This window comes from Cuculus canorus, chromosome 14 (genome assembly GCF_017976375.1).
Source record: "Cuculus canorus isolate bCucCan1 chromosome 14, bCucCan1.pri, whole genome shotgun sequence".
In the NCBI taxonomy this organism is placed as follows: Eukaryota; Metazoa; Chordata; class Aves; order Cuculiformes; family Cuculidae; genus Cuculus; species Cuculus canorus.
This window is the reverse complement of record NC_071414.1, coordinates 928,473-1,177,584: the sequence shown is the minus strand read 5'-3', so window position 1 is coordinate 1,177,584 and position 249,112 is coordinate 928,473. Positions and strand designations below refer to the sequence as shown.

At 52.2% G+C, this 249,112-nt stretch overlaps 11 protein-coding genes across 18 annotated transcripts; 6 read left to right on the top strand and 5 right to left on the bottom strand.

Moving 5' to 3' along the window:
• Positions 1-23,587: 23,587 nt before the first annotated feature.
• LOC104054833 (protocadherin-10-like) lies at positions 23,588-30,054 on the bottom strand. Its single transcript, XM_009555894.2, has 4 exons — positions 27,022-30,054; positions 25,429-25,487; positions 25,240-25,328; positions 23,588-25,013 (listed from the first exon to the last, which is right to left on the bottom strand). Exons 1-4 carry the CDS (start codon positions 29,488-29,490, stop codon positions 24,754-24,756), a joined length of 2,877 nt encoding a protein of 958 aa, XP_009554189.2. The 5' UTR covers positions 29,491-30,054; the 3' UTR covers positions 23,588-24,753.
• A 9,913-nt stretch (positions 30,055-39,967) lies between these two features.
• Positions 39,968-52,914, bottom strand: ZMAT2 (zinc finger matrin-type 2). Its single transcript, XM_054079316.1, has 6 exons — positions 52,777-52,914; positions 49,110-49,203; positions 48,493-48,616; positions 47,692-47,765; positions 43,589-43,734; positions 39,968-40,840 (listed from the first exon to the last, which is right to left on the bottom strand). The coding sequence occupies exons 1-6, from the start codon at positions 52,792-52,794 to the stop codon at positions 40,697-40,699; spliced, it is 600 nt and encodes a 199-aa protein (XP_053935291.1). The 5' UTR covers positions 52,795-52,914; the 3' UTR covers positions 39,968-40,696.
• LOC104054836 (histidine--tRNA ligase, cytoplasmic) lies at positions 52,899-57,574 on the top strand. The gene is made up of 12 exons (XM_054079308.1): positions 52,899-53,142; positions 53,228-53,347; positions 53,876-53,971; positions 54,562-54,687; positions 54,806-54,913; positions 55,073-55,171; positions 55,468-55,561; positions 55,640-55,767; positions 55,851-56,093; positions 56,757-56,873; positions 57,047-57,193; positions 57,438-57,574. Exons 1-12 carry the CDS (start codon positions 53,029-53,031, stop codon positions 57,492-57,494), a joined length of 1,449 nt encoding a protein of 482 aa, XP_053935283.1. The 5' UTR covers positions 52,899-53,028; the 3' UTR covers positions 57,495-57,574.
• A 125-nt stretch (positions 57,575-57,699) lies between these two features.
• HARS1 (histidyl-tRNA synthetase 1) lies at positions 57,700-72,212 on the top strand. Of its 2 annotated transcripts, none has more exons than XM_054079307.1 (13): positions 57,700-57,838; positions 59,591-59,680; positions 61,301-61,420; positions 61,938-62,033; positions 63,460-63,585; positions 66,047-66,154; positions 66,593-66,691; positions 67,654-67,747; positions 67,893-68,020; positions 68,104-68,346; positions 69,203-69,319; positions 70,715-70,861; positions 71,824-72,208. In XM_054079307.1, the coding sequence occupies exons 2-13, from the start codon at positions 59,621-59,623 to the stop codon at positions 71,881-71,883; spliced, it is 1,398 nt and encodes a 465-aa protein (XP_053935282.1). In that variant the 5' UTR covers positions 57,700-57,838; positions 59,591-59,620; the 3' UTR covers positions 71,884-72,208. The 2 variants fall into 2 exon arrangements, with proteins under 2 accessions (XP_053935282.1, XP_009554181.2); XM_009555886.2 differs by lacking the exon at positions 57,700-57,838 and adding an exon at positions 58,461-58,577 and having other exon boundaries at positions 71,824-72,212.
• Positions 72,042-77,436, top strand: DND1 (DND microRNA-mediated repression inhibitor 1). Of its 7 annotated transcripts, none has more exons than XM_054079313.1 (6): positions 72,042-72,212; positions 74,071-74,188; positions 74,273-74,734; positions 75,452-75,690; positions 75,781-75,850; positions 76,363-77,435. In XM_054079313.1, exons 1-6 carry the CDS (start codon positions 72,042-72,044, stop codon positions 76,488-76,490), a joined length of 1,188 nt encoding a protein of 395 aa, XP_053935288.1. In that variant the 3' UTR covers positions 76,491-77,435. The 7 variants fall into 7 exon arrangements, with proteins under 7 accessions (XP_053935288.1, XP_053935284.1, XP_053935290.1 ...); XM_054079309.1 differs by having other exon boundaries at positions 75,452-75,850; positions 76,363-76,460; positions 76,829-77,434; XM_054079315.1 differs by having other exon boundaries at positions 76,829-77,432.
• Positions 77,437-79,262: 1,826 nt separating this feature from the next.
• Positions 79,263-82,973, bottom strand: WDR55 (WD repeat domain 55). The gene is made up of 7 exons (XM_054079595.1): positions 82,759-82,973; positions 81,907-82,007; positions 81,550-81,637; positions 81,242-81,421; positions 81,041-81,140; positions 80,312-80,481; positions 79,263-79,646 (listed from the first exon to the last, which is right to left on the bottom strand). The coding sequence occupies exons 1-7, from the start codon at positions 82,962-82,964 to the stop codon at positions 79,313-79,315; spliced, it is 1,179 nt and encodes a 392-aa protein (XP_053935570.1). The 5' UTR covers positions 82,965-82,973; the 3' UTR covers positions 79,263-79,312.
• Positions 82,974-89,839: 6,866 nt separating this feature from the next.
• On the top strand, positions 89,840-94,650 carry APBB3 (amyloid beta precursor protein binding family B member 3). The gene is made up of 14 exons (XM_054079219.1): positions 89,840-89,951; positions 90,950-91,140; positions 91,447-91,523; positions 91,722-91,779; positions 91,938-92,078; positions 92,480-92,607; positions 92,720-92,725; positions 92,813-92,927; positions 93,015-93,102; positions 93,238-93,321; positions 93,453-93,568; positions 93,656-93,838; positions 93,924-94,202; positions 94,529-94,650. The coding sequence occupies exons 1-13, from the start codon at positions 89,903-89,905 to the stop codon at positions 94,062-94,064; spliced, it is 1,377 nt and encodes a 458-aa protein (XP_053935194.1). The 5' UTR covers positions 89,840-89,902; the 3' UTR covers positions 94,065-94,202; positions 94,529-94,650.
• On the top strand, positions 94,178-95,580 carry SRA1 (steroid receptor RNA activator 1). Its single transcript, XM_054079704.1, has 5 exons — positions 94,178-94,202; positions 94,529-94,655; positions 94,999-95,119; positions 95,205-95,313; positions 95,396-95,580. The coding sequence occupies exons 1-5, from the start codon at positions 94,178-94,180 to the stop codon at positions 95,578-95,580; spliced, it is 567 nt and encodes a 188-aa protein (XP_053935679.1).
• A 1,057-nt stretch (positions 95,581-96,637) lies between these two features.
• On the bottom strand, positions 96,638-221,102 carry ANKHD1 (ankyrin repeat and KH domain containing 1). The gene is made up of 40 exons (XM_054079703.1): positions 220,904-221,102; positions 220,238-220,608; positions 205,208-205,361; positions 178,427-178,583; positions 170,299-170,446; positions 169,235-169,382; positions 167,983-168,216; positions 166,358-166,452; positions 162,831-163,068; positions 162,426-162,617; positions 160,354-160,463; positions 154,003-154,062; positions 149,469-149,556; positions 148,745-148,872; positions 148,430-148,573; positions 147,677-147,779; positions 137,958-138,701; positions 130,289-130,434; positions 130,025-130,136; positions 128,541-128,686; positions 126,911-127,053; positions 125,316-125,529; positions 123,933-124,108; positions 123,138-123,300; positions 122,033-122,128; positions 121,367-121,483; positions 120,095-120,269; positions 119,322-119,778; positions 118,819-118,896; positions 115,451-115,597; positions 113,989-114,099; positions 112,384-112,533; positions 110,481-112,090; positions 104,938-105,132; positions 103,609-103,863; positions 102,003-102,178; positions 100,747-100,911; positions 100,275-100,321; positions 96,927-97,100; positions 96,638-96,774 (listed from the first exon to the last, which is right to left on the bottom strand). Exons 1-39 carry the CDS (start codon positions 221,100-221,102, stop codon positions 96,947-96,949), a joined length of 8,346 nt encoding a protein of 2,781 aa, XP_053935678.1. The 3' UTR covers positions 96,638-96,774; positions 96,927-96,946.
• A 706-nt stretch (positions 221,103-221,808) lies between these two features.
• Positions 221,809-236,070, bottom strand: SLC4A9 (solute carrier family 4 member 9). The gene is given in 22 exon segments (XM_054079747.1): positions 221,809-221,874; positions 222,036-222,188; positions 223,018-223,192; positions 224,067-224,094; positions 224,097-224,133; positions 226,485-226,557; positions 226,805-226,983; positions 227,174-227,335; positions 228,036-228,149; positions 228,287-228,469; positions 228,559-228,614; positions 229,210-229,481; positions 229,596-229,729; positions 230,025-230,199; positions 230,411-230,500; positions 231,116-231,264; positions 231,558-231,645; positions 233,140-233,297; positions 233,374-233,429; positions 233,565-233,714; positions 233,864-234,024; positions 235,769-236,070. Coding segments are annotated over 22 exon segments (2,913 nt in total). The 5' UTR covers positions 236,038-236,070; the 3' UTR covers positions 221,809-221,823.
• Positions 236,071-239,235: 3,165 nt separating this feature from the next.
• Positions 239,236-246,377, top strand: HBEGF (heparin binding EGF like growth factor). The gene is made up of 6 exons (XM_054079746.1): positions 239,236-239,358; positions 239,909-240,049; positions 241,781-241,958; positions 244,529-244,684; positions 244,791-244,883; positions 245,943-246,377. The coding sequence occupies exons 1-5, from the start codon at positions 239,316-239,318 to the stop codon at positions 244,861-244,863; spliced, it is 591 nt and encodes a 196-aa protein (XP_053935721.1). The 5' UTR covers positions 239,236-239,315; the 3' UTR covers positions 244,864-244,883; positions 245,943-246,377.
• Positions 246,378-249,112: the final 2,735 nt, after the last annotated feature.

Below are 249,112 nucleotides of genomic sequence, written 5' to 3'. Positions count from 1 at the left end.
AATCGCCAGCAGCGGGTTTTTTTTCTACAAGAGGACGAATCACCAGAACGGCAAAACTCAGCTCGAGGCAGTAACTCCTGCTGCGTAAGGCAAGACCAATATTCCCTACGCCATAAAGCAACACCCGGGGGCTCCGGGAGAGACGCAGATGCCAAAGTCCCATTCACCCTCTGAAGCACCCAACAAGCGCACACGGCTCCCATGGCCCAGGAGCCCAGCACGGCTCCTGCCAGCGCCTGACCAGCAGGTGGGACACAAGGGCAGGGGGCGTCAGGGGCCGGGGCGAGGGGCCGGAAAGGGCCTTTCCCCCCCCCCCCCCCCCCCTTTCCTTCTTCCTCTTTCTTCCTTTTATTTTATTCTCTTGTCTCCCTTTTTTCTTTTTATTCTCTGTTTCTTCCATTCACTTTTCTACACTCTTCTTCTCCTACTCTCTTCTTTCTTCTGTCCTCTACACTCTTCTGTTCCTTCTTGCCCTGCAGTCCCCGAGTCTTCTTCTCTCCCTGTTTCTTGCCATTCCATTTCCTGCCTTCTCTCTTCTTTATCTGCATTGACCGCTCGACAGTCGCCTCCGGCGCTGCGGTGATGATCAAAGACAGAGCCATCAGCGACAATTACTGGGCACCATCGCTAATTACTGGGCGTGGAACTCTGACCTAGAGCGAGGCTGTCAGGAATCATCTCCGTTCACAGGATAAAGTTGACACACGTCGGTGAATCCCAGTAATCCCCTTTATCGTTTCTTTCTTCTCCCAAGCCTTGCACGCTCCACGCCACCGGCCTCGCGCTCCTTTTCTTTCCATACATTCCTTTATTTCCTTTCCCCTTTTTCTGCGACGTTTTCGTCTTCTACTTTCTTGTCTTCTTTCCTCTCTCTCCGCATTCTCTCTTCCTCTTTTTCTTTTCTCCTCCTTCTCCTGTTCCTTCTTGCCCTGCCGTCCACGAGTCTTCACTCCCCTTTCCCTTCTCCTTCCATTCTTCTCCCTCTTTCACCCCCGCTGGCAGCTCCCCGGTCGCCTCCGGCGCCGCGGCAGAGACCGTCAAAGTCGGAGCTCTAGGTGCCAATTACTAAGCAGCAGCGCTAATTACGGGTACTCTGACCAAGGGGGAGGCTGTTAAGGACTTTCCGTAATGACCCCGTTAATCATTCCTGCCTCGCTTTTTGCGGTTTTCGTTTGATTGGTTGTTGGGTTTGGGTTTTATTTTTCCCCTTTATCTTTTCCCGTTACCTTCTTTCTTCCTTTCTCAACCGAACCACCTCTCTGTTTCCATACCATGGTAGTAAAATCGTTTATCCCTCCATCTTTCTTTTTCTTTCTCCCCATCCCTTGCTTCGTTCGGATTTGCTTTTCTTTCTCTCTATTCTTCCTTCCTTATGTTCTTTCCCTTCCTTCGCCTCCTCTTCTCTTCCTTTCCCTCTTCTGTCTCAACACTTCTCCTTCTGCCCTCTTTGCCTCTGCTTTCGCTCCTTTCCCATCATGCTTTCCCTAGGATTCCATCACACCCCCATGCAGCACTGCCGTGCTCTCCAACAAAAGCTCCTTCCTCTTACTGAACACTTTCCGTCAAGCCTTGCACAGCGTCCCAGAGCGCCGAGGGTGACGAGATCCTCAACTCCATTCAAGGTATAAAGAGAAAGTCAATGACGCTGAGAATTTTCTTTACCAGCTCTGCCTTCTCTCCGTTCTCTTTTTTTTTTATCTTTTTTTTAATCATTTTCTGACTCTTCCTTTTTTTTTTCATGCTCCACCCTTCTCGACTTTTGCTTTCCTTCACTTCTGCTTCCACACTTGTTTCTTTTCTTTTTTTGCCTTCACCAGTCTATTTTACATGTCTACAGGTCGCTCGATATGAAGCACGGACAAGCCCATTGGCAAGAGCTTTCATTTCTCTTCCTTACAGCCTTCCATCTCTCCAGATAGGAAACAACCTTCCTGCTGTCCTCCAGTCTATGCAAGACAAACTCCTCCTGCACCACTCCTTCCTTTTTGGAAGAAAGCCAAGCTCTTCAGCCTCTGGGCCTTTCAAGGATGCAGCAAATAAGACATCAAGGCCATCATACTGCAAAGAACAGCACTACTACAGCAGAACCCACCACCCTTGGAAACACAAACCAAAGCTCCAGGTACTTGGACGTCCCTTCAAACAGAATCCACAGAGTCCAAACAGCACAGAGAAATCTCTTATTTATTGAGATATCACAGATCAGCCAAGAAGGCTGAAAACACACGGGGCACCCACAACTCCCAACCACTCTTCATTCACCTTGAGGAAGAGCCTGTTCTTTCCATCCACATGCCAAATATCAAGCTCTTGTTTCCTTTTGCAGTCCGGCAGGCATGGCCAGCACCACACAGCCAGAACCTCCAAACACAGAGGCATTAGTGCCACATGGAACACCTCTCCATTGTTACTGCGACCCACATTTCACACAGCCCAATGTAAGCCATGGCATATTGGATTAGAACAACACATCCACTTCGAGAAAGTCGCTGGTGTCCCTACCCCATCTGTCCTCCTCCACCACCTCATGCTATCCCTGGAAGCAGCAGGAATGGAATTACAGCAGACAGTGGTGCACTGCTGGTCCACACCTGCTGGCATGACAAGCAAGGCAACATTCCATTGATCCTACATGAAGACATCACGAAAAAAAAACAGGAACAAAAGTACAACTGCCTCTCAAACTTATCCTCTTTCGGTATTATCAACTTCCCTATAACATCAGTGATTGCTTCTTCAGAAAAAGAAGCATTTTCAGAACAGCAGAACTAGTTCTAACAAGCATTTCCCTTTAATGTTATCAGTGATTTTTGGTGTAACTGGACAGAAAAAAAATTACTCTTGTTCTCCAAAAGCTCTGAAATCACTGAACAGTGTGCCATGCTTCCTTATGCACTTCTATCACAAGGGGAGCAAGAGACAGACCTGAAAGCTAAAGACATTCTCTCAACAGCAACCGCACCTCCAGAGAGTGGAAAGCCATCTCCTGCACTATGGCCAGATTACCAAACCTCTGCAACCAGACAGCTGCCAAAATTCTGCCCCCTGCATCTCATCCCCTATTACCAATGCATTGCCAGGCAGAGAGGGAGGAGGGACATTTCACTAACAGGAGCTATGACAGAACAACCCAAATGCTGACAAGCATCCACTGTAATGGATGATATCCTATGGGTAGGGCAAATTAGGGGAGCGTTTTTTTTGCAGGGGTTGAAATGAAAGTTTACATGGATTCTTTAAGGCTGTTGCTGCTGGCAGTGTTGTGAGTTTGGGGATCGTAGAATGAACTTTCTTCACCTTTTCATACTGGCCGGCCAAGGAGAAGGCAGGGAGTTCACAAGAAGCTGGGAGGGGACAGAGCCAGGACAGAAGATCCAAACTGGCCAAATGTATCTTCAATACCATATGACGTCATGCTCAACTGGGGGAGTGGGCTGGGGGTAATTAGGGTCATTGCTCAGGAATGGGCTGGATATTGCTCTCTGAGTGATGAAAATTGCACTGTGCATTACTCACTTTGTGTATTCTTTTATCAGTATTATTGTTATTAATCATCTCTTCCCTTCCTGCTCTGTAAAACTGTCTTTATTCCAATCCATGAGTTATAAATTATTCTTTCTGATTCTCTTTCCCGTCCTACAGCGGGGAGCAGCCCCATGGTACTTATTTCCTGGCTTGGACCAAACTATGACAGACACACCATGGGAAATGAGATATCCAGGTTAGTGGACATTCTCCAGTTCTCCCCCAATGACACAGACCACGTTCTACCCAGCATCTTCATCTCCGTCAGGCAAGACTCTTCCTCACTGGAAGTCACCCCTACTGTGACGCATGCCCAGGACCTATTCCATGCCACTAGAAGCATCACTACCACAACACCCAGACACTGCTCCTCCACAAGAACATGGTCCAGCTCTAAACACCACTCTGAGCATGACCCAGGCCTTCACACATCCTCTCCTTCCCTTCTGATCAGCACAAAGAATATCTAGATGGATGCAAAGCCACACAGTGTCTGCAAATCACACTGGTTTGCTTCATCTTTGCCATTTCCTGTTCTTTCTCACTTCCTTGCTGCATTTCCATCACATCAGTTTAGACATTCTTCTGATTCTCCCCAACTTCTTTTGGATATTAGGAAAAAATTTTTTACAGAAAGGGCCATTGGGCACTGGCAGAGGCTGCCCAGGGAGGTGGTTGAGTCACCATCCTTGGAGGTATTTAAAAGATGAGTATACGAGGTGCTCAGGGACATGGTTTAGTGGCAGATAGGAATGCTTGGACTCGATGATGTAAGAGGTCTTTTCCAATCTGGTGATTCTATGATTCTATGGTTCCATGACTCTATGATTCTCAGAGCACCCTTCTACCAGTTTCTCCGAAGCACAGTGCTTTTTGCCAATTTCAACTGATTTTGAGGCCTGAATTTTGTTCTTGAGTTAAAATAGGCAGAAAAATCCCCTTGAACTTCTAATTCATCTCAGAGATGTTTTATTTTCTTCTTGACTGCTACTTATTCTCACCTCTATTCACCTTGATTTGTAGCCTCTGTCATCGGTTCAAGTGACCGAAAACTAATCTTTCACACTTGTTTTCTCAGTGAAATGATCTCCTCATGGATTTTATTGAACGTATTTTTCAATTAATTCATAAGATGACCCTGATTGGGGTTCCTCTATTAGAAACCCTGAGTTTCAATTGAGGTTTCGAAAATATGCGTGTTCCACATGTCATTCTGTACATTTCTTGCCACAAGAAGAAAGTGACAAGTTACAAGTTTTTTGTGACCAAGTGTTTTGTGACCAAGCCACCAGCGTGAGGCCGCTGACATGCTGGCACTGTGAGCAGGTCTTGTAAGGATTGAGGGTGGATGGAAAAGGGAAATCCAGGAAGCAGATCTGACTGTCGCTGGGTTTGTCCCCCAGCATCCCTCTGAGGGAACAGGAGGGTCAAAGTGGTTCGGCGATAACTCCTTCAATGGAGATAGTTACCCACCAGCTCTGCCAACAGTGCAAGCGACCACCCTGCTACAAAATGCTGAGGGGGAGGGGGATGCAGAAGAAGAGCAGACTGAGAAACACAGGTTACTCCACACCTCCCTCTACACGAAGCCGGGGACACACACAGGAGGGCAGAGGCTAGAGGAGACTCCATGAGAACTTGTAGAGAGTCCAGACCCTTGGGAAGAAGCAGGAGAGAGCCGTGTCATGGGTGAGATCCTCCCTTCCAATGAACCAGGGCTGAGTTTTTCTGCTGTGCGCTCCATTTGTGCTCGCCTTTGCCCGAGGCTCCCCTGCGCTGCAGGATCTTGGAATAAATGTTACTGCACTCCACTCCCCAGCAAAGCTGGGTGCGTGGCTGTGGGAGGATTTTCCACCAGGATTTTCCTGCCCACACGGCTCTCCTGGCCCTGCTTACATTCACCAGCGGCCACCACGCTTCCCGCAGCCGCATGGAGACGAGAACGCCTTCTGCATCTCATGGGTTGGGATAAAGACAGACCACAGTTCAAAGCATTGCTGAACAGAAGCGTGCCCAATGACCGTTCCTTATCGCTGTCCGAGGGATCTCCACAGCATTGCCGTCTCACATAGGAATCCCGCTGAAGGCTGTCAGGCTTTCCAGGGGGAGCAACGATGTCTTCATTCCAGATCCATCTCTGATTCCCTGGTCTATGCCGTCAAAAACGCAAAGACGAGCTCTTCTTTCTACTGTACCTTCGTAACTTACCTGTATTTCCTTATCCGGACCAATGACAGCGGGTTTTCCCCGAGGAAAGCATTTAGACGTTTCATATCCCAAATCTTTGTGGAACTTCAGCCTTTGAAGAGTCGTCCTTCCCTCCAGCGCCGCTTTCGAGCGTAGCATCCCACGGAAACTGGAAAAGGCGCCTCCGGCAGACACTGCTGCTGCTGAGGACTCGCGCTTAGCCCATTAATACATCCCTATCACATCCACAACGCCGGCACAGGTGTTGTTCTCTTCCATTGTTCAGGTCGACACACTGATTTGCTGCGGTCTCACGCTGTCATTACTATAGACTACAGAGAAGCAGACAGAGACAAATGTATCTCACCAAGGAGAACTACAGTTGTGAACTTTTTCCATGTGCAGGAGACAGAATTATCTTCCTGGCAGCAGAGGACCGACAAGTAAGGCTCCACAAGGCACGATTGTTGCCAAGTTCATCTGGAAACACGTTCCCAACCTCTGAGTTTCCTAGAGTTCTTTGGCAGTTTGTTTTATTTCGTGTAAGAAAAGGAATGAAAGGTTTGGGTAGAGATCATCGTCTTGACTTATGGAAGAGATGCTGGGACAGATGTTCTATCAAGAAATTCATCACGGTCGCTCCACGTGATTTCAGGACAAAAGGTGTGTAAGCAGGACAGGTTTGGTTGGTTTTTTTTTCCAACTTACCTGCTTGCTAAGCTAAGCCACCTACCTGCAATAAGTAGATCTTCTCTGGAGAAATATTTCATGCCATACTCGCGGAGAAAATATAATGCCAATGTCAGCCAAAAGAGCACCACTTTATTTCCATGTATTTTAGAGCCCTGCTGGGGTCCAAGTTAACCTTGTTGTTAGAGACAGGACGATGCTTTAAATCATTAAAAGAGCTGTTAATGAGATGACAAGAAGTGATATCAAGGATAGAAGACACGGTGACCTTTTTCCTGTGCTCTGAACACTTGTCTGCATCGTTTCTATATCCACCAAGCAGCAGTTGGAATAAATGGTCCTACAAAGCCATAGATCTGAGCTTACCTATGGATAAAGTTGTTTCTGTATGCAAAGAAACAGTTAAAGACTCCAGGAAAAAACATTGGAAGAGTTGTGTCTTGCTTACTCAAATCCATGTGGAACGCTCACATTTTGGATGACCTAGCCGCGACACGAGTGGGGTAGTGGGTAAATCCTGGAGAATCCTAAGCATCATAGCACTGCACCACTACCACAGATGCACAGCTAAGTTGCCTTTTGTACCACTTGTATCTATAACAAGAAGCCACGACGGTCATAAGGAGAAGCTGAGACGATCCTGCCAAAAGCACCTGAGTCGGTGAAGGCTTAGTTTGGCTTCTCCAGCTTTGGTCAGCCTCAGAATTCGCCCCGTGCCTCCGAGTAAGCAGCAAGATGCAAGGAACGGTTATCCACATCAACACAGAATCTGTACGGATAAATCAGTAAAAGCTACTCACCTTTACACCCTGACAGCTCACCAAGTGCCCGGGCGTTACTCTGAGTCTCCTCCACTTGACAGGAAGGGGTGAAAACCCAATGAAATCGTTGCTAAACATAACCACGGGTTTCGACATCCCGACTTCAGTCCCGTGAGTGGATGCTGCATTCTTAGAAAAGCAACTACAGCCCCATGTCAAACGCTTATTAAAGGCTCCGGACAGCCGAAAGGTTCGTCTCCAGTCGTTCTTTAGGCAATGGAGAGACAGACTTTTCCAGCTTTAGCTCGACCCCCGCTGAGCATGGCTTCAGCTACACCTTGAGATGAGAAAAGAAGAACGGGCAAGAGGGAGAAGAGCAGCAGCTCCGGCAGAAGGGCTGCGTGACACAGGACACTTCCAGCTTTACCATCCCCGAGGGTGAAAGTGCCGATTTTCCCGTCACCAAGGATCCGGGGAGAAGACCCCATCCCCTCCTGAAGGGCAGGCGAGCCCCGAGCTCACGTTATCGGCTTTGTTTTCCCTCTAAGCGGGTCCTTCGCACTTCTTCAAGGCAGTCTAGCAGTTAGAGCACGGCACAGGAAAGCCTAGGTGTGCTTTCAAAGCCTTCCCAGGACCGAAACAGCCCCTCCCACACCATTCAAGAGTGTCCTAATCGCTGAGGAAGGGACCTCCTGCCCGGAGTTCCCATGCCCTTCAATGAAGCATCCCGCCCGGGCAGCGCCGGCGGCGGGGATGCAGGGGCTGGAGCGCGCACCGCTCCGCCTTCATCGGGCACCGAGCGGACCGGGACAGACTCAGGCAGCACGGAACGGGCCGCAAACCCGTCCCTTTACACCACTGAGCTGGAATATCCCACCCTGGCGTTTCCCGGGAAGCTGCCTGCGATGCCCGTTGCTGCGCAGCCACTGCTGGGCAGGACACGTCGCGGGCCTCCCGAAAGCCTTCCCGGAGGCCGCCCAGCTCTTCCCGACAAGCCTGGCTCCTCCAGCCCGGGCCCGGCTCCCGCGCCGCCACCCTGCGTCCCGCTGGGAAAGAGCATTCGACTAAACCATCATATAAAACCCAACACCTTCTCCGGGCTGGGAGCGGGCACGCAGCCGCATCCCGGTGAGGCACATCCCACCCCCGCCGGAAATACCCGGCAGCCTCCGCTCCCGCCGCACCGGGATCCCGGGAAGCGGCTCCGGGGACGGGATGTCCCGGCTGTGAGCAATCGCTGGTGTCCGCCGGCCGTGCCCGTTCCTCCCGTTCGCCCCCAGCGCGTTACCACCGCCGGCATCCCGGCATCCCGCCCGTCCCCGTTTTCCCGGGGAAAGGCAGTCACCGAGACCTGGTTATTATGGGAGGCAGCGGCCCCTTCGGGCTGCGCAGCCTCGGGAGGAGCCGAGCTGGGAACCCTCCGAGGAAACACAGCCTTTTAAGCGAGGGTGAAACGTGCGGATCGATGCTTCTGGGCGGCAACCGGCGCTGCGAGAGCCGCTTCCCCGCCTGGGATGGGGGAACAGAGCCCCTCGGAGCGGGGTTCTCCCGGACCCAGGAGCCTCTGACGTCGGGAAACGATCCAGAAAGGGACGTCAAGGTCTCCAGGAGCCTGGAAAGACGATGCCCAGGCTCGGCCTGAATCTCAGTGCATCCCTGCAGGATCCTGTCCTGGGGGTGCGGGAGCCCCCATGTTGTCCCACTCTGGAGAAGATGAGAACTCCATCCACTTTCATTTGCTGAGTTCATTCTCCAGAGACCATTAGAGCTGCCGCCCGGGAGCAGATGGTTCTTCCATCCCGAGGTTCATCCTAGACAGATTGCATACAATTTATTAATAACCCAGCAGATGCTGGGGCACTTTCCAGCTCAGATTATATTTCCTGATTGCTTAAATCCCGGCGTGGGGAAGCTGTTTATTTATCTGCCACCGCTCCCCTTTGTGCCTTACCAGCACCGACCTGACAAGGAGGGGAAAAATTTGAGTACCCTCGCGCTGACTCTGCGTATAAGCGCCTGGGATCTGAAGTAGATCTGATGCCAGCCCTGGGTGGTCGAGTCCAGCCCCGTGTCCCGGAGAATCACTGCTTGGGTGCTGCCCGGGCTGCTCTGCTCCACGCAGAGGAGCCATCAGGGCTCTCGGGTGCTGCTCCCTGCGGTGGGGCTGGAAGCCGAGGTGCAGGACACGTCCCACTGGATCAGAGGCTCCAAGCCCCATCCAACCTGGCCTGGAACACCTCCAGGGATGGGGCAGCCACCACTGCTCTGGGCAACCTGGGCCAGGGTCCCCCCACCCTCACAGCAAAGCATTTCTTCCTAAGATCTCATGTCAATCTCCCCTTTCAGCTCAAAAGCATTCCGCCTCGTCCTATCCCTGCACTCCCTGATCAAGAGTCCCTCCCCAGCTTTCCTGGAGCCCCTTTCACAGCATTCTGCTTCAGAAACTGTCTGCCTCTGGCCTGGACAGGCGGACACTCTCCTGGGTTGAAAACTGGTTGGATGGCCCAGAGAGTGGCAGTCGATGGGGTTAACCCCGGCTGGAGGCCAGTTACAAGTGGGGTTCCCCAGGGCTCGGTAGTGGGTCCAGCCCTGTTCAATGTCTTTATCAATGACCTGGATGAAGGCATTGAGTGCACCTTTAGCAATTTTGCAGATGACACTAAGCTGGGTGGAAGTGTCGATCTGCTGGAGGGTAGGGAGGCTCTGCAAAGGGATCTGAACAGGCTGGACCGCTGGGCTGAGGCCAATGGCATGAGGTTTAATGAGGCCAAATGCCGGGTCCTGCACTTGGAGCACAACAACCCTGTGCAGTGCTACAGACTGGGGGAAGTCTGGCTAGAAAGCTGCCTAGAGGAGAAGGATCTGGGGGTGTTGTTTGACAGCCGACTGAACATGAGCCAGCAGTGTGCCCAGGGGGCCAAAAAGACCAATGGCATCTTGGCTTGTATCAGGAACAGCGTGGCCAGCAGGTCCAGGGAGGATATTCTCTCTCTGTACTCGGCAGTGGTGAGACCGCACCTTGAGTACTGTGTTCAGTTCTGGGCCCCTCACCACAAGAAGGATGTTGAGGCTCTGGAGTGTGTCCAGAGGAGAGCAACGAAGCTGGTGAGGGGGCTGGAGAACAAGTCTTACGAGGAGCGGCTGAGAGAGCTGGGGTTGTTTAGTCTGGAGAAGAGGAGGCTGAGGGGAGACCTTATTGCTCTCTACAACTACCCGAAAGGAGGTTGTGGAGAGGAGGGACCTGGCCTTTTTTCCCAAGTGACAGGGCACAGGACAAGGGGGAATGGCCTCAAGCTCCGCCAGGGGAGGTTCAGGCTTGACATCAGGAAAAAAATTTTCATGGAAAGGTGTCGCTGTTGAGACACGACACGGTGAAGTGGAAGCAAGTTTCTTTATTGAAGTTACATGGCTGGCCGGCTGCGCTTGATCTTACACCCTTGATTAACACACGCGTCTCCACATGATTGGATTAGCTTATACATAAACAATCTGTGAATGGATAGTACTACTTTCATGCATGGTCCTATATTGTCTGTCCACTTCCCGTCCCATGATCTCCTTCCGGGTGTATTAAGCAGGGGTCCTCAGCCCGCTGTGGACCCCACAGAAAGGGTCATTGGGCACTGGTACAAGCTGCCCAGGGAGGTGGTCGAGTCACCTTCCCTGGAGGTGTTTAATGGATGGGTGGACGAGGTGCTGAGGGGTATGGTTTAGGGAGCGTTAGGAATGGTTGGACTCGATGACTCAGTGGGTCATCTATGATTCTATGATTCAGTACTGGAAGATACTCTAAGGTCTCCCTGGAGCCTTCTGTTCCCCAGGCTGAACAACCCCAACTCTCTCAGCCTGGCCTCGTATGGCAAATGCTCCAGTCCTGGGATCATCCATGGCCTCCTCTGGCCTCACTCCAACAGCTCCATGTCCTTCCTGTGCTGAGGGCTCCAGAACTGAACACAGGGCTGCAGGTGGGGTCTCGCCAGAGTGGAGCAGAGGGGCAGAATCCCTTCCCTCACTCAGCTGGCCCCACTGCTTTGGATACAGCCCAGGACACAGTTGGTTTCGGGGCTGCCAGAGCCCATTGCCAGCTCATGTTGAGCTTCTCATCCCTCAGCACCCCAAGTACTTCTCCCCAGGGCTGCTCTCTGCCCAGCCTGGATTTGTGCTTGGGATTGCCCCGACCCAAGTGCATCACCTTGCCCGTGTTTTTGTTGAACTCCATGAGATTCGCACAGCCCCACCTCTCCAGCCTCTCATTGTCCCTCTGGATGACATCCTGCAGCATGTTGACCGCACCTCACAGCTTGGCCTCATCAGCAAACTTGCTAACTGGGTCACAGAGAGCCAGGCTGCCCTTCCCAGAGCTCCTTTCTGAACCATGGGGATCCCTGTATCGAGGTGAAATTAAAACTACACCATGAAGAAAGCCAGTATTTCCCTCAACACAAATCCCCCAGCCTTGGGCAGCACTGGCAAAGGGACAGGCAGAGCTGAGGGTCAGAGCTGAGGGCCAGAGATTCCATTTCCCTCCCAGACACAGACTCTTAGGAGAGGAGGGGGATGTACAGGGAGAAACTGTTTATGCCCTGCGAGACCCTCCCAGAACTAGACGAGATGCTCTGAGCTCCAGAAAAAGCCATCACAGACCTTTCAGCAACACTGCGTTTAATTTTAATGTATAAAATGGGCTTTTCTGTGCTCTGCAGGGAGAAGCACAAAAGCAGCGGGTTGTTTATACCACTGAATAAACGAAATGCAGGTCTCCGAGGGACCTTATGCAAACCACTTACCTTGAAACACAACCCCGCGGGAAAGTGAGCTAGGAGAGATGCATCGTTAATGTTTTACATCTTCAGAGCAGCTTCCAAGTGGCTCAGCACAGTCAGCATTAGGTATCACGGAAGGCAGAGGCTGCAGTTCTGATTTGGAATGTAGAAGTCACTTGTAAGGTGTAAGTAGCAGGAAATTTGGGGCTCAAGTTCCATGAAGCAAGATCAGGGGTTAATGCTAAAGGCTGGGGGCTTAAATGAAGTCCTGAAGCTGAGGGTTAATGGTTAAGGTGAGAGATTGAAGGCAAAGTGCATTTATTGTTTATTTAAAGTTAAAATAAGAAACACAGCAATCTTTTCTGTTCAGTGGCAGCCGGGCTCAGTAAAAGGCACTCGACTCTCTGTGAATGCAGGTGTGAGACACTCTCCGCAATAACAGCAGGAGAATATTAAAGTCTGTTACATTTTTCATAGCTCCTGACATTTGCAATATAATTCCACTTCCTTGCTTTCTCCACATTCGCCCAAGCCCAACAGATTTAGTCCGGGGGGGTGGGGGAGGCTTTCTTCAGTTTAGCCTCTGTAAATAAATTGAGAGGATTGCAGAGGTGCAGGGGAAAGAATTCCTTCCTCCTTGGTCTCCAGCAATGGGGAAGAACTGCACAAAATGATGCCAGCCAGGCTTGCTGTGGAAAGGAGAATTGGGATGTAAATCTGGGGGTGTTGGGCTAAGGTGGCTGATGGGCATGAAGTGGAGGGGTGTTGTGTGCTGTCAGAGACTGAGTTCTTTGCAGTTTCAGGTTGAAACCTGAAATATATAATGTAATGTAATGTAATGTAATGTAATGTAATGTAATGTAATGTAATGTAATATATAACCTAACCTAACCTAACATAACAATACCTTGCACCCTGCTTACGTAGTCATTTTCTTTCCTATCCATAGGTTCCACTAATACCACAGACTCTCTGAAATGTCCACCAGAAAGGGAATGATGGGAAATTTCAGCTTTGGAGCCAGGATCCTGGTCAGATAGTGGGTATTTTATCCAGTTTTCAATGTTCTGCTCATCTTTATTCCTTCTTGTGTGACAACACAGAGCACCTGGTGCTGGAGCACCTCTGATACATGAACAGGGTGAGACAGTTGGGGTCATTCAGCCTGGAGAAGAGAAGGCTGTGGGGAGACCTTAGAGCAGCTTCCAGTATGGACAGGGCCTCCAGGAGAGCCAAGGAGGGGCTCTTGATCAGACAGTGAAGGGAGAGGGTAAGTGGAACGGTTTGAAGCTGAAAGAGGGGAGACTGAGATGAGATCTTAGGAAGAAATGTTTTCCTGCGAGGGTGAGAAGACCATGGGCCAGGTTGCCCAGGGCAGTGGTGGCTGCCTCATCCCTGGAGGTGTTCCAGGCCAGGTTGGATGAGGCTTGGAACCCCTGATCCAGTGGGAGGTGTGCCTGCCCATGGCAGGGGGTGGAACTGGGTTGGCTTTGAGATCCCTTCTAGTCCAAACCATTCCATGATTCTGTGATTCTACGAAATATTCTCCCATGGCAGATATTCTCATAGGCTGTTGAATTAGGCAAATCTCCCACGATATCTCTTTTCTTTCCTGTTCTTTTGCTGCACAGCAGCTGTGCAGGTCCTGATTCCACCTCCCTCTTCCTTTCACAGACCTCCCAAGTACACAAGTCCTCAATGAATTTCTTAGGCCAGGTTACAGAATAAAGGAGAGAATGAACAAAACCAGCAACAGCACCAGAGATCTTCTCCACATTGATAACTGTTTTTCAGTCCCTCACCACTTTGTGCCCCTGACCAATTGTCACCACAACGAGTACATCTTTTAAAACAACAGGCACTTTTTAAAGGAATACGTAATTATGTGATCTGGTGATGTTTTGCTAATGTTTCAATCTGACCCTTCTCATTGCTGAATTTTAAAAAGCAGAAATACGAGGCAGAACCAAAATACCCAAAGTTGCAGAGTACAACCTTGTAACAAAACAAACAGGAGATGGGGAACCAGGGCTCTTGGGGCACTATTCAAAGGGAAAAATGCTTCATCACCTGCAGGCTCTGCACAGGTTTGAGGCATAAGGAGTGTGCAGGGTGAGGGCCTGGGCATTGTCTTTCTGCAGTCTGACAGAAAGGCGCAAATCTCCCACTGCCCACACTTTCCTCTAAGGTACAAATCTGATACAAATTCCTGTCCACAGTGTGGGCAGAAAGGGCTGTATTTGTATTATTGCTGATTCCAGGGGCTTGGGCAGTCTGGAAAACTGCTGGGATCAGGTGGTCCTCTTCCACCTCACCTAGGTCATCACACATTTAATCATAGCATCATACAATCATGGAATGGTTTGGATTGGAAGGGACCTCAAAGCCCATCCCCTTCCATCCCTGATCCTCCCTCTGGGTCAGGGGGTCCAAAGCCCCATCCAACATGGCCTTGAACACCTCCAGGGATGGGGCAGCCACCACTGCTCTACGCAACCTGGGCCAGGGCCTCTGCACCCCCACAGGAAAACATTTCTTCCTAAGGTCTCATCTCAATCTCTTCTCTTTCAGGGAAAAACTGTTCCCCATCATCCTTTCCCTGCCTTACCTGATCAAAAGCTCCTCCCCAACTTTCCTGGAGCCCCTTTCAGCACTGGAAGCTGCTCTAAGGTCTTCCCGCATCCTCTTCTCCAGGCTGAACAACCCCAACTCCCTCACTCCTTGGATGGGAGGTTCTCCAGCCCTGGGATCATCTCTGTGGCCTCCTCTGGATTCGCTTCAACAGCTCCATGTCCTTCCTGTGCTGAGAGCTCCAGAAATGAAGGCAGGGCCCCAGGTGAGAGCAGAGCAGAGGTACAGAATCCCCTCCCTCACCCTGCTGGCCATGCTGCCTTGGATGCAGCCCAGGACATGGTTGGCTTTTTGGGCTGCCAGCATGCATTGCAGACTCATATGGAGCTTCTCATCCACCAAGTTAAATAAAACTTCTTTTTTCAATGCCTTATATTCCCTGAACTTCCAGTGTTTAAGCTTAGGTGAATGATCCTTGTCAAGGAAAGACACTTGTGTCTGCTCAGGCAGTACCAGAATTGTGAGGTTGCCCAATGGTTGAGTTGGGAGGCCAAAAGGCTGGGGCAGTTGATAGAGCCTGGCCAGTGGGCAAGGCACAGGTAGTACAGGATACATCCAGGCTTTGTGAGGCTCCCAGAAAGCTCAATTCCAAGTAAAACAAACACAAACTTTTACGCTTGACAGCTTCGGAGTATTTCATTTAGCTACACACTGTAAGCAAGTGTGATGCGAATATGGAAATAGTCTCCTGTTTTGCTGTGGCCACACCAACGTGCCTGTCTCTCTTGGGTTAAGGAAAGGAAAAAGCTTTCCCAGAATCCCAGGAGTTGTGTTTGGAAGAGATCTCTGAATATCATCTATTCCTCTCCCCTCTGCTCACAGCAGCTTGCCCAGGGCTGAATCCAGTCAGTGATTTTACTCTGCCTGTTGGTTTCCTTTGGATAAGCTTTCAGTGCCTGAAAGCTGAAAAAGTGTATTTCTTTGAAGAGTTTTGCCTGTTTTGTTTTGTTAGAATTATATCTGCATCATTCTTGTTTTGGAGGTCTTTCTATGTACATGAGCTTAAAAATGTTCTCTCTCCTTGTCAGCTTTTCATTTATTCATCTTTAAGGCACCAGCCAGCTCCATGTGTGCCAAAAGATTTGACTGCAAAAAAACCATAAAGCAGCAAGCAATCCAGTTAAGCCAATGAATGACAGCTCCCAACCCCAACAATACTGAACGCTGCTTCGAGATTGATGCTTAATTTGCCACCAAAATAAATAAATCAAGCCTTAAGCACCGTGACGTTCATCAGGGAAACAAAAGCCAGCACGGATTAGCAGCCTCCTCACTGGAAATGGGGGAGAATAACTGAAGCCTGGCTCAGTCTCAGCCATTGTAACAAATCCAGACAACAAGGTCCACTATATCTTGCACCCTGCAGGTATCAGGGCCTGCAAATTTCCCTCAGCCACCCTGGGTAGATTTGCAGCAGAGATATTTGCTCCTGTTCTCCTATTTTTTTTTTTGCTTTCCTCAGCCTTTCATTCTGTTTTGGGCAGAGGTGCTCAAACCTGCACACATGAAGAAGCACGTCTGTGAGAAGATCTGCTGGCTCTGGTTCCTGCCCAAAGCATTGGTTTGGCAAAGGGCACGCTAAAAAGCTGCAGCTTGAGGGATTCTGCAGCTGCTTTATCTGTTTTCAAGGACAATGCTCTTCTCCTAATATTTTGCTAATACAAATTCCTTGCCAGTCTTAGTCCACTGCCTTACAGAATTGTGGAACGGTTTAAATTGGAAGGGACCTCAAAGCCCATCCAGTTCCACCCCCTGCCATGGGCAGGGACACCTCCCACTGGATCAGGGGCTCCAAGCCCCATCCAACCTGGCCTGGAACACCTCCAGGAATGGGGAAGCCACCACTGCTCTGCGCAACCTGGGCCAGGGCCTCCCCACCTTCACAGGAAAATGTTTTTTTCCTAAGATCTCATCTCAATCTCCCCTCTTGCAGCTAAAAACCATTCCCCCTCATCCTATGCCTGCCCTCCCTGATCCAGAGCCCCTCCCCAGCTTTCCTGAAGCCCCTTTCCATACTGGAAGCTGCTCTAAGGTCTCCCTGGAGCCTTTTCTTCTCCTGTTGAACAACCCTAACTCTCCCAGCCTGTCCTTGGATGGGAGGTGCTCCAGCCCTGGGATCATTTCTGTGGCCTTCTCTGGACTTGCTCCAACAGCTCTGTGTCCTTCCTGTGCTGAGGACTCCAGAAGTGGACAAGGACTCTGGGTGAGTGTTGTTTACCACTTGTTTATCACTTCTTGGCTTTTCCACTGAATCTCAGAAAGAAACCAGACACAAAATCCCTAATGAAAAGCTCAACATGTAAAGGGAGAATTTGTATTTCACTCCTTGCCTTTGCTGTTGGCTTTACAAGTGATTGCTCATCAGAAACCAATTATGCCGGAATGGCTTGGGTTTGGGTCCCTCCTGATGCTAGCAGGATGAATGGTCTCATTTACAATCTCTCAACTGGAAAACAAAAAGTAATGATAATAAAAAAAAAAAAGGCCTTTTCTAATTCTCCCTGTCCCTGTTGTAATTCACAAGAAAATTAAACTAATAACTCTCTCCATGAGTGTGTTATGCAGATGCCAGGAGTCAGGGATAAATGGATGAGACTATCCCAGGCAAGGTCCCTGGGGAAGGAACCTCTGAGCAGGCAACTATTATGCAGTGCAAGATTCACAGCTTCTCCAGCAATGCAGTCTCTGCAGAGACGAGGCTTTTATGTTTGGCTTTCTTCTTCTCCTCCCCCCGCCCCCCCCAGCATTGTCATCTTGAATTCCACCTGCAGGCAGCAAAAAACCTCCATGATTTTTTTGCCAGGCTCATTTCCCTCTCCATCTCCATTTCCTGTTTGTGTGTTGAGGTCTTTTGCAAAGAAGATTCTCCATGCCAACAGAATTCACAAATGGGTCCCAGAGTGGTCCTTCTTCCTTATTCCTTCAGCAAATGGAAAGCCTTGGGGAAAGACATAATGGTCCCCATTGTGTTCCCAAGCTTTGTGCTGTGATTTGTCCCTGCAGCTCAGATCCAAGGTTTTTAATCTGTGTTGTATCTCTTTTAAGAATATATTATGTTAAACTAAAGTCTGTAACTTGCCCCTGCTGGTGTCCAAGATAGGAGCAGAAATGATCCAATTCCTCCTGTGCAAGAGTGGGAGTGTTGTGCTGGTCAGCTGTGATCCATGTGTTGATCCAACCTGTTTTCCAGCCACCACAACGCTGCACACAAGATCGTAGAATCACAGAATCATGGAATGGTTTGGGTAGGAAGGGACCTTAAAGCCCATATATTTCCAACCCCCTGCCATGGGCAGGGACACCTCCCACTGGATCAGGGGCTCTAAGCCCCATCCAATCTGGCCTTGAACACCTCCAGGGATGGGGCAGCCACCACTGCTCTGGGCAACCTGGGCCAGGGCCTCCCCACCCTCACAGCAAAACGTTTCTTCCTAAGATCTCATCTCAATCTCCCCTCTTGCATCTTCAAAGCGTTTCCCCTCATCCTGTCCCTGCACTACCTGATCAAGAGCCCCTCCTTGGCTTTCCTGGAGCCCTTTCCAGCATTGAAAGCTGCTCTAGGGTTTTCCTTAAGATCCCATTCCATAAGATGTCTTGGCAGACACAAGTGCAGCAGGTAGGGTGGTTTTGTTCTGGTTGGGTGCTGGTGGTGCTGTGCGTCATTTGGGTAATGTGGACAGGACATGACTTAAGCAGAGATTTGGCAGTTGGCAGCATGGGATCTTCATGGATTCTCAGGATAGCTGATACAGAAAGGGATGCCTGGAAGTGACTGGGTCAGCCTTCTGCTCAAAGCTGCATCAGATTTGATCCAGTCTCACTAGGAAACTATAGCAGGTACAAAACCTGAGCCAGAAGAGAGGCAGAAAAGAGGGTATGAGGGTGGACCTGCAGAGCCAGGAGGAGCATGCTGAAGTCTGTTCAGGTATCAAAGTAACCTGACTGTCATGGTGACTGCCATCTGACAGGCGCTGATGGAGCCAAGCAGCACATGTCATGTGGCACAACCGGCCAGGAGGACTCTTTGGAACACAGGAAAAGGCTTCAACTCTAGCTATGGACCTCCTCACACACTGGGTCATCTACCAAACTGTTTTGCAGGGGCAAACTAAGAGGAAGAAGTGATGGTTTAGGTAAGGAAACTGAATGTAAGATTGCATTTTCTCTCAACAGAAAAATTAAGTTTTAGTTTTAAGAAATTAATTTTAAGATTATGTTCCCGAAGTTTGGGTTCATAGGGGGGACACAAAGCAAACAGCAAATCTGTTTGGAGTCTGATAAAACAGCGTGGACAGGCAGGGGCTGAGATTTATCCCCATGTCGAACTCCTTACGTTTCGATGCCTGGGTGAAGATGTTCCATCTGTAGTCAGGGGAGTGTTGGCGGTTTAGTCAATATAGATGGAATAAGCACAGAACAAGAGCTCTGGGTGTGAAAGAGCAGCAGCACTTTGGCAGAAAAATTAAGCTGAAAGCCCTCAGCCTTTGTGTGAGAGAACTTCCTGTGGTTAAAACACCACAAAATATGGACATGGACTTAGGAGGAGCCTCATCTAACCAGCCAGGCTTCCCTGTGATGCTAGAGCCTAAGCTCATCTCTGAATTTCAGGCAGACCTGGGCTGCAACCCCCTGTGCAGAGATATGCATGGTTTGCACCACAATGAGCTCCAGTGCTTTTTAGAGGAGAGTTGGATACATAAAGTCAGTGACTCATTGCAATAAAACAGAACAAATTCAGACAGCTCATCATTTCTCTGGGTTCGCATAGCAATTTAACCCCAATTTTCCTGTTTCGCTGGCAGCCGGCTATTGCAGAAGCTCTGCATCTCGCCCCATCAGAAATCCTAATGCTCATGATGATTGATGGTTGCTTTCCCTGCTTCTCTTTCCTTCGTACAGGTATGATTTATTTTCCATGCAGGCAAAATGTATGATAAGACATTTCTGGAGCTATTTAATGATATTTTCTGTCCTAGACATCATTGAAATGAACTGATTTGATGTGAAGACCTCAGTGACCCTTCTTGGAATCTTTGCTCTCTCTTCATTTCTTCTGAAGCATTTTTTTTCCCACCTGTTTTTGCAGACATTATTCACAATGAATTAGAACAAATATCTCATCACAAAAGCCCGCAGATCCTCTAGATGCATTTCCGATGGTTAACTGCACAAATGTTTCATTTTTCAATCCGTTTAACATGAACTTGTTTGCCCCGCTTCCTGGCACCAGGGAAACACTTCCAGTTTTGACTGTTGCAATGAAAATCACTGCCATTGTTTTAAACATGAAAATTGTATCATTTATTCAAATGTAAGATGTGTAAATCATTGAATGTCGTACGAGACAAATCATTAGTTAAAGTGCAGGCTTCACCTGAGGTCATATATAATTTATTTTCAAAGCCTCCATTCACGCTTTTTAGTCCGTGATGTCATGAGTTATTCAATACACAAAGGTGTCTACTTATGTCTCACAATAATTAAGCTGATTAAGTCATATTATCACTAACAAGAAGCATTATTCCACTTGAGTGAATGCTCAGACAGTCAGTGACATTTCCACCACTTAGACTGAAAACCCATTATTGGCAAACTGGGGAGGCAAAAGCCTCTCTCAGCCCAGGATTGTTTCTTCGTCCAGTCTCTGTGGATGAGCTGGCAAGTAGTGTTTTCAGAGCAGTGAAAACAAGAAAAGGTGCAAAGGAGCAGGGAAAAATCAGCTCATCACAGTCGTGCAGACCATTTTCCAGTGTGGCAGGGGCTAAAAGAGCATGACAAAAGCCGAAGGATATTTATTCCTACAGAATGTCTACTGAGGTCGAAAAGGAGAAGGGGATCCAGCAAAGATGAGCAGGCTGTGCTGTAAGATGCATCCAGGGAGACACTGAAGACATGAGGCAATTGGAAAAGAAATCAGAATGGACCTTGACCCAGTCCTGCGTAAATGAAGGTGAATTCATCCTAGCATCATCTTCAAGTGAGAAGAAGAGAAGGTAGAGGAGAGGAGAATACAGAGTCAAGTCCTGGCATCTTTGGGCACTGTAATTAACCACTAGTGCCACAGACTTTGAGCTGGATACGGAACCCTCCAAGGTCACAGTTCAGACTCCCACTGGTCCCCATGGATTTTATCACTGCCCTGCTGATCCAGATCCCTTTGGGGGCTGAGATTACCTGTATTCATGGCTCTGCCCAGCCTACCGCGCGTGCAGAGAGCTGTGTTTCTGCCAGGGTTTTCTGGGGGCTCCCCTGGCTGCTCTTTGACTCCATGCTTGGCAGAGGGAGTAGAGCCAGACACCAGCCCCTTTGGGTCCTTTCTCTCTGGCCTCTTTTCTTTCTACCTCTGGATTCATTTTGTCTCTCTGGTACATGCTTTCAACTCATTACAGAGATATAAGTGCTGTTTCCATCCAAAAAGTCTATTCAGCAGTCACAAGAGCATGGAAACCTCCCCTGTTTATTCCACTCTGTGCCTGCCCAGCATGGCCTGCAGCACTTTGCAGCCAACTGCACCACATGGCAGCTTTCCCGCTGTTGTAGAAGCGAATCTCCAGCTGGCTGGCAGGTCCCTGAAAGCCAGATTTGCCTCTGGATCTCTGAGAGAGCTGGAATGTATGAGAGGGGCACATAGAGAGCATTCTGCCACTTACTCCTCCAAAGCAGCTCTCACACCCAGTGCATTCCCAAAAAACAGACCCAGCTAATGCTCATCAACTGTGCAGGAGCGTAAGCACAACAGCAGTTGTAAAAATAACAGGTTGTAGGGCAAAGACCTCGCATTTTTAATGACACCTTGTCCCTGCGAGAGCCTACCAGGATGGAAAGGGGCTCCAGGAAAGCTGGGGAGAGGCTCTTGATCGGGGAGGGCAGGGATAGGACAAGGGGGAAGGGTTTTCAGCTGCAAGAGGGGAGATTGAGATGAGATCTTAGAAAAAAATGTTTTCCTGTGAGGTTGGGGAGACCCTGGCCCAGGTTTCCCAGAGCAGTGGTGGCTGCACCATCCCTGGAGGTGTTCCAGGCCAGGTTGGATGGGGCTTTGAGCCTCTGATCCAGTGAGAGGTGTCCCTGCCCATGGCAGGGGTTGGAACTGGATGGGCTTTGAGGCTCCTTCCAACCCAAACCATTACACAATTCTATGACCAGATGGATGATTCTGACCCGCCATGCCCTTGGAAGAAGGGATAGCAGTGTGGATGAATTAGATTCAAGGAAGTGTCCTCTCCCTTAAAGCAAGTCAGTTTTTATTATCCTTCTTATTGATCTGTTGATTGAGGAAAGAGGTTGAAACTGAGTTCTTGTCACCCAACAAAAGGAGATCCTCAGGGAATGCGGGGTGTTGGGCTTGGGCTGGGTGCTGCATTAACCCCCAAACTCCTTCTGGAAGAAGTATGGCCTGAACATGCTAACCTGGGGATCAGCAAGAAGCATGAGAGGGGGAACTGGGGAAGTGGGGTGTATCCTATCTCATTTCCAGGCTGAGGATGGCCAGGAGTGATAGAGAGGAGAGGGAGGCGATTTACTGGGAATCAGTCGAGCCTTAGTTGTAGGAGTTAAAACATGCCAATGAAGTACAGCAGAGTGAAACACTCATTGTGCAATGAGGAAAGCTGGCTGCTTGGTTGCTTAACCCCATGAATCTCCAAGACCAGGGGTACAAGTTGTTAATTTCAAATGCCTGTGGGTTTGGGGATCAATTTTGAGACCTCTCTTTGAGAAGCAACTGCAGGGAATCTGAAACAAAATGCCAACTCCACAAATTAATTTAGATCCTGCCCACTGTGAAGCATGAATATTGGGTGCTTTTGCTGTAACTGCTAGACCCTGCGGCAGAGGGGCTGTGGCTGAGCCCTGTGGCTCACAGCAGAGGGGGTGCCATCCTCTCCTAACGCCTGGCCAGCACTGCCTGAAAATATCAAGGAAGATATTGCCAGACCTAATCCGGGAGAGGGAGCTGCTCACTGTCTCCACAGGGAGTCAGGTCCACTTGATGCTTTTATTACTTCTTCAGGCTGTTATTAATTTTATTGTACCCCTATACATAATTCACTTGTTCTTTTGAAGCAGGGAATCAGGCTAATGCTGTCTAGGGGTCTCAGCAGTAGCTGTTTGGGGTTCTTTTTTTACCATTAACACTAAAGAATGCACTCGGCGGCATGAAATCCTTCATCCTGCCATCTAATTGAGAGAGGGACTATTTCATCTGCTGACAGCTAGGCAGATGTCAGCTGGGACTGAAGTCACCAGCAGCAGCCAGGTCCCTTTCATGCCCAAAGCACTGTCCTCCTGGGTCCCTCACTCCCACAGGAGCGTTCCCTGCCCCCGCTTCCACCAAAAAGCCCGTTTCCCGCTTGGAGACAAGGACTTTTCTGGGTTAATCCCCAAAGCTGTGCTGCAGCATCCCCGGGGCAGTCACTGAGTGAGGAGGGGGTGAGAGGAGGAAAGCCACAGCGTGGCCATCTCAGGTCTTCGTCCGAAGGTGAACCACTCCCCACATCAAGAGTTATCCCACCAGCAGACCCAGGCTTACCTGCTCCCAGGTAGTTGGTCTCTACACCTGGCAGGCATCCTGATTATCTCTGCGGCTCCAGAGGCAAGCTGGTGGGCGAGGACCTGGGGGGGGGCTTGAATGGACCATGGAAAGCAATGCACAATAACAATACTAAGCCATTACCACCGGATCCAGCCCTGCTCCTGGCAGCTCGAAGCCCTTCACGCCCATGTTATGGTGCAAATCCCTGCAGCACCCCAAGCTGGAGCCCAAAGCAAGGAGCTGTGTGACATGACAGAGCTGGCCATGACCCCAAAGTGCTCCTGAGTCCAGGGAGGGAGGGAAGGGGACCTTGAGCCCTCAGCATCTGGGTGAAGTGAACAAGATGAGCGTTTCTGGGCTGCTCCAGTGACTCTGGAGGCCGAGAGGGACATCGTGGAGCCACAAGCCCAACTCCTAGAGCCCTGCTCCAAGACCTGTGCAGCGATTCCTGCTGTTGCGTGCAGCTCAGGGACAGCCAAGAGCCAGGGTGAGCTATTAAAATACGATTTATTGGTACAAATCAGACATTGTGAAATCAACTGGGTTTAGAAAGAGCTGTCAAGTTCTGCACAGATGGATTGGAAATGAACTGTCCCGTGACGGGAGCGCTTGGCAACCCTGGCAGACAGACTGGTGAGCAGGTGTAGGGTGAGCAGGGTAGGGCGAGAGACAGTTCCAGGGCTGGAGTCCTGCCTGTGAGGGCTCCTGCCAGCCAGCTGAAAGTCCTCCAGGAGAAGCAGAGCACAGTGGGAGATGTCTGTCCTGTGCAGGTGCCGCCCCCAGTGCAGGGGTTCCGCCCAGTGTTCAGTACTTGGGGAAAACAGAGGGCAGGGGATGGAGGGAAGAGGATGGTCACCTGTGTTGGGGGCCCTCTGATGGCCCCTCTGAAACTCTTTCTTCCAGACAACGTTGCTTTGGGCTGCAGGGCTACCCAGCAGGACCTCACCTTGTTCTTCTCCACAGCCCTTCTGGCCATCCATCCTGCGTGCGCTCCAGCCCATGCTGCTCCTGGAGCAAAGACTGTCTCTGGCCTGGACCCTGGCTGTGTCCTGGACTTTGGGTCCCCAGCCCTGCAAGTGTCGGGTCAGGGTTTGAAGTGAAGCACTCCTGATGGCTGGGTTTTGCACTCAATTTGCAGAGAAGCTGGACACCAAATGCTTCTCTGGACATGCAACACATCCCAGTGATCTCAGGGACAGAGCAATGGTCACTGTCCCGGTATGGAGGGTCTGGCTCGGGTGAACCAGGCTTGGTCTGCACACATTTTCCATGCCTACTGGTACAGAAATACAGGCATGCAGCTCAGTACATTCACACAGCCAGACAAGACAAAGAAGTGACAATGTTTACAGAGATGGATGGTCCTGAAGAGGACATGAGAATGCGTAAACTCAAGGCAGATTTGCTTAAATCTGCTCGTATGGACCCCAAGAGCACCTGCTGCCACCACAGCTCTGCAGGGTGAGAGAAGAGAGATGCAATCCCAACCACTTCTTGGGCTCTTGCTCCTTGAATCCTTTCCTTGTGCCCTGGTGAGCCACTATCTCAGCAACCCCGCAAAATCCCAAGTGGTCCATACGTGGAGCTGCGTGCGTCGGGTGGACCTGGCAGCTGATGTAACGTGGGTGATTCCCAGGGCAGAGCCATCCAGACCCAGCACCGGTCACTATTTCAGGTCATTGTTGATAACCACACTGTCGTGTATGTCACAGTAAGTTGTCATCTTCTTCCTCTTGCCAAAGGTGGAGAAGCTGTTCTTGTTCTCCCGGCCCAGGAAGAGGGGCCCGTCTTTGCTGGAGAGCTGAGTGGGGGTGCCAGGGATGTAGACATTGTGCTGATAATCCAGGGCTGGGATGTGCCCCGGGTACAAGGGGCTGTACTGGGGGGTCCAGATGCTGTTGGCGCCTGCTGAAGCCTTCTGAAACTCTGGGGGAAAGATGAGTGGGAGGCTGGGTCAGGGAAGGTCACATCTACAGCTCAGTGGGACAGTGACATCCATGTCCTAGGGTGCAAGCCCATGGCCATGTGTCACCACCCTCTCTTCCGGAGCCTGGACCCCCCTTCCGCCCCACAAAACCCTACGACTGCAGGAATGGTTTCCCTACCCCACAGGTCCACCAAGCCACACGAGGGGCTGATTCCCAGCACTAACCAGAGACAGGGGTCACCAGCGTGCACAACCTCTCATGCTCCTTCTGGAGGGCTCTGCGGATTTCCCCTACATCCTCCAGGCTCTGCGAGCTAAAGAGACCGGTTCAAAGCACTGTCAAAGATAACAGTCCCCATCCCCCCATCCTTCTTCCACCCACTCCCTCTGTTCCCGCAGTGCTGGATTTTATACCTCTTCAGGGCAGGTCGCTGCATGCTTGGAGGGAGCCAGTCTGTGTTGGGCTGCTTGATCTGGAAAACATGGGGAAGAGCAAGGCTGGTTATTGGGATCCTCTGTTAATCAGCACAGCCCTGCCAGCACCAGGCTTCAGTGGCTTGTGCTGGAGCACGAGTCTTGCAAGGAGTGGCTGAGGGACCCGGGGCTGTTTAGCCTGAAGAAGAGGAAGCCTGAGGGGAGACCTCATTGCTCTCTGCAACTCTCAGAAAGGAGGTTGTGGTGAGGTGGGTGCTGGGCTCTTCCCCCAAGGAACAAGTGATAGGATGAGAGGAAATGGCCTCAGGTTGCATCAGGGGAGGTTCAGTTTGGATATTGGGGAAAATCTCTTTGCTGACAGAGCAGTGAAGCCCTGGCAGAGGCTGCCCAGGGCAGGGGTGGAGTCTCCATCCCTGGAAGGGTTCAAAAAAACATGTGGCCATGGGCTTTCAGGACATGGTTTATTGGGCATGGTGGGGTTGGACTGGATGAGCTTAGAGGTCTTTTCCAGCCTTAATGATTCCCTGATTCTATGACTCCATCTCCTCCTTTGTGGGGAAGTAAGCAGCATATTCCTGTTTTAGGGAAACTGAGGCAATATCAAATGAGCCTGTTCCCTCCTGGACCTTCCCCACTCTCCTAAGGCACTGGGGTTGTCTGGGGCTTCATCTCTGGGAGTTTAATTGCCAAGGTCTGTCCTTACAGGAAGAGAGAGGGGCTTTTCCTATCCCTGTTAACCTTAAAAATCCTGGTTTGCTGGTGGGATGGTAACTCAGGCACCAAAGGGCAAGAGGTGAGGCAACTGCATGCACATCCCATATGCCGGGGGTTGCAAACAGCTGGGGAAAAACCCCAATAGAGCAGCGGTGCTGGAGACTCGTGGGGAGAGCCTGTTGGCAGCGAGTCCAGGGCTCTCCTAGCAAAGGCTGTTCTATTAGAAGTCAGACGTAAGTGGATTAGACGCCTCATCACTCTCCATCCTTGTAATCGCGTTGCAGAAAGTCTTTCATTGCGAAAATGAGATGTTCCCCATTTCAATACCTAACAAACGCTGACATCAAAAACCGGCCCCGAAGACCCCGCTCCCTCCCCGCCGGCACAGCCGGACCTGGATGCTAGGACTGGGAGCATGGGAGGTACTGGTGGGGTCAGGAGCAGCCCTGGTGCAGCAGCCGGACACTTTGGATCCCCACTGGCACGGGAAAAGTGAAGTCACAGCAATGCTTGTGCTGCCCCAGTGTGAATTGCTCACTGACACAAGAGAGATGCCACCCCCACCATCCCACCTCTCCTGGGGCATCTGAGCATCTCCCTTTGGTGCAAAAGGTGATGGGAAGGGATTTCCTCTCATCTCAGCTGAGCCTGACGCTCTCCTGGTAATTAGACCAGTTGGGAAGCTTGGTGGAGAGTTTCCCACTGCCTGATGGCTTTGAACTCCCACACTGATCAAACGTGCCAGTTATTCTCTAGGGAAAGCCATGCCTGGCTCCTCTCATGGCAAAGGCTGAGGGAGGGGCTGGGGGAACCCACGGAGCATTGGAAAGAACCACTAGCCATTACCATTGGCATTACCTGCTTGGAGACCTGGAGATGCTGGCCCGGCTTCCCAGGGTCCTTCTCATTGTTCCGAGGGGGGCTGCAGGGTTTGAGGAACATGAAGTCACTCTGGGCAGACTCGGGACCGAGGCAGACCTTATAGCAGTAGCCCGGGGGGCCACCAGTGGGCACGTCGAAGCAGGTGGCAGCTGTGGTCCCCGGGGGGGGCTGCGCTGTCAGGTTGGACGTCTTCAGGCCATCAGCAGAAGGTCTGGACCCAGGACAGCAGTAGCAGCGGGGAGGAGAGCAGCCGTCACCTTGGCGAGAGCGGCGCTCTCCGCGGCACCGTATGGCTGTGAGGATGAGGATGGCGAGGAGAAAGGTAAAGGAGATGGAGCCCAGGGAGACAAGGAGGTAGATGGTGAGTGGGGAGGCTGAGGAGGCTTCCGGGGGGAGGCTGAAATCGCTGAAGTCGGAGAGAGTCTGAGGCATGGTGTCCACCACCGAAAGCAGAAGGGACACGGTGGCAGAGAGGGCTGGCTGCCCACCATCACGCACCTGCACCACCAGCTGCTGCTGGGTCGCATCCTGCTCCAGAAAGGAGCGGAGGGTGCGCAGCTCACCCGTTTCTGGTGCCACGCTGAAGAGGGTGAAGTCAGTGGCCTGGAGGAGCTGGTAGGAGAGGCGGGAGTTCAGCCCCGCGTCTGCATCCATCGCAGACACTGTGCCCACGAGGTAGCCAGGCCCAGCTGATCGCGGCACCAGCTCAGTGGCCACAGAGCCATTGCGTGGGATAGGGGAAACAATGACTGGAGCGTTGTCGTTCTGGTCCAGCACGAAGATGTGGACTGTGACGTTGGTGCTGAGTGGAGGGAAACCCGCATCCTGTGCTTGCACCTGGATCTGGAAGCTGCGTATCTGCTCATAATCGAGGGAGCGCAGGGCATACATATGCCCACTGTCCGAGTTAATAGACACGTAGGTGCCCACCGGCATGCCATGGATGTGCCCCTCAGCAATGGAGTAGGACAGGTAGGCGTTTTGTTGGCAGTCAGGGTCCAATGCACTGACGGAGCAGATGGAAGCACCTGGCGCGTTGTTCTCCATCACATAGACGCTGTAGGAGGGCTGGAGGAAGCGTGGGGCATTGTCATTCACATCAGACACTGGGACGGTGAGGACACTGTGGGTCAGCAGGGCAGGCGAGCCCATGTCCCGTGCTGTGATGCTGACATTGTACTCAGGCACAAGCTCCCGGTCCAGTGCCTGCGTGGTGACCAGTGTGTAGTAGTTGCGAAAGGAGGAGCGGAGCTCGAAGGGCACATCGGGGCCAACCTCACAGCTCACACGCCCATTGTCCCCAGAGTCCCGGTCCAGAACACTGATGACAGCGATGACGGTGCCTGGTGGGGCGTCCTCCAGCACAGGCGTGGACACAGAGGTGAGGGTCACTTCTGGCGCATTGTCATTCACATCGAGGAGGTGCACAAGCACGCGGCAGTGCACAGCCACGGCTGAGGGTCCACGGTCCTTGGCTTGCACGTAGAGCTCATGGAGGCTGGCCCGCTCGTAGTCCAGGGGCCCCTTCAGCAGCACCTGCCCGCTCCGGGGCTCTATGTGGAAGAGTTCCCGCACACGAGATGGTGCGTGCCCACTGAAGGAATACTCGATCTCCCCGTTGGGGCCCTCGTCCAGGTCAGTGGCGTTGAGCTGGATGACCAAGGTGCCGGCAGGAGCATCCTCCGGAAGGCTGACGCTGTACGAGGGCTGGTCAAAGGCAGGCACGTTGTCATTCGCGTCAAGCACCGTGACAAGGATGCGAGCTGTGCCCGAGCGCATGGGGACGCCGCCATCGAGAGCAGTGAGCAGCACTTGGTGCACGCGTTGCTGCTCACGGTCAAGGGCACGCTCCAGCACCAGCTCTGCAAACTTGCTGGCATCGCTGCGCGTCTGCACCTCGAGCGAAAAGAAGCTGTTGGGGCTGAGGCGGTAGGTGTGCACTGAGTTGGTACCCACGTCAGGATCCTGGGCGCTCTCAAGAGGGAAGCGGGCACCAAGCACAGCAGACTCGGCCACCTCCAGCACATACTCTTGCCAGGGGAAGGTGGGCGCGTGGTCATTGATGTCCAGCACCTCCACCTCGACACGATAGAGCTCCAGCGGGCTCTCGACGAGGAGCTGCAGGTGGAGCAGGCAGGTTCCCCCGGCCTCACACACCTCTTCCCGGTCAATACGCTCGTTGACGAAGAGGATCCCGTTCTCCAAGTTCACCTCCAGGTGCTGCCTGGCCCCGGCCCGGGACACAATGCGGAATCGCCGCGCAGACAGCGTGGACACATCCAGCCCCAGGTCCTCGCCGAGGTTGGCCACGAAGGCTCCGTGCTCCAGCTCCTCGGGCACGGCGTAGCGCAGCTGCCCGCCCGCCGGGAGCGGGGCCGGGGCCAGCAGGAGGGCGAGGAGCAAGAGGAGGGAGCGGAGGGCGAGCTGCCCCCCCCCGACCCCCATCGCCCCGCCGTCCGCCCGGGGATGCGGGGTCCCCCCCGCACCGCCGCCTCCCTCTCGCCTTTGCTCCCAAATCGCACTTCCCAAGAGTTTCGGGCTCCCGGGGGTGGGGGCCTGCCCGGAGCCGGAGGGGGGCGCTTAACCCTTTCCCCGCAGGCCCCGGGGAGGGGATGCGATACGGGCTCCGATGACCCCCCCGAAGGGGTTCCCCGGAGCCGAGAGCGCCTCGGGAGGGGGTGGGGCAGCCCCGGGGAGGTCCCGTTAACGGCGATGGGGGTTCCGATCGCTGCCCGAGGCACCGGTTTTACCCTGCAGATGCTGCGCTGGTCCCCGCGGTAGATTAAGAGGAGCCCGGATCGCGGCGGCTGCCAAATCCCCCGGCCGCGTCCCCCGCCGTGCCGGTCCTAACCTTTACCAGATGGTTAAGCCCCTCCAGACTTGATTACATTTCCCTGCACACCGTTTTCCTTGTAATGCGGAGTTTTTAATTACCGGAGCAGGGGGGATTACAGCCCTGGATAAAGCTGAGCCCATTCGCGCGGGGGCACAGAGACACCTCCCCCCGCTTTCCCTGCCTGCTCCCACCCCCGACAGCCCCTGATCCCGATCCCCCCCTCCCGGGATCCCCGGTGTCAGTCCCCTCGATGCCACCGGAGCCCCAAGGATCACAGAATCATGGAACGCGTTGGGTTGGAAGGGACCTCAAAGCCCACCCGGTTCCACTCCCCGCCCCGGGCAGGGACCCCTCCAGCACAACCGGGGGCTCAAGGATCTGCCCCCCTTTCTCTCTCCCCCTCCGGGCACAAACTTTCCGCCCCCCGCGGAAAGCGGGCGGGAACCGAGCCTGGGGTCCCCCCTTGCCGCAGATGGAGCCCCCCGCGACCTCCGCCCCGGTACCGGTGCCGGTGCCCCCGCCGACAGCTCCGCTCTCCCCGCAGCCCCGTTTGCAGCCGCTGCCGCCGCGCCCGGGCGACTCCGCGCGTCGCCTCCCACCGGTACCGGGACGGGGCGGCCCCCCTCCCGCCTCCCGCGGCTGCTTAGGGCGCGGATAATCCCTACCGATCTCGTTAAGGGCTCGGCGGGGCTCGGCGCGGCTTTAGCACTGATATTTCACCGCCTTTGTCTCTGCCTCCCGGTCCCCGGTGGGATGGGAGCCGCCGGCCCCGCGCGTCCCCCGCCCGCGTGGGATGCGGGATCCCGGGAGACCGGGTGGAAGCAGGAGGCGGCGGGGCCGGAGGGGTTTGTCGGGCTGGGGAAAGGGGGGGTTGATCCCCGGGAGGGCAGCGCGACCCCCGCGGGACGCAGAGCGGTCCGGGAGAGGCGGGGGCGTCACGGCTCGGGCTGCCCGCGGGGCACCGCGACGGCTCCCGGGGAGCCAAACCCGGGCTGCGGCCCCGTCCCCCAGTCGCGGCCATCCCCGTCCCCCCGCCCCATCTCCCACGCCAGGGACACCCGTGGTGGCGATGTCCCCCCCCCAGCTCTGTCCCGCTCTCTCCCCTATGTCCCGCTGTGCCCCCCCCTCTGCCCCCCCTTGCTCTGTCCACCCACCCCACTCTGTCCACCCTTTCCGTTCTGTTCCCCCTCCCCACTCTGCACCCTCCACCCTACTCTGTCCCCCGTACCCCACTCTGTCCCCCTTGTCCTGCTCTGTCCCGTCCTCCTCTCTGACCCCCCCTGCCTCCTCTATTCTGTCCCCCCTCCCTGCTCTGCCCCCCCCCACTCTGTTCTCTGTGTCCCACTCTGTCTCCCCCTACTCTGTGTCCCCCCACATCTGTCCCCCCTCCCCGCTCTGTCCCCCCTCCCTGCTCTGTCCCCTCATGCCCTCTGTCCTCCCCCACTGCTCCGTCTCCCTCCCCACCCTGCCCGGAGCCCGGGGCTGGCATGGCTGGAGCAGGGATGCTCCGGGACAGCTTCGCCCCCACGGGCTGCTCAGGGCAGAGCAGGATTTGGGGTGAGCACTGGCACAGAGGTTTTCAGGGGGTCTCTTTTCCCCGCCAAGTGCATTGTGAGAAACCCTCGGAGCGGCTCTCACCCTTTTGTTTAATTCACGTTCAAATATTCACTCCTTTTCCCAGATACCATCCGCTCCCGGCAGGATCCGTGCCCCCCCGACCCCTGCCTGCCCTTTTCCGGCTCTGCTCCGCTGTGCCCTCCCAACAGCTCTCCATCGTGGGGGGGGGAACCCCTGTGTCCCCCCCTTCTTCTCTCCTCTATGTGAGGTCATGGAATGGTCCCACCCTGTTCCTTTCCCTCGCCCCCCCAAACCTTAGGGTCCTTTCCTGCCCCCCCCCCAAGATTCAGAAAAGCAAGGTCAAAAGTAGGGGCTCGAGAAGGGTGTGCAGCTTTCTTCTCAAGATCCCTTTTCTTAAGGAAATGGCACAGTTCGGGGTGCTGCAGGGTGAGGGATCCAAAACAGAGCCTTCGGAGGAGGCATGGGAAAGGAGGGAGGACAGCAGGTGGGGGGATGGCACAGGGACAGCCCATGCTAGCACCCGCCTGTGGATTTTAAGACTCCTCTTGTGACCCAAGGGAGGATTCAGCTGCCAGCCCTGTTCTCCTGGAATAAGGAATCAGGATGCAGTTAGGAGCGTGGCTCTGGAAGCCACTGGAAGCTCCAAGCAGGCGGTGGGGGGGCTCGCTCTGAGATGTCTTGGCAGCGACGGGTGGGTGGCCGGCTGCCGTAGGTCACCACTGATGAGCCTTGGCAGGCCAGCTGGGGAGGTGGGGTGGGATAGAGCAGGAGATGCCGCAGGTTGAGCCGCTTTGGAAAAGGCCACGTAGAGAGCGAAGGGCTGAGGGCCCGTCACCCGGCTGCCTGAGGGCACCAAACCTTGCCCAGCCACCGCCACCACTCCGCTCGCCTGACCGCCGTGTTCTGGGGCAGCAGAAAGGTCTGCAGGAAAAGCCATCCCTGCCAGAGCTCACATCCCTTCCCCCAGCTCCCCGAGGCACCCACTGCCCAGCCAAGCTTGCTGCTGCCTGCTTGCTCGAAGCGAGAGCAGTTATAGTTCCCAGTGCCCAAGAGCAGAACGCAGTGGGAGTGAAGGTCTGAAGGTCTCTGGATCACAGATGAGAGCAGCTCCAGCCCTGTGGAGTCACTCCGGGGCAGCTTGTGCAGGGTCAGATGCTGGTGGTTCCATCTTTGAAGCCACAGACCTCTGTGCAAGCATGATGCTGCTTCTCTCCAAAGCTTTGGCTCCCTGTCTTCCCTCAGGAAGAAAAACCAGTGCCCTGATGGGGATGGTCCGTCTCCGTGTGTTTATCAGGGCTGGTGGGGCTCCTCTGCCTGCCCTTGCTGCTGGGATGCAGAACAAGAAACATGTCCAGTCTCCCTCCAGAGGCGCACAGGGACAGAATGATAAGCTACAAGCATTGAGCTGGGGAAAGGATATTCTTAGGTATTAGGGAAAAAATCATCACTGTGAGGGCAGTAAAACACTGGCACTGGGACCAGGCTGGGGCAGGAATTGCCATCCTTGGAGACTATAGAGATCATGGAATAGTTTAGGTTGGAAGGGACCTCAAATCCCATCCTGTTCCACCCCCTGCCACGGGCAGGGACGCCTCCCACTGGATCAGGTTGCTCCAAGCCCCATCCGACCTGGCCTGGAACACCTCCAGGAATGGGGCAGCCACCACTGCTCTGGGCAACCTGGGCCAGGGCCTCCCCACCCTCACAGCAAAACACTTCTTCCTAAGATCTCATCTCAACCTCCCCTCTTTCAGCTGAAAACCATTCCTCCTCGTCCTATCCCTACCCGCCCTGATCAAGAGCCCCTCCCCAGCTTTCCCTGTAGGCTGACCAACCTGATCCACTGCCTTTGCTCAGAGCAGGGACACACCAGCGACCTCCAGAGATCCTGACTGATCCAAACGGCTGTGTGACTCAGAGGGCTCCAATCCGCACTTCCCAGAGAGTGGGAACCAAGGTGACAGACACCCTGCCTGAAGACCCTTTGTTTTCAAGGGAGTGCAGCCCTGTGTTTGTCAAGGAGCTGTTTCTTTTCACAGATGCTTCACCCAGAGATGGCATATGGAGCATTGAAAGATGCTGGGAATCCATTCCCACTGGAAGTCCCAGCCCATGGGCTCTGTCCTGCAACACGTTTGAGTTGCTCAGCACCCTCCTATTCTCTGGCAGCGGGGCAGGCAGAGCTTCCACACCGGGCAGGATCGGAGCCAGGCTGTGTTAGTAAAGGTTTCCTGAAGTCCCATGTGGTTTGTAGGTGAGAAGATGTGGCTGAGGTGGGTACCCCAACAGCCACTGCCGGTAGAGGAAACTGAATTCTCTTGGCCAGTGACACACAGCAACATATTCCCCAAGCCCTTCCGCTAGGAGAGCTGGGGGCTGGGACACAGACCCAGCTCCATGCGAACCCTCTGCGGCCATCAGCCTCTTTTGAGTATCTTCAAGACATGGGGAACCAGTCCCGCTCAGCTTCCAGATGAGCCAGTCCTGGACGTGACTTCGCTGCCAGCCCAGGACACCAACATCTCCACTCCTCCTTCAGAGCAGGGGATGTTCTTGGAATCCCAGTTCTGCAGAAGAAGCTTCTTCTGTGGCTGGCGTCTTGTTCCTCTTGAAATGAGAGACCTCAGATCCATCTTGGCTGTGTCCCCATGATCCTACGAGCTGGGACTCACACTGCTCTGGGCATCCTCTTAAATGTCCTGTGGGAATGTGTCCTCTCCTCTGGGAAGGACTGAGAAGGAACTGGAGTCATTAAGGGTGAGCAACAGTGTTGTGTTTGCACAGGGAAAGAGGCTTTGGGAGAGAGGAGGCAGCACCTCTCTTGTGTGGCTGATCCGGAATGCTGCGCACGGCACCTGAAGTTTTGAAAGATTAAAAAACTGATTTAAGGCTTGGAAAAACATCGTACAGTGAGATGAGTGAATGAAAACGCCTGAGCTCTTTGTGGAAAAATGAGCCAGAGGAGGTTTGGTGGTGGGACCAGGGAGGCATCACAAGGAGGAAATGCTGGGGATGACCAAGGCAGAGCCATGGCTTGAGTCAGGCCCTGGACAGTGAGAGGGGACTGAGCCGTCAGAACTGTCGATGGTGTCTGCAGATCCACATGGATCTCTTGGTGTCTACAGATCCACATGGAACAGCAGTTGTGGGTTCACCAGGTCCAAGGTTCCTGTTGTATCTGGATGAAATGGGGAGACTGTCCCTGAGGAGAGGGGTCCAGGCTGACCTCCAAACCACAGCAGCTCTCCCCTCCACGTGGGTGATCCTACGTGTAATCAGACCAGCCCTCTCCCATGAGGAGAAGGTCCTGTAGCCACAAGGAAGTATCTTCTTAGCTCCCAAAGGGCTCCAGGGAAGGGGCTATAACCCTAACATAACAGATATATCACCTTGACAGCTTCCCTTGGCAGGATTCCATGATCCTGTGCTTGGATCTTGAAATCTCTCCTCCTTCTCCTTCTCCTTCTCCTTCTCCTTCTCCTTCTCCTTCTCCTTCTCCTTCTCCTTCTCCTTCTCCTCTCCTTTCTCTCTCACCTCTCCTTCTCCCTCTTCTCTCCTTCTCCCACTCCTTCCCCTTTCTCTCTCCCATCCACAGGAGCTGGGGTGGATGTTTCCTTGTCCTCTCCCCACACATCTTCTTGTAGCAATGCCCAAACAACCCATGGGTGCCTGCATTCCACTTCAAAGTCCCACATCCCTGAGCTAGGTTTCAGGAGGGAAAGGCAGGAAAAGGTACATTCTCCTTTGTCCCCACTAACCACCTGCTTCTGTGGAGCCATCCTGGATTTCTGGGGATGCTTCTCTGGAGATGAAATTCCCATTTCCAGTCTTCACAAATATGAGGATGTCCGCTGCATCCCTGTTCCCCTTGCCAGGATAGGGGCCACCTCTACTTCTGCTGGGGGCTGTGTGGCCCAGAGACTCCCCTACCATCCCCATCTGCTCCCAGAAGCTTTGCAGCTTCTCCAGGTCTCCCTTTTCTCCCCCACCAGCCCTACTTCTTTCCTCTCCGTCTGGGAGATCAGTCACGGAGGGTGTCGACAGGCAGGCACCTGCCTCCCACGGGAGGACGGGGAGTGGGAGGCTGGGGGGTTCTGGCAGAGCTGCCATCGGCAGCCGCTTTGATCTCCAGACAATTGCAGACGAGTGTAGGACCTCGCTCCGCTCAACCAATAAATAATGGAATTTGTGCGTTGACACAGACAGATTTCCCCCAAACTGTCAGAGAATGGGAGATGGAGAGAGGGAACAGAAAGGGGAGAGGGAGGGGGAGGGCCTGTGGGAAAACAGGGAGAGCGGGCAAGGGAGGGAAAGAAGAACAAGTTTGGGGGAGCCAGCAGGGAGAAGAAGGAGCCTGAGAAACACGGATTTGAAGAGGGGAAGGAAAATGAAGACAGGAACTGTGGGTGAAAAAGGGGGGAGTGCTGTATCCACAGCAGACTGGGAGCAGAGGGAGGAAAATACATCTGAAAGTGGAAAAGAAAGGGAAGGAGGAACAAAGGCCTGGCAGTGCCCCCGGGGCTCCCTGGCTGATCACAGGGACCGTATTCCCACAGCCCCTCGCAAGTGGCCCTGGCCCAGCAAAGCCGACAACAGGGCAGCACGTGGGAATCGGTGCCACAGCAGGATTCTGCTCTGAGACCACAAGTCTCTGAAAAACCTCCCTGTCCCCACGGTCCCCCTGCTCCTCCCCATCACCCTCCCTTCTCCTGAGTCTTCTACAGCCCGGAGCTGTTTGTTGTCTGACTGTCGGCGGATTTCACTCAGCTCACCACAAAGGAATATCTCCTCTTTGCCCAGGAGCTCCAGCACCCAGCCCAGCCGAATCCATCCATCCATCCATCCATCCATCCATCCATCCATCCATCTCAGCCCAGGGGATGTGGGAAGTCACTGGAGCTGACTCCTGCTGTCTCCTTCCTCCCCGTTTGGAGAACACAAGGGCATCCTTACCTTCACTTGGGGTTTGACCTCGCTCAGCCCAGAGCATGGTCCAACTCGCCAAGACTCTGTGTCCAGGCTTCCAAAGCAGGTGGCCAAGCTTCCCATCCAAGCTCCAGACGGGAAGCAAACATCTCCCAGCCGAGGGACCCCCCTCTACTCCTACCCCAACCTCCCATCTCTTCCTACCCCGCCCCGGGGAAACACTGGCTCTGGTCAGAGGTTGGACCTTGTCCCCTGCACGGATGAGTGTCTTCCCCATGGGCACCTTGGCCCACCAGATGAGGAAAGTAGAACAGGTTGGGCCAACGGGTGAGTGGTCAGGGTGGTGTTCAGCAAACAGGGTGTCCATGGAGCCAGCAGTCAGAAATCCTGGCTCCAGGGTTGTGTGGGATGGTCAGCTGATGGGGTAGGGGACACCCATGTGCCTCACAGTCCATCCCCAGCAGAGCAGGGTGTCTGGTGGAGCATCCTCCCAGCACCACCGGACTGGATCAAAGAGAAGCAGGAGGGTGACTTCTGGGAACATCGCCCACAGATGTTGTTTAGCTCAATGACAGCAAGCAGCAGCCCAACTGGGGCAGCAGCAGCTTGTGGCCTGAGCAGTGGGAGGACTGGAGCTCCTGCCAAGCTCTTAAACCTCTCTTCCAGGAGGGTGGGATGTAAGTGGCACAAATCCCTAAAAAGCTGGGTCTTTTTGCTAATGGAGCCATGGAAACAGGTAATGATTCAGCAGGCCAAGGCAGAGGCCAGGCTGGGGCACCTTCTTCTCTGTGATAGCTCCAGGTTCCCGATCCCAGTCATTGTGCTGGGATGGTGGGAATCCTGGGCTGGATTTGGCTGCTGCTGCTGCTCTAATCCTGAGCAGGACATGAAAAGAGTGGGGGGAAGGAGGGACACGGCAGGGCTGAGGCATGCAGCACAGCCTCCCACTTCCCTCTGAAGGGGGCAAGGCAGCTCCATGCCATGGATGTAGTGCTCAGCCCTTCCACCAGGCTGCAGTCCTCCCTTCCAGGATGAGGCCAGGGAAGACAACAGCAGGGAGAGAAGTGGTGGTGTTCGTGTTTTCCTGGTGCTCCTCCAGCAGTGTCTATGGGATGGAGCCATGGCTGTCCATCCCAGGCCGGCCCCAGTCTGGTCCTGGCTGGGATGGAGCAGGAAGGGCTGCTGGGCTGGGAGATCCCCAGGTCCTTGGAGCCATATACCACGAGGAACGGGTCTGCAGCCAGGACAGAGTCTCACATCCTCTGCCCAGGCGCTGAGAAGAAGCACCGTGCTGGCTCCAGGCACCTCAAAACACTCCCACGGTGAGACCAGGCAGGATACCCCAGCCTGGATGTGGGAACCATGAGAAATACCTCTCCTTGCTCCATCAGATCCCATTTTTAACTCCTGGAGGAGCTGCATCCCCTTTTGGCAAGAGCAAAGTGGGAATGAGCAGGCACAGAGCACTCAGTTCCAGAGCAGGAGGGAGAGCAGCAGGGCTGAGGCTGCCCTCTCTGCAATTGAAACCCTAGGCTCTGATCCAAACGGGCACACCCAGCACCAGCAGCCTCACAATTCAGCACAGAGACAGCATGGAGTCACTGAGAACCCTGACTCCAGCACTGGGGGCAGTGAGTGACGGGTTAACACCCACAGCAGTGCTGAGAGCAAAGGGTTAACACAGTGGGGCCCAGAGAATGTTATCCATCTCTTCTCTAAATATTATTTCCTCCCATGAAACCAGCTTTTCATCCTTGGCTGGAGGCATCTCCCGCTGCTGGGAATCCAGCAGGAGCTTGTATCTGCTGCTGCACACACCACTGCTCCCAGCAAGCGGCCGAGACAAAGAGCCGCGCTCCCCGGAGAGCATGGGAGCAGCAGCACAGGGAGGCTGGGGCTGGGGGATGCAGATGGCCTCGGGATGGAGGCTGGGGATCACAGACTCTTTACCAGGGAGGAATCATTAATGAAAGCCCTCTCCCACCCTGCTGCACCGTGAGGAGATCATCTCCTGCTCTCCGGGGTTGGAAAGCAGCAGGCAGAGCCACTCAGAAAGCCCTCTTCCACCCTGCTGCACTGCGAGGGATTGTCCCCTTATCTCTTGGGACACAGAACAGCAGGCAGAGGCGCCAGGAAAGTCCTCCCTCACCCCACTTCACCATGGGGGATCATTTCCTCCTCTCCCAGGACAGGGAGCAGCAGGCAGAGGCAATAGGAAAGCCCACTCCCACTCCGCTGTACCACAGGGGAATCTGTCTCCCCTCTTCCCAGCACAGGGAGCAGCAGGCAGAGGTGCTAAGAAAGACCTTTCCCACCCTGCTGCACCACGGGGGGATCCATCTCCCTCCTCCCAGGACAGGGAGCAAGCAGAGGTGCTCAGAAAGGCTGGGTTAGGGCTCAGCAGGCTCCAGCCTGGCTGCAAAACCCCTGGAAGGTTTCTCAGAGCTGCCCACGTCACACCTCACCCCTTGGGTGCATCAGGATGGACAGGAACAGTGGGACGCTCTTGGGGAAACGTGGGCAGCAGTTGCTGGCTCCAAGGTCCCAATCTGGAAGAGAGGGAGGGTGCAGGGCAGCCTTTGCCCCTTCCTCAGAAGCAAATCCCAGCTGCAGAGCCGGTGCCCGGGAGGAAATGGCTGCTGCTAAATCCTTTCTGGAACGTCCTGAACTTCTAATGCGGATGAAACCATGGCAGCATCCCTTTCGCACCCCGGAGGGCACAGAGGCAGGAGCATCTCCTCTCTCCCATTCAGCTGCAGCCACGTGCCGCAGTCTGAACAGCGCTAGGGACGTGGCTGGAATGAAAGTCGCCTTTACAGCTCATGTGCCGAAGTCAAAAGATTGCCAAGCGAGAAGGGTCAAACCTCCAAGGACGGCTGTATCCGACTGGCTATAGATCATTCCAACAGCGTCTTCAGTGGGGATTATAATCTGAATTGAAGCGGAAAGACCTGGGGCAATGAAGCTGTCAGCAGTCTAAGATTAAGGAATTAAAACAGCAGCAGAGCGTTACAGGATTTGTTCGAGATGTATGAGAGAGAGCAGGCTGAACACCACAGCCTTCCTCGGGTCGGGAATGTCATACGCGTACGGAGAAGGGCAAGAGCAAGGATTCCATCAATGCACATAAAAAAAGAGAGGAGTGAGACAGTGCTATGAAAACCCAGACATGCAGGATATAAATCCTCGCTGCAGATGGGAATGAGTCACACAAGGTGGGACTGAAGTAAATAGGAGCAGAGATGAAGTGGATTCGGGGGAGGGTGGAGGTGGGGAGACACCAAGATCCAGCAGAGAGGGAAAAAATTGCCCTCCACATGCTAAGGCTGGGAAAATCTTGGATTGTTTGATGGAAATACAGGTCCCCAGTCCTGCCTTCCCTGTCCCCTCCCTCTCCCCTTCCGTGCTCTCCCGTCCATCTCCAGAATCCCTTTAAAAAGCCAAGAAAGACACAACTGCCTGCATAGGGCAGCTGAGCCAAGAGAGAAGAGGACGCAGCCCTGCTGCTGCCAAGGTCCTGGAGGGCCAGCGCCAGCTCTGCGTGGCCTGGGAGACACCTGCAGCTCCCCAAACAAAGATGGAATTAAAACTCCCACCACAGAACCCCTTAAAATGATCCATTTATTTCTGGTGACTCGCACACCCCTTCCTTTCATTCGCTCTATCTTAGATCAGCCCTGGCAGGAGTTTCTCCCCTGCCTCAAAGATAGCAAAGTTACGGGACAAAACACAAAGAAAAGCAGGGCAGAATCCCTTGTAGATAAAACACATGGAACGTTCCAGCTACCCTGACTCCATGCAGCCACCAGCTCCGTGCAGCACAAGCCAGGAAGATGCAAGCTGTGCCACTGAGCACCGCTTGCTGCAGCACATTCCCTTCGGTTCTGCGATCCAAACTGAACCCAAATCACTCCCTGCGCCTCAGACAGCCGGCTGACAACCGGAACAAGTAGGGCTTGGAATAACGATGCCTGGTGGACAGGGAGATCAATCCTGAACCAGGCCAGCTGTACGGAACTGCTGCACTTTATGGACATAGAAACATACCCAGCAGAACACTTCCTCGCACACACGGGGCCGCGGAGCAGTGATGAGCAGCCAGATCTAGGACATGGGAGGAGGTGGAAAGCTAAAGACAGGCGGAGCTTGTTCTGCAGCACAGGTAGAGCATGGAATCACTTTTTGACTCCTCCAGCCAACTTCTACAGGGGGAGATTTACAGATGAGTCCTCAATCAAGTCTTTTTGAGAGTTATCCAGAGTCCCCTGGGTAAAAACAACCTGTTTAGGAAAGGGGAGAGTTCAGAGCTGCTCAGTGGTTCTTTTTGGTTGAGCCGAAACCAGAGAAACCCATCACAGCTGCCATCTCATCATCCTCTTCAAACGTCAGATCCTCCTCCGCCCGCCTTTTCTTCTCTCTCTGCTTCTCCTTCTTATAGGCTTTGGCCTTCTCCTCCTGCAGTGAGGGACACAACGGCAAAGCAATGTGAACCTCCTGAGCCAAGCCAGGTTTGGGACACCGAGCACCGCAGAGTTACCCAACTCCTACCAACAGCCCTCGAGTCGTGTTTGAGGAGGCTTCCCGCTGTCTCCAGCCCACCCCACCCACAACCCCACATGCCCACAATGCAGCCGCAGAAGTGTTATGAAACTCTTTTTTTCCAAGTTTCACCTGGAATCAACACTGCTTTTAAAGCAGGAGACCTTTCCCTCCTACAATGCCCTGCTCCAGTGGCTGCGATGCTGAGCAGCTCAGCTGCCTGTTGGCTGTCAGCCTGGCAGAGCGACAGCTGCTCCCTGCAACAGAAGCCGGAGCACTGAGCGGTTTTGGAGGGGTTTTGGCATCAGAGAGTTTGCGTTGCTCTAATCAAAGTGGGTTTGCTCCGTGAGGATCACAAGCCCTGGAACAGCGCCAGGCTTGTACCAGGCGACAGAGAAGCATGGCTTCGGCTCCCAACTTAGCAACTGCTCCTGTCGTTCCTGTCACCATCCGCTGCGCTGCAGCTTCTGAAGACAGCCGTGCCCCGGAGAAAGCTGCATCACAAGCCACTGCCATTTAGAATCATAGAATCGTTTGTTTGGAAAAGACCTTTGAGATCATCGAGTCCAACCTGTGCACTGCTAAACCATATTCCTGAGCACCTCATGTGCCTGTCTTTTCAATCCCTACAGAGATGGAGAGTCAACCACTGCCCTGGGCAGCCTCTGCCAATGCCTGAGAACTCCTTCTGTAAAGGATGTTTTCCTAATACCCAAACTAAAATTCTCCTGGCACAACTTGAGGCCATTCCCTCTTGTCCTATCACCTGTCACTCAGGAGAAGAGTGACACCTCACCACACCTTCCTTTCAGGAGCTGCAGAAAATAATGAGGTCTCCCCTCTTCTCCAGGCTAAACAGTCCCAGGTCCCTCAGCCACTCCCAGAACCCCTGGGCTTCAGACCCTTCCCCAGCTCTGTTCCCTTCTCTGGACACGCTCCAGGCCCTCAATGTCCTTCTTGCTTTGAGGGGCCCAAAACTGAACCAAGGATTTGAGGTGCAGCCTCACCAGCGCTGAGTACAGCGGACGATTCTTTCCCTGCTCCTGCTGGCCACACCATGGCTGATCCAAACCAGGAGGCTGTTGGCCTTCTTGGCCACCTGGGCCACAGCTGGCTCATGTTCAGCCACTGTCAACCAGCACCCCCAGGTCCTTCTCCTCCAGGCAGCTTTCCAGCCACTCTTCCCCAAGCCTGTAGCTGCATGGGGTTGTTGTGTCCCAGCTGCAGGACACGGCACTTTGCTGTGTTGAACCCCATCCCATTCCCCTCGGCCCATGGATCCAGGCTGCCCAGGTCCCTCTGTAAAGCCTTCCTGCCCTCCAGCAGATCAACAATTCCACCCAGCTTGCTTTGTTGCTATATGCTGACCAGCAGCAGATCTCCAGACCCTCAGCACGCCCTGCGCTGCCAAGGCAGCTCTCTCCTGCCTCCCTCAAATGCATTGGGCTTGGCAGTACCAAAGCCAACAGAGCAACCCCTGCGGTGAAGCAAAGCTCAGGGCTCGGGCAGGAAGGCTCAAATGGGTGGTGGTTTTTAACACTTGGAGGAGAAGCACCAGCAGAAATTCCTCAGCTCTCAGAACTTTGTCAGGTTCTCAAATGAACTCGATCCTCCTGTTGGGCATCTCCCACTCAAATCCAGATTTGAGACAAATCTGCTCTCTTTCACTGCCCGCATGCACACAGAATTAATGAATGGTTTGGGTTGGAAGGGACCTCAAAGCCCATCCAGTTCAAACGCCCTGCCATGGGCAGGGACACCTCCCACTGGATCAGGTTGCTCCAAGCCCCATCCAACCTGGCCTTGAATACCTCCAGGGATGGGGCAGCCACCCCTGCTCTGGGCAACCTGGGCCAGGGCCTCCCCACCCTCACAGCAAAACATCTTTTCCTAAGATCTCATCTCAATCTCCCCTCTTGCAGCTAAAAACCCTTCCCCTCATTCTGTCCCTGCACTTCCCAATCAAGAGCCCCTCCACAACTTTCCTGGAGCCCCTTTCAGTACTGGAAGCTGCTCTAAGGTCTCCCTAGAGCCTTTGCTTCTCCAGGCTGAACAACCCCAACTCTCCTAGCCTGTTCTCATACAGGAGGTGCTCCAGCCCTGGGATCATTTCCGTTGCCTCCCCTGGACTCACTCCAACAGCTCCATGTCCTTCCTGAGCTGAGGACTCCAGAACTGGATGCAGGGCTCCAGGTGGGGTCTCACCAGAGCGGAGCAGAGGGGCAGAATGTCCTCCCTCTCTGCTGGTCTCACTGCTGTGGATGCAGCCCAGGATGCTGTTGGCCTTCTGGGCTGTGAGCACACATTGCCGGCTCACGCAGAGCTCCTAATCCACAGATCTGCTCATCAGAGCACACAAGTTTAAACACAATGCCTGGGACACAAAATCTGGGTGCGCTGTCAGGTTTGTGCTGCTCTCAGTGGAAGCCTGCAGCACCAACAGTCACCCCATGCAGAACGAGGGGAAAAGAGTTTCTAGGGACAGCAGCAAAAAAGGTCTTAGAAAGCAAACAACAGGGAAAAAAACTCTGCTTCCAGCAGCAGCTAGGAAGCCCGTGTTAACCAGAACAAGGCTGCTGTGGAACACGATCAAGCACCAGGGTTGATTTCCTCACAGAACACACTTCCTGAAGCCTCGCTCCATTAGTTGTTGCCCAGACTCACCTCCTCGCGGAGCTCCTTCATCCTCTCCTCAAAGTCATAGTCCTTCTGCTTCTCCTCCATCTTCTTCTTGTTCACCTCAAAACGTTTCTTCACCTGGTCCAGTGTGGAACGCTCCACCCGCATGGACATGCCCAGATTTCTCTGGTCTAGAAAACAGAAGTGGAATCGACCCTGCTTAGCAATCCTGGGGCCTTGGACACTGCATCGCCAGCAGCATGGCAGCTCCTTTCTGACCATCATCCCTTCCCTCACAGCAGCTTCCAGGGCCAGACTACACTCAGGCACAAGGCTGTGTGCTTCCGAGGCTCAGAGCTCCAACATGACCCTACCCGCTCCGACGCTGTTGGCAGCAGCACTGTCCTCATGTCCCAAGCGGCACAGCAACATGCCAGGTATCTTGGAGTGTGAGGAGTGTGACGCAGCACTGCCTCCTCCCCAGAGAGGCACCCACTTTCCATCCTCATCCAGTCCCGTACGTGAATTGGGATTTCTTACATCAGAAGGCATGGCGCTGGGGGACACCACAACCCAAACCAGGGACTACAGAGATCCATATGCTACTGGTAACACGGAGGATGACACAGCCCATCCTTTTAGGGTTCTCTATTTCAATGCTCCCCATCAGGTCAGCATTCCAACGCTCGAGGAAACTGAATCTTGGAGCAGTGGGAGAGAGAAAGTTGGAGCATTGAAAAAGAGGCTGCAATAAAACTGGCAAGCTGGCTTCTCTCAACTGTGGGAGAAGCTGAACAGCGGCTCTTGGGAAGAGCTCCTGCTCACACTGGACATTAAGTGAGGCCTCTGACTCAGTGGCTGCTTGGAGCAGATTCCCAAGTTTCCGCTCACCAGTAAGCCTAGCTTGAAGGGACCACCCTCAGAAAAGTCTCCAGCCCCTACTCCCTGGTGGATCCAGACTGGTGACTCCAGTAGCCCTGCACAGGCTTGTCCCAGGGGTGCAGCAGCGCTTAGAAGCTCACACTACACACCAGGAACCAGCAGGAGGGCTGCTGGAACAGCAGTTCTTGACTGGATTTATGGCCGATGAAGAGCTCCCAAACTCACTCTGTAAATCCCACTGCACACGTCAGCCACTTCCCAGCCTCAGCTCAACCCTTCACTTCAGGCCCATGCAGAGTCACCCTGGGGTTCTTCATCCCAGATTCTCTGATATGGACTCATTCCCAACCTCCCGACATGTCAAACAAGGCCCTTCAGCATCCTCCCCCACCCACAGCACTCTGACAGACCGTGTTTTCTTTTCCCAGACACAGAAAATTGGCCCTCAGGTAATTTTCCACGCCCTGTTTCTCCAAGGCTCAAGCAAACCGGTGTGCTGGTCTGGATCACACATCATTGATGCTCTGTAACGGGGCCACTTGTTGACTCCCACAGGAAGCCAAAAAACAAACAACCCAGCAGGAGTGTCTGTGTGTCCTGCTGCTCCCTTGCTTTCCCCACATTCCCCACTCTAAACGTGTCAGGGAGAAGCAACACCCAAGTGTGAAATGAGGGACGGTTCAAGGAGGGGACAGCCCTCTTCCTCAAGTTAAACAGTGAGGGAACAGCCTGATCAACTGGGAATTCTTTATCCTGGCCTGAGTTAACTGCATCACTATAGCAACAGGGAGAAGATCTGGATCAGTACAGGACAATAACAGCACCGTGCTATCAGACGCAGCTCTGGGGTCAAACTGCCCCACTCTGGTCTCTGCTCAGCCTCAGCGAAACACAGCCTCTGGCACTGTAAGCTCCAATCCACACAGGAGCTCTGGGATGAGCCAGTTCAGAGATTCACACTCCACTTCCGCAGAGTGTGCTGCTGATCCAAAGAGGCTGCTCCTGGACCCTTCCCTTTTCCAAGAATCTCTAAACTTTCAATGCTGTAAAAAAGCCCTTCTCTGGATTTTTGGGGGAGATATTGGGATTTGCTGAACCTCCTGTAAAGCCTGACTACACTTCTTTCTTTGCCTTAAACATTTTGTCTGAAGACTGCCCATTTGTGTGTTTGTTTTGTGGCACCAGCAACCAATAGTGGAGGTGGTGCAGCAGCAGACCTCCCTAAGGATGGAGCTTGGGTTCTCGCCTGTGGGCCTCGTCTGTGGGTCGGGTTCAATGGAGGGGAGGTGCAGGAGTAAGCCCCGTTTTCCTGTGCCTGGTTGAGCTCAAGGTCCAGAGCAGGGTGCAACAGGGGGAGGTTATGTAGCGGTGGGCGCTACCAGCACCCTTTTCCCCCCCCATCTTCCTCCACCCACTGGACTACCTGGGCCAGACCCTCCTGAAAGACACGTGGCAAGACCACCCCAACATGTGCCGATGGAGGTTGGACAGGTGTTATGAAAGAACTCTCAAAGAGCCACGCGGCTTAGCTCTCACTCCCACATTCTCATGCTCTCTCTCTGAATCATCACTTTGATTGGACCAGCCTGGACCACATGTTCCTGAGGAACTGCTGCTGCCCATCAACATGGTGATTTCTTTCCTTCTCTTTCTCCCTGTCTCCCTTACGCTACCTTATGGTGTGTGTGTCAGATCAGATCCTAGTGACCTTGTCTGTGTTACTTGTACTGGTTCACTCAGCTATTGTTATATTAATCCTGATGCTTGTATAATCACACATGCCATCCTTGTTGTCTTTTCCTCCCTATTTTTCTTCCTCTATCTGGTATATTCCGATCCTAAATTCCTCTTTTCTTTCAACTGTACAAATCAAAAGAGGCCTAGGCGCGAGCTAGCAGCTTGTGGATCTAGGAGATACCCCATCTTTTGACTGGGCAAGTTGATAGCTCGTGGACCTGGGATGTGACTACCCCTTCCTTCTCTTGCCCTCGGTCTTATTCTCCTTATCCTCTCCTCTTCTTCTAAGCGTCACCACTATAGACAGCATGGACCTGAGTTTTGGATTTGAGTTCTGTGACAATTGTTTAAGTCATGGGGCAGAATGTAAAGCCCAGCTATGCCTCTTTCTGAAGACTGTCCATTTGTGTGTTTGTTTTGTGGCACCAGCAACCAACAGCGGAGGTGGTGCAGCAGCAGACCTCCCTAAGGAGGGAGCTTGGGTTCTCACCTAAGAGCCTCACCTGTGGCGTTGGGTTCAGTGGAGGGGAGGTGCAGGAGTAAGCCCTGCTCTCCCTTGCCTGGTTGAGCTCAAGGTCCAGAGCTGGCTGCAAAAGGGGGAGGTGATGTAGCAGTGGTCACTGCCTGCCCCTCCTCCCAGCCCTGTCTTCCTTCGCTCACTGAACTGCCTGGGCCGGACCCTTCCGAAAGACACATCGCAAGACCCCCCCCAAAACGTGCTGCTGGGGGTTGGATGGGCCTTATAAAAGAACTTGCAAGGAGCCACGCGGCTCGGCTCTCATTCCCATGCTCTCTCTGGACCATCACTTCAATTGGACCAGCCTGGACCATGCGGCCTGGAAGAAGCTGCTGCTGAGACCACGTGTTCCCAAGGAACTGCTGCTGCCCACTGATGTGGTGATTTCTTTCTTTCTCTTCCTCTCTCTTTCTCTCTGTCTCTCTCCCACTATCTTACAGTGCACATGTCGGATTGGATCTGAGTGACCTTGGCTGTGTTCAGAGATCAGATTGTGATCTGAACAGGTTAGAATTTGTTCCTGTAACTTTGGGAAGTTGCATCCCCATGTCTCAGTTGTGCACCGGAGTATTTTGGTCTGTTTATGTTTGCCGGAGCCAGAATCAATTTTGCTTTCGATTTTCGCTCTGGGAGTGACCTTGTTGGCCTCTGGATCACCATACAGATAAACAAACACCACCCCCCCAGTCAGGCCTAGACGTGAGCGTGTAGCTCGTGGATCCGAGGCATGACACCTGGGCTTCTCAGAGCAGACACTCTGTGTAGGGAAAATCCATCCACATATCCAGAGTGAACCACTCCCTCTTTCTCCCGGGCTTATTCCATGAAACAACCCAGCACCGTGGAAGACACCAGGAGATAATCGCAGTACCTCCACAGCAATCCTGAGCAGATGCTGTCTGTGCCCTGATCCACGTGCTCTGATCCATGTCCCCTCAGGCGCTGGGGACACAAGGAGGGAACAACCCAGGGTGCTGCAGCTCCCTCCAACAGGACAGAAAGTGATCCTTACGTTTTTTGCCGTTGATGTGATCCAAGAAGTTGATGGAGTCTTTCACCACACAGTCGCACACGTTGCAGTAGTACCTGGTAGGAGAGAATGAACGCGTTAACACTGGAGCACGAGACAAACCTCATCCCACAGCGACTATTGCGGACAACTCGCAGTGGGAAATCTGCACAGCACGTGGAATCCAGCTCCCTTCTCCGGGGTGAGAGGGAAGCTACTTCCATTACAGAGAAGCAATATGCCCAGGAACTCGCCAGGTGACAGAGGTGATTGGTTACGTGGGCAGCACCAACACCACTGACAGACAACAGAAACCAAACATGAACTGATCTGTGATCACATCAGCCATGGCATCTCCCGCTTCCAGTAGGGGCAGGATGGACTTGGTGACACGGCAGGGCCTGGGAGTCCAGGCTGTGGTTGGCTGAAAGCCCTCGCTCTACTGCAGCAATCCATGCTCTACACAGCCACGCTTCCTGCCCCTCCTAAAGGCTCCTGCAGGAACTCAGCCAGGGCCTGTGCTTCCATCCCTGGCTGTGTCTCCCTGGCACTGTGGCCTGTTGGCCTGGGAGATGAGACAGGAACAGGTTGAACCTTACAACGGCACAAACTCAGCGCAGTCGTTCCAAGCTCCCAACAGCTCAGGGCGAGCAAAGAATTCTTTCAGCTTGTTCCACACAAAATGGACGGCACCGTTGCACCAGGTGGGAATACAGGAGGAAATTGCCTCCTGCAGCACCGTAAGGGCTCAATGCTCCACCCTGCGCACCCAGCTCTGACACCAGTGGACGGAGTGGGACCTACCCTCCCATCTCTGACTGTGGGGTTGTTTTGGTGATGACGATGGTCTTCCCCAGCTTCGACTCCAGGTCCACTTTGTAGTCACGGTGCCGCAGGAGCTCCCGCTTGACGGGCTGAGCTGGTTTGCCTAAAACAAAAAGAAAAACCCCAAGTGTTCATCAGAAAAGGGCAAGCTCCGCACGCTGGATCTCACATCATCCTTAAGGAAGAGGGACTATGGGGAACTCCCTGATCCATGCAGGAATTGCATGTTTTGATAATCACTAATGGATACTGTTTCCTCCTTGCTATTTCCCAGCTCCTGTCAGAACCAAGTGGATCTGTGAGGCACCTCCAGCTCTGAGCTGAGTCATATTCCGAGATGTCCCCATTCCCAGGAGCTGCTCATTCCCCTCTCTCCCCTAGGAAGAGGCAGAGGTTCTCAGCAACTACTTTTATCAATAAATATACTCAGTGGCAAGCACAGGAAAAAGGATCAGAGCGAGCCAGGCTCAAGCTGCTGCTATTTCCCTCTCGGATTTCACTTCCAGTCACTCTTTACCTCAGAACCTGAGGGTCTGGGTGATGCTGCCAAGGGAGCAGAGCTCACCGGCAGTGAGTACGCTACATACGCTACGCACCATCTTTCTTCTCCCTCTCTTCTGTGAGCCGCTTCTCTGCGAGCTTCTCATACTCATCCTTGTCCCACTTCCGGCGGAAGTCCAGGTTCTTCGTCTGGGAAGGAAACAAAGTATTAACGCTTACTGTATAGTCTGGCCACCTCTGAGGGGAAGTGATGGAATCACTCAGCCCAAGAGACCATAGCAGCAAATAAGGGTCACTGCGTTATTTCCCAACATCCTCACATCCAGGAGTTCAGGATGCAACTCAAGAGGCTCAGCGTGCCTCTACCCCCTTTTCCTTCCAAAGCACTGACAGAAGTAAAGAGTTTATTCTAACAGCTCCCAAGATGATCACTTAGGCATTTCCTCTGAAAGCCTGACACAAACGGGATTCAATCCTGTTGATCAAGGCCTTGACGGCGCCACCTGACAAACACAGCACAGCCCTCGGCACCTTACAAACCTTCTGCCAAAGGGGAACCCAACCCAAGCTGCAAATGCCAGATGGGGAAGCTGTGGGACACAGCGGGATCTACAAGGAGCGTGGAGGGCTGTGTGCTGGCTCTGAGCAAGCACAGCAGCCGCCTGTGCTGCCCAAGTCAGAGTGCTGAGCACACCACCACAGCACAGCAACCAGCCTGATTTTTTCATCCCTGAGACACACATGCAAACAGAGCGGAAAACACTTTTGAATGCCCAGCTGTCCATGCAGAGCATGGAGATACCAGGGAAACAGGGAGAGGGGGAAGCAGGGAAGACACCTGATGTAGGCTGGCCCTATGGCAGCTCCCTGGAGCACCAGCAGGATAAGCTGCCTGAAGAAAAGCTGAGTTCTGGTGACACCAGCACCGAAGAACACAAACGTTAGTCCTTCCAAGGGGAACTTCTGCCTGGTTGCCAATGCCAAGGGCTAAAGTGACTGGGCAAGAACCCCATTTCCATTCACATTGCTCCCATTGAACCAGCCCAGCCTCTCCCAGTGCCCACCCTGCACCTGGAAACTTGGACATTCCTTTATTTCCTAGAGAAGAAAACTCCCATGTGGTTCGAGCACTGTGTTTCACTCAGCACAGCTGTGAGTGGCTCTCAACTCTGCATTAAGAAGGATGTATTTTAAAACACTCCTGGGACAGAAGCTCCCTCCCCTCCTTCTCCATTCAACTAAATCAAGAATCCAATCTCAATCCAGAGGAAACAAATCCCATTGGCAGCTCCAGCAGCAGCGCAGCCTTTTATTGCTTTCTCCTCCTGCAACCTTTCAGGTGGAACAAATGGCAGAGAGGAATGAAAATGCCTCCGGGAGCACAGAACAGCCCTCGTTTGTTACCAGTACTTCCTGAGCCCTTTAAGGATGTCACAGCAGGTTCCATTAACTGCCCCAAGCAAAGAAAGAAAACATCAAGGGGTGTAAATTAATAACTGGGGGTGCTTCCCAGCACACAGTGCGGTACTGCAAATCACAGCTGCTGGTGCCAGGAGAGGTGGTGATTTATCCACTGCTTCACTCTTCTGCCATAATAAAAGGGAAGGAGCCTCCCGCAGATCTTTTTCAATCTCCCTCATCCAGGCATGGGGAAAGAAATCAAACCCAGTGCGTAACAAGATCTTGGCTGTACACACAATGGAAAGGTGTAGGTTGTAAGGGACCTCAAAGCCCATCCAGTTCAAATCCCCTGCCATGGGCAGGGACACTTCCCACTCGATCTGGTCACTCCAAGCCCCATCCAACCTGGCCTTGAACACCTCCAGGGATGGGGCAACCATCACTGCTCTAGGCAACCTGGGCCAGGGCCTCCCCACCCTCACAGGGAAGAGGAACTTTCCCAGCTGGCCTGGTGGAGGCAGGGATGGCTGCGAGCCTTAAATCCGTTATCGAGGCCCAGCTTCAGGTGACAGATAGCATTTCGCAAACCAGTAAGAAAAATTAACAACCAGACATGTCCCCCGGCCTCAGATCCTTGGGGAGGTGGACACAGAATGATCTGCCCAGCATCAGCATCAAAGCCAACGAAACAATACAGGAGTCTCCAGCCTGGCTTGGTCCAACAGAAACACAGCCACCAGCACCTGGGAACAAATCACAGCCCCAGCTCACTCTCGGCAGGCATCCGGCTCCTCAACAAGAACCTTCCTCATAAGGGGAGGAGGAGGAGCAGGAGCTGAGCTCTTCTCTCTGGTGACCAATGACAGGACCCGAAGGAATGGCAGGAAGATGCCAGGGGAGGGTTAGGTTGGACATTAGGAGAAGGTTCTTCCTCCAGAGGGTGGTGGAGCACTGGAACAGCTCCCAAGGAAGCAGTCATGGCACCAAGCCTGACAATATTCCAGAAGCATTTGGCCAATGCCCTCAGCCCCGCAGGGTGAATGTAGAGGTGTCCTGTGCAGGGACAGGAGTTGGACTCAAACATTGTGGGTCCCTTCCAACTCAGGACACTCTGTGATTCTCTTGGCACCCTCACTCCTCAGCAAGCAGTTTCCACAAGGGGAAGGTCAGCCCAAAAAGTGGAAAAGCGCAGCCCCTGTGGTGCCTGGGGCGTTCCTGCAGGAGCTTAAATCCCTCTGGTCCCCAGTCAGGTTGCACCATCGGCATCCACCTGACTCCTTTTCATCTCAGCATTCCCAATACCAAATCCCGCAGGATCCAAAAAGGAAGAAAAGCCTCACTGCCACACTACACAAACTGAGCAACACCAGTAAAGCCATCAGGTCACACAGGAGCCATCAGAGACACCAGAATCACAGCAGGAGAAACAGTTTTTCCACGCGGGGTGGATGGCAGCAAGCAGCAGCTCCAGCAGGAGAGCCGGCTGGGAAGCGGGCAGCCCTTTCCCAGAGGAGCTGAGAAAAAATGGAAGAGAAGCAGAAGGGAAAGAGAAGGAGGGGCTGTCAACACACCCTAGACCCCAGGGCAGGCCCCAAGCTCCTCACACCTGCCCCGACTGGTTCAACCCCCCACCAGCATCGAAGACATCGGGGATGCTCAGGGCGCCCCAAGTCTCCCACTGCCCACACACGGGTGTGAAAAAGCTGGGATGGGGGCAGAAAGCAGCCAGGGATGGGGTGGGCAAAAACCAGGGTGGGGTGTAGGGGGCATGAAAAAGCAGCAGGCAAAAAGGAGGGGCCAAGGGAGGGGTAAAAAAGCAAGGGGATAAAGGGGGCACAAAAAAAGCGAGAGGACAAGCTGGGGCCAAAAAGCAGGGGAACAAAGAGGGGTGACAAAAAAGCGGGGGGGACACCAAAATAGCGGGGGGGGGGGGGGACAAGGAGGGGGCGAAAAAACGGGGGGACAAGGGGGGTAGGGATGAAAATCTATGAGGATGAAAAACAGAGGAGTAGGGAGGTACAAAAAGTGTGGGGAGACGAGGGACTGAAATACGAGGCAGCAACTGGGGCGGAGGGCGTGGAGAGCGAAAAGCAGAGAGGGACGAGTTGGACGAAAGCAACCGAGATGAGGGACGAGGGGGGCGAAGGAGCCGAGGAGAGGCCTCCCCCCAGCCCGTCCCGAAGGCACCGGGGCCTCTCAGGAGCCCCAGGTCTCCCGGTGCCCGCACACCGGGGCGAAAGGCGGTGACGAGGACGAAACGCAAGAGAACGGGGGGGCGGCGAGAGGCAGGGCCGGGGCTTCCCCCCGCCCCCCGCCGGCTGCTCCATCCGCCCCAGCCCCGGCCCCGCCGCCCGCGCTCACCCCGCTGCCCGACGCCATCTCGAGGGACCAAGCCAGCCGCGACCGGGAACTGTCGCGCGAGCCGTAAAGCGCGGCAGTCCTCCCGCGCACCACAGAGTTCGCGTCGTAAGGCGCGACAGTCCTCCTGAACGCCACAGAGTACAGCCCGTAAAGTCAAACAGTCCGCCCCGTGCACCACTGAGCGCGGGCGCTTTGGCCTAGAACGCCTCAGCAAGGGTCGCGCGGCGCTCGCCTTTTCCGGTCGCGCGGGCCATGCTCCGTGCTGCTCTCGCCGCTGGGCGCCTGCTGCTCGCTCGGCCCCGCGGCCCGCTGAACCGGCAGACGGCGAGGGCCTCGGCGGGCGGGCGGGTGCTGAAGACGCCGAAGGTGAGGGCGGGGATGGGGTGGCAGCGGCGGGAGCACCAGGCGATCCCCTCCCACCCTCCTGACCGCCCCGCTCTGCCCCGCGCAGGGAACCCGCGACCAAAGCCCGGCCGGCACCGCGCTCCGGGACCGCCTGCTCGCCGCCGTGGTGGCTTGCTTCAAGCGGCACGGGGCGGCCGCCATCGACACCCCCGTGCTGGAGCTGCGGGTGAGGCGGGTGGGGCCTGCGGGACCGGGAGGCCCCTCGTCCCCCGGGGGGGAACAGCCGTGAGAGCCCCGGTGGGCCCCGGTGCTGGGAGCGTGGCCTCTTTCCCTCATGAGAGCTGCAGGACCCTCTCGATGCGGCTGGGGAGAAACCTGAGGGAGCTGCGGGGTCTTCTCTGTGGGGCGGGGGGGTGAGGCTGAGGGCCCCCCCTCCTGTGGGACCAGGAATCCCCTCTTCTTACCCGGGGGAGCTCCTGTGTGGGGTGGGAAGGGGGCATACAGCCGTGATAGTGTCTTTGGGTCCCCCCTGGTTCCAGGGCTGGGAACCCTGGGTCAGAGGGGGCGGGATGGGGCGCAGCACCTTCCTTGGCGTGGGACTGGGGATGGCTTTGGGATCCTCTCAGTGGAGCTGGGGGTGGATGTGCCTGTAGGGCATCCTCAGAGGGGACTGGAAGGGGCAGGGGGGCTGCGGAGCCCCTTGGTGGGTCTGATGGGTCTCAAGACCACCCACATTCTGCTCCCCTCTCTGCAGGAGACGCTGCTGGGGAAGTATGGAGAGGAGGGGAGGTTAATCTATGAGCTGAAGGACCAGGGTGGGGAGCTGCTGGCTCTGCGCTACGACCTCACTGTATCCTGTGCTGCGGACAGATTCCCCTGCCCACCTGCTCTGGCTGGTGTCCATGTGAGCCCGTTCCAACCATCCCCCAGCCACTCCTGACCTGCCCTTCCCCATGCCAGTCTCTGCACTGCGTTGGTTTTCCCTCTTCCCAGTCTCTGCACTGCACTGGCTGTGCCTCCTCCCATTCTCTGCGCTCTCCTAGTTTTTCCTCCTCCCAGTCTCCGTGCTGCGCTGGTTTTCCCTCCTCCCAGTCTCCAAGGCTGCCTGTTCCCATGTCTCTGTCCCAAACATGCAGTGGTGTTTGTGGGTGCAGGGCAGGTGCCCATCCCACATGTTCCCTGCCTCTGTGTCCTAGCGAACAGCTCTCCCGTTTAATATTGCTCTGATCATGCTGGGAGAGGGTAAAAGGACCTGGCGAAGGTCTGCGTTGGTTTGGGAGAAGGAACAGGAGTTGTCCTGATGTGGCTCATCACAATCCTCGTCAGCCTGGGCTGATGATCCTGAGGGACTGGGGAGCAGCAGGCAAAGACAGAGGAGGACAGGGCTTCCCACAGCTCCAGCAATCCCAGTGTTCCCATCCTTAACTCCTCAGCCACCAGGTGCCCTTCGCTCGCTACCTGGCCATGAACAAGATCACCAACATGAAGCGCTACCACGTTGCTAAGGTCTACAGGCGGGATAATCCAGCTACCAGCCGAGGCCGCTACCGGGAGTTCTACCAGTGCGTGAGTGCTGGGGCCGGGACCATGCCAGGACGGGCTGGGGTTTTACCGGATCGCCCTCCAGCGCTGCCTGGTGCAGCCTCAGCACCCCAGGAGCCTCTGCTGCTTCTTCTTCCCCCAGGATTTTGACATCGCTGGGGAGTTCGACTCAATGATTCCCGATGCCGAGTGCCTGAAGATTGTGCATGAGGTCTTGAGTGACCTGCAGCTCGGGGACTTTCTCATTAAGGTGAGATTGGAGCCAAGTGGTTTTCACACCTTGGTGCCGTCTCTTCCCGTGGGATTGAGGCACCGAGGAAACGCCATGGGGTGCCGCGTCCTGTGCTTCAGGGTCAGGAAGAAACAGCGAGGGGATCTGCTCTGAGCTGAGCGTGCCTCTGCCCCCCAGGTCAATGACCGACGGATTCTGAACGGCGTCTTTGCCATCTGCGGCATCCCAGAGAGCAAATTCCTGCCTACCTGCTCCACTGTGGACAAGCTGGACAAGGTGGGAGTTGCGCTTGTGGGGAGATGCTGGCAGCTGGGGGAGGGGAATGGCCCAGCTGGACAGCGTCTTGGCTACTCTCGGTATGGGGAAGTTCATCACAGCCAAGCTGTTGGCGCTCCTAAAGGATTTGGGGAACTTGTGGGTGTGTTTGGGAATAAAGTCTGTCGATTCCAGTGCTTTCTGTTTACTATTCCTGGGAGGGAGGCTGGTCATCACCTGTGCTGCTGCGTGGGCTGATGGGGCCAGCGAGTGGAAAGAGTGGCCAGCAGTAAGAATGCTCTTCTCTCCCTTTGCAGGTGCCATGGGAAGAAGTGCGAACTGAGATGATAAGAGAGAGGGGGCTCACGCCCGAGGCTGCAGATCGCATTGGGGAGTATGTTCGGCTTCACGGTGAGCTCAAAACCTCAGCCTCGTTCTTCCAGGCCAGTGCCAGAGAGCTGCAGTGCTGATCCTGGCTCGTTCCCGCAGGTGGGCTGGACCTGATTGAGCGGCTTCTCCAGGACCCCAAGCTATCCCAGAACAAGCTGGCCAAGGAGGGGCTGGGGGACCTAAAGCTGCTGTTTGAGTACTTGGCACTGTTTGGCATCGCAGAGAAGGTGAGGAGGGGTGGAGTCGGGAGGTGCTGCCCTCCTGGCTGGGCCCTGAGCGCCCCGTGAGCAGCTTTCCCTGTGTCCCACAGATCTCCTTCGACCTGAGCCTGGCGCGGGGTCTGGACTATTACACGGGGGTGATCTTTGAGGCTGTGCTGCTGCAGCCGGAGAACGACCACATGGAGGAGCCCGTGGGCGTTGGGAGCGTGGCTGGAGGTGGCCGCTATGATGGGCTGGTGGGAATGTTTGATCCCAAGGGCCGGAAGGTGCCTTGCGTGGGGGTCAGCATTGGCATTGAGCGGATCTTCTCCATCCTGGAGCAGAGAGTCGAGGTGGGCACTGCAGGCGGTGTGTGGGGAGAGTGTTGGTCATTTATTGCAGAGCTCTGCAGCTTCACAGCATTCAAGGGGAAAGGATTTTGGGGGACAGGGTTGCTCCTCTCCTGCTGGAATGTCTGTGCACTGAAGACGGAGCCCTTTCTGGCAGCCCTTGGTGCCGTAGCAGATGCCAGGGAAGCGTTAGAGAGGAGCCCTGAGCTCTGGTCCTGACTCTGGACTTTGTGCCCCTCTGAAGTTTTCTGACCAGGAATCTGGTATTGGCTGTGGCACCAGCCCTGTGTGGAGCACCCCGGGAAAGCCTGTGAGAAGTTCCATTGCTCTGCCTTTAGTTCTGAGCTTGTGACATATAGTGAGTGAGGCTGAGGCGATGTGTTCTTTCCTGAGAATCAAGAGAGATGCTGCAAAGCTGTCCAGGTCCCACCTGGAGGGAGGAAGGGAGGCCCAGGACCCATGGAACAGCAGCACGTGATTAAGTAGTGTCTCACAACGTAGATTCCCTGAGGGATTCAGTGTGCCCAGGTTGTCCTACCCATGCTCACTTTGCTTCTGGAAGGCAGTAACATCCCCAGAGCAGGAATAGCTTGGTTTGGGAGCTACGTTAAAGGTCTGAACCTGCAGGTTCCTCCGGAGCCTGTGACTCTGTGTCTGTCCCTGCAGGCATCCAAGGAGAAGATTCGACCGACTGAGACCCAAGTGCTGGTGGCTACACCTCAGAAGAACTTAGTGGCTGCGAGACTGAAGCTCATCTCTGAGCTGTGGGATGCAGGGATCAAGGTAAAGGAAGGACTTGGGCACTGGTATGGGTGAGGGAGGGGGAGCCAGAAGGGAGCTGGTTGGCTCTGTTAGTTGTGCGTCTCTTCAAGGGCTTGGCCTGTCCGAGATGGGGCAGGAAAAGGAGAGCACCCACAGCCATGATTTAATGATTTACCTTCTCCACTCTGTCCCAGGCGGAGATGCTGTACAAGAGGGACCCCAAGCTGCTGAAGCAGCTCCAGTACTGTGAGGACACGGGGATCCCCCTCGCGGCCATTGTGGGAGAGCAGGAGCTCAAGGACGGAGTCGTCAAACTGCGGGATGTGACCACAAGAGAGGAGGTGAGGATGCCTTTTACACCAGGCTTCAAAAGAGGTTCCGAAGCCTAGAGATTACTTAAAGGCTCTGGGTTTCCCTCAGCAGTGTTCTTTGGGGTGCTGTGGCTCAGATCTGTTGGGTCATTGCTCCAGATACTGTTACATCTGCAGCAACTCAAGAAACTACCAGTAGATTTGGGGCCAGAGCCAGCCAGGCTCTGCTCTGAATTCCAGTGCTGCTACCTCTTCCTCTCTCTTGGCTTTTTAGGTTGATATCCCAAGGGAAAAGCTTGTTGAGGAGATCCAAAGACGGCTGGAACTGTAGGACTGCTCTGTCCAGAGCTGCTTTGAACACTATGGTACAGCTGGAAGATTCCAGCGCCCTGGGATGTCCACTCCTGGCTGAAGTCCAGGCACCATCTTCCAGGCTGGGGCTCCTGTACCTGGGATAAGGCAATGCCAGCAGGGAATGGCTGCTTGGAAAGGAGCAAACAGAGTGTAAAATCGTGGACATTGCAGTCACCAGGCAAACTTTGTGTTGAGCTGCTCCGAAGGATGATGGGTGGTGCTGTCACCTGGTCATCCCTGTGAGCTGCTCTGAAGGATGATGCTGTCACCCAGTCAGCCCTACAAGCTGCTCCGAAGGATGATAGACAATGCAGTCACTCGGTCAGTCCTGCGAGCTGCCCTGAAGGACAGGGAACACTCACATCGCTGCCATGCAGCCTGTATCGCGGCACCAGGCAGCCCCGGTGCTGGCATCAGCTGCACAGGACACGGTGCAGCTCAAGCTGAGCTCCCAGTGTCGAGGACTGGGGTGTGTGGGGCAAACCTGAGAGCTGCGGGAGCTGAGGGGGATGGATGGGGTGGGCTCAGGGCTGTGAGAGCGCGGAGCCTCCCCCAGGAGGGCGGCAGCGGGGCTGCTGCGGGCGGGGGAGGACGCTGTGCTGTGTAAACCCGAACGGAACGAAAAACTGCCCGGAGCCGTGGTTGGGGCTGGGGGGCGGGGCTTGCGGCCCAGGAGCCGATGGGCGGGGCTCCGGCATAGGGGCGGGGCTAAGCAGTGGGGCTTGGGCTGAATGGCAGGGCCGAGGAACGGGTCGCGGTGGGGGGCCAAGAAGCGAGTCCAGTGCTGAGGGGTCAAAGCAGGTATGGCTCTGAGGGGCGGGGCTAAGGATAATGAAGGGCGGGGTTAGTGCTGAGGGGCGGGGCCAAGGAGCGGGAGGCGGTGTCAATGGAGCGCTACTGAGGGGCGGGGCCGACAGGGTGTTGCTGAGGGGCGGTGGGTGGGGCCGCGCATGCGCAGGCCGGCAGAGCGCGGGGCCCGGCTATGGCGGCGGAGGCGGCCGTGCGGGCGCAGGCGGAGGCGGTGCGGAGGGCCAAGCAGGAGAAGGCCGACCCCGAGCTGGTGCGGGAACGGGGGACTGGGGAAGCGGGGGAACTGGGAGGTTCTATGGGAGCTGGGGGCGTGTGATGCTGTGAGAATTGGGGGGAAACTGGAAAGTGCTGGGGGAACTGGGAGGTGCTGGGAGAATTGGGGGGGAGCTGGGGAGGCTGAGGGTGACTGGGGGAAACTGGGAGGTGCTGGGAGAACTGGGAAGTGCTGGGGTAACTAGCGGGACTGGGGCTGCAGAGGAAACGGGAGTGTTGGGGAACTGAGGGTGCTGGGGGAAACTGGGAGGTGCTGGGGGTTCTGAGAAGTGCTGAGTAACCGGTGGGACTCGGGGTGCAGAGGGAACTGGGAAGTGTTGGGGAACTGGTGGGGCTGGCGAAGCTGGGGGAACTGGGAAGTTCTGGGTAACTGGCAGAACTGGGGCCGCAGAGGGAACCGAGGGGTGTTGGGGAACTGGGGGTGCTGGAAGGTGCTGGGGAAACTGGTGGGGCTGGAGGAACTGGGAGGTGCTGGAGATCGGGGATGTAGGGGTAACTGGGAGGTGTTGGGGGAACTGGAAGGAACTGAGAGCATTGGTGTAGGAGTGGTGGCACTGGGAAGGGGAGTGCTGGTGAGGATGGAAATCATGATCTCAGCTGAAGGGCTGAAATGCAGGGGAGGTGGGGAGTGGGTAGTGGTGTTAGGTGGGTACTTGGGAGTGTTGGACTGGGAGGAGGATGATGGAGACAGGTGATACTGGTGAGGTAGGATGGGGGAGGTACATGGGGTGGGGTGGAGACAGGTGGTGGGATGGAAGGCGTGGAGATGGGGGAGGCAGACACTGGGGGTAACGGAGGTCTTGGAAGTCAGAGAATGGAGGAGGTGTTGGTAGTGGGAGTGGGGAGTGCCCTCCCGGCTGCTGTGGCAGGCTGGGAATAGCAGATGTACTGAGGCTGGGTGTACTGGGAATGCTGAGGCAGAAGATGTCGGGCAGGCCTGTGGGCTGGTGGGTGGCCTTATCCCTAGCTCCATCCTTGTTCACTTCCCAGATCACAAAGGAGGTGGCGAAGCTGCTGGAGATGAAGGCACAGCTGGGAGGAGATGAGAACAAACACAAGTTTGTGCTCAAGACCCCAAAGGTAGCTTGCGCTTGCACACCTCTCCTTACCCACAATCTTCCCCCGCACGCACCCCGCACCCGTGAGCAGGCTCAGCACAGCCCGGCGCAGCTTTGTTCTCCTTTTCATTTCATTATTAGGAGTGAAAACATCCCTGGAAGCACCAACCCAGCCACTCTGTTAACTCAGAGGTTTTCTGGTGCCTCTGACAAGGCACCCACTGGCTGCTGCATTCAGGCAATTAAATTCCCCTTCGGCCAAGCTTTATTGTAGCTGCCCAGTGTAGGAGCTCTCGTATCGGCTTGGTGTAACGTTGCAGTCCCGTAGTGTGATTTAGGCTGAAATGTTTTGTAACCAGAGCATTTCATCTCTAGCAGCTGGCAAAGATCAACTGGTGTGTGGAGACAGTTAAGAATGTTGCTCATGAATGGAAACAGAATATTTTACAGAATCATTTTGGTCGGAAAAGACCTTTGAGATCACAGAGTCCAACCATAAACCTGCACGGACTTGGAAAATGTCTCAAAATCATCTCCCTGTCCATTTGGATGTGTGTCTCTTCACCCAAGCAGTAGGTGATAGGACAAGAGGGAATGGCCTCAAGGTGCGCCAGGGCAGGTTCAGATTGGACACTAGGAAAAAATTCTTCACTGAAAGGGTTTTCAAGCTCTGTCAGAGGCTGCCCAGAGAGGTGTTGGAGTCCCCGTCCCTGGAGGGGTTTAAAAGACAGGCAGATGAAGTGCTTAGAGGTATGATTTAGTTAATAGACAGATACAGTTGGGCTTCATGATCTCAAGGGTCTTTTCCAAGCAAGGGATTCTATGGTTCTATGATTTCCTTTATTCTGTATTTTGGTAAATATAATTGTGGCATGAACCCTGGAAAGCGGAAGGATGTTTCTTGTTTTAAGATGTGGAGAGAGGATTTTGCAGTGCTTCAAGTGCCAGGGAAGCACAGTGTGGCTGTCCAGCCCCTCCCAGCTGAGAGGTGTGAGCTGAGATCTGCTCTCCACTGTGCAACCTGTTGCCCCGTACCTGCTCTATCCACTTCCTCCTGCCGCACTGACAGCCCCTAGAAGGGGAAGTGGGAGGCCTGGATAATTAGCAGGGATTTACGTGTTGCTGAGGGCCTAAAGGAGGTCTTTGAGATGATTCCATGATTCTTGACAGCAAGGAAATTAAGACAGAGCATGTCCCAGTGAACAGTAGGTGGGCACTTGACAGATGCTGCTCTTTGAAACAGTGATTCCTCTCTGTGGGTGTTTGGAAACTGCAGAGCTGCTGGTTGTTCCACAGCTTCAACGTGTGCCTGTTCCTGATTCCCCCTCTCAGAGTGGCTCATGGTGCAGGGCTCTGGCTCATACGCTAGAATCTGAGCTGCAGACAGATCCTGGCTGCGCTGTCATGCTCAGAAGCACTGAATTCCCCGATGCTTGGATCTGCATTAGCTCGTTTGTTTCCTGCACTGTGAAACCCCTGACTTGGGTGTAGATCTGCACATGGTGTCTGAGATGTGTCCTGATGTTTTCCAGTGGATTTTGGTGCTGATTTTTACCCCTTCTCCTGATATCTGCTGCCTGAACCTTATCTCTGTGGGTTTGCCTCTATCCCAACGTGTTCTTTGTTTCCTGTTTCTCCATAGGGCACGCGGGACTACAGCCCCAAGCAGATGGCCATTCGCGAGAGAGTCTTTGACACCATCATCACCTGCTTCAAGCGCCACGGAGCAGAAGTCATCGATACACCGGTGTTTGAGCTAAAGGTGAGTGGGACACAGCAAGTTGGCTGAGCCGATGACGATCCTGCAGTTGAAAATCTGTGGTGTCCTGAGGGCTGAGTTTTCCTCTTCCATCTCATAGAATCATGGAATCATTGAAGTTGGAAAAGCTCTCTAAGCTCTTCCAGTCCAACCATCAGCCCAATCCCACTGTGCCTGCTAAACCATGTCCCCAAGTACCACATCTGCATGTGTTTTGAACCACTCCAGGGATGGAGACTCCACCACTGCCCTGGGCGGCCTCTGCCAGGGCTTCACCACTCTTTCTGTGAATTACTATTTCCTAGTTTCCAGTCTAAATCTTCCCTTGCACAACTTGAGGCCATCTCCTCTTGTTGTATCGCTTTTTACTTGCAAAAAGTGCCACCCACCTCACCACAGCCACAACCGCCAACTGAACACATCTCCTTGATGTCTTTCCTTTCTTTCCATGTTTTGTGTGCTTCAGGGCTGATCCCCTGTCACTGACAGTGCTGTTTGTCTGTGTGTCCTTCTGTTGTAGGAGACGCTGACAGGGAAATATGGTGAAGACTCAAAGCTCATCTATGATCTGAAAGACCAAGGGGGAGAGCTGCTGTCGCTGCGCTACGACCTGACAGTATCCTGCACAGCCAAGTGGTCCGGTCACTTCTGCTGGGGCCGTGCTGTCCAGAGGGCAAGGGAGGAGGAGAAGAGAGGGCGGGCTTTTGACCCCGACTCCGCACCAATAGGGTCAGCGGGAGCAGGCAGTGGGAACAGAGCCCCTGCTTGATTGTTTGGGGGTTGTTGCTTCTGGATGAGGGGATCGAGTGCTCCCTCGGTCAGTTTGCAGATGACACCAAGTTGGGTGGGAGTTTTGATCTGCTGGTGGCAGGAAGGCTTTGTAGAGGGATCCGGGAAGTGTGAATCCGTGGGCTGAGGCCAAACTGTATGAGATTCAACCAGGCTCGGAGTCGGGTCTTGTCTTTTGGTCACAACAACCCCTTGCAGCGCTCCAGGCTTGGGGAAGAGCAGTGAGAAAACTGCCTGGCGGAAAAGGAGCTGAGGGTGCTGGTCAACAGCAGCTGAATATGAGGCAGCAGTGGCCCATGTGGCCAAGAAAGCCAGCAGGATCCTGGCTTGGATCAGCCATGGTGTGGTCAGCAGGATTAGGAAAGGGATTGTCCCCCTGCACTTGGTGCTGGTGAGGCCACACCTCAAATCCTGGGTTCAGTTTGGGCTCTTCACTCCAAGACAGACATTGAGAGGCTGGAGCATGTCTGGAATAGGGAACAGAGCTGAGGAAGGGTCGGGAGCCCAGGGCTTTTGGAAGCATCTGAGGGACCTGGGGTTGTTTAGCCTGGAGAAGAGGAGGTTGAGGAGAGACATCATTGCTCTCTGCAGCTCCTGGAAAGGAGGTTGTGGTGAGGTGGGTGGCTTCTAGGTAACAAGTGATAGGACAAGAGGAGATGGCCTCAAGTTGTGCCAGGGGAGGTTTAGATTGGATATTAGGGAAAATTTCTTTACTGAAAGAGTGGTGAAGCCCTGGCAGAGGCTGCCAAGGGCAATGGGGGAGTCCCCATCCCTGGAGGAGTTCAGACCATGTGGCCATGGCACTTGAGGACATGGTTTAGTTGGCACAGTGGGGTTGGGCTTGTGGTTGGACTGGATGAGCTGAGAGCTCCTTTCCAACCTTAATGGTTCTGTGATTCTATTTGGTGCAGCCCCCTTGTGCATGGCGGGGAGGAAGGTTTGTGAATGGGGTTTCTGCAGCAGGGAACCTGGACTGGGCTGCTGTGGCACAGCCCGTGCAAGACCCAGTTCCATTCTCATGTGGTGCTGGAAGGTGCCTGTAGGGACTATTCATGGCTGCAAATGGGCTATGTCTAGGGTGGCAGGGGAGACCTTGGGGAGCAGTGGCAAGCCCAGCATCTCTGAGCTATTTATTTGCCCCGGGTATGCACCGTACCATGCTGGGTGTTGGGGAGATAGAGAGGACCTGGCACTGCCTGATAACTGGGTGGGGTGATCACTCCCTGTTCCCATCCTTAAATCCACCCGCTCAGGTGCCCTTCGCTCGCTATCTGGCAATGAATAAGATTACCAACATCAAGCGCTACCACATTGCCAAGGTCTACAGGCGGGACAACCCGGCCATGACCAGGGGCCGCTACCGAGAGTTCTACCAGTGTGTGAGTCCATCTAGGGCACGAGTAGGGGGGATGCAGTACCATGACAATGCAGAACTAAAGGCTGTGTTACCCCTTCCATGTCGCTGTGGGGAGCTCAGGAACATGCACTGACCTTCTTAGGATGCTCCTGAGGGTGTAAAGAACAGCTCAAGAGACAGAGAAGGCAGGCAGTGGCTGTGGCACAGCTGGTGCATCTGGGGGGCTTTGTAATGCAGCCCCCAGGTATCTCCATGCTTCGCTCTGTGGAGGAGGGCGGCTCCTTGCTCCGTCCTACAGTGGATGGTGGAGGGGAAGAAATGTGTTCTGATCCCAAATCTGGCAATAAGGAAACTCCGGGGATGTTAGGAGGACGCACGAACGAGGTGAGCAGTGGCTCAGCATAGTGTGTGCTCCTTATTCCCCTGCTAGTCCATCTTTGTTTTAAAGGAAGAAAAAATACCGCCAGAGGCCAAATTACAGGACAGGTAGGAAGGCAATTCCGTTTGTGGCTTTCTGAGCCGAGTGTGGTAGCCACGAGGAACAGCTTTGCTTCGCTTTACACGCTCCCCAGGGTCTCACATTGTAAATTCCTGCTGGAGAACGTTCCTGTTCCATCACACAACCCCCATGGACATCTTCCAGCTCCAGCTTGGTGAATTCCCATTTCCAGACAAGCTGTGCTCTTTGCCTGCTGAAAGATGCTTCCAAGATCTCACTCCAAGGGCAGCTGGAAATTGTCCTTCCATATCCAGGCTGAACTTCCTTGTATCTGATCACTTGCTTTTCCCAGTGCCAGTGAAGCTTTTTAAATAGTAGCTGCATCCCTTGATAGGGATTCTTCCCTTTCTCAGATGAGCATTTGGGAAACATTTAGAGAAGCCTTTCTGTCCTTAGGCCACGTAAATCAAGCCCTAATACCTTCTCTCCTTGGAGATGCTTTGCTCAGCCTGATACTTTCAGCTGCATCTCATCTTGAATAACTATTCACCAGCCCTTGGTTGGGTTTCTCGGTGAGGCCTCAGTGGTAGCAGCACTTACCCTGACTGTGCCAGACCTCGCCCAACTTCCACAGGGATTGCATCAGCCTTTCTTGCCCTCAGCTGATCAGGGATTAACGGGTGTAATCTCATCCATTCCTTCCTCCATTGCTCTGGTTTATTTTAGAGGCTGGTTGAAGCCAGGTTGAAATTTACCCATTTAATTAAAATTAGTCTTTATCAAAACCTCATTTGAAGGCTTTGCATTTGGGGATTCATAGATGGGAGTTGAACAAGGGGTCTTCTGTTGTTCTCTATTCTGTTCCTCCCTGAACATTGATGTAGTCTTTGCTGTTTTCTAGTTTTGGGGTACCACACCAGTGAAACATGTTGCTGTTGGGCATCAGTTTTATGTGCTTGTTCCTCTGATGGAGACTGCTCAGGCTTTCCAACTCCTTTTTCTGTCCTGGCAGTTGGAGCTTTGGTTTTGCCTCAGTTGTGATCGCTTCTCATCTTCTTCCCTAATCGTTAACTTGACTGCCATGGGGATTAAAAAAAGAGCATCCTAAGAATCCAGGCATTTAGGTCATCCCAAATCATAAGTTTTCTCCTCCCCTTTCATACAAGAAGTTGTTACTACTACAAAAAGTGGAATATTTTGATTTAAGCTAAAGTACAGTTAAGTTTCATCTAAGCAGTTATATTTTTTGAAAGCTAGACAGAATGTCCCTCTGAGAGCATGTTTTCTGTTAGTCAGTTTTTTCCCCAGACACTCTTCATTCTTTGAAGATAATGTGAAGTATGATCTGTGCTGAACAGGTGTCTCTTTTTTTCTGTAATCACCTCTGTTTGGAGTTTTCATCTTATCTCAAAGGCAAGGTCAAGCAGAACTGGAGCCAGTGCTGAATTAGCAAGAGTTTTTACTGTTGCGAAGTTTCATAAGGTTAAAGTTAGACCTTGGAAAGTAATAGAGTATGCATAAGATTTCTGGGAAAATTTATCCATATGCATGCAAGTGGGAAATACATCCTCTAACAGCGTTTGTCTCATTGCACACCATCGATGGACATCGCTCCCTCACGTTGCCCAGGCCTGAGTCTTGCTGCCATTTTCGGTATCACTTTCCTGGTTCCTTTTTTTCTTTACATCTGCTGGTTGCTCTGTTGTCCCTTTTCTGTTGCTTCCCAAAGATCTCCATTGCAAAATGTCTGGCACAGTGAGCTCTGTGCCAGGCAGGAGCAGGGCATGCTCCTCTGGGAGCAGAGAGCAGGGAGAAGCAAGCAGCTTCTCTCAAACTGTTTGCGCTGCGGACTTGAGAGCACCGCTGCCTTCCATGAAGGAGCATCATAGCCCACATCCCATCCCCCTGGATCTCATTGGGGAGGGAATAGTGCTTCCATGCATCCCATTCCTGTTGCTTTTTGTTAACCCACCACTTTTAACAGCGAAGTTGAAGCTTTGCTGCAGCCATGCTGAGTTGCTCACTGCCTTTTCCTGTGCTCCAGGATTTTGACATCGCGGGGCAGTTCGACCCAATGATTCCCGACGCTGAGTGCCTGAAGATAGTGCACGAGATCCTGAGCAACCTGCAACTTGGGGACTTTCTCATTAAGGTGAGACTGGGTGGATTGCTCTGTGCCACGGTGGGAAGCAGTGGGCATTGTTCCTGTGGTTTCACACATCAGTGCCTGTTCCCTCTCTCAACGCCCACCAGTTCATCCTGCCTATGCTGTATGTGCCGGGAGGCTGGAACTCAGCTCACTTGCCTTTAGCTGGGAGTGCAGAGAGGTTTCCTGAGGCTGCAGTTAGAGTTCTGTGTAGTGTTAACCACAGTCCCTGCGAAACATCCAGCATCTGCCTAACCAGGTGCCCTGCTGTGCTAGAGAGGCACCTCTGGAAACCAGGGAGAGATGGAAACCGTGCAAACAGAAAAACCCTTGGCAGCCACCTGCTGTTTTCTCTTCCATGCTTGGAACTACAGAGGAGAGAAACCACGCTTAGCTGAAGCATCTGTTGGAGTTGAAAGTGAGTGCCTTTCTCCCTCTCCCCAGGTCAATGACCGGCGCATCCTCGATGGGATGTTTGCGGTTTGCGGAGTCCCAGACAGCAAGTTCCGAACAATCTGCTCCAGCGTTGACAAACTGGATAAGGTACGGACTGGAGCCCTGTGATGCCACTGTCACCTTCCTGGGAGTCCCTGCCCCTCTGGGCTGTGCTCACCATGGTCCATGAGCTCTGGCTGGAAAATGCCAGTAAACACTGAGATGTTCTTATTCCCCTGTTTCTCTGGAGGGGAGGCGTGCAGGGCACAGCAGTCACATAAGAAAACTGGATCCTGTGCTTTCTTCTCCAGTATCCCACGAGGTCCTGACAACTGGAAAGGAGGAAGGGGAAGGTGCTCCACCTGGGAGGTTCAGCATCCCAAACCTCAGCTGCCTTAAGGCACTGCTGCTTATGAACTGGGATCATGAAATCTGACCCCAGAGTGGCCCATCCAGGATTGGGCTTTTTTAGAGCAGGATAATTTCCTTGGGTTTGTACCGAGCTGCTGCAATTTATCTCAGCGCAGCTGGATGTGATCAAGGCTCACGTTTTCTCTGAGCCTTTGGGCATTGGGAAAACTGCAGCTCACGCTGCTTATGTTGGGTTTTTCATCACCTAGCCATCTCCTCACACCTTTCTAGATGGTGGGCATTACCAGCAGCACTTCCTGGACTGATGTTCATGGCTGAGTCCCTAACCAAGAAAACCACAGCAGCAGGATGTCTCTCAAACATGATGCTTTTACAGCACTGTCCTCGAAGTCTGGCTAGAAATCAAAGCCAAAGTGTTTGTCCTGAGGCTTCATGTTTCTGGTGGCTTTCCTGCTGGTAGGGTTGGGATACACAGGCTGGGCAGAGGCACCAGGAATGGAGCTGTGACTATATGACGATGTTCTGGGAGCACCTGTGCTGCTGCTTCTCTCAGGCACTTCTGAACCACACTGGCACTGGAGGGGCTTTGCCGTGTGAAGATCTGTTTGTCTGTATGGGCAGAACCACTGGAGACCTTCCTCCAGCGAGCTCTTCTGTGTCCCTGGAGCAGCGGCTGATGTTGTTCTCTCCCCTCACAGATGCCATGGGAAGAAGTGCGTAGTGAGATGGTAGGGGAGAAGGCGCTCTCTCCTGAGGCTGCGGATCACATTGGGGAATATGTCCAGCTTCACGGTGAGCACAGTGGGGTGGAGCCCTCGGCCTTGATCTTCCAGGCAGGGTCAGAGCTGGAATGGTGCAGGGCAGATCCGTGTCTGGATGGGCCCGTGGCTGCGGGGGCTGCAGCCTGGCAGACTGGAGGCCTGTCTCGTTCCCGCAGGTGGGCTGGACCTGGCTGAGCGGCTTCTCCAAGACCCCAAGCTGTCCCAGAACAAGCTGGCCAAGGAGGGGCTGGGGGACCTAAAGCTGCTGTTTGAGTACTTGGCACTGTTTGGCATCGCAGAGAAGGTGAGGAGAGGTGGAGTCGGGAGGTGCTGCCCTCCTGGCTGGGCCCTGAGCGCCTCATGAGCAGCTTTCCCTGCATCCCACAGATCTCCTTCGACCTGAGCCTGGCGCGGGGTCTGGACTATTACACGGGGGTGATCTTTGAGGCTGTGCTGCTGCAGCCGGAGAACGACCACATGGAGGAGCCCGTGGGCGTTGGGAGCGTGGCTGGAGGTGGCCGCTATGATGGGCTGGTGGGAATGTTTGATCCCAAGGGCCGGAAGGTGCCTTGCGTGGGGGTCAGCATTGGCATTGAGCGGATCTTCTCCATCCTGGAGCAGAGAGTTGAGGTAGGTGCTTTTTGTGCTCAACTAAGCATGGAGAAAGAGCAAGGACTGACAATTTTCTGACGTACCCCCAGTCCAGCAGATGCTGAAAGCGAGTCTTCCTTGGAGGAACTTGGCCTCCACTCTGCTCTGCAGCAGGACTCATGAACCAAAATATTTCCATTTTTTTCTAGCTTGGGAAATGATGCCTGGGGCTCCTGCTGGAGACAAGGCCCCTCTTCCAGCAGCCCTCAGATGTGGCTTGTTCAGGAGAGGGAACTGTAATCCTCAGCAGCACCAGATGCTCTAATGTTCCCCTCGGTGTCCATGTGGCCCCACATCCTCCTTGGCCAGCTGGCACTGCTCTGGGAGGCTGGCACAGAGATGGCAGACCTCTTCCAGTCCTGCCCAAGGGACCAGGCAGGGATGGAATGTCTGAGGGCAGGGAGCATGGTGCCTCTGGGGATTTCCCAGATACCTTTTTCCTATTCTGCCATCCTCAGAGCTGCTGTACTGGTGCGTTGTCCTCTGTCCCGAGCAGCAGGTGCTCAATAGGTCTTTGTAGGCTCCCCAAATGCTGCCCTATGTTTTTTTCCCACAGAAGCTGGTTGTGGGGAGTTGTTGCTTGGCAGCCATGCACAACTGGGACAGGAGGATGGCTGTGTTAGCCCCCCCATCATCAAACAATTGCAGAAGATGAGGTCCTGCTCCGCAACGGGGTCTGTCAGGCTTCTTGAGTGTGTGCTCTTCATCCCGTGGAGCCTGATCCTCTTTACCATTAAATTGATGGGCCTGGGCTGGGAACTCATTGTGCTCGTAGCCTCTCAGATATCTCTGTATGTCCATGGCATCTTCTGAGTCTTGTATTCTCTCCCTCTAGGCCTCTCAGGAAAAGATCAGGACAACAGAGACACAGGTGCTGGTGGCCTCTGCCCAAAAGAAGCTTCTTGAGGAGCGTCTGAAACTCGTCTCTGAGCTGTGGGATGCTGGAATCAAGGTATGACCAGATGATGGCCAGGCCAAGAGTTGCCTGGTCCGCTCTCTGGACCGAATCTGGCTTTGCTTTGGGAGGAAGGATCTCTGGGAGAAGGTGGGCAGCAGACTGCCCTCCTGAGTGGAGCCTGCCTCTCCTCGGTGTCCTGAATCAGATGTTCTCCAGGAAGGGCTGAGCATGGCTTGATCAGCCCTGTCACGCTGCAGGGGCTGCTCTGGCTGCACCTGTAACTCAAGACAGACTCTCAAAGCAGGGAACAATGCTCCAGGCCCTGCTGCATGGCAGCTAGGATGCCGCTTCCAATAAAAACGAGAAGAGCTGTAGAGCCTTGCCAGGAGGAGACAGTGGGGCCAGGGAGGAGCCTGGGCTAGTGTACACCAGCAGAAGGCACGCTGTGTAGCCTGGCCCTGCTCCCAGGATGTCTGCACAGAGGAGAGGTTGGGCAGAGAATAGATTTGGAGCAGCCCTGAGAAGGGCTTGGGGTGCTAGGCAAGGAGAAGCTCAATGTGAACCAGCAACGTGCGCTCAAAGCCCAGAAACCAACTGTGTCCTGGGCTGCATCCAAAGTGGTGGGACCAGCAGGGAGGGAGGAGATTCTGCCCCTCTGCTCCGCTCTGGTGAGACCCCACCTGGAGCCCTGTGTCCAGTTCTGAAGTCCTGAGCACAGGAAGGACATGGAGCTGTTGGAATGGGTCCAGAGGAGGCCACAGAGATGATCCAAGGGCTGGAGCACCTCCTGTACAAGGACAGGCTGAGAGAGTTGGGGTTGTTCAGCAGGAGAAGAGAAGGCTGTGGGGAGACCTTAGAGCAGCTTCCAGTACTGAAAAGGGCTCCAGGGAAGCTGGGGAGGGGGCTCTTGATCAGGGAGGGCAGGGAAAGGGTGAGGGGGAATGGCTTTGATCTGCAAGAAGGGAGATTGAGATGAGATCTTAGGAAGAAATGTTTTGCTGTGAGGGTGGGGAGGCCCTGGCCCAAGTTGCCCAGAGCAGTGGTGGCTGCCCCATCCCTGGAGGTGTTCAAGGCAAGGTTGGATGGGTCTTGGAGCCCCCTGATCCAGTGGGAGATGTCCCTCGATGGGCTTTGAGGTCCCTTCAGCCCCAAACCATTCCATGATTCTCTGAGAAGGTCTGGTTGCTGGGTTCTGACCCTGCAGGGACACCATACGGTCTGGCATGGACCTGAGCTCATGAGCTGGTGTTTTCCTGTGATGGGCAGTGCCTGCTGAGCACCTCTGAGCTGTGCTGTGTTCCTCGTTAGCTTTAATAGCCGGCTTTCTCCATTAGTCTTCTCTGCACAGACCCATGCTGGCCAGATGGGAATTATCCAACAGTGCCTTGTCGCAAGGCATGGAGAACAGCCCAGTGCTGATTGCAGAGCTGTGCTTTGGATCTCTTCCAGGCAGAGGTGCTGTACAAGAAGAATCCCAAGCTGCTGAACCAGCTCCAGTACTGCGAGGACGCAGGGATCCCCCTCGTCGCCATCGTGGGAGAGCAGGAGCTCAAGGACGGAGTCGTCAAACTGCGGGATGTGGCAACCCGGGAGGAGGTGAGGCCCCTCGTAGGTCCATGGCCCTTCATCTTGGCTCCAGACCCATCCATACCTGGTGCTGCCCTGGGGTCATACACAGCGAGGTGGCTTTGCCAGCCCGTGTTTTGAGTGTAGCACCTAAAGGCAAGATGAGAGGAGCGGTGTTGTTCCACTGGGTGTTTAAAGCCTCTCTGACTTCATGGAGTGGCTCGCACAGAGGGCGCAGGGAAGGCTCTGTGGGCAGCGTGGCACAAGCAGGGCCAGCAGACAGGAGGTGAGGGCCATGGAGTGGTGGTGCTGCCTTGTGAGTGCAGCATGGAGACCAAGTGAGGTACATTCCCTTAGTGCAGAAATGCTGTAGAGCACATCCCTGGTGCCAGTTGGCCACCAGCCCCTCCTGAACAGGTTTTTTTGGGTCATATATTGGCTTCCTTGTTGGATGTTTTCCAGTAGTGCTCTTTCCATGGACTTCTGTAGCACCCTATGCTCTGGTTCCTTGCCCTGTTCAGTTTCTGGAGCTGTGGAGCATTGCGATCTCCAGCTCCAGAGAGTCTCCTGGTGCCTGGCCTTCTTAACTCCTCAGTTCAGGAGCCTGGAGCATGGGATGCAACTCCATGAGCTGCATGGCCACTTCTGTCCAGGGCATGGGACCATCACTGAAGGTCCTGGAGGTGCTGTGTTGGAACACATGGGACCAGTGTTGATCCATGCACTGTTCCTGGCTTCAGAACCAGTAGGAAAGACTGGGAAGAGCGTTGCTCTGGTGGTGGTTGGGCAGGGCTGCAGGCAGGTGTTCGCCCTCGCAGGTCAAGCTCTGCATGTGCTGCAGCCGCTTGATCCCGGTAGAGGGACCGGTGGGGCAGCACTGTGGTGGGGTCACCCAAGCCACAGGGCCACGAATGCCTTGGGGGTCATCCCGCCGGGACCAGAGGACATGAAATGTCCTGTTGTATTGAAGCAACTTTATGCTCCCCATGTAGGTCAACATTCGCAGGGAGAGCCTGGTGGAGGAGATCAGGATGCGAACGAGCCAGCCTTAAACCTCTTCTGGACGCCTCTCCGCCTGTGGTGGATTCTGCCCTGCAGATTTCCTCCTGGAATTGCCTTGGCCAGGCTGTCTCGCAGTGTGGTCGGGGGCTTTTCCAAGCTGTATTTATTGTCTGTGCCCTCCCTTTCCCGTTGGGAGCAGAGAGGCTGCATGCCCTTACAAGTCTGTCGCTGGAAGACGCTTCAGAAGCGGCTCTGGCAAACGCGGGCTCCGTCGCTGCCCCATGGAGCTGCCGGGGCCTCGGCTGCAGCATCCCATTCCTGTCACTTTGAACGAGCGTTATGCCCTGTCCCTGCTCCAGAGCTGACCTCAATGGAAAATGTAACCAGACAATAAATCTGTCTGTCCCGCTCCACAACTCCTGTGCCTGCCGGGGAGGGACAGGGAGGCGCTGGGGGTGGCACAGGATAGCAGTGGCGGTGGTACTGGAGATGTCATGGAGTGGCACTGGGGTTGTCTGGCAGTGGGGATGGGGGCAGGAATGTCACTAGAGTTGTCTGACAGTGGGGCTGTCATGGGGTGGCACTGGCGATGTCCCTGGGGATGGCACAGGACGGCACTGAAGTTGGCAGCAGGAATGTCACTGGGTATGTCACTGGGGGTGTCTGGCACTGGGGATGTTGGTGGGGATGTGGCTTCGGTTCCTCCTCGCCTTTGGATCCAAGCGCTGCGGAGCACGAAGCTCCCGGAGCGGGAGCTGCCCCATCCCGCTGCCTCGCCCGGAGGAGCGGGAAGGGAAGGGGAAGGGGCGGTGCTGCCGGGACCTCCGGGGCGGAGCGGCGTCCTGGAATTTTCCAGAGCTCTGGGGAGCGAGGAGCGGCGATGGAGGCGGAGGTGGGAACGGGGGAGACCCGGGCGGGGTGGGCAGAGCATTCCCGGGGAGCGGGCAGAGCATCCCTGGTGCTCGCCCGGTTCCATCCCGGTGTTTCCCGGCTCTCGGGGAGCCCCTGGAGCCTTTGCTCGGTGGCCTCAGCGTGGTCCTGTCCCCATCTCCGCCCCTCCCGTTCCCCCGGTACCCTGGGCTGGTGGCCCCGGTGCCCGTGGAGGTTCTGGAGGTGCCTCGGATTTTTGTTCCTCGTTAGCGGCTGATCCTCTCCAGGAGCCCCGGCACCTCCTCACCCCGCGGGGGCAGGAGGTGCCCCGTGTTGGGACTAACCAGGAGCTGCAGAGCCATGGCAGGAGGCTTTGTGAGCTGCGTGGTGGGTCATCCTGCGCCCTCTGAGCAGAGATTTCCACTCTGTGGGTCCCCACCTTCATCCAAAGCTGTTTTCTCGTCTTCAGGAATAGATGCAACCCCTTGGAGGTGGACAGGTCCCACCACCTGGAGATGCACGAGGCGGAGATGCAGCCAGCCTGCATTTTAGTCTGAGCTGGGGTTGATCCCACTCTCCATACGCTTTCAGAGGCCCTGATGAGGCTTCACAGTGCTTAATGAGCCAAACCTTGATGATGTTGTCACATGGTGGTGCTTCCAGACTGCCCTCTGGAGATGTGCAGATGTCCTCATAAGCCTGAGGAGATGCTGGTAGAAGAAAGCTGGCTGTGTTCTCCCAAGTGACAGCATGTGAGGCAGTGGTCTCAAGTTGTGCCAGGGGAGGTTTTGATTGGATAGCAGAACAATTTTCTCACTGACAGGGTGGTGAAGCCCTGGCAGAGGCTGCCCAGGACAGTGGTGGAGTCTTTGTCCCTGGAGGGATTCAAAAAGTGTGTAGAGGTGGCACTTCAGGACATGGTTTAGTAGACACAGTGGTGTGGTGTTGATGGTTGGACTTGATCTATGACGTCTTTTCCACCCTTAATGAGTCTATGATTCCATTTTGGGTCCTAGCCTGCCTGGGATATCCTGATGGAAGCAGTTATCTTGGCTCTGTGCTCCACTCTCCTCCTGCAGCACCATCTGGCTGCTCCCTGTGTCTCAGCTGTAGCGATTAGTGTCCTTGTGCTCTGCCAACGCTGCTGGACTTGGTCATATGGAGGAGGCTTGGATGGTGGGCAGGGTGGTCCTTGGCATGTGCAGTGTTGAGGGGCTCCTCAGGTTTGTTGAGGGCAGAAGGGTTTGATGTTTGCTCCTCCAGCCCTTGCAGTTGCTACATGGGGTTGGGATGCTCCCAGTTAGGAGGCTGGAGACTTTGGCTGGAAACTCAGCCCAGACAAGCACCAACACCATCTCCCTCCCCAGACGTGGTCCAGCTCCATCAACCAGGCGAACAAGATGGCCCTGATGGCCTGGGCAAAAAAGGCGGGTATTGAGCTGGTGCAGATCAACGGGCAGAGGCGATATGGAGGGCCCCCTCCAGGTATGTGGGACTTGCTGGGAACACAACAGGGACAGTGCCCAGCGGGATGTTACCCACCTGCTCCATGTTGCTGTGTCCCTGCAGGCTGGGTGGGCGCCCCACCACCGTCCGGCACGGAGGTGTTCATCGGGAAGCTGCCGCAGGACGTGTATGAGAATGTGCTAATCCCGCTCTTCCAGCGCGTGGGGAAGCTCTACGAGTTCCGCCTGATGATGACCTTCAGTGGGCTCAACCGTGGCTTCGCCTACGCTAAGTACAGCAACCAGCGCGGCGCCAAGGAGGCCATCGCCACCTTCAACAACTTCCAGGTGCGGGAGGGCTGTGCCATTGTTGTCTGCAAGAGCACGGAGAAGTGCGAGCTGAGCGTGGATGGCCTGACTGAATCGGTGAGCCGGCGGGAGCTGGAGGCCATGTTGCGGCGGGTGACAGACGGTATCCTCAGCGTCACCCTGCACGCCAGCCCCTGCAAGAGACGGGCCCAGCTCGCGGTGCTCAAGTACAGCTCCCACCAGGCTGCGGCCACGGCCAAGAAAGCCCTGGTGGAAGGTGAGTGGGAGGACGGGCTGCTTGAGGTCCCGGTGTCTCTAAGGACTGATCCCACCTCCAAAAATGGCTGTCAGGTGATCTCGGCCTTGAGATTCTCTTGTCCTCACTTTGTCGTGTGGGAGAGTGACTTTTTGTAGAATTAGAGCATGATTTGGGTTGGAAGGGACCTCAAAGCCCATCCAGTCCCACTCCCTGCTATGGGCAGGGACACCTCCCACTGGATCAGGGGCTCCAAGCCCCATCCAACCTGACCTTGAAACCCCTCCAGGGACGGGGCAGCCACCACTGCTCGGGGCAACCTGGACCAGGATCTCAACACCCGCGCAGAAACAAATTTCTTCCCAAGATCTCATCTCAGTCTCCCCTCTTTCAGCTGAAGACTGTTTGCCCTCATCCTATCCCTGCCCATCCTGATCCAGAGCCCCTCCCCAGCTTTTCTGGAGCCCCTTTCAGCACTAGAAGCTGCTCTGGGGTCTCCCCGTAGCCTTCTCCTCTCCAGACTGAACAACCCCAACTCTCTCAGCCTGTCCTTGTACAGGAGGTCCCAGACCCCCCCGTGGGGGTCACTGTGCCACATGTTGGGGGTGTGGTGGGTGATACTAGGGGATGGGATGGAGCGGGATGGGGTGATGCTGGGAGTGGGACAAGATGGGATGGGATGATACTGGAAGGCTGGGGTGTGGGCATCTCCTGCCAGCCGCATCTGGTCTCTACTAGGGAACACGAGGCTCAGTGGGATGGGGGTGAAGGTGGAATGGCTGAATCCTGATCTGAAGCACAAGCTGCAGTCAAACAAGGAGAAGCTGTCGCCTGGCGGGGCACATGGACACAAATGCTTGGGGATCCCCAAGGTGGTGCCGCCATCTCCAGTACCACCCACCGCGCTGGACCGCCTGAACACCCTGTGCCGGAGGCAGTACCTGGGGACACCCCTCTTCCTCACCAAGTGTGTCCAGGTGGGCCACAACGGGTGGCTGCGATTCTGGTGCCGGGTGGTGATCCCGGGGTGTTCCCTGCCCTTCACGGCGTTCATCTGGGTCCGGCAGGATGGGCCAGGTGGCAGCAGGGAAGAGGAGGTGAAGGTAGCCGTGGCGCTGCAAGTTCTCCAGATGCTGGGTGAGTCTTTGCACGACATCAGTGCCAACCCCCTGCCTTTCTCAAAGTCTTGGGACGGCACCTGGGAGCGTGGGGGGACCCAGCCTGACAGGTAGGGCTGAAAGAGTCATGGAATCATGGAATGGTTTGGGTTGGAAGGCATCTCAAAGCCCATCCAGTTCCACCCCCTGACATGGGCAGGGACACCTCCCACTGGATCGGGTTGTTCCAAGCCCCATCCAACCTGGCCTTGAACCCCTCCAGGGATGGGGCAGCCACTGCTGCTCTGGGCAGCCTGGGCCAGGGCCTCCTCACCCTCACAGCAAAATGTTTCTTCCTAGGATCTCATCTCAATCTCCCCTCTTGCAGCTCAAAGCCATTCCCTTTCGTCCTGTCCCTGCACTCCCTGATCCAGAGCCCCTCCCCAGCTCTCCTGGAGCCCCTTTCAGTACTGGAAGCTGCTCTAAGGTCTCCCCACAGCCTTCTCTTCTTCTGTTGAACAACCCCAACTCTCTCAGCCTGTCCTTTTACAGGAAGTGTTTCATCTCTGGGATCATGTCCATGGCCGCCTCTGGACTCACTCCAACAGCTCCCTGTCCCATCCCATGGGATTGGGTGGGATGGGGACGAGGTCAGCCTTGTTGAGGACTTCGGGCCATAGTTTAGTAGCACAGTGGTGTTGGGCTGAGGGTTGGACTGGATGAGCTTAGAGGGCTTTTCCCCTTCACTGATTTGATGTTTCCATGAGGAGCACGGGAAGGCTGGGCAGTGGTGGCTGCCCCTGCAGGACTCTCACGGCCCCCCATCCCCATGGGGAGAGAGTCAACCCACTCTTTTGGTCTCTCCTCATACAGGAGGTGCTCCAGCCCTCGGATCACTTTTGTGCTCCTCCAGCCTGGTGGCTCTGGGTGGGATTCCCAGTTGGAGCAGAGGATATGAGGCAAGGGGGGGTTGTGGTGCTGCTCCCAGCAGAGCCTGATCCTTTCCTCCTCCCCACAGGAGCCCAGCTGAGCACTGAGCCCCCGCCTGCCCGAACCACAGGCTGAACCTGAGCCGCCAGCCCTGGTGCCGCGGCAGCAACGTGCGAGCCCCGATGGGGACGTACTCCTGTTCCAGTTTTGAGTTTGTTTGGTTTGAGAGCCGGTGCTGGAGAATGGAGCTGCAGGCCCATTCCCTGGCCGACGTTTGGGGATAGTTCTGTTGTGGGATGTTGGGTTACATACCCCGTTTGGGTTGTTATCCAGTGGTTTGTGTTGCGCTGCTGTGGTGTGGTGGAGAGGCCCGTGCAGGTCTTGGGAGAAGGAGCAGCTGCTTGGAGAGGTGGAGGGGACCTTGGGGCTGGCCTGGCCTCACCAGGGGACCGGGTGTGGCCTCAGCTGACATGTTGGCTCCTGAGGGACAGCCTCAGTGAGGATGTGCTGCACATGGGGCCCACCCTGGAGTGTCCTGTGAGTTGGTAGAGCGGCTGTTTAACGAGGGGGTGGATGCAGGGCTGTTTGTGCCACGGGGAAGCAGCCGTGGGGTTACCGGCTGTCCATGAATGATTCCTCAGGACCAGAAGGTCTGACTGCACACTCTCCTCTTGGTATTAAAGTAGCCTGAAAAGCACCAGCTGTGTCAGTTCATCTTCTGCTCCCACATCCTCGCTCCCAGCCTGTCCAGCACCATCTCAGCACGAGGAAGCTTCTCCAGGGGCAGGAGGAGGGATGGAATGGGACTTTGATCCATCCTGTAGCCTCCAGGCTCTGGAGCCACAGCCTGCCTGAAAGCAGCAGAGCTCTGGGTCCCCAGCTTCTCCCCAGCATCTCCAAGTGCCTTTTGGTGTGCTCCAGGGTCCTCCTTGTCCACTGATGTGGTCACTCCAGGATGGAAGGCCACAAGGCTGGTCAGGCTAATGGTCCTACCATGGTACATGGTGTCCCAGCCTGGATGCTGCTGTGACCTTCCTCGTGCTTCCCAGGAGAGAGCTCCAGGGACAGCCTGAGGAGTGCACTGGGGCCCCAGAGGGGACACCAATGGGAACAGAGGGTGCAGGATCCACCCGTGCTGGCCTGTGCCAATGGCATGGGCTGCTTCCTCCACGCTCACCTCACTCAAGGTGCTGCTGATCCTTCAAGCCAGGAACATGATGGCAGCCTGGGTAAGGGCGTTGTGTGGGACCCTCAACTACATCTCCTGTGCCAGCTTGGAGAACATCGAGGACCATGCATTGAGTTTTGGGAACCCTGTGATGTAGGCGATGCTGAGGGCTTCAACGGTCACCTGACCCACAGACATCTTGTCATGAAGGAGGGCACAGTCAGGGCTCTTTGGGTTGGAGGTGGCCATGCCTTTAGCCAGGGCCTGGGGAGCATGAGATGTCCCAGGGATTCTGCAGCTGCACATGCCCTTGTGGTCCATAGTGACCTATATGGTCCACCCTCTGCCACCCCTAACCCATGGTTCCCTGCGTCCTAATAGCACCAGGGCAGGATGGACTTGGTGTTGAAGAGCTCCTGAATGCTCTCAGTTGCTTGCACCAGCACTAGTCAAAGGATGGGGCCCTTGTGGGTCAAGAAGGTTGATGGCACCCAGGGAAGGGGAGGGGGCAGGGCCTGGCCTCTGGGTGCTGGTGGTGACCCCTTTGCTGCACACAGAGCCTCATGTACCTGGAGATGCCCCACAGCTGGGCACATCTGGCTCCCTGGGCCAGATGCCCTGGTGCAGATGCCACCCAGCCCACAGGCAGCCCCACAGTAGGGGAAGGTAGTGGTGGTCCCCATCCCAGTTCCTGCCCAGCAGGGACCAGTGGGCGCCCACTGCCAAGCCCAGGGACACCTCCTGCTGCTCAGTGCCATGGGGGAATCCAGCTCCCTCCCAACAGCAGCCATTGGCCAGGATGCCTGGGCACAGGGTGCTGCCCCCAGGGCCACCAACATCCCCAGCGCCCTGCAGGTTGAGGTGACCCACACCATTGACACGAGGTGCTCAAAACTGAAAGGCACTGCGTTTTATCTTTAATTGAGCAGATGTCTAAATCAATTAAACAAAGGCTAACTGAGGTGTCTGCAGGGAGAAGGGTGCAGGCACCGCAGGGACCAGGAGGTTTGCTCAGCCAGGCACGCCAGGACCGCATGTCACCCCACCCCTCACCCAATCAATACCCTGCTGCTCCCCATTCCCCGTATCGCCTCCAGCACCTCCCACCCCACATCCCCCCAGGGACCCCCCAGCTGTGCCCCTCCCCTTTCTGACACCCCAGAGACCCCCTATTGCAGAGCCCCCCCTCCCAGACCCTCACTCACCACCTCTCCCACTCCATCTCCCCAGTCCCTCTCAGCCAAGTGCTCCCCACCAAAGACACCCCCCCAGACCAGGTCTCCCTTCTCCCCTACCCCCCGAGACCCTCAGCCACACCATCCCCAACCTCCCCCAACTCCAGGGCCGCCCCGGATGCCTCTGCCACCCCATAAACACTGTCTCTCATGTCCAAGACACCACCCCTCAGCCCCCACCACCATCGCTGTCATCATCGCTGTCATCGCCGCCACTCCCCGCCGCCACCTCCTCCTCATCACGCAGCCCAGCGAAGAAGTCCTGCCCGCTGCCTGCTGCCTTCCCGCTCAGCGCCCGCAGTGGGCCACCCTTCTTCTTCTTCTTGCGGTAGTCGTCCACCACCAGTCCCACCAATGCCGAGACATCCCAGAACTTCACCTTCTGGTCGTGGGCGCAGCTGGCCAGGAGCCGCCCGCATGGGGCCAGCGCCAGCCCCTCCACCGGCTCCCCGGGGTGCTGCCCCACACAACCCAACACGCGGTTGGGCAGCACGTTCACCGCCCTGGGGATGGGAGGCCGTGAGGGTCCTGCGGGGGGGCAGCCACCACAGCCCACCCTTCCCATGCTCCTCATGGAATCAGTGAGGATGGAAAAGCCCTCTAAGCTCATCCAGTCCAACCCTCAGCCCAACCACCCCTGAGCCCACAGCCTGAAGTCCTCAACAAGGCTGACATTGTCCCTATCCCACCCAATCCCATGAAACAGGACAGAGAACTGTTAGGGTGGGTCCAGAGGAGGCCACAAGGATGATCCAAGGGCTTGAGCATCTCCCATATGAGAATGGGCTAGGAGAGTAGAAGGCTGCAGGAGACCTTAGAGCAGCTTCCAGTACTGAAAGGGGCTCCAGGAGAGCTGGGGAGGGGCTCTGGATCAGGGAGGGCAGGGATAGGATGAAGGAGGACAGTTTTGGGCTGAAAGATGGTAGATCGAGATGAGATCTTAGGGAGAAATGTTTTGTTGTGAGGGTGAGGAGGCCCTGGCCCAGGTTGCCCAGAGCAGTGGTGGCTGCCCCACCCCTGGAGGTGTTCCAGGCCAGCTTGGATGGGGCTTGGAGCCCCTGATCCAGTGGGAGGTGTCCCTGCCCATGGCAGAGGGTGGAACTGTATGGGTTTTGAGGTCCCCTCCAACCCGAACCATTCCATGATTCAATGATTCCATCCCCCTGACCTGATGACTCCGTCCAGGGACCCCACACAGACGATGCTGTCCGTGACAGGGACCATGCAGTCAACAGACTCGGCTCTCAGTGCAAAGCGGTCGCTGGCGGCCCCAAAGCCATCCCAGTTGAAGAGGTAGATGGTGCCTTCGCTGGAGCCGCATGCCACTTTCTTTCCCCTCTAGGTGAGACAGAGGTGGACAGTTAGGAAGAAGTGGAACAAGAAACCTGGGGCAGTACAGTATAAAAAGGATCTAAAGCTCCTGGAGAGCGTCCAGAAGAGGGCAGCACGGAGTTGGTGAAGGGTTTAGAGGAGAAGCCGTGTGAGGAGCAGCTGAAGTCACTTGGTCTGTTCAGCCTGGACGAGGCTGAGGGGAGACGTCATGGCAGTTACAGCTCCCTCACAAGAGGAGAGGGAGCGGACACTGAGCTCTTCTCTCTGGTGACCAATGACAAGATCTGAAGAATGGCAGGAAGATGCCAGAGAAGGGTTAGTTCGACATTAGAAGAAGGTTCTTCCCCCAGGGGGTGGTGGAGCCCTGGAACAGCTCCCCAGGGAAGCAGTCACGGTATCAAGCCTGACAATATTCCAGAAGAGTTTGGCCAATGTCCTCAACCACATGATGTGAATGTTGGGGTGTCCTGTGCAGGGACAGGAATTGGACTTGATGGTCCTCGTGGATCCCTTCTAACTCAGGACATTCTGTGATTCCTGCTCCATGCCAGGGCCCCGCACCAACCTTCAGCAGCGCAACAGAGGTTAGGTCCCCATTCTGTGGCTCTGAGACGAGCTCAAAGCGCCGCCTCTTCACATTGAAGACGCCCAGTGTGCCATCTCCGCTGCAGGAGATGGAGAGGGCAGGACGTGAGCATGGAACACGGCGTGGGACACACCCCCAGCCCTGAGGGAAGGTACCCTGTGGGCACAGAGCTCCCAGTACCTGGTGGTCAGCAGGATCTTCCTGTTCGCGTCCACAGCCATCGCACTGATGTACTCTTCCTGCTGCCGAGCCTCCAGGACGGCATCCCCCTTCCGTAGATCCCACACCTTCAGCATCCCATTGTCGTCACCAGTGGCAAAGAGGTGGTCATCAATGGGCAGCACGCAGTTGAGGGCTGAGCTGAGGAGACCCCACGCCGTCGCTGTCACAGCTCACGCTGCAGGCAAGCGATGCCCAGAGCTCTGGGGATGATGCTCCAGGCTCCATGGCCCTGGCTAGCAGGAAAGGGGGGCGGAGCACAGACCCACCCGTGGGCCTTGGGGATGCGTGTTTCCAGCCGCCCCTCCTCCACCGTCAGGACGTGGACAGCCTTGTCCTTGGCCACAGTGAAAAGCCCTGCAGAGACATGTCAGCCCCCTGGACCCACAGCTCCACGGCTGCCCCACAGCCACCCCACAGCTCCACAGCTGTTCCACAGCCACCCCATGGCCTTGCTGCCACCCCACAGTCCGGCTGCTGCCCCATGGCCTCACAGCTGCCCCATGGCCCTCCCACGGCCCCACAGCTGCCCCACAGTTCAGCTGTGACCCCATAGCCCTGGTGCCACCCCACAGCTGCCTCACAGCTATCCCACGGCCCCACAGCTGCCCCATGGCCGCACTCACGCTGCCCATCTGGGGTGAAGGCCACATCCCGGCAGGACCGGAGATGATGTCCCGACGACCAGAGCTGCCGGTTCTCCCCCTCGGTGCAGGAGTACGAGTACCTGGGAGCAGCAGCGAGTGCTGCAGGGGAACGGGCAGACCCCTGGACCCAGAGCACCCCACAGCACCTCTGCCCCCAGAGCCCCCCGTTCCCTCGAGCCCCCACCTGTCCCACAAGCTGCTCCCTGTCCTGCCGAGCCCTGGACCCCCCGTGGCTGCCTTCGAGCCCCACAGCCCCTTTGGAGTCCCCTGATGCCCCCAGTTCCCCCACCCCCCTAGGAGGCCCCAAGCACCCCAGGCCTCCAGAAACCTCCCAGACCCACGGAGCCCCCTGAGCCCCCCCACAGCCCCCAGGTCGCCCGAATCTTACCGAGACCCCCAGGCTCTGGAGCTCCCCGAGCTCCCCCAGGCCTCCCGGTTCAACCGAGCACCCGTGGCTCCCACAGTCACCCCGTTCTTCGAGCCCCCCGAGATCCCCGGCCCTTCAAGGCCCCCCAAGCCTCCGCAGATCCCCCCGGACCCGTCCCGGTTCCATCGAGTCCCTCACATCCCCGCAGTCCCCCCGGACCTCAGACCCCCCGGTTCCACCGATTCCCCACGGTTCTGGAGACCCCAGAGCCCCTCGGCCTCCAGAAACCCCCCGGTCCCCCCGAGCCCCCCACGGCCGCGCAGCCCCCCAAGACCTCGGATCCTCGACTCCCCGAGCCCCCCCCGGCTCCACCGAGACCCCTCCGCTCCAAAGCCCCCCGGGTCCCTCGAGCTCCCTCAGCCTTCCCGGAGCCCCCCCGTCCCCGTTCCCCCCGCCCCGCTCACAGGTAGACGTCGCCGTCTACATCTCCCGCCGCCAGCAGCGGGCGGGCGGGGTGCAGCGCGATGGCGTTGGCGGCGGCGGGCAGGCCGATGTCGGCGGGGGTTTCCCGCAGCCGCGGCTCGCGGCGCTGAGGTTCGGGTGGCTCCGCGCTCTCGCTCCGCGCCGCCATGGCCGGAGGTGCGCCGGGGCCACGCGACTTCATTTGCATAGCCCCGCCCCCAGGACGGGCCGCCCGCGAGACTCCCTAGTCTTTATTTGCATAACCCCGCCCCGTCTCCCGCGCGGCACCGCCCCTCCCTCTCACGACACCTACTCTGGTTCGTGTGGTGTCCCCTCTCATTTACATAACCACGCCCCTCCCACCACATTCGTAATTTCTCATTTGCATGGCGGACGCCACCATTAACGTCTATGACGCGACGTCCTATTAGAATGTTCGATGGCTTCTTTGCATTTCCACACCCACCGCCCGCCCCGCCCATCACTTGCGCGTTCCATTATACGTCATTTGCGTATCTCCGACGCCGTTCCTCTGGCCCCGCCCTCACACATAGTCAAGTTCTGTGCGGCGCCACGCATTGTTGTGGGCCGGCTATAGCCCAGCGGTTACTTCGGTATTTCGATCTTCGGCTTTCTCCTGGAAGCTTCATAGGTTCGATCCGCGGGCACCCCTGGCTCACTTTTTGCCGGGATTCGTCCCAACTCTTTTTTTTAATTCCCTCATTTTTAGCCCTTCGCGAGGAGGAGCCCCCGCGGGAGGTTTTGCTGCCCGCCCGCTCCGCTCCCACCTGCAGCCCCGAGCCCGGCTCTGGAGTCCTGAGCACAGGGAGTGCGTGGAGCTGTTGGAGAGTCCAGAGGAGGCCACGGAGATCCGAGGGCTGGAGCACCTGTACAGGGATGGGCTGAGAATTGGGGTTGTTCAGCACGAGAAGAGAAGGCTGCGGAGAGGCCTTAGAGCAGCTTCCAGTACCGAAAGGGGCTCCAGGAGAGCTGGGGAGGGGCTCTGGATCAGGAAGGGCAGGGAGAGGATGCGAGAGAATGGTTCTGAGCTGCAAGAGGGGAGATCGAGATGAGATCTTAGGGAGAAATGTTTTGCTGTGCGGGTGTTGAGATCCTGGTCCAGGTTGCCCCGAGCAGTGGTGGCTGCCCCGTCCCTGGAGGGGTTTCAAGGCCAGGTTGGATGGGGCTTGGAGCCCCTGATCCAGTGGGAGGTGTCCCTGCCCATGTCAGGGGGTGGGACTGGATGGGCTTTGATGTCCCTTCCAGCCCAAACCATTCTGTGATTCCATGACATTTTGGTCCATGCAGCTGGTTATTGTTGGATCCCATCAGCTGGCCTGTCCTCAGGCCGTGTTCTCAGTTAAAGACTGCCTGTGGTTGATGTGGTGTCTGAGCCGCTTCATGGAGGACAAACACTTTTCCCACTGCCCTGTTAAGTGTTTGTCAGCACCATCTTGTTTGGGTTCCCTGCAGACGTCGCTCAGCGCTACAGGAGCCCTGCAGCATGTGAGCAGGTTTAGTGCTCTTGCGGATGTTGGCGATACAAGCAAGTGAAAGTTACTGACACATTTGAATCTTTCTTCTTTCCTCAAGTACCAATAACACAGCAACAAGCCCAGCTTTGCTTATTCAGAAAACAGTGTGAATCACTTAAAAGCTCAAATGAAGTGGAGGTATCTGTCTCACTTGAGGGAGAAATGTCATTTGCCCATGATGAGTAAAGGGTAAGGGCTGCAAGACATGCTCTGAGGCACGTTTGGCTTTCTCTGCCTGGTTATATGATATTTAGCTACATGGGAAAATGGTTGGAAAGCTGCCATTCCTCCCTCGTCCTCAGCCACTTTACATATTCCCTCTTCTCATGGCCTGCTTTAGGTAGGAAGCGAAGTTCCAAAGGAGACCTTACACATCATTGAATATAACTTCTGGAGTGGGAGGCATGTCATGTGGGGTTTTATTTTCATTTTTCTTCTCCCCTTCAAAATGTTACCTAATATTGGTACAGAAGGGCATATTGGTGATGGCTAAGAAGGCAAAGAAAACAGGCCTGGAGACCAAAAAGTTCTGGAAACAGGCAGGGATCAAGGTAGTTTGGTTTTTTGTGAAGGATGCACTGCTGATCTTTCAAAAGATCTTTTCTTAAAGTGAAATGAGCCACTTGGAAGCCCTCCATAAACTCTTGGATGCACTGGGTGGGAAGCTGACACAGGGAGCATTTTTCATGTCCTGCCTTAGCTTTGGCAGGAAGTCGTCAGGCACTGACTTCCTGAATTGTTGCAGTGCTGAGTGATGTGTTACTATCGCAGGATGGCTTAGTTTATAGTTGACCTCCTCAGAGCTGCAGTCATGGCAAAAGCTCCTTGCATTTGAGCTGTCTGGCTTTGTTCTAGCATTTTTACACACTCAGCATTGTTCCTGTGAGCTTGATGGGCTGTGTGGAGCTGGTGAAGCATCCACAGGCTGTCACCAAAAAGCTGTATTGAAAACCATGGGAGGAAGCCTAGAAGACCAAGTCCCCTCTGTGAGTGGCAGTACTGATGCCTTCTCCCCAGCACGTGCACTCTGGTTTCTCCCTCTGTGTTCAGGGAGCTTAGAATGGTGTTTGGTTTTAACCTTGAACTATTTCTGGCCAAAGCACTTCAGAGGTCTCTGCAATTAGTATCTATCAAGCTGTATAGATGCGACGCACGGGATTTTCTGTGACAGAAAGAGCATATTTTTCCCTCTAAGCACCGGGGGATGCTCTGCTCATGCAGAGCTTTGCACAACTGTGCTTGTGTAGAGAAACCAAGCTGTGAAATCATTGTGTGAGGAGAAATCCTGAGCCTGAGGTTAGAGTTGAGGCAGGCTTTGCTGCACTGCTGTGTCAGGTAGGAAGTGCAAGCCCCGCTCTCTAGCCTTTCTCCTGGGAGCGTGCACCCAGAGCAAAGGGCTGGCTCCTTCCAGCTGGCAGCGAGGGTGACGGACACGTCCTGGTCCCTTTATCTGTGACACCCTCCTCTCCACAGCTGAGACGTGTGGTGTTCTGCCCCTCACAGCAAGGCTGCGAACAGACCCATCAGTCTGAGTGGCAGCAGAACTCCTCGTACCTTTGAGGTACGACTTGTACCCATACGATTGAAGACAGGTGCAGAGCTTGCCAAGTTTACTGGCAAAGATGCTTCTGCTCCTCATGCCAGTTCTTCTAGTGCAGGCAGGATTGTGCTCCCCTGCCAGAGCCAAGCTGAGCTTGTGTGAGCAGCCCTGCTCTTTGCCATCTCCTTCCTGTGTACTTTCCTCTGTACTATTAATGGCTTCTAATGGCATTTTGTCTTTATCTACCACATAGCCAAGCAGTTTCAGTCTCTGTTGGAATCTGTTGAGAGGTTAGTATCTCTGCAAAGTAAAGCCATCTTTCTGGCACTGGCTACCTGAAAAGAGATTTGGATAATCCACAAAATCAAGCAATCCTGAATGTCCGTGTGCAATGTCCATTTCTCCCTGTTCAGCTGTCACAGCCTCAGCCCTCCCTCTCCCCTGGTCCATAGGCAACTTCCCACAGTGACTGTCCTGAGGGAGTGAGGTGGCCAAGGAGCATGGAGGAGAGTATGGGGAGACGTTTTGGATACCATCAGGCCTATGGATGAAGAACTGGTAGAGCAGACCCAGACAATAGCTTGAACAGCCTCACAGATGCTTGCATGTCTCAGCCTACATCTCCCCAGCCTCCATCCTGAGTGGGACAAAGGAAGCACTGAACCGTCTCTGGTCTTTGCTGAGGACCTAGTGGTGGGAGGTAGCTGCAACTCCAGCTGCAACTGTCGGTCATGCAGCTGAGTGCAGCTACAGCTGGACCACGCTGTCATCTCCTCTGGCTCCTGAGGAGAGGCTCTGTGAAGCTGTATTCTGCTCTTGGAGTAAGTAACTGCAGTGTGGTAGAGACAGCTGAGCCAGAATCAGGCTCCGTCCTTCCCAGGGACTTTTGGTGCTTTCTCTTGGAAGGCTTGGCACATTTCTGAAGTGTTGTGTGCAGGAAATGGGGCCTCTGGCTCTGGCAAAAGGGCCATCAGCTGGGACTGGAACCAGCTGGGACTGACTCCACCTGGACACTCTGCATGCCCAGCAGAGGAGCTCCAGGACTTCACCACTGCTGCCGCCCAAGCCTTGATCCTGCTTAGGGGTGGGACCAGCCCTGAGGATGGAGGACAGAGGTCTCATCCCCTCGTTATCCTCCTCCTCCCAGTGGAGGATGGGGATGATGGCCAATAGAGTGGGCAGGTGGTGTTGGAGATGGTTGTGGCCCGGTGGCAGATACATTCAACATGGAAGGCTCACCAGCACAGAGACACACAGGCAGGGTCTTCAAAGGGACCCTGGCAAATGGGGCAAGTCCCCTCCCCAGAGCCTACTCCTGGCTGTGTCCAGGGCAGCCAGCTCATGGCCGGATTCTTCCTGTGCCGCTGCTCATTTGGCCTCATTTGCTGTATTCCCAAGGAGATAAATAAGCTGCGCAATGCCCCACTTCACAGACTCTACGAGACTCCTTAGAGACAACCGCCCTTTTTTCCACTACACTGACATCCAAAAATTTTCCCAATGCTAAGGACTTGCCTCTTCTTTGTCTGGAGTTGGGAACCTTTCACTCTCCAACCCACGCATTAAAGTAACACCGCAGACCTCTGAATTTCAGACCCCAATTGTAGACTTATTCACAGGCACTAAAAAATTAAGTACACATCACATGGCAAATGACTTGGGCAGCAGAACATCAATTTAAACCACAATTTAAGGAGTTTTACTGTGGTGTATCAAGGCATGGTCTCCGAGTGATGATCGAAGACCCCATCACTTTCCTGTCCTCGGTTACTCACCTTCCTTCAGGTGTTGTGGTCCGGACTACTTCAGTGCCTCTCACTGGCTTGTTTGTTTTCAACAGAGCATCACCACCAGTTGCTCTTTTCCGTGATTCTTCCCCTGACTATACCAGGGTCCCTGTTTGGGTGCCATTTGTGGTGATTGAAGGCATGGATTTCATTCGTGTGCAGTAACGAAATCCTTTTATTGTGCACAACCAAAGCTTTATAGACCCTTATCAGCCTCCTTAGCCATCTATCCCAGTGATTTTCCACTTCTAAAATTCCCACAGTTACAGCGATTCAGCATAACTCTACTTGCTACAAATGTATCTTTTGTCTAGCAACCAAAAAGTCCAGAAAGTTCTTCTCACATAGCTCAGCTCTGTGTTTTCTCCTCCCACTCAACTGTCGCACAGTTTCTTGCTTAACTGTCCCATAGTTTCCTGCCAACGAGTGCAAGGACATTGGCCATACTGTCCTGCATGTACGCGGTGGTGGAATCTTCCACGCCTGCATTTTACCTTAGTGGTAGCTGAGTCTGATGAACTGTAGGAACGAGGGCGTGGACCATCCCTGGTCTGTGGAGACACCTGAGGAAACCTTTCCCAGGGTCTTCTGGCTTGTGCTGTGCACTGGGCTGGTGCACTGGGCTGGTACCCTTAGGAGATGGCCAACCACCCACATGTGTGTGTGGGAGATTCTATGAAGTTCCATATAATCCCTAGGTTCTGCTCAGTGCCATCCCTAAATTGTCCTCCCTCTGCATCCCACTGTAAGTTTGATATCACAATAGGCCATCATTGCCTTTAGGCTTCATGACAATGCCAGGAGAGAGTGCTGTCTTCAGTAAGTCACGTTGGGAGAGGAGTGGGAGCAGTCTGTGTCTGAGTCTGTGTCTGAGTTTCTGCCTCCCATCAGATCAGCCAAACCTGGTTTTGGAAGCAAAAATGTCCATCGAACGGAGGACAAGAGGACACATGTGGCAGAGGATACCATGGCGTTACAAGTCACCAAAAGCTTTTTCCTAGTACGGACGACCTCAGTCCTGGGCGCTGGAAGATGGGGAAGCATTACTTGGTCTGGGAAAAGCAGGGATCATGGTCAGGCCTGCAATCCCTTCTGACTCCCATCACCTCAGATGTGCCTGAACATAGGGATCCACGAGCCTCCCTTGTCCCTGCTGTGTTGGAATGGGATGGATAGGGTTGGGTTAGGGAAAATATGTTCCAAGGCCACAGTGCTTGAGTGGAGGTCCCCCTGGCTCTAGACAGATGCAGAAGAAATAGCTTGTAGTCAAAAAAGCGGGTGCCAGCGGAGACAAAGACATGACTGTGGATGACTACAAAGCTGATTTACGCAGCTGGTGCCTTTCTTAGGCCAGCAGATGGGATCCAGGGTGGAATGCAGGAGGGAAGGACATCTCACAAGATTAGCGACATGCTAAGACAGGGAGTGTATTAATAAGGCTGAGCAAAGAGACAATGCCTTGCTGAAAGTGAAGAAATTGGCACAGAAAATTCACTTTGTACTTGCAGGTTCTATGTAGAAAGAAGCAGGGTAGCTGAGGTGGCTCTGAAGGACACAGGACTGCCAGCTTCTGGCTCTGAAGAAGGAATGATTAGGAAGCCATGATGGACTACTTGGATATGCCATGGATAGCAAACCATCTTGGACTATGCCATCATACACCTGTAACTCAGCAGGACTTTGTCCTCGGCAGCGTGAGGGGAGCTGTTAGGGCACCAATGCGTACAACCAATGTCTCCAGAGCTTCTGTCCTGGAGTACTGAACATCAACAAGGATTGTCAGCTCAGGGAAGCATGGAAAACACATCTCAAACTGGAGATGCAAGCACGCTACCTTTGGTGAGAAAATGACCAGCATGCACATTTAGGTGTCTTCAATAGTGACTGAAGGAGGTGGGATGGCAGGTGGAAGAAAATGGGGGGACCTGAGCGTGTGTGGAAGGGAAGGAACACGGAAGTAACATTCACGAAGATGAAGAAGGGTGATCTTTGGGGAATGGAGGGAACCATTAGATTGGACATCAGGAAAAAATTCTGAGGGAGCGACCCTCAGGGCACGAGGGGCTGACTGGGGCCCCGCGCTGCGCTCATAGACCTCCTGTTGTGCCCCCAAAGCTCCTGCCCTCCTCGGGCACCTCGGGTTTTGCACGGGGGACACCCGCAGACCTGAGGGGTGACCCCGCCTGGCGCCCGCCCCCCCGCGCCTCGCCCCGCCCCCCGCCCCGCCCCTCCCGCCGCAACCAGCGGGGCGCGGGGCTGGGCAGGCGCGGGCGGGGCCGGGGCCATGCTGGGCAAGGACTACATGCTGGCCATCGTCCTCGTCAACTGCGACGGTCAGCGGGGCCGAGGGCGGGATGCGGGATTGGGATGCTGAGCCGGGCTGCGGGGCTGGGGTGCAGGGCCCGGCTGCAACGCGGGCCCGGGCTGCGGGGCTGGGATGCAGGGCCGGGATGTGGGGCCGGGGTGCGAGGCCGGGATGCGGTGCGGGCCGGGATGCGGTGCGGGGGGCAGGACCAGGATGCGGGGCCGGGATACGGGGCCGGGATGCGGCGACGCTGGGATGCGGGGGAGGCGCTGTCCGCGGTGCTGAACGGGGCCTGGGGAGGGCGCGCCGCCTTCCCAAGGTCGCCCCCCCGGCGCGCGGTCCCCGTGCGGCTCTGGAGGCGCGAGGTGCGGGGTTTGGGCGCCGCACAGCGCCCGGGACACCGTGGGATGAGCCCCCGAGCCCTGCGCGCGTGGGGCTGCGTCCCCAGGAGCAGAGATCGTTGCTAGGCTGCACCGCGGGCTCCTTCCCATGACCTGTCCAGGCCCTGGCATGCAGGGGTAAGGGGGTCAGTCTGCTCCTCCCAGCTTAGCCCCCCAAGGATACTGCTCTCCTGCCAGACTCCAGGGGTCTCTCCCCAACCCCTTTCCCTGGCCATGCCGGGAAGAAGCTGGCCTCGGGTGTCCTGAGGCACTGGTGGAAGGGTAGGACCGCATACTGGCAGGGGGAGCACTGGGCTGGCAGCCTCGGGCTGGCCTGGGAACCCTGCAGGATGCCCGCCCGGCACGCTGAGGCTGGCTGTGCTCTCCGTGCTGCTCCCGGGGCCACTCCATCCCTGCAGGCACCATGAGGCAGCTGCCTGCGCTGAAGGGTCGCCGCTACCGCAGCCTCTCTGGCATCTCACCAAGCCTTCCCTCACCATGCTTCTCTCCTGGGCCACGTGCCCAGCCCGGAGGCACCGCCAGGACCCTTTTGCCACTGGGAGAAGCTGCTGGCTTCTCAGGGTGCCCTGCCACTGTGGGTTCTTCTCCTCCTGCCCACCCCTTGCCTCACTCTGCCTCTGCACAGACAACCTCTGGAGTGACCAAAACCTGGAGACGGACCCTGACCTCCCCCCGGGCTGGAGGAAAATCCGTGATTCTCTGGGCACCTACTACTGGCATGTGCCAAGCGGCACGACGCAATGGCATCACCCTGCACACACCACCAGCCCAGGAGGGCGCCCGGAGGCTGATGGAGAGGAGACACTTCAGGGAGTGGTAGGGATTACGGGCAGGGCGGTGAGGGCTGGTGTTGGATCCCACCCCCTGGCAGGGGCCTTCTGAAGGACCTAATGGGCATCACTGGTCCAGCCTTCCCTTGGAGCAGGCCTGTCCCTGTCACTGCAAAATCCTTCTCAGCCCATTCCTGGCCAGAGTTAAGCTGCCTGAAAGGCTCCAGCAAGTCCCATGTTGGCCTCATCCTGACTGCATGAGATGACCACAAGCTGAACCGCTGCTGCGCTGGAAGGAAGGGCTCCTGCCTGGTGCCTCTGTTGCCCTCACCCCTTTCATCTTCTCTCGCAGGACGGCCAGGCCCCCACGGTGAATCACTCAGCTAAGGACAGGCCCATTCCCAGCCCTATGGCTTCGCTGTCCCGGAGGTAGGGCAGGGGGGCATTGCCGACTCTTGACCACCACTGGGTGCTGGGCCCCAGCACCTCCAACACGATGGAGCCAGCAGGACCCCACTGGGCACCTCCATGGGACGCTACCTAGTTGGTGGCATGGGGCTCTGCCTGTGCCAGGGCATCCTGGTGCTTTCCTGGGTGCACTTCTCTGAGTGTTTCATGCCTCCACAGGTCCTCGTTACCCTGGCATGGAGAGGACTTCCAGCATAGCACAGACCCTGGCTCCAAGGTACCATGCCTGGGGGCTTCACTGTGGCTTCATGGGCTGTGCTGGAAAAACAGGGGTCCAGCAGGGGCTGACAGGGACAGGCAGCAAGAGCAGGGGCAGCCACGAGGGCAGGAGGGGCTGCGCTGGCCGGGCACTGAAGCCCCACGTGTCTCACTCAGTGTTTTGCTGTGCGGTCACTGGGCTGGGTGGAGATCCCCGAGGAGGACCTGGCACCTGGGAAAAGCAGCATCGCTGTCAACAACTGCATCCAGCAGCTCTCCAACAGCAAGGGCCAGGGCTCTGCGGAGAACGGGGGCGAGGTGAGAGCTTGAGATGGTACTGCAGGCAGGGTCCCATCCCAGGGCTACTGCTCCTGAAGCTGGTGGTCCCCAGCGATGGGGCAGGCGTGCAGGGGCCCATACCAGTGGCAGAGCCAACTCTGTCTGCACAGGGCATCCATGATGTGGTCCCGAATGCCCACACCTGGGCAGGTGGGTCTGACAGAACAGTCCCCTGGGGACACTGCCAGGGGTGCCGGAGAGGGCAGTCCCCACAGATGAGAATGGTCCTGGGGGAGGGCAGAGGGAGGGACAGGGCTGTCCCCATGCTGGGCGCTGTGGGTGGGAGTGAGTAGGCTGCAGGGAAATGAGGGCATCCCTACAGGCGAGCTGGGGATGCCCAGGCTGCCTGCCGAGCTGAGGGAGCTGCTGGCCCTCTGCAGGGCCAGGACCTGGTGATGATCCTGAAGAAGGACACCATGAGCCTGGTGGATCCCCTTGACCACAGCCTCGTCCACCGCCAGCCCATCCTCAACATCCGCGTCTGGGGTGTTGGCTGCAACAACGGCAGGTGCCTGAGCAGAGCCAGGGGCCGGAGGGCGGCTCTGCCCACTGCGGGGGGATGGCACCCCAGTGGTGACCTCTCCCCTCTCCTTCCTTCCTGACCGCCGCCACGGCTTCAGGGACAGGTAAGGGGGTGCAGGGCTGAGGAGGCAGCACAGTGAGCCAGGGGCTGCTTCTGCCAGGGTCTCACTGGCTTCTTCATGGCCTTTCAGAGACTTTGCCTTCGTGGCCAGTGACAAGGACACCTGCGTCCTCAAGTGTCACGTCTTCCACTGCAACGTGCCCGCCAAGGGCATTGCGAAGGCCCTGCATGAGATGTGTTCCAAGGTGGGATGTAGGGGCCCTCGGAAGGTGTAGGCATGGCCTGAGGGTCTTGAGGTTGAGGAGAGGCACTGGGACCCACGTTTCTTGCAGATCGTGGCTGAGCGAGCCGTAGCGAGCAGCAGGATGCCACGCGCCGCCACGCTGGAGCCCATCTCCACCAAGGATCTGCCACTGCAAGGTACTGTTCATCCCCTGGCGCTGCCGGCTGCTCCTCCTGGGACACCCAGCAGCCAGAGTCCTCTGGCTGCATCCCTGGGATTCCTGGGGACAGGGGGGACGCAGGGGAGCCCCCACACCTCTCCTGTCCTGGCAGTGGATATCCTGGAAGCGGTGAGGCAGTCGATGCAGACCTACGAGGCGCTGTACATCGGCAGCCTGCCCGTGCCCAGGGCCATGGGTAAGCCCTGTCTGCGTCCCCGTGGCTGGAGTACACCCCCGACCCCTCTCCGTGGGGCGGCCGAGACCCCCGTGTCGGGGCGTTGCTGCCGCGGGGCAGAGCCTGACTGGAGGGGCTCTCCTGCTCCCCAGGGATGGATGTGCTGAACGAAGCCATCGAGAAGCTGACGAGGGGCCCCGGGCGGGAGCACTGGACGCCCTCCGTCATTCACGTGTCCGACACGGCCATGAGGGTGCGCCCTGCGCAGGTCGGGACACGGCGGGGCTGTGGCGGGGCGGGGGCGCCGCCGGGGCCGTGGCGGGGGCGGCAGCGCCCACCCGCGGGGTCCCCGCAGGAGGACGAGGAGGCCGCGCACATCTGGGAGTGCCAAGTGCGGTACGTGACCTTCCTGGGCGTGGGCCGCGACGCGCACACCTTCGCGCTCATCGTGGACACGGGGCGGCGCTTCCAGTGCGCGGCGTTCTGGTGCGAACCCGACGCCGGCGGCGTCTCGGAGGCGGTGCAGGCGGCCTGCATGGTGAGCGGCCCCGGGGGCGGCGGGGGCGGCCGGGGACCGCCCCCCGGGCCCCGCGCGGCGCTGACCCGGCTGTCCCCGCCCGCAGGTGCAGTACCAGCGGTGCCTGCTGGCGGCGCCGGGCGCCGGGAAGGCTGCGGGGCGGGGTGGCGGCGCCCGGCGGGGGCGGGGGCTGCTGTCGCTGCTGGAGCCGCTGCGGCCCCGCCGGGCGCTGCCCCACACCCCGTAGCGCCCGGGCGGGGGGCGGGGGGGGGGGGGAACGCGGCCGCCACCCCCTCCCCGCCCCGGCCCGGCCTCGGGGGCGGCGCCAGCGCAACGGGCGGCGCCCGGCGACGTGGCGGCATGGCGGGGCCCTCCGTGAGACCGGGTGTGCGGGGGGAGCCGGGAGGGGAGCGGGTCTCGGAGCGGGGGGAGCTGGGAGGGCGGGGCGGGGGGGGTGGGCAGAGCTTGGGGGGCGGAGCGGGGGGAGAAGGGGAACACGGGCCGGGGGGGGGGTGGGCAGTGCAGGGAGCGGGTCGGGGGTGCGGGGGGGACCCCGGGGAGATCCGCGTCTGGGGGGGAGCACTGGGGTGGGGCGAAGGGGGGTGGTGGTCTGGGGGCGGGGCCATGGGGGAGGTTCGGGGGGGCCGTGGGGGTCTCCCGGGGGTGCCCTGTGTCCGCCCCGGGCTCTCACCGCGCCCTTCGCCTCCTCAGGGAACCCGGAGCGCGGCTGGAACGACCCCCCCCAGTTCTCCTACCGGCTGCAGGCGCGGGGCGGGGGCTCTGGGCGCCCCCCGCTCACCCGCCGGCCCCCCCCCGCCGCCCGCGGGGACCCCCCCGGGTCAGCGCCCCCCGCATCCCCCTCTCCCTTTCTCCTTTCCCCTTTCCTCTTCCTTCCCTCTCCCAGCTTGGATCCGGTGGGAATCGCAGCGCTGCGTGTCCGAGTGTGGGGGGAGAGGAGCAGGGCCCGACCCCCCTCGCCGCGGGGGATGCGGGAAGAAACGAGGGGGGGAGCGGGAGGGGGTGTCCCTGGGGAGAAGCGGAGGGTCCCTGTGGGTGCGGAGGGGCGCGGGGGTCCCCGCGGCCGCGCTGATGCTGTGCCTCTGCCCCCAGGGCCCCCCCCCCGCCGCCCCCCCCGGGCCGCCCCCCCGAGCCCCGGGGCCGCCCCCCCTCGGGCCCCACAGCCCGCGGCCGCGCTTGGCCGCCCCGGAGGAGGAGGAGGACGACGACGAGGGGGTCCCGTGTGCCGCCGCCGTCGTGGCCCCGCTGCGGGCGGCCCTGGCCACCTGCCGCCCCGCCATGCAGGTGGGACCCCGGCCCCGTCCTCGGGGCAGCCCGGCCCGGGGGCCGCGGTGCGGGTGGGAGCCCTGCAGCCCCTTTCTGCTTTCAGAAACAGGTCTGCGACGACATCGGCCGTCGGCTGACGCTGCTGGAGGCTGCGTGGGCTCAGGGGAAGCTGTCGGCCCCGGTGAGGAAGAGGATGGGGGTCCTGGTGCGAGGTGAGGGGGGCTGTGCCCCGGCCCGGGGGTGCCCGCAGGGGTCCCGAGCCCCCGCCGCCCACGGGCTCCCCTTCCCCGGCAGAGCTCGAGCAGCAGCGCTGGGACGCGGCTGATGAGACCCACCGCTCGCTCATGGTGGACCACGTGCACGAGGTGAGCCAGTGGCTGGTGGGCGTCAAGCGGTTGATCGCAGAGGCGAGGAGCCTGCCCGCCGCGGAGACGACGGACGGTGGCACTGAGCCCGGGCCTGGCCCCGAGCATCCCTGATGGCACGGCCGGGGGCGCGGACTGAGCAGGGATTCCACGGGCAGGGGCACCGCTGAGCCAGGGATTCACGCACCTCCTCTGCCTCCCAATCCTCGCCCAGGAAACGGGGATTTTAATCATTGCGACATTTTAGTGGTGATTCACTATGTGATGTTTAATAAACAGCACCGACCCGCCCCTGGTCACAGCCTGCCCTGGCGTTCTGGCACCGGACGAGTCCTGGCACTCTCCCAGGAGCACAGGGAGAGGGGACTGCTGGGGAGGCCACAGTGACTCCAGCCTCGGCTACAACAGCTTCAGGCTCAGCCGTGGGGCTCTGACCCTGGCAGGGTGTCCCCAATCCAGCAGACCTGAAGGGAGGGAACCCACCAAGCAGCACAGGCAGCGATGTGCGCCCCTGCTGCACTGGCAGGCGAAGCCTGACCTTGAGCATGGGAACCCCCGCTCTTCCACGGGAGGCAATGGCCCCATAGAGCACAAGGGGTCTGGGGAGGTCACGGCGCTGCCAGCTCTGAGACACCTGGCACTGCCAGGGTTTGTTCGGCAGCTACAGCCCCTGCGCCCCTCTGGGCTCCTGGCACAGCTCACAGCCAGGTCTGCGACTTGAGGGCCCTGGGAGGCCTCAGGAATGGGAAATGCAGGGAGAAGCATCCTGGTGCCAGTGACACCCACTGGATCAAGTAAGCCCCGACTGTTCAGGTTTATTCTGGGTTGTAGGGCTGCGCTGTGTCGTTCTGCCTCCCACACTCGGCGGGAGGCCGTGCCAGCTGCCCCAGGCTGCATGGGGCACCTTGAGCCCGGGGGCAGACCTGAAGGCCCTGCATTCACCACCCCTAGCCTGCAGCATCACAGTGCAGGGAGGGACAGATGCTCTGCACCCTTGAAAGGCTCCAGGTGCTGCTCGGCTCCTCTACCATCCCCGGGGCTCTGAGAACTCGGATCCCCAACACAAGAGAAGCACCAGGCAAGCACTGGGGTTTCATGGTGTTTATTGATCAAGCATGAGCTCCTAGGCAGTTGCACCAGCCAGTTGTGTGAGAGCCTGAGGTGTCACACATCCATCCCCAGCATCAGAGAGGGCTGCAGCCAGCTGGTCACGGTGCCAGCACCTCCACGAGGCCCAGGAACAGGCCCAGCTGTGGCCTGGAGACGCGGAGCTGGAAACTCAGATGCCCATCTCAAACTGGTCTTGGTCTGCAAGCGTACAGAGGGAGAAAGGGCCAGGGTTAGGATGGGGCTGCCCTAGGAGAAACAGGCAGGCCATGACGGCAGGAGCTGGAACTGGGGCTGGGCTGGGACCTCCTGCCCCTGTGGCCAGACAGGAGCCGTGTGCCTGGGCTGCTCACCTGGCATGGCTTTTTCGCTCTCATTCTGCTCCTTGGGCTCCTCCAGCTTGACGAGGCTGGACTGGGCCAGGGATGTGACACCGGGGATCTGGGGCAGGCAGCAGGGAGGGGTCCTGGCCACGGGTGAATTCTTGCACTCCAGCAGGAACTTGCGGTCGTAGATGATGCGGGTACCTGCCAAAAGCAGGGGGCTGTCAGGCACCACTGGCCCCAGACGCCCCCGTCTCCAGTGCCACGGCCTGAGCCAGGAGCAGGACCCAGTGCTTGGCCACAGCCTGGGGGACTTCCTGCACGGCAGTCGTCCTGCCCAGCAGCTCTTCCCCACATTGTCCTTCCCTTGAGGCTCTCGGGTCTCTGCCAGGGCAGAACACGGAGGTCTGGCCTTGCTGCAGGTGCCCCATGGCAGTGGGCGCTCCGGGCAGGTGGCCGAAGCCTGAGGGCCAGGCAGCGGCATGACCCCGCACACCAACCCAGAAGTGCCCGGCGGTCGAACAGCGCAGGCTGGGCACCCGCTCCCATCAGCCAAGCAGGGGAGCCGCCCCGCCCCGCTGCGTCCACACAAGAAAACACATGGGGTTTGATGGCAGAGCCCCTCCAACATGGGGGCACAGCTCGGCACGGCCACCAGCGACCCCCGCAGCTGCACCAGCCCACGGGCCACGGCCACTGCACCAGCATCTGTTCTGTTCCGGCTCTCCCTTACACCAGTGCCGGTTCTGTTCCGGCTCTCCTTTAGCACCACGTCGGTTCTGTCTCGGCTCTCTCCTGGCCCTTATGGAACCGCACCTGCCGCAGCCCCGCCAACACCAGGCCTGGGTCCTGGCCCCAGATAAGCTTATCAGAGGCACACGACGGAGCCTGTGCCCACAGAGCGGATGCCCACAGCTCAACTGCAATGCACCCAGCTCAGGACAGGGCACACACTACCCTGAGGACAGACAGCAAAGAAAGGACCAGCCCGACAGCCAAACCAGGGGGTAGGAGGGAGCTGTACCACCTGTACCTTTCCCCAGAGCTGGTGAGCTGGGGTGGGAGCAGACGTCTCACCCTGCGCCTGGGCATCACCCACCCCTGGGACCAGCACCGCAACCACCGCCCCAGCTGCATGGCTGGCAGCCAGCGCCACACACACCAGGCACTGCCTCCACTTGCACCTCCTCACGGCAACGATGGCCCTACCTTCCAGCAGTATCTTCCTACGAAGCTTTGGAGCTCCCTTTTGAACTCTAGCTCTGGCTGCCTGGGAAGCCACAGGCCTGATCTGCTGCCTGTGCCCCCAGGGGCCAAGGTGGAGAGCCCGGGAACCCACCCGCTCAGGTGGGCACTGCCTTGGGCAGGGATGGGGCAGCCGAGGCCACTGTTACGTTTGAGGGATGTTTGCTGGCCTTACCCCCGGTGTCGTGGAGTAGATGGTGCCACCCGGCATGGAGCTGTAGCCCTCCGGGATGGGCAGACGGGGGCTGCCTGGGATGGGGCAGGAGTGCTGTGGCCATGGAGCCCCCAGGGCTGGGATGGGAGCTGAGCCTGCCGCAAGAGCAAACGCCCACTGCAGACACTGCCCTTTCCTTTCAATTCAACCACTGTTAACAGCAGCGCTTCTCCTTTGGCGTCCACACTATTAAGAAGCAGCAGCCATTCAATGTTTTTCTCATTTCTTCCTAAATACTAGGAAAAATACCCAAGACTCATCCAGTGGCATTTCTGAGGTTTATTTGCCTATGGGACTCAACGATTGTGCACTTTGTGGTTTCAGTGCTCCTTCCTTCCTTCCTTGATTCCTCCTGCTTTTCCCAGGGAAATGCTGCGTGTAAGGGTTTGGATGGAGAAGGTGGGGAAGTCTCCATCTGGTGTGAGACCACCGGAAGCGGTCCATGAGACTGGATGCCACATGCAGTGCAGTTTCTGGCTTGAGAAATGGACCGATATTCTCTGTAGCTGCTGCACTGCCACTGCGCAAACCAGAACCGAGCACAGTCCAAGCGCAGAAAGGGAAGAACTGCACTGGGGAAGAGAATGAACCTTCATCTTGAACAGCATGCAAACAACACTTTCTTCCTCACAAAAAGGACTTAGAATCACGGAATGGTTTCGGTTGGAAGGGACCTCAAAGCCCATCCAGTTGTAATGCCCTTGCCATGGGCAGGGACACCTCCCACTGGATCAGGGGCTCCAAGCCCCATCCAAGCTGGCCTTGAACCCCTCCAGGGATGGGGCAGCCACCACTGCTCTGGGCAACCTGGGCCAGGGCCTCCTCACTCTCACAGGAAAACATTTCTTCCCAAGATCTTATCTCACTCTCCCCTCTTTCACCTGAAAACTGTTCCCCCTCGCCCTGCCCCCGCACTCCCTGATCCAGAGCCCCTCCCCAGCTTTCCCAAAGGCCCTTCAACCACTGGACTTGAGGAGCTGTTACAGATTTAAAAGGTTACAATAAACTTAGTACTAAATATATTTCTTTTTTTCTAGTGGGAAAGTGGTCTCTGCTCTCTTAAGATCTGCTCCTTGGCAGCTGGTCACAGTGAGTGCGGCGAAGAAACCCTTCAATTACCTACAAGCTTCCCTGTTCACTGTCTGCAAATTAAAATGCCATCAGTTGCCACATTGTTAACTCAGACCTTATTGTCAGCCCCTGAACAAAACCTGAACCCACCTGGAAAGAGAGTGCTAGAAGCAGCAGAACTAATCCAGAAGGAAAAGAAATGTACAACCGTGTTCACACGAAACGAGTCAGGCCAACAACCAGCAGGAAGGACTCTGTGGATCAACCCCCCCAGATCCTGACTGCACCAACGTGCTCACTGAGCGACTCTGCAAAGATGCCTCGCTGGGCACAGCAGCAGCTACCAGCGGCACCACCATCCAGCCTCCTCCAGAATTCTCACACACCACCTCTAAATACTGTTCTCGCCTTTTATTGAACATTCCGTAAATATTTCACATTAATACAGGCTACAGAAAGTTGAGCCGCTACGACATGACATTTACTCAGCTCTTCCTTTTAACTATGTAAACAATTATACATAGATTTACCACCCTAAAAGATTGAAATCATGTCATCAACTAGTTCTCTGCTACGTACAGGAAGCATTCAGTAGTGTTTAGTCACAAGCACTACTTTAGTCTGATTTTTAAGTTTGAAATGGCTAAACTAACTGGAGAACAAATCAGTTTGTATAGGTAGATCAATTTGTTCCGATACAATGGGCAATCGAGTTCCCATCGTTATAGCCCACAGAAAACTGCTTAGTTAGGCACGTGAAAAAAAATCCCCAGGGTTCTTCAAGATCAGATAGATTCCCAAACAACGCTAAAAAAGGACAGACCCCCCCCTTAAATCAGTTGACGTACTTGAGATGCATGTTTCCAATGGGAGCTGCCCAGGTGCCAGGCCAAATCTAAGGCGAGAAATAAAAAGACAAGGCTATTACGAAAACAAATACAGGTTCCTTTAACCAAGCGTTTAACCACCAGAGGGCAAGCGTGCAACCAGACTGTCCAAGAGTGGGAGCCCTCTCCGGTTCGACTAACAGCCTGCGAGATGCTGAGTAGAGATACAAACCCTCTCACTCACAACAGAGCCGATTATCTGTCTGAGCAGTCTTGAAATGCTGCTTGTTGTACCTGGAAGGTTTGGTACGAGTAGCGCCGTATGTTATCTATAAACACGCTGCAGGGGGGAAGAGTCATGCAAATGGTCTCAATTCTAGGATCAAGGAACCGAAAAACACGTCACCCACCCCAAACTGGAGAAAACCACAGCAAAGCATCACACTGTGAAGAGCCCCAGGTGAGCGAAGATGGACAAAGGCAGCCACACTACCTGCTGAGCATCAGTACATTCTGTTGAGTTCTGGACAACTTTGATCATGGGATTCCAGGCGGGATCTGGAGTATGGAGGCCGTTAAAGAGGGGCCCTCCTGGGCCGTCCGCTAACTGTGGGTGTGAGGGTATGAGTGTGCCGCCATACATGGAAATGGGTAAGCCCTGAGGAAAGAGGAGAAAGTAGCATGGGTGAGGGTGGTGGCTGCGACGATGACCGCAGCACCGCCTCTGCCAAGACGACAGAGCCGTTTCACACCTGCACGGAACCTTCCCCTACCAGCAAACACCTCAGCACAGGGTGGGGAAAGGGGACATCACTGCACACCTCAGCAGGGGATGGAGTACAGCGACTCTTCAGAGCTTAAGACTCAAGTCCATTTACACTTGTTTCTGAGACTGCAGCTCGCCACCATGCAGCAGTCTCTTCCCAGCGCATTCAGATGGCCCCACAGAGCCAGGCACAGCAGCTCCGCCAGCGGAACTCAGTGCTCCCTCCTTCTCACCCCTGCAGCACGTGATAACCTCTGTGCATGCAGAGCTGCAGCTGGGGCTGTACTCTGGCAAAGCCTACCACGCTCTGAGTCGAAGGTTCTCTATTAATTACTAATGGCCATCAAAACAATTCTTCCTGTTCAGAATGAGCATGTGACAGAGCAGCTTTCTGAAAGCATGGGGTTTCTGTCCCAGGTCTCATCGATTGCTGCTCTGCAATTTAGAAGACCCCAAGAGCACAGGCTACAGCTACTTCTGAACACGCTCTGAGCAGGTCTGCTGCAGAGCATCATCTCGGATGTTCCCTCAGTGGAGGCTGAGCTGACCAAGCTACCTTCCTGTGTTCAGGTACACAGCACAGACTTTGGGGCAGTCCTGTCATCCCGCTGCTGCCTTGAGAAAGGCAGGTGGTGCTCATGGGCACCACTTGTACCGAAGGCATTCAGCAAACCTCTCATCAAGCCTCAAGAGCTGAGCCTTACAAAATGTATCCAAGCAACTGAGCCTCTGAGAAAGGAAACCCTGGCGAACACTGGAGGCACTGGGCTACTTGATAAGAGAACATCTGCAACCTACAAACTCTGGGTTTGTTTAAATGCATGACCAGACTTGGGCCCTCTCCTGGTCAGTGCTAGGATGAGAGGAAGTCCAGGACCAGACACACCAAGCAATGGCAGAAGGGGCAGACACAGAGTGTAAAAAGGAGATGCAACAAATTCTTTGGTCATTTTATGGGCTGAACCGGACCCTCTGGAACTTACTTTAGAAAAATCCACAAAACTATTTGGCATAGGTTGGTGGAAAATATTTGAGGGAGCCACTATTCCAGAGTCATCTCTCTCCATCGGCTGATGCTGAGAAAACGTGCCTGGGTCCGATAGCTGCTGATGAATCGGATGATTTCCCATGACTGGCTGAGACCAACCCGACAAGCCTTCTGGAAAGGAGGAGAGCGGAAAGGGCTTGTTACAATTCACAGAAAACACTGTGGAGGAGAATCCAGCAGCTGCACACACTGCCACACACCCAAAACTTCCCTGGAAACACACAGCCCAGAGGGATCCTGGGCTCTGCGCTGAGCAAGGCAGAGCTTCCACAGCCTGCGCAAAGCAGGAAGATCCAGCAGTTTTTAGGCTAACATCCCATTACAGAGGATGCGAACACACAAGTCTGATGCGCAGCATCACGCCCCGTCGCAGGGGAGCTGCAGCAGACATCACTGGCTCCATACACAGACACTGCCCCTCCAGCCCCGCATCCTCTCACAAACCACAGGAACGCAGGAAAAGGTTAGTCTTTGGACAGGGGCAAAATAGGGAAAGAAGAGACTGGTGAGGCCAGGGAAGTTTGGCCAGGCACATGCTGGCTGTGTCCCCATTCATCTTGATCCCCCAGACAAACATGGAGATAACAGGGACCACCAGGAACGGCAAGTTCCAGGTGCCCACAGCAGAGCAGCCAAGACCCCATCAATCTCCACTCAGTGTCTGTGAGCACACACAAACTTTTCTTCAACACACATAACAATGCTAAGACAATGAGTTAATCAAAGCATGGAGGACTCCACTGAAAAATATCGCAAATACACGGCTAGCAAACATTTGTCATTAAAGTTACCAGTGGAAACACTTCACATCTCAAACGCTACAGCTCCTGCTTTACACAAGAACCTCAAACTATCAAGAAGCAGCTTAAGACTTCAGCCATCTCAAAGCCCATTTTTTTTGGAACTGGGGCTGTGCTACTGCAGAGTCACGAGGAGATCAATGCCGAAATCAGCCTCCACAGCCGCGCATGATCTGCACCACAACTGGCATTTTAAAATGTTAATGGGAAGCAAGGTAGAAACTTGGCCAGAGGCAGCTGTCCTTTCAGGTCAAGGGTCAGACTTGGAAATGGACCCCCATAAGAGATAACAGTTGTTTGCTTTTTAAATTCTGTTATCAATCCCTAGACTTGAGGGGAAAGCCCATCCAGTCCCACTTCATGCCATGGGCAGGGACACCTCCCATGGGATCAGGTTGCTCCAAGCCCCATCCAACCTGGCTTCCAGGGATGGGGCAGCCACCACTGCTCTGGGCAACTTGGGCCAGGGCCTCCCCACCCTCATAGCAAAACATTTCTTCCTGATACGTCATCACAATTCCCCTCTTTCAGCTTAAACCAGGCTGGGTAAGAACCACCTGCATTACGAGCGAAAGCACTGCGGTTTCTTTGATGTGCACTCTCCCACCACGGTTTTCCTTTTGGGACAAACTACATGGAAGTTGGTTGACTGTGGAACTCTATTCCTCCTCCCCAGCTTCCTTTGCAAATGCAGCACTTCCAAAAGGCCCAGGGCGTTTTTTTAGGCTGTACAACACTCACCGGATACACTGTTAACTCCAAAGGACCAAATACCGCTGTGACCAACAGGAGCAGTGAAATTTGTTCCTAAGGGCGTAGGAGTCACAGATCCTCCCTGGCGGATTCTAGCAAGCCTTTCTGTCCCGATGGGAGGGGGTACCTTTCGATCTTGATTGGCGTTACCCGTTTTTGGCTGGCCCAGGTTAGAAGGTGCAGAAGCAGCTGAAAGCGGCGAAGACGATCCTGAGGAAACTGATGGAATAGGAGATTCACCTGCTGAAAAGAATATTTCTCTGGCTTAATTATACACAAAGCATACAAGATAGCAAGCATAAATGCTAGCTGCTTTACCCTCCCCTCCCGCCCCCCAATCATCTCCAAGCAAATAATAAAAAGGTTTTAAAGTTTTTTTCTGGCAAGCATTCTTCAAGTCTGTCATAGAAATTCTCTCTAGCGTTTATTTGAATTTTAAAAGCCACATAACACAAATGCTTTCAGCCATCAGAATCATATGATATTCTCATGATATAGCAGTACATCTAGATTAACTACAAGAAAGAATAAGAAACATGGAAGAGTTTCAGGAAGAGGTGAAAACATCAGCCAAAGCACCATAAATCTCTAAACAGCCTGGTTTTGGTATCCACCACTTCCAGCAGAAGAGAAATTGGACAGCTTCCCAAAGCCATATGTAATGTAAGAGCATAAGTCCCGCCAACTTCAAAAGTGTCACTGACTCTCCTTGGGAAATTCAACTTTGAGCACTCATTTGAACGTTTTGGTTCTTAAGCTCAGAGTGGCAGTGAAGCTGCATGCAGTGACATGAAAAGCCTCTTCCCCTACGATTCCGAGTCAAAGACTCATGTTTTCTGTAAAGCTACTTCCATGTTCTTCCCATTAGAAGCAAACCCCATTGTTACCGGATGCTTAAAGATTTTGGAACATTTTAAGTAACATGAAATAATTCCAGAATCCCAATTAAAAGAAACAGAAACCAAGCCCCTGTGACTCCAAACCATGGCAAATGTGATATTTGCACCTAAAGTTACATTCGTACTTTTGAGAGGGGAATCTTTAGCTTGGCGTAACCACCTCCACTCCCCCACAGCTTCAGGCCCTCTCCTCTCGGAGCCTACAGGACTGCTTTTTTTGCCCCAATGTGCCTTCAGCACAATGCTACCAGCACCAGTGGCATCTTACATGGGAAAAATCCCACCAGCTCAGGATTGCATGCCATCCTCACAGCTGCTAAAAGCAATTGGAAAGCATTTGGTGCATCACTGGGTAATTTCCCCTCCACTTACAAATCTAAAGACAACAGCTATGAATTGATAGTTAACTAAGACAGACCCATGAAGTTCCTACATGAATTTGTTGCGCTTGTCCAAGGATGTGGTGAAAAATGCTGTCTGTTAAAGCTGGGAGTCCCAACAGGCGCTGGCCCTTGAAGGTAAACCCGTGCTCCTTGTATGTTTGCTGAAAAGCCTGCCAAAGGACCTGAAGAAGAAGTTGTAGAGCTGTTGGATGGATCTAGAGAGGGTAAGCCTGAAATAAACATAAATTAGATTAAATATCTCTCTTTGGGAACCTGCTTCAAAGCACCAGAGCGAGCTAGTGCTCCAAATATAATTAAAGCATCTCATCCCCTTCAGGTGTATCTGCACATGGTACGGTCATTTTACAGGTGCACGATTCTCCCGCAGAAATCGGCAGGCGGTGTTTCTGCACAGTCTCTGTTTTGGCTTGAACAGAAACAGCTGTTTCTGCAGTCGCTGGAAGAAAACAGTCCTAGCAGGGAGGGAAAAGGAGGAAAGCTGGGAGTGGCACGGAGCTTTGCTTACAAAAGAGCCACGCAAGTCAAAGAGGGATAGAGGGCTTTGTGCAAGTCCCTGGGGATCCGGTGCCAGGGAAGGAGTTGGCTGCAGTACAGGTTTGCCATCCTCCAGCACATTCCCCTACGGGTCTATCGGAGCGTGCTGTGTCTGCACAGGCAGGGCAGAGAATGCACAGCACAACAAGCAAAGGGGCTGCTTCCTACGGGGATGTGTGAGGGGAAGGGAGAGATATAGAGAAAGTGTAAAGCCCCACAAAAATTATGAGCAAGGGAGAATTACAGGTTTTTTTTAATAAGCCAAAGATTTTAAGTACTTTTCCAAAGAGTTGTAAAAGCTCTCGCCCCACTTTATTACCTGGAAGCAGAAATGGGCATGGCTGCATGTTTACCTGAGGTTTGGGTTTAGTTTCAAGGGCCCATTAAACAAAACTAGTTTCAAAACCATTTTATCATTTCCAAACGACCACAACCAGGACCAGCCTACGCACAGGGGAAGCTGTACCTGCTCACACCCCCGCATCCTGCCCATGGCAGCGGGGACTGGCAATGCCTCAGCTCCCGGGGCAGAGGGGCTCCCTGCATCGCCTGGACACAGCCCTGAAAGCCAGGTCTTCTTCCACCACTGCTATCGACCGTGTCAACCTGATTTACTGCTTCCACACGTTCCAGGTCCCACCTGCTCATGGTGACAGAGTGACTCGCTGAGCTGGAGGGAGGTATTCTCACTAGCCCTACCCCAGAGGTTAAGAAAGAGAAGTCTCCATTAGAGACAAGGAGAAATCAACAGCACCACCAGCAGCACATGAGGTTCTCAGCTGAGTGAACCTGAGCACAGAGGACAATCTGCCAGCGTTCATCACAGCATAAAGTGCAGGATTCCGTGGCTGTGAGGATGCTAAAGGCAGTTTGACTGATTTGTATTTGGCCAGAGTGACAGAGCGGCTGCCAGCACGGATCCTGGCTGTAGGCAGTGCAGCACCGAGGGGACCCTCCCGCCAACCCTCCATCCACAATGGTCAGCTCAGAGATGCTCAAGAGGCCCCTACGGCAACTGATTCCACCACACACTAAAGCCAAGTTTCCAGCTGGCTGACAAACCACCGCAGACCCTGAGCCTCTGCCCCACAATGAAGGGCTCCCAGTGCTGCCCAGGGGCACTACTGGTTTGCTCACAGAGAACAAGGCACAGGCAGCGACAAACAGCAATTCTGCAGGGCTGCGATGCCCCTGGGCTTGGCAGGACAGGTACACAGCGCAAGGACTGTACCGCCACGACCATTCCAGCACTGCTGCCTATATTCTCCAGTCTGAAGGAAGTGTGACAGCCAGAGATGCACAAATTCCACAGAGCAGTCAGTTTTCAGGTAGTAAACAACATTTTTTGTCATTATCTTGCTTTTCATAGAAGTAGATGAAAAACTCTATGCTCAGTATTAAAAATGGCCTCTCTGAATTTGAGCACGGCTTTGAGCACCCTGGGTTCAGGAATGAGCTTCCTATTTAGGTACTTCGCAAAACAATCAGATTCTGTAATACTGAACCCTTTTGTGGATATCATACTCTGCAGTTACCTGGGCTAGGAGTTCAAACTCTTCTTCATGCTCTGAAAGCGTAGCTGAGCTTGTGAGACTGGTGTTTCAATCTTGCACAAACTCTACTCAAAATTCAGTTTTTCCAAGCCATTAGGTCCTCCTGCAGAAACCTGTTACCATAAGCACTGCCTTCCCCTTCAGAGCAACAGCTGCAGCGCTCAGTCCCTCCATGTAAAACAGGGAGCTCAGCCATTCCATGCAACTTCCTGCTCTTGTGCTACTTCCGCAGCTGGCACAGTTCACAGGATCATAGAATTGCTTGGTTGGAAGAGATCTTTGAGATCATTGAGTCCAACTGTATCTGACCTACTTGTTTGTTAAACCCCTCCAGGGTTGGGGACTCCACCCTGCACCGCCTCTGCCGGTGCCCCAGAACCCTTTTGGTGAAAAAATTTTTCCTGAGGTCCAATCTGAACCTGCTCTGGTGCAGCTTGAGGCCATTCCCTCTTGTCCTATCCCCTATCACTTGGGAGAAGAGACCAGCACCCAAAGTTTGTGACACTTTGTAATGCCACCTGAGCAAGGTCTTAACCTCCTTTTCTTAAAATGCAGAGGGGAAAAGTAACAGACAGACTTCTGATCTTCTCCACTGCCTCCCCACACGTGTGGGCTAAGTGTGCCCTCAGTCTGCAACCTCTCAGACGAGACCTAAATACGCAAGTGAGACAAAAGGCCGTTTCCAGAGCAGATGCACAGCCGGTGAGGAGATCCATGCGTGTGTCTGTGCCTCACAGGGACCGGTGAACCAGAAAAAACTCGAGCTGAGGCTGCGCTTACCCAGAATCAGGAAAAGCAGAGCACCCACACTGCACCCAGAGGGCACAGCTGGTTAAGAAAAAGCCCATTTAGTGCACAATCAAATGATACAAAGTCTCTGTTTCCCTGGGAAAGAGCCAGTAAAGGAGAGGGGTGGACAGAGCACAGGACCACACTCATACTCCAAAGGAAGACATCCAAGAGGCCCTAGCCTACCATCCCCACTCCTTTCCTCACTGTCACACCTTCAGAAGACCCCCTTCTCCCTAGGCCCTCCACATCCCCTCCAGTGTAACAGTCTGGATTAAGAAACAAAGGTGATCAAAAGCAGTATTGAGTAGAATAGCATTAAATGCATCAGCTCAGGACCCGGGTAACCTGCTGCCAGGCACAATTTTAGTGGCACATCTGTGTATTTGCAGTTTCAGTTCACTTTTCAGTATCCTAACTCAACAGCAGCTCACAAAAAATGTGTTCTGTCCAAATATTTTTGTGCTTCACATGAAGACCTTCACACTTATGTCCTGAAAAGCAACCGCACGAGCTCTCCTTGGGTATCTCCCTCACCTCCCTAGCCGAGGGAAGAAACAGGTTCAAATCACCTTTTAAACACTTAGTCATTTCAGGGTACATAAAGGACCAAGAAATGTTTCCCAATGACAAACAGATGACCTCAGCGTAAGAGAACAGCAATGTTTTTTTCAGCTACAGGAAGCCCCATCGAGCTGGCTTTGCGCATGCAGGATGAGATCAGGTGAAAAACGCGCAGATCCCAATGGTCAGCAGTGCCCTTCCCCAAGGGTGACTCCAGAAACAGCCACCTCCCAGCGCACAGCACTGCAGAGAAAGATCTGAGCCAACACACAGTGTTCCTGAGCCTGCTCAGGAGGGTCTGGCAAGGCTTTTTTTAGCAACGTATCTGACGAAAAAGCTCCATTTACTTTATCTTCCACAGCCTCAGTTACATCAGGTCCTGCTTACCATGCTGGGACTGGACATGGTGCAAGAGCTCTAGGTATTCTCTCACCTTTCAGAGGTATCCAGCCAGCCCAAATTAAATTATTAAGAAAACTACACAGAACTACGGGATGGGTTGGGTTGGAAGGGAGCTCAAAGCCCATCCAGTTCCAACCACTGGCCATGGGCAGGGACACCTCCCACTGGGATCAGGGGCTCCAAGCCCCATCTAACCTGGCCTTGAACACCTCCAGGGATGGGACAGCCACCGCTGCTCTGGGCAACCTAGGCCGGGGCTTCACCACCCTCACAGCAAAACATTTCTTCCTAAGATCTCATCTCAATCTCCCCTCTTGCAGTTGAAAACCACCCCACCTCATCCTATCCCTGCACTCTCTGATCAAGGGCCTCTCCCCAGCTTCCCTGGAGCCCCTTTCGGTACTGGAAGCTGCTCTAAGGTCTCCCCACAGCCTTCCCTTCTCCCAGCTGAACAACCCAAACTCAGCCTGTCCTTGTACGGGAGGCGCTCCAGCCTTGGGAACATCTCCGCGGCCTCTTCTGAACTCACTTCAACAGCTCCACATCCTTCCTGTGCTCAGGGCTCCAGAACTGGACACAAGGCTCCAGGTGGGGAATCACCAGAGTGGAGCAGAGGGGCAGAATCCCCTCCCTCACCTGCTGGTCACAGCCATAGTAATCATCCAGTTTTGTGGTTAAAGTAAATCAGAGAGAATTGTCCTGATTTTCAGAAGTCCTGCACATTTGTAAATCAACCAAGAAGAACTGGAAGGCTGACAACCTTCTTTTCTCACCACCACACCTTCCAATAGCTCCTGTATCCTTTAGTCTGGAAGTCAAGCTACTTGACTTGCCTCAGGCCAGCGTTTGAGCCCTGAAGCATTAGCCCAAATATCTAACACATACCATGAGGATGAAGACAACTTCAAAGCAAGGTGCTTGAGCTACAGAGCTTCAAGGCACCATAAAAGCCATGATGGCAAGAATGAAAGGCAGAACAGAGTGACACAGAGTGGATCTCTGGAGGGTCCCTTCCAGCCAAATGGGTGCAGCCAGTTGCCTGCAACACGGTTTAGACGCTAAGATTACAGTAATCCTCTGGGCAGATCACAGCAAGGGCAGAGAGCTCCCAATAAGCATTCCTAACCCATTTCAAATCGGTGTGGATAAGCTTGAACTGCTGCACTTGGCAACAGCACAGCAGATTCCTAACAGAACACCCCATGCCATGGCACACCAACTTCTCAAGGTACAACATAAGCTTAGTAAAATCCTACAGCCATAACAAGAGACAAGAAATACAGAGAGTTTACCCTCGCTGAGCTAAGCCAGAGCCTCAGATAAAACTCTGAGCAACCGCAAGCAGTCACTCCTGCAGCTGGAACGTGCGAGAGTCCTGGCCTTGCTGTTTCAGGTTTGGTACCACCCGCCCCCGCGTTGTACAACCCAAAAGCTAAAACCAATGCTACTCTGGACTCCAGAGGTGGAAGCATTCCTGCACCTTACAGAGGACAAGCAATGCAATGCCTGCAGTTTTCCCAACACCTGACATCCTAGAAGAGCTGAAGAGAAGAGGAAAGAAAATAATCATCAACATTTTAAAGAGCATTTGGAAAAACCAGGCTGTCCTCATAGTATTGGTATTCTCTGTCACTTATAAAGGATTTCTCAATCAGTCTGAAACAATCAATGGCTGGAGAAAGAATTCCGTCCAGCGCATGAGCCTAATGACTTACCTACAGGACTAGTTGAAACCCGCTGGGAAGGTGGCCTGAAACCAGGAGCCTTGGAGCTGTCAGGATGCATGTTTTCCACGTGTCCTAGCACAGAGTTATTCAGAAAGGTAGACTGAACAGTGAAAGATGGGTCAGCTGCTGCTCGGGTGGAGAGGGGACAGTCTCCCCATCCTTGGGTCGCTGGCACCTGGTTGCTATCAAAAAGACTACTAAAGTGATTGAAGAGCGTTGCTGGCCCAAAGGTAGGAGGCAATGACTTGTTTGCCGGGTTAATGTGCATCTGAGAACCGTTCATGGCTGACGAAAGCTGCACTGCAGCAGGTGGACCTTGAGAAGGTGTTAAAGGAACTTGATTCGTAACAAAAATAGACTGAGGATCTTGATGGAGGTTTGCATTTGGTACCACTGAAAAGAAAGAACCTCTGGACTGCATCCTGTGAGTAACTCGAGGTGCTGGTACAGCTACTTGAGGTAAGTTACTGTTGTCCTGATTATCTGCAACGACTGACCTGGGCGACGCTATGCTTAACGACGCAGTTTCGGAGCTAGATGAAAAAGGCATCGACATAGAAGGATTAATCTCGGACACGCTGGTTGGCAGTATTTCATCTTGGGCATTGCTTAGCGGTGCAGGGCTGCTTGATGGGCGAGTTTCGGCACCTCCCGAGCTGCTGCTAGCTGACACACTGCAACTATTCGCAACCGAAGACGGTGCACACGTGTTTGCAGCGGGCTGGTCTGGCGTTGACACCTTCTCTTTGGGTGCTGAGACAGCTGAGAAAGAGTCCGCTTTAAGTGCAGAATGTTGTGTCTGTGGAGCACTGGATGGCAGAAACGCTGTGGGCACTTGCCCGTTGTTTGGGGGGGCAGAGGAAGCGGAAGGCAGGGTGCTAGAGGTGCTCGTCACCGTCGAGATGGCTGTTGCTGCAGTGCTTGTCTTGGGAACGCAGGCAAAGAGCTGCTTTCTGACCGACGAGGGAGTCCGATTGCTGGTTACACACAGCGGCTGGGTGGAAGCAGCTACAGAAGAGGCAGTAATGGGACAACTGGAAGTAGCTAATCCAGGAGCCTCCGTCTGTAAAATATTTCCATTCTGACTACCTACACGACTTGAACTATTATGCTTTGGAGAGCTGTTTGTGCTGCCGGGGTTAACTGGTCTCACCGGGAATGGTCCCCAAGTGTTCGGCGAAGGTGAAAAAGTTCCTCCAAACTGGGCCATAGGCAAGCGTGGGTGCCGGATCTGTTGCATAGTTTGGGCAGCCAGCAAGGCAAAATGAGGGTGAGAATAAGCTAGAGGAAGAGACACTGGAAATGATGAGCGCACATTTGCTGGGACGTTCTTGTTTAATTTGTTCGTAGGCTGGAAAGTCGATAGTGTCGATGACTGCGAGGTGACCAGGGGCGGCGCTCCAAGAGGAAAGGAGTTCTTGTTGGAAGCAGTTGCAGTGCTGACTCCAGATGATGAAAAGTTTGCATGGATTGATTTGGTACTCGAAGCAGGTGTTCTTATATGAGTTTTAGGAATCAAGTCTTCCAGTTCCTTGGCAGGATCTTGAATAAGGGCATTGATGAGCTGCACTGCGTATCGCGTTGACTCTGTACCACCCCTAGATTAAATACAAACAGGTTTATCTTCTGCAAAAAGGAACAAAAAGGAATTTGTGCCATGCTCCATAGCCTCAGTTTTATACTGATCTGTGAGTCTATTGCACATTTATGCCAACAAGTTATTTCTTGACTTTTGTGTATCTTAAGGACTATCCTTGCAGCAGCAAACCTGCAGCGTGTCATGCACTCTCTGTTCTAGTACCAAGCAGCTAACTATGTCCCTTCTTAAAAAGCAAACAAGCTTGTTAACAAACGTGGACTAACTCAAGACTTTAATTTCTAGATACTGTACCTTATAGTGATCATTCTCTCTCCATTCTTATCTTTTTGCTTATCGACATCAATGTGGGCACCGGTGACATCTTGAATTGCTGTGATGTTGCACCCACCTCTTCCCATTATTCTAGACACGACAGAAGCTGGGACAGATAATTTCTTTGACCTGTATCACAAAGATCACAAATCCATGAGATGTGTTCTGACTTCAAAGGCATATGACAATCCTTCCCTGTCTGACTGGTGCCTGAAATGATAACTCTTGTTTCAGGGCAGTGACTGGTTTTCTGCCAATATTTTTTTTGCCGTTTTTGGAGCCTCTCTAAAATTTCCCTGCTCAAATCGTTCATTGTCTTCAATACCTGACGAGGATTCTCCAGCAGCATTTATTCCAACTGTTGTAACACACGTCTATGCCTCACACTGCTTCAGAAATGCTTTGGGATTTTATCTTATCTTGTGCACCTTCAAAGTGAGACAAATCCTTAGCTTATAAATCTAAATTTATTTAAATAGTTCTGCTTCAAGTATAAAAGCCCACAGCTTAGCTGCTTTTACAGTAATGGTTTATAGCAAGGGGAAGGTGGTTTTCCATTTTTTTGCCAGTGACCAGTTCTGTAAAACCCTTTTAGTATCCACCTCCCTCAGACCTAAAGATCTGAAAATTTGCTGGTGACACTGCACAAGGTGGAGGGCAGATGGTTCAGCCGTGCAGGTCTGTGATTTAAGGAGGTGCTGGAAGCCCCTGTGAAGGCAACACAGAGTTTTAGAAGCAGGCTCCCTGTTGGGCTGCAACACTCTGCTCAGTGAAACCAGTCAGTTCAGGGTTTTCCTAATTCACATGGTACCAGTAGGTCGGGGCAGGCACACCGTACTGGGAAGGCTTTGAACACGAGCTGTGTGCGCATCTAGATCCCAGCTAAGGTCTCTATGGGCCACCACTGTCCCCAGGCTCTAAGGCCGGACTTCTCAAGCCCACACACTGCTTTCAAGCTTGCCGGTGGTGCACAATAGTGCAAAACTGAACACTTAGGAGGGATTTGAAGGGGTTGCAGAAACCAATGTGATCACTGTACAGATCCCCACCACCCCTGGAAAAGGCTGCCAGCTTTATCCAGCTACTTCAGTCTTGGAAACTGTTCAGTAATGATCCTCAGGAAATTGTTTCTCACTTAATAGGACTTAAAAGAAATCCATTTTAAACACATACATGAAAGTGTTCTAAAGCATCACCTCATCTAGCCAAGGTGTTTTTTGTTCCCCTCTCCTGCCAGGAGAGCAAGCTACAGCCTTCTCCCCATCCCAGAAATCAGGTTGTTGGAGCATGCACCCAAGTCTGTTCCATGCTTGGAGCTTTCTTCCCCTCTCCAGACATCTCAGTCTGTCCTTCCTCAAACCACAGCTCCCATCCTCACTGAATTTCCAGATACACCCATGTTACTCATCAGGCTCCCAGACACACCTTCGCCTGCTTCCACCCCCACTACTGCCCACGGAAACATTCCTCCTCCAGGACAGCTCACTCTAGGGCCAGGTCCCCCCCACCCACCACCCAGTGCTGTTTCCCTCCCTCTCGGCCAAACTCAATGGATTTTACCTTGAGAAGACTCCAGAACAGTACCTTTTTGCTCCAGAACAGCAGCGTCCTCCTCTCTGCAGCTGGAATTGCTCAATGGCCGTTGGCTGCAGGCTGTTGCTAGGAGCAGGGTCTTTCAAAACTCTGCCCACTTGCCTGCCAAAGGCAGAAGAGAGGTTTTCATTGTCATCGGCAGCCATTCTAGCCAGGGGGTTGCCCGGAGGGAGTGGGCAGGAGAAGAATCCTTACTAAGACCAGAAGAGATTTAAAGAAAGGGAAGGCACAGAGCTCCTGGGCACTTCATGTACGCATCTGACGTCACCAAAAAGCTCTTTTTTGATCGGTCAGGACACAGCAAACACTGGTGTAGAACACTCTACAGACACAAGGCCTAAGTCCTCAGGGATGAGGGAAGGTTAGGTTTTGGATGCCACCTGTAGAACCCTACCACCTCCAGCAGAAGAGCAGACACCAACAAACCAAGAGACTCAGTTGAAACCCTAAGGCTCATCAAAGGACCCAGGAGGAGACAAAGCCAGGGTCAACGGCAGGTTCTGTGCATCCCTGGAAGAGGCAGCTGCCTGTTCGATGGTTTCACGCCTGCATCAATCACGCCGGGGTGCGCAGTCTGCAACCATGTTTTTTAACAAGGCTATGTCACAGTGAAAACACCAATTTATGAACACAACAAAAGGCAAAGACCAAACCAATTTTCTAAGGGTTCAAAGGCCTACGTTTACAGGTTAAACTGCCTTTTTAACCTTTGTTAATAACAGTCTGTAGCTTCCACTAATCTTAATGCATTAATGCACTAATCTTCATCTGAATGCATTAAGTCCTCTGCACAATGAGGTCCTTGTGCATAGCCCCAAATTCTCTACAATGCGCATATTTGGTCACCTCCATTGCAGAACTCAAAAGCATCCTAAGTGCACCCAAAGCACATGACAGTTGTAGGTTCATGCTGCATTCCTTTTTGATAAGGGAACAACAAAAGGAAAGCAAGATGATAATTTCTAGTTACAGGCAGAGACATCGGAAATGTTACACAAGACACACCAGGATGTTGGTGGCCTTAGAATTAACCCCAGCACATCTTCAAAGGGAAGCCTGCTTTACAGAAAATCTCTGCATCTAATTGCACCTCTAGCACCGATTTGGAGGTGACAGTATCTTCCACAGAATCAGCAATCCACATCACCACCCAAAGCACAACGAATTTTAGCCTTGAAGAGTTCCTTCTCCTCTTCACCCTGCCTTGAGCTGAGGTCCAAGCAATCCCCAGCTAGGGGGGCTTTTCCCTTCCAGCTGCTCCCTCCCTGTTATCCTGTCCCCACATCTCTTGCTCCTCTGAAGCCACAGCTAAAGAAAACCTTGTGCGAGAGTAAGGGGAGTTTTTGATAAATTAATTTGACAATAATAAGCTTGCTGGTCATTCTGTCTTTGAGAATAATTTACAAGCTGAGAAGCTTACAGACAGTTTTTAACACAGAATTCAAGTCTTTACCTTCTAACCACTTCTTTCCAGCCTTCTTCTCTCTTCTGTCCTCTTTTTGGACTGGTCAGATTCAGCTTCACGTTTGGAGAGGTCAGAGGCAGGGAAACGGGCTTGTAAGCAGTTGACAAAGAATTTGAATGCCCTTCACCGTCAAGTCTGGGAACAGAAATGTGCTGATTACAAACTACAGAATGAGATGACAGCATTACAGTACACATTTCTGCAGCGTAAAACTACCAGCACAAGCTGTTTTCATTCTTATTTTCTACCTGGAACAACTGCTGGGTGACTTCATGGGCAGTTTTTTACCTTTTAGCCAACAGCTGATACCCTTCCTCCAAAAGGGGAGTGTGAAACAGCAGTGATACCAGCAGCACTCAGAGCATGAGATTAAAGCATCTTATAACAGGCTGCACACAGCCACATAAGCACATCCTGATTGTGTCTCTCTATTCTCTTCTCCCTTCTAAATAACTTTTTAGGAACAGGTACTTTAGTAATACAGTATCTTTTTCACAAAGCATCGGAAAATACCTGTTTTTCAGCTCTTATTGTCACAGATTCCCTGCAAAGTGCCTCTGCCCCTCACCCTCATTCTGTGAATAGGTAACAGGCACAGATACTTCAGTATATTTATATATTTGAGCCCCTGTGACATCAGTTTGACAGTAGGAGCCCAAACCTGTACTAACAGAGCTGTAGCGATACCAACAGCACGCAGCGTGGGCGAGAGGGAGAACAGGCAATCCTTTGTTACATTAACTGATCTGTGGGACAAAACAAAGCACTGGGAGCTCAAAGTTCATCTGAAACACTCAAAATCAGCAGCAGCCTTCCCAAGTCACATGAGCCAACACCGCGCCCTGGCAGCCAAGCGGGCAACCGTGTCCTGGGGTGCATCCAGCACAGCATTGCCAGCCAGGCGAGCAGGGCAATTGTCTCACTCTGCTCCACACTGGGGCAGCCCCACCTTGAGTGCTGGGTGCAGTTCTGGGGCCACAAGATCCCTTTGGATCTAAAGGTACTGGAGAGTGTCCAGAGGAGGGCAGAGAATTGGTGAAACGTTTAGAGGGGAAAGCCACGTGAGGAGCAGCTGATGTCACTTGCTCTGTTCAGCCTGGAGGAGACTAAGAGACCTCATCATGGTTACAACTTCCTCACAAGCGGAAGAGGAGGAGCAGGCGCTGAGCTCTTCCCTCTGGTGACCAATGACAGGACCTCATCTGAGACCTCATCTGGAGTATTCCAGTGTCCAGTTCTGGAATTCCCAGCGTAAGGATATGGAGCTGTTGGAGTGGGTCCAGAGGAAGCTACAAAGATGATTGGAGGGCTGGAGCACCTGCTCTACGAGGACAGGCTGAGAAAGTTGGGGTTGTTCACCCTGGAGAAGGCTCCCAGGAGATCTTATAGCAACCTTTCACTACCTGAAGGGGGCCTACAGGAAAGCTGGAGAGGGGCTGTTCATAAAGGCTTTTGGTGATAGGATGAGGGGGAATAGATACAAACTGGAGAGGGGCAGATTTAGACTAGACATTGGGAAGAATTGCTTCACTATGAGAGTGGTGAGACACTGGCCCATGTTGCCCAGGGAAGTGGTGGCTGCCCCATCCCTGGAGGTGTTCAAGGTCAGGTTGGATGAGCCTTGGGCAGCCTGATTTAGTGGGATGTCCCTGCCCATGGCAGGGGGGTTGGAACTACATGAACTTTAAGGTCCTTTCCAACCCTAACTAGTCTATGATTCTATGACCTGAGGGAATGGCAGGAAGATGCCAGGGGAGGGTTAGGTTGGACATTAGGAGAAGGTTCTTCCCCCAGAGGGTAGTGGAGCACTGGAGCTCCCCAGGGAAGCAGTCATGGCATCAGGCCTGATGATATTCCAGAAGCATTTGGCCAGTGCCCTCAGCCCTACGGTGTGAATACAGGGGTGTCCTGTGCAGGGACAGGAATTGGACTCGATGATCCTTGTGGGTCTCTTCTGACTTAGGACATTCTATGATTCTGTGAGGTCATTTTAAGCACAGCCTTATGGGATTCAGTACAGCACATCTACTGCAGAACTGGGAAACATACCCAGGCCCTCGTGCTCCAGCTGTGCTCCTCAGGATCATTCATACCTTCACTATGGGCAGTTTTTCATTCATTCATGTTATTCCCTATCCTTTTTATGTCCTCATGCAGGCAAACTGTTTATATTACGCACATACAAACTTCAGAGCTCCAGCTACACTGTCCCTCTCCATAGGAAAAGCTGTGTTTAGACAGCAGAGCAGCATATTCTCTCTTTTGAGCTCTCTGATAACACACCTGCCAAAGGTATCAGGAACTATCTATTCTCAGATAACTGCAATATTGAGGCAAAGAGAACAAGAAAACGCATATGTAGGAACCAAATGAAGTCCTTTGGAGAACAGCGATCCCAGAGCAGAGTTTAAAAGCTTTTTCTTCTCCGTTTGCAAATGCCCAAGTATGTTTTCAGAAAAGCATAATTATGAAGTCTGGGTTTAGGTTTCAATTACAATAGCCTTGTCATGGGTACATCTGACTGAAAAGAAGAGGAACTCAGGAAAAACAAGTTTAGAAATGATCTTCAGACAAAGTCTGGCCAGTGTGAGAACCAGAGCACACCTGCAGCAGTCAGTGATGTACACCAGCTCTGTTTTGCTGTTTACGCACAGCCTTGCTCCTTCGGGGTACTTCATCCAACACAGAAGCACCTCTTCCAGTAAGGAATTATGTGTTTAGTGAGTCCTGATCTGGTGAGTCGCACAGGATTCCCAGGCTTTTTAAGAGACCTTGGATGCAAGGTCCAAGGCAGAAACAATCTGTGTTCATAGAGCAGAACACAGAGAAAAATCCCGTTTCTAACACTCTTGAGGTGAATCCAAAACACAGAGACACCCAGTGATGAGGGCTGACACAGCAGCTCATTCATCATCTAACTTTATTCTGAGGTAAAAAAGAATGGAAAAAAGAAAATGTCAACTCTCCCTGCACCCAGGCAAGTGCTTCCGTCAGTCTGGCAACACTCCCCTCACTTGCTGCCCTTTACTGCTTTATTGATCCCATAAAGTCTGTGTTCTCACTGAAGCTGGGCTCTGTCAGATGGGTGCCTGTGGATCAACCCTGCACTCCCTGCCCTCCTTTCATTCAGGGAAAGAGAAGACAAAAAACCTACGGAGGACCAGACTCCAACTACTCAAATGTAAAAATAAGTCAAAACTATAAATTCAGATGGGATCTGAGCTTTTTGATTCAGAACAATGACCTAGTCAGAAATCGGTGTTATAGAAGTTATCAACTCATTCCCTGTCAACCAAACGATCTTCCAAACCATTCCTACGGCTGCTGTAGATTCATTGAGCTGTTTTGACTCTCACCTCTGGCTCGACAAGGTTAAATCAAACTGGCCATCCACCTGGCAGGCAAAATGCTCGGAGTCATCAACTTCTTCCCTCCTTAAAACAGAGAGATCACAATTCAAATGAGTTAATGATGAAAGCATACAATGATCAAAAGGGAACAAATTAAACCAATTCTGTAAATAGATTATAAGCAAAGCTGGCACTTCCTTTATCAATACTCAGCATATTCACTTTCAAATCTACTCTAATAAAGCTGGCAATGCAACACGGATGCCCAAATAGCACACAGAAAAAGCAGTGTTGCTAAAGCAGTATTAAAAACCCAACAGCAATGCCAGGATATCTCATTCTCGCTGCATTCAACAAACTGGACAGCATTATTTCATAGGTACACAAATAAGCGCACTGAGTCTCTCGGGACTTTGCGAACGTACCAGCTGGGGGAAAGCCTAAGCTACATTTATACGGGCATAGGTGAAATCCTATTAAACAACAGGGAAGCCACGTGGCAGCCTCACCTTGTTGGGGTTTTTGAAGCAGAGTTGCTCGTTTTTTCTTCCTGAGAGGGGATAAGCAAGGAGGCATAGCGCCGCTCCGAGGAATTCGTATCCATGGTAAAGTTCAACTCCTGGCTTTTGCCTCCGCTGCTACTTTCGCTATTGCAGTCTGTGCTATCCAGGTTATCCGAATCACTATTCCCACTTGCACCACCGCCACCTCTCGGCTCTCCGTTTATTTTATTTTTATCGGCTTTTTGCTGTGCTAGAGATATATGCTGATCTGGCAGAATTATCTGCATGTTCTGAGGAGTCTCTTTTGTTTTATTTTTCTTGTTTTTGCGGTTTGTGCTGGGGGTGGTGACCACGTTGGCTCTCTTCTTCCCGAAGGCGTTTGTGAAAGTAGTTGAAGTCGCAGAAATCCCAATTGTAGTTGTGGTAGTTGCACTAGGGGGCTCTATAGGAACTTCTTGCTCCACTGAAAGAAAAACGGTGGATATACAATCAAAACTTACACAGGAGAGAAATGGGAGCCCCAACCAAAGACACTGCAGCCACGCCCCTTGCTGAGCTGTCAGGCTATCTGCACCACAGGCAGCTGTAAAACCGCCTGACAGCACAGTAGAGGAGGAACAGAGGAGGGGGGAACTGTGACCAAAGGAGTATTGTGAGGGCAGACCATGCAATCATGTCATGGTACCAGAGATATCGGCTTTCAAATGGCTTCCCTTAACGAGAGGGTTAAAAAAGGCACCCCTAAAACTACATTGTTCTTAGAAACAGTCATTCTTTACCTTCATCATCATTTTCTTCTTCATCATCATCTTCTTGCAGCTCCAGAGTTTCTTTTGGTTTGTTTTCTTCATCCTCTTCTTGTTTTCTTTTTTGTTCTTCTTTCTTCTTCTTTCTCTTTTCCTTCCTTTTCTCTCGTTTCGCTGCCAGGGCCTGTTTCCTGCTCTCCTCCCTTGACTGCACAGAAGAAAAAAGGACCCACATTTAGACATTTTCACACAGACTAAACTATACTTCTACTTCAGATCTTCCCTAGAAATCTGGGAGGAAGGGACAAGGAGAATAGAGCAGAATGAACTAGAAGTACTTTGTCACAAAATGAATCACTACACAAAAACCGGGCAGACCTGACAGGACAGCAGGAGTGGCTGGACACAAAATCTCCTGACAACAAAATAACAACCGGAACAGAGGTATTATAAAAACACCATTTTACTGGAAACCCAGCAAATCTCTCATCTCAGTTTTCTCAAACAATATTAAGAACATCACTAATATTTTTGCAGCAGTGTTCAGACTTTAGACTCAAAAAGATCTCCTGGAATACAATACAGAAAAAACTGCTGCCATTTTAACCACATGTTTTTATGTATGGAGTCATTCAAACCAACTATGCTACACTGCAGCTTTGCACAGTAACTGGTAGGTGTTTAACAAGTCAATAACCTGCAAAATGTAATAAATGAGTGTGGAACTTGTCCAAAACTTCTGTCGTTAATGAAATATGGCATGAATTGTCCATTGACAATTGTAAGAGCCCCGTTACAGAGCCCATTAAAAAGCGCTGAAGAAATGTCTGCATTGCTCCAGGACACTTCACACGATTCCCAGTGAGGGGAAATGCTGCTTTTCCCCACAATCTGCTCAACTCCAAACAGCTCATCAGGCTTTCCTTCATAATGTGGACTACAAGTCCATAAAACACTAATGGACTACATCGTATCCAACCTAGAAAGTACCATGTAACACAGCACCAGGACTGAAGAGCTCCCTTGTTCACACACCATCTGCGCTAGAGCAACGCAGAGCAGCTGCCTAATGTAACTATGGCCAAGTCCAAGCTTTACTAAAAATGAAACAGAGTGGCTGAAGCATAAGTTTATTCTAATTTGCCATCCTTGGTATACACTTCGCTTTTGCGTGTTAGAGGAAGGAAAGCAAATACAAGTCAACAGCACAAACTACGGTCCCAAGAAGCACCAATGGGAAATACAGCATGTAGATTAGTAAGTAGCTCAAACTGTTACGCTTCACAACAGCCATCCTCTACTCACTTTTTCAAGATCTAGCTCCTTCAGCAATATCGTTGCATTCTTATTTGCTTCTGCAGCCTGCTGGTCTTTAGCTTTCACAATTGTCTCCACACACTGGTGACACTTCTTCAACAGGTCCTGGAATGCAAACTTGTCTAAATACTCCATAACAAACTTGAGGAGCGAGGACTGCTTTACAAACACAGAATCATGGAATGGTTTGTGTTGGAATGGACCTCAAAGCCCATCCAGTTCCAACCCCCTGCCATGGGCAGGGACACCTCCCACTGGATCCAGTTGCTCTAAGCCCCATCCAACCTGACCTTGAACACCTCCAGGGATGGGGCAGCCACCACTGCTCTCGGCAACCCGGGCCAGGGCCTCCCCACCCTCACAGCAAAACGTTTCTTCCCAAGATCTCATCTCAATCTCCCCTCTTGCAGCTCAAAACCATTCCCCATCATCCTGTCCCTGATCAAGAGCCCCTCCCCAGCTTTCCACAAACCATTCAACAGAGTAGGACTTTAAATCCTCTTTTTTTTGTTTTTTTAAGTGTTGTGTTAAAAAGGAGATAAACACAAACCTCCAAATCAAACATACGAGAGCTAACATGTACATTCACTTTTCGAATATAGTACATTTTCACTGAAAATAAGGGACAGGGTCTTTTTCTGAAGTTAAACTCACCTTGTCCGTTATCGTCGCTATGTAGCGCATGCACTCAATGTCCGAAGGAAACTGGTTAACTTCTTTCACCAGGAACTGAACTACTTTCACATGGCCCTAGAACAGCAAAGGAAATTATCATCTCTTGTGTACAACTGCCAATGCTCATCAACAAAGTACAAGTGTGGTATCTCCTAATCAATGCAAAAGAACATTCTGATAGGCTACTGTTTGTCCGGTAGCTCCCTTTCGCTCAGTGCTGCCAGCATGTCTGCTGTTCCACATCACACTGGCAAAGAAACTCTCCCACAAGTAATCTTTGACTTTAAAATACAAGGAGCAAACCAGGCCAAAGGGCAGAGGCAGCTCTCTGTGTTTTCAGTAACAGTCAAGCTCACCCTCTTTTGACCCCTCCCATGCTCCTGCCATGTGCCCCGCGCAGCCAAGACTGTTTGGTCCCAGGGTATGTCTGGCACTGAACCAAGCCACCAGATTATCCCGGCACACACAGTCCTCTGCTGCTGGATCCACGGATGGATGGGGCATGCTGCGCAACCACACAACCGTCTAATTGCTGCCTCTGACGAGATTTGAGAGCAGTGGAGGGAAAGCAGGAACATGCTCAGTACTGCTGTTTGCCACAGAAAGCTGTACGCTTGTTTGGGATTTTGTTATGAGCAAAGCAGCCACAGCTAACAACCTCCTCTGCTGTGTCCCTGCGCCTCGCGGCCAACATCACCACTGAGGAAGCAATGTGCTTCCTGCCAAGGAGAAAAGGTGAGGACAAAAGTGCCAACTACAGCGTCTCACTCAAGAACACACTGGGAATGGAACGGAAGCAGGCAGGAATGGGGACAGCTTATTACAGACTGCCATTGTGTTCATCTCAAAAGCAGGGCCATCTGCAGAAGATTAGAGGGGACAATGGTAGTCTCAAGATAGTGAAACCTCAAACTGAATGTTTTTGGACAGTATAACCGGAAATAGTAAAGCTAACATGCTTTACGGAGCTAAGGTTTTCACCTCTCAAAAACCAGACCTGCGCGAAGTACACAGACGATGGTTACTTTAAGGCACGCATTTTATCAAAATAGTGATTTTGCTGCATTATATTTGCTTCTCCTACCTTGCGAAATGCTGACATAAGAGGTGTAATTTTCCGATTATCTGCAGCATCCACATCTGCTCCGGCCTGCACGAGCAACTGAACCACATCATAATGGCCACCGTTGGCTGCCAGCCACAGAGGCGTGTTGCCTTTCTTGTTACGAACATCGATGTGTGCTCCTCTAAAAAAGTGTAAGCGTAATCAAGCGAAACAAGGTGGAAGTCAGGAAGTAAATCACAAAAGACCAGAGTACAAATGGATATATAACTTTAATTACTGAAATCTAGTGGCAAGAGAAATAAATTCCACCCCTGAAATCAGCTGTTTTGCTACCTAACACAGGGATTATACAAATCTCCATTACAGAAACAAACCCTCACCTGGTATAGCCCTACTGCACCACAACCACAGGTCCTTTAAATGATCACTGATGTGATCCCCCACAGGACAAAGCAGTCCCTGGAGATTTTTAGCTGCCCTTGAAGTGCTCAAGTGCTACTTCCAGGCTTTGCCCCCCAGGTGACGGCAGGGAAATACTCCTGTGGGAATTGCTGGGTTAATACACAGCCAGCAAAGCTGCCAAGTCAGACATTGCTGGCCTCCTGTCCCAACTACCACTTAGCTTAATTAATGCTGGAGTTGCAGGATGCTTCCAGGATAACCTTTGAGAATAGGGATCAGACATAATATTCTACTTCCAAAGCTTCCACTCGCTTTGCTCTCAGATGCATGAGGCAACGCAAACAAAGGCACTCCTGCCAGAGGAACACAGATCCAGAACAAACGTGCTACTAAGGAGAAGAAATTATTTACCGATTAATTAGGAGCTCACAGAACTTGTAGTGACCCTTATCTGCTGCAATTGTTAAAGCTGTATCTCTTGAAGAAGGCACAGGTGGAGCATTAACGTCCGCTCCTTTATCAAGGAGAACCCTTCCAACCTCTGCGTATCCTCCTGAAGCCGCTTCCATCAGAGGAGTTAGACCAGTCTGTGTGAAGAGAGTGAGTGACAGTGTGAAATCAGTACAGTAGACTTTGGATGAAACATAAATGATCTCTACATGAGCAAATCACATTTTTTCCTTAGCTGCTTTCATATGGTTTAGGAGCCTAACTTCAAGCAGTCTTTATCAAAAAAAAAACCACCAAACCAAAAAACCACAACAAAACCCAAAACAAACAATAAAACCCAAACAAAACAAACCCAAAAACCAAATACTCTGGGGCTTTGAATTATACAAACCCAGGCAAAATGTTGACTAAGTACCACCAGATACCTGTCTCAACAGCAAAACCAGAGCTTAGACCAGGGTCTCTAAAATACAGGTTGGATCCGAATGAAGACACAAGTGTCTCTAGGAAAATGTCCAGAAGTGGACTTTACAGCTTTTCACTAGCCTCCCTTAGCACTGGGACTGATCTGGGCCCAACTTATTTGCCAGGCTAGACTGTTAAATAGACTTACACCAGCTGCTAACATGCCCAACTGACCATTGGAGAGCTGGCTTTTATCCATATCCCCTTTTCTCCAGCCACAGGCATTCCAGAAGCAGGCGGGGTAGACAGACACAGCAATTATTTCAGCAGCCTTAGGAGTTACCAAAAATTCCTTTGTGCTGGGGAAATCAGTCTGGCTGTCTACACAAGCTTTAAGCTTGCTTTATGGCAGGAGACACAAAGCTGTCCCAGAGTACCAAAGGATGGGACCTGTGGAGCATTTCAGAGGCACAGAAAGTCACAGCACTGAAGCCACCGGTTCTACAGCAACGTAAAAGCTTTACAAAGTTTGATTGCACTACTTCTGTTGTAGACAAGCAATCTGCTGTACATGAGAATCACTACAAACACCACCATTCTCTTCCTGCCATGCGTCACTCATAAAAAAATACGCACATCTCTGTTCTGTTAATGAACATCATGTCAGGCTGAAGAGTTTCTCAGCACTACAGAACAAGTCATTCTAAGTTTCATTATGAGATCAGAAGGACCAGTCAGCTTTTCCCTAATGCAAAAAATCCACGATCACTGATTCGTGATCATTTTTTTTTTTTAAAAAATCCAAACATTTCTGAACATTTAATCAGTCCTCTGAGCCCAGAGAGGCTCAAAGCAACAGGAAAACACGAAGGAACTTGATGGCTCAGAGCAATCCCCTGTTAGAAATAAATCACAACTGAAGATGATTCCCAGACGTACCTTTGCCCTGTGCTCAACGTTGGCCTTCCTGTCCAAAAGCAGGCTGACCACCTCTGCTCGGCCCTGGAAGCAGGCCAGGGTCAGGGCCGTGTTCCGGTTGGTCTCAATCTGGGCATTAATGTCAGAGCCCATATCGAGCAACAGTTTCACAGCAGGCACGTGGCCATTCATCGCAGCCAGCATCAGCGGAGAGATACCGAGCTTACTGCCAGTCCTGGGGGAGAGAGAAACTGCAGTGCCCAGGGAAATGGTCGAGTCACCTCAGAGCAATAAACCAGGTTGTTGTAGGCCAGAAAGGACCATAGAACATACATAGACATAGACACTGATCTACAATACCAGCATTTCCTAATCGCTGAGGAGAAACCGCGGGTAACTACAGGCAATAGACAATTGCAATTTATAAACAAGTGAAATACATGTCCTTAATACAGTCAGGTGGCTGAGGCACACAAAAGCCTTAACTACAGACACTAAAAATCAAGGCTGCATCCAATTCATTCAGCAGACACATGCTTCCAGCACAGCTGCAGCTTTAGCTTCCCCTACTGAGAGAACACACCTAAACTTTCCTCAAATAAACACAGAGGAGACTTAAAAGACACAGCTGTGTGAATTTCTTCTTCTTACTGAAAAATACCCCTTCAAACAGCAGAGGAGCTGCTGCGAGTGCTCTGGCTGGCTCCTTTACCCCAGTCTACCAAAACAGTTTGACTTCTAGATCCTATAATAGTGGAAAAGGGAAAGAAGAAATAGGTTTGCAATCTAAACATGAGTCAGCAGTGTGCTCAGGTGGCCAAGAAGACCAACAGCATGTTGGCTTGTATCAGAAATGGTGTGGTCAGCAGGAGCAGAGAAGGGATTCTCCCCCTGCACTGGTGAGACCGCACCTTGAATACTGTATTTAGTTTTGGGCCCCTCACTACAAGAAAGACCTTGAGGTCCTGGAGTGTGTCCAAAGAAGAGCAACAAAGCTGGTGAAGGGGCTGGAGAACAAGTCTTATGAGGAGCGACTGAGGGAGCTGGGGTTGTTTAGCCTGGAGGAGGCTGAGGGGAGACCTTATTGCTCTCCACAGCTACCTAAAAGGAGGTTGCAGAGAGGAGGGTGCTGGCCTCTTTTCCCAAGTGACAGGGGACAGGACAAGATGGAATGGCGCTGAGCTGCACCAGGGGAAGTTTAGATAGGACATTAGGAAAAATTTCTTCACTGGAAGGGTTATCAAGCACTGGAATGGGCTTCCCAGGGAGATGGTTGAGTCACCATCTCTGTGTTTAAAAAGCGGGTAGATTAGGTGCTTAGGGATATGATTTGGTAGTAGACAGGTACGGTTGGAATTGATGATCTCTAAGGTCTTTTCCAACGTATTGATTCTATAATAATCCTTTAAAATTTAGGTATCGGGGAGATTAAGTCTGTGGTAGTCACAGACAATTTGAAAGCACCAAGATAACATGAACACATAGAGTAACAACAGTGTACAAAGGCTGCAAGGAGGTCTGAAAGCACTGGAGATTCCGACCCGTGCCTCAGTGTGCAGCCAAGAGCAGAGCATCTGGGCTGCCCTGCTGCTCATCTGCTGCGCACAGCACCTTACCTGGAGTTAATTTCCGCCCCAGCATTGAGGAGAATCTTGATGATATTAACGTAGCCACCAGATGCAGCAAGGCTTAACGGCGTATAGTCAGACACATTTCTGTGTTCCTTATTTGCTCCCCGGGCCAACAGCAAATCAACCACCTGAAAAGACAATGTGTGTGTGCGTGTGCACATGTTAAAAGATAGATCGTGGCCTTCCCTGCTAACCAGAAAGTGAATGGATGTGACCACGTGCAAACCTTCCAGTACACCGTCAGTTTCTCTTGTCAACAGATGAGGTTTCACAGAAAAGCCTGTCTCCGCATTTGCTTTACTTTTACATGTGTGCTGCACAAACTTAGCAACCCACGAATGCATCAGCAGATCTATGTGGGCTGGAGCAAGGCAGCACTTCCCTTCCAGAAAGATTGTTTTACCTCATCAAAAATGCAAGGCTTTAAAGTGAAGCTCTTCCCTTGAATCTTCAGTTTGCAAACAAGGGATCTATCCCACTTCCGTAATGTCTCACACCATTTAAGCACCTCTTTCGGAAACTCATACTATAACTTTAATTCAAATGCAGCCAGACCAGGTTTGTCCACGTTCCATGGTCTCACCAAAGCACACGGCAAAAACCTGATCGGCTGATGCTAATGGCAAAAGCACAAGGAAGGGTTTCTCTATCGGAAACTGCTTAAGAGAAAGAAAATGGGCAGGGGGAGAAAATTAAAATCTTTCCGGAGATGTACTGCACTTTCAGGAGCCTCATTTCACCCCTAACACAGGCTAAGGTGATTTTCAAATAAGCCAGAAAAAAGGCTGCTCCACAAGCTGCCAATCCAGAAACATCAGGGAGGTTCTAACATGAGGGAGAAAACAAAGAGGAAGAATGAAAGACTTCAGTAATTCCGTAAGTAATGCTGTCACAGGCAAAACTGATCTCTGCTCCTTTTAATTGCGAGCAGAACTTTTGCTGTTAAAGAACCTGCAATTCAAGAGTCAACGCGGAAACTCCAGCGCTGGCCAACTGTTTTAACCCTTGCAAGTTTCAAAGGTTACCATGAAGCCCTCTGCCAGCCCCACGTCACTCCTTGGCTGCTGTGCCCAGGGCTAAAGTAGGAACGATTTAACAAATCTTACTTGGAGAGGAAAAAAAAGAAGCTGAGAGAAAATGGAAACATTCTTAGAAGCCACAATATAACGGGCCCTGCACTCATCTGGGCTTCCCAATCAAGTAACAGCACCACTGCCAACATGAGCTTTCAGTTTTGTCCTCATGCGCCTGTCCTGTGTGTCTCGGGTGTGAGAGCAGGGAGGATGCGTGAGGGAAGGGTTCAGTGAGTAAAGGCATTCATTAAACATCTCTCCCTCCCTCACAAAAGCACTAATCTTGCACGGACACATGGATAGCAGAGTGATCACAAGGTTTAACCACGATTAGCTAACAAAACAGGGATAACCCAGGGAGAAAAGAATAAATTACCTTTCCTCTCGGCAGGAAAGACAGACTTAGGTCAGCTACAACTATACAGGAAAAACCTCCTCAAAAAAGGATCATTTATTACAGTGTCGACAGAAAAAAACCCCGACTGCTCAAAAAAGTATCTACAAACCCCAATTCAAACCCACTGAGGACCAGATGTCCGTACCTCCTGGCGCCCACCGGAGCAGGCCAGCGACAGCGGAGTATCCTTGGTGCGCTCCGACTGCGCCTCTATATCCCCACCTTTGTCCAGAAGGATTTCCACCACACCGACATGTCCAGCAGTTGCAGCCAGAATCAAAGGCGTAAAGCCTAGTAAGAGAAGATTGTGTTAAAAGCAACCTTGAGAATCTTGGAAGCATTAAAGAGCAGAAATCCACAAAAGGGTTAATCCACAGTGAATTCCACTGATCAGACTGGAGGCTTCCTGGTACAGACCATCATCTCCGACCCTTCCCCAGGGCTCTCCTGACCCTGATGCACCCAGGCTCTGAGTCTGGGCAAATATAAGAAAAGGCTCTTCAAAAGAAATCCCAACAGTACTTGCACCAATCAGTTTGGGTTAACTTCCAACCAACTTGTCTCTCTAGAGAAGTCACAGCTTTCCACTGAATTCCTACTGACCAAAGCCCCAGCAAGTGAACAGATCCATTCACTGGAACAGGCTGCCCATCCCTGGAGGTGTTTAAAAGGTGGATATGAAGTGCTTTGGGATATGATTTAGTAGCAGACATGTATGGTTGGAATTGATGATCTCAAAGGTCTTTTCCAACCTCACGATTCTACGCTGCACATGTGGCGCACAGCGACCAATGTAAGTATTAAGGAGAGAGGCAGGGTGGGGTTGATCTCTCTGCTCTAAAAGACTGGAGATTCTGCTAAACTCTGTTCATAGAATCATGGAAACATTAGGCTGGAATCCCACCCGGCCCCATAGACTTATGAATATCTAATTTGCCTAGCAGGTCTCTAACCATCTCCTCTTGAATCCAGGAAACTATGTTCTGCACTTCCTCCCGGTCTACTGGCTCATGAGGTTGAGTATCCAGGGAACATCTCACCTTACTATTAAGCAGCTCAGCATTGTCCTCATCTTTTGTCAGTAATGTTCCCCGTGTCCAGCAAAAGATGGAGATTTTCCTTGGTCCTTCTTTTGTTATTGATATATTTGCAGGAGGATTTTTTTTTCATCTTTCACAGAATGGGCCAATCTAAGTTTTAACTGGTCTTTAGCCCTTCTGATTCTCCCTCTACAAGATTCCCTCTTTTATGGGGAACCGTGATACCCAACCCGACGGCGACCCCTGTGAGCTCTGTCAGTCCAAGTTCGGCACCGAACCCCATCAGCTGCTCTAGCTGGTATGTTCAGCGCTTTTGTAAAGGGTAAAATGTTAGGACAGAAACGCTTCACACTTCACCAATCTACCTAGGACACCACTCACATGCACTTCCTTTTGAAAACACAGCTAGAAAGGCATGCGATATCAGCAGCTTTCTGTGGCCAGCATTTCTACAGGAAGTGCAAGAACACAAGTCCATGTTTCTGCCAGCTTTGGCCATTTTCTGAAGCCAAGAATGCCAACTCCCAATGGGAAACGAACAGATTCACATTGTAGTTCACGGTCAAACTGCTTTACTGTTTTCGCTTACCCTTCTTGTCTCTGTGTTCAATATTGGCACCGCGGGCTATCAGCACAGACACCAGCTCCTCGTGACCTCCAGCGCATGCCAGGGTCAGCGCAGTGTCGTGGTTACTTTCAGTCTTCACGGTTGGGAGGAAAAAGAAGCAGAGATTCAGAAATTAAATCTACTTTAAGAGAACTTTACAGCTTTTAAGACAGAACTAGATTAAAGTTTGCTCTTTCAGAACGTATCAGAAAGCAAACCCGCTCCAAGCCAGTTGCAATGACTCACGTGTGCATCGATGTCAACCGAAGGGTACATGGGGAGCACGGACTGCGCAGGCACATTGCTGGGTGCCTGGGGACAGGGCTCTGGCGTTGGGGACTCGGTAGTGTGCGAGGAGCTGGTGGAGCCACCGGGGACTCTGCTGTTCACAGCTGGAAAGGAACACCCTGTCATTAACCCACTCTGAAGAACATCACACTGCAGATGAGAAAGGTTTATTCCCATCAAACTGCACCGGTCTCCTATCAAATCAGTAACAAGGGAGACAAATTATGCGTTCCTGAAAACATAAATGAGTGTGTGTCTGGCGCAGAGCAGCTTTCTGGCAGTTAAACAGCATAAGCATCAGCTTCAAACCATGTTAATTTGGAAAATAATGTTATGAATCAGTATGCATTGCAAGTGTGAATTACAAGATTAATAATTATCCTTTTCAAATTGCCCCCTTTCCTGCCGGAGCTGACTCTGCTGCTCAGTCTCAGCAGGCAAAGAATTTACCGCTAAAGCACAACCCTCATGTTCAGAAATCCAGTCACATTCTGGAATCCCAAAGGTTTGGACGTAGAGGTTAGTGCACACCTTGTCTCCAGAGAAGGCTTCCAAAGCAAGGAGACAGAGCAGCTTACGCCATCAACTGTGTCAGACTTAAAACAAACCCAGGCAGGGTGGAAAAGAAGCAGCCAGGAGGAGGCAGGCAACAATAACAGGAAAGCTGAAAACTCTCTGTGCTGAATCAAATTTGCTCTGATCTACAGTCTGTAAGAGAAGATCCTGAAGATCCAGCTTGGGTCAGGGACACAAGGAACACAACTTTATCTTTTTTTTAAAAAAAATAATAACAATTAAAAAAATTTAGAATTGAGAATTCAATTTTATCCAACGAATTTCAAATGAAGCTTTACTTTAACAACCAGAGAAATACCCTGCAGACACATATCATGAGCCAAGCCCTCTGCCTGCCTTTGTAACTGCATGGGAGTCCCAGGGGAGCCCAAGTGAATCCACCTCAGCTGGGAGCACTTGATGGGAAGGTCTGAACCCCATGCGCTAGCTCTGAGTGCACTGATTTAAGCCATGCTGTTAGTGCGGCTGGATTTGCCAAGGGTGGTTTCACTGCTGGATTGCCAAATTTCTACACTGTGCAGCCTTATTCGATGAATATCCGGTTAGCTTTATTTATTGCAAATCACACAGTACTCTGGAGTATCTCCAGAGCAGGTAGCCAACAGAAACCACTAAGAACTGCAGGGAAGAAATGAGAAGCAATGTTTTACTTTTGTCCAAGCATTTCCAGCATCAAGGGGAGATGGGAGGAGGAACTCAAACCTGCCTAGGGCTTAAAGAGAAAGTTTTGTAACCCTTTCCCACCTCAACTTTCCCGGTTCCATCAACAAATTCCTCAAAGCGAAACAGTGCAGACAGAAAAGCCTTAGACTAATGCTTAGCATGGCTACTAACAGCATTAATTCAGGCTGTGGTGCTGTGCGCACACACACAACAAAGGGAACACAGACCGGAGCAAGCTGAGACGGGGTGCTTCGGCCGGGTTCTGGAGACACAGCGGGATTTGTCACTGGGATTTGGGGAGGTGACAGTTGCCAATAATAATTTTTGAGCAAAGCATTTTCCTTGGTGCACAGGCAAAAGCCAGCATTAACATGTGGCTACTGTATCGAAGCAACAAAGCACTGCATCAGAATTCTGAGGTGACTTCTGCTTCATGTTCCACCCTTCCCAAGTGTCAGATCTGGCAGCTCTCACACTTCACCTGCTTGCTGCTGGTGGCAGCAGAGGAGCACCAGGGGATGTGATACAATGGGTTTTCTTGCTCAGCGCACTGAAGGGCAAGGTACAAACTGGATTGCCAAAGGTTATTCCTTCCAAAACACAAGACACCAAATCACCCTGTTAAGGACTTACATTAAACCAAACCGGTTCTTCCTCATGAAAGACACTGGCTCCATGCTTTCAGGCCTTGCCCCTACCAATACATCTACAAACAGCGTGTGCTGTGCACGCAGAGCGGGGATGCGCAGGGGGACGCCATGTGAGCTGGTTTAAGGGTTTTTAGTCAGTGCTGCTGCTTCAGGTTCCACAAATTCTTTGCATTTCACAACCATAACTGAAGCTGTCCAAGTATTTCCTGCGTATTCTAGGTTTTCATCATGTGCTTGAAAGATCAGAGTAGGTGCACTAAGTACTTCATGTGCTCAGTAACAACGGTGTCAAACAGGAGAGAGACCATAGGCAGAGGGAATGCAGACAAACCCTGGTACTGACACCGCAAACTCTTGGTTAAAATAAAACCATCAAATCGTCCTACAATGCCCACCGATGAACGAGCCCCTCTGTAACTACTGAGGATACAGAACTGTAGGATTTTTTAAAGGGTGATTTTCAACCTCCTTTGTGTGGCTGGCAAGTGGCCCAATAGAGCATCCACACAATTCCTGGGGAACAAAACATGTCAGAGAACTTCTACCGCCAGTTCCGTGTGGCCGATGTAGCTCAGCCTCAGTTATACAACATCCAGACTCATAACTTAAAGATGACCTTGCAACAATGGCTCCAACATCCCTTCACATGCATTTGTATGGAATTGGAGTTAACTTGTATTTCCCCCAGTCCATTTCTGTATTACCAACTTCAGTCACGTGACAGCTTCAGTGGGACAGTTACTGCTGTTGGAAACATGACCCTGGGACACGAGGCCGTCCTTTTGATGGGACGCAGGAGAGCCTCTGCACTGCTTCTGCCTCCCATTGCTAGGACGAGCCCTGCCGTGCCCTTGGGATGTCTGACACCAGCCCGGGGAGTCGAGGACCCTTGCAGATGACTGGGTCTTTAGCAGGTCATGCCTACAGCGGCTGAAGCCCACAGCAGTCTCCCTGAGGAGCACCAGCACCATCTCCACTTGCGATTTTCATCTCCATGGTTGGCATTAACGCAGGAACTATTGCAGCACTGGCATTGCTTGTGACTCCGAGGGGAAAGGAGAGCTGGAAACCCAACTGTGGGGGATGAGCACCTTCAGCAGCTCTACGCCGTGCCGCAGGACTCTAAAAGACTAGAGGAATTTGTGGCTTTCACCTCCTGAGGAGACAAGGGGGAAACTTCCCAACATGCCGATTGCTTCCTATTGAACAGGTGTTTTGACTTCTCACGGGGAAGGGAACTGATGAACACATTGACAACCAAGCAGTGATTAAAAACTAACCCAAACAGAAATCCACGTTGACATTGTGTACCTCAGATCTTTATAAAATATCTGGTTTGGATGCTTCCAGAAGACTTCAATAAGTAAAAGGCCTTGTATTAAAAAACCTGTTCTCCACCTGACAAAATCCCGGCTCTTCACCTTTAAGGAAGGGTTGGGAACTCTGTAGACAGGTCTGCAAAGATATGGATGGCTGTTTTATCACAGCACACACAAGTAAAGCCAAGGGAAGCAAGAACCTGGTTCTTCACCCAAGCGCAGCTCTGGAGGCATCAGCAGAACCTCATCTACCTGAGCACTGTTACGCTGTGTGCATGGGCCTTCATGGATACTGGATTTGGGTTTCAGTTCCCCCTTCCTCAAAGGAACTGGGATTGTCAGTGTGAAGAAAACAATACTTGTTCATGGCTGAGCAGTTGTTCCGCACGTCCATGCAGCTTCCCAGTACCTCGTCACCTCCCAGAGGCTTTTGCACACTGGTGACTTGGTCTCATTTTAGGAATCACCATATCTCATTCCAGATTGTCCCAGTAGCCAGTTCTACTCCAAATGGCAATCCTAACCACAGGAACTCAGATGCCGCCTTCCACATCATTACCTTAAAATGGCACAATTCTGTATTCTGATCACAATCGGAATTTCAGAACCAAGTAACAGTTAATAGTTTCCCCAAACAGCCCTGGAATTTCAGTGTCTGAATGGGAGCAGGATGGGACTCTAATAGAAGCTCACAGAGATGCCACCTCCTGATGGAAAATAGCAGTCAAGAACAAACAGGAATAACAATATTTCAACCAGAGAAAAAAATGAGCAACAAAGAAAAGGAAGTTCCTCATCTTGATGCCCCAAACAAGCAAAAAAGCCTCTGCCCAGATAGTGTCAGCCAAGAAACCTTGCGTGGTAAATGTACAACATGAACTGAACTGGAACTCCAGCTACGCAGGACAAGATGCTTCAAGAAACCAAATGCATACTGAGGAACGAAAACTAGCTCCAAAACATCCTCTCCTACTGGAAAACATGATCCAGAATAATTAATTGCTGTAAACTGCACAACATCTAGTCTCTTTTGTCAACCCAATTAAAATTTCACCTGTACTCAGTCACACCTTCCAAGACAGGATTAGTTGCAAGATTTTTGCTTCTGCACATCCAAATAACCTCCATTACAACCAAAATGGTCTGGAGTAGAAAGAGCTGTTTCATTTTTAGGTTTTACATGACATTCCAGGGGTTACTTCTTGTCAGCATTATGAGACAGGGGTCTCAGGCATTGTCTACCAGGGACTGACCACCAGCGATGGTCCCCACACTTTCTACAGTGACACCGAGCGTCTTGGTGCCTGGCAGCTCACAAATGACCCCTGCAGCCTGGCAAGGTAAATCTTCTACTTGTGTGTGCTGTCACAATTCTTAAGACTCACAGAATGGTTTGGTTCAGAAGGGACCTCAAAGCCCATCCAGTCCCACCCCCTGCCATGGGCAGGGACACCTCCCACTGGATCAGAGGCTCCAAGCCCCATCCAACCTGGCCTGGAACACCTCCAGGGATGCGGCAGCCACTGCTGCTCTGGGCAACCTGGGCCAGGGCCTCCCCACCCTCACAGCAAAACATTCCTCCCTAAGATCTCTCAATCTCCCTTCTTTCAGCCAAAAACTGTTTGCCCTCATCCTCTCCCTGCCCTTCCTGATCAAGAGCCCCTTCCCCAGCTTTCCTGGAGCCCCTTTCAGTTCTGAAAGCTGCTCTAAGGTTTCCCCACAGCCTTCTCTTCTTCAAGCTGGAAAACCCCAACTCTCCCAGCCTCTCCACATATTGGGAGGCGCTCCAGCTTTGTAGAAATGCAAGTTCTCCATCACAACTGCTCTCAGTTGATTCTTGAAAAAATTCACGCCTCACATCCTCACTGTAAGAGCAGCAGTAAAAGGTGATTTGGAACAGAGGACAAAAAGCCAATTTAACACTTCTGTTCCTCTGAATGAACCCCAACACAAACTCACTCAGCAGGAGTAAAACTGTTCCTGTGTCCTCTAAACCAAGGGTCACTCACCACCACTCCCACAGTTCCACCAGCAGGGCCGTGCCCAAGGGAGACACTTGGTTGGCACAGCCGAGGGCGGCCCCACATCTCCCAGGGACTGGCTTCCCACACACTGCACAAGCCTTAACAATTTTACCTGGCATATGCAGCACGCATGGGAAAATCAGTGCCCATAATACTTCCTACTGCTCTAAATCGCTTTAGAAAATTAAGGACTGACAGAGGTGTCTGTGGGAAAACATCAAGCATGTTTTAAACCTGGATCAAAGAGCTGTAAGTACAAATAGGCAGATTTGTAGCTTGTTTTTAAATGCCCATCGCGACAGAGTTATCACTGACACAGGGGGGATTCGCTTCTATGATGTGGATATAAACATGAGCAAAATGTCTAATGTTTTTCCAGCAATTTTTTGAAGGGAGGAAAGTAAAATAAACTGATGAGGTTTAGAAGGAAATACACTGTGCCAAGGGAGGTTCAGATTAGACATCAGGAAACATTTCTTCAGAGAGAGGGCTCTCAGGCAAAGGCTGTCCAGGGAGGTGATGGAGTCCCCATCCCTGGAGGGATTTAAAAGACAGGCAGAGGAGGTGCTCAGGGATCTGGTTTAGTAGTGGACAGGAATGGTTGGTTTCCATGACCTCAAAGGCCTCTTCTGACCAAGTGATTCTATGATTCTGTACCTCACTAAAGCCACGTCAGTCCCTTGTTGCAGAAGCCTCTGCACTGCGCAGCCAAAGTTCCCCTGTGGTGCATTTCTGCAATGATCGTCTCTTGTAGCCGTAGAAGAACGTGTAGTTTATGTCCATTTTTGAAATAAGTCTATCTCATTTCTTAGCAAAAAATGTCTTTAATTAACAAAACCAGTGAACGGTTTCAAAAAACCAATCAATGTCTGCCAAAGGCATTTTAATTCTGTTTAAGATGCTGTTCTGCTGGCCGCCTGCAGCCTCTCCCAGTGCACGGCTCCTGCCCTCGGCTGATGCAGCAACCATGCAGTTGGGGTGCTCTGAATGCTCTGGATGTGACCCGCAGCTGCTGACCGTGAGTGGTACCTACCACGTGGAGCTGTGCTGACACCTGGGATTGTCAGCAACAGGAACTGCTCCAAAGACAAAGCCTTTGCCGATGTTTGCGTTAACCCTTCACGTTTCCCTCCTCGGCCCCTCCACTACTAAATCCCGAGCGATACAATTCCAGAATAAACCAACTGCAGTTTTGTTGGAATGTTGGCTGAACAGTCTGAAGCGCAACACAGAGTGGGGAGGGGGGCATGGCATGCCAGGGAAGGGGGAAAGGAAAGGGCCAGGAAAGGCCAGTTCTCAGTAATACAAGAGGATTTTTTGCATTACACTGTGTGGCTGAAGAGAGCTAGCACAACACATCCCAGCATTCCACCAGCTATGGCATCCAGGGGAGGCGTGAAGTTGCAGGCAGTCTCCACTTGCATGAGTTTGATGCAATTACTAGTCCAAAAGGTCTCAGGAATGGCTGGCAAAAGGACTTTCCACATATTTCTACAGCTTTGAAATGAACCTAAGAGGACAGGGCAGCAACTACAAGGAGGGGGAAACAGGAAACAAGGGCTGAAGGACAGACACAGGATGCAAAGAAAAGCTGAAAAACACTGACCTACACAAACCACAGAGCAAACCCCACGGGCTGTATCCTATGCCCCTGCGGCAAACATCCACCCTGGTCACACCCTTAGAACACGGGCAACCAAACCAACACCACTTTTCCCACACGGGGCTTCACACAGCCCAGCATGTGGAAACTACTGTTCCTCTTCACTGTTTGACAAAGGGAAGGATGTTTGGATGCTGACTTGTCATCCAGGTAAGAGGACACCCTTCTGCCACACGTTGTATCTACAAGGCAGACATTCCTGTGCAGCAACTGGGGTTTAGCGGGTGCTCTGCAAACACACACCATCGCAGATTCCAGGCTGTGTTTAAACCAGAGCAACACCACGACCAGCAAGGAGAGGGACACCTTGTCCATGCAAGTGACAGTGATTTGGCTTTTCTAGTGATGGCCACTACACAGGAGAAAGTTGATGAGGCACAAGCCTGTACAGAAAACTCTATAGAAGAGATAAAACTGTCACACTTCCCCGTTTCCTAATGGGCACTATCAGTCACTCACGACAAGGGTTTTTAAAGCAGCACAGAAAAGAACGAGGCTGAAGGGGCTAAAGCAGGTCTCCAGTACAGGATGGTTTGCACTTGGGAGAAAGATATTTAAAGGTTTCATGTTAGAATGGGAAGTCACTGTTAGGATTAATAGGACTAATCAGGAACTTTATTCTTAAGCAAGTATTCCCAAACTGGAAAACCCCAAGATGGTTTTGGAGGAAAGGACAGAGAGGGAAACTGAGCACACAAAGTAATGCAAAAATAGTTATATTTCTGAACCCACCTGCTATTAGGTCATCAAGAGTGTCGGTAAGCGTCTGTGCTGGAGTGGCAACCATTAATCCGTCTGGTTCTGGAACTAAGAGCCCCTGCCCAGCAATCTGCTGCTGCTGTCCTACATTCTGCCGGTTCCCTATTGCTTTCTGGAGTTCAAGAGACTCTGTCCCATTATAACCTAAATTACCAGAAAAATTACATGGTGGTGCTGGCAAAGGCTGGATGGGGACAAACTCTATTTGTCCAGCAGGTGGTGGAGACTGTTGTTGCTCATCGTCTTTAGACAAGACTGTGTCAGCCTGAGGTAACCCTGACAAGTTATCCTCTGGCGGGCCCTTATCGGCCCCCGCGTCTGGGAAGCCGCCCGGAAGTGGGCACTGTGGCTGCGGGGGCAGCGGTGTGTCTGGCTGCCCTTTGGTCTCCAGATATTCTTTGGTAAACTGCTGCTGGGTTTTCATCTGCAACTGCCTTTCCACCTTCTGCAGCTCCTTCAAGATTTTCTTCTTCTTCTGTACTTGTTCTTCTCTGTTCTTTTTAAGTTCTTCAATCTTATCTTTATTTAAAGGCTCACCTTGGATTAGTTCCAATGATTTAAGTTGTGCTTTTTCAATGGCACTAATTCTCTGTCCCAGTTCATTCAGCTTGCCTTCGGTCTCTTCTACTATGCACTCCAAAGGCTGGTAGGGGTGAAAAGGTGGCAGTAGGTCCTTATCTGCTACCTGCAGGGAACTTGACTTCTGCTTGGATGTACCTAAGCACATGAAAAATGTTTGAAAAAACGCCATGCTGGACACCCCAACCTCCCCACTCACCCACCAAAGAAAACAAAACAGAAATCTTTACAGCTAACCCTGCACATCCATCACAGCCCAGGAAGGCAAACCCTGCTCCCCACGCTGAGACAAAGAAGGATAAAGCACACGGCTAGAATTTTCTATATTGAGCTGAATATCTCTTTGTACAGAGCTGGTAACATCTTAGGGAACCTTTATGGTTTCTGACACACACAACGTGTCTGGGACGCGAAACCAGCCACAAGAACGAGGCCGTTTAAATAAAGGACTGAGTTCCTAGAGCTGTTCTGGTGTGCAGAGCCACTAAACTTGTTTTTTTTTGCCACAGGTGACTCCCACCAGCGAGGTCACAGCAGAAGCAGCCCCTCCCAGAGGGAAGGCTGGCTGATGCCAGGTCAGGCTTGAACTGGGCTTCCTCCAAGTGCTACAGCATCCCACCTTCACACTCCAGACAGCTCCTACCAGCAACAGGTTCCCTGCACATAAACAGATTCTGAAACTTTGGCACCTCCTTAAAATTTGAGACAACAGCTCCCTCACCTCCCTCTCGCTGGTAACAAATTAACAACTCTGCTTACAATCAAGACTTGTTGGACACAAACCCTGCAAGGAACCCCATGCCAAGCCTGCACTCCTCTTGAGAGCTCACTGCCTTCAAGAAACCCCAGGCTGCTTTCCCAAAAGTCACTTTGTGACAGCATCAGTCCCATCTCGCTAACAGTGATATATTAGGTGCTGAAATTTTAATTATGACTTCAGTGTAAGAAACTTGAATAAAACCATGGAAGGTTTTAGCCTGCTCACATAACTTTCTGCACCGACACTCACTGGCCGACCCAAACGGAGAGAGATGCAGCTTTTTAAACAACAAAACAAGTAGGTGTCAATTTTTACAAACTGAGTCATATAATTATTCATTCAAAGGGGAACTAAACTTATGTATAGTATGAGCCATGACTTAATAAAGGCACCTAAACGTCACACAGTCTGGATGCAAGAATCAAGTTCCGGCTCAGTCACCGCCTCTGTAAGGATTGTTTCCCAAAACACCGATTTATTTCTCTCTGGGCCTTCCTTTACCAAAATCATCATTCACAAGTGACTTCATTTTGCACTGCTATCAAACCAGGAGTCACACCCCCCTCACTCTGAAATGAATCTGGTTTTGAGGAACTAATTGAAAAAGCAAACAAATATGAGAATTCTCTCTTAAAAGCAGCTTTTCTCTCATAAAGAGAGAAAATGAAGATTGCAATGGAATTGAACCAACTCTCTGCTAAGTATCTTCACCTGACTCTGGAGAAACAAAGCTCGTCTAGACATAAGTTAACAACACAGATCTGAACTCCAGCATCTCACAGCCAGTGCCACCCCGCTGGGATGCGTTCTCTGTCCCAGCACCACACCCAGCTCCTCGTCCCGGGCAGCAGCTCCGGCTGCACACCTATACCAACCAGTGCTATTTTGTCCCTTAGCCATACACAAGTCCCAGGACAATTTTTGAGAAGACAGTACAGAAGGTGCATCCAGGCTGCACTCGCTTGCTTCGGGCCGGCTGGCGGATGCTGAGCTAACGCCGGCTGCAAGCACACGCTCTGCTTCTGCATCCAAGTCAGGGTTTATAGTTATCCTCGCATTTTAAATAGTGCAAATTTACATTGTGTGGATTACTCTTGAAAAGTATATTGCACTCACCAAAACCCTCTGCAATGCTTGTCTAGGTCTTTTTTAGGAGCTAATAAATCAGTTGGCGGCTTTCGAAGCCAAGCTGCTCCCTGGCTGAAGGAGTAGAAACATCATAGTCACCTCACTGCTCAGGTGAGATGCACCTGAGCCAGGAACCCTTTGCATTGCTCTGTTTAGCCTCATCTCTAAGGTTACCGTCTCTACCATTTCTATCCTAACAGCAGGCATTCCCACGGCCTGGCAACTCTGGACAACTTCCATCACTCGGTAGGAAAGAAAAGGAATGGGTTTAAGGAATGGGTGGATGAAGTGCTTGGGGACATGGTTTAAGGGAGTGTTCGGAATGGTTGGACTCGATGATCCAGTGGGTCCTTTCCAACCTGGTGATTCTATGAAAAGCTGCAGCTCAAGAAGCCCCATATAATAAAGTACAATATTGCCTCTCTCGGTTAAGCCCCACCTGAGGAAAACAAGCCTGGCACAGAGGAACTCTTCTCCAAGCCCCTGGGAAAGCAGAGAGCAGAATTGCAGCCTCGCACAGAGCTACGGGCTGGGCAGAGGAGCCAGGGCTCTCCCAGCGGGCAGAGCTCCCTGACAGGGACTCAGCCCAGGAATCCTCACGGAACACCAGGGCAGTTTCTGAAGGCAGGAAACCAGCAAGGGAAGAGATGGGCTCTGGAATTCCAGAAGAGGTGGAGAGATTTTCTTTAACCAGCTTCTAATTAGGTAGCACGGTCACTTTTCAGGTTCCAAATCATCCTTTCCACACCAGAAAACAGTTGCAACCCATGATCCTGGGGATACTGGAAGAGGCCGAGGGGTAAGGAGGAAGACATGCTCAACCTGACAAGCACCCCAAACAGCCAGGTCAAACCTGAGGGGCACCAAGTGCTGCTGGCACCTTCAAACTTCTCCATGTTTTAATTAATACTGTGATATCGGAAGTATTTAAAAGCAGCAATTTCCTGTAGGATTCAAGTCTCCTACATTACAATAGCCTGAAAAACTGTGCCCATTCTAGTAAATACTGACAAACAAGACAATACTTTATACCTTCACTTTTGAAACACCTACGTGCAGTATGACTGAAAAACCATCCCAGGGCAGAGCAGCACTGCCTCAGCTTCTCTTTTTGTGTTGTTCATTTCTCTTTTTGGTGGAGCATTCACCTTCTACACAACCTGCCTCCTGCAACATGAAACCCAGCAATGCTCAGCAGTCAATCCACCCTCTAAAGAAACAGGTCTGGCTACTTTTACAAATCTTGTTTCATACGAAATGAAGACTGAGGATAAAGGAAATCCAGATGATGCTACACTGCTATCACCGGTCATCAGGCACCCACAATCACAGGACAGAGGGGTTCAGTTGGCAGAAAACCCACAGAATGGGTTTCACAGCAGAAAAGCTACAGAGAAAGGAAACAACTGTCTCCCGATTCACATTGTGCCCGGTAGCACCAGATGCTCTTTTACTAACATTCCCCATTCCCACAGGGTCCCATCCCTACCCTGCTCATCGCAGCCTTGTTCCCAATTCCCACAGAGCACACACGTGTCTGCAGCGAGGTCCCCGACCAACACACGTTACACAGGGCAAGCCCTGCTCTGCACGAACAGCTCCCCAACCACTCCTCTGACTTCTTAGTCTCTCCTCATAATGAGAGGTAAGTATTTCCTATGGAATCTCCTGGACATCAAGGATCATCTCAGCACTTGTGTTGCAAGAGCCCGTTCAACCAGTGCAGACTCCCTCAAGCACCACCATCAGTTTTGAATTCCTTCTGGCTGCAACACTGAAATGTTCTGGGCACTGGGAGCAAGAGTCTGGAGAAACAACCTTCAAATTTATGGTCCTCAGGCGGCTCTGCTAAGGAATTATACTCTGTTAATTTAAATTTGCTTAACACACATTGACTCTTTATAGGGCTGCTGCCTACGAACAAGTCTGATACCATTTTTCGTACACAGGGCTGATGATTCACTGGATCATGGATCGGTTTGAGTTGGAAATGACCTTAAATCCCATCCAGTTCCAACCCCCTGCCATGGGCAGGGACACCTCCCACTGGATCAGGCTGCTCCAAGCCCCACCCAACCTGGCCTTGAACACCTCCAGGGATGGGGCAGCCACTGCTAATCCATAGGATATCTCCTTCTCCCCAAGGCCAACTCATTTGTATGACCTTTCACAATGAACAGAGCAGCACAGGTGAGATGGCACCAGTCAAATGTAAACCCTCCTAAGAACTAGTTTATTGACCCCAATGACATAATTATTATGGGTACTGTCTACGTTTGCTCAACAACAGCCTCGTACTTTACCGCAGCGCCACAGGCAAGTAATTGCACCATCCTCTGCAGGTCTAAAGACTAAGATATTTACTGACTGAGAAACATGAAGCCCAGTTCAGCTCTTACCCTAACAGCACTAACTGATGAGTTTGCAAGGACAGACATTTGTTGCATTTTTAGACTAAGCAACAAAAGTTTAAGAAAAAAACCCACTATTTTATTTTTAAGGCCTTTTCAGAAAATTAAAAAGAGCAAAGGTTTGGTTTTACAACCCATTACCCTCTCCAGGAAGTTTGTGTCAACACAATTTCCATTTCAGCTTAGTGGTTTTCATCTTGGCGACCACCTGGAACAGTTACACTACACTTTACTTTTCATTAGAAGGAATTCTGGGACCTGTTGACAGCTCCTGAAGTTTTGGAGTTAAGTGAGGGGGGGAAAAAAACCAAAAATAAAAAAAAATAGAGAGGGTCTGCAAATCCAAGCAGTTCAGTTCCAAAAGATTTGTCTGGTATAAAAAATGATAGCAAGAAAAAAAAGAAAAAAGTCAACTGTGATACAAGCGTGTGTTGACACCTCATCTCTACTGGAGTCAACCCTAGTGTACAAATATGTCTGAATCCTCACGCCATCCTGATCAGTAACGTTACCTAAGATTTAAAACCCCAACCAACCAAAACACACCACACCATACACCACCCGGCCAAACCCCAGCTCCAGCCTGCTCTTCACATCACAACAGCCCCACGTCAGGAGGCATAAACCCATGCTCACATCCTTGTACTCTAACAGAATTGCTTGTCCACGGTTCTGGCACTTTAGAGTGTTTTACAAATCTGATTTCACTCTGGAGTCGAGAGTTAGATTTGCAGCCTGCAATGAGAATTCACCAGTCCCATCAACAGAAATAAGATGAGCTCCATATTGAATTGTCATGAAAATTCCATGTTTAACTCATTTCTACCGGTAAGGAATCCAGCTCTGAGCACGCAGGTCAACAGTGTCCCCTTGTACACACAAGTGCAAAGTACAGGCTGACACAGTCTGGTGAATGGGGCAACAAAACCCAACCTCCTTTTCCCAAGTCAATTTGCCTGCTACATTGTTTTTAATAAATACTTAATTCTTCTTGATAGAGAACAGGACAGTTTGTGCAGGACTGAACAATCAGATGAAGCTGTATTTTCACTATGTTCCTCCTGCGAACCATGCAGGACTTTTGCCAATCATCATCACTCCTGCTGGGGTTTCTCTGGAGCGCGTGCAGGGAATAGATGTGATGACATCCACCAGGCGATGGTGACATGGCTGAAATCAAGCCCAACTTCAACCGATTTTCTGACATTGAAACATTCGAGCCACTTTCCAATCTTCGTCTCCTTCCCAAGTTTCCCCTGGTGACTTGGCAGGATCTCACGGGAAAGCTGCTTAGGTGTGATTCAAAAAGTTGGTGGCAGGCAGTGACTGAAGCTTCAAAGGAGTGGAATTTCACCAACTCCCATGCAAAGATCTTTATCCACTTGTGCTCCGGGGGACCTACACGTGTCTTGGTTTCAAATCACCTGCCTGCACTGCTGAAGAGTCTCACACAAGGAGAACAGGTCTGTACATCTCCTAGGAAAGTAACGGTGAAGGACGAGAGCCACGAGGCACGGACCATTACAGTTCACTTGGGAACTCACCCCTGATAACTGACCCAGCTGCCGACCCTCAACAGCTACAGAGGGAACAGCAGGAGAGAATTAGCAGATGCTGAAGCACCTGAGCAATGACCAGGCAGCTGGGCTGCGTAGCAGAGAGGTCTGAAAGGAGTCAGAATGGAAAAGCAAGAACATAAGCTTGCTTTAACGCCTTCACCTCAGTGAGAACAAGACAATCTCTCATTCTACTGTTCATCTACCTCTGTTTCAATTAAAGCACACCATGTACGAGATACCTGCCAGTTTATAGCTCAGCATTAGGCATAAAAGTCAGATATTGTGGTAAAAAATCTTGACTGAATTTGTAGCTATCGAAGCTCTGTGGAGCTGGTTTCCATTCCTCTCTCGGAGCTGTCATCGTTGGATTTACACAGAGATGCAGAGGGTGCCGTGTAGTCAAGGTCTGGCCTAGAAAGCTTAGACACTTCAAAAATCCTGCTCAGCTTGACGAGAACTCTGGCCTCTGTCCCAGGGATCAAGAGCAGATGTGGCGGCTTTCAAGTCAATAACTGAAGTCTATCAGAGCTCGTGAAATTCTAAAAACCCACACACCACAAATGTGAGATGCTGAAAGGTACTGCCCACATAAAACAGCAGTGGACTGCACTTTGGTAGATTTTAAGTGCTCTGAGACCTCAGCCTCCAAACCCAGACTGCTTTCAATTTGGAAATGCTTAAAAACACTTGACAGTTCAAATATTTTAACAACCCTGCTGCTCTGCACAGCCTGGTGAGCTTCCCCTTGTTGCACCAGCGTGTTGGCTTTCAAAAACCGTGGTACCAGCTGGGTTCCTGAAGACAGCATTCTTCTCGACCACCTCATGTGCTGGGCTCCAAGATACCTGCACCCAAGGGCACCGGATGCAGGGGCACTTGGAAGTGCGTCCCAGCCCCAGAGCTGGTCCCACCTGGTGCTGGGAAAGCAGGAGAGCCTCTCTGGTTCTGGCATGCACGGTTTTCTAGCCAAAAGACTCTACGCTGAGCTGCTCCATCAGAACTGTCGCTGGCTGCTGAGCAAACCTGATCATGTCCCGGTGAGGGCAGCAGCGAATACAAGACACTGAGGAAGGTTCTCCTGCCTCTCCCCATGGAAGCACAAAGAGCTGAACCTCACTGGATTTTACTTTTATATGGACACAATAAATGCTAAACCCAATCCTTCCCAAGCATATAAGAGGTGTGGTCTGTTCAGTCCTGTGAACAGACTGCTGCTTCCTTCACCTGGTTTTACTCCAGCTCTTTAGGAGGTTCCCATCTTTGCATGTCACCTTTATCTGAGCCTCTCTAGATCCACTGTCGGCTCAAAATGTTTCTCTTCTCAGTTGCTAAACACTGATACTAATCCTTTGCCAAAGCAGTTATTCGAATGGCAGCTATACCATACGCCTTCTTACCTAACTGAATAGGAATGCAATTCAACAGCAGACCCCAAGCTCCTTTTACAAACCCTCCCAACATATCTGAATCACAATGATAACATGCAGGTGTATTCCAGATTTGCCAAGAGCTCTTCAGGAACCACACTGTCTCTTTTGCACCTCTCACAGAATGAACACAGGCTGGGCTGTGGTGCTCAGGGCTGTTCTCCCACCCCTGAGCAGTTTGGAGGTTTTATACAAACTCAGAGGCTACCGCGAAGGGGGAAGGCAAGACGTCTTCCGAAGATAAACAATTTTGTAACTTAGGAACTTAAGACTGCTTCCCCAGCTTCATGGAAGTAACAAACCTGTCTTTACTCACCCTCTCTCTTGTCCCTCATACCCTAGAAGCTCAGGGCTTGTTAAAGCCCTGTGTGTGTAACGAGTTCAGAATGGAAGTTCAGCAAAGAACACTGACTCTCAGTCACAGAGCGGTACCGCTACAACGATCACCATTTATGACAGAAACACCACCTTTCCCTTGAAGACCTGAGACCCTCCTGAGCTTCACACACAGTTGTCAGGAACGCCTCGTCAGCCCTACAACACATTTCTGCTGGCACCTGCAATAAATTTTGGTTTTTTTTTTTTTTTTTTAAAATGAGAACTATTCCTTAAACTACAACCAATTATTTGCTTTCCATACTTTGATTAAATAACATGAGATTTCAAGCCTGTAACCTCAGCCTTCTGACAGGATCAAGGAACCAGTCATCGATTCCTGTGCATCCCAAAATGTACTTGCAGAACACAGATCCCTGAACCACACTAACAGTTACATCACTATAAGGCCATGCGTGCTGGTACAGAGGTTTTAGCAGGTTTATGTGAACCCGAAGTTTCACATCCTTTGTATTTGTATGGTACTCATTTTTACGAAACCTAAACTATCCTGTGTTGCACATCCTAGGAGAACGACCCAACAGCTGCATGGCAGAGATGCACGGCGAGTGTCCCAGTCGCGCGTTCCAACACTGTTCGGGACACAGGCCTTTTCCCTGTTCATTCCAGCCCCTGGGGTCAGTTGGTTCATTTGTTTTAGGAAGCATGGAGCAATTCCAGAGTAAAGGAATTAAGGAAAGTAAGCTAATAGAGCTCTGGACACCGTAATATTTGACATCCCTGTCCAAAACTGCAAATCATGAAAATCTGCAATTTATGCCACTTGGGAATTTGCTGCTCCTTCTGAGATGCCTTACAGACATCAAGAATTGTTTACCGAGACCACAGCTGGAAACAAACTGCCAAACCCATCATTTAAGTCTCAACTGGTCAGCTCCATCATGCTCAAAGCACAAACCCTGCTGTTACAGTTACTGACACGGGCGCCGTTACTAAGACAAAAAAACCTCTTCTGTAAGTAGCTCTGCATCGGTGTTTCACAGTGCCACCGCGTTTGTATTGCAACTGTAGGACTGGAAACAAGTAGGGAGAGCAGGTTCATGTAGAACAGCTGCAACTATTCTAGACGGGCAACGCACAATACTCAAAAGTTAACACCATGCCTAGAGGCTATCCATGTTTTTTATCACCCTGTGCCATAGCAGTTACCACAGTCATTTTCTTCCAAAAAAATAAGAACAATTCTATTTTTAGAATTTATAATATTATAATTCTAATAAATTAGAATAAGCAGAATAAATTTAGAATAACCAGTGTTACTGGACACAAGAAAATAAGCAAAACCTATGTGCTACATAAACCATTTTAAGTTGCACTTCGTTATAGGTGTTCAGGAGTTGGAATGGACTACACTCTGCACAAGATCTAAGAAAACTGTCCCCAGCCCATCCGTTTCCAAATCCCTCTGCTGTCCAAGTGGCTGCATACTAACCTTTCACCACTCCCAGGAGAGGCGGCGAGCTCTCTGGAGGGGTTCTGTCAGGCTCCTGGGGAGGTACAACCATGGCGAGCGTGTGCACCGGTACGCGTGGGACCTTGGAACAAAGCCAGAGACACACTTAGATAAAAAACCTTCCAGATGGACCAGATCACAACATGTTCACGCACAGCTACGGCAGACCTCTGTTCCACCCTCCCCAAACTGCTGTGCTACCTCTTGGTAGGACCCTCCCATGCTGGTTTAGTATGGATCATCTGTCAAAACTAATGGTGTTGATTTTCACCACATTCTAAACCACACAGGCTGGAAGACCATGCACATCTCTAGGCGTTTAACCAAGGAACTCCCCTGGAAAGCTGCCTCTCCAGACTGCGGAATTCTAAATCTACCCAATTTATTTTCTTTTACATAACAACCAAAATCAGCAAGGACATTGGAGCGGTGCTGTCACAGGGTTTAGAACTCTTTAAGCAAACACCGAGCAAATGCAACCAAGAAAATCATATTCTTTTGGGCTATGAGGTTTGGGACTGTCCTGCCCGAGAGGCACAAACAGCGTTCTCCAGAACACTGCGGACAAAGCCATTTGACTTCCTCCCTCCCTGCCATTTTCAAATGCACAGACTTTTCCAATGCCTTATGTTGTATGTGCTCAAATCTAAATTAACTTTGAAGATAACTATTAAGGAATTGCTTCTATGCAAGACTCACGGTGATATTTGCAAACAATTCCTTGGGCCTTACCTGAGACTGATCCTGAGAGGGGGGCGTGAGCTGAGACAGGTCTGCTGCAGGAACTGAGAGAACGTTGTTTGGGTAATCCAGCAAGTAAGAAACGACATTTGTGTGTCCTCCTTTGGCAGCTTCAATGAGCATTGTTGAGCCATCCTGAAGTGAGATTTTGAAAATAATAAGCCAGAAAATGGAATTTTGCTACCTACCCGGTGTAGCACGTCAGATATGAGTTAGACCACGTAAAACTGCACGTTTGCTAAGCCATTAAATCAGTGACATGGTTTGTTCGGTGCGTTCAATAAATGCACAGTCCGAAGGGAATACCTTGAGCCGATGAGTTGGATCTGCACCATGCGCCAGGAGCAGCTCAACCACTGCAAGGTGGCCTCCAGCACACGCCAGGGACACCACTGTGTGGTCATTATTAGCTGTGGCCCTGTTAACGTTGGCACCTACAAAGAGAAGATTGCAGAATTAAATACAAGGAAATGATATTTTAGAAAGCATCACCAAGCACAGTATTTTCTGGAACAGAAAGAAACTTTCCTAATCTTCCTACTTCCTACATCCTCCTGGGGTAAAAGCAAGAGATTCTGAGTGACTGCTGGCTACTACACATCCTCCTCCCCTTGTAAGGACAAGGTGGGATCGACAGTAACCACAGCCTTGGCAGTAAGAAGGAAGAGGAAGCACCTACAGGGCACACAACACACCGCCCAGATATTCATCCCAAACACTCACCAGTGTTACCACATGGTGCAGTTTTTACTGTTCAGACAGGACTCGAGGGTGTTTTTTTCTGAAGGGGGGTGGGGGGGTTTAAGAAACTGAAAATATTTGTGGTTCTTCACATCTACTGACTCATCAGCAGGGAAAATAATGAGCAAAGTGTTCTGTGATTCAATGTATCATGAACTAAATGAAATTTGAAAGCCCTGAGCAATGTGACAAACAGACAGACCTACCCAGGTTTCGAAGAAGGATCATAAGCATGCAGAACTGTAAAATAGCATTTTGAGGTTTTCACTCAGTTAACCCAGTATTTTACCTTTGCTGATAAGGAATTGCACAGTGCACAAATGACCAGCTCGTGCAGCCTTCATCAATGGGGTTCTCCCACCTTCAGATTCATGCTCCTGTTGTAAAGGAGAAATAATGGATGCATAAATGGGCAGAAAGTACACCAGCGTTTCAGCTTTTGAACCACCTCATGATGGGACCAGAATTACCTCTCTCAAGAAGATCTATCTCATAAGCTGACTGTAATCGATATAAACTGATGGGAGTCAATGTTCATGTTACCTTAAATACTGAATCACACTTTCAAAAAGCACTAAGACCAGATTCATATTATTATCACACAGTGTATTTTCCCTGTTTACACCTCGTTTTATTTGCGTGTTCATAACACATTTGAGAACACAAATAGCTTGTTTCCTCTTCAGACACACGCAGTGACGTGACCCAGGCCTCGCGCAGCAGCAGGAAGCACACGCTGGGTTGGAAACGGACCGGCAGCAGTTCTGAGAGCTGTCATGAGCTGCACGCCAGACCTTTACCACTGCAACAACCTCCGAGGGACGGATGATGTTTTTAAAGCACAGGAAGAGGATCAGCAATAAAACCAAGACAAATCACCGTAAGTCACAAAGAGTGTCTGCGTAAGAGGATTGGAGAATAGAACAGATGAAAGGATGATCCAAACCGATAAAAAAGGGAAGAGCAGCAAGAACAATTGTTGAATTTAGAAAGTTTCTGAATACTGGAAAGATGTGGCTGAATACAATGTTATTAGAGGTTCCAGACCTAAAAATCTGCCTGCATGCACAATCTATACCATAGAGAATGCTGCCTAACATGCACTCCCACAGCAACAACGGGGGAGAACATCACCCTCCTGGGATTGCCTGTGGCTGTGCTCTGAATATTTACTCTGACCAATAATAAACCAGCACTGTGGCTTTCTTTCATTTAACAGCTGGGAAACCAAGCTCTAAATTCACTGGATGCTCTTGGAATTGCATGTGTATCTGCCAGGGAAAGCTCACACTCAGTGCTGACAGTGGGTGGCACTGCTATTTACAGACAGAAAAGGACAAGAACAGATTGGACCGAACAAGTCAATTCCTTCTATCACTCCAGCATTACTGGAACCCCCTCGTGTGTGCTGTGACATATGGCTTGCGTTGGTCTCAAGCTGCACCTTAAAGTTTGCTTTCTGTTCGTACACTCAAGGAAGAAATCCCTTTCCTGGACCTTCTGTGGGAGAATGCCCTCCTGTAGGAACCCAAACCCAGTCCTCAGCCATACGTGCGGGGTTATGCTGCCCCTCTCCTCTGCGCTGTGGAAAGATGAGAAACGCTCTGCTCCTGGACCTCTATAAGAACTTCGTACGATTGCATCGCTCTACCGCACATTTGAACTGCATGTTAGTGCTCTGGTTTCTTTGTTTCCTTGGTCCTACTCTGAGCAGAAGGCAGGTTTACAGACTGACTGGTGAAGTCAACTCTTTTCATTAATGAGCAGATTCTGCTTCCAGAGCAAAAATTGCTCCGCTGCTGATAAATACATGCATACTTTTGGAGTGCCTGCACATTAGAAACATTTGTAGGACAACTCAAAGCTGATCCCGTTAGCGTGTGGCCCTGCGATGTGCAAGAATCAGAAACATGCCCGAGTGCCGAAACCAATTCTGGTACCTGGCACAGTTCTTCCTTGCTCAGCCACTGCCAACCAACGTAAAGAGCCCACTGCTTTTTGCCTTGTGCCCAGGAAACCCCTGGTACTGCCAGCAAATCACTGACCCAGCAGTGATGGCTGCAGAAAACCACTGAACATCACTTCACTCCAGCGCGCAGGACCAGTGAGTGGCTGGAAAGCTGCCCGGTGGAGAAGGACCTCGGGGTGTTGGTTGACAGTGGCTAAACATGAGTCAGCAGTGGCCCAGATGGCCAAGAAGGCCAACGGCATCTTGGCTTGGATCAGAAACAGCGTGGCCAGCAGGAGCAGGGGAGGGATTGTGCCCTGTACTCGGCACTGGTGAGGCCACAACTCGACTCCTGGGTTCAGTTTTGGGCCCCTCACTACAAGAAAGACATTGAGGTCCTGGAGTGAGTCCAGAGAAGAGCGACAAAGCTGGTGAAGGGGCTGTAGAACAAGTCTTCCGAGGAGTGCTGAGGGACCTGGGTTTGTTTCACCTGAAGAAAAGGAGGCTGAGGGGAGACCTCATCACTCTATAACTGCCTGAAAGGAGGCTGTAGGGAGGTGGATGCTGGTCTCTTCTTTCAAGTGACAGGCAATGAGAGGGAATGGCCTCAAGCTGCGCCAGGGAAGGTTCAGACTGGACATTAGGAAAAAGTTCTTCACCAAAAGGGTTCTCAGGTGCTAGCAGAGGCTGCGCAGGTGGAGGCCCCAACCCCGGAGGTGTTTAACAGATGGGTAGGTGAAGTGCTTAGGGATATGATTTAGTAGTGGACAGGTACAGTTGGGCTTGATGATCTCAGCAGTTTTCCGACCAAGCGATTCTATGATTCTATGATCACTGCCTGAACAATTCCATACTCACTCCTAACCCCCCACAGATGAAATAGCAAAGATGGCAAGAAGCAAAATTGATTTTAGGCCATCTTGGCTACATTCAGGATAGTGAAAAGCAATTCTATATTGCATCCAAACGCAGCACTTCAGATAACCAGCAGTACGATACCAATATCTGCAACACTGTCTGTTCCCAACAGACTGCACTGAAGTCGCACACACGGATGTCAGGAAGCTTCCTCATTGAAATGCAATGCAGTTACTCTGCCCAGTTTAACCAACTGTCACTGCATCACGCGGGCAGAACCTGATCCTCATCTCCTCTACACTCCAAACTCTTACAGTACCATACGCATCACCAGTCCAGCCAAACCAAACCACGTGCGCGCCCGCTTGCTCTGCTTCTCCCAAGTTAATGCGTTTTGGCAGCGGTTCTCACAGTGGAAGAAAGAAATGCATATTGTATTGCAAGATGAAATTAATTTGGTGACTTCAGCACTGTATTTAGCCCTAATAAAGGCTGACAAATAGCATCGACTCAAGCTTTAAGGGAAAACATCCCAAATAAGTCAAAATAAGTAGCTGAGCCAGTGTGGTGCCTGTGCCTCCTCGCACCTTTTTACCCAGAAGAGCCAGACATTTCAAAGACCTTTTATTTTTTTAACCATTGTCAATAACCAAAATCCAGGCAGAAAACAGGGAAGCTCTCCAAAGGCTTCCCGATCGGAAGTGCTTTCCAACGCACTTCTACCTTGTATTAACGTAAAGTACACGCAAACGTTTCCTTTGCAAGAAGAGGAACTAACAAAGAGCACTCATCTCCCCCTCTGCCTGCGCTGTGGGACTGCCCATCGCATTCTGCCTCTGCTCGCCGCTCCCACCCCGAGGAACACTGCGGGCAGGGTGATCAGAGAGAGAGGTGGAAAGAATATCTACATCATCTTCAACTGGAAAAGCCATTGTCTAAACACTTGAGCGCTATGCTCGCCTACCAATCCTGCTATACAGGAAAAACGCCCAGGAGAATGCTCTGTAGGTTTGGGCAGCAGAAAGGAGGGAAGGGAAAGCAAGAGTGTGACCTGAGCCAGGGAAGAGTTTCCTATCTGCACCTTTTCTTCTGGGACTCAAAGGACAGGAGAATCCAGTCAGGAATCATTATTTCCTCTCTAGACAAGTCAGCACTTCAGGGAGCAGAGCACAAGCAGGGTCATCAGAAGCATCTTATGACAATGATTGGTATTTTTTATCGTTGAGTTGGAGTTCTGTTTTAGGCAATTCCAAGATCGTTTGCATACGGGCTCTCCCTCCCCTGTTATTCGCCTTGGCTCACAGTAACCATGGTTGGCAAGGATCATTCACTGGGATATTTCTTTTCGAGTTTGTTTCCAATGCCATGTGTTATTTAAAAGTCCTAGAACAAAAATCTGCATTTCCAAAAGCAAGGCCCAACTGCTCTCTTCAATCTTTTAACAAGCCTCTCTCAGCCACGGCAGCAGGAAATATTGAACGGAAATCGAAACAGAACTCTGAGCAAAATGTTTTAGGCAAAGTTTTTGATGCAAGACAAAAGTCAAACAATAGTTCTAAACAAAACGCTACTTTTCTAACTGTTGAGATTGAAGTCCTATCAAGGGTCACAGGATTCCAGCAGCCACCAACCCCGCTGTCCCAGACACCCTTCCCGAGACAGGGAGCAAACCAGCGTTTCAGAGGCATTGAACGCTCAGATGGGCCTCTTGTTTAAAGTAAATAACTGAGAAGGGAAATCTTTAAAGAAGGTGGATAGGTACTAACAGGCTTAACAGAGCTGCTCCTGCTAACAGACGCGAGGTGAGAACTCACTGCATTTGTGAAGGCCGAGGCACTGTTTCTTAAAAATAGAGTTTTCTAAAGCCCGGCAGAAGGGGAAATGAAGGAGAGATCACATGTCTAGTTTACACAGTGAGTCTTTGTATTTTTGAAGTAATTCAGATGCCATAAAGCCATGCTTCTTATTTGCATGTGTCCTGAGGCTGCAGCTTACAAGCATCAAAGGCCAACCTCACCTGATGCTTGCCCGGCTCTATGCCCTCCAAAACAGTCTTCTTTAAGTCCTCCTGCTTGTCCTGCGGAAGGAAAAAGAAGAACTCACGGCTTTTGTTCTATAAATAAATGTCCTTGGTCATGAAGACCTGGAATCGGAACTTAAATGGATTAGATCCATCAGCTGGAAACTGTTTTGCTGGAATTAGGCAAGCAAGCACAAAGAGAAGACGAAGCAATGCAGCTCTCGCTAGTGAAGGCTCCTGCCACAAGCCAAGAGAGCACAAAGGCCACACACAGCATCTCACTAACTATAAGATGACTTTTTGTTGACTGCTGGCAGAAGAGCGGATTTTGTTGCACTCTGTGCCAGAGACTGCCACTCAACACCCAAAAGGTGTTAACTACAAAGATCTGCTTCACCTGTCCTACAACCTTTGGCATCTCATAAGAGACTGAGGGCTACATCTAAAAAGACCTGCAAACCTTTATGGTTCAAGAAACAGCACAGGAGAGCACAACAGCTTCCCAGATCCCTCACTGTAATAACGCCGCTGTCTCCAGCAGGGCTGCAGTCGAGTCCATAAACTATTGGTTACTCCTGTAGGTGTTTCAATGCTGTCTTGCACACACACCACCAAACATGCAGCGTGTTGCACACATACAGGAAAGTGAGCTTCTAATTAAAAAGTCACGTTAGTGTGAAAGATGTTATCAGCTGGAGAAAAAGCAACAATCCCCGCAATGACAAAAACATCTATCTGTAAACATATTTCGGCAGAAGTGAAGACTCGAGGCAGTGTGGCCAGCCTGCATGTATGTATGCATTTTTTATCCAGCTGCAGCTCTGGGTGCCAGGTAGCCAGTTCCAGTCTTTTAAGGAAGGTCACATGTGGAATTTTAACAAGAATAAAGAGCTTTGGGGAAAACTTGACAGTGTAAAATAAGATGAATGCAAAGATGAAGCTGCCCTCAGGAGTTCTCATCCATCTCTCATTTACAACATAAAAGCAGCCCTATATCTTGTAGCAGAAACATGAACTCCATTGCTAACCTAATCCTCCAGACAGCAGTGCCTCATACAGCCGCCAGGCAGCCCAGACTAGAAATGCCCAATTTAAAACTCTTTCCTGTACATCCCAGCTGTGAAAAGCTGGGATCTTCTCACTGTCCAAAAGAGAACTCTTTAGTTTTCAGCTACACTGAAACAGGTTAAGATGAAGCCATGCTGTCAAGAGCAGGAGAGACTGTTCAGAAAGGAGACTGGAAGCACAGTGTTTTGCCCAGGTCTGATCCCACACTAAAAGGGTACAGGCATCCAAGCAGGCACTTTTAGCTCACAGAAGGGTATAAAGTGTTAAAGCGAGACGCCACCTCTCATTAAGTATCATTCATACTCTGTGAGCTTTCCAGCCCGTAGCTCAGTTCCTGTGGGAACAACTATGCCCCATGCCTGCCTTGCTGCAGACAAGCTCTGCAAGAAAGGAAAATGCTAGGAAAGAACAAAGAAGAAAGGGGGGAAAAAAAACCCATCAAATGAGAACTCTTATAGGGAAAACACAAGTCTCCTCCCACTTCTCACCCTCGAGATTAGACAAATACTTGCCACGCACGGGAATAACTCTATTCCTGCAGGGCTGGTTGGTTTTCCCTGAAGCTACTGAACTATCCTTCTGCTCAGAAAAAATGCTTTTATTTCAGAGTTCTAACCTCCAAAATTTTACCCTTATTAATCACACAACCCAAAGTGGGTGTTTTGTTCCCAGAATGAAGTTTATAAACAAGGAAAATTTACATTTAGTCCAGTGTCAGGAGCTCAGACCCTGAAAGCCTCGAGTCCTGCAGGCAATAAGGGAGCCAGAACGCAACCAGGGCACAGATGGGATCCCAGACTGCAGCCTTCAGCCATGCCTCAGCTTCAGGCACTCACGTGCCTGGCAGAAGCAAGCCCATTTCCAACTCAATACGTTAACAGGGAAGGTACAGGCCTGCCAAGCGAGTTTTGTAACAGATTTTGACAAACCAACTTTGTCCCTGTATGGACACGGAGAAGACAGATCTGTTAAAGAGGAGCATCAGAATACCTGGCAATAAGCCAGACTTCATAAACAATTAGTCACAAGGAGATACAGACTCATCAAAACACAGTAGAGGATTGAGCAGCTCTGCAGCAGACACACACAGCTGAGTGTGCACTCTGACACTCGGCATTCCCAGGAATGCTTGCTTTTTTTATAAGGGAAAATTAACCAGAAGCCAAAGAAACTTCATTTCAGTCATCATTTAGTTCTTCTGGTTCTTATAAAGCCATATTCCTTAATAAGTGTAACAGAGATCTACAGATCTTCAGTGGTTCCTGAACTCTGATATCTGGGCGAGAGGATCTGTCCCTGGAAAGAAAGAGTTCCCATTCTGGACCACCTTCTTGTGCTGAGCTGTGGGGGCAACAATTGCTCCTAGAGCAGACAAAACTCTGCAGAGACTGGGATCACTTATCTTAGAATCATGGAATGGTTTGGGTTGGGGACCTTAAAGCCCACCCAGTTCCAATCCCACTGCTGTGAACAGGGACACCTCCCACTGGATCAGGTTGGTCAAAGCCCCATCCAACGTGGCCTTGAACTTTTTCAAGGATGGAGCAGCCACAACTTCTCTGGGCAGCACCTTGCAGCGTCTGACCACCCTCATCATAAAACATGCTCAAACTTTAGCTTAAGGTTCTGTTTCGAGATTGACAAAACCTCAACCTGACACGAGGAACCATCCAGGAATCAGCTCAGTAGAGCTAGTTGGGTAACTTCAGCAAAGCTGGAAGAGTTCAGTTTTCAAGAGGCAGAACAGAGGAATCCCTCTGACAGAACCATTTTCTGCCCTGTGCCGATTCGGCTAACCCAGCCCGGAAGAGGCTCCTCTTCACACCTGCAGTCTCAAACTCTACACCTCAAAGCCCCCTCAGTCCTGACCTCCTGACAACTGAAAAGAGATCTGAGAAGCCAAGAAAGATTTCAGGTCTTCTAGCAGATTGTATGAAATAAAGGCTCTGAACTGGGAAGAAATGGGAGAACTGGTTGCAACAAGTCTTGACAATTAGTGTTTACTGTTCCTTTAACTGAAGAGCACTTGGGGAAGAAAGATCAGCTTTCTAACCTCAGTGTAGAATCAAGGAGAAGAAAAATCCTCAAAGACTGTGCACCTTGCCTTCCTGGTCTGGAAGAAAAGTCAATATGCAGGTGTCTCATAAAACAATAGAGTAATAACAGCAAAATCCAGTGGTGGCTCCATTTCTACCAAGTAAACACAACAGGACCAGGAGAGAAGCTGGTCCTTCACACTGCGTTATACCTGTGCAGCCTCTCTGGCATGGCGCTGGCCCTGTCCAGAACCACAGGACAGGAGGTCACCAGGGAATGTTCCCAATGGGCAGCATGGAAAATGGGACCTCAAGTTAGTCTCCACTTCTCTCTGAGGCCTCACACCCCTGAGAAGCCCTTCGAGACCTCATCCCATAACCAGGAATGCACAATGTGTGCTCCCAATACCGCAGTGTGGACACACCGCTCTAGGGGTGGCAGCACAGTCACTGACATTCCGGGCCCAGCGCTGCACTGCACAGACGGCTCAGTGGGTTCAGTTGTTCCTGCCAACAGAGAACAGCCCTCATCCCGGGTTTATTTACTGCTGGACACATAACCAGCGTTTGCCCCAGAAAGGAACACTCCACCACACATGGAGATGCTGCACGTCCAGCCCTGCAGAGACTGGGAGATCAGCCTCAGGAACAGAGGCTTTTGCAATGGAACGTCAGCAAAAGCAATCCCAGGAAAACAGTGGGACCTGTGGGAGGGGTCCTTGTCCATGGCAGGGGGTTGCAACTTGATGGGTTTTGAGGTCCTTTCCAACCCAAACTACTCCATGATTCTATGAAAGACTGAAGTTGCAAGACGAAAAAGGAGAGGAAGCAAAGCAACTGCAGATGTGCTTTCATTTGCTGTGTCTGAACACCAGAAGGAGAACAGAATTACCCCGACAGATGAAGACAGACCAAGACGCATTAGTCCAGATCTCCATCCAGTGCTCTGCTCCATCACGCTTCTTGAGACACCTTGGTGATATCACCTAGCCTCAGTGAACTTACTGATAAAAACTGAAACCTAGAAGAACCTTCCATGGTGCTGCCAAAGTAGCTTTTCCCTACCCTGGCAGCGAGGCAGACTCTCCAGACACCTTCCTCAGTGCAATCACACAGATCAATTCATTTAACGCAGCTTCCAACTTCCAGTGGAGCAAAGCAACCCACAGGTTTGACAGGGCACTACTCTGAGCCCACAAGCAACATTGCACCACATGTAGTTACAACCACAACTCAGCACTGTTTGATCCACATGGAAGCTCTCCCTTCCATGTTCAATGTTCTTTTCCTCCCTCACTCTATGTTCCTTGCCAGCTACCACTTTGATTTGCACTGGAAGAAAATGCAGTAAAAAAAAAAAAAAAATTCTCTTCAGAAAGCACAAGTTTTTTCTCAGTGATGCTGACCAGAACTGGATCCTAATGAGGCACAAGCACAACACGTTGGAGCTGGGAGAGGGAAAAAGTCAAAATGACTTCACTCTAATAATCAGAAGTGATGTTTAAGCAGCAATCCTTGCAGACTTTGAAAAATTTGTGCACTGCAACTGATATTTTTGTGTTGCCCCTCACTGTGCAACACTGCAGGGGTTGTACTTCTTCATAATCATAGAATCATAGAATGGTTTGGGTTGGAAGGGATCTCAAAGCCCACCCAGTTCCACCCCCTGCCATGGGCAGGGACACCTCCCACTGAACCAGGTTGCTCCAAGCCCCATCCAACCTGGCCTTGAACACCTCCAGGGACGGGGCAGCCACCACTGTTCTGGGCAACCTGGGCCAGGGCCTCCCCACCTTCATCGTGGAGAATTTCTTCCTAATGTCTAGTCTAAATCTTGCCCCTTCCAATTTAAAACCATTCCCCCTGGTCCTATCACTTTCTTTTCTTGTAGCCTCCCTTTGGGTACTGGAAGGCTGCTAATCAAGCGCCTAAATATTCTTTTCAATACCCAGTAACCCCCAAAAAGCTCTCCTGCCCCTCCCAGAGGGTTGGTGCTCGGTTCCCACCCCTGCAGCAAGTGAAGCGCAGCAGAAGTGCCAAACAGCCACCCCCACCACCTCGTCCCACTGACACAGCCCTCCTCCTCCCTGGGAAAAGTACATGAAGAACAACTTTGCTGTAGAAGAACTAACAAGGTCTGAAAAGAATTATATTCCCCAAGAAGAGTTTCACTAATTCATGATTACAGCATTCATTTATTTATTTTTGTAAAGATAAACTTTAAAACTCCTGCATTTCAGACTGAGGTTTCAGTCACTTCATCAGGATGGTGATTTATCAGGGTAAGTGATAATCTTTTGTGGTATTCTTATTATTTAAAAAGAACAAAACCCTCTAAGATATCCAACAAAAAACCATAACTTGCTCCTCAAATCAAAAGCCCCCGTAAAGCAGACATGTAGGAAAACAGAGGAGCATCATGGGAGAAGGAATCAAAAGGCAACCAAAGGAACAAGTGTCCCTGCTCAGGTCTGAGAAGACACAAGGCTCCTGAAATCCTTTGGGAGACCAACAGGTCAATCACCTTTTCCTGCTTAAACTCCAAACAAACCCAAACATCACATCCCTGTGGCTGAGGAAGACGCAGCTCTAGCTCTCCTGCTGCACAACATGACAAGAGTACCAACTGCGATGTGAACATCTTGGTTATTCACCACGTTACAGAACACAAGCCCTGTGACAGCAGCGGGATAAACCCAAGGGTTACAAGCAAGAAAAGAGGTCTCGGAGAAGGAAAGGAGACCACATTATGGCACTCATTGAAAAGGCATTGCTTAGCCTGGGGGATTGTGGTTCCCAGTGTGCAGAAACCAACACTAAACCAGAGAATCAGTGGCTCTAACATTAAATCTTTTCAGATTCAGAGCAGCAGAGCAGGTGAACCCTCATCCACAAGAGTCTGGGAATAATGAAGTACCACAGCAAGTAAAGGCAACGCAGAAACATATCCTGCTGACACTGAAATGAGTGGATTATCCTGAAATGCAGATAGTCAACTGTCTCACGCGTAAACTATCGCTAAGGCTTTTCACCTAACGGATAAAAGATCACTCAAGCAGAACATTTATTTTTCATATCAAACAGAATATGAAGACTTTTAAAGAAGCTTCTCTCATGCCCCTTTTCATACCCATGCCTGGGTCTCAATTGCTAAAATCACCTTTCTGCTCCTGTAAGCATTTCAGCTTTGGTGTACAGATCGATACCGAAACTCTTGCCCCACAAGATGCAGGAGAACTCTTACCAGATCAGCACCAGCCTGAAGCAACACGTCTGCAACATCAGTGTGTCCATTTTCACAGGCATAGGTCAGAGCCGTGTCTCCTGTCGCTGTGGTGGCATGAACGTTGGCTCCTACAAACAGAGTAGTTCTGTGTTATTGGACATCTCCTTGTCAAGTATGGCAATCAGAACAACAAAAACATCAAGGAACACTATCTGTGACAATAGGTTCGTCCTGCTGACCAGCAGCTTCCACAGCCCAAGGGAACTGCTCACACACGTGAAAAATTCTCTGAGGAGAGGGGATCAGCCAAGGCTTGGGAAAGGCACGACTGGTAATCTCAGCACTTAAACCTATCTGCTTGCTTATTCCTATGCTCCCTCCACAGCACTGAAGGTTTCAGTTGTTACAACAAACAGAAGTGAACCTAGACCATTGGCTGGGCCGTCCCTTTGACAAGGAGCCACATGCCAAGGAAAAGCAGACAAAAGGCAATGAACAAGGATTAATACTTATAAGTCCATCCAAATTGAATTTCTTCCCTTTAAAATAATTTGCTTTAAAACAGTTTTGTTGGGAGTGATGTGACCAGCTTCCTACGTGTCAGGTACATGGCAACTGTGCATGGCTCCTGCTATGCATCATCCCTCAACCACAAATGCCAGTGTTTAGTTGTTTTCTCATCGTCCTACTCTGCTCCACACTGGGGTGGCCCCACCACAAGTACTGCATGCAGTTCTGGGCGCCACGGTATAAAAAGGATCTAAAGCTATTGGGGAGTCTCCAGAGGAGGACACGGAGTTGGTGGAAGGTTTAGAGTGGAAGTGCGTGAGGAGTGGCTGAAGTCACTGGGTCTGTTCAGCCTGGAGGAAAAGAGACTGAGAGGAGACCTCATCACAGTTACACTTTCCTCAAGGGGAGGAGGAGGAGCAGGAGCTGAGCTCTCCTCTCTGGTGACCAATGACAGGACATGAAGGAATAGCAGGAAGATGCCAGAGGAGGCTTAGATTAGACATTAGGAGAAGGTTCTTCTCCCCAAGGATGGTGGAGCACTGGAACAGCTCCCCAGGGAAGCAGTCACAGTGCCGAGCCTGATGATATTCCAGCAGCCTTTGGCCAGTGCCCTCAGACACATGGAGTGAATGCTGGGGTCTCCTCTGCAGGGACAGGAGACTTGATGATCCTTGTGGGTCCCTTCCAACTCAGGACATGCTGTGAGTCTGTGATTCATTTCAAGGTGCGGGATGTGTTTGGACACTCCCTGATGCCGAACAACAACTCCTCAATTCACATTCTACACTATCAGCAGCGAAGAGCCAGCAGCGCTGTGGGTGAGGTGGCGCTGCGTGTCGCATCCTGCTGTCACCGCACAGAGACACAGTTGTCCCTGTCCCTCGGTGCGCAGGGAGCGCTACTGTCTAGAATTACAAACCCAGACAATTTTATGCTTATTCTTAGTAAAGAGCATACAAATAAATCACCTCCCGTAACAAGGAAGGTTTCTACAATGCAGCTGCTTTTTGTTTATGTACTTCGGCAGTAACACTACACTTCAGTCCCTGCCAACCTCAAACAGACAGTAAGCATGGAAGGGATGTCTCCTCTCAACTCCAGCAAGATTTGATTTTTACAACTGTACCATGTAGTAGTAAAACTCGTTCAGCACAGGAATTCAGCACATTCCAGAATCTGCCTTGCACAGTTTCCCAGGACACAACTCCTAGGGTACTGGCTACTCAGGGAGACTGCCTGCAGGCCATCAGGCTGTCAGAGCAGGAGCAGCACATAAACCCAAACATCATCTGTAGTAACACACTGTCCTAAATGCAGTTATCTGGAAACAACTGATATTTTTGTTGTCTGGTAATTTTTAGATACACAACAGAATCCAGTGCTCCATGAGGCACTTTCCTCTGTTAACAATACCACAAAATATTAAGGTGTAACGTGCTTTTTTCCCCTCATGCTAAGTTATTAAAGAACACAGTTTCTTGTTAGAACACTGCCTGTACCAAGGCCTGGTATCTCCTAATTCATATAGAACACGGAGTCTGTAATACCTGCGTGTGTGACCGTTCTCACTGCACATGTACCTGCTGCCAGCAAGTATTTCACCAGCTCAAGATGACCCTCTTGAGCAGCCTCCATCAATGGCGTTGAGCAACCAAGCTCTATATCAGCTCCCGCCTTAATGAGAAAGTCAGCTACTTCAGAAAACCCTCCGCAACAGGCCAGGGTAAGAGCCGTTTCCTGCGTTTCTTCTGTCTGTGCATTGATATTTGCCCCTGGGAAACAAAACAGCTGTTATTTAATGGACCAGATACAGGGTAGGAAGGTGAATGCTCACCACCTCTACAGCTGGGGTGTTTCAGCTCTGCTCTGCAGTCACAGCAATGAGTGGTGACAGCCATGTGGTACATCAGAGGAATTGGCACAGAATACCTAATGGCAAACACCCAGCACCACTCTCCTCATAGCCAATATGCCCGCGTCCTCACCTTGGGCCAGCAGCAAGGCCACCATCTCTTCATGGCCTTCCCGGGCAGCCTCCATCAGCGGAGTGTAGCCTTCATCATTGACTTCCTCCAGGTTGGCTCCCCTTTCGATCAGGAGAGCCGCTAACTCCACATGTCCACCGCAAGCAGCCAGTGTGAGCGGAGATTCAAACGAGTCTGCTGGCATGTTCACTTGAGCACCACTGTCCAAGAGCAAGCGCGCCACTTCCACGTGTCCATCCTACAGAACAATGAGGACACAAAGATCAGGAACAGCAGAAGTCACTTGATGTTGTAGGTGCAACCACTAACCTACGAAGTCTAAAAATGACCCTAAACAGACAGGGTCTGTTTACTGATGATGGTTCAATCCCTACCATTGTTATGGATAGAACTGACCTTTAAGTCTCCATCTCCATCCAAGGTTGGTTTAAATGCATGAAGAAATAAGAGCTAGATGTATGTTGGGGTTTCTTTCCTTTCTTGGGGGAGCAGGGAAAGAGTTATGGGATAAGACTTTATCAAACATCCAGCAAAATACCTGGGACACTGAAGTAAGAAAGAGCAAACAAGTAGTGATAAACCTGCTCCATGACCAAACCCCAAAAGAAGCATCAGATAAAAGATCTTTTTCCATGTAGTTGATTCATGGCTTCTACAAAGAAAAGCTCCACCTGACCATTTCTAGATCCTGGGGCAGAGACCCGCAGAGAAACTGAAGTGGGTTACAGTGAGGCAGGTAAGGGAAGGAGACTGAAAAGTGCTTTAGGGCAAAGCACTCTGTGCCACAGAGGCCAGAGACTGAGGACAGCCAGAGCAGTCTGTGTGAGCCCTTAGAAATCAAAGCATGTAAATGCAGCTGCAGCTTCTCTAAAAACCACTGCTGAGCTCCTCAGAGCGACCTGGAACAGACCAAGCACCAAAACTCCAAGTTTCACCTTAGGTGTGGTTTGCAGAGAGCCACAACACATCTGAGAGGTGAAAAAACAAGAAGTTTGAGCATTATAAGAGAAGAAACACACGCACCGTTTCTCCCTCCCACATGACTTCAGAAACCGGGACCCAAATTTGTGGAACGATTTGGAGAAAAGATCTTGGAAAACTGAACCAAATGACCAAGTTACCCTAATGCAGGGGGAAGGTTCAGCCCATTCAGGGTGCTCAGTGAGGTACAGAAGGTCTGAGGGCCTTACCAGAAGACCTTCCGTACTTGACCTGGCTTGACAATTCACAGGATAACTTAAGGGTGAAAAAGAACTCCAAACGAAAGCCCTGAATCACCGCATGCTCCTTGCATCTCTCTGGAGAGAAAACCCCTTGCTGCCTTGCATACGGCAGCTGCACAGGTATTTGGTGCATCACCTTAGCCGCTCCATCTCCCAACCAAAGGAACATGGCACTCTTCCAGGACTGAACTGTCAGTCAGCTCTGAGGAGTCAGCCCTGTGTTCTGAAACACGGGTTCTCCGGGATATAACAGTATGGCTGGATTAATTCTTTAAACGAGCCCCAATACACACTCACAGATTTTGCTGGACAACAATTCTTCCCGAGGAAGACATAAGAAGGGCTGATTTTTGTGGCAAACAGCAGATGTGTTCTTGTTGTGTCCTTGGCAGGAAATCTGAATAAAGCTAGGCAATACCATGGGGCAAACCAGATGAGATAGACAAGAATTCCATTAGTTCCTCAAATTAAAGAGCTTCTTTTGTATAAAGATCAGTAACCTCAAGCAAACTCCTAGTGTCTCTTTCTGATCTCACCAGAACTGTCAGCTGTAGCTCAAGCAGCTAACGCAGAGCTATGGAAAAAGGGCAAGAGGATGTCAAACACGCAGCTCCTGTCAACACTTGCCTGAAGCTGACCCCAACGCAGGCAGTGAGTGTCCGGAGACTGATGGCAATAGAGTCTGTAAGGTAAAGCCAGGCTGTTGTGCTTCAGGAAGCTGCTAAAGCCAAAATCCACCACCTCCAGCTAAAGGCCTTCTCCTCAGTGTGGAGGTCCCTCCTGACCAAAACACAGCAAAACTCAGAGGCACTACCAGAGTCAGTGGTGACCAGAAAGCAGATAGCTTGGTCTCTTGGATCTGCAGTGTTCATTAGTTGGAAAACAGTGGGAACTGTTTTGGGAAAACTGGGAGAAGTCACAATAATTGTGGAATGGTGGAATGGTTTCCTTCTGCAGGCGTGCAACCACGGGTTAACATGGAACAAACTCCACATTGGACTCGGATTGGGGACTTTCAAGGACCAATTTCCTCTGTTGGTTTTAAAGGTCAATGCAAATGCTGTAATGCAAATACATCTAAAATATCCAAGAGCTAAAAATGTGCAGGTGACCCACACCACTGTCTTCCCCAAGCAGGACCCTCCCCAGCAAGTCAGAGCTCAGCTGTGCCACCAGGAAGGGAGGAAAAAAAATGAAAACCAACGACTAACCCTAAGCAAAGCAATGAGTGCATAAAACATGGAGCTGGCAGTCACACTGCAATCTCCTTCAGGTGACAGCATACACGCACTGCGACCATGTTCCTTGGAATTCATTATTGGCACAAGGCTCTCATACAAGGAAGACTCTTCAAGGATACTATTACCATCTCACTATTAGAAGACTCCAACACATCTCGAGACGTTAGAACCCGACCTTGGCCACTTGCATCATCACCTCACAACTGCACTAGAGGAACACTTGATCCACCAGCTCTCGGAAGGCAGGAGGAACATCGCAGCCTGTCTTCTACGGGTTATAGGTTACGAGGGGCAAATAAAGTTTTCCTCTGTTCACTGTTCTTTCTATGACACTGAGGTTCACGTTCTTACTCCAAAGGAGTTCCCAGCTTGAAGAACAGAGAAAAGGTCACCTAAGGTCTGGACAGAAAAGGCTGCCAATCTGTTTTGACACAACAGCACACTCTTTATTAGATGAAGCTCTTGGAAAGTGAAGCTTTTCCTCAATGGGCGCTTTGAAATCACAAGTTGCCTGAGAACTAAGAACTAATCTACTTTAGACCTACCACCTTATTTTCAAAAGAAAAACCTCACAGCACCACTTACTGAGACCTAGGAGTGAGTGAACTGTCCCTACACGCAAACGCTTCGTGCGGCAGTAAGAGGACAAGTGTAACATGTTGGTCATCCAGCACAGGGCACACCTGGAAGGCTCATCCTGTGACATCTGAGAGACCTTGTTTATAACGACAAAGGTGGAAAACTAACGCTTACACTGCAAAAGAAATTGTGGCTTGGGCAAAATCTGCTACCTTATTGTGCTGTAGACTCGCTACCCCTGTGCATCACACTGGGAGCATTTCACACACCACATTACACCCAAAATTTAGGATAATGTTCCCGTATGACCAATGGGGAAGCTGGTCACCTGCAGTAGCTACATTGAAGGCTTTCCTATGGTAAAAACTAACACACATTCACTTGCAGACCCAAACCAGCCTGTTAGCAAAGGCTCACTTTACTTCATCATCTTATTTGTTCCTCTCTCACCGAAATGGGAACTGTATGAATCAAGGCTACTCACCATGCAGGCCTCCATCAGTGCTGTGTGCATCTCATCGGTTTTATGCTCTTGATCAGCTCCAGCTTCCAGCAAAAACCGAACCATATCTAAATGGCCTTTAAATGAAACAAACCAAAATAAACAAGCCTTTAATACTGTAAACTTCTATTAGTACAGACAAGACATTTGACGAAATCATTTAGTTTTTCACAGCTATTATGAATTTTATAAGTTATAATTTGCACACCTGCTCTTTTCAAAGTAGTCTAAAAAATAACAGTGCAAACCAGACAGCCAGGCTTGAGGCAGGCATTCCCAAAGAGCCTCCCCAGCAGGAAGATGGATCTCTTGAATTCAAGTTTACACAACAGGAATTTTCCTCATGAGAGACTGTACTTATTCCTTATTTAACTGCCCAGTGACAGATCACTGAAGTGCTCCAAGGCAGCGCACGAGCGGAGGAGATGATCTGTCAGAGACAGATCTGTGTGGATCTGAACTTCACTTTTTAATCACAGCAGTCACAGCCATATGTCTGAGAAGTAAGACACATACATATGTGATAGTATTTTACATGACACTATTCCTAAAAGTTTCTAGTGATCTTTACCAATACTTGTTTTTAACTTTATTATGGCTTCTGGCATTCTAGAATGCACCCCTTACAAGCTGTGCACTTTATCCTCTCAACGAGCACCCTCCTCCAGAACAAAACTGAGTTCTACATTGACTTCGGTTTAAACCGAAGGCCACCCAACCACTTGGCCAAAGATAACACAGGAAAACTCCAGTCAATGAAGATCTTGCATAACATCACTCTTAAGTTTTAGGTCAGAAGAAACAAGAAGGCTCCTCCAACAAACACTGGAGTGCTACTACTGAAACATCTCCAAGGAGCTGCTGTGGGCTGCAGGAATCCATGACAAAGTCAGCTGCGAGTTCTTGGATGGGTTATGCGTGGTATGTATCCTCCAATTCCAACCACAGAGGCAAAACCTGGAGTTAGGACAATAATCCACGTCTTAATCTCCTATTAGGAGAAAAACAACTGCTGGAAACTTTATGGAGGTTTTTGGAAGAAAACCTTGGAAGCATAGTGGGTTATGAGTGCACCAAATTACTGTATAGAGAAACTTGAAACAGCAAAAGAAATTACATCAAAAGTCCATACAAGTTCAAAAGACATAATGATTCATAGGAATTCTCCAAAATTACTCTGAATGAAAAGCATTCAGCAGTAATCCTCACATTCTGACCCAACAGGTATTCTGGGAACACTCATTCTAACATAGTTTTCCTGAAGGCTAACAGAGATTGTTTTCAGGACTCGCAGATTGTTGGTGAGGCGGATCTGAATGAAACAGAGAGTGAGGCAGCAGGGCACAAGGAGAGCTCTGGCCAGAGCACAGGTTTGGACACAGGCAAACCCAAGTTTTCATCTGCAACATGAATATGTGTCTGTCACATCTGGACATGGCTAGATAGGCTTAATATTGTCACTCCATGGACGAGCATTTCCTGCCATCGAGTGTCAAATCAAGTCCCAGAACTCCACAACTCTTAAGAAAACAGTCAGAGATGGCTGGTAGCTCTAGTGAGATGAATCCCAGTTTAAAGAGAACCACAAAGGCAGCCAGAGACAATACCTTTATAGCACGCGAGTGTAAGGGCACTTTCTTTGAACTCGTTGGAGTGGGTGTTGATTCCCGCACCGTATTCCAGCAACACTCTTGCCACCTCGACGTGTCCCGCGCTGGCTGCTTCCATCAAGGGGGTGTGCCCGTTCTCGTTGTGGTCTTCTATGTTAGCACCGGCTTTCAGTAGCACCTTCACTATGTCAACAAAGCCCCCAGCGCAGGCGTAAGTGAGCGCTGTGTTCCCTGCAGAGAAGCAGTTTATGTGAACGCCTTTTCCACCATTCACCCCTCGTACGAGAAAGGAAATGAGTTGTTACAGTTCAGCAAAGAAACAAGCACATCCCAAGCAGCAGCAGTTCACCCCACAGCAATGTTACTGCAGCAAATAATTCCAGGCTGGGTGTAAAATCTCAACACAATGAAAGTGAAAGAGTTTTAATGCTGAGCCAATATTACGAATCAGAATTTTCCTTCTTTGATTATCATGCTTCCTACTTCTGGACATGACAAGAGATCAAATCCTCACACCAAAGATCAATGAGAAATTTTCATGCTCACTGTAGAGTTTGGGTAGGAGGAGTGTGAGTGGTTTTGCCTGAGGCTGTACCTTGTAGCCCCCTGTAAAACTTTTACTGGTTGGATGGAAGTAAAGTCTTAATTTCAGACTCTGGTACTGGAAGTGACAGACGATCACATATGGCTCAGGATTTAAGCACTGCAGTCAATTTTTACAGTAAGTTCTGCTTAATATGGCTAAATATCAAGATAAAAACCACAATTTGTAGTTCAAGCATCAAACTTCTTAAAAATCTGAACAAAGTTTAAATTCTATGTTAATATCAGCAGAATCCAGCTGCAGGTTCACACTCTCTGTGAGGCAAGTGAAGCTGTGCTCAAGTATCAGCAACACAGACAACAACCAATACCCAAAGAACTGAAATTAAAAAAAAAAAGGGTCTGGACCAGATGTGTTCCACAGCCACCTTATTTTTCTCACACAGGTAGAAAAAATGAAACTCCAAGCGTTTTTCTGGTCATCCAACACCAGAACGATTTGCACAGGACCAGTGCCTTCCACTACTGTCTGTATTAAAAATGGTCTTCAATAACAGCCAGGTAAGACTCCAACACATCCACCGTGCGTAGTTCCTGTCCCATTTTCTTGTGAATGGAACTATCAGGCAGAACCCAATAGTTCAAAACTGCTGCACACCTTATGTGCCAGTCCTATTAACCCCTCATGCTCCTGCTCTCCAGTTACCTGTTGAAGACTGCGCGTTGACATCGGCACAGTGAACGAGGAGAAGTTTAACAATGTCCACATAGCCTCCGCTAGCAGCTGCCATCAAGGGAGTTATGTCTCCTTTATTCCCTCGGTCTTCAACGTTTGCATGCATTGCTAGCAGCACCTAGAAAAAAAAAGCTCACTTTAACAAATAAATGGGCACACCAATGTGTTGCTCTCAGCTCCACGGGGCTTGTGGGAACAGCTCCCCACCAGCTGTGACATCCCCTTGCAGCAACACACCTCAACAGAGAAGACACGGGCACTCCCCAGCACTGATTTTCATTCTAACCTGCACTGTGCTCTGTTGCAGGAAACACTGCTTTGCTACTTTTATTGAAACCCGCCAAAATCAGTGTTCAGTTACAGGGCACAGGCATTTCCAATGCCAGTGAAAGTCCCAGGGCAACTAACTCCCTAACCAGAATGACAGCAGAGGAACCATAAATTCACAGCGATGCCCACAGCAAACTCCAGGTAAAGCTGACAGGTGAACAGTTTTCTCACTGTGCTCTTGCCTGGCACCAAAACCGAAGCTGGTCCCTTGGAGACTGATCACCTAAGTATCTTTGGAGCAGCATAACTTCTGCCCTTCCATACACAGGTATAAAAGGCAAAAATTAACAGTAATTAATATATTATTGGTACAGATGTGACTTAAAAAGGGATTGCATGGCTGAGACATGCATTTTTAAAAGGTAACCACCTCCAGTGTTTGATTTTGCTGCTGGTTTAGATCCTCTGACAACGTCTGCTTGGAAGAACTGCTTGACTGCATTGAGAACAATGCCAGACAAGCAGGTACATCATAAAACAAGACAGATTCCTCAGATGAGTCCCTTAAACCCGAAGACACATATGACGGCATTTTCCATTAAAAAATATAAACGGTAACTGGAAGCCCCCAGTAAAATGTACTGATACTCTCTTTAGATTATAAGAAATTATTACCGTCAGAACAGCTAAAACGTTAACCTGTTAAAGGAGCTCCTTAGACAATGCTTTACAATGGTTTAGTCGCAATTGTATTTGTTACTTACTTGCGCCAATTCATAATATCCTGCTGAACAGGCCAAGCAGAGGAGACTCTCCCCTTCTTCAGTGTGTTCATTTACACTTCTTCCTTCATCCAGCAGCTTCCGGACAGCATTCACATCCCCATCTGAGCACGCCTCTGCCAAACTGCGACTGGAAAAGCAGGTACCACAGAATAAGCTCAGAACAGCTCTGCGATAGACAGGGAGTTTTCCTACGCAAGGAAGAAGTCTTTACTCAAAGACATTTGTCCTAAGCCTCACTAGAAAATACACCTGACAGATGTTATCATGTATCTACGCACACATTATTTCCATTGTTGAAATGGAGACGAAGGCTTTGCTGATGTCTGAATTCTCTCCTGTCCCACCACTGACTAACTCACAACAGCTCTCAAACAGCCCAGGTGAGAAAGGAGAGCTCACAACCACTCATCTGTGCTGTCTGTAAGATGCAGAAGTAAACCTCATGCTGTTGTCCATGCTCGAGTGATGCCAGACGTGGAGGCTACAGCCACACCAAGCAACTGCCTCGAGACACCAGTTCCTGGTAGGGGCAGAGCCAAACAGTGGCCAGCTGACCACCACAGCGACCACAGATACCGAAAACTGCAACACACCAAAGCCCTGGATGCTGCATCTCCTGCACTGGGACGATTTCCTTCTCTGCCCCAGCCCAATGCTTTCTTCTTTCAAATGGAAACATCAGGTTCTTAATTTAAGCAGCCATGTGAAAGAGAACTCTTCAGCTACTGACATCTCCAAGGAAGAAAGAAGTGCCCTACGCAGGTTCACCATGTTTCCTTCCATGCACTCTTAAAGCAATGTTCCAGAAGGTTTTGGATGGATGAAATAAGCCAAGTGACCTGCATGGCTTTTAAACAACAATAACACTACAAATTGTGCATGGAACGCCACTAATTCAGCCTTAAAACCAGCCATGGGAGCTAACTGCAGTGGAAGAGTTAGAAAGCAAAGACAATGCCTCAGTTCTTGGCACCCCAGAGCTCACGGTTCTGTACTCGTGGCTGTAACCAGCAGTGCCCTCCGAAGCAGAGAGCGGAGCCACTGCCTGGGGGGCAGGGAAGCACACTGACCCGAGCCCAAACATGGGCAGCTGAGCTGCAAGTCATTTCAAACCAGGACACCCATCCTTTACATCTTCTTCTGCACAAACAAGAGTCTACCAACAAAGACAACTGTGGAAGCACTGCTGAATGCCACATATCAACAAAGCGAGTCACATTCAGTGCCAATGCAGTTAACGCTTCTCCAGCTGATGAGATCAGTTTATTTAGGAAATACATGCAAGGACTGATGGTCCTTCGGCCACTGAGAACTACCCCACAGTGAATGCACAGGGGGAGGGGGCAGGAGTCATGTAATCACTTGGTTGGAAGCGAACTTTGAGATCAGATTTCAACTGTACCTGTCCACTACTAAACAATCCCTGAGCACCTCATCTACCTATCTGTTAAACACTTCCAGGGATGGGGACTCCACCACCTCCCTGTGTAGCCTCTGCCAGTGCCTAAGAACCCTTTCAGTGAAGAAGTTTTTCCTGATGTCCAATCTGAACCTCCTCTGGTGCAACCCGAGGCCATATCCTCTTATCCTATCACCTAACACTATAGAACCCACTATGAGGTGGGTGCTGGACCAGTGATGAGCCCTCCCCTCAGCCTCCTTTTCTCCAGGCTAATCAAATCCAGATCCTTCAGTCACCTCTCGTAAGACTTGCTCTCCAGCCCTTCCCCCATCTCCACTCTCCTTCTGCAGGCACGCTCCAGAAACTCAATGCTTTTCTTGTATTGAGGGGCCCAAAACTGAACCCAGGAGTTGAGGTGCAGCCTCTACTTTGGAGGTGAGGGAAAAGGAAGAGCCTTTTGTTATCAGCAGTGATGATCATGTGATGTTTCTTAAACCAAACCCCAGTACACTCAGCACCAGTACCCCAGCACCTCAAACTGCTGCTTTTCTTCTGTAACAAACACAAGTTCACTATACCAAAAAAACCACCATTTGAGCACACAGTTCCCTCCAGAAAAGCATATAAATTTCAGGACAACCGTAATCCGGGCTGCATAAAAAAAAAAAGCATGGCCAGCAGGTCAAGGGAGGGGATTCTGCCCCTCTGCTCCACTGTTGTGCGACCCCCCCCCCACCCAGAGTCCTGTGACCAGTTCTCGAATCCCCAACATAAGGAGGATATGGAGCTGTTGGAATGGGTCCAGAGGAGGCCACAAAGATGTAAGGGCTGGAGTCCCCCTACTGTGAGGACAGGCTGAGAGAGTTGGGGTTGTTCAGCCTGGAGAAGAGAAGGCTGCGGGGAAACCCTTGAGCAGCTTCCAGTACTGAAAGGGGCTCCAGGAAAGCTGAGGAGGGGCTTTTTACAAGGGCCTGGAGCACGAAGGGGAATGGCTTTAAATTGGAGGAGGGAAGATTTAGATTAGACATTAGGAAGAAATTCTTCACAATGAGGGTGGGGAGGCTCTGGCCCAGGTTGCCCAGAGCAGTGGTAGCTGCCCCATCCCTGAAGGTGTTCAAGGCCAGGTTGGATGGGGCTTGGAGCAACCTAGTTCAGTGGGAGGTGTCCCTACCCATGGCAGGGGGTTGGAACTGCTTTGAGATCCCTTCCAACCCAAACCATTCAATGATTCTATGAACAGTCACACTATGTTTAGTCCCTACTTGAACAGGACCTCATGTTCCATATACCCCAAACCAAAATAAACTCTGCCTGTAGCTGCTGGCTAAAAGCTGAGATCTGACCCCAAGAGAAGACCTGGGACCTGAGCACTTATGTTTGTATAGCAGTCACTAAGTGTATTAAGTAAAATAACTGATGCTTTGGTACCGTTTATTATTTGGCTACTTAGCCGAGCCCTCTACTGAAGTGACGGGAGCCCCCTAAAGGCTGCAGCCTGTGATCAGCCCTGCGAGGCAGGAAGGGACACGAGCAGGCAGTCACCCAGCACTGCCTACCCCACTCCTAATCGAGCGTTTACTGCTCGGGCTCTGTGTTTGGCTGGGACTCAGGCCCTTCCGCGTACAACACAGGCCAGTCCTTCAAAATGGGAGCCACCCAACACCATCACCTGCACGACAAATCCTACAACAGACCCTCGCTCTCAGGTGACCTTAAGATACCTCATATAATACAGAACTACTGTAAAACCAAATACACTCTAGGAAAAAGCTATTAAACCAATATCCGTAGGTGATTCTTGCTGAGCCAGGCACCTCAAGAGGCCTCCCAGTTTGCTCACTAACAGGCTCCCTTTCAGGTATTTCCAAGACATCTTATAGAAGTGACCAGAACAACACTGGGATGCTCTTCCAAACCAAGTGCTGGATGCTGTCGGCCTTTTCTTGAAGACTGCCTTGCTGGCTCATGTTCCTTTTCTTGCGCACCACAAAACTTGGGTCTTTGTCTCCAAAGCTGATTTCCAGCCATTCAGTTATAGAATCATAGAATGGCTTTGACTGGAAAAAAACCCTTAAGATCATCGAGACCAACCATAGATCCAGCTCTGCTAAGTCCACCACCAGACCATGGCCCCAAGTATGACATCTACTCGTCTTTTAAACACCTTCAGGGCTGGTCACTCAACCGCTTCCCTGGGCAGTCTCTGCCAGTACTTGATAACCCTTTCATAAAAGAAATTCCTCCTAACATTTACTCTAAATCTCCCCCGGTGCGTCTTTAGTCCATTTCTCCTTGTCCTGTCACTGGCTACCAGGGAGAAGAGACTCACCCTCACTCGCTACAACCTCCTTTTAGGTACTTGTAGATCTCCCCTCAGTCTTTTCTCCAGACTAAACAACCGCAGCTCCCACAGCCACTCCTCATAAGACTTGTTCTACAGAGCATTTCCCAGCTTTGTTGCCCTTCTCTGGATGCACCCCAGCATCTTGATGTCCTTCTTGTAGTGAGGGGTCCAAAACTAAACACAGGATTCGAGGTGTGGCCTCACTAGCACCAAATACAGGGCCACTGCTGGCCACACCATGGCTGATCCAAGCCATGGTGCCATTGGAGGCCACCTGGACCGCTGTTGGCTCATGTTCAGCCAACTATCAATCAACAGCTCCAGTCCTTCTCCTCCAGGCAGCTGCATGGTGTTATAGTGACCCAAGTGAAGGACCCAGCACTTGGCCTTGTTGAACCTCATGCAACTGGCCTCTGCCCATGGATCCAGCCTGTCCAGGTTGCTCTGTAGAGTCTGTCCACCCTTAGGCAAATCAACACTTCCACCCAACTTAGTATCATCTCCAACTCACTGAAGGTGCACTCTATTCACTCATCTGTGTCATTGATAAAGATACTGAACAGAGCTGGCCCCAGGACTGAGCCCCGGCGACGCCGCTTGTGCCGCCAGCTGGATCGAACTCCATTCCCCACAACTCTCCGGGCCCAGGCATCCATCCAACGTTCTACCCAGTGAAGCGTATGCCCATCCACGCCCTGAGCTGACAGCTTCTCTAGGAGAACGCCGTGGGGGACAGTGTCAAAGGCCTTGCTGAAATCCAGGTAAACAGTGTCCACAGCCTGTCCCTCATCCACTAGTTGAGTTACTTGGTCATAGAAGGAGATTGAGTTAGTCAAGTAGTACCTGCCCTTCCTGAACCCATGCTGACCAGGCCTGACTGCTTGGTTCTCCTGCACATATCACGTGATGGCACTCAAGATGATCTGCTCTGTAACTTTCCCTGGCACAGAGGTCAGACTGACAGGTCTGTAGTTCCCTGGGCCCTCCCTCCAACTCTTCTAACCCTCCTGTTTGCTAACTCCTCCTGTTCGCTAACCGTTCCCTGGTTAGCCAGGACTGCTGATAAATGATGGAAAGTGGCTTTGTGAGCACCTTCGCCAGCTCCCTCAGGACCTTTAGTTGGATCCCATCTGCCCCCACAGACTTGTGTATATCCAGGTTAAGTAACAGGTCGCTAACCATCTCCTCATGGATTACAGGAGCTCCGTTTTGCTTCCCATCCCCATCTTCCCTTCTCAGAGGGCTGGGTACCCATACTACCACTGGTTTTCTTACTAAACATTGAGGCAAAGAAGGCATTGAGTACCTCAGTCTTTTCCTCATCCCTGGTCACTGTTTCCCCTCACATCCAATAAAGGCTGGAGATTCTCCTTGGCCTCCTTTCGTTGTCAATGTATGTATAGAAACATTTTAATTGTCTTTAACAGCAGCAGCCAGATTAAGTTCTGGCTGGGCTTTGGCCTTTCTAGCTTTTTCGTCAGCCTCATGGCAACCTTGCAGTCCTCCTGAGTCGCCTTCCAAAGACCATAAACTCTCCTCTTTTTCTGAGCTCTACCCAAAGCTCTCTCTTCAACCAGGCTGGTTGTCTTCCCCACCAGGTCATTTTTTGGAACACGGGGATGCCCTGCTCTTGTGCCATTAAGATTTCCTTCTTGAAGGGCATCCAGCCTTCCTGGACTCCTTTGACCTTCAAGACTGTCTCTCAAGGGACTCTGCCAACCAAGTAAACAGGACAAAGTCTCCCTGATGGCAATTCTGCTGACCTCCCTCCTTACTTCTCCAAGAACTGAGAACTCTATCACTTCAGTCCTCCCCAACCATACAAATACTTCTCCCAAGAGTCAAGATTCTATGGTTTTGTTTGCTGAATTTCCCCAGATTCCTGCTAGCCTGTTTCTCCTCCTCGTCAAGGTCCCTCCAAAGGGCAGCACAACCATCTGGTCCATCAAATATTCCTTTCTATTTGGTATCCCCTGCAAACCTGCTAAAGAAGTGCTCTGTATCATCACATGGGTCACTGATGGGGACATTAAACAGTACCAGCCCCCACACCATCCCCTGGAGTGCACCACCAGAAATGTGTCTTCACCTGGACTTGGTGCTGCTAACAGCCGAGTCTCGCAGTTCTGACACTTGCCAATCCACCTCAGTGCCTGCCTACCTGGCCTACACTTCCTCAGCTTGTCCCTCCGGAAGCTGTGGGATGCAGTGCGAGAAGACAAACAGCATCCGCTGCTCTCCTCTCACTCACCAACAGAACCATCTCATTGTGGAATGCTCTCCAGTTAGGCTTGATCTCCCCTTTGGAAAACCATGCTGACCGCTTCCCAACACCATTCTGTATTTACCGTGTTAGGCAATGGTTTCCAGGAGCATTTGCTCCATCACCTTTTCAGGGACTGAGGTGAGACTGACCTGCCTATAAGTCCCTTGGAACTTCTTTCTTGCTCTTCTTGAGGACAGAGGTAACATTTGCTTTCTTCCAGTCCTCAGGATATCCTCATTCCCTGTGACCTTTCAAATAAATTGGGACTGGCCTTGCAGTGGCACCAGCCAGCTCCTCCAGTACTCATGGGTACATCTGATCAGGTCCCATGAACTTGTCCACTGGACTACGTCCAATCTGTTTAAATGCTCCCTGACCTGATGACAACCAAGAGCAACCTCCCCAGACCTTCCTGCTCATCTCAAGGGCTTGGGATACCTGAAAGCCGATCTCCCCGAGACTGCCCAAGGCAAAGGCAGCAGTCTCTCACTCTCCATCTCCTGTGCCCCTGCCACGTCCTGAGACAGGCCCGTATCATCCCTCATCTTCTTTTGCAGATGACATACTCACACCAGTACAGCTTGTTGCCAGATTCAACTCCAGGTTGCCTTTGGCTTTCCTAACCACATCCCTGCATGCTCGGACATTGTCTCAGTAATCCCCACGGCCACCTGGCCTGCTTCCACCTCTCGTATGTGTCCTTTCAATGTTCAAGCATGCTTTGGGCACAAGTAGTTTCTCTAGTTTCAGGTAGGAAATCACAGAATTATGGAATGGTTTGGATCGGATGGGACCTCAAAGCCTATCCAGTTCTACCCCCTGCCATAGGCAGGGACATCTCCCAGTGGATCAAGTCACTCCAAGCCCCATCCAACCTGGCCTTGAACACCTCCAGGGATGGGGCAGCCACCACCGCTCTGGGCAACCTGGGCCAGGGCCTTACTGCCCCCACAGCAAAACATTTCTTCCCAAGATCTCATCTCAATCTCCCCTGTTGCAGCTGAAAAACATTCCCCTTGTCCTGTCCCTGCCCTCCCTGATCCAGAGCCCCTTCCCAGCTTTCCTGGAGCCCCTTTCTGTACTGGAAGCTGCTCTAAGGTCTCCTAGTAGCCTTCTCCTCTCCAGGCTGGCCAACCCCAACTCTCAAATCTTTCCAAGAATGGGAGGTATTCCAGCCCTCAGATCATCTCCGTGGCCTCCTCTGGACTCGCTCCAACAGCTCCGTGTCTTTCCTGTGCTGAGAACTCCAGAGCTGGATGCAGGACTCGAGGTAAAATGAAACAATATTTGTTCTGTATTGGTTTTTACATTTTGAGCACTGACTCCAGACCACTGCCTTTACTGTAAGCGCATTGTTTTGCCAATCCCAAGTCTGCAATTCAGGCCATCCATATGAAAGGATACTTAAAACTTCTGATTTTTCATCCTAGATCTGAAATTCAACATCATATGTAGCTGTGCCATCCCAATAGTTTAGGAACTACTTGCATCACTTGTCAGAGTAGGAAATATTTCAGGACCCCTCAAGATGCTTTGAAATTACCAATGTCAAAGAAAGCTTTTGACAATATAGGATGTATCCTCAGTTCTGTCACCATGGGAGGTAAACACTGTCCTCATTAATCAGCAGTTACAGCAAGTCATCACATAACACAGCGCCATTTTCCCCTAAGTTTCCGAGTAAGGTCCCAGGGCAAACTGCTGCCCAGTAAACATCAGTATTCTCCTCCAACTCCTAATACAACAAACTTGATTCATTAGTTTCCAACAAAGTATGCCAAGGCAGTGATTAGAGAACTAACACGGACTCTTCTAGAGCTGAGAGTTCAATGTGTTTCTGAAATCATCTGTCCAGTATACAGAAAGAACAGGAGGTTAGAAAGGAACATTGCTTTGTACTTTTCTATTAGACTTTGGAGACAACAACCTGAGGGGACAGCAGTTATACCTTTAGATGCACTATCTCAGCTTCTGCTAGCAGCAGAGCAGAGACATTACCAAGTACTAACGATAAAATTAACTGAATTTGAAATGAAAAATACAACCCTACATTCTACAGCTGGGAAACTCGGGGTGTGGCGTGATCAATACATACTTGTCCACTTGTCCTGCATTGTGATTGTTCTCAGCTCTCATCCGCGTCAACGCAGCAGCAGCTTCATCCAGTGCACAGCTGACCGAGGACGTCAGTCTCCGAAGAACCTCGGGATCTGCGAAGGCTTTACCATCGGCAGTGGACAATTTACCAATTCCTTCAGTGCACGTTCGTTCATCAGTCGGGTTAGTAGGAAAGTCACACAAAAGAAATGCAGAGACACTGGTTTAGAGTTCAGCCACATGCACTATTAGTTAAAAACCATTTGCAAACATGCCAGAAATCAGCTCCTTCACAGTACTGGTAATATTTGCACTGACGTTAGGACCTGAACATTCAATTAAATATAATATGGCAGGAAGATAACTATTCTTTAATTGTCAGTTTTGTTCCCTGTCCCAAATTCCCAACCCAGACCTCTGGAGAATAAATACAAACAAGACAATAAAGATCTCGTGGGAACAAGGCCAAGGCCAGGGCCCAAACCCAAACCCACGAGTGTGGGAAGCAGGTATTATTCCACAGGCTTGGTCCAATATCTGCCGAATATGAATAACTTCCCAATTTAAAATGTAAAGTTATGGCCCCTTTCCCACCCAACTCCACCTATAACAAAGCAGATTCGCTCTAACGTACCTTTCATTTTTAAGAGCACAAGAAAATGTTAAAAAGTTATTCAATTCCCAGGAATTTCACATTCTCAGCTACCCACCTCCAGACACAGACATTGTCAAACAAAGGATACTTCAAACGTGAAATTTAACATCAGTGACCACTCTCTGCTGACACCCCACAGGAGGAATGGTTCCTCAACGAGCGTTTGGAACAGTTTCTCTCAAACCCACTGCCTCTGCTGTGAGGCCGAAGCTCAGGCTGGTGCCCAGCGGTGCCACAAGCAGGTATTTCCCCACTCACTCCCACATCTGACAGAACAGCGCGGCTGTGCAGTTTGACCCCACGCGGGTTTCACTCCAGACATCCCAGCCCTGAGCACCCCTGATTTTACACACGCAAACCCCACGGCCCAGGCGCCTCCACAGGGCACACAAGGCTGACACTGGCACAGACACACGTGCAAGAAGATGAAAGAGATGCCCTGAGGAACGGTGCCCCCCCCAAAAATCAATTTCCCATGCTACAAAAGGCAAAGAGTTCCCAGTTCCAGACCGGCTGCCTTTACCAGTGACAGATCCATAACTCTGCAATTTCTGAGCCTTTAAACAGGGCAGATCTGGTAAAAGCCTGTGAAAACGAGAGCAGGTTTGCTGTTTGATGTGTGCTCATCTCTGCAGTGCTGATTTACACCATGCCTCCCATGGCCCAGCATGGAACGAGTACGGGATAAACACTGAAATCACACTTTGAACGCTGCAGACAGGGTCTTCTGACTAAGTATCTCCCTAGCTTCAGATCAATCGATTTGCTTCTAATTGATGTACAATCAATGCTGCCCAAATCTCTCCACCCTGAACACATCCCAGTCAGCATGTGCTGCACATGCGGCTCCAGCACCCCACGTCGCTGCTGTAGTGCTTGAAGGGTTGACAACAGCATTCGAACCCAATGCTGCTAGGAATGCTGATGAGTCTCCATCCTGTCGAGGCGGACACTCCGACGGGGCGCAGGAGTTGACTTGGCCAACAAAACAAGCACGCCTATGAAGGTTGAGGTGAGCTGCGTATGACACCTCATCAGACCTGAGCATGTTGCCTTCCTGGCTCCCCCATTATTCCTCAGCATCACCTCTGCACCGGCAAGAGGCTATGAAAAACGCTTTATAACAACTTACCCACTCTGCAATGAAATGAGAACTTGCAGCCAGGCCTGTCCATCCCCACGCCCAGCTGGTTTTCACACTCCAGTACACTGCAGAGCAACTGGAGCAAAGAAAGGGCAGTAACAGCAGCCGCCCTGCCGCCACATGAGGTGTTTGACCCACTGAGGGGTGGAGAGAGGGGTCCTGGCCCTAAGGTTTGTGCCTCAGGGAGGTTCCAGCTCCTTGTGATCCCCCTCCATCACCTGGGAATGGCAGGAGGGATTTGCAGAGGAAGGGCTGAAGAGCAGAGCTCTCCTCCTCCTGGTGTAGCTGAGCTTTGTAGCGAGGAGGGTGCTGGCCTCTTCTCCCAGGTGACAGGACAAAGGGGAATGGCCTCAAGCTGTGCCAGAGGAAAGTCAGACTGGACACCAGGAAAAAAATTTTCACAGACGGGGTCATCAGGCACTGGCAGAGGCTGCCCAGGGAAGGGGTCGAGTCCCCATCCCTGGAGATATTTAAAAGACGAGTAGACAAGGTGCTCAGGGACATGGTTTAGTGGCAGATAGGAATGGTTTGACTCGATGATCCAAGAGGTCTTTTCCAACCAGGTGGTTCTATGGTTCTATAGCAGGCCAGGGACTCCTGACTCCATGTACCTGAAGGCCACATGAACTCTGTACCCCTAAACCGGTGAGGCCACAACCCTCCCAGTCACTGCTGCTCAACAGAGCAAGGCTGTAAATAAGCAGCCTCAAACACAAAGGATTTGTGGTTGGCTGAAGTCACTCATGCTGGCTCTGCAGTGGGGCAGGGGGGCCAGCAGGGAGCAGCCCCTGCGGGACTCTGCAATCCCTTCGGTACCAGCCGTGCAGAGAGCAATGGTTGTTCCATAGATCTGCCTGCCCAGCCCTGCTCAGAGCGACTGCAGACGTTTGCACCAGCTACGTCGCACCGTGGGAAACAAAGTGAAAAAGCACCCAAGGGAAATCCACATGATTGAGAAAAATGATCCCTGAGCAAAGGCTGGAAGGAGTAGATGGAACTTAGAAGGAGCAGCACAGCAGCAGTTCCTCCAGAGAAGGTCTCACTAAGAAACTGGCAAACAGCTCTGCTGCTGCAAAAGGAGAGGGGAACAGAGTCCCGTCAAAAAAATTACCCAAACCCAAATGTCCTGGTTGTCAAACTCCACTGAATATCCCAGTCACTCCCAATCACAAAGGCAGCAGATCAGACAGCGCACCCAGACAAGCAGAACCCACACCTGACTCTTAGAATCATAGAACTGCCTTGTCTGGAAGAGACCGTTGAGATCACTAAGTCCAACCATGCCTGTCCACTACTAAACCATCCCTGAGCACATCACCTACCTCTCTTTTAAACCCTTCTAGGAATGGAGACTCCACCACCTCCCTGGGCAGCCTCTGCCACTGCCTGAAAACTCTTTTGGTGAAGAAATTATCCCTGATGTCTAACCTGAACCTGCCCTGGCACACCTTGGGGCCATTTCCTCTCATCCTATTGCTACTGTCCTCTCTCTGTTTACAGTTTGCCTGTGGATGCCTTCATACATGGATTTCTGGAAGCAAGAGGAGTCCCACAGATCCAAGGCCTGCGTCCTGCAAGGACAAAGCAGCTGCAGCCCCCCCCAGAGCTCCTCCTCCAGCCGTTTCCATGGGCAAGTGCTGGTGGTCTCCTGGAGGTCCCTGGCTCTTCCTCCCAGCTGGTAGGAGCATGCTGGCAGCTCATTGCACGTTCCTGCTTTGTTCCAAAAAGGTACTAGAACCTCACCACAGACTTGCAGAGGGGAAGCGGAAGATTTCTTTTATTGACCTCACCAGGTGCCATCCCCAGTGTTCATTTCATGCCATTTACATTGCAGAGGCCAAAACTAACCAACAGCTACAGGAGGTATTGGAGTAGACAATGGTTAAGCTGGATGGAGTAAAATGGACACAGACCACGAGAATCACCACTGCAGACACCTATTCAAGTTGCGTCCCTTTGACAGGTTCACAGAACCACCTAAACGGCTTGGTTTTCACTTCACTTCACTTCGATTTATGATGGCACTGTTAAGACTCTTGGACAGCAATAACCTGATCTACATGCAGGGGTTGGACAAAAACTCTTCTAATCTCCTCCCACCCAAAGAATACTGACGGCACCCAAAGGACCACTCTCCTCATTTGCTGGAATCAACCCTTCCTGCACCCAAGGGTCACCATTTCTCAAACTATTACAGCACGTGACTGGTCACCGATCTGAGGCTGCTTGAACTGACACACAGAGTTGGATGTTCCAGGCTTCCTGCAGGTCAAGGACATAAAGCCACCACCCTAGAGACTGTGTAACACTATCTTTTCACAGTGACGAGAACATGGAAGCCACTGGTCTGTCTGGCTGACACGAGCTGTCACACGAAGGCCAAATGAGTGAATTTAAATATAGATTACATAGGGTCACAGAAGGCAAAGCTTTGCAGAAATACTAAGACCAGTGGCCCCAGACGTCGCTATATGAAGACATTCCTGAACAAGACATTCCCAGAAGGACAGAGAGAGGAGAGACTCTCACTTGAGAGGAAAGCAGTGAGATCATAGCACAAGTGCCCACAGCCAGCACGCCACAGGACATGAGCAGCTGGACATGTGTCTAGTTTGCCTTTAGCTGAGCACCTTCTGCTGAAGACATGTGCCTCAACGTTCACAAACCCTGGCAGGGACACGGTCAGCAGCAGCAGCATTGAAAACAGAGCTCTTAACCATCCCCGGGAACAGGCTGTGGCTGCCTCATGCCCAGAGGTGTTCCAGGTCAGGCAAGATGGGTCTTTGAGCAACCTGATCCAGTGGAAGATGTCCCTGCCCATGGCAATCAGGGTTGAGGGTGGTGGGCTAGATGATTTTTAAAGGTGGCTTCTAGCCCAAAAAACATTTTACGACTCTTGTCCCCCTTATTGGACATAGATGGCTTTGCTCCTCCCTGTCCAGCACATCAACACACAGACTGCAGATCTCTAAATGAGAGAGAAACGTATGCCAAGAAAATAGTTCTGAGCTCCAGGATCTGCAAGCAGCCTAGTTCTTCTGCTGGGTCACAAACCATTGATTCAGGCACCTCTGAGAAGGGTTTTTCCACCAGTTTATCAAGCGAGCAACTCCATGATTTTGAAATGTGCAGTACAACTGACTGCTGCATAAGTCAGCTGAGTCTGGGAGAGATGACTTTGTTCTTAACACTACCACGGCACATAGCATGATGGAACTCCCTGGCAGACAATGCCAGATGCTCCACCTCAGTTCCTACTGAACTACAGATTATAGAGGAGTATTAAAACAAGAAGCTCACCTTTCTCAAGAGAAAAGCCTGTTCATCAGAGACAACTGCACACCTATACCCAACATCCCGCTTTGAAGCATGGGCTTCCTTGTTGACTTACACACTCATCAGGATATTGCTACCATATAATTACCAAGGTTAGAGATTTAGGGTAACTGGAATGAACTGGTAATCCCTCAGTGTGATCTTACTCAGTTTAACCAGCTGAAGATAAAGATAGTGCTCCAAAAAAAAAAAAACCGGACTACCACCAGGCTTGTGTCTTTGGAAAACCCAACATGGCAGGACCTTCTGCTACTAGTGTGATTTTGCTATCAGGAAAAAAGGACTACGTTCTGTGACAACTGTGTCTGCATAACAGGAGCTGAAAGCCATGCATAAATCTTAAAGAGCCAATATGAACAGCCTAGGCCACAGCTGTTCCAAGGTCCTTGTGGTAAAGGAACAGGTCGGATACCCACACTCAAGTAACCTTTCCTTACCATGTCAAGAAAAGGGACATTCTCACAGGAGCATCAGCTGCTCTGCCCTCCCCAGCTGGATAAAGTTCATATCAAGGATAAAGAAAATAACAAAGCGTTGTTTCTAGCTAGCAGCTCATAATTATCACCACTTAAAATACCTTAAAAAGAGAAGGCTCTGACGTGGAGCCCACAGTCCCTCATACCACACACAGCTGGTGTCAATGTATGCTCTGGATTGTTCCAAAGAGATCAATGTATTTCAGCACAAGAGGCAATGTCCAGCAATCCCCACACACCCTGCACATTCCATGGTGATGACGTTCCTTCCCAGCCAGATCCAGCACAAAGCAGGTTCTAACATGCGCCTGAGGCCATTCACCTGTGAACATGTCCAGTTTACAAGCTCATGTTCATCACTGTCTAAGTCACCCGCAGCTCACATAGAATCACCCCCTGGTCCCAGAAGCTTAAGGAGATCCTCTGTTCCCTTAAAGTCTTTACACCACTTGTCCCTCACAGGGAGGTTTTGAAACATGGACACCTTCAAAAGCCCAAAACCAGGATAAAACAAGAACTGTGGCTCAGGAATGGGTCCTTTTTAACATTATGTCAAGAACCCACTTTAATCAGCATCGTGTGCAAGGAACACCTGAAATGAGGTGAAGGGAGTTCAGGGAAGGAGAGATGGGACTCTGCTTTAGCTTATTTATGGGAATCCTTATTCAGAGGAATTGGGAAGTTCTAGACTGTGAAAAGCAACCGCTGCGTTTTGTGCCAACAAGCAGTAACTCCACCAAAATGTATTAATTCCAGCATAGGACAGAAGTGCTGCCACAAGATGAGTAGCCAACAAGCAGGTCAGAGCCTCCTCTGTCCTGTAAGGTCTCCATCAGCCTAACTCAAATCTCTGCACAGGTTTGCTTCCCCTAACAACACAGCACAGGAATCCAGCTCAGGCACGGTGACAGCAGAACCTAAGGGAAGACTCCTACGGTGACAGCAGAACCTAAGGGAAAACTCCTACAGAAAGGAGATTTCTCAAGACTTTTTAATTCACATGTTAGCACTTTGTTCCTGGGAATATTCAGGCACAGAGCAGCAACTGCAGAACATCATCCCCTGCTAATTTCTGTCAGTGCTAGCAGCAGTGGAGGCCAGCAGAGATGCTATCAGTGCCTCCCAGCAGATGCTATCAGCTGCTGCTCTCGGCAATGGCCTCCCTGTCTGCTTCGGGCACAGCAACAGAATGTGATTTGCTAATTCCCCACAAACTATCAAAAAAGTGGGCATCTCACTCCTACCCGATGATGTCAAAATATCTTCCCAAACACCAGGTTTGTATGACATCGTGTTCAGAACCAGTAAAGCAAAGCACAGTGCTGCCAGCACACTTGCCAAGACACACCAATCCTCTGGCAACTCCAGACCAGCTCTAATCCCCTCCCAGAGTTACGTCCAAGCAAGGCTTGCAAAATTCCAGGTGCCTTGAAGAAGGAAGGGCAGTTCACGTGCAGGGCGTGAAGCGGCTGGAGCGGGCGGGCACAGCAGAGCTGCCAAAGCGCCCGCTCATCACCAGACCCGGGCCTGCTCGGCTCTGGGCCAGGCTGCAGCGACCACACTCTGCTCCCGGCACGGGCACAGCAGCGCTGAGCTCAGCTCCAGCTCACCAAGCTCTAACAGACCCCAACTACAAAGGAAAATAAACAAAAGCTGGGTCCCACTGGCTCCATGAGCCCCCGGCACCAGGACGAGCTTGCAGCAAGGACAACACACGGATTGTTTCAACCCGTCTGCAGTGCGAGCAGCCTGTGCTGGCTCTGGGCTTCCTTATAAAAAACAGGCCAAAGCCAAGCAAAGCAAAAGGAACAGCCACTTTCAAGTGTCTGCTCCTGCATCCAGATACCCAACTTAAAACAGCAGAACAAGAAACATACTTAGAATTTTTGTAATCTATTTTAAATACAGCAATGTGGTTTATTGTGCGCTGATGGCTCCGACTAAAGGCGTCAGTGAAGAAACCACACGTTGAACAGTGCTATTTGTGTACAGGAATCAGAAAAACACTAGTAATTCATTCTAGCGCAGACACCTTTCTAAAATTCATATGCTTTTAAAGGGAGAAAGTGTTGTTCAGATGCAATGCACACCAAGCTAAAGCACACAGGGAAGGTTCACTTGCAGGGAAAGAACTGTTCTGAGGCAGCAGAGACAGAGCTGCGTCACTGGGATTTTGGGGTGGGCCATTCACAGAATGACCAGAGTTAGAAGGGACCCATAAGGATCATCAAGTCAACTCCTGTCCCTGCACAGGACACCTCAACATTCACCTTGTGTGTCTGAGGGCACGGGCCAAAGGCTTCTGGAATATCGTCAGGCTTGGTGCCGTGACTGCTTCCCTGGGAGCTGTTCCAGTGCTCCACCACCCTCGTGGAGAAGAACCTTCTCCTAATGTCCAACCTAACCCTTCTCTGGCATCCTCCTGCCATTCCTCAGGTCCTGTCATTGGTCACCAGAGAGAAGAGCTCAACGCCTGCTCCTCCTCCTCCCCTCGTGAGGAAGCTGTAATCTGATAACGCTCTTCTGAAGGTTTGGGATTCTCACTCCTGACACTGAAAACGCCACCTACTTCTGTGTTGCAGCAGGCTTGCTTATAACCTTCCCTGATCTTGCCATCCCAGAAAACTTTTATCCTGGCATGGCACATCCTCAACAAGACATCGAAGGCACTTGGCAACACCATTTCCATCACTACAGAACAACGTATCACGCAGTGCTGTGCCACTAGGTATGAGATTGCCCACCAGTGCTTAAACGAGCACGTCATTCCATAGAGAATCTGAATCTCTTTAAACACCAACAATTATTTTGAACAAGAAAACACCACAAACTGAAATGGTTGGGTCCCCCTTCCCACTCCAGATTCTTCATAAGCCAGCCTTTCTGCACTGTATAGCACTCTAACTCAGACACAAGAGAACTTAATCCCTGTTTAACAGAATGGGATGTTCCCAAAAAGTGGACGTGAGCGCACATCAAAGGAAACAGTATTACAGTGACATACACCTGCCATCTTTTCAAAGGCCTGATCCATCCTCGTTCAGACTAAACGAGCTCCCTAGAACATTCACAGCCCCCAAAAAAACCCCAGAACTGAATACCTGCTCTCTCTGATTACTTCCACACATTGTCCACGTGCTCACACTATACCTCGATGACCCAGCACTAAACTTCTGGCTAAAACTCACAGCACTCTCAAACCCAGCAGAGTCAGATCATTCCGACTGAGGAGATGGAAAATGTGCTGAGTTCATAGATTGATCTTTGTATTAGAGTACATTTTTACTACAGAAAAATAAGGTATTTGAATGCTTTGCCTTACGCATAGCCGTATTTTAACTGGAAAATATTTCCTTTCCAACAAATCCAGCCCTCTGGAGGCTCTACAACACCACCTTCCAATGGTTTCAACCAGTGTCACCCAGTAATACATGCAGAAGACTAATATCGTTCTTTACTACTGTGCCAATAAACAATCCACTTCTCCAAAGGCAGTGCCACTCCCGGGGAAGTGGGCTTGAGATACATGCCCACCCCCAGCAAAGTGCTCCAGACCATGCCTGCTGTCCTGGCTGCTCCAGCCAGCCTGCGGCTTCAGAGCTCCCTCAGCAGGTGACTGACCACCTTGTAAGCCCAAACAGAAGGCCTGGGGCAGCAGAGTGTCCCTCCCAGTTGTGTTCTGCTATATTTTATCAGATTTCAACTCTATGACATCCCCAGACCAAAACAGTGACCTTGACAGTCCTTGTTGACACAAAGACTTGGTTCCCTCACCGTTCCCTGCTGGGTTTAGTGAGAAAGATACTGCAGTGTGGACGCCCAGGGTACTACAAAGCCGATGTAACACATCAAAACCAGAGCTTGTCTGCTGCCTCAATGTCTGTAAGATAAAATCCAATGAAAAAATATATAACCCATACCTACACACTCCCATGCCATGGTAACTCAAAATCAGGCATCAGGAAGATCATGGAATAGTTTGGGTTGGAAGGGACTTTAAAGATCATCCAGTTCCAACCTGCCAGTGGGACACCTCCCACCAGGATCAGGCTGCCCAAGGCCCCATCCAACCCGGCCTTGAAGACTTCCAGAGATGCGGCAGCCACAACTTCCCTGGGCAACCTGGGCCAGTGGCTCACCACTCTGATTGTGAAGAAACTCCTCCTTATGTCCAATCTAAATCTGCCCCTCTCCAAATTTACAGCCATATAGCTGGAGATGCCAGCTCCTACGCAAGATATAAAATTCCCTTTGGACAAGGACCAAGTCTTGTCAGCTCTTCCCTTTCCACTTCCACGGGCCAGATTTTGAGGGGAACCCAAACCATAACAGACTTCAAAAGGTCACATTCATTTCCTTCACCCAAAACGAGCCACATTGAAGGGATTCTTTCACACAGAACTAGACTGGGAGTTCAAATGGGAAAGAGTAACACCAGAAAAGCTATCCATACAACTCTGTCCTCAGACTCCTCTGTGCTGATCTAACATTCGGGTGCTGCCAGGAAAATGACTGGGTGTTCCTGCTCTCCCTGGGTTTCTGTAGGCACTCCTACCAACCTCACTGCACTCCTGTTCGGGAAAAGGAGAGAGAGCTTTCTAACAGCACAGCAAGGTAAATTTGACCAGCAAAGGGTCTTTCTGGCCACCCCGGAACTGGCAAAAGGAGAGACAACCGTGCAGCCTGGAACAGAAGGTTCCTGCCCAATGGTGACAGCGAACAGCCACTGAACCACCTCCTCCACCATCCCCCTGTGCCACTCATTCACAATGTCCACATTTTTACTTTTCCTAATCAAATATCCTTATAAAGAAACTTAACCGTCCATCAGTACTTTGTTTCTATTAAATCTCTAGCAAAGAGACAGTTGCCTCACGACAAGGTGACAAGTTCCCAGGTGCCATCCTCAACACTGCTGATTCTGTACAGAAGCCGGGACCTTCTAACACATCCATCATGTGCATGCTTGTAATCATCCTGATCGCTCAACCACATGCACTTTGATCCCATACATGTTACATGTATTTAATACTGGAAGCGTCACATTTACAAACACACTTTGTCATCAGCAAAGGGCTTTTTCACTCGCCATCTCGCGTGGAGCTGCCCCCGGGGAAGAAGAGAGCTGCCTCTGGGACTCCCTTCTGCTTTACAGAACCATCTACAATTGCAACAAAAGCAGTAACACAGTAAAAAAATATTGCCAGTTCTGTCCTAGTCACCATTTGAACAGCAATTCAATGGCTGAACTGCTTTAAACAGAGCAAACTAAAGCTTGGGGGAGATGAGAGAGCTGTAGTTTCAACACAAAGTCTGAAGAATTATATTTAAGTACAAGAAACTGTTCCTATTTCCTGTAGCAGAGAAGCAAATCTGTAATAGCTATGAATAGAACTGATCCATGACTGCTGAACTTGTCTGGAGTGTTCACTCATGCTGCCCTTTTCCTTTTTGAGGGGTTTTGGGTTTTTTTTTTGGCAGTGGCTGTTTAAGTCTCTTTGAAAGAATTAGGTTTGGTCCAAAACCTAGTAAGTTCCCCATACCTATAAATACTCCAACCAATCATCGCAAAAACCTCTCTGCGATGCACGGAAAGATGGGACAAAAAAAACCCCTGGACTGAAATCTGTTCTCCCTACCCACTCGGCTCCAATCCATAGGTAATGGCTAGTTCACCTCAGCTTCAGTCCCACAGCATCCCTGCTGTCCAGAGCAGTCGCTCAGCCAGCGCAGCCGAGAGGCAACAAGACAGAGTGGGAAGAGAAGAGAAGGCAGAAAGGAGCAGCTTCCTCAGCACCAGGAGTTTGTACTGGGATAAAGAAGTTTCATTTCTTCAAGAAACCTGGCTTTTTAAAAGGAACTGTAGGGGACTAGAGTTGAAGCCAAATGAGATCTGTTCAATGTGTGGCGAAAGAGATTCCTACAAAGCAGTTCCTTCAAACTGTGTTTTGGCCTGCAGGAGATATCAAACGCAAGGGAAGACATCTGGATTTGGCCTTGGAGGAGGAGGAAACTGCTGCTTGCTTACCATGAATCAAGAGCAAAGGCACAAAACACAGGGAGCAAAAAAATCCCAACCTCACATCTCCTCGGTACGAGATGGAATAGGGAAGAGTCAGACAAAACAAGTGTTCACCAAGGAACTGCTCTGACCCTGGCACAGCAGCAACCCAGTAACAACTGTCAGGCACAGGTCAAGCCAGGGACAACACAGACTGCCCTTTTTCTAGGTAAAGACCTAACATCCACTAGGCATCATCCACATGGAATAGCTGGGAATAAATCCTGCCTCCTACACGCAAGTCACAGCACCCTGCCTTGCCTCTGCTCAGTACGTGAGCCAGCTCTGGTGCAGTGTGGTACTCCAAGATCATCTTTTTATTCCACAAGTCACAGAGTACCACCTCCAGCGAACTGCTGGAGTTTGTTCTGGGTCTGGCTTTTTTGTTTGGATGGGTTTGAGTTTTTTAATTACAATAAAAGCACTTTTACCCATAGCAACCACAGCCTCCTTTCTAATCAGTTCTGACTGTAAGAGAAGGTACGGTTTTGTATAGGTGAGGAATATCCAAAACACAATGCTAACTAATACAAATTCCAAAGGACAAGGTCAGGACTTCATAATAAATAACTCTTATAAGTGTAAGTTTATAAACATGTACATCGCTCTGGGCAGGCGTTTGCTCTGGCACCTCTTTAGGATCAAGAAGGAGGTTCTGTGCTAAAGGTAAACAGGAGCTTAACACTGTGGTTTTGAGTTCTTATGAGTAACCAAGTCAGGGGATTTGGGGAGGTTCCCCCCCAATCCCTGAAGACAGGAAAAAGACAGTGACACACAAAAACAGAGAATGATCTGCTATAGCAGCACGATCACAGAAAGTCACTTGGGTGCCTGCTGCCTTTTCCATCACCAACCTTCTCTTCCCACCCTTGCTGCTACCACCTGCAACGATCCAGCCATGTCTTCTCAGGGCCACAGCACCAGAACGATCCAAGAACATCTATGCCCTTAAAAGACAAACGCTCTGCTGGTTGTACCATGCTTGCCAGTATCACCGTGAAAAGGGAAAACTCCAGCCACAGGCCGGATGGTTTGCCTGGCTTTGTTCAGCCCTGAAAGAGCTGGGTGGAAAGGGCAGACTCAGCAGCACTCCGAGTGCCAGGCAGGACCTGCTCCCACCCTGCTCGGAGGAGCGGGAGGCACACACAGACCAGCCCACTCGGCTGGGGTGAAACAGCAGCACATGAGAGAGCTGAACCAGAAGGCAAGGACCGCTGCCATCTACCAAGCACCCCAGCAGGAATCGGAGCAGCCAAGCTCCCAACTCAGCACTCTAGAAATCAGCTCTGACGCTCTGGTATTTCCAGGAAGCATCCAAGCTAGAGATTGAGGAAAAAAAACTCAGACTGGTGCTGGTTGCTCACACACAGCATTAACGCCCCACAGTACTCCTGGGGAACTCATTTTATTGAGACTGAGATTGCAGTGCTTGCAGTATTTACCCATACAGCTACATGGGCAGCAACTTTGCAGATAATCCAGACAGAAAAAACATGACCTCTGTAAGGAAAGCTTCAAATTAAACTCTTCAATTTGTGCCATCAAATAGGGAGAAATGTACAGAGTTTCACAGATTCATAGAATAGTTTGGGTTGGAAGGGACCTCAAAGATCATCCAGTTCCACCCCCTGCCATGTGCAGGACACCTGCCCAAGGCCCATCCAACCTGGCCTTGAACACCTCCAGGGATGGGGCAGCCACAACTTCCCTGGGCAACCTGGGCCAGTGCCTCACCACTCTCATCGTGAAGAAGCTCCTTCTTATGTCTAGTCTAAATCTGCCCCTCTCTAGTTTATAGCCATTGCCTCCAGTTCTATCACTACACACCTTTTTAAAAAAGTCCCTCACCAGCTCTCTTGTAACTCCTTTGGGTACTGAAAGGTCGCTGTAAGGTCTCCTTGGGTCCTTCTCTTCTCCAGGCTGAACAAGCTCAACTCTCTCAGCCTGTCCTCATATGGAAGATACTCCAGAACTCGGATCATCATTGTAGCCCTCCTCTGGACCTGTTCCAACAGCTCCATATCCTTCTTACCTTGAAGATTAAAGAACTGGACACAATCCTCCAGAAGAAGTCTCACAAGAGAGGAACAGAGGGGCAAAATCCCCTCCTTCGCCCTGCTGGCCACGCTTCTTTTGATGCAGCCCAGGACACAGTTGACCTTCTGGGCTGCGAGCGTACATTCGCGGCTCACGTCAAGCTTCTCATCAATCAGCATCCGAAGTCCTTCTCCGCAGGGCTGCTCTCAATCACATCATCTTCCATCCTCTATTGAAACCGCCAATCACCCGACCCTCGTGTAGGACCTTGCACTTGGCCTTGTTGAACCTCATGAGGTTCACACATGCCCACTTCTCCAGCTTGTCCAGGTTCCTCTGGATGACATCCCATCCTTCCCGTGTGCCAACTGCACTGCTCAGCTAGGTGTCATCTGCAAACTTGCTGAGCTTATTTCATTATTTTACAGAAAAATATCAAGGCAAACAGCAGGCAAAGATTCCTTAATTCCTGGTTCTTTCTTTCACACCTTACCAGAGAGACAAACTAATCTTTTGTCATCAGAAGCCTGACAACTGTGTACCTCCCAGAACGGTACCATCCAGCAAGGGAGGGAGCACAGAGAAACCCCACAGAGCCCGGAGGAACATCATGAGAAGAAAACCATTCATTCATGCTGAAGGCGGCGGGCAATTCTCCACCCAACTCTGCTCTCATGAGACCCCACCTGTAGTCCTGTGTCCAGTTCTGGAATCCCCAACATAAGAAGGATATAGAACTGTTGGAATGGATCCAGAGGAGGCCACAAAGATGTAAGGGCTGGAGTACCTCTGAGAGACAGAGGACAGGCTGGGAGAGTTGGGGTTGTTCATCCTGGAGAAGAGAAGGCTCTGGGGAGACCTTAGAGCAGCTTCCAGTACTGAAAGGGGCTCCAGGAGAGCTGGGGAGGGACTTTTTACAAGGGCATGGAGTGACAGGTCGAGGGGGGAAATGCTTTAAATTGGAAGGGGGAAGATTTGGGTTAGTCGTTAGTAAGAAATCCTTCACAATGAGGGTGGTGAGACATCGGCCCAGGTTGCCCAGAGCAGTGGTGGCTGCCCCATCCCTGGAGGTGTTCAAGGCCAGGTTGGATGGGGCTTTGAGCAACCTGATCCAGTGGGAGGTGTCTCTGCCCGTGGCAGGGGGTGGAACTGGATAGGCTTTAAGGTCCTTTCCGATCCAAACTATTAAACGATTCTATGATTCTATGAAGGTGCACAAAATTCCTGTTCTTGGCTTCTAACATTCTAACTATGCCAAATATTTCAAGTGTCATCTACTTTAGGCTTCTGACCTCTGGAAATCAGTTACTATCCAAACACTCGCACCTACTGGGTGGCAGAAGGAGAAAAGAGCGGAATCACTCTCTGCTCTTTGAGTAACCCAAGGCTCACAGTGGAAAGGTATCCTACCCATACGGAGACTGCCACCAGGATAGGACTCTGCGCACAACACAGACACATGAAGAAGAGAACTCAAATACCCTTGGAATGCTGTTGACAGGCAAACATCCCACTTGACCTCTTTTCTCCAAAGTTTTAGCATTCAGTGGGAAACTGAGTCCAAAGGAGCTGCAGCTGCTGTCCTGGACCAGAAACCAGCCCTGGCTCAGTACAGGACTCAGTGCCTGTCTGGGTGGAAAAAAGTCTTGAAAATACTTCTATGTTTTCAAGCAAAGAACGAAGAGTAAACTTTGAGGGCCACCAAAATCATCGACTTCACCCAAAAGCTCACGGACTTTTAGTCCCCAGTTTATGCCAATTACATATGCCAAGGCAAGCCAAAACACTCTGGTATTTACAGAGGCCGACCAAGCGCGCCATTTCTGTACAAAACACATCCCCAACACACTGGTGCACAGCACAGGCAGATGCATAAACTCATGTGTCAAACAGAACACTGGAGAAACTATTCATGAAGCCTCGCCTCAACCTAAGAAGATCCACAGCCTTTCTGTGTAGTGTCACCACATACACACTATGTAACAAACATCCTGAAAGTAAGAGCTCTGGGGTTGCCGTGGTGGATTCCCTGAGTAAAAAACAACCAAAATCAGGATGCTACAGTCCCTAGAAAGATAACACGGACCTGATTTTACCTTGACCAAACCTGAAGAAAGAACACACTCATCATCTACATTAAAGCAAAGCAGCCCTTGGCAAGCGCAGCCCCAGGACTCGCACCACCACAGCTTCCTCTGCTCTGCCACCCCTCCCACAGCTCAGCAACAAGGGCAGAGCACCGAGAGGTGAGCTCTCACTGAGGGGCCGGTCTCTGAAGCTCTGCATCTTCTTCAGATGGAGATTTTGTCCATCAGAAGTCATAGAATCCAACGCAGAGCACCAGACAGCACAGGTTTATTGAGCGTCTCTGGAACACAATGCAGGAAGGAATTCAAACAACCATTAATCCAACGGATGGCTTCTGGATGGAGCTGCTCCAAACAGCCAGTATGGAAAAGTCTGGCCCATGAAGATGTTACTTAAGCAAGCTTCTGCCCTTATTTCTCTGTAGGTCTTTGCTCTTATCTGCCTAAAGACCAAAATAAAGTTCTTCTACCTCTCATTCTGTCTCTGCAGTTTCGGAAGACAAGGCACCAGGTGTGCTCACTAGGAGAGAAGCTAACAGTCCCACTGCACATTTCCATTTCCTCTATCCATTTCCCACACGCTCCCTTCCCTGCGGAGGCTTCCAAAACATGCTGCTGGCCTGGTTCTGGCACCACACAGCACAGCCAGTGGGAAGGCAGGCCAGGCTGGTTAGAATATTCTTGCTCACTGTGGCCTTCCTCTGTTACTCAAACACCATGGAATTCTTTGAAAGTAAAGACAGAATTTTAGCCTTTATAACAATGCAGATTCAAGCAGGTTTTTTAAGGGACCTATCCAAACACAAACATCTGCGGGAACAGTCTGACTGCACACACAGAGGAAAAATCAACTGCACAAATACGAAACCATTTGTTCAATAACATTTCTTCAGAAAATTATTGGGAGGTTTAAAGTCAAAATCAACTTGTAAACCAGCATTTCTCCTGCAAAAGGCAGACAAACAGAGATGTATAAACAAAGCACAGCTTGCAGGACAGATGAAATAACACTCCTACTCCCCATGCATCAACAGAGCCCAATTGGAGCAATGTGACTAATTTGAGGCAACCAGCTATGAGGAACAGAGATCACGCACAGAGGCTCCAGGAGAACGAGAGCAGATGAAAGGCTAAATAACATGAGCTAAGGGCAGGGAAAGAGCTGATGTTATTTAGCCTAAAAAAAAAATAAACCATGCATGCTGCACTGAGGAAGATAACAGCCTGCATGTTGGTTCTAAGGATGCTGCACTGGAAAAGAGAACGCTGAGCTGATATGATATAGCCAAAGCAACTCCACTCAAAAACCCCAACTGCTTTACTACAACAACTCTCAACACTCCCTCATGAAGCTCTTCCGAAGCTGCTCCATGTCCCCTCCACCCTCAGTTACGTATTTCAGAGTGTAACACTGAGAGCTGACACACCGAAAAGCCTTCTCGGCCCAAGGATGGCAGCTGGCTCGGCATTCCACAGTGCTTCCAGGACTGGAGAGAGTCTGTCTAACCAGTTCTCAAAGCTACCCACCATGAATGGCACAAGCAGGACTGCGTTTGCCTGGAAAGAAGGAACAGAAGGAGATAAAACTAGAGCTGCTGAGATTTCTTTCAACCCTATTTTTCAAAAAGCTGTCAGAAGCCGTACAGTTTGAAGAAAGGGTAGTGGTGAAATGACAACTTCAGAATTGCTGGTTCGGACATAATCATGGAATCACAAAATGGTTTGGGACCTTAAAGATCACCCAGTTCCAACTCCCTGCCACGGGCAGGGACACCTTCCACTGGATCAGGTTGCTCAAAGCCCCATCCAACCTGGGCTGGAACACCTCCAGGGATGGGGCAACCATATAATGCTTTGTCATCCAGGGAAAAAGAGTCCTTATAGAACCACACAGTGCCTTTCATTCCTCCCCACGAGTATTTTCTTCATGGTTACAATGAGGATAAATTTGTGCAATGCAATAATTGTTTTTAAAGTTTAGTGTGTGTTGGATTCTCAATCACTTAAACACTTCATATTCACAATGACTACAAACTCCATTTTTGTGCAAGATGCTTAAGGTACTATAGCTTGCTTTGAATAAAGAGATTTAAGTTCTTGCCTTTATTTTGAAAGTCTTAAAAAAAAGGCAGAAAATAATTTATAACAGGCAATGAAGGTGTTCATGCCTTGCTGCAAAAAAAGCCACCAGCTTCCAAAAGAAGAATCAAAGATGAGTGGCAGTATATTTCACATCATTTTATCTTTCATTAATCTGCTGAAAACTAGCTTGAGTTTCTAAAAATAAGCAGAACTGGATCATTTACACCATGTATACACTATGTTAGCACTTCTTTTCCTAGAAACTTGTTTATTGTAATTATTCCTAAATATATAACAGGAATATTTTGTCAAAGGTGAATTAACAATTGGAAAAAAAGCACTAGATTCACCTGTTGCACTGTATACTGCAAAGCACAAATAACTGTATAAGCTGTTGGGTCTGACACTTCAAGAAACCCAATTTAATCAATTCTAATACTGGCAGAACAACAAGGTACTGCAGGTCGGCCACCGAGAGCTTTGAGAGTTCCTCCGGTGTGTCCCGTGACAGTCAGCACAGCACAGGAACCAGACAGTTTCAGCCACTCTCACACGAACAGGGAGCAAGCAGCTCTGCTTCCAGTCTAATTGCGTTCCACCTCACAGTGGTGTTCTAATTGTGTTCCACCTCCCACCGACCCTGGGTGCAGGGTTGGCTGCGGACCCGACTCACCAGGCTGGCTGGCACAGAGCGAAGCGAAACAGCCACACTGAGCCATTGCCTTACAGAACATCAGATCCCCCAAATCAGAGTGGGGAGATCCAGATCCAACCCTCTGCACACTCTGGGGCCTTTGCTTAACACCCAGACTCTGTTCTGAAAACTTCTGAACTGTGGGTTTTTCATCATGCGCCAAGGGAACTGCATGGCTGACAAATGCAGAAAACAATTAAAAAACACAAATTCAAACTCCAAGTCTGTGTAACTGAGGATTTTTAGTAAACTACCAATAGATTCTTCTTGCAAGAGACACGGGCTTGTCTAGCTCCTCACTCCTTCCTCACTCTCGGGATGTGCTCAGGGAGCAGAGTCACATCTTGATGAACTCAAAAGTTGCCACTGCAGTAACCACTTCATTTCACAAGGTGAACAGCTCTGCTCCTCTTACTGAGCACCACAAAGAAAGCAACGCACCAGCAGCCGCCTGTTTAGAGAGAGAAAGCATGCACGGCAATGACACAGGAGATCATGGAAAAAGTACTGTGCTACACTGAGCTGAAATACACCCGCAGTGTGACGCTGGGGCCAGCAGCACTACCCACCAGACATCAGCTCTCCACAGCCTGTGTTCTAAGGCAGTGTTCTCTTTCTTTCTGTATCTGACTAATACTCCAGACCCACAGAACTGGCGTATCTGCAACATGGCTATGCAAGAGCTTCCCTCAGAATTATAGAATCGTTAAGGGTGCAGAAGTCCTCTTAAGCTCATGCAGCACAACTGTCAGCCCAACCCCACCATGCCCGAAAAGCCACAACCTCATGCTTATTGAACCCCTCCATGGTTGGAGACTCCAGCCTCTGCCAGGGCTTCACCACTCTTTCCATAAAGAATATTTTTGTAATATCCACTCTAAACAACCCTGGCACAACTCGAGGCCATCTCCTCTTGTCCTATCACTTGTCACTTGAGAGAAGAGTCTGGCACCCACCTCACCACAATCTCCTTTCCAGGAGCTGCAGAGAGCAACAAGGTCTCTCCTCGGCCTCCTCTTCTCCAGGCTAAACAGCCCCAGGTCCCTCAGCCGCTCCCAGAACCCCTGGGTTTCAGACCTTTCCCCCACCCCGTTGCTCTAATACTTGCGTGCCCACAGAGCAGTGGCAACCCCACCAGATCCAACCCAGAAGCCTTCCCACCTCCATTCCCCTTCTCCAGATGTGCTCCAGCCCCTCAATGTCTTTCTCGTACTGAGGGGCCGCCCAAAACTGAACCCAGGATTCGAGGTGCAGCCTCTCCAGTGCCAAATGCAGGGGCACGACCCCTTCCCTGCTCCTGCCGGCCACACCGTGGCTGATCCAAGCCAGGATGCTGAGCACACTGCTGCCAATTCACCAACTTGAGCACAAATCTCAACACAACCCAAACACCAGCTCGCTTCCATGCGCTGCCCACAAACAGGAGCCCTGCTGGCTGTGCCACAGCAGGTCCAGGTACACACTGCAGCGCTGCACAGCCCCAGCTCTCAACCAACCACAGCCACAGCACAAAGCCCTGCGGGAGGCTCTTGCCTGCACTGCTAAAGCCGGACCAGAGTTATTGTCACCGGGATGGAGGGACAAAGCGTACCTGTAAAATACAGGGTGAATTCTGCCTCAGTGCAGGCGTTACGCAGGCCTGTCAATAGAGCTCGGCTGCTTCCCTCCTGCCCGAACCCTTCCCACTCCCCCATTTCAGCTGAGGCTGTCCAAGCACCACTATAACAGCAAGTCCTGAACACGATTCTGAATGGAAGGGAGTTTTTAGCTAGGAATATCCCCCTATTGGAACAGGAGCACAAACAGGATTTTATCTTGCAGAGGAATCCAACTTGCATGAAAAATAAAATATGGCAGGAGCAAAACAGAAAGGAGGAGTAGAGTCAATAACAAATACATCCAGGTCCTTGAAAAAAAACAAGTTAAAAGAAGAATTGCCCAAGTTGTTTATGGTGCGATCATAAAGGTACAGAGATACAGATCCGGGGTACACATCCAGACAGATATACATAGACATGTAAATACACTGACAACTTCAGAGACTGAGGAGCACCCTGGCCAATTTTAACACTTCCCAAGTTAAAACCTGTAACTTTGTCTCATCTCCTCACCCTCCTCCATCCCCGCTGACTTACAATCTCAGAATCATCTTTGGCAAAGAATCCCAAAAGCCTTGTGTTCAGATCTGGCGAGACAACTTAGCAGTGTGATACCTAAAAGCATCAGTTTAAGTGTTACGACAACAAAACTGTTCTTCACAGCAAAATCCAACTCAAAAAGAGCCAAAAAAACATGAATCTGGTACACGTAGCACACTTTCAAAGTATGGAAGTTAATGAGACTAAAAGCAGGATTAGACTGGATTTTTTCTAATCTAAAGGCCTACTGGATTAGAAAAAAATACTTAAACCATGCAAAATCTCAGAGAAATAGAATATTAATAATTCAAGTCCATGCACAGAATTCAGGCCGTTGATCCAGCTCACTTGAAAGCACACCACACCTGGACGTTCCACATACCATATACGCCTTCCCACTCTGAATCTTTAGACGGTGAAGAAAGAAAATGAGCAAGTCACTAATGTGCCAGGATCTCCAAAGGCAAATGTTCCCCAGTTACAGGACAGTGGGGATTTTAGCAACCAAAACTGTTCTGCTGCTGAAGAAATGCCTACACTGAAAGCCTATTCAAACTGGAACGAAAACTCTTTCTTATTTGGTCTGTAGCCTGCGTCCATGTAACACCAAGCATTTCAAAGCTGATCAAATTACAGGGAAGGGCTTTTCTGGTTTAAAACAAAAATATATACATCAGTCAAAATAGCTGGACTAGGGCAAGACTTGTGCCATGCTGAGGGCAGCTGAACACACTCCCAGTGTGGCACTGCTAAGTATTTACAACAAGATTCCATCTTTGCTCTGCGATTCCACAATACTCTCCCAGATTCGTCCCAATGAAGACCCTGTTTTCATTCAAGAACACCAACACAGACCTAGCAATGTACTTGTTGTGCTCCACTAGCACCAAGGGGCAGCCACTAAACTGACAAATGCAAACGTCCACATGCTGCAGCCCTGAGCCTCTGCAGTTGAGGTGGAGCTGGGACAACCCTTCCAAGGTTTCCTTCCTAACGGAGTAGATCCCCACCTTCAGTCAAATCACAAGTGACTCCTCAGCCCAAAGAAAAGAAACACCAGGTCCACACACGAATCTTATTGACCATAAACAACATTATTGCAGAACGCGTCCAGCCTGGGCTCTGACACTTCCCAAGGAGTCTCTGCTGCGGGATGCAAGCACACTGCACAGCTTTTGGGCTGTCCTTTCAGACTGCAGCAGGATCCCCAGTAGCGCTGGATCACAGTTCTGTCCTGTCACCCTCCAGCCCTCCAACATCAGGAAAAACAAATATAATTTACTTTATTTTAATTAAAAAAAACCCTTTGTTGCTAGTGAGTAACAAATGGCTTGGTCACATTACAAACAAAGCAGCAGGTCTGGTGGACAGCGTGGCAGTAACTATGGAGAGAGACACACGCACACTGGGAAGCATTCAACCTTACAACTGCTGAATCTCACTGTACCCTTTCAGTTTATCCTAAGCAGGCAGATTTTATCTGGGCCCATTCATATTTTGACCTGTGTTCAGTATTTCCACTAAGCAGGTGATTACTTCCACTCTGTGCCTCCCCCGATTGCAGAGCACACCACCCTTCCCCTCCCACACCTCGTCCTGCCAGCTGCCCGAGAGCAGCACCAGCCCGGGGGCCCGGACCAGCTGCTGAAACCCCCAGTGTCACCAGACACTCGTTAGCAACACCATATTCCTCCTTCACCATAACCCCCCAAAGCTGCAAACACATCAAATTACACACGAGGGTTTCCAGCCACTTTCAAACCCTGTATTTCAACAGAAAAGAAGGATGTACAGAACTTCGCTCCTTGTCTGAACATCAGGATGGACTGCTGGCATCTGTCTCACTAACAAAAACCTTGGCTGAACACGGGACCTCTCCAAAACACCTTGGTTTCTCTCACTAACAGCAGCAGGACTTGTGAAAAGCTCACTGCCAAGAACACTTCTCCCTGATACTCCAGAAGAACATCGAGTGCTCCAGTGCTGGACAAAGAGTTTCCTTACCACTTTCTTCTGCATCTCTCTTTGATGCTTCACTGTCACAGTGAGAAGGGACGAGCTCACAAGACCTGCTGGTAAGGACACAGGCAGCCTAGCTGTTTCCTCCAGTTACAAATCAGTTCAGTAATGTCCTACCTCACCTCCCAGAAACTGCAGCAAAACCATGCTGAACAGGAGACTGTAACTGCAGGGGTTGACACGGTGACGTTTTTCCAGCTTCCTGGGGAATTCTGACGTTTGGGTGCACAACACACAAAATGGGCATCTGGGGTTCTTATCTGACCACATGCTTCAGACCACACCTTTCTCTGAGGGACAACCTGTGCTCCAGAACAAGGACTGCACTATGTAAGCAGGTAATTTTCCCTTCCTGGCCTGTGAAAGGCTGGACCAGAAAATGAAAAGGCCTTAACCTGTCTAACTTCCCCCAGCTCTCTGGAGGAGAGTTTGTCTTTTTAGGAACTTGTGTGGAGGCACCCAAGGAGGAACCCGCCAAGAGCAAGAGCTCCAAATACTCCGACCATTCATCCACAGCTGCAGAGCACTTGGCCTCCAGCAGCCAAACATCACCCTTATAAAGGGAATTCAACAGCCAACCTTCTGGAAGGTCCACAAAGAACCATGATTCTTCAGAGCTGGAATATTATCTTAAGAAATAAGCAGCACCCTCATAAACAGCAGAGCTGAGTGTTTCTAGTGCTGAACACGAATCCACTGTCAGAGTGCTAAGACTGTTTAACTACAGTCGGTCAAACAAAAAACTGCAAACAGGATGGTTCTCTTTCAACGGGTTATTTTACCTATAATCCCTTCTTTGCTACTAAGGGTAAAACTCAACAGAAGTATGCAAAAGACTGGGTTTCTCTAGGACAACTTCCCAAAGAACAGGATTAAATTGTTTATCTTCAATTTCAGAGGATGAAAACAACTCATATTTATGATCTTCATAGAACAGTGAAGCCTCTCAGGCTTCACAATGCAAAACTAGCTTTTTTTGTGAAATAATAAAATCACTGACAGTTGTTTAACAATAGTTGTTCATTAATAAAGTCTGTGCTTTGTCTGAACAGGTTACAGAAGGAAGTATGGTTGTTCAAACTACAGCTGACCACCTGGGCTTTCAGAGTGCCCAGTTCACTTCAGGAATCCAGCCGCTGTTTGTGTGTGCATAGAATCATGGGATGGTTCAGGTTGGAAGGCACCTCAAAATCCATCCAGTTCCAACTCCTGCCATGGGCAGGGACACCTCCCACTGGGTCAGGTTGCTCAAAGCTCCATCCAACCTGACCTGGAACCCCTCCAGGGATGGGGAAGCCACCACTGCTGTGGGCAACCTGGGCCAGGGCCTCCACATGCTCACAGCAAAACATTTCTCCCTAAGATCTCATCTCAGTCTTCCCTCTTGCAGCTGAAAACCTTTCCACTCATCCTATCCCTGCCTTCCCTGACCAAGGCCATACCACCAGCTTTCCTCCAGGCCCCAGGTCTACGGACACGCACATAATCTTGCTGCCATGTAGAGGGGGACAAGGCACAACCCTCTTGCTACAAATTTTACTTCAGGTCGTCACAGTCATCATTCAAAACCACAAAGTATTTTAAATCCACTTGGAAACAATAAAAAGAAGAATGAACTGTGAAAAAATATGCAACGCACTTACGATGGGTAAATGTAAGGTATGTTTAAGCCGTTCAACTGACCTCTGGCATCTACACTTGCAGATGCAGCCAAACCAGCTCTCAGACAAGGACAGCTACCTAGAAACAAAACAAAACTCCCCCAGATCTTACAGAGTGTTACAGCTAAAAAGCACTTCTGTGTTATTTGAAGAACATCCTGTCTGCCTGCAGAACTTACCTTCCAGAATTAATAAACAGTGTGTCCAGGTGAGATCTGAACATTAAAGGATTCATGAGGAATGAGCAGAACTAGTTCTGCAAGTCATCCTCATTAAGATCCTAATGATACAGCCATGAACCCTGCATGTGAAGAACCCTAAGGAATCCAAGGCACGAAGCACAAGACCAGTTTTCCTCTAGGTTGTAAGTTAGGATTAGGCCTCCCACAGGAGAGGGGATCACCGCAATGAAGGCCAGGCTACCCTGGAAACCACACCAGACATGGCCGCAGCTGAACAACTTGTTCAAGCAATAATTCTGCCATCTACTATTGCAAATTCTTCTTAATGCCGAGGACTGAAATGTGACCAAGTAACAGGAGAAATTAGCTGCTTTTACGCAACTGCAAAACAATACAAAGTCTCAGGACGAGGTCACTTCGTTTGTTGCTCTAACAGAAACCCAGAAGCTCTCTTAAGCTTAGGAAGGGTATTTGCAGCCGAAGCAGCCACAGAAATCTGGGGAAGACATTAGAAGACCTCTCAGGAACATCAGCTTCTTTTACAATCACTTTTGAATTATAGCTTTTACTACTAAACCCCCAGATTCACAATGTCTCCTTCAGGTCAGCCTCACACATCATCAGTGTTCGAGGTTGCAGTGGGAAAGACAAGAACAGCTGAAATAGAGGACTTTCTTGAGAGTGTTTCAGTCTTTTGATCTCACACATTCATCAGGAAACATTAATTTAGTCCAGTCTTTTTAGAGAGGGAGATGGAGCTCCCAAACAAAAGCACGTTTTTTTATTTGCTCTTATTCCCAGTTTCCTCCTGCTTTTACCCATTTTCTACATCCCTACTCCAAGCACTCAGAGAATCAAAGCATGGAAACCTCAGATTAAAAACAAATCGTCTCATCCTGGGGACGAGTGGCCAACTACTGCTCAGAAATCTAAAGAGAGCATTCTCAGTCACAGGCATTACAGGGAACAATGGTACCTCCTCGAGTTGTTAAATACTGTGGGATCATCTTGAACGCTGCAGCCATGGACGCAAACACGTCCCTTAGGACTGGCTGCCCTCGTAACATGAGCCATCAGACATCTCCATGGACAATTTATAAAGCTAGCAATAGGTTTCAGGACACAGCAGTCATCAGGTACAGAAGAGAAACTGAAACCAAGTTATTTTCAGAAGTGCTTCAAAAGAGATCAGATGATTGCAATTCCCTTAGTGTCCCAAGTATTCTAGAAATCATCTATCCTGCCTACAAAGCCAAGTTTGGTCCCTAGGAGTCAGAACAGGTTAGAACAATCTTAGGAACCACCTCTACCCAGGCTGCTGCAGCTTCCTGCTGACAGAAGCCGTGCACTGCAGTACAGTTTTTTTTTTCCCAAATTCAAAATGCAAAAAGCCCGCTGGCTGAGCCCTTTCCCCTCTGCTTCCTCAGAAGGAAATTCTCCTTTCAGACAGTACAGAGCTTCACATCCTGCCATAAATACTATTTTAGCCAGCTCTTAACAGCGTTCAAAGCTGAAGCCCAGTTTCAGCGCACTCCTACCAGTCTGAGTGTGCACTTGTAACCATCACACAAGACTTGTTTCCAAGCAGGATTTTTACATCTTTTTGTCTCTGGAATTTTGAAACTGATGAATAATTTTCAAATCCATTGCAAACACCAGAGCCACAAACTTCAGGAGACTTAAACAAGCTTTCCCTATAAAAGTATTACATGCAGTAGCACTCGCTGCACCCAGCCTGGCTCTGAACCAGGAACCTTAAATGTGGATTTTCCACCAGTCACAACTACAGAATGGAAAAGTATTTTTGTGAAAGGCAAAACAGAGAAACAAGCGTTTCGACTTTAAATGTCTGCAGTAATGAATTAGCGAATAGATACTGACCTAAGCAGCAGAAAAAGAAAAGCCATTTTAGAATGGATTGTCTCCATTCTCTCCCCTTCAACCTTCCCACTGGTAACACAGGGAGACTCACCCAGGCAAAGAAATACCATGGAATTCTAATTCACTTTTCTAACTTTGTACGTACAGACAGAGCAGACCAAGAAATCCTCCACACCTGTAGGAACTATGAGCTTGTTTTCTGTGTTCTGCTCCCCATCACCATGGTGAATCTCCAGCCTTGTGCACATTTCACTGGAGTCAAAACTTACAGGTTGCCAAATCTGTGTACAAGTTTGGTTCAGAAAAAAACTGTACAAAGTACATACCTGCTGCCTCCAGTAAGGCTTCCAGTCTCGCCTGTGTTTCTGGATCCACAGTCCTCAAGTCTGCACCTTCTGCAGCACTCGATAAGAACAACTCCGACGTGGTTTTAAGTACTGGGTTATCAAGATCTTCTTGGTCCAGAATAAATGATTCAACCTGTTTGCCAAGTTAGAGAAATAATTTTACCATTTTTGAAGTTTTATACTAAATCTAAAATATTAGACCACAAACCAAAATATTTTAACTGTACTACCATACCCATGTTTTAATTGCACAGATTATAGGACACAACCATAAAAACCATCTGGTCGACTCACTGAAGAGGTAGTTGAAATCACAAAAGAAATCACTCCTTATAAAACAGTTTATTGTTAAAATCACAATTAACAAAATCTTAAACTATAGTGAGGGCAACTCAGAGTAAATACTGAGTAAACGCCATGCGTGTTGGACAGGTAACCACCAAACCCAGCTGCCGCAAGAGGCTGCAGCGCCTCCATCACCAGCAGTCTGTCTGCCTTGTTAAAAAAGTTGTCAGCAGTGACTGGTACAGCCGAACCTGTCTGAGAGCCGTTGAGGGATGAACAGAGATGCCAATGCCGTTCAGCTCCATTTTAAAAGAAATTTCAACTAAGGTAGCACAAGGATTTTGTTTGCTCCGAGCAGAAACACCAGAGCAGACTGCCATTCAACCCCAAACACCTGTTCCCGAGCTGGCTCTTAGCACTACCCCAGCCGTTAGTATTTTCTAGACAAGAACCAATACGCAGAACAGTTCAGCGAGTCAGTATTCCAGCTGGCAGCAACAATGTCATCCCACCAGCGGCCCACATCAACTCCAAATACAAGCTCAAGGAATTACTCAACACAGCACGCCGTGGGTTTCTGACAGCTTGCCAGAGCAAACAAGGAGGAGACCTGACTCACGCTCTAATGAGAGCGGAGCTGCCTTTCAGAATCTGTCCCAAGCTCAGGCAGAATTCCCTCTATTTTCAGTAATATTTTAAGATAAACACAATAATTCATAATTAGACATTCTGTTCAACACCAGCAGTGCCTTAAACACACCACAGAAATGAGCCATGCTCGTTACACACCCATTGCTGCCCTTCCCACTCCATGCCCCACTCTCCTCTGCCTTTCCCTGCTTTCCCCTAACGCTTCCCTGCCAGCGCTTCCCTCCTCCTTCCAGCAGCGAGCTGCCATCAGATTCAGTCCTACCACGCAGCACCGCACAACACCTGAACAAAAGGAGTTTACGCTCAAAAAAAAAATCAGGCGATCCACCAATTCACTAAGTGCCCCACTGTGTGAAAAAAACATTAACAAGAGTTTGGGGAGCCACGCAGAGTGCTGCTATAGGAAAGAACTGCTGGGCACTGCTCCCCCTTTTTGACACATAAATGTCCTGTAACGCTGTCCCCGGTGTGCGAGCCCATCCGCGAGTGCCCAGCACTAACACTGGAATACTGTGGGCACCAGGGAGGAAGAGTGGCCTTGTGGAACACAGACCAGGAGTTCCCATCTCAGCAGATACGCACCTCATGCATGCCAGGGCACTGAGATCAAAGCTAAGACAGCAGGGTAAGGCTTAGGGCTTGAAGAAGCAAGATTTCAAGATTAGTGCAGACAATGGTCCTAACGTAAGAGAACCATCACTGTGAAAGAGCTGAACATTAAACAAGCAGAAAATCAGTGACCTAAGCCAGTGACCTTTGTTTTCCCTATGAAGCAAGAAGAGCTATTTAATGTAGTACCCTTGCACAGCCCATCCTCCAGGCTATCTCCAGGCAGCCTCAGGACTCCCTGTTGGCACAGGCTCTGCTGCAAAACTGCCTTGTGGGAAAGCATCCTCACCTCCAGGAGCACTTATGGGCTTTGAGTCTCCCCCCAAGCCTACAATAGGCCCTCTCCTCACCAACATGCTAGAAATATTATTCCTATTGCAACTCCCATCTGTCTGACCTGTTGCCCAGAAGAAAACCCCACTACATGCACAAGTGGCTTCTCATCACACACGGCTGAGAACTACACACAAGAAAGTACTACGTGCCTTTTTTCCTCTTTCAATGACACTACTAAATCTAACAGCAGCCCTCCCTTCAGGACAGACCCAAAGGGATAAAAACACTCTCTATGCTGAAGCAGCTGCATCCAGGATCAACAAATCCTGCTGAACCATTACAAGGGGCTCCGGGCAGGCAGTAACCTTCAGCCTCCTGAACTGCCTCACAACCCCCAGGCAGAGGCTGGCACACCAGCCCTGCACCAACCTCCCACAAGCTGTCCCACCACAAGCTTTAAACCTTCATTTTTTGACACTGGGGACCATCTTCTCCCCAGCTGAGCCTAAACTAGTGTTAATTCACCATTCACAAATATTCTATCAACTTGTAAGGAACTTCTCTCCCTCCCCTACAGAGGAGCACCCCGATTACTGGAATCCCTCAAAAACTCTTTTTAACATGGATTATGCCAACATAACTTCAAGTGCATCACAGCTACCGCTGTCACTGTGGGTGCAAGCTGGGTACCACTTCAACTCCTAACGGCTTTCAAGTTTGCACCCATACTTTCAGAGACCTCATTTAAAATCTCACACAAAAATCTTGCTTCATAGTATTTTCATCTTGGTTTTATACCATAGCAAGAAAAGGCAGCTGTTTCCATTATTTCTGCACATGCTGGGCATCAGGTTTTAGGTTTTGGTTTGATTTTTAATAAGAGCTTAATAACAAACGCCAACACAAATATAACTGGGGAGGGAAAACACAGTGATCAATACAGCAAACGGCAAAGCAGTTGCACCCCCACCAGCCTCCCAAACCAGTCCCAATGCATTTCAAGTCAGAACATCTCACGTATCTGTAAATCAAGGCAGTTCCTAACACATTAAGACAAGGCTAGAGAGGATGAAGGGTTGGAGCCCTTATCGCTAACAGCAGATTAAGAAATTACCTCACCAAGCAGGTTGCTCCGTGAGCAAAGAGACCTATGAGGGGCATATGGTCATAATCATTTGTAAAAAATAAAAATAAAAAATAAAAGAAAAAATCAAACTACCCTAATTTTATCAAACTAATGTTACTTTTCAAACAACAAATAAACTTAGTAGAAAACAAAACAAAACAAAACCAACAAACAAAAAACCCAAGCCAATTTCACATTAGCATTCCTGGAAGACCTAACGCACTGCTCATGTGGCAAAATTTAGGTGCTCTGCTCTCCCCGATCAGATCCGCAGCAGCAACAGAGTAACCCGTCACGCTGCTATTTTTGGATTATTTTGTGAGCTGCTTTGGACAGTTAATAAGCATCTTACTTGGAAAGGCTCACTAGGAGCACACGGGTTCAAGACATTATTCTAACTGCCAAAACGACTGCAGCCAGGAACCATGCCCGATCACAAACCAAAGAAGCCGCAAGATGCGTGGGCGCTGAACACCAGCGTACCTCACTGCATCTTCATGTTTCACGCTCATCCACAGCAAAGATGGACCCATCCTGAAACACTGCCAAGGGCTATGGCAGCCTTGCAGCTCTGCAGATCCAGTTACCCACCAGTTCCTCCCCACACAGAAGCCACGCTCACAGCTATGTGGACTCTGCGACATCAGCATTTATGTGTTGGGACCATAGCTCAGTTCACCTCAGGTCAGGAGGCTGTGAAGACACCTCAGAAGGCACCAACATAACATCCAGGACCAGCGATTCTTGCAGGATGGGCAATGACATAGAGGGTCAGAAATACAGTTCTGATATTAAGCCTAACCCAATCTTTCCCATGTTGTACCACAGCAGAACAAGTCCTCTTCCGAGAACAGCCCAAACCTGCTCACAGCCAGCCTGTTCCTGACACAACCAATGGAAAAGCTCCCTGCTGCAGCTGTGCCAGCACCATTCCCTCCTCCTCCTCCATGCACAGGCAACAGCAGACACCTTCTACCTTCTTCTTCCATGTGGGCCAAACCTGTACTCCTGGGAGGACCATCTTTACGAAAAGTGTTGATTGGGAAGAGAAAGCCGCCATCAAATATTCCCTTAAAGCACCATTTTCCAGATCCACCCAGAGCTAGGAATGGCAATACTCTCAGCTCTGTGTTTGTGGTGTCTATGAGCAATGAGGAGCTGAGCCCTGGACTGGCGCTCCTCAACTCCTACTAATTATGCCAACAAATTACTACCCAATTTCCTCTCCTGTGTCAGGCAACCATTCTCAATTATAAGAATGCCATTTGGACACATCTAAATACATCTGTATATCAACAGAGGGATCCTGGCTTCCTTAAGGCTCGTACAGGCCTGGAGATCAGGCAGAAAGTTCATGCCAATGAAGTTGAAATCTATATTGGAACTATTTTTATTCCATAATTAACAAGATATGCAGTGTCAAGTCAGAAACACACCAGGAAGATACTGTGGGTTTGTCTGACAGCTCACACTGTCCGTCCCTTGTTGCGCTGAATGCCAACACCGGATTGCTTCTTGGCCCTGCTCTAAAGGTTTTGGGGAATGCTGACAGGACATCAGACATCATAACTTGAATTACAAGTGAAAATGAGTTTGTATTTCAAATTTGACATAATTTTATTTTTAAATTCCACATACAAAGAATGTCACCTTCAAAACTATTAAACATACTCATTCCAAGGGGTGAATGAAGGGAAGGACTTTGTCACTGCCCTGGCTCTCTTTGGAGCTCCCTGGGACAAGTGCACCCTTCTGCCCCTGCTGCAGATTCCTCACCCTAGCAAAAGGCCTGGCTTTCCTTCACCTTAAAATATCCTTTTCAGTACTGCCCCCACCTCAGCCATGCCCCTCAAACATTTCTGCACCTATTTAAGGGATCTTCCTGGCATCACTATTTCAGTTTCAAAAGACGGCAGAGAAGAAGAGGAAAAAAATCCCAAGAAATGTGGGTGTTTGCACCAAACCCTCAGCAGGACCTCAGTACCCTGCCCTGTCTGAGCACTTCCAAGCTTGAGAGAGAAATGACACATTTGAGAAGTACTTCAGAGCCAGTCCACAGGAACAACATATAATCCATGCAAACAACAATTCAGACATAATTAAAGTTGTGAGATCACTCTGTTAGGCTGGAACCGTAATTTCTGAAGACAGTTTATTCAATAAAAAGTTTCAGCCCAAGAAGCCAGAAGCCACCAAGATCTATGAGCTGCCAAGAGATCACCTTTCAGTGCCAACCCTAGGGATCCAGGGATTACAAACTATCCGACAGCCCAGGGGAGTGTCAGAGTGCCTGGGGTCACCACCACCCCCCTGGAGAAACCATCAAGGACCTGCAGCATCACTTCCAGTCACTGCTCATCCTGCGACATGTCGGGCAGCTACCAGGCACTTTCATGGGCTGATTTAACACATCACAAAGGGAGAAAACTTGGTGGGGGGAGGGTGGATAATTTGCTACCACTTTACTGAATTTCATGGGCTTACAAAGGGCTGAAACATCATTCTTCTGGGAAGAGAAAGCCATTAGCTCAGCCAAGCTCTCAGCAAGGCTACAAACCCAACCGTCCCTATGTGTGAGAGGAGCTGTTGGTACCTGGGCGCTGCCCTAGCTGAGCAGCCTGCAACTGCAGCTCTGTAGGCAGTAGATTAGACTGAGAGGGCGGGAGGAGGGGTGCAAAGCTATTTGGCTCCAATTACAATAGGAAGTTGACTAACTTGTGGCAGGATTATCTAAAGGACAGCCTTTATTCCAATATACATTAAGTAATTATCAGATAGTGACACACGCAGCTATAGGATCTTTCATTTCAAAGCCCAGGTTCAAGTGCTGTTATAGATACAACATAAACAGAGATGGACACAACTCTGCTTTGTCACAAGAGCCAAGCAAAGCATGCTCCCACTCACATCCTGGTCCAGGAGCCTGACATTCCCAAACAAAGCTGCACCGTGAGCAATTCAGGTGTGTTCTGGTTTGAGCTGAAATGGAATCAGTTTCCAACTTCAGCTGAGCGTAGTGTAAGTAACTTCACTTTCTGGCAGTTAACTGCATGTTTTCGGACAGGGTTTTTCTCTAGCAGTGATCAGACAGGGCACTGGGATGCAGAAAAGCCATTGCTTACATTTATTCCTATGGAAACCAAGGCCATCCTCGAACTGGCGGAGCTGTAAGGGAAAGGAGAGGAAAAGGGTGGCACCTGCAGGGAGGAGCAAACAGGAAAGGTGATCCCAAACTGACCAACAGAGGATTCCATCTCATGTACTCATCCTGGGGATAAAACCGAAGGATCACAAGGGTCAAGCCTCTTTGATGGCTGGGGTCCAGTGAGGACCTCATTTATCTTCCTGTCCCTGATCCCAGATCTGTGCATTCCCAAATCCAGTTCCTGAGCCCAGCTTCCTCCTGTGCAGAGTCCAGCCCAGGACCTTGCCCCACGCCTGCTCTTCAGCATCAATGGTGACGTAGTCATGGGGCGCGGAAGGGGAAGAGAAATTTCATATATCTGTATACATTTTATTATTTCCTTATTATTATGACTGTTTCATTAAAGCTGGTTTAGTTTTGGTTTCCAACAGACAGCTCTTTTTCCCTCACTTCCCTTTCTCCCTCCCTGAGGGAGGAAGGGCATTTGGACCACCCCAACCACTCTCATTCAGCAGCTGATTCAGGCCAGGCTGGGGCCAAACCATGGCGATGCAGCAGCACATACTCCAGGCGACTCTGCACCACCATCAGCGGCCCAGGGCAGCAGGCAAGACAGGCACCGGTGAGAGGCCCAACACCCGCACGGCAGCTCTGCTCAGGCTGCCCCCCTCGAAGGATCCTGGGGTAGCAGCTGAAGTCAGCAGTCAATGCTCAGAATCTCTGAAACACGACAGGGCTGCTCTTCCACCCCAGAGCCCGCTGGTGCGAGTTTTCAATGCACTAACGCATAAGCAAGCACGAGCATCTGTCAAAAGGCTCACATCGACGTAACCACCTACCTAACGTCTTTCTTTAGCAACCAGCCAACCCGAGATATCCTTAAGCCAACTGAAGTAGCTTTGAATGCTACAAACTATAACTCATCACCCACCTCTGGACACAGCAGTCTGAGTTACAGTTCTTCTACCAACAGAAAATCTCCAATTCATTTTTACTAAGACACTGTTCCACCACAAAAAGCCCAAGACAGAACCGCGCCCCCTGGTTAACCCTCAGGTTACCTACTGAATCCTCAAGGTACCAGAGCCTGGCGATGCTGAGAAGTTTCTGTAGAGCAGAAAAGAAAGCATTACTCAGTTCAGACACTACTGAAAAAAAAACTGTTAAAAAGCAGCCCACAGCCATCATACCATCAATGTCTGATAAACAAAAATTATGCCTAGATTTTCCTGACATACAAGAGAATCCTTCCCACCGAGGAACTGCCGTTTGCACAAGTGGAACTGACAACTGGAGTGAGTTCCAAACTCACATGGAGCTCTGTAAATCATGTGCCTGTCCTTGGCACGTGCAGTCTTCATGCTGAAGGAAACCACTGAATGCAGACTAGTGAACCTTACTGAAATAACTTATGCTAAGCATTCCTTCTTTTCACATAGTCTTTCTCAGTCCACTCTAAATCATGTTCTCGGCACTCCACCTGCTCCCCGAGCTTTCAGATTCCTTCCTGCTCCCTGCTTTTGCTACCAAACAGCCCCTCTTCCTTCCTCACCTCCAACCCAGAAACCGCAGGTGTAACTAAGTAGTCTGATTTATTAGAATATAAGCCAGGAGTGTTGCAACAATTTAGCCAGGGCTTTCAGGGTAGGATCTTTGCTCAAGTATTGAATGCCAGGCATTAAAACAAAGTGAAGGAAACTTCAAACCAGAAGACGAACAAATGCATTAATTTGCTGATGTAAAAGCTCACATCCATCTGAGATGGCGAGTATTTTACACCACCTTCTTGTGAATAACCTTTTAAGCTCTCTGGTCAATCCAAAGGGCCACAGTGCTCAAAAAAAATCATATAGCTGGATCCAATGGAGATAGCCCAGTCCCATCATTCAATTATCTGTTCCCAGGCCAACCTACGTTTCACACAGAGAGGAGTCTCAACATTTAAACTAACCAATTAACTTTACATCATCCAGAGGCTTATACCAAGCTGAAAAATCATACCAGGCTCTCCCCTGAGACTGGTGTTTGCTATTTTGTCAAGGCCTGTATAAACAGGTTTGTGCAAAGCTCTGCTACTGCAAAACCAGCAAAACCCATACTGTAAATCCTGATCCACCAGCTCGCCATGTAAAAGAGACTGTCCTAAAGAGTAACGGGGCAGAGATCCCTGTCTAAAATACAACCCACTGAAGGCTCCAGATGCGGTAGTTTAAAGAGCTTCAAAATGTAACCATTTCAGAAGAACAACAAATTTGTTCTATACATTTACATTTCTATAGGGTACTGTGTTTGCTCTAACTACTCCTAGACGTGACACCTCTGCCCCACAGACCCCCTTCCCCTGGCTACCTTGTCCTCCTGTGGGTGAACACACACTCCCAACAGGGGATGCTCAGAAGCCACCACAATCAAGGAGTGTCGAAGTAGAGCATTCAGGCTTGAGTGACTATTTTCCCTCAGTCTGAAACACCACTGACTTACTGCCTACCTGCCACGTGACCCCATTAGCTTTATTAATGATTTTGGAAAGGGAAGAGTTCAACAGAGTTAGGGATTTTCCTAGAAGAAAATCTTAGTTAATTAGTCATCTCTATGTTTCATTGAAGGCAAATGAGAGTAACTGATGGACCTAGCTGAAACTCAGCACCTGTGAAACATCAAAACATCCAGAAAGGTGCTTTTCAGTTGGCTCGTTGTCCATCAGCCAGTAAAACATCCACGTTTTCACTCGACAAATACAGAATTTTTTTTTCAGCAGGATGGGCATACAGTGAGGTAACTTTCAAATGCTCCCTTGGTCAGAAGGGCCAACCCCACATGTTCCTCCTCACTCACCACCACCACACCGACCAACACAACACAGCCACAAGTAACCCCTCGCAGCCCAGGATGCTTCTCCTTCAGATTCTGGGGTGCTTTGGAACAACTAAAGATGAAAACAAGCTTGGAAAAAAAAAACCTGCACGGCTCTCTCTTAAAAGCAAAAGGCAAAACTAAGTAAGTGGTCTCATTCCATAAGAGACAATTAAGAAGTAACAGGAGCCAGCACATGCCCAACTCTTATACCTGTGTTTCGGGGTAAGAACAGAAGATGCACAGCAAACACTGAGAAAGCCTTCTAGTATTTTACAAAACTCTCAAATCATCACCAAGACCTAAGAAAACATTTTTAAGTACTAAGATGCAAGAGTAAATGGAAGACATCATGATCTGACAGGATGCATTCCCATGAATGCTTGTTCAGCATTCCTCAAAAAATTTGCAAAATGAACCCTATGTGCCTTCACAACAAACAGGGAGAGCGAGTTGCCAGGGAAAAAGAACATAGAAACTATCCACTAGTGAGCTGCACCAAAAGGTGCTCAGACAGGCACATCATGCTAACTATAAAAACCATTAAACCCCAATATGAATTCCTCTAGACCCACTTTTTCCTCTTATTGAGAGGCAGCGGGGGTTTGTAACACAGGCTGCAGTAACAAGGTTCCTACAAAAGCCAGTACTGATATCATTTCAAAGTCAAGCTGCTCACCAGTTTATCAGAGAAGACCAAGATCACATGAGATTTTGGTGAGAAAGTTTCTATTGAAGATGGGCCCCGAGGCCAGGCACTTCTCAAAACCTTCCTAAATCTACAAAAGTACTTGAAGAAATCACTGACTTCTGCAGCACTGCTCACAGTATCCCATTCTTCACAGACATTCCCATCAGGGAGACCAGTCTGACGGGAAGACTTCAGGTGGTGTTTGTGCTGTACCGAGGCTACTATGGGGAAAGAAAGTACCCAGAGCAGGAACATGAAAGCCTGACCGGTGAGGCCTCAGAGCTCAAAGCTCAAGTTAAACAGAACTCTGCAAATGGTCCTCAACCAAGACACACAAGTTGTTCTTCTTGCTTCATTAAGTTTTAAGTGGGAAGCAAATCTAAGAAGGGTTCATTTTTCCATGTAAGTCTGAATTGACTCAGTTTTAAAACTGGGAGTCACCTTTACACCCCAAAAACAGCTTAATACTTCTATACTATTTTCACAGGGGTTACAAGAACTCAGAATGGCATGCTATGCAGCCTCCTCACCTGCACGGTCCAACCCCTGTTCTGAACTCCTCCAACAAGGCTGCCAGTCCAGGAATGTCGCTGCTCTCTCATTTTAAAGGCCAGGCCACATGTGTGCATGGAAAGGAGTGCCTTTACACTTTAAACTTTGAGCTCCAAGAAAGGACAACGCTGCAGCAGCGTCACTGAGCTGTCCTCACAGCTGGATGCCAGGCTCCCCCAAGACCAGGAAAGGAGAGGACAGCACTCCAACGCCAAACCCACAGCAGCCAGGCAGCCCCAGCTCAAATCCAAACACAAGAATTCCCAGTTCACCAGCTGTAGTCCTGCCTTGCGTGAATGCTCAAAGGAACCCTTCCCCCTCCAGACTGTAACTGCTCAACTGGTGAAACCTATGTGTAAATTTGTAACCGAGTATAGCTGTTCTGCTAAATTGGGTGAATCCCTCCCCACCTAGGGGTTGCACTGCCTATTTATATAATTACACAGTAGTATTTCACATCTTTACACCTATCATTAGAAAACAGTTGCTGACATCTATTTTAGGTCATGGACTCAACTGGGTCAAGCTGCACTGAAGGGAAACCAGAGTTCTGCAAGGAATTTTAGCCATCAGTTCATTTCCAAGCGTTCCTGAACTGTAAGCATTAAGGATAACCAGACAGGTCACTTCTGGCTCCCACAGGCCAAGCTTTCAAAGTTACTGAGATACTCAGCAGGATTTTCCCAAGGACTGGATGCCTCATCAGGCTGCACAGGAACGAACAACCTACTCAAAAGCTCTCTGCACCCTTAAGCATCATCTCCATGCTTTGGGAAACCTGACCCCAGTGCCCCTCAAAGTTTTCTAATCAGTGAATAATTCCTGAAAAAAATGTCCTCTTTTGTTCCACCCTCACCCCCTCCAGCTCTGAAAGAGCGCGGTCACAAGGAAAACAGCAACTGCTGAACTGAAACTTGAAGTTTCTTTTCAGAGAAAAGGTTTTTCTGTCTAATATTATCTACCTGAATTTGCATCAACTTTTTAAATTTCTATTCATTATGGTCAAAAAAAAAAAAAAAGCTGCCATTTACATTCTTTCAAAGATTATACAGGGAGCTAAAATGTATAAGCACTAAATTAACCTCAGGAGTCAGATAGGTTGTGTATTCCGTTTCAGAAGCAGTGCCATGTTAAGAAGGCTCATCGACAGCAGCAACTTCAACAGATTACACTGCCAGTTTAAACCAAACTACCCAAGTACTTACTCTGAATTCAACCCTCAGTTAAATATTTGGAGAGAGGGGCAGATAATGTCTCAGACAAGATCTCCAAGCCCTGATCTGGAGCGCATGCCATGCAACTATTAATTCTCCTCATTGCAGGAGGTAGGTTATGGCTGAGTTTTAATTATGCTTTATGTAAATATCCCCAGAGGCTTATGCAATAGGTACAGGCTTAAGTAAGGCGAGCTGGCGGAGGCAGACAGGCTGTGCCAGAGAGGGATGCCAAGAGCTGAGCCAGCTTCACAGCCAAGACGCAGGTGAGCTCCACTCGCCACTGAGGGCCTCCAAACCCCTGGATTACAGAAGAGACAAGAACATCTACATGCTCACCGCCAGAAGCCTCTTACCGAGCTGATCTCCGGGATCCTCAGGTACTTTTGTCAGCACAGCTGGCTTCTCCTGCTTGATTTACAACTGACCAGCACACCACACAATCCTGCGAGCACCAACACAGCCAGATTTATCACTTGCCTCAACGCACTACTGCTACAGCCCATTCCACTACAATGGCTGTGAGGAACCTGCGTGCTCCATGGACAGAACCCTCAACCACCAAGGCCCCTATGGCCCTCACACACACACACCATTAATCACTGCCCAGGCCACCAAGCCTGCGCCTTGACCTACAGGCTCCACAGTTCCCACAGAGGAGGCTGCTCATGCTCCTGCCTAGGGCATCACGTTAAGAGCCATCAATATTCACAAGGAGTGGGACACTGAAAATTACACCAGAATCTCCCTCTACACGAGTTGCAGGCTGTGTCCAAACCCTGATCAATCTTAGAAGGCAACCGAGCAATTCCTTACACTGCGTTCAAAGCCACCCCAAACTGCAGCCAATGGCCAAAGTGTCTCTGGACACCCTGGAGAACCATGGCTTCCCTCCTGTTTCACACAGAGATCACACAAAGGCTCCTGGTCTTGTCCTCCCATGCCCAAAGGCATGCTTCAGCTTGCAGTTGTTTCTATTTGCATGGGATAATTTTAACTGGTAATTCTAGAAAATATTCTGTACAGCTGCATTTAAATTTCCCATTGCAGCCCTGACATAGCTCATTCATACAGGATTCACTCCAGCCCCTGGTTTCACAGCCAGAAGCTGGTGACTCCGTAAGCAGGCACTGAGCAAGGAAACCAGAAAGCTTGGATTTTCCCCTCAGTTCTGCAAGGCAGGACTAACACAACACATACTTCACCGTCTTCCCTTGTCAAACAGGGCCAGCGCTCCCACTGTGATGCACCTGAAGATACGATGCAAGAAGTGCACTATATTTTAAAAAAAGTTAAGCTAAAATACATTGCTCTTTTCATTCTCTAGACAAATACCGCATGACACTCCTCGTCCTGCGCTTCCCTGATGATTTTTTCTACCAAATTTGCCTTTTTGATCAATCCAATTATTTTACTGTATTAAACTGAGACTAATACAAGGATACAAAACCTAAAGGCTGCTGCAGACACACATCAGCGCCTACAGAATATTGTACATTTTAATAACTTCAAAAGTAGAAAATAATAATAAAGAAAGAGTATAGACCAAGGCTGCATGGAAAACACTTTATTTGTTTTAATTCTCCCTCCTAGCTCCTACCAACCCCACTCACTACAACAGCTGAAAGGCTTACACCCAGATCAATGACTCATGGTGAAAAGCACAGCCCAAGCAGTCACTGGGGTTTAAAACAGTGCTGTTCAAGAACTGCTGTGTTGCAGCCCAGGAATTTAGTTGCCATTTCTTTGTTCAAAAACAGAAAAACACCAACTAACACTGACACCAGGTCCTTTTGCAGTTCTCACACAGGCAGAAGGAAAAAAAGAATTAAAAGAAATGCTCTCTAGGTGTTTCCCCCGTCATCCCCTGTGACCTCACCAGGCAGCACCAAAGGGAGGCACATCCTTCCCACCCATCTTCTTCCCCCAGTTACTCTCCACAACCAGAAACACCAGAGAGAAAAAGTCCCTAGGCAATTTCAGGTTCAAAATTAGCCCAACTCCTCCATGCCTGTTCTGGAAATCTCCGAGTATTTTAATTCAAATTTAGTTTTTTATTATGTATTTTAAATAAGAAAGCTTTCCTGGGTTTTTCAAATTTTACTCTAACAGATGTTTGGGAATCTTTATTTTTTTACCTCAATGCTGATCTCCCAGACACATTATTTATAATAGGCTCTCTTTCTTAATACTTGCTATTAGTCAAAACATCAACAGAGCACTTAGTAAACACCTTCTCCATCTTCATATCCTTTAAGCACCAGGGCGGGTTCAAAAGAGATCAGCTCTCACAGCAGAACTCGGCTCCTCTTGTGGAGAGCCACGCGCTCCCACACAGCCCATTTCCCATAAGTTTCCAGGTTCTCTAACTACTGCTTTGTATCTTCAAAGATACATTAGAATGTGACAGAAAAGACATCCTAGAGAATGAAAACTCATGAGTTACTTGTGTCCTTTTCTACCCACAGCTGGCCTTCCAGCTCCCCCAGGCAGGAAGGTACTTGAACACATAACCCCTTACCATCGGACATTCAGGATACCAATCACGCCAAGAATGCTCACCCAAAGCACCCATCTGTCTGCTCAGTAGATTTTTAGTGCAGTTAATCGCCCTACCGTTAACACAGTTTTTAACTTGGGCTAGGTGGTCACAAGCAAAGCGTGAGTGCAGATCTGCATCAGTTTAATCCTTTTTTTTATTCATTTCAGACCTCCTGGATCAGATTTGGTGAGAGCCGGACAGGAGGATCACCAAGAGAAGGCAAAAAATTGAGACAGGGAAGGATGAATGCAGGCTCCCCTCCTTCCACTTCTTCAGGACAAATGTGGACGCACACTAAAGTACCCACCCCGGCCCCAGAGAAAGAACGGTGTGTACTGCGCTAGCTACCATCCTCGTCCTCCTGCAGGAGCACACACAAGTACAAAGCATCGGAACCACAAGCAGCTGGCGAGTGCCAGCCACGTTCTCCTGCCTTCCACTAGGACAACTATGGCGGCTGGGATCGCATGTCTTCTTTCTCAAAGAGCCGGCTAAGGAAATCAGATTCACCCTTTGGTGCAGGATGGGCGGGCAGGAGCGACAGATAAAAGCCTTCATTTGTCTTCTCTCCCAGGGCTACGTAAAGCAGCGTTAGATGCCAGTTTCCCGGCCCAACGACGCTCCACTGGGGCCGGGATAAGGCTCCAATTCCTCCCCACACCCTGCCCTTAAAACTCTCGGCCGGTCTGGCGGATCAAAGGCGGGCACCGCCACTGCCCCTTCCATTTCGGTGGGCAAGGAACGCTCCTACCGCCTTAAAGGCGTGCGCGTATCCGTGCACCGGGAACCGGGCCGAGAGCCCCGGGCCGCCCTGGCGAACGCAGGGCAGCCACCCCGGGCCCAGGCTCCACTTTGTTCTCGGCGAGGCGGCGGCTCTCGCCTCCCGCTCCGAACGCGGCCCAGCCGGGGCGGCAGCGCGGGGCCGCCGTCCCCGAGGGTGCAAGGCGAGCCGGGGGGGGGGGGGCGGGGCGGCGGGCAGGCCCGGGGGGCGGCGGGCCCGGAGCAGATCCGGGCCGTACGGGGCCCGTCGGGAGGCGGGGGGAAGGCCGGGCCCGGGGCGCTCACCTCGGACACCTCGTCCTCGTCGCTGCCGGAGCCGCCCCCGCCGCGCAGCACGGCGGCCGCCAGCTTGAAGTCGAGCCCGGGCTCGGGGCCCGCGCCGGGGCCGCCCGCGCCGCCGGGCCCGGCCTCCCCGACGAGGCGCACGGCGCGCAGGCCCAGCGCGGGGGGCCCGGCCGGGGCGGGCGGCTCGGCGGGCGGCGGCGCGCGCGGGGCCACCGAGTCGATCTCCTCGTCGCCGGCTGGGGGGGAGGAGGAGGACGAAGAGGAGGAAGAGGAGGAGGAGGTGGCGGCGACGGCGGCGACGCCCGTCCGTGAGCATCGCGCGGGTGCGGGGCTGTCGCGTCCCTCGCGGCCGCCGCGGGCAGCGCCACCAACTTTCGCGCACCCCACCCGGCGCGGCCCCGCCCCGCGCCCGCCGCCCAATTGGCCGCGCCCGCCCCGCGGCGCCCCGCGATTGGCCGTCGCGCCCGCCGCTCCGCGCTCCGTCACGGGCTCCCAGCGCGCCCCGCGCGCGCCGCACGCCGAGGCGGTTGGAGCGCGCGGCCCCGCCCCGCCGCGCCCGCCCCGCCCCCCCCGCGCGCCGCCCGCCGCCCATTGGCCGCGCTCGGCGTCAGTGACGCGCCGCGCCGGGGCGGCGCGCGCCGATCGGCCGAGAGAGCCGCCCGTCACGGCCCGCCCGGGAGCCGCGCGCGCCCATTGGCTCCGGCCCGCCCCGGCCCGCCCCTCTCCTTCGAACCCCCTCTGAAGGTCTTCGCCGGCGCCGGAGAGCGTCACGCGCCCGCCCGTCCCGAGCGGCGATTGGAGCCGGGCGCCGCCCGTCAGGGCCAACGGCCCCGGCCCCGCCCTCGCCCCGAGCGCGCGCGGCCATTGGAGGAGCGCGACGTCGCTCCGGGCCGCCCCCCCCCCCCCCCGCCTCGGTCTCGGCGGCGCGGCCACGTGGCTGCTGTCAGTGGGGGGGAGAGGCGGGAGGGAAAGGGCAGGGGAGGAGTGAGGGGCGAGAGGAGAGAAGGGGCAGGGGAGGAGGGGAGAGGGGCAGAAGGCGAGGGGAGAGGGGGGTGAGGAGAGGGGCAAAGGGTGAGGGGAGGGGGGGTTAGGGAGGGGAAGCAAGGGAGGAGGGAGGGCGTGAGGGGAGAGAGGGGGCAAGGGTGGAGGCGAGAGGGGGCGACGGGGACAAGGGGAGAGAGGGGGAAGTGGAGGGGCGAGGGGAGCTCGAGGTGTGGGGGCAGCAGGTGCTGAGATGAGGGGCGTGGGTGGAAGAGGGGAGTGGGACCGAGGGCAGGAGGGAACGAGGCGCGAGGGGGCGCATAGAGTGAGGGGAAGGAGGGGCAACGGTATAACGGAGCAAGGGGCTTGGGGAGTGGGAGCCACGGTGAGGGGCATGCAGGGTGAGGGGAGTGGGGGGCAGTGGGAGCTAGGGTGAGCGGCATGGGAGCGAGGGCAGGGGGGGGAGGGTGGGAATGACCCTGCGGGTGCCGAAGTGCGAGACTGACTGGGGCCTGGAGCAGCTGCGCCACCGCAGGGTGTCCTTGCCCATTTTGAGGCCCCCAGCCATGGTGGGGTAAAGGGGTGGCCTCGCCTGGCTGTGATCCCTAATTGACGGAGATGTTGATCTCTGGTCCATGGTGGTGCATTGGCTCGGACTGAAGGAAGAAGAAAGAAGTGGGGGTGAGGCTGGCAGCGCTCCCAGATGTTGCTCTCACAGCCCCACGAGCAGTCAGGTTCCAGCCCGGCTCGGCCTTGGCTCCCTAGAGCGTCCCCGGGGATGGCTCTGAAGGAGTATAGGGCACAGGACATCACCTACCTCCTCACTATTGCTCTTTTCCTCCTTCCGCTGCCTGCGCTGTTGCCCCTCTGCCTTCTTTGCAGCTGTCTCAGGCAGGAGGCTGTCCAGCCAGCTCAGGTCATGCAGGGAGAAAACACGCTCCAGTCCCTTCCGGATCCCCACCAGTGCCAGCTAGCTGGGTCCAGGATGGCACAGTGCTTGGGGCTGGGGACCAGAGGCCAGGCACCCGCTCCATCCCCACAGTGAATGTCAAGGAGGTAGCACGTCACCTCCCTGGCCTTGGTCCCAGGGCATGATACTTAGAGTCATAGAATCATGGAATTGTTAAGGGTGGAAAAGCTCATCTAGTCCAACTGTCAGCCCAACACAACCGTGCCCACTAAACCCTGTCCCCAGGTACCATAGCCAAATGGTTTGTAAACCTCTCCAGGGATGGGAACTCCACCACTGCCCTGCGCAGCCTCTGCCAGGGCTTCACTTCTCTTTTGGTAAAGAAATGTTTCCTGATGTCCAATCTGAACCATGCTGGGCGCAGCTTGAAGCCATTTCCTCTCATCCTATCGCTTGTCACTTTGGAGAAGAGACCAGCACCCACCTCACCACAACCTCCTTTCAAGAACTGCAGAGAGCGATGAGGTTTCCCTTCAGCTTCCACTTCTCCACTAACGAGACCCAGGTTCCTCAGCCGCTCCCAGACCCCCCTGGGCTCCGAACCCTTTCCCAGCCTCATTGCTCTGATACTTGCATGCCCGCAGAGCGGTGGCATCCACGCCAGCTCCTACCCAGGGGTGAAGGCTGGTAGCCAAAGCCACACTGTGGCCCTGCAGGGACACCCCCAGCCCCGGGGGGCTTAAGCACCCACGTATGCCACCATGGCATGCATTCCACCCAGGGCAGCACCCCTGCCCCTCGTCCAAGGCAAGCGCAGGGCTCCAGCGATGCTCAGGGCACATAGTGGGTACCACCCAAAGTAGTGCCACAATTAAAAGGGACGTCATACCATCACTGGGAACATAATAGCAGCTGCAGTGGACTTGATGACCCAGAGCAGGACCAGGCACAGCAGCTGGATGATGGTGAAGAGGTTCACCCGGCGCAGGGGCACGTGGCGGAGGTAGGGGAGGTCTGGCTGGTGCTTGGCTGGCATTAGGAGCAGACGCACACGGTCTGTGAGTGGAGCAAGAGGGCAACGAGGGGCGGGTCACGCAACTCAGCTTTCAGGCAGCTCTCGTCACCTTCCTGCTGGGGAGCAGGGCTGGTGGGACCAGGTTGTGGGGGTCAGTTTTTGCAGTCCAGCCTGCCTGCTGCCTGCGATGGCTGCCAGCAGAATTCTGGGTGGGTTGAGCTGGTCTGCGAGACCCCTGGGCTGGGGGAGTGGCTTTCCAAGCACATAGCTAGAAAGGCTCAAGGTCGGTTTTAAAAAAGTGAATTGAGAGATAACCACCTCTTGGTTCCCCTCCCTGCACAGAGGGATCTGCTGCTCCCTTTGCCAGTGCAGGACCCTGTTCTCCCCAAGCAGAGGAGGGAGGGACCTTGTCATCCCAAGCAGAGTAATTGCACGGAAATTGTACTATTTAGAGGAAAAAAAGGGGCAGGTATTTCTGAGTGGAGACTTTTTTCTTTCTCCTCCATGGTTTTCTCAGGATAGGATCAGAGGGGACAACATCAGTGGCAATGCAGGACTAAAGGACCAGCAGGTTCCAGCTCTGCCTGCAGCTCCCAGCTGGGGACAGCCCTGCCACTTTGAGAGCAAGGCAGGGGTTACCCACTGGTTCTGCCGCTTCTCCCAAAACCACCTGATCCATTGGTGCAGAAGTCGCTTGTGCTCCTCAGCATCTCAGACACGTCTTCTCCCTTTCCTCTGCCTATGACGGTTCCTCTGTCCCTTCTTTTCGTGAGCCTGGCGGAGGACTGGCCCCATGCCAGGCTGCACATCCTGCCAGAGCTCTAATCAGGCTCTGCTGTGCAGTGAGAACTGGTATCTAGTAAACCCCCCCCCCAATCCCAAACAGTCCCCCTCCAGTCCCCCAGGAGCAGCCCCTACTCACCTGGATGCTATTCAGCGCTGCCACTCCATGTACAGAAAGACCCCGTACAGCACTGGCATTGGGATGTGCTAGAAAGAGTGGGATTAGGCGTCAGCAGGATGCGATTCCCCAAGCGGGGTTGCGCTCACTGAGCATCCTCTTCTGCACAGAAGCCTGTACATGTGGCCACATTATTTGCTCCCTTCTTTTCCAAAAGCCCAGTTTAATTGTTGTGCTTTTTGCTTATCCTTATGGCTTGAAGGCTTGAAAGCCTGGACGTGCTTCCAGCTACGCTGCTCGAGCGGGGGACATTGCAGTCTTCAGGGAAGAGAGGAAATACACCAAGTTCCTTGCGCTGCATTCCGGTGCGTTGTGGAAGATCCAGCTGGAGATGGAGAACGCAACGCCAAGCCACTTGCAGATATGACTTAAGCGTCAGGATCTGTAAGTGCCAGGGGGGTCTTGTCACCTTGGCACAACCGCTTTCCTTTTTACCTCCTCTGCAATCGTAAACTGGCTTCTGCACTCTGTGTGGCTCCATACCTGGTTTGGTTTTCTCCCAGGCCAGCAGGCAAGGAGGGAGACAGGAGTCACTTGCTGCTCCCCATGGATTCCACCAGGGCAACAGGGACTGCCCAGGGCTGGGTCTGCTTCCCTGGCATCACGCAAGAGCCACGTGAGAGGAAGCATTGATCTAGATGCTCAAGGTGGGAGGTACTTGCGAGTCCTCGGGCTGTTGCAAGTATGGCAGGGGGGATGATGATGAGAGATGAGTCTTTGTAGGAAGGACCAAGCCGGTCTCATCCTGGGACTGGGGAAGCAAGAAGAGCTGCCCCAGGAGTTGCTCCCAAAGCCTATGGACACCCCTCACTGCCCTGTATCTTTGCCACCTGCCACAAAGGGAGAGGAGGACCGGGCAGGATCAGTCTTGCAGTTTTCTCAACACAAAATCACAGAAAGGTTTGTGTGGGAAGGGACCTGCACAGACCATCCTGTCCTACCCACTGCCATGGCGAAGGACACCTCCCACTGGATTGGATTACTTAACATCTTGTCCAGCCTGGCCTTGAACACCTCCAGGGATGGGGCAGCCATGATGTCCGTGGTGCAAGAGCCTCCACACCCTCACAGCAAAACATTTCTCGCCTGTGTCCATCCTAACCCTGCCCTTGTTCAGTTTAAAACCATCACCCCTTGTCCCATCACGACAGGCCCTGGAGAAAAGTCTCTCTTTCTTAACAGCCCCCTGAAGGGCCTTGGTGAGGTCTCCCCAGAGCCTCCTCTTCTCCAGGCTGAAACACCACTATATGCTCAGCCTCTCGCCAGGGCAGAGCTGTCCCAGTCCTGGCACCGTTTCCGTGGCCGCCTCTGGTTCCGCTCTCATGGGTCTCTGTCTGCCCCGGGCTCAGGACCCCAGAGCCGGACGCAGCATCTGGGGGTCTCAGCATTGCAGAGCAGCACACCGTCCCCTGAACCTCTGGCCACGCTGACGGGGATGCAGACCAGGATGCAATTGGCTTCCTTGGCTGGGAGTGCACCGTGCTGGCTCATATCCCATCTGTCACCCACCAGTGTCCCCGGTCCTCCACAGGTCGGCTCCCAACCCACCTGAACCCAGGCAGTGCTGGGACTGGGGTTGCCCCCACGCAGCTGCAGGACCTTGCACTTGGCCTTGTTGAACCTCATAAGATTCACATGGCTCCGTGTACTCCAGGGTCTCTCTGGAGGGCATCCTGTCCCTCGTGCATGTCAACCGCACCACTCAGCTTGGTGTCATCTGCCAATGTCCTGAGGGTGCACTCAACCCCACTATGTCATTGATGGAGACATTAAATAGTATTGATCCCAGTAGGGATCCTTGATTTACACCACTCGTTACTGGCTTCCACTTGGATTCTGAACTGCTGACTGTATCTCTGGATGAGGCCATCCAGCCCATTCCTGATCCAGATAACAGTTCACCCATCAATCTCATATCTTTCCAATTTGGAAGTTAGAATGTTGTGGGAGATCATATCAAAGGCTTTATATGGTGGTTCTCAGAGACAAAGGGACCTCCTGCCAGCCCCCACATAATCTAGAGGCGGCCAGGGGATGCTGGGATGGCTCTGCCTGGTGTGGCTGTGGTGGCATGTGAGAGCCAACACCAGGCAGGCTCAGACCCTGTGTGGAAGCATGGAGAACAGTGGTGGGGTGTGTTTGAGGACAGCAGGGGACTCTGACGCTCACAGCTGTCACAGGGCAGCTGAGCACTGGTGTGTCAGCCCTCCTGCAGCGCTCAAGCCAGACCCTTTGCCCAGCCTCTTCCCACACAGTGCCCAAACCCTTCCAGCCACGCTTCCCATAATGGGTGGATGGGCTGAGGGATGCCCTGCCTTGCAAGATACAGCCATTCCACCACCTTGAACAAGAGGCCAAACCCAGCAGCCAGGCTTCCTACCTTAAGAACGGGTGCCATGAAGACGGAGACCCCGGTCAGGATGAAGACTAGCAGCCCAGTCAGCCTCTGCTCCCTGTGGGCGCGGTGCAGGTGTCACCACTGCCCGGGGTGCCCTGGGAGCCCTCAGACCCTCCTGCCTGCCCAGGCCCCAAGGTCTCTACTCTCTTCCACTTCACTGGCCATGGGGACCAGTGGCATCCCTAGGGAGACACAAGCAGCCCCAGCCCAGCTCTGCTGGCCAGCACGGGCACGCCCGTGTCCCCTGGCTCCACAGCCATGGGCAGGAGGACCCCAGAGTGGGGCTCGGGCTCCTTGGGTACCTGATGCCCAGGAACTCTGGATGCTCGCCAGGGGCTGAGGTTGCGCCTTCTTTCCTCAGGCTCTCCATGTGCGCCAGGGAGATGACTGTGGCTGAGACGTACCAGGGGAGCCCAGTGACAGAGGTAAAGACCATCAGAAGGGAGACGCAGAGGAAATCCAGGTGAAAGCCTGCTCCTTTCTGCAATGGGAAAGGCAATGAGGCTGGAGATAAGCCACCTGCCTGGCAGCATCAAAAGGGAGGTGGTGGGGTCTGTCCACCTTGCTGGACAGTTTGGAGTCCCTTTCTCCCCTGACTGCCCACAGGGTTCAACTGGGACCTGGGTCTTCCCCATTAGCTGGGTCCTGGCTGTCCCTTGTCCCCCACTCACCTGCAGCTTGTACTCCCTGCGGTTAAGGATGACAGCTGTGATCTGCTGGTCCATGAAAATGAGGATGGTGACAAGGACAGCGGGCACCACAGATGCCAGGCAGACCCACCAAGGGTTGGCTCCAAAGGGAAAGATGATCCAGCCCCGCGCTGGGTTTGTAGGCTGCAGGGAGCAGAAGGGTCATGGCAGCCAGCACCCACCTGGGAGGTCTGCAGCACAGCCAGGTGATGGGACCCGCCCCGAGGACCCGAGGTGGAGCCCTAAGGGCAGCCCAGAATTCTCTGCTTGGGGAGAAGAAAAGTGTGCTTTCTCATCCTGGGGATTGCTGCTGGCAGCAATGACCCACCAGACCCCACAAGGACACCTCAGTTACTCCACGGCACTGCAAGCCAGGAGTGAGGCACGTGCCTCCGGGAGCGGATGGAAGAGGAGGCATTGGGCGTTGATGTTGGGAAGCCCAAGGAGGTGGCGGGGAGCATGGGCTGCTCTGAGGTACCGCCAGCCTCGCTCCACACCCAGGGTGGGGAGACCAAGCCCAGACTTGAGCCTGTGGCTCCCGCTCCAGTGTGAGTTGTAGCGTGACGTGGTTAATCCAGGACTGAGCTAGGTTGTTTACAGAGCATGAAATTGGCTGTGGTTCAACACCTTCTTGTTTGCTGGGGCACAGCCCCCATCCCTGAAGGGCTGGAGTGGAGGTAAGGGGTGGAGGAAAAGTGGTGGAGGAAGTGGTGGGAAGGATGGTGGTGGGAAGGATGGTGGTGGGAAGAATGGTGGAGGGAAGGAAGGTGGCAGCATGGCAGGATGGCCATTGTTGGGGGCACAGACCCATTCCGTGACAGCACCGTGTCCACCCCACCAGCACCTTCAGTTCACTGGGGACGAGGAGCTTGGGGGTCTCCAGGCCCAGGGTGGCATCAATGGCACAGGAGGCGAGGATGGCCAGGATGATGGCAAAGTCGCTCACCAGCTTCCGCACCTGCAGATGGAGAAGGCTTGGCCTGGGCTGGTGGGGCAGGGGGCTGCCCCAGGAGCACCCCCAGGCTGCAGCCCTCAGAGCTGTCCCCAGCTCCAGGATGGGTGGCCGTGCTGCCTGGAAGGCCGGAGAAGGCTCACCCCTGTAGGGAAGTAGCGGCTGCTCCTGAAGTGCTTGAGCATCGTGCAGGAGAGGAAGGTGCCCCCGAAGAGCAGGAAGGAGATGAGGGTGACATCAGGCACGTACTGGCAGCTGGTCCCCAGGAGGTGCCCACCTTGGCCCAGGCACTGGGTCTTGCTCAGCCCAATTGGGACAGCGGGAGGCTGTGGGACAGGGCAGGCGGCGAGGAGGGGGTCTTCCACGAACCCTCAGGCCTAGCCCCAGCTCACCCACCCGGGAGCAGGGGCTGTACCTGCCGGGGAGTTGGGGGCGAGGGGAGCCACGTGGTGTTCCCTGTGGAGCTGTGACCTGCAAGGGGATGGGGGGATCAGGGTGCCAGCACCATGGGGACACTCCACCAGGGATGGCTGGGACCGTGCGGCCACCAGGGAGGTTCCACGGAGTCTCCCCAGGAGCTCAGGGTGTTGGATGGGCCCCATGGGACCCCTGAGGCCTGAGCACCAAGTGGGGACACCCCTGTGAAGAGCTTGGCTGAAACACCAGCCACTCAGCGGCACCACCAGACCCAGGCTGTGCCCAACACCGATGCTTTTGGTACACGGTGTGAGTCCCGATCCATGGAAACCCCCTCTGATTTACAGACCAGGCCAGAAACAGCAGTGGAAACCCACTCAGGTGCCCACCACCAGCCCCTGCCATCTCCCATCCTGGCACCGTGGGAGCCAGACCAAGGCTCTCCTTGCTCCTGGAGCTGCCCTGCCCAGTGCTCAGGCAATGCTGGGAGGCAGGGGTGGATGGACAGACAGCTCTGAGGGGAGTTGAGGAAGGTGCCAGTGTAGTTGGAGAGCCAAGGATGGGATGAAGCAGCCACCTCTTCCTCTCCCAGTGCCTTCCCCCATTTAGATCCCTGCTCCCCACCAGTCCTGTGGCTGGTTGGACTCACCAGGGCCAGACAGGTTGCAGACACAGCTGTAGGAGGTGATGTTGTCCAGCCGGTACTGCCAGTTGATGGGGAAGGTGTCCGCTAGGCTCAGCATCTTCTTCAGGGAGTCATAGATGAATATCAAGCTGATGAGGGCGCAGAAGCCTTCTTCGGTGAAGCGGGTAAAGTACTGCACCAGGTGGCTGGCCTCGGTGGCCACCAACACCACGCCAAAAAAGGCCACCCAGAGGCCAATCCAGAGGCGAAACTCCAGGTAGTCCAGGTTGTGGTCCCTGGTGGGAAGGGTGACCCAAAGCCTCAACAATGACACCTGCCTGGCATGATGGTGTCCCGGGCCCCAGCCAGAGGACAGTGGCCCAAGGAACCATCCTCGGCAGAGCACTTACTGGCTGAAGGAGAAGAGGAGGCGCTCAAAGACCAGCATGGGGCCAGTGCTGCTCAGAATGGTCAGGGGCTGGCCGGAAAACAGGCAGAAGATGGAGCCAGCAAAGGCTGTGCCCAGGAAGCTCTCCAGCACACCCTGAAATGCAGGGGAGGGGTGCCAGGCACCAGGCGTGAGTTGGGAATGGGGGTCCCGGAGCTCTACCCTGCAGCAGCGTGGCTATGGGCAGCTCCCCCGCCTCCCCACGCTACAGCGTCAGCACTCAGGACCACAGAGGCCAGGGAAGGATGTAGGATTTGGGTGTTGCTCAGGATGCCCTGGGAGCACCACTGGCTCTGCGAGCACTGGCTCCCACTCTGGGAAGTTGGTGCTCAGGAGACCCGTGGGCTGGGCTGAGTTGGGCTGGAGCAGGGCACCCCGTGGCCGCACCGACCTGCATGTTGGCTGTGGCGTCCCCCAGCATGCCGCCAAAGGTGATGGCATTAGTGACTGTCGCCAGGTAGATGTAGAGCACTGCTGAGAGGCACTGGGGGTGCAGGGCGTCAGAGAAGTCACTGCTGTACCACCGGGCCTTCCTTCGGATGTCTCGCAGCAGCCCCCCAAAAAGCCTGAGCAGTGGAGGGAGATCTCAGAGCAGCCCCCGCAGCTGGCCACCACTGCCTGGGGGAGCTGCAAGGCAGGGGACGGTCCTCTTCCCAGGAAGACCAGCCCAGAGTGGTTTGGACATGGTGGCTCCACAAGCTGAGGAGAACCAGTATCCTCTGCCAAATTCAGTATTCTGCTGCACTTCTCACGACCCTCATCCTCCCAGGCACCCACCTGCCCGTCCTCTCCAGCTCCTCCCTGTCCTCAGCTGCCGCCATGTCCCTGTTGCCATGGGACTGCTGATCCGGCGGGTGGACAGTGGTCCTGTGGCAAACCAGAGCCTGAGACTACAGCCTTCAGATCGGAGCCCTCAGTGTCCAGGGGACGCTATGAGGAGATGGGGAGGGTGGAGATGGGACAGGGCTGCAAGCAGGGCTGAGAGGACCTTGTGCTAATGAGGAGGAAAAGAAAGATCAGAAGGAGGAGAGATGGGGGGGGGGGGTGTTGGACTAAGTGATTTTCAAAAGGTCCCATCCAACCCAACTATGATCTCCTCCAGCAAGCCCTGGAGCCAGGCCTAGCAGGATTGAGTTTGGTGAAGGAGTTGAGCAGAGCTGGAAGCGTCCTGCTCGGAGGATGTTTCACATCCGAGTGCTGAAGCCTGGCTTTCCCTGCAGCTCCTGCCTGAAGGGCTCATGGGGCACTTTTGCCATCTCCTGCCAGGTGGAACAGCAGGACTCACAGAAGCGGGGACCAGAGCTGTGGCCATTGGCTGGAGTTGCAGAGGGACTTCACTGGGAGGACCTCAATGGCAAAGACTGGCTTCTGGATGGCTTCACCCCCATGGAGATGGAGATTTCAATGTCATAGGCAGAGCCTTCCACCTGGGACCCTGCAGAAGGGCTAGTTGGGGCTGCGAGGGTCCTTCTTCCAGCTTACCTCCGAAATGGCAGACAGCTCGGTGGAGGAATGCGGGCATTGGGGTCCCATTTCCCAGGAGGAAGCACAGTCAGCTCATCCAGGAACGCTTCCATCCCTGCGATGAGGTCCTCTTGGTGCTCAGCCTGCCGGGCAACTCTCTGAAAGACCTTTGGGTGGATGCCAAAAAAAGACCTTTGGGTGGTTTAGCCACCAGCTCCCTGCATTCCCTGCCTCTCGGATCCTTCCTCCCAGGCCGCAGCCATCACCAAGAAAGGCACCCATCCACTTCAGTGCACCAGGCGCACCTACATCCCACAGACCCACCCCAAACTTTTATATTCTTGTCTTGGACAAGGCAGGCCACCACTTGCCCCATCCTCTGCCTCCCCCATTGCATTCCGCAGGGGAGAGGAGCCCCAGTGTCCACAGGTTTCATCCCAAGCTCACCCACCAGGCTCACCTCATCCACCAGCAGTGTGGCCATGGCCCTGCCAACCTCCTGGTAGGCTTTTGCTTTGGCTCGGGGACCCAGCAGAATGAAGAGGAACCTATGGGTGAGAGAGCACATCTCCTGAGCAGCCCTCTCCTGGCTGGGGGTTGTTTTTCCTGGGGAGACCATGGTGCTGTGGGGATACACAGAACAGTGGCTGTGCAGGCTTGGGGGGCTGTTGCCCGGTGGGGTGGCCACCGTCAGCCAAGGGGCAGAAGACAAAGCACATGTCTGCTGCCCACTGTATGGAAACCCCATGGGAGACCATGGGATAGCGGGACCCCAGGGAAGCAGAGTCTGCAGAAACACAGGCGGAGGGTGGAGGGGATGGGTAATGGGAAAACTTTAAGATCCAAGAGACGCAGCTCAGTGGGAGACAACCCTGAGACGGTGGTTGTGCGCCATGGGCCGGCGGAGGGGCTGAAACCCCGGACAAAGGATGTGCAGTGAGAGGGTCTCTTTCCCCTCTGGTTTGGGGGAGGAAAATAGAGGTTGAGGAGTTGTTGTGAGGCCGTGGGGGTTCCCCAGCACCTGTGTCTCTCCCACAGAGGAGGGAAAAGGAGAAGGATGGGTTGTTTAGCCTGGAGAAGAGGAGGCTGAGGGGAGACCTTATTGCTCTCTACAACTACCTGAAAGGAGGTTGTGGAGAGGAGGGAGCTGGGCTCTGCTCCCAAGTGACAGGGGACAGGACAAGAGGGAATGGCCTGAAGCTCTGCCAGGGGAGGTTCAGGCTGGATATCAGAAAAAAAATTCTTCACGGAAAGAGTCATCGGGCACTGGAACAGCTGCCCAGGGAGGTGCTCGAGTCACCTTCCCTGGAGGTGTTCAAGGAACGGGTGGATGAAGTGCTTAAGGGTCATGCTTTAAGGGAGCGTTAGGAATGGTTGGACTCGATGATCCAGTGGGTCCTTTCCAACCTGGTGATTCTATGATTCTATGGGTGTTTCGCTCCATTCAGCTCCTGGAGAATGGGTGCTCTGGCCAGAGCGACCAGGAGGTGGCAATGTCCCTCCTGCTCCCCGCTGGCCTCCTCCGCAAGCTCTCTAAGGAAATCCCCAGCTCAAGGGGCATCCTGACGCTTCCCCTCCAGGTGATGTGTTCCTCAACCTTGGAGAAAAACCTCCTGCCCTGCTCGGTTCCCCCTGCGCCAGCAGTGCTGCAAAGAGCCACCCCACCGCTCAGGAGACCCTCACTGGCAGCAGGAGGACAAGAGACTCCTGCAAACCCGTGTCCCTTCTCAGCCGCCCGAGGAGCAAGTGGAGAGCATCCAGACTCTCCTGAGGAGGAGAGCACACACAGAACCCAGGTGGGAATAACCCAGAGGATGCTCCCCCGGGTTACCAAATAAATGCTCCACACTCAGCCCATCCTGGGATGCTCCTAAGGAGCTGGAAAAAGCAGGAGTGAAAGCAGTGAGCCAGGGTTCTGAGACTGCACATGGCGCTGGGTGCCATACCTTTGGCTTTCACCAAGCAAAGCCTTGTCCTCTGTGGAAGGGAGCAGGGAAACAAGGATGAAGGGGGTGCACGGCCATTAGCTGTGCGCCGTTTACCTGCTGGGGAGAGCAACTTCAGCCAGAGAGCCGAGATTCACTCCTTGCCTGAGGCGGATGAAGGCGGTGAAGGGCTTCTCCAGGAGTTCAACTTCACCAACAGCAATGTGGGCTGCTTCAGACCCCGGTGGGACCTTTTTCCTGAACCGGTTTCTCAGCTGAAAGGAAAGGGATGCAGCAGCTGGGCCCTCGGGATGCAGCAACTGCTTTCAGTCCAGCTCTGTCCTACCTTACCTGCTCTTTATGAGGTGCTTCAGAGAGCTGGGCTCCAGCCCAGCTTTTGGACTTTCCTGCAAAGAAAGAGAGCAAGGACAAAATTATATGTGCAGGAGAATGGCCAGCCTGGGTATTGGCCCAGGCTGGTGGCAGTAGAGGTGCCTGGTGGGTCAGCCGTGTGGCCACCCATGGCTGAGTGCCATGCCTACCTCGGCAGGGAGAGAGGCTGAGCTCGGTGAGGAGCTGCATCGGGGATTTGGTGAGCTGGTGCCATGGCTGACGGAGCAGGAGGGCTGCCAGGTGCTCCCTCAGCTCAGCCTGCAGCTCTGCTTCCTCAGGCTGCCCGGAAAACACCTTATCTGCAATGGAGTTGGGGACAGACCTGAGTCCCCCTGCTTCCCTGCCTGGCTATCACACATCAGTCCTAATATATAGGCCCTTATAGTGGTCTGAAGCCTCTCTGGTGACCACCCCGTCCCAGGAGGTAACCTTTGCATTCCCCACGTACCAATTATTTCCTTGAAACTGGAGACATCCAGATCCAGGAGTATTGTCCCGTTCTGCAGGCAAGTCCTCAGCTGGAAGAGGCTGTGCAGGGTTAGAGCTGGGACATGGGGTGCACTCCAGCGCTCCCCGCCATCTTCCACCTTCTCCTCAAACTTTATCCACCTGCCCAGGGAGATGTGCAGTCTCAGCGGCAGGGTAGTCCCGTGCCCCATGCCAGGCAGCAGGAGATGGAGTTTGGGTCCATCTCTCAGCTTGGCACGGGGCTGGCACAGGCAGGACGGGCTTAGGGGGCTCAGAGGGGGCTGCAGTGAGCTGGCAGAGCAGGGGCAGATGAGCAGCCTCAGCTGTCACTTCCCCGTTCCTGCTGACCTAAACCTTGCACCAACCTCCTGATCAGGGATTGCTCCAGATATGGGATCACAGAAGGGTTTGGATGGGAAGGGACCTTAAAGCCCATCCAGTCCTACCCACTGACAGAGACACCTCCCACTGGATCAGGGGCTCCAAGCCCCATCCAACCTGGCCCTGAACACTTCCAGGTATGGGGCAGCCACCACTGCTCTGGGCAACCTGGGCCAGGGCCTCCCCACCCTCACAGCAAAACATTTCTTCCTGAGATCTCATCTAAATCTCCCCTCTTTCAGCTGAAAAGCATTCCCCCTTGTCCTGTCCCTGCACTCCCTGATCAAGAGCCCCTCCCCAGCTTTCCTGGAGCCCCTTAAGTACTATGGGGTTGCTTTGAGATCTCCCCAGAGCCTCCTCTTCTCCAGGCCGAAGCACCCCTATATGCTCAGCCTCTCGCCGGGGCAGAGCTGTCCCAGCCCTCGCATTGTTTTTGTGGCTGCCTCCGGCCCCGCGCTCAGGGGTCTCTTTTTGCCCTGGGCTGGGGACCCCAGAGCCGGACGCAGCGCCCCGGGGGTCTCAGCATTGCAGAGCAGCACACCGTCCCCTGAGCCTCTGGCCACGCTGACGGGGATGCAGCCCAGGATGCAATTGGCTTCCTTGGCTGGGAGTGCACCGTGCTGGCTCGTATCCCTTCTGTCACCCACCAGTGTCCCCAGTCCTCCGCAGGGCGGCTCCCAGCCCACCTGAACCCGGGCAGTGCTGGGACTGGGGGCTGCATTGCCGTTAGCAGCGCTTGCTGGAGTCAAACAGAAATGTCTTGAGCTGTTTGCCACACTCAGACCGTGCCAAATATTTTAACGCCTGCTGCAGACAGAGCTTCCCTTTGTCCCTATGGGTGGGCGCGCTGCTGCGGGGCGGATTGGCGTGCTGCACGGGGAAAGCGTGCCTAGCGCACCAGGCTCTTTGCCGATGAGAGCTGTGGTGGGGAGCAGAGGACTGGGTGCTGGGGACAGCCATCACAGTCACAGCCCAGCGGCTTCCTACCCCCAGCAGTCCTTCCAGCCCCTGGGGCAGACCCACCACCGCCCCTGGGCCCCTGTTCCTGTGCTCCTGCCAAGCTGTGAAGGGAAAGTTTGGGGTCTGGGGACATCTCAGTCATGCTCCTGGCCTACAGCAGCACCCAGCTGGCTCTGGCTCCTCCGTGTTGGGCCCTGAACCTGCCTGTTGCCTCCTGAGATGCGCCAGGCGGCTGGATCTGCAGAGTACCAAAGAACCATCCCAGCACTGGAGCAGCCACTGGAGCCTTGGAGAGGCAGCAAAGGCAGGAGCAGAAGCAAGGATGCTGTGCCCATGCAGGGTCACTGCCTATGCCCTCCCTGACACCCTGCCCTCCCCCATGAAACGAGTCACCCTCAGCCCGGCAGAAGCAGTGCCGGGGCAGAGGGCAGCGAGCAGCCGTGCCGGGGGGATGAGGAACCACCAGCCTTGGGAGATGCTGTGGGCTCCATCAGAGCTGGACTTTTGAAGTCTGGGCTTCCCAAAGCATCGCAGGCATGCCTACCTCGCTGTCTCTCTCCACTCCAGCCCTGCCGGTGTGCTGAGGAGCTGGTTGAGCTGGATGAAGAGGAGCGGACAGGTTGCATCCTCCAATTCGTCCTGCTGCCGGGCAGCACCAGCTTGCTCAGCCGCTGGGACCATGCTGGAGGGGAAGATGCTGCAGCCAAAAGCGTGATAGGGAGCTTCGGGGTTGCTCCCCTCTGGTCTGGGCTGTGTGCAGGCGTCTGCTGTCCAGAAAGCTGTGTCAGCTGCCCCAGGCATGTGGGCTCGCATGGCCACCAGCACTGGCAGCCACAGCCGTGGCCTCCCCTCCAGAACTGCTGGCACTGACAGGATCCCACTCATCCCATACCTTATAAAAGCTGTGAACCGGTTTAAACTGGCTGCAAACCAGTACACAGGAGACAAACCCAAAACAATAACCTCAAAGCACTGGGGCCAGCCCCAGGGGTCCCAGCACAGCTGGCTCCTGCTCCTGCCCCTGCCCTGCCTGCCTGGGCCAGAGACCAGGGGAACCCCCTGCCTCCTTCTAGGGCCCCACATGGACAAAGCTGCACCGGTGCTCTCAAGAAAGCAGCAGGTCCCCAGGCCCTCCCGCACCCCCAAGGCTCTCGTGAGGGGGCAACGAGGCCTCCCCCAGCATGCCGGTGGCAGCACCTGCCCCAGGGTGCCTGTGCCCCCTGTACGAGGGGTGGCACGGCCCCGCAGCGGCTCTTCCTGGGAAATGGGATGTGAGGACATGTGCTGGGGACAGACATGTCACTGCAGGGGAAACCCAGAGTGGGGCAAGAGGGGCTGCGGGTGGCAGGGCTTATGGCAAGGGCCAGCAGCACATCAAGGCTTCAGCTGTGGCAGCGTGCCGAGGGCGTCCGAGCGGATGTTGCAGTGTGCATGGGGAGGAAGGATGCGGACAGAGCCACAGCACAGCCACAGTGCTCTTCTGGGCACCAGGAGATGGCACGACCAGCTCAGTGCTGAGCAGCACCTGTGCCTGCCACCACCATCACTGGGCTCAGCTCCCTTGGATCAGGGCAAACAAACAGCCCGGTTGTGTGCAGTGCAAACAGGGCGGCAGGGAACACAAACACCATGCCGGCACAGGTGGGTTGTGCTGGAACACACTGGCCCCAGACAGGATTTGGCCCCACGAGCAGCCTGGCACAGCACCAGGCACCACTGCAGCCAAAGGCACATTTTGGTGGGCACCCACCAGTCCCTGGAGCACCGGTCACTGCCTGGCACTGGAAGCACCAGGAGCTGAGGGGTTGCTGGTGCTGAATTGTGTCTCGGGGAGGCACCCTCCCCATCAGCCCCACCCCAAGTACAACCACAGGTCCCTTGTAGGGGGCTTCACACAGTGTGTGTGTGTGAGGAGGTCGAGTCTCACAGCATGAGGGTGTCCACAGGGTCTGGGTGCTCTCATGGTGCAATGGGGGTCAATGAGGAACACAACACAGAACGAAGGGGATTCATCCAGCATAACGGGGGTCCACGGCACAGGGGCCACAGGGGGTCACAGGGATGGGGGGGCTCACTTGTCTGGGTGGGAATTGTATTGCATGGCAGAGGGTTGAAAGGTGTGGTGGGGGTCATGCAGTGGTGGGGGTCACACCCTGGAGGGCCTGCGTAGCTATCCATCCCCTGGCTGGGCCATGCCTGCCCTCCCCCAACTTCACGCCTGCCATGGGACCCCTCAGTCCGGCCCCTCTCACCTGGGCTCTTAGGGTTCACCTTGGTAGCTGCCCTGTGCCCCTTCCCTGCCCTGCCCCTCATCCTGCTGCCCCCCAAATGCTGTTGCCGTGCTCCTCAGAGTCATTGTCTCTAAGGACTCGCTCTGCCCATGGGGCCAGATCCTGACACCCGCCTCTCCCTTGGCCTTTGCCCCCCAGCCTTGCTCCCTGTGCCCGACTAGCTGTTTGCTCTGCGATATCCATGTGTGCCCAAGGCGGGTGCCGTGGTGTGTGGGGGTGCCCTTGGCCAGGGTGGGGACTGCTGGCAGCTGGAGAGCCCCTGGGACACCCAAATCCTCCTGGGGGTCCACCTATCCCTCCTGTGGGGCTGCCCAGGCACAGCCCCCAGCACAGAGTGGGGCACAGCTGGCAGCAGGGAGCAGGCAGGGAGGCTGCGGGAGATGGGCAGGGGGTGGCTGTGCAGGCAAGGGAGGCAGAGGGAGAGAGGCAGAAGGAGGAAAGACAGCTTGCAGCGCCCTCGCTTGCTTGCTGCCACCCCTCTGTGCCAACACCGTCCCTGGCAGGCGGTGCGAGCCAGTGCTTCTCTTGCCCAACTTGCCAGGTCAGCCGGCACACGCTGCCCATACACGTTGCCCATGTATGCTTGGCCTCGAGGACACGGTTGGGAAGCGGGGGAAAAAATCCCATCCCCACATGGGAACCCCCAGGGATGCACCCCCTTGGCCAGGCCAACTCTGACCGCCTTGCTTTACTGCCAAAGGCTTTCGGCTGCTGATGGCCAGAGGAGGCGGAAGGAAAAACATCCAGCAAACAATTGCAAAAGTCAAGTCTGAGCAAGAAAGAGGGTGTGAGCGGGGAGGTTGCCAAATCCGGTAGTATTCCTTGGAGACGCTGACAACAAAGGCAGGAATATTTAATCACGCCTTGCTGGACCCACACTGGCAGCGGGGCTGGGGGCTCAGGAGCTGTAGGGGCTGCGGCTGAGCTGAACGTGAGCTGGGACAAGGCTCTGTTCTTGCCCCGTGCCCACACCAGCAGCATTTTCTGGGCCGTCACCTGGGTTAAAGATGAGGCCAAACACAAGAAATGGTGACGGACACAGCAAAGGGGACAGGGAAGTGCTGGCAGTCCCCAACACCACCGGCACAGGCTGGAGCGGAGGAGATGAGGACAGCGGCTGACTTGGAGGGGATTGCGAGGAGAAGCTGTGACTGAGCCGGTTGGGCTCTCTGTCAGGGCACTAAGGCGGCCTGGTAGCCAAAGAGCCTCTGTGCCACCGCCTCAGGATGCCACCACCTCCCCTTCTCCCACCCAGCGGAGGGTGGCGCGTGGCGGGGGTTCTGTCCCCTCACTGCCACCTCACTGCCAAGGCCCGGAGGGAGGGTCGGCTCTGAACGAGGAGCTCCTGCCTCTCGTGGGGTGCTCTCCCTCCTCTTGAAAGCTGCCAGGCCGCCTTCGGTGGGATCCCCGCGCTGGGCGTCCCCGCGGTACCCCGGAGCCCCCACCTCCTGCCCGTGCCTCACACTCCAGGGAAACTTCCAGCCCGCTTTCCCGAAGCCACCCGTCCCCCCCGCAGCCCCGGAGGGGTCACTCGCTCCTCCGGGATCCCCAAAACGGGGCCCGGTGGCCCAGCCGGCCGCCCGCGCAGCAGTGCAGGATGGAACCCCACCCTGGGCACCCCGGGCCGAGGGGTCCCCGCTGCCCCCGAGTCGGGGGGGAGTGTCCCGGACAGCCTCCGAGCGAGCCCTTCCCGCTGCCCCCGCCCCCCGCCGGGGAAGCCCTTCCCGGGGGCGGGGCGGCCCCTCCCCTCCCGCCTTGTCCCGAGCGCGGGGCCGGCCCGGCGCAGAGCGGCCGCGGGACATGGACGGGCGCGCTGTGCTCCTGCCCGCGCTGCTGGCGGCCGGTACGGGGCGGGGGGGCGAACGCCGGTCCCGGGTGGGGAGGGTCCCGGTCCCGGTCCCGCGGGCGCAGGCAGAGGGAGTCCCGGGAGCGGACACTGCAGCCCCGGTGCCGGGTAGAGGCAGTCCCGGTCCCCAGTGCGGTGATCCCGGTGCCAGGCGCCCCCGCTCTGGGCGTGTAGGGTGTCCCGGGCCCGGGTGTGTGAGTGGGTCCCGGTGGGGTCCAGGCAGAGCGGTGTGCGGGTGTCCCGGTCCCTGTCCCGGTGGGGCGATCTGAGCGGGGCGGCGGGCGGGTCGCGGTCCTGGTCCTCCGGTGTCCCGGTGCCGGTGACTCGGTCGGGCAGGGCGAGTGACGGTCCGGTCCCGGTGCCCCGATGTCGGTGGGGCGGTCCCGGTGGGGCCGTCCCGGTGTCCCGGTGCCGGTGCGGCGGTCCCGGTGCCGGTGCGGCGGTCCCGGTGTCCCGGTGCCGGTGCGGCGGTCCCGGTGCCGGTGCCTCGGTCGGGCATGGCGGGTGGCGGTCCGGTCCCGCTCTCACCGTGCCCGTTCCCCCGCAGTGCTCGCGGCGGCGGCGGCCGAGCTGCACAACGAGGTCCTGCAGGAGGAGGGGCGGCGCCCGGGCACGTCCCCGCTGCCCCGCGGCCCCGACAAGGACGGCGGAGCGGCCTCGGGGGACGAACTCAGCGAGCTGCCCAGAGGTACGGGGGGCTGGGGAGGGAGGCAGAGCCGGCCCGGGGGCTCGGGGGGGCGACACGGGGTCCCGTGGCGGGCAGGGAGGGTGACCCGCGGCTGTGCCCTGCCTGGGTGCCGTGCTGGGCAAGAACCTGGCACCGCGGGGAACGCGCTCTCCCTTTTCTCCGTGTTTTTCTTTGCTTTCTGACTGTGACAAAAAGAGTGGCGAAGCCAGGCTGCCCCCGGCCCTCCGAGCGGGGGCGGCCCCGGGGGGCACCTGCTGCTCCTCTGCGAGGAGGAGACTGTCCCAGAGCAAGCGACCGGGCGGGCGAGGGCTGACCCTCACCCGTGCGACGAGCGGAGGGGACGGGGGATATTTGGTTACCGAGGCCGCAGCCTCTCTCTTTCTTAATGCCTTGAGCCGAGCTACGGTCGGAAAAATCTGCCTTTTGCTTCGAGAGCCCTTTCCTCTGTGCTGCAGCCTCAGGGTGTCAAACCCGGGGGAAGAGTGGAAGCATCCCTCTGCCCACCTCTGCTGGACCAGTTCTTCCTCCCAGCAAGATCTTCCACATCTTCTCTGGCCGCCCTAAGGCGCAGAACCACAGGGACGAGGGGTGGTGGCAGTGGTTTGGGGGGGTCAGCAGCGCTTTGTCCCCGCTGGCTGTGGCCGGCAGATAACCCACAGAGGAGGGACAGCCTCTTCTGCCAGCCTGCGACGGGCCCCGAGCCTCGCTCCGCTCCGGGGGTTTCTCCAAGCCACAGAGTTTCCTGGAGTATCAGTTTTCTCTAGGCGTAGCGTGAAGGATGTCGAAATAGCAAAATAACTTTGCTAGGTGTGCAACTGGTGTGCCACAGTGCGAGAGGTGCTCGCTGGGGCGGAGGGGATGGCTCGGTTACGTCAGGAAGCGGTGGAGAAGAGATTAGGCAGGTTACAGCTTGCCAGGTTAGACTGAGCAGTGCAGGGCTCAGTCCCCGTTTTCCCGGGCTCGCTGCAGTTACTCCCGTGGTTCTGGGGGAGCTGAAAAATCCCTCCTGGAGCAGTGAACACTCTCAAGCACCTCAGTACCATGCGAGTCAAGCCGGGGGGGTGATACTTTGGGGCATCTGCACATCTTGAGACTATTCTAGTAACATTCCTGGGATTGATCCGTGTCCAGGCAAGGAGCTCAGTGCTCTGGTTCCCACCAAGCCAGCTGGCCTTGCACCACAAGGCACCAGTCTCAGCACTGCAATTAACACATATGTTTGTAACTGATGGGAATGCCGCCCTTGCCATCTCTTCAGCTCTGTAAAGCTAGACATTAAACCAGGCTTGCTCTCTTAATCGTGTGCCGGGTGTGCGAGGCATCCTTGTACCCACAGGAAGGAAAGTCCATCATCAGAGCCATGAATAGAGTCTTACAAAAGACCATGCTCAGCAGGGAAATAAAAGGCAGATAAAGGGGCAATTTGCAATTTTCTGTGTTCAGTGGAAACTGGAACAAATAATGGTAACATTTGAGATGCATAAAGCTCTATCTGTGTCCCCTCCCCACCCCCGATTCCTTTCTTTCCTTGGGAATTGTTCTTATGAATTGGAAAGGCCATGATATTTGTGAGAAGCTGAAAAGAAAATGGCAAAAGCCCTCTGTGCTCAGGGCAGATAAAGCTGCAAGTGCCAGGGCCGAGCTGGCTGCAGCAGCCGGGCTCTGCCCACTCCTCGCTGACACATGGAGGGGATGTAACTGCTGTTCTCTCCTTCCCAAATTGTTTTCCAGTTGCTTTCCTGTCAAAGCCTCAAAGCCTGGTTACTCCTAAGAAAAAAGGGAACGGGAATAAAAGAAGAAAAGGCAAAGGTCTGGGGAAGAAGAGAGATCCATGCCTGCGGAAATACAAGGATTTCTGTATTCACGGCGAATGCAAATACATCCGAGAGCTGGGAGCTCCCTCCTGCATGTAAGTTGGTGGTGTGTGCTGTGCCAGGGGAGCCTTAGTCACGGTTCCTTCGATTCTCCGTGTTGGGCAGAGGAAGAGCAGAGGAGATATTTTTAGTGCTTGTTCTCCGTTTGTGGCTCTGACTTGGCCTCTTCCTTGGGCCCCTGGAGCCATGTCCATCAGCGCAGGGGGCTCTGTCTGAGCTGCTGCAGAGGCCTGTGATGGTGGGGTGCAGAGCGGGGGCTGGGGGCTCACAGCCTGTTTGCAAGACCCCATCCTGATGCTGTAACCCCGTGTCCCGTTGCTGCTGCCAGCCTGGGCTGAGATCATGGGATGTGCATCCCAACATCCTGCAGCTGTTGGGATGTGCTGGTGCAGGCAGGAGGACATCTGTGCCGTGGCACCAGCAAGTCACCTTTGGGGACAGCTGGCCAAAGCCATGCCCCACCTATCCCTTGGCCATGATAGACAGGGCTGGGTACCCCCCATCTCCTGCTTCCTGGGGTGTGGGTACAGAGCAAGGGCTTGATGGGGCAAGCGGAGGAGAAAGTGTTTTCCTGCTGCCGAGGCACCTGGACCCGGCACTGCTACTGTGGGAAGTGCCCAGGAGTGCACATTTGATCCCTGCTGACGTGGGCAAGGACTGAGCTGGCAGATATATAAGAGGCTTTGTTCTTTGCTATCAATCCTCTGAGCCACCCAGCCCTGCACCCAGAGCCCAGGGAAGATAATAGCTCCCTGGCTTATGGTGCCCACAAGATCTTATGCCCTGCAATCCGCAGGGATCAGGCTCCACATAGCTCCTTGAACAGCTTAGTTTCTCCCTGCCTGGAAACTGTCACGAAGTTAGTCCCTTGCACAGCGGGCACAGGACTGCCAGCAAGAGCAGATCTTTGCTGGTGACTCAGTGCAATGTGGGGTGCTGCAGCCCCTGCCTGGGACTGGGACAGCCAGGCATCCCCTGCTCAGCCTCCAGCTCTTTCCAGAACCCTGGGGCTGGGAGGACCTGGAACATGGGCAAGCAGGAGAGGTCCAGGTGCTCTTAGCCTTATGGCCCATCCCTGGGTGACATCTGCCCAGAGCCATCCTGACGGAGGATGAGGGGAATGGTTTTCAGCACAAAGAGTAGAGATTGAGATGAGATCTTAGGGAGAAATGTTTTGCTGTGAGGGTAGGGAGGCCCTGGTCCAGGTTGCCCAGAGTAGTGGTGGCTGCCCCATCCCTGGAGGTGTTCAAGGTCAGGTTGGATGGGGCTTGAAGCCCCTGATCCAGTGGGAGGTGTCCTTGCCCATGGCAGGGGGTTTGGAACTGGATGGGTTTTGAGGTCTCTTCCAATCCAAACCATTCCATGATTCTATGACTTTTAGGAACAGGGGCCAACGGCTCCAGTTCCCTTTGATGATGAGGCCTCATGTTGGTGTTACTTGGTTGTGGCTGCTCTTGGTAGTTGGCTGGATTGTCACTTTCTTGAGCTGGTCCCCGGGGTGCGGGGTGGGGTGAGGTTGCTGCCAGGCTGAGTCCTGCGCCTCTGCCTTGTGCTCAGCCTCATTGCTGTGGCTGGTGTGTGGCGTTGTTGGAAGCTGGTCAGGAGGGCTGGGCTGAGACCCTGTCTTGGACATAAGCTTGAGGGTCGTTGGCACTGGATATAGGTATTTAGAATACAATCATGGAATGGTTTGGGTTGGAAAGGACCTTAAACATTCCTAAGTTCCAATACCACTGCCATGGACACAGACACCTCCCACTGGATCAGGTTGCTCTAAGCCCCATCTAACCTGGTCTTCAACCCCTCCAGGGATGGGGCAGCCACCACTGCTCTGGACAACCTGGGCCAGGGCCTCCCCATTCTCACAGCAAAACATCTCTTCCTGAGATCTCATCTCAATCTCCCCTCTTTCAGCTTCAAACCATTCCCCTTGTCCTATCCCTGCACTCTCTGGGCAAGAGCCTCTCTGAAGCTTCCCTTCTGTAGGCAGATATATCTATCTATATCTGGTCACATCAGAGTGCTTTGACTCACGGGGAGGGCTGGCAGCCTTGCAGCTCTGCTTGGGAGTGTTATTTCTGTTACATGAGTAACCTCCTGAATTTGCAGGAAGGTGGCACTCCTCTGGCTGGCAGGGTGTGCAGGGACATCCTACTTTGAGGAAAGTGCTGAGCTCTGGTCCAGCTGCATTTTCTCCCTTGTGTAGGAGTGGTAGGAGAGGTGGTCTGGGCAGCCTGGCTCTGCCTGGGGATGAGTGGGGAGAGCACAGACCCCAGTGCCTTTTTCTGAGGGGAGCTCAGCCTTTATAGGAGTCTTCACTTGGTCCTCAGGGTGGAAGAAACTCCGTTTACCATTACCAGAGAGGTGATGGTGACACCAGACCTCCTTGCTCGGGGGAGGGGGACCAAGGGGATTGGGCAAGGTGATCAGCTAAGGCTGAGCAAAGAGTCAGCTCCTTTCCGTAGGGACATGAGAGACCGAATGACCTCTGTGCTCAGTCACCATGAACCTAATGACCCAGTGACCTCTGTGCTTGGTCACCACAGACCCAATGACCTTCTGTGCTTGATCACCACCCATCTTTAAGACTTTCTTTCTTGCCCAGATGCCAGCCAGGATATCATGGAGAGAGATGCCATGGCCTGTCACTGCCAGTGGAGCACCCCCCCAGCACATACGACCACACCACAGCGCTGGCCGTTGTTGCTGTCATCCTGTCCTGCCTGTGTCTTGTCATCATCGCAGCCCTGCTGATGCTCAGGTGAGTGGGATGGTGCTGAGCCATCAGATCTGCGTCCCTGGGAAGACCTCAGGCAGGGAAGGGTGTCAGGACTTCGTGCTCTGAGCATCTCCGTTTGGCCTTGCAGGTGTCACAAGAGGGGTGTCTACGATGTAGAAAACGAAGAGAAAATCAAGCTGGGCCTCACCATGAATCACTGAGGATGCTGGGTGCTGGCAAGGTGAGCTCCTGGCTGGGCGCAGGGCTGGTAGGTATCTGGGGACTGTGCCTGTTTGCCTGGCTGGGATCGCTACCTTGATGCCGTGCCAGAGCCAGGCAGGAGCTGAAGGCAGTTTAAGCTTGGAGAAGCAGCTCACTGGATTTGGCCTGAGAGCCTGGGCTACCCTGGGGGGCTCCAGCCCTCTTTCGCCTCCTTCCTGCTCCAGTCTCTGTCTCGACACCCCTGCCACCACCACCTCCTCCTTTCTGGTCCCTACTTCTGCCCTGTCTGCGCGCTTTGAGGACGCTTGGCAGGGGGAAAGCTGCTGCTGGGGTTTCTTTTCCCACTGGCGCTGCTCCTTTGCTGACCCTCTGAGTCACTTCCCCTCTGTAGATATTGCCTCTATTTATAAATCTGTATAAAACCCCCTTCCTTTTCATTCCGGCTCTGCTTATTACTCGCACCAGCATAAAGCCTTGCAGCAGGGCATGGGGGATCTCTCTGCCAGCCCCATATGAGGGGATGCGTGCTGGGCTCTGCCCCAGGGCCATGGCTGGGTGCTGGAAAGCTCCTGGGCCTCCTCCACTCTGGTCCAAACCCTGGTGTTAGATGTGCCCATACATACTACAGCTGCTTTTCTTCTTTAAAAGAAGATAAAACTTTGTTCTTTGTGAGGATGAAGCGATGTCTTCATCTGTAACGTTGGTAATGGTGTCCAGGGTGGGATTTTTAGCTGTTGATAGGAGTTGGATTTTGGGGAAGGGGATTCTGCACAAGGCTGTCATCCCTGTCTTCTCTGCCCTGGGAATTATTGGAGTGGATGTGTCCAGGGGGACAAGTACCGTGGGCCCTGGAAGGGCAGCGTGGTGGATGTGGAGTGGGATGCTTTGTCACCACTTCCCCTGCATCCTGGTTCCCATTCTCCTGGGTCCAGTCCTGCAAGTGACTGCTGCTCCTGGGCTTTGGTGGCCGCACGGGCTCTCCCACCAGGTTGCGTGGGGTGGGCACCGTGGCCACGCTGCGTGGGACAGGCAGAGTGGCCAAGGGTTGTGTTGCAAGCTCTGCTGCGCTGTCTTGCAGGTGTCGGCACCAATGCACTTCTACCTCTTGGAAGAGGCGAGAGCCGTGGAGCCAGCGCCGTCCCTGGGAGGCTGCACAGTGGGGACAACTCGCTGGAGCAGCAGGACAACACCCACCCCAGGGTGGCTGGGCAGCAGCGTGACTGCGAGGAGCTTCGTGGCCATCTCTGGGACGGAGTGCGCTCAAGAGAGGTGCTCGCCAACTGAGCGGCTGTGCGGGGGCAGAAGGGCTCGCCAGCTGCTCTCTGCCCACTGCGGCGCATGCCAAGGAACAAACTGTGAAAGGCGAGGAGACTGGGCTTGGGGCTTTCTGAGGCACAGGAGGGGTGGGAGGGTAACGGCTATTTAACAAGATATTTTTCATTTTAAATTATATATTTATTTTAGATAAACTGTACATAGTATTTATATTTATTGTAGGTCTGGCCCTGCATCCTTCACATAGATCAAGATGATAGGGTCAGACCTCACTTATTTTTTAAGTGCAATGTAATATTCTAATAAATAACACTTTGTTACAAACACTTGGGTTGCTAATTTATTGACGAAGGTATAAAGGAGTCAGAAGACTGCACATAGCAACGTGCCCTGGCTAGTGGGGAATTACAGCCAGAGGCAGAGGTCCTGAGCATGCAGTGGGGGTTACTGGATCAGTTTGGGCCATCCTTGGGGTGCCACAGAGCCATGGTGCAAGGGGCTGGAGGAGCAGCTCACCAGATTTGGCCTGAGAGCCTGGGCTGCCCAGGAGGGGTTCCAGCCTTCTTCCCTCCCTGTCCTGCTCAAGCAAAGCTGCCTCTGGTATAAGTGAAGCCACTGATCAACCCAAACGGGACTGATTCCTGTTTTCAGGCCAGCATTTGGCTAAAGAAACCAAGAGACACCTCCCTTGCAGGTCCCAGAAGTTCCTGAGGTGGCTGCCGGCTCCTGGGGCTGGGGTTACTCTGGCAAGAATGATTTCAGACAGTGGTTCAGGATGGATTCTGGACTTCAAGGCAAAAATAACGCCTTTTTTTCTCTTCCCTGGTCTTCCCCAGAGGAAGAAGAGATGAGGGTGAGATGCTGGCTCTAGCAGAGAGCCTGGAAGCAGAGAAAGGGCTTCCCCCCTGCAGAAACCCTGCTTTCCCAAACTCCAGTGTTCAAAGGGGATTGCTGACCTACTGTTTGCCACTCCTCCTCCTTCAATGGGTGCTAAAGCTCTGAGTAAACTGCAGAGCTTTTTTGCTGAATTTAGTCAAAATTTAGCCCTGGTGAAGTATGAAACAAGCTTTATGCTCACTGGAGGGGGGGGGGGTGCTTAGGAAGGGAGTGCATAGGTTCATCTGTTTCACGCAGCTGGTAATTTTTGTAGTAGCCAAGTGTCGGGAGGGGGAATGCAACAATGCTTTGGCTTTCCAGTGCTTCCTGAAGGGCTAAAATACCCAGCTACAGCAGAGGAGGTGACAGCAGTCACCCTGGTGTGTTGTTACCTGGAGAGCAAAGGCCCCATCAACTGCAGTGGCTACAGTCCAAGAGCCAGGTAAACACGTTAATGGCTCTGCTTTGTGCAAACCTGAACCTTAATGCTGTGTGAGTGCCAGTTTATTTGGAGATTCCAAACTTTGGCCTTTTTTGACGCCTACTCAGGAGATAATCCCTCCAGATGCTCTGTGAGAGGCCCTTCTGCTCTGGCTTGCCTGGCTGTGCCCCTGCCTTGCTGTGCTGCTGCTGCTCCCTGTCCTGGAGGCGCTCCCCGCTCCAGCCCTGCTGCCTTACTGCCTGGCACAGTGGCAGCTCCACATGCCTGGGGCTCCCCAGCATGGTAGCAAGCACTGGCAATAGCTCCACTGGAAGGATCTTCTGCGGGCAGCTGGAACTTGTGCCCAGAGCACAGCTGCCCTGCGCCCTGCTTCCCTGTGAGGACGTGTTCTGGTTCACTTCGCTCCTCAGCAGTGCCTGCTGGGCTGCCCACAGGTGATAATTTAACAAGCCAAGACATGGGAAACACATTTTGGACATGTAAGGAGTGGGAAGCTGGCTGGATTTGTGGGCTGGCTCCCTCTGTCCCACTGGGCTGGGAAAGGCTGACAGTCCTACAGATGCTTTCTTCCGGGGTATGGCAGGGCTGAAGCTCTGGGGAAGCCCCCCAGTCCAGCTGTGCTTGTGGCCACCAGCCAGGAGGTGCCCCAGAGCTCTGCCCTGCCCGGGATGCCCACATGCTGTGGGGTAGGCTGGGCTGCTCCCCTAACTGAGCATCTTCTCAGTCTCTTCTCTGGAGTCAAGGCAATGGAGACCTCCAAAATCCCAGATGTAGATTTAATCATCATTGTCATCATCATCAACAACAATATATTTCATCAGTCAATCTAATAACCGGTTCTCCCCTGCCTGCCCCAGCACCCTGCCAGCTGGGCTTCAGTGCCTTTGGCCATCACAGTGTGGCAGGGGTTGGGTTGGGAGGGCGGCAGTGCACTGGATCAGGGACAAGGAAGCTGAGGGAACACTTCAAGAGTGGTGAAACACCCCTGTTGCCTCTCCTAGGAAGTGGGTGGCAGCCACCCCCACAACCCCCCCAGTTCATTCAGCTGATTTTTCTCCTGACTGAGGTTGTTGGCTTTGTCCACCACGCACCGAGCCTGGGACTGGCTTTGCCCCAGCAAGTCATCTCCATGGGTTTGTTGCTGCTGTAGAAGGTGTGACAGAAACCCGGGCAGGTGCCTGTGGAGCACAGCGAGGCCTCCCCCAGCCTTGACAGGCGGTGGGCACTGTGCCCGGCTCCAGCGCTGCCCTCGGCAAGCAGCAATGCCGGGGAATGGGGAGGCACTGAAAAGGGTGGCCATGCTCTGGGAGCAGGGGGAATAGACGCTGATGGTCTGATCAGAGAATCATGGAATCATGGAGTGGTTAGGGTTGGAAGGGACCTTAAAGCCCATCCAGTTTCACCCCCTGCCATGGGCAGGGACACCTCCCACTGGATCAGAGGCTCCAAGCCCCATCCAACCTGGCCTTGAACCCCTCCAGGGATGGGGCAGCCCCCACTGCTCTGGGCAACCTGGGCCTCCTCACCCTCACAGGAGAACATTTCTTACTAAGATCTCATCTCAATCTCCCCTCTTGCAGCTCAAAGCCATTCTCTCGCATCCTCTCCCTGCACTCTCTGATCCAGAGCCCCTCCCCAGGTTTCCTGGAGCCCCT

Bases quoted from the DNA above. Each gene is read 5' to 3' on its own strand.
- HBEGF (XM_054079746.1), top strand. From the start codon at position 239,316: ATGGACGGGCGCGCTGTGCTCCTGCCCGCGCTGCTGGCGGCCG. The intron at 239,359-239,908 runs GTACGGGGCGGG...GTTCCCCCGCAG, and splicing joins GCCCGCGCTGCTGGCGGCCG to TGCTCGCGGCGGCGGCGGCC. The intron at 244,685-244,790 runs GTGAGTGGGATG...TTGGCCTTGCAG, and splicing joins GCAGCCCTGCTGATGCTCAG to GTGTCACAAGAGGGGTGTCT.
- ANKHD1 (XM_054079703.1), bottom strand. From the start codon at position 221,102: ATGGCCGCGCGCGCTCGGGGCGAGGGCGGGGCCGGGGCCGTTGGCCCT. The intron at 105,133-110,480 runs GTAAGTCATTAG...TGTTTATTTCAG, and splicing joins GGTTTCAACTAGTCCTGTAG to GCTTACCCTCTCTAGATCCA. The intron at 102,179-103,608 runs GTGAGTGTTGTA...CCTCCTTTCCAG, and splicing joins TGGAGTTAACAGTGTATCCG to AAGGCTTGTCGGGTTGGTCT.
- DND1 (XM_009555897.2), top strand. From the start codon at position 72,042: ATGCCCTTACAAGTCTGTCGCTGGAAGACGCTTCAGAAGCGGCTCTGG. The intron at 72,213-74,070 runs GTAACCAGACAA...CTCCCTCCCCAG, and splicing joins AGCTGACCTCAATGGAAAAT to ACGTGGTCCAGCTCCATCAA. The intron at 74,735-75,451 runs GTGAGTGGGAGG...GGTCTCTACTAG, and splicing joins CAAGAAAGCCCTGGTGGAAG to GGAACACGAGGCTCAGTGGG.
- LOC104054833 (XM_009555894.2), bottom strand. From the start codon at position 29,490: ATGGGGGTCGGGGGGGGGCAGCTCGCCCTCCGCTCCCTCCTCTTGCTC. The intron at 25,329-25,428 runs GTATAAAATCCA...CGGTCTCTTTAG, and splicing joins CAGCGACCTGCCCTGAAGAG to CTCGCAGAGCCTGGAGGATG. The intron at 25,014-25,239 runs GTTAGTGCTGGG...TCTTTCCCCCAG, and splicing joins GCTGGTGACCCCTGTCTCTG to AGTTTCAGAAGGCTTCAGCA.
- LOC104054836 (XM_054079308.1), top strand. From the start codon at position 53,029: ATGCTCCGTGCTGCTCTCGCCGCTGGGCGCCTGCTGCTCGCTCGGCCC. The intron at 55,172-55,467 runs GTGGGAGTTGCG...CTCCCTTTGCAG, and splicing joins CTGTGGACAAGCTGGACAAG to GTGCCATGGGAAGAAGTGCG. The intron at 55,768-55,850 runs GTGAGGAGGGGT...TGTGTCCCACAG, and splicing joins TGTTTGGCATCGCAGAGAAG to ATCTCCTTCGACCTGAGCCT.
- ZMAT2 (XM_054079316.1), bottom strand. The intron at 47,766-48,492 runs GTAGGTCCCACT...CTCTCCTACCAG, and splicing joins CCACAGTCAGAGATGGGAGG to GTACTACTGCAACGTGTGCG. The intron at 43,735-47,691 runs GTAAGGATCACT...TCTGTTTTCTAG, and splicing joins TCACATCAACGGCAAAAAAC to ACCAGAGAAATCTGGGCATG.
- APBB3 (XM_054079219.1), top strand. From the start codon at position 89,903: ATGCTGGGCAAGGACTACATGCTGGCCATCGTCCTCGTCAACTGCGAC. The intron at 91,780-91,937 runs GTACCATGCCTG...TGTCTCACTCAG, and splicing joins GCACAGACCCTGGCTCCAAG to TGTTTTGCTGTGCGGTCACT. The intron at 92,079-92,479 runs GTGAGAGCTTGA...GGCCCTCTGCAG, and splicing joins CTGCGGAGAACGGGGGCGAG to GGCCAGGACCTGGTGATGAT.
- SRA1 (XM_054079704.1), top strand. From the start codon at position 94,178: ATGGCGGGGCCCTCCGTGAGACCGG. The intron at 94,656-94,998 runs GTCAGCGCCCCC...CGGGCCCCACAG, and splicing joins GCCCGCGGGGACCCCCCCGG to CCCGCGGCCGCGCTTGGCCG. The intron at 95,314-95,395 runs GTGAGGGGGGCT...CTTCCCCGGCAG, and splicing joins GATGGGGGTCCTGGTGCGAG to AGCTCGAGCAGCAGCGCTGG.
- WDR55 (XM_054079595.1), bottom strand. From the start codon at position 82,964: ATGCAAATGAAGTCGCGTGGCCCCGGCGCACCTCCGGCCATGGCGGCG. The intron at 81,141-81,241 runs GTACTGGGAGCT...CATCTCCTGCAG, and splicing joins AAGATCCTGCTGACCACCAG to CGGAGATGGCACACTGGGCG. The intron at 80,482-81,040 runs GTTGGTGCGGGG...TGTCTCACCTAG, and splicing joins CCTCTGTTGCGCTGCTGAAG to AGGGGAAAGAAAGTGGCATG.
- HARS1 (XM_009555886.2), top strand. From the start codon at position 58,500: ATGGCGGCGGAGGCGGCCGTGCGGGCGCAGGCGGAGGCGGTGCGGAGG. The intron at 58,578-59,590 runs GTGCGGGAACGG...TTCACTTCCCAG, and splicing joins AGAAGGCCGACCCCGAGCTG to ATCACAAAGGAGGTGGCGAA. The intron at 69,320-70,714 runs GTATGACCAGAT...GATCTCTTCCAG, and splicing joins TGTGGGATGCTGGAATCAAG to GCAGAGGTGCTGTACAAGAA.